Here is a 249,310-nt window from a genome sequence, read left to right as displayed (position 1 = left end):
CTCATTGCATAATCATCAGTCACTTTCTAATGAAAATATGTCTTTGTGATGGTAATTACTTTTCGCCATCCCTACTTATAAAAGATAGTTGGTATATACTGGTAAAGACACGGGGATGCGCGAATAGAAATTGCGCAAAAAATGATGAAATGAAAATGAAAATTACTCGACTGGCCGTGCCCGGCCACTAATCTGATACATCTATTAATATATAATTATACTCGAAGATTATTCCATATCAGTTTTAATTGGAGGAATCAAGTGGAAAAGCGATAAAACCGGCCTTCCAGGAGGGTACAGTTTTAAATACTTTCACATGATACAGCTCTGATTTATACTTTTGCACATATTTCTTGAAGGGATTGACCTTTGTTTAATGAGCTTTATCATTAAGTGAGATTTCGTTTCATTTAATAGATAAACAAGCAAAATATAGCCAACATTAAGTTAACGTTCAAAATGAATCTTCAGATTGCTCAGCAAGACGGCGGCATCAAACCCCGCCACCAAAGGCACAGATGCACCTGTGGAATTCTTTTGTACATCAATAGAAAAGTGACAACTGTTTGAATAATTACAGCCAGTTGGAACTCCATCTCTTAAACCTCCTTGATGGAACTGAACCTCTTAACTGTCTCTTATTTCATTCACTTTTTGAATGGGTTAGGATGGTCCAATTGTAACCATATATATATATATATATCACTGGAGTAAGCTTTAAGCTTTAAAATTATGTCGATTTAAAGCTTAGAGCTTACTCTTTTGAACTACTGTATGCAGAAAAGCGGAAATTCATTTTGGCCTACTATTTGAGGGTTTTGAGCTGGGCGGTCACATATACAGTACAAATGTATATTTGATGGATGTGTGGTTACACCATATGGGATATATTGTTTCCTGAGTGTACAGATAACTTTACAGACTGATATTAGCTATTTACACCAACCAAAAAAAAAAAAAAAAAAAAAAAAAAAAAAAATGGAGACTGTCTGAGTTCCAGGTACAGCATCCTGGCTGAAAGTATTGTGGTAGGGTTCAGTCAGAATGGCCATATCTCAACAAGTCTGCCAGGCGACTTCCTATTATGATTGCAGTAAATTTCAGCACTTGTGATTCAAAGACAGATGGTGATTCTCGATCAAGATTTCATTGGATTTGAAGATAGAAGCAATATGGTGAAAAATAAACTTTTCCCAGTTCCACCTTGTTGTGCACGTGCACCCACACGGACACACACACACACAGCCACTGAAATATCCCCTGAGAGAAAAGACATGTTAAAGACCCTGTGCATAGTGGCCACCTGTCCAAGGCAGGCAGTGGCCACCAATTTTGTTTCCTGCAGTACGGTTACTTATGGATAGCAGCCTCAGACCCATGTGGAGCCAGAGCTGAGGCGATAATTCAGCATTCAGTGTTCACCACGGCTGCATTCACATGCTATTCAAGCATGATAATGAATTCATGAAAAGCTTTTATACTTACTGTATGCAAGCTGGCATTACAGCAAAAGCTCAATCAATGACTGAATCAATAAATTGTGGAATGCATGAAGCATGTTTATCTATACACATACATAGACACGAAGGTATTCATAGAGGTATACAACCAGGATACATGTCAATGTATGTGATACACACAAAATGTAGGATAACCTGTCTGTAGCGGCCACCCGTCAATAATGGCCACTATTTTCATCTTCCTTTGATGGTCGCTATAGACAGGTTTGACTGTATTATCATCAAATTTCTGCTGTAAAGAGGCAAAGGTTTCCATGCTTGCTGTAATCACCTCTATGCAGCCCAGAATAGTCTTCTGGTCAGTGTTGCATTTATGGTTACCTCCAGTTCACAAGAATTCATCTCATCGCATAATGGCCAAAGTGAACAGCAGAAAGAGGGATGGTCACTGCTGATTGCATTCTTGACTGCCCTGCCTGTCTTCAATACACTACCATACAATTAATGTCTAATGCGCTCTTCCCATGAGGCTCAGAGCGCTTACAAAATAACAAAAGTAGAAAAGATTATTTAACAGAATACAGAGTAGTAAAGGAACACCCTACCAAAAACAACAACAACAACAAACAAACAAACAAACAAACAAAAACCATGGAACAATTGGATTAACCTTAAATCTATCATTTGGACATCAATTTTCATCAAAGTTTACCCAACATTATCATGAAAGATTAGGGAATTAGGAAGAATTAAAAAACAAACAAACAAACAAACAAAGTCATGAGCTCATGAGATAAAGGACAAATCTGACTCTGAATTACAACGTATGAGAGGTGTTCTGAAATGCATTGCACGTAGTGCATGAAATGTGTCTGTTCAATAGTATGTCTATTGATGTATGTAATGAATCAAGGTTAAACAAAGGCCAAAAGCTGCAAAAGGAGAGAGAGAGAGAGAGAGAGAGAGAGAGAGCACATAAAGTGAAGGCAGTGCCTCTCTTATCCTTGCCTGTGTAACAGTCTGTAATGTGAGATTGTAGACACAGTTGCAGGCACCAGGATTAGCAGTGTCTTCTTGTAATACAGTGCAGTTACCTTATGGACATTTCTCAAAAGTACTGTTACTGTTAAGCACGAATCAATGCAATGATGCCTGTTTACACACTAGTTTTTTCTTGTGATTTGGTGCTGCATTATTTTTATTATTATTATTATTATTATTATTATTATTGTTATTTAACATTATTATCATAATATTTGCTGTTAATTGTACTTGTATCTTTCATAACATTTTGAGCCACTTGTTTGCATGTATATCTTTGTTTGGTTGAGTTTGAAAAAATATTCAATAGCTTCTTAATTGTGGAATTTATAATTATTTTCAAAATTAATAAATGTGTATGAATTGATTTAGCCCCTTCTGTCTGATTTTTTTTTTTTTTTGCCAATAAATGAAATCCAGTGAAATTCAAAGTTGCTGATTTAAAGATAACAGGATGGTTATTTCTGCAGATAAAAAAAATCCTTCTGACTTAATTGCATTTAGTCTTTTGAATATTATTGTTATCTATACCTTTCTCATGATTCATTTTCTCAGGTAGCATATTGAAGGAAAAGAAAAGGAAAAAAATCTTGTGCCATAAACAAATGCTCCTGTATGTGCCATAGAAGAATGCCTGCAAACTTGAAAGCTCGGCATGCAGTCATTTTACCTCTCTGTTACATGGTGTGTCTTTTCGTTTAGCTCTTCTCTTTCACACTTTGCAAAATCTCGATAAATATGAAGCTGCCATGATTGATATATAAATATTGTTTACAAATGAACAAAAGTCTTGCATCTACCAAAGCATACAAACAAAAATGTGTAGCCTATACATCTGATGTGTGTTAAGTATTACGCTTGGAATAGTCTCTTAAATTGTGAGCATGTTTTTGTGTGTCTGTCAAATTCTTGCCCAAAATTACGATTTGGCTGAATAGTAGCACATTTTAGAAAGGATTTAGTTTTGATTTTGACATTGTCATGGAGTCAGTGAACCATTCACTTCTTGGTTGTATTTGTACATGTTTTGGTACACATGTACATGTACATGTACATACTTTGTGTAAATTGCATATTATGAAAAGTAACCCCAATAAATCATTCAGTTATACCAAAATATGAAATGACACTGCTTAAAACTTTTCTTGAGTTGAATATTAGTATTGAATCACAATTACAAGACAGAATTCAAATTGATCGGATGTAAGTTTGCATATAGTACATGCATATATACATGTGTATATATATAATATTATATGTATATATATATATATATATATATATATATATATATATGGGTGAAAACGTTGAACGATGTACAATTGGCCATTTTCGGGCTTTGCGATATTCAAACCCTTGTAAAATTGTCACCTGTGGGTATTTTTTCATAGTTTTAGGTATCATTTGGTAGGGGAGTGTTGTGCCTTTCAGAAAATATACACTTTGTATTGCTGTTACCGCATTTCCTTAAAAAATAATGCCTTAAAGCTGAAAAAATGGACAAAAATACATATTTTATGAAAAAATCCCAGAATCAGACGTCGCAATTTTTGTTCTTATCCAATTCTACAGGTTTGTTTTTCCTTGTGAGTAAGCCCACATACTCCAACTATTTAATCAAGTACTTCTGCCATGAACGTGTTTATTATTTATCTTATGAGGAACTTTTGAATTCACTCATGTCTGAAAAAGAACGTCTCTGAATGAATTATCTTTTCCTTGACGCAAAAACTTCAGGATGAATATGAAAACATGTAAGGCCATATTTATTTGGCGTCTTATTCATACTACCATTCCATCAAAATTTGTGAGTGAGCTGTATAAAATAATCGCGTGGTGGCTCATAAAAGAAAATTATACTGAATAACCATCAGAGATGTTCGATTGGTTAATGGTGTCATTAATGAAAGTTGATTATACTTGAGATAAAAACTGGTGATCAGTACGTCAGTGTGAGCCAGGCGATTATGATGATTGGCAACAAGAGCAACATACTGTCCATAAAAATGAGTTCGGGTTGAAAATCCAAATTGGCAAACGTCTCTGATCAAAGCGAATGTCTCTGATTGAAAATCTCTGAAGGGATATTCCCTCATCTGATACTTACACACTGCATGATACTTTATTTGCGCGCTTATATTACGCACTGACGCGCCATCCTGGAATCGAGTCGGCATAATTCAACAACGGAAATGCCCACAAATCCTGAAAATGTGAGTAATAACAAAAACTTTCCTGGTGTTTGTGCCGATTTATAAGAGTTATCATTCCGTAGATTTGCCAATTAGTATCATCTGTGAAATTATGTATTTTAATCTTTGGATTAGAAATAAATTAAAGAAGGATAGACAGTAGATATGTAAGATTCTACATGAAGATCAAAGACCGCACGTCTCTGAGCAAAACGTCTCTGATAATTACTGTTTTATGAAATAAAGACATCCATTCTACAAATTATGAGAACATTAAAGTAAAATTAGGTCTTGATGGGTGCGGTTAGTATTATAGGAACAAGAAGAACAAAGTTTACACGGGCGTGTTATAATATTAAGAAAAATGAAGCTTCCTGAAAGATGTTGAAAATACAAGTAGAAGAGTTTCAAATTTAAGGTTTTCTGTTGATTGAGCAAGTGTAAACACAATGCCTGGACAGAAACTGTGTTTTATGACTAGTAATAGGTCAGTAGTCTATAGTTATAATGTAGTAGTCACTTTGAATTACGTATTTTTTGTGAGAAAAGCAGAAATGTAAGAAAAACGGGTTTAGGTCAGGGACGTTCTCTGAACAAATAAGATCTGTTCTCAGACCAATATTAATGACCCATCATGGCGAATTGCTGCCTACGTTTGTAGCACATAGGTTCCTCAATCCAAATATAATGCTAATATATCTTGTAACTGATAAGCAAAGATGTTTACGTCAGAGACGTTATACGGGACGTTTTACATATTTTCAACTACTACAATTGGGAGTAGATCTTTCATTATTCCACAGTAGATGGCCCTCGAATACATATAACATTGTTCTAGGTAATTTGCGCAATCTAAAAACAATGTTGATTTTATAATTTTGATCAGAGACGTTCATTTTGTGCGTACATTGCTCCAGTGCATGGTAAGTTAACAATATCATTTTTACTCTATTTTTTTTTTCTTACAGAAAGATGGGAAGACCGGATGGATTGTAAACACTCCGAATATCCTGTTTAAGATCTTTAGTCTCAGTCATGTTCATGGAGCCTACAAGTTCCAGACCACGGCCGTGGGTACTGGCAAGACCGGACGGACATCTTGGAGGTGCCATCTGTTTACACAATAATGACTTTCCCAACCCCGGTTTCAGGTATCGCAAGCGACACAGTCGATACTATGCACTGATTCAGGACATTGAATACCAAATGAAGGAGAAATTCAGTTCAATGTTATAATGCCGACTCCGTTTTTAATGCACGTCACTACGTTTGCTTTTGAGCCTGTGAAATTTGAGGCTTACGCTAAGAAGTAAAGGTTCAAATAATTTGCACCCAATTTGAAACAATGGCAGGACACACTTGAACCCTTAATTATGTTTAATTGCACCCTTACTTAACTGCCTTTATGAATTTTTGCCAATTTCTGCAAATAAGGTTTTTGTACAGTGGATAAGAATATGCAAATGAGTGAGCTAACCATGTCATAACCTCTCCATTTTCCATTGATCGTGTAGGCCTACAAAAAATAACGAAAATTTAATGTTTCTGGCATTGAAATCTGAAACATAATGCTATTCCTGGTTGATTACCTTCGGAATAGTGATCAGTTACTATATACCCGGATTTAAGCCAGGGGCATAATTATGTTCGAATGAAAAACTGGAAATTTCAAAATATTATGTTCAAATGTTATGGCAAGTTGTGAGGAGATGACACGCTCATTTTGCCATTTGCAGATTCATAATGACCATTCAAAAACTGTTTACTGAAGAACTAGCGAAACTTCAAAATGTCACAACCTTCTCATTTTTGTGGAGCCCGTATGATTTTCTTTCTTATCAGCGAATAACGTTATACATTTGGGCTGAATTTCCCCTTTAATGAAGCTTTTTCCTTTGGAAGTAAGGTGAAAATACTAGTGATATTTTTGAGGTTTGTAAGCCAAATACACGAGAAAAGGAAAACTACTTACGTCTGTGTTGAAACAAAGAAACGTCTATTAAGAATGTCCCTTACCTGGTTTCCACTATGAACACTATGCATCGCCTTTGAGTTGAAGGAAGAAGGATTAATAATCCCCTAACGATGTGACAGATAAAATGTGATATTGTTATGGTATCATTGCCAACCTCTTGAAAGAGGTTTTCAGTTCACTTTTGGTCAACAAACAGTTGCTATACCATACTGTCGATATTCTTTTGAGTTTGGTGTTGTGGCAAGTGCATTACATTGTTTACAATTTATATCTGCCATAGTATGAAAAAAAAAAGCGCAGCGAAATTTGATGCTTCTAGGATAAGGTTAATTACAGCTTTCTGAGACGACATCATACAGTGGCACAGGTACGGTCCCTAATGAAAATCCAAACTGGCTTATACTCATACAATCATATTTTAGACTAAGGGGGCAAATTAAATTAGTATCAATAAATTTGTGTGTACCTTTGTTATAGATTTGGACTACAATTGAAAGCAAACATATACAAAATTGATAGCGTGTGGGCACACCTGCATATACACCTGAAGGTAAAATGCAAAGTAGTGGTCATCATAAACAAAAACAATTCTCGACATTTAGGCTTAGGTAAATGATTTCTCAATGAATGTGGAATGTCCAGTTGCGAGCATCTTTTAAAATAGGGAGTTTGATGTTTAATTTTAGTGATAACTTACAGCCGAAACGTCCCTGATGGAAAAGCAAATGTCTCTGATATAAATGAGTAATTAGCTAAAGTAGTTGAAATTGCAAGTTTTTCATGTAATTTTGTTGTCTGTCATTAAAAGGTGTTGTAAGATCTGAATAATATATCAAGAACAGGCTTGTTGTTGATTTTTGGTGCAGAAATCGAAATTCCTCTTACAATTTGGAGATTCGTAGTTACAATCAGTTAGTATGAAAAATAATTCAAGTTACTATTCTGAATTGTTGACAAAAGATTAGAATGTGTTTAATAAAGGAAAATGTTTGTTCACAAAACTCTTAGATATGGATCAAAGGACATCATTTATTTTGTATTGCCTATGTCTGAGGAACGTCTATGAGTGAAACCAGAACGTCTCTGATCAAAACATGTCTTACTTCCAGCGTCTGTATAGGGCTTTTATGGTGATTTGATCAAACGAAATGCACTAAATTCATTATTAGTATCTACTGAACATTAACATTTAAACAAATGAGACCCCTGCTACATGTTTTGTTCAAATGAGATGAAAGTGAAGATAAGAATATGAAAATCTCTGCTTAAATGACAAAAACTCCACTTTTTCTTTAACTTCCATGTGTATTAGCTTTTGTAAACTTCACAGGAGGTAAACAATATTTTAGGAACAAATTAACACAGTCTTCGAAAGTATGAACAAGATTAAACTATCTTCATTTGAATGTTTTTTCACCCTTCATTTGAATTTTCACTAAAACGAAGTTTATTTTAGTCAGAGACGTTCGCCATTATGTCACAGTTCTATTTAACCTTGAATAAAAACAACACCCTTGGAGATATCCCAGTATAATTGGGTTTGCAAGAAAGCTGACAATAATGACATTTCACTGAGATATATTTATATCAATGAGTCACATGTTTTAATTTTGACCCCTGATTTGCCTAATTGTACATCGTTCAACGTTTTCACCCATATATATATATATATATAAAAATAAAAAACAAAACTGGAACAAAGTTCATGCTGTATTCACCAACGGTTTTTTTCCATACACAAATTTTCGAGCTACTCGCTCTTTCTCAAATGTTGATAATCAACACTTGAGAAAGAACGAGTAGCTCGAAATGTTGTGTACAGAAATAAACCATTGGTGAATACAGCATGAACTTTGTTCCAGTTTTGTTTTTTTATCTTTTTATCTTGCCAACACGTGGACAACCTACTCAATATATATATATATATATATATATATATATATATATATATATATATATACATACGTACACACACACGTACATGTATGTGTGTGTATGTGCGTGTGTGTGTGAGTGTGTGTCACCTAATAATAAACTTGACCTAGGGTCTGTTTCATGAAAGTCTGATGAAAGACTGTCCGCTCTTATAAAGACACGGCACTTACTAGAGAATTCATGAAATGGATATTACTTCACAGAAGATCTCTTGCAACATCATCTTTGAGCAACTTTGGCCATTCTGAGATTTATGTAAAGACTTTTATGTGATGACTTTACGAAACGGACCCCTGGCTAGAGAAATTCACTTGCTCCCAGAATCATAGAAAATTCAATTTACACGTATTACACAGGCCTATTACTATTATACATGCTATACAAGTAGACATGTGTAAGCATTTCCGTTATAGCTCGTTGCTATACTTTTTAAAGTGTATTTGACAATTTGGAAATATTTTCAAATTCTGAATAGGCCAACCGCATATACAGACGCACCAAAAAAAAAAAAAAATAAGAGCAGTCGAAAAAAAAGGACCAAATATCGACCATGTCACTATAAGTGATTAAAAAAAAAAAATATATCATGCTCGCTTCATCATGAAGAAAAGAAATGTTTGATGTTTATCGGTACGTTGAATGGCAATTCGTGTAGGCTTACACACCACTCCCTCCCCCCCCCCCCTTTTTTTTTTTCCGGAAGTGAAACCATTATGAACACGAAAGCCTTTATTTGGCTCTAAGCCACGCCCGGATTGGCCCCAGATCCTAAGAGTGTATTTTCCCAAGCGACATGTTCTCAATGACCAGCATGTAAGAAAAGGGTGTGTGTGTGTGTGTGTGTGTGTGTGTGTGTGTGTGTGTGTGTGTTGGGGGAGTCAACAGAAGAAACATTTTAAACAATTTGAGAAAGAGCAAATTTGTGGTTTACAGTCGTCATTGTTGAAATGACTGGCAAACATTACATTCGTATAAGGCGCCTCGTAAATTTGACGGATATCCCGTGGAACAGTTTTCAGGCGTCAGAGTCGGCCCTTCATATTTGCACGTCTGAAAGTCGGCCACAGCGCGTAGCCTTTTGCAAAGGCTTCACACTGTGAGCAAAGAGGTAGAGGTTCTTTTTCCCCTTCTCCTTTGTAATCATGGGGGCATCCCACGAGACCGACACCCACGAGTCATACGGTCCACGAGACCGACATCAATAATAGGTCCATGAGTCATACAGCCCACGAGTTATACGGCTCAGGAGTCATACAGCCCATGAGTTCGACACTACACACAAAAGGCTCATGAGACCGACACTAAGCAAACATAGCCCACGAGACCGACACTAAGCGATAAAGGCTCATGAGACCGACACTAAGCAAAAGAAAGCCCACGAGACCGACAGTAGGCAAAAAAGGCCCACGAGACCTACACTAAGCTAAAAAGGCTCACGAGACCGACACTAAGCAAAGAAAGCCCACGAGACCGACAGTAGGCAAAGAAGGCCCACGAGACCGACAGGATAAACAGCGCCATCTACATGTCAATCACCTGTACAGGGTGTTCCATGAACGGAAAAATAACATATTGGCGGGTGTAATTTCGTAACGCTATCAATTAAAAGATGGTGACCATCTACATAATTATGAACGACATCAAATATGTATTTCTACATACTTCTGGGGAGGGGGGGGGGGGGGGGGCAAGTGTGTCCGGGAGCGACATTGTTATCAAGTAGAACAATTGAATTGTTATCTTCATGCCCCCAAAAAGAGACAAAAACACAAATGAATTTAAAAGAGGACAATAACGATGTATGGATTAATTTTAGAGCTTTGATAATGCCATCATGCTATTTTTAATAGGCTTTCTCAGTTTTTAGCTGGATGATGGACAAGATATAAATTTTACCTCTTCTCTTTCCCGATTCACTAGTTACTTATTCTATTTTATATATTCTACCCTCCTGCTTTGACGTTTTGCAGTAAGATCTATTTGTCATTTTCTCTGTAACTATAATGTAATTCTACTGATTAAAACGTTTCATATCGCAGGGATTCATCCAAATTTTGTGGCTTGTGTTATTCTCCTCCGAACAGTACATTTTTATCGTGAAATACGTAATAGCTGTTTTCATGGATGCATCTGGTTTTTTCCGAATCCCTAACGCTACCTTAATAGACGATTCCGTTATTTTTTATTTTTTATTAATACTAAATCAACACCCTCAGAGGTTTATTGTGGAAAGATCTGTTACACACTTTTACTGTATTTTGTCCATTTTTTTTTTGTCACAAACACGCACACTCTAAAAACGCAAATGTTGAATCAACATTTAAAAGGGCCGAGGAGTGACAGCATTTTTTGAAGTGTTGCATCCAACTTTTAAAATAACATTTTAAATGTTGAATCTAGCAGGAAAACCAACACTTTCAAAATGTTGTCACTCCTCGGCCCTTTTAAATGCTAATTTAACATTTGTGTTTTTAGAGTGCACCCATGCAAACACAATTAAAGATCCTGATCATTTCAGGGGGGGGGGGGGGGGCAACTGATGGGGTAACACAGTGCCGGAGATGGCAACTCTTCTTTTCCATCTCTCATATCTTCCTATGCTATTATCAGGACACCCTAAACAATTTATTGGTCTATAGGTGGCGCTGTTCATCCTGTCGGTCTCTTGGGCCTTCTATGCTTAGTGTCGGTCTCGTGAACCTCTTTTGCGTAATGTCGGTCTCGTGAGCCTTGCATGCGTAGCGTCGGTCTCGTGGACCTTTAAAGTGTAGTGTCGGTCTCGTGGGCTTTGTTTGCTTACTGTCGGTCTCATGAGCCTTTTGTGTGTAGTGTCGGTCTCGTGAGCCGTATAACTCCTGGGCTTATTCTACTTGATGTCAAACTCGTGGACTTTATTTAGTCAGTGTCGAACTCGTGGGCTGTATAACTGGTGGGCTGTATGACTTGTGATCTGTATGACTCGTGCAACAATGGGCTGTATGACTTGTGAGCTGAATAACTTGTGGGCTGTGTGACTCGTGGGTGTCGGTCTCGTGACGTGCACCCGTAATCATGACCGGTAGAAAAACTTTACCCACGTAAATACCACTCCTGATCAGGACTCGACATTAGCGGTGGCTCGATCATGGCTCGGGGCCAGGAAAAGTTGAAGACGGGCCACAAAATTTCAATAAAGTTTTCAATTTTGGAGGTCCGATCGGACAATTAGAATTCAAAATGAATTGTTAGGCTATGTTTCCTTTTACTTTATTTTACTACCAAAATTCAAAATTTTAATTTTTTTGTGGCCTGAGCGTTTCACAGTACCAGAGAGAGAGAGAGAGAGAGAGAGAAAAAACATGTCTAGCCTTTTTCTATACATAATGATTCAGTTTAATAGTTATATCGACCACCGGATTTGCTGGAATCGCTTATCGGCCGCCAGTTCAAAACGTTTGAAAGTTTGTCACTGCATAACATGCACTAAATAAATGAATAAAAAATGCTTCCCTAAATCCATTTTGTATACCTTGTCTACGCAAATTCACTCTTTGTCTTGAACATGAATTCCATGAAGTATCACGTTTAGGAAGTTGGATGCATTATGTCGCCTTTAAAACGAATAAAATGCCTCACAAACTGACGAAAGAGAAAGGCCGTTTGTACAAAATCTGCACAAAAGAGCTAATTACAAACTGGCTTACTGGTTGTGGTATTGTCACCAAACGCCTGTAGCAAAAGTTTGCCACTCAGACTTACGTAATTGAAGAAATTCGAACAGAACCTCGAAACACCTTGCCTCGCATCTCTCTGGTTTTGCCTGAAGGTGGCACCTGGCCTGACGAGTCGGCGTGTATAACAACCAAAAAAAAAAAAAAAAGGGGGGGGGGGAAGAAAAGTGCACGGCCCTGCATGAGCTTCTTTACTCTGGTAACGGCTCTCTACTTTTTTTTTTATGCCTCCGCCACGAAGTGGTGCCGGAGGCATTATGTTTTCGGGTTGTCCGTCCGTCCGTCCGTCCTTCCGTCCGTCCGTAATGAATTTTGTGGACAGGGTAACTATCAAAACCTTTTGAGGTATCCTAATGAAACTTGGCATGTATGTGTATTAGGGGGTGAAGTTGTGCCTATCACCTTTTGGGTGCACATGCTCAAGGTCAAAGGTCAAAAGGTCAAGGTCAAAAACATAAAATTTCACTATTTCCATCATATCTATGCAATGCCTGAAGATATTTTCTTGAAACTTAGTGTATGCATGTATTACCCAATTAAGATTCTCTGGTGAAAGTTTGGGTCATGAGGTCAAAGGTCAAAGGTCAAAAGGTCAAGTAGAAATATTAAAACTTCACCTTTTTTCTCTGTACCTTGGAAATTGTTCAAGGTTTCTTCATGGAACATAGTATATATACATGTACTGACTGGCAGTGATTATCTAGTGAATTTAGGGTTCATGGGGTCAAAGGTCAGGTGTCAAAGGTCAAGGGCAACACTTCAAAATTTTACCAATTTCCTTCATGTTTATGCAATGCCAGCAGGATTATTTTTTTTGTAACACTTGGTGTATGCATGTATAACCTAACAGAGATTCTCTGAAAAGTTTTTTTTTCTTTTGTTTTTGCCTCAAAGGTCAAAAGGTCAAAGATCAAGTGAAAGTGCTGAACTAAGTTTTTCCTCCATATCTCGGAAGTGGCTCAAGTTATCTTGAAATGTACTACATATTTATGCATGTTCTGCCTGACAGTGATTATCTTATGAATCTTAGGGTCAAAAGCCAGATGAAAATGGTAACAATTTACTATTCAATACAGAAATTGCACTTTTTCTCCATACCATGAAAATTACTCAATGCATAAACGTATGAACGGGTCAAAGTCAAGTTAAAGTCCTTAAATCCCAAATACATGTTCTCCTATTCATCCAATTAAACCTAGGTCAAGGAAGGTGAACATTCAACACATTTGTGACAAACTTGTCATTTTAATATTTTGCCACTTTTGTGAAAATGTAATCACACATTGTCCACATGTACTATCTAGACCTATTAGGAGAATCATACATTATTGCGGAGGCATACCAGTCGCCACAGCGACATTTCTAGTTCCTCTTGCAATAACACCAGCGGGACCAGCGGGTCCTCACCCGGAGACCTCACCCAAGGCTATAGTGAAGGTGTTGGTAGTGGTGCTCTCAGAGAGGTCCGACAGACACGACTCTTTCCGTCTCACTTCAAATAAGTTACCTCGTTATGAATGACTCACCAAATAAACATGTCATTATGATTGACATTTGTTAACCTTTAGAAGCCTAAACCTTCAGGCGTTCTTTTCACCGACATGCACTCTATTATACTGAACAATCGCTGGATCCTGCACAGGTCAAGAAAATCATATATGCTCACGTCGTTCTGTAAACATGGAGCTACAAGCTCCATGCTATGAAAATGCGTGTTCGGTAAAAACATACAATTTCTCAGAAATGTTCAGACTTTTCGTCTCCTCCTCTGATAGTCCTGTTAAAAAATGAGAGTTTCTTGAGTTCATCTGTTGTGGATGATGATAAACCTGAGAGTGCAATTCCACACCAATTTTATGTTGACTGTAACGTTTATGATAATCGATATCAGGCGAACAAAATCAAAATTCATTAAATGAAATAAAACATCAGGAAGACAGGAAAGTTTCACACATTTATCGGAGAGTGTGTTCGGAACAGCACACTCTAAGAGACGATGTCATTACATTACGACTCTTCCACTGGTTTGAACAAAAACAAACAATGTTTTCAGTTCATATTTTGATAACTTCAGACACTTTCACTATCAAACCTGTCCCATTATTGTGCTTGTGACTTATGTCACTTATATTCTGAATTTTCAATGAACTTTCATACCTTTCTGTTTCGTTTGTCCAGTGTTTTTATACACATACGTGATTGTAATATATATTATATCAATGTTTGTGTGTGGATGTATGTTTGTATATTGTATCGTCGTAATCGTCGACAGCAGCCATGGTGAGGCAAATGATATAACACTTTTGTCTCACCTTGATGAGCTGCTGACCCAAATTTTGTTTGCTTACATATCAGTAGGTTATATGCCTCACGCACACAATGTACAGACAAACAGGCACACAATATTATTCATTAACATGAATACATTATCAGGTCTGCTTTTACCCAATTTATGCTTACTTTCTAAACACTATAGGTAACTTATCCCATGTGCTGCTTGTCACAATTTATCCCAACAGCAGGGGAAGTTGTTTAAAATGATATGTTTATTAATTCCGTAATAATCATACTGTTCATGTTCAATTCAATTCAAATAATTTTATTTCCACATAAAGTAATACGAAGTAATATACATAACGTATACATAAGTACAGAATATTTTAAGGAATTTTGAATCACATAAGCTTCAACAAAACATGGATACTAGTAATATCATCTTTGGATTTCGATAAATTAACAAGTAAACAAATACAATTCTATTTTTAGCTGTATATGGAAAAGAGGAATTCACAAAAGAAGCATAGCTTGTAAATCTTGTGAAATACTCTGTGAGATGAGGGCATCTCAAGATCCATCAAGGACTCCATGTATATGAAAATGTTGATATCATGACATCAGGCGAAACAGACAGAAATGTTTGATTGACTGACAAAGTTTTACTGTTTTTCCAGTTAATAGAGGGTGTAAATCATTCTCACAGAGAAAATTAAATGCATTTCTCTGTTTGTTTGGTTTGATAGACCTCAGAAATTAAAATTTGTAACAACTATAGACCTGGGGCCTGTTTCATAAACTTGTCATCAGTGACAAGTTGTCATAGATGTGACAAGCTACTGAAATTCTTGCATCTGATTGGCTGAGAGCAAATTAATTGTCATAGAAATGTGGCAGTTGTCACTAATAACAAGTTTTATGAAACGGGCCCCCGGTCTCCCCTATTGTTAAATTTTAATGTTACCAATTTTTGTAGTGCATTGAGTAAATAATTTTTTTTTCCCCTAGAGTTTGTAATTTTTTTCTTATTGGTTACTCAACAACAACCTTACAAAGACATACAGATTTATGGAAATCAAATACATGCACGTCATGCAGTGGCGTATCTACGGGGGGGCAAGGGGGGCACGTGCCCCGGGCGCCACTCCTTGGGGGCGCAAAAAAAAAGAAAAAAAAACGAAGAAGAAGAAGAAAAAAAGGAAAAAAAAAACACGAAGAAGAAGAAAAAAAAAGAAGAAGAAGAAGAAGAAGAAGAAGAAAAAGAAATGAAAAAAAAAAAAAAAAAACTCGCCCGGAAGGGGGGAGGGAGAATGGTGTGTGTGTGTGTGTGGGGGGGGGGGGGCAGAAAACCAAATCAAACAGGATAAAAACAAACATGATGATGACGCGGACAAAATGACAATGTTTATTGTGTTCACACAAAAATTCCATGATCTGTGAGCTGAAATACAAAAATTTTCGGCTCGCTCGCTGCGCTCGCTCGCCAGAATTTATATAAAAAAGAAGGTAAGATCAAAACGTGATGATGACAAAATGACAGTGTCTATTGTGTTCACACATGTCATTTTATATCTAGCAGGCAAAATGTTTCACGGAGCAGCGGCTGCAATTTCTTTCGTTCTGAAGCGATCGCCAATTGGATCAAAATTAGGCGCCAACAGGGGGGGGGGCGCAAAAAAGCCCCAAATCAAACAAGATAATAACAAAACGTAATGATGACGCAGAAACATACAAATTTCGGCTCACTCGCTCGTACTAATTTAGAGTATTTTTTCAAGTCCTCAGTCTGTTGGTATAAAACGTTATCTATAAGGTCGTCACTATAATTGTGAGATTTAATAAGCAAAAAAATTACAAGAATTCCATGTTTTGTAAGCTGAAATACAAAAATTTTCCGCTCGCTCGCTGCGCTCGCTCGCCAAAATTTATAAAAAAAAAGATAAGAACAACACGTGATGATGACGAGGACATATACAAATTTCAGCTCACTCGCGCGCACTAATTTAAGAGTATTTTTTAAAGTCCTCAGTTTTTGGGTATAAATCGTTATCTATAAGGCCGTCACTATATCTTGATTAGAATTGTAAGATTTGGTAAGCAAAAAATTACAAGAATTCCATATTTGTAAGCTGAAATACAAAATTTTTTCGGCTCGCTCACTGCGCTCGCTCGCCAAAATCTATCAAAATTCATTACCCTCAAAAGATCCCTTTTAAGTGCTTGAAAAAGCATCATGTGGACTTACCCTAGTCCCTACCGGGATGGGGATGGGGTTGAACACTTTTTCAGAAATTAGGGGCGCAATTTTCGTGCTTGCCCCGGGCGCCGTTTTCCCCAGATACGCCACTGACGTCATGTAATAGATACAAACCTTTGGAAATGTCGCCTCGTCTTATTGTGCTTTGCAGCAAGTAATAACGTACTCAGTATTCATATTCACACTTCACTATAATAAAAGAAAGAAACAAATGAAAATCGGGTTTCTCTTACAGCGATGAATATAAAAGCGGGTATACACAAAAAGAAAAAAAAGTTTGTACAAAGATAGTCATGATGACCTTTTGAAAGATTACAATAATTATACTCCTCTGTGCTCAAATACTTTTCTGAACTTTTTTTTCCACAAAGGGATAATAACTGCACTATCAACAGCAGCAACAACAAAAATGTTCAATGGAATCCTTTGCCACTACCATTTTGTACAGGTTAAGTTGTTTTCATATCATATGTATTTCGTAAAATTAGTATATTGCTTTACTTTTTTTTAACTCACATGAAAGTATGCCCCAACGGTGTGACACTCTATTTAATAACTGTAATAACTTTATTAAAACATTAAACTTGAAATCTCAGACACAGAGGTCCTTGGTTAACGAGGCCTTAAGTGTGAGCAAAATATTTTTGCCAAGTAGCTTGGGAAAATACAGAGTCAGTCAGAGAAATAACGTCCCATCATTTTGAAGTTGTCTTGTTTGATGTGTGAACATTCCAATCGTGGGTTTCATGTTATGATTTGGTGGAGTTATCCTACCAGCATTTTTGGTACCCTTTTCATTTTGGATCTTTGCATGCATAACTGAAAAACAGACAACCTTTCATTACAAGGCTGACTTTAGTACTCTGTACAAGTTCGTATTACATGTCCCTATAAGACAGGTCGGGCGCCTGCTCTGTCCTTACATACATGTACATGGAACAGGGACCACGCGGGTCACGAACGATCACGCACGATCACGCATACAATGTAATAGGTCATTTTCAGTTTTCCTTCTCGTGTGGGAGCTGCCCAATTTCAATTTGTGGAGGTAGCCTTTGACTTTAAAAAAAAAAAAAAAGATAGTGATCAATACGGACCCCCCCCCCCCTCCCCCGGTATCTAGCGCATAAAATATATTCTTGTAGAAAAAGCCACATACAATGTGAATAATATCACATTAATAAGAGAAAGGACTTAAAGTTGTGGTAAGTAACGCCCGCGCCCGCGTGTAATCGGAAAAATAGAGATCTCATGATATGTCTTTTCATAAATGTCTCATATTAAACCAGTCATCAAATTCGTGAATGATATCAACCGCTGAATCTTTAGGCCATTATGGATGGAGCCACTAATATAAACAGCTTCATTGTCAGGCGGATATAATACAGTGTGGTACAGCACGCTTGGGTTGTCACAATAATGTACCCTGCTCCCGAGGCGCACATACATTCATAGGCACACCGGTGAATAGAGAGGCTTCACACAGAGCACTACCGTGCAGCTACACTACCAGCCCTGATCCCTATCACTCGCACTCAGTGGGCCCTAATGCACGTATACCTCGTAGTTTCTACATCTAGAAAGTGAACATGGCAGATGATACAAGCTTCAAATTTTCGAGACTCGATGGAGGTGGCGATCACGGAGGTGATCACAGAGGGAGTCGTGAAGCTTTTGCTAACGACCCCGAGATCCAGACGACAGACATCGTAGTGACGAGCGGTACTGATGGTCGCGTCCGCGGGAACGTCACCGAGAGGGAGGCTGGTCGAGTTCGGCCGACGACCCTGCTGCTCATGGCGCTCGTTGGAGTGGTATGCCTCTTATCCATTGTGGTTTCTGCCCTAGCACTATCGAGAGTGATGTCTCTAGCACCCGAAGGTAAAGCCGCGTAGCAGTAAGCATGCAGAATTGGTATTCAAGGGTTCATGATTATCTGATATTTTTACGTTTGAGGTACAGCCCTAGCCCTTTCGTTTCTTGATGGGGTTGGGGGAAAGGAGGGGGAGCCTGGAGGGGAGGGGAACGAAACAACCACACACACGGGTAACTTTCATTGACGTCATGGTTCGATTCTCACAATCAATCACCCACAGATCATTCATTGCACCTGCTTCCAATGACTTTGTTGTTGTTGTTGCTGTTTGATTTTAATCTATTTACTAGTATTTTGTTTTATTTCAGACCTCTGTTGTGTGTTGACTGTATTGACATTGTTTTACTGACTGATGGAAGTGACGATGAACTGATGATTGATATGCTTTCTGCATGTAAAGGAACAAGCATTACAGGAATAAGTTTTATATTAGATGTCACATATCTCATTTGATTATGACTGATGACTGACTGACTGATGACGTGGGGCAATTGCCTTCAATAGTTCTTAGTACCAGGGAGGTGAGAAGCTCACCTCCCTGGTAGTACTAAACTGCCCTATACCCTATAGTACGAAACCGTCCTCTTTTGGTTTGTAGCGGTTTGTAACATGTATAGCAAACATTTAATATAGTGTCTTCCGCAGTGCCCTTCTACAATGCGATCGCAATGCAAACGTCTCTTTGGCAGTTCAGACCATACAATTTCTTTGTAATAATAATAGGAATGTAATATAATATGATATGATATAGTATAATATGATATATCATACATTTGTATACATGAATTGACATGGGCAATCGCGATCGATTTTTTTTTTGAAGTTCACCTTTTATTCGGTATTAAGTAATAGGCTAAATATAAAACCGATGTGGACTGTTTATATATTTTGGGCTTTGTTCCTATTGCTCAGGCCGCGAATCTGAACTCCATGCTACGACCTTCGGGACAATTAAGCTCCTCCAATTGTTGTTGCATTTAGTTGAGGTACCCTTGGGCAATAATATCAATACTATCAAAGACAGGCCTACCTATACAGGCCTAATTCAAAGTACGACTTTATTACGTCGCGTTATAGAGCTCTGATACAGTGAAGTAAACACGGTCAACCTCCCACATCATAACGACATAGCGACGATATCGCTCTTCTAACACGGGATATTATGAAAGTAAACCTGCAAGAGAGGATCGAGATACAAAAACGAGAAAAACGACCAAGGATCGGGGGAATACCACCTTCTCTAGATCTGTTAGTCTTGGTGTTAGGTTTTTGTATTACTGATTATTTCCGCGTTGTATTCTATTCATAAAAGAATCATGTGCAGCCAAATTCATTATGCAAACTTACAGACCCCTATAGCCCGTTAAGTGTCATATTATCATGTATCTAATTACTGCAGCCACTATCGCAACCAGCACAGTTATTATGGTATCAATAGCAACGTTACATGCACAACCGAGAGACGGGCATTGGGGGTCGTTTAATGAGAAGAGGCCCAAAAGAGGAAAAGTATCTCATAATGTATTATCATAAGCTGTGAATAGAAATAGTGACTTGTATACCTCCTCTATATTAATACAGTTACTGTAATTATATATCTCTCTTATATGTATTCTCCTGATATATGTGTCTATATAAATCTTGCCAATAATTATGTGAGACCAATGTTAACTGCACTATCTGCCATTATTATAGTCACACACAAATTTACAAGACAATACTTTCAGCTCTACTTTCAAAATATGGAAAAGAAAATTGTGGAATTTTAGCATTTGTATTTAATACTATAATCTTTGCCTTTATGGTCCAATCTTTTCCTTCGCAGTTATTTTCCACACAGTAATGCATCGATAGGGCCTAAGTTTACGTATATTAGTGTATGCAAGTTTGAAGTGTATACTTTGAGTTGTTTGCAAGAAAGTGGTGTGATTGTAGCAGATTTATAGATTTAGATTTTTTTACCTTTAACCTCATGACCCGCAACTTCCCTAGAGAATTATCGCCAGGCAATGGGCCCTACATGTGCAAATGTATAAGTTTCATGGAGAAAAAAAGAAGAAGAAGAAAAAAAAAAACACCTTGAGCCATTTTCGGGATAAGGAGAAAGAAACCTTAGCATTTTTTATTCTTGTAGCACATGGAAACATTGAGTTTCAAGAAAACAACTGCAGGCATTGCCGAGATATTGGGGAAAGTGTAATGGCTGGATGTGACCTTGACATGACTGTGACCTTTGACCTCGAGTGTGTGCGCCCACAAGTTGAAAGGTGCAGCGTTTCTAATTATCTCACAAAAAGTTAAAACCTGACTGCCCCCATCTCGCGTGTGAAAGTATACTACAATTCGCTCATACTCGAGAAAATGAGTTTGCCAGTCCATTTCGATCACGTGTAATGGGATTCCCAAGAAAAAGTCCACATAACAGTATATCAAGCTATACTTCTGTTTCGTGTATGTTTGTTTGTTTTTGTGTTTGTTTCCATAGCAAATTAAGATTGGAAATCGTGGTCACTCCTTGTAGTATTTATTGGAGTTGCTTTACAAACGCCGGGCATACCATGCGTCCCCGTCATTTCTCTCCTTTTTTTTTTGTGTGTTATAAGTCTTAGTTTCATTAATTTAACGTTTATTTCGGTTTCGAGAAATTGTTGGTCGTACAATAGTGAACATCAAGATCAATGTAATTGAAACATTATTGGTCACTTTGGCTCAAGACTTAGCATGGTAGTAGTTATGTGACTTAAGGGTGAAACGATGACCTTTAATAAATTTGTTTGTAGTGTACGTCAAAATGTTCTTGACATGAAGGGGACCCATGGCTGTCCGTACAGTGCTTAACATAAAGAATAAGGTCTGCATTTCTTCTTGTATGGTCGCCTCTCGTTACATGTAGAAAGCGAAGAGATGAAAGGTGATTTGTCTTGTCGTGTTAGTACTGGTACATTGGGCTTGTAATGTAATAACGTGTACTGTAAGCATAAGAGTCGTATATAATTTTGTGTCATTCTTGGCTTCAAAAGCGAGAAAAGATACCAGATCTGCTCCCCTAACAGATTTGATAGAAACGGAGTTGATATTGCTGTCAAACATTGGTATGTGTGTGTGTGTGTGTGTGTGTGTGTGTGCGTGCGTGTGTGTGTGTATGTGATATCTGCCACACTGCTCGGGTCTAGTAATAGTAATGACAGGTCCCCTAGGGAAGGCCATCTGGGGTAAATTCAACCATAATTTTATCATTTGTCATATCATGTACATCATAACCTTGCGTATAGCAAACCTACACGTGTATCAAGCCCGTTTGCTTTCGAAACAGAATGCAAACAAGACTAAATTTCCTTGCACAAAATAAAGTGCGGAAGGGATTGATATTCACGATTTATTGTGAAATGACTCATGTTTACTCTGTCAATACTTTCACTTCGATTTGAAATGCTTCCGCCTTTCTCTTTCATATTCATACAGAGAAAGTGTGGACATTTGCTGTCGGCAATACGTATCTGAATTTTCACTATATGTAAGTATCATCATGGACCAATAGACGTTCTCTTTATGCTGAGAAGTGTGTAAATGAATTCAATATCCGGCAGTCAGTTACTGATGTTTCATTTACATGCATTGTATAACATTGATGCTACAGAATTGTCGAGATGAAAGATCAGTGGTATATTTGTTTATATTTATAGCAGAATGTATCAAGAACAGTTAAAAAAAGGATTAGCCGTGGGTCAATGGTTTTGCTAATCCCCACATCTGCGCTTTTTGTGTGTTTGTCAGACAATATATCATTTAACCTTATTTCCATGTATTTTTTGTGTATACTTCACATTATGTTTTAGTTATGTTTTTGACGTCAAAATGATATGTAATCTATATTGTTGTACTTTTTTTGTTTATGCTGTATTTCTTTTTAAAGATGTGTAATAAACGTAAATTGAATTGAATTGAATTAAATCAGTGGTATTTTCCTTGTAATGCCATATGTCTTTATTTTCTTGCAGCGATGATGTTTGGGATGATAAAGTGAGTGGCTTTGACGTAGACATGGTCAGAACAAGTGAGTTCTTGCAAAGTGATATTTGTATAGTCTCGATTGTTTAAGATAAGATTACATTCTACATCAAAAGTCAGATCCTTTGATTCTTTTATTTCAATATAGGTACTTTCTGTGTCACATGTCAAATGAACTTCCGTAACCTACAGAAAGAAAACTCCATGAGTCATTGTACTCTATACTGTGATAATCATAATATAGAAGTACATTTTTAATCTGCAAACAACAGATCGAACTAAACGAAATCAAACCAAACCAAATCAAATCAAATCAAACCAAAACATCTAATTAAGGGGGAAAATTCCCACCATGCTTAACTTTAACTTAATGAATAGAGTAAAACAGAATGATAAAAGTTCAAAATTAATGTACGAAATAGAATAAGAAAGATATACGTAAGTTTGTTTGATGCTTTTATCACCAAAGTAGCATTAACCATTTGCTGCAACCACACAGTCTAGTTAAAATAATGAGAGGTTGTTTTACATCAACTCCTTACTTTTCCATCATGCAATGTCTGTGCTAAAAAAATCCAAGGATCTTGTTTTTCGTTGAAGCTACAAGCTCTTTCCCCTGAAATCGAAAGTTGTCTTTGTTAGATATTGCAACGTGACAAAACGTTGACGCCGCGAATATTATTGCTTTGATTCTGTGTCAAAAAAGGGATATTTTGTTCCAATCGATTGTCTATACAGGCAAATGAAATGCTATAATAATAATTACGTGAGACCATGACATCATCAGTCTATCTTACTTTTATAATTATGTTGTAGCTACTAGTATCTCTGTTTCCTGAAAACATGAAATATTGAAATTCTATGGGCTTTACTATTAAAAGTCCAATTTAAAAAAACAGCAACAACCTCCCATTCTATTTGCTTAATTTACTCTTAAAATTTATCAAATCGAACTTATTTGAGCTGCTGATAAATCGAGCTACTGGAGAACTTTCCCGGCTCAGTGTGGATACTTGTTAGCAAAACATTCATTAAAAAAAAAGAAGAGAGATCTATATTTATGATTTCGAAGATTTCGAAATATAGTGAAAGAATGCTTCTACTGTAATCTGTGTAGACATTGCCTGTAAACTGCCGCTTACATTCAAATGCCTCAATTTTCGACTCCAACACCATAGTGTACCGTCTGTTCTCTTTGTAGTTTGCGGCGTCGCGAATAAGAAGTGTCGGATCGTGATGGACGTGGACTCCAACTGCTGGCTGTCCCAGAAGGGCGAAGAGGCGCGCGGCGGGAACGGACTGATGGGTGGCTGGTATGACGCATGCGTGGGTCAGTTGAGATGTAGGCTGTGAACGTCTGAAATTGAGACTACGTATAAACATGCTTTAAAAAAAAGGACTCAAAGTTAACTAAATTTTCATCAGTCGACCTTTTGTTATGGAAAGACTTGCTATGGAGGCAGTAGATTAACATTATCGATGATTCCATAGATGAGAATATTATCTAATATCTGTGTAGTTTCTGTGTGGCAAATGTACGAGTAGTAGCCAGATTGCCTGCGATATCATGAAAATAATTATGCCCTGTGAAATGTATTCTTAAAATATACCTTCCGAATATCTTGTATCTGCGGGTCTTGTGACAAGCTGTTTCATTCATACATCTGCACATATTTTATTAATTTCCATCTATTGAAGTTGGAATTAAGTCCTATCATCTGCTGTGTTCTCAACAATATGGATTTTTATTAATTTTGTGCTTGTTATTTTCGTAAGTATACTGTCAAAAAAATTGCTTGTCTTTCTCACGTAAAGGTTGGGCACAAACACACGAACGAAGGAGAACATTCGCATTTACAGAGCCCTACACGAAGCCGATTCCCAGTGCGTTCTTCATCAACACCGCGCAGAAGAATTCTTTTGACCCACAAGATATGGCGGGAAAACGCATCGGCTTCTTAGAAGGTTACGCAGACGACGAGCATTGTCTCAACAGGCAATCTTCAGCCAGCATCCGGGTATGACGTGTTTTGATGATCTCACACAATTAAAAACTCTGAAAAAACTCTGTTTCGTTCAGATAGTTTGGGTGTGCTATTATGATTATGGTGTGCTATCATAATTATGGTGTCTGATAAGAGCCGCTTTAGTTGTTTTTTTTTTTCTGTGAGTTTTCAAGATGAAAAAAGAAGGAAAGCTTTAAACGCTTGAACTTCTGTACGCGTTTAACAATGTAGGACAGAAGCTGCTTCTAGGCGACAGGTAATTTTTTTAAGGAATAGAACAGACTTAAAGAATTTCTTGCACCGTTCAACTGCGTTGTTCCATACGACCAGAGGAGCATTGCATGATATATTACATTCAGATATATATATATATATATATATATATATATATATATATAAATGAATAACAGCAATAGGTTTCTGCTCGGAGTCTCAAAAAGTATTGATTCACAACAGTAGTTCAATATAAAAACTCCGTGAGAGACGTATTTTTGACGAATTTTCGCCCATAGGGCTTTGTCAAGTCAAAATGACTTGACTTGACAAAGCCCTATGGGCGAAAATTCGTCAAAACTACGTCTCTCACGGAGTTTTCACATTGAACTACTGTTATGCATATATATATATATATATATATATATATATATATATATATATATATATATATATACATGTATTGACAAATCAGGTGCCAGCCAATCCAATGCAAGTATTTTAGTAATATAGCTTACAACAGTTTGTCTGACAAAACGCCTCGTGAAATGCTGGATTTTCCCAGTAGATATGTTTGAAATGTTTCATCTTAAGATACACATTTATTTTTTCCAACAGCGCAGAAAATATTGATTGCTTTGTCACCCGTATGTCAGTACATAAGCCATGCATGCATTAGGATTGTTTATCTAGACAACAAAAAATGACGCATACGCCGATGCGGTCTGGCAAGAAACATCGTTGATGAAGTGGCACTGTATCCCCGGTATAGGATTACAAAGTCAGTGTTCCGTAAATTCTCAAAGCTCCAAGAAGCTGTTAAACACCCATTTCATTTTGATTTCATTTTGATGGCACTTAGTACGTATAATGTCCACATCACAATAATGTAGAGCAGTCATAAGTGATAATCGGGCAAATCAAATCACAACTACTTTATGCATAATTCATTTGTCGACTCCTGATGAGAAATCGCCGAGCTGCTCTTTAATAAATGATGACACCGATAATGTCTTCTTAACGTGCTGATAGCCGTACATTCAGTACATGTTTGTGAACTCGGTGACAAAAGCCTTATGAATATTTCAACGTGGTGCATGGGGATGCACACTGTAGATTGATTTTGGTGATACCTGTATGAAGAGGAATGCACGTCTATGAGTGTTCTTTGTCGCCTCACCGATACATAAAGTTGTTGCTATAATATTGATATGATACTACATGTGATTTGGATTTTACTCTAATGCAGAATCTGCCTCTGAAGTTGGATCAGATCAGCCATTTTTCCTCGCTCGATGCTGCTGCAGCGGCACTGAAAAATAATACGGTATACAGATGCATCCAAATCTTATATCCAAGTTTATTATGATGTAATATTCTTGCGATATTTTTAGTTTCACCAACCCCCTTGAACTAAAACAATTATTACACGGGATATGTCACATTTATGTGACGTCACACCTGTAAAATAATATTACCTTGTGAAAATAAATATGAATATAATGGTAAGAATTATAATGTTTTGTGAAAAACAGGAATATTAATTAGTATCACTCCCTCTGGAAAAATTGTCACATTTTTCTCCATTCGCGGAATTTATTACTAGTATACTGGGCTAAATTTGTTCGTTTTTTAGCCATTGACGAAGCTACCCTACTGAAACAAAACCATCATGTAATGTGTAGCAGTTGTTTTTGTCGGAATTCATCGAAAAAGTGATGAGATCGGCTTCATGTACTTCCAAAACATACAGTTGTGATTCACACCTTCGGGCATGTTTCTGGTTGACTTTTGTTTTGTATGTTTTATATCAGTAGGTGAAATCTCATTTTATTTAACGAACAACAACAACAAAAAAAGAAGCAAAATATACCCGACATTATGATAGCGTAGGGATGCACTCGGGAGGATCCACCTGACTTCTCATCTTTAATACAATGCATCCAATTAATAAGTAGGCCGGGGGGGGGGGGGGCCTCCGAGGCCCCCCCCCCCCCCCCCCGACGTTCCGCGTGTGTATCGCTATCGCGAAAAGCTATCGCCGCGACGTTTCATGACTTTTTTCTTTCGAGTCTCCCGCATCTTTCGACACCTAATTTGCGATGCCCGGGCGCGCGGTTTCGAAGTTGCGCATAAATATGTACGTGCATGTAAGACCAAAAACTGCTCAAAAACGTGTATTCGTGTACAATTTCAGTGCAAACTGTGCTTACAGGGAAATTTCATAAAAGCATGATTATTACGGGGGTTTATTGATGAAAATCAATTAATAACATAATTTGTTTTCTTTTTCGGAACAATGTCGCGGACAAATTTCATCGAAAAAACAATGAAAAACATAAAGTCGAAAAAGCAAAGAAATACATAAGAAATTAAAAAAACGATAAAATACTTCAGAAATTTTTTCTGATAGCACGATTTTTTTTTCTCTTCAGAAATTTTCTCTGATAGCACGATTTTTTTCTCTAAGGACACTAAAAAGAATATTTACACAAAAAATGTGCCTGTTTTGAGCTTTATTTAGTGATTTATACCAAATTGTCTGATTTCATGCATCATTATGCATAAATTAGCATAATTTAGCATAAATGATATTTAAAAAAAATTAACTTCATGGTACTTTAGATTACGTCATAGGCAATGTGTGTGCCAATTTTTGTCGCGATCGCGCGGTCGACGGCCGAGATCTGGAAGGGGGGGGGGGGGGGGCTGGGAGCCCCCCCCCCCCGGCTCTACCTAAATAGCCCAGCCTAGTACGGGAAGTCCAACTGAAGCAAGCAGCACTATGTAGGCCTGTAATGTAACTGCATCTCACTGTATGCACCGAGATCCTATCTGCGCTCATAGTTAATTAATTGCATCAAGCCCCGATCATCAAAGGTACAAAATATTAATGCACCTGTGGTATTCTTTTGTGTATCTCTAGAAAGCTAACAACTGTTTGAATGATTATGAGCAGATTATAGTAAGTTGGACCTCCGGCTCTTCAGCCTCCTTGGTCGGAACTGCAGAAATGGAAGTGAATTGATTGGTATAAATTTTAATGCTTACTTTACAACAACAAACAACAACAAACAACTTTATATTACATGTACACTGTAACCATCCTTTTGTTCTTGAAACAACGTATAAAGTGACCTTTTCATAATATCTTTGTAACCATCGTAAGATATGAATGTGTGTACCTAGTTGACGTGAAGTATGATGCGTGTTTTATTTTCGTCGTCTCCGTCATTCAAGGTTGATGCCATATATACCACTCGGTACACCGTCATTTCGGACGGCGTTGTCGAGGCGGCAAACTCAGGGTCTTTCAACTGCTCCACACGTGGTCGTTCAGTGATGACCAGAAAGGACTCAGGGCTAGAGGAATGGTGGAACAAAGCGTGGACACACACATGGGAGACCAAGTACTACAACCTCATGTGCCAGTCGCTACAAATTAGACATGGTCAGTGTTTCGACTGAAATCAAATCATGGATGACTCCGTTTCATAATCCTGTCATTATGCAATCGGGGAGGGCGGTATAACCACTTCTAAAAGGGAGAGATGGCTCCTAAATTGGGAAACAGAATTTGAGAGCAGCGCGTTGGCTTGAAACTATGGAAGAGTGTATCTATAATTATATTATTCAGTGAAATGTGCTTGATGCTAAATACCCGAAGTTTGGTCATTGGAGGTCATTTCGATACTTGGGCCTCCATGTATGTCTTGACCAAAATGTCACGAGTGTCATGCACATGTATAGGAAGGGGATACGTGTATAAGTAATTTTCTGTCTCACTCGTGAAAATGTGTATCAGAGCTTTATATTCTTATACTTACCCCACGCAAGAGGAAATTAGCATGGTATCCAAATAAACTGGAAGCGATATTGGTGATATTTGAATCTGAATTAATAAGGTTTTATCTTCCCAAGTTCTTAAGTCTATATTTTACATGACTTTGTCTTTCCGTGGATTTATGAACAAAGTACTCAAAAGTAGTAATCTTATCTCAACTAGCATTTTACATAATCCCAAAACTTTTTGAATCATTTCATGCAAGTGTATATTTTTTGTTATTTTGTATGTTTCTCGAATACTAGTAAAAGGAATATGATTCTCATCCTGCGATAAAGATAAATTGAACTTCAAAATCCACGACCCCTATAGGTTCATTATTCACTTTATTATGACAAATGGCAGCCAAATGGTCAGTTTCATAACCTGGTAATATATCACATGATTTTACTTGAGAAAATGAATGATGTGAAATTAAAAAAAAAAAGTAAAAAAAAACCTTAATTTGCACCGTACAAATTTTTCAACGCCATAAAAGACTGGATATCGATGGATTCTTAAATCTTCAAAAGTCAACTGGAGAAAATTCTTCCATTTTTTTATTATTAACGGCATGAAAGTGGGTAAAAGGACGCCATCAATCCAATACGCAATTAAAATTCCCTCCTCGTATTATTGATTGGCATTTGAATCGTTCTGAATGTACAAAAATAGTGTCAAAACACCGTGTCGTCTCAATTCGGTGCATTAATACTGACTAAGGTTACTGTCAGATATAAAGAACAGATCTACCCTCCTTATAATAAAATTCTTTCAAATTGTTGTTTTAAATATATTATTTCTTCAAAATTACGAACAAAATACAAGCACTTTGATGACTCAAAAGTTCAATATAATACACCTGAGTGACGATCCCCATTGTTTTGTTGTTGTTGTTGTTTTGTTTTTTTTTTCTAATTTTGTTCATGCTGGAGTCAGTAGGAATGGATTGTCTCTCGTGAAAATACAAGCATTGGCGTCTTGATCTTTCAACCTCGTAAATCAGTCCTTTCTTTCTTTCTTTATTTTTTGGTCTACTTTGCTAATCCTCGTACATTAATGATGAACATGATTCAGTTGTTCAAATGGAGTTGTTACAAATTGTGGTTTTAGATATCGCCATACCCATGCTTAGCATTCAAAGCTTGCAAGAGAATTTCTTTTCAAGCCGTTTTCTCCACCCCAAGCAAATTTTACTGTTCTGTTTGTTTGCTTGTTTATATTTGTTTGTTTGTTTGTTTATTTATGTTTTTCTGCTCTTTTCCTGTTTCTATCTCTTCCCAGGAGGCGTGGGTGGGCTGCCTCCTGACAAAGTATGTCTTCACATGTGAGCCAAGGTGATCATATCAGAGCTATGCAGTGCCTCATCAATAGCCTTACTCCAGTAGACTTACCCTTTTGTATGCATACATCCGCACAGACATACAAGTCACATGCAAGCAAATACGCACACACACACACACACACACACACATACACAATCACTCCTGCACATAATATAGGCGACACGTTTGATAGTGTGCATGCGTGTTTTGTAAGTGGAATGGAAGGGGGGATTGGGGGTCAAGGGGTAATTGGAAGAATCATGGGGAAGGGGGGGGGGGGGTAGGGGAGGGACCTGGAAAGTTAAAGGGTTTTTCTTATCGCCATTTTCTTCGATACTAGACTGTAGTGTTTAAATCTTCAAACTCTCCCATCTCGAAATGATATAAGTGTTCACAAGGTTCTCGATTTGGTCCATTTTCATTGTTGATAATACGCAAATTTAATGATTTTTGTCTAGTGGTTTTCATGACGTCATGTGACTCATGGATGATCACACTTTGGCTGCCTCATATAAGGAAAATTTGATACTTCATCCTACCCTAACTTTAATATTGACTGAGATAGAAATGAACTACTATTACTTCGCCCTTAATTAACAATTATTCTAAGAAAAATGTTAATTTTTGATATGCAGATTCTTGATATGCCAATGTTGAATTTTTGACAATATTAGGTTATGCATGATACAATTTTAAACTGGTAATGTTAAAATTAATGTTAAAATTAATTAATTTATTAATTTAAGACATTGTTTGTCTCATGTACACTTCATGTAACGTGGAGACAGCCGTGTATTAATGTTTCGTCTTGATTTCTTTGTAATTTAACAATTCTAACAGATAATGTTCTTTCACAGCAAATAGCGCTTTACAATAATGTGAATACGATATTCTATACTAGTATTCAAGGTTCGGTATGTATTAGTGATCCCGTCTCCGATCATTTGACCGCAGGGTGCGTTATGCCTTTCGTTTAACGTCTATTGCAATATTTGCTGTATGGCGTCCATCCATTTCAGAGGTGACAAATATTATTGGGTAAGTGAACACAATCGATGCCTTAATAATAGGGTACTGTTTAGTTAGTTTCATGTAACTACTGTATTTGCTACATACGCATTCGGGTGTGTTTGCATGTTTGTGTAGGTAAGCGAGAAATTCATATATTTCATCCATTTATTTGGGGTTTCTTTTGACCTGCACATTATAAACACTGCTTTTCAGTGGGCCCCTCCATTTTTCGCTGAACATGTTTTAAACTTACCTTTTATTACAATGGCAAGCATTTTTTTTTTTCAAAAGAGTGATAATATATCGTCATCTCATCTACATACCTTGTGAATTTGTATTCTTAAAAAAGTGAAATTAATATCGAATTGTATTGAATTGAAAGTACGAGGTGATGTAATGTAAGAGCTTTTGTTTTTATATCTTTGTATGTAGATAAAGACACTCACCTCCGGGTCAAAAGATTACTATTTTTGCAGAGTTCTCTTTTTCTCTCATTTTTATTGTGTATTTCTGTACACGTATTGTGTTTGTTTTGTGATTGAGAAATACACCTCGTGTATTGGGATATTTACATACAACGTATATTTATTTTGTGCACATGGGTTTGTACTTTCTTTTCGTATACAGGTTTTGTATGGTTTTACTTTCCCATTTGCATTACCTACGATTAAGGGGAATCATTAATTGCGGATTCTTCTTAATCCTAGGGGCATATTGGGAGAATTATTGTGTAATTCTGAGTTCAGAACTGAGAGTCCCTATGTTGCTAATCATAATATCTGTAATGATATGGAAACCCAGCGTATACCCTTACATTCTGAGTGCAACGTGGCACTATACTCAGTAAAACGTTAACGCTACTCGGTTTAAACGTGTTTGTATTTTTTTTTTCTTCTTCTATGAGAAGAATGAGAGGAGTCGCGAGCTTGTGGGATCACGCTGAATAACATATAGCAGTAGCAGTGGCGTACCGTGGGTCAAGACATTGGGGGGGGGGGCACCTCATGGCAGCAACATCAGAATTGCATAACGTAACAATTAAATGCGAGCGAGCGGAGCGAGCGAGCTTGAAAATTTTTACATTTTACAGTCCCCAAACTGCCGTTTTATTAGCTATATATAATAATATATGTATATATATATATATATATATATATATATTTGCTTTGGAAATTAAGGGGGTTGCACCGGGCGCAACTGCTGGCAGTTGCTGGCAGTTGCTGGCAGTAACATCACAAGAATGGCATAACGATTAAATGCGTGCGAGCGAAGCGAGCGAGCTTGAAAATTTTGACATTTTACAGTCCCCAAACTGCCGTTTGTAGCTATATATTTTCGCTTTGGAAATTCAGGGGGGGGGGGGCGCACCGGGTGCAACTGCTGGCAATTACTGGCAGTAATATCAGGAGAATGGCATATAACGGTTAAATGCGAACGAGCGAAGCGAGCGAGCTTGAAAATTTTGACATTTTATGTTCCCCAAACTGCCGTTTTTAGGTATATTTTTTCGCTTTGGAAATTAAGGGGAGGGGGCGCATCGGGCGCAACTGCTGGCAATTACTGACAGCAACATCAGGAGAATTGCATAGCGATTAAATGCGAGCGAGCGAAGCGAGCGAGCTTGAAAATTTTGACATTTTACAGTCCCCAAACTGCCGTTTGTAGCTATATTTTTTCGCTTTGGAAATTAAGGAGAAGGGGCGCACCGGGCACAACTGCTGGCAATTACTGACAGCAACATCAGGAGAATTGCGTAACGATAAAATGCGAGCGAGCGAAGCGAGCGAGCTTGAAAATTTTGACATTTTATAGTCCCAAAACTGCCGTTTTTAGCTATATTTTTTCGCTTTGGAAATTAAGGGGAAGGGGCGCACCGGGCGCAACTGCTGGCAATACTGACAGCAACATCAGGAGAATTGCATAGCGATTAAATGCGAGCGAGCAAAGCGAGCGAGCTTGAAAATTTTGACATTTTACAGTCCCAAAACTGCCGTTTTTAGGTATATTTTTCGCTTTGGAAATTAAGGAGAGGGCCTGGGCGCACCGGGCACAACTGCTGGCAGCTACTGACAGCAACATCAGGAAAATTGCATAACGATTAAATGCGAGCGAGCGAAGCGAGCGAGCTTGAAAATTTTGACATTTTACAGTCCCAGAACTGCCGTTTGTAGCTATATTTTTTTCGCTTTGGAAATTAAGGGGAGGGGGCGCACCGGGCGCAACTGCTGGCAATTACTTACAGCAACATCAGGAGAATTGCATAACGATTAAATGCGAGCGAGCGAGCTTGAAAATTTTGACATTTTATAGTCCCCAAACTGCCGTTTGTAGCTATATTTTTTCGCTTTGGAAATTAAGGGGAGGGGACGCACCGGGCGCAACTGCTGGCAATTACTGACAGCAGCATCAGGAGAATTGCATAACGATTAAATGCGAGCGAGCGAAGCGAGCGAGCTTGAAAATTTTAATAATAATAATAATAATAATAATAATAATAATAATAATAATAATAATAATAATAATACATAACATTTATAAAGCGCTTAATATCATATTTCTAAGCGCTAATTTTATTTTTCAAAAACATTTTATAGTCCAAAAACTGTCGTTTGTAGCTACATATATATTTTTCGCTTTGGAGGGAGGGGGCGCCCGGTGCGCCCCCTGGATCCGCCACTGGTAGTCAAGGGTGTCGGTTTATGTTCATGATTGGGGGAGGTATGACCAGCGAGGGGGCGTCGAAGTGACCAAGAGGGAGAAGGATGTCCAAAATCTGCACTTTATATAGAGCATCCCCTAATTTGTTTGTGTTTGTGAGTGTGTGTGTTTCATATAGATGGAAACGTTAGGAAATAGCCAAGGTCAAGTCTTATTATGGGCAATGCAAGGCATTTTAATATAGACTAGATGTAAAGCAACACTGCAAAATCAATGATCAAGCTTTGATAGCAAATATGTACAACCTATCAAACATCACATTGCGCAACATTGCAGCGACTCTTTTTGCCATTCCGATGTTCTGAGTACACTGCGCACATATCCTGCTTGTATTCAAAATGCCAACCAGGAATCACACTGAATCACAATCTTTTGTCGTCTCCGGGCTTTTTGAACAATGTTTCACTATAATACCTCTTTAATTATAATATTATGGTTAAAAGAAATCTTAGAAAAATATCTTTTTTCTTGATCATCCTTTCATGTCGATTTCAAAAGCAGTTTACTAACCCTTGAATTACCATTTTGGTAGGGTCTTTTTTTCTTTTTTCTTCTTTTTTTTTTCTTTTTTTTTAACCAGCGGATTGGGGGGGGGGGGGCACGTGCCCCCCCCCCCCATGCCCCCCCCATGCCCCCCCCATGCCCCCTCCCCCCCCCCCCCCCCGTAGTTACGCCACTGAGCAGTAGAACTAAAATGAATGAAATAGTAATTTCAGTTAATCCTGCCTTATGGGAACTGGTATTTACAGTATTGTTCGAGATTTCATGGGGATTTTACATATACACCGAGACTTGTCTATGATTTCGTCACTGTGACAAGAACAGCGTAATTGTTCTGAATATCAAGGTGACAGGATTTCCGACTGTCATAAGGCATGTTGTGCATACGAAGTGGGCTATATTATTGTTTATGAAATATTTGCTTAGAAGAAAATGACAAAATGTGGCTTTGTCAATAAGAAAGCACTTTTGTGTTCAGGTGTATTGACGCGTTTTCACTTTGATCCGTTCTCTTGAACCGTTTTATAGCTATAGGTTTCACAGCGTCGTAGATGCACTTTAGTTATTATCATGTTTTCGGGATTCAAGTAAAATGTATATCCTTAAAGTTAGACCAGTCTCTTGGCAGTACTATTCAAGTCTGTGAAGATGAAGTTTGTGCGTGTGTATCTAATTATTAATAATAAACCGAGAATATTTCCTCCCATTTGGAACCCCCCCCCCCCCCCAAAAAAAAAAAAAAAAAAAAAAAAACATTCATTGGTATCATTTACTACATTATGCGAGTGTTACTTTTGTACTGTGTTTGGTTTGGAAACAAACGGCAGATGCTTTTCTTTTGGTTGTACATAAGCAAATGTCTTGGCACATAGTTTTATACATACAATTATTTTTATCTCAAATTTATTGGAATGCGATTTCATCGTAATTCTTACATAGTATCTGATTGCTAATGACCACGTACACTGTATACACATTTATACATACATGCAGTATTTCCACTATTCATATTAAGAACTGTCATTCTTATGAGCGCACAATAATCATGTTTATTTCATTTTTTTGTTCAATTGACTGATATACGACATAGTGCTCAAGTTTGTGAGTACGTAGAGTATATAACTAGCACGCACAACGCGACATAAATTCATATTTAACATGAAAGTTACGCATAAGTATGCAGCCAAGGGCCCGTATTCATAAAACTAGCAGTGACAAGTTGTCATAGATGTGACAAGCTGCTGAAATCCTTACATCTGATTGGCTGTGAGCGAATTTGTCATAGAAATGTGGCAGTTGTCACCGATGACAAGTTTTATGAAACGGGCCCCCGATTGCACAGAATGCTATTAGTATTCATCAATATCAAATAATTTGGAAAAACGTCGATAAATAGTCAATAGACAACACTCGTTTATACCTTACCCTATAGTTAGTTTGAGTTACCTGTTTCCCTATTGTCTATAGCTCGAGTACGGCTCATATAATACGGTATAACGTACAGTGTGAATAAGCATTAAGCTGATGATATCGTTTACGTCACACACACACACGCACACACATGTGTGTATATGTGTGTGTGTGTATGTGTATATATATATATATATACATGTATATATGTATATATATATATATATATATATATATATATATAATAATTTATTTATTTATTTATCTAGTCAATCATTTATTTATTTATTTATTTATTCATATACTTGTTATAATGGCTCTCCAGCTTTTGACGAGTTCTCGGTCGCTCTGACTACTCATATTAATTTTGTCCCGGTGCTCTAAAGCTCATGAAAAAAATAATTACTAGATTTTAATCGACATCGAAAAACTTAATATAAGAGAAGAGAGTTAATTGATAGTAAATGTGAATGCATTCATTAAATGTATCTTTTGGGTATTTCTCTTCACATTGGTCGAACAGACGAAATGTTTTCTTTATAATCATGCGTTTGAGCCCTATACTAATCCAATGCTTTACAGTTCTGTCTCAATACGCAATCTGTGAACAAATCAAACATTACAATCATTGTGACCAGTTTCCCCTTCATTTGTTATTGTCCGTGTTCCATCATTTTATTAGTTCTCTTTCCCTTTGTTAGTCATGTTGATTACAGGAATACACTCCTCTCTCCTCCCCCTCCCCACCCCCATCCCCCCTCTCTCTCCCTCCCTTTATATAATATACATATCAACTCCAGGGCGGATCTAGAAATTCCGTAAAGGAGAGGCGCCTTTACAAAATCAAAAGGGGGCGCACGCCCCCCCCCCGTTTTTCTTTTTCTTTTTGTTGTTTTAACCCCCCCCCCAAAAAAAAAAAAAAAAAAAAAAAAAAAAAAAGAATGCAGGGGGCGCGCACCGGGCGCGCGCCCCCTCTGGATCCGCCACTTTAGGGAAGCATTGTGTAGACATAAGCAGTAATTAAGCACATGCGATTGAATGAGATGTAGGCCTATGCACACATTGTGTCCCTATGGTGGCGTGTCTCTTTAATAAGGTATTTACAATTATTGTATAAGCATAATGTCTCCCTAAAGTTGGATCCAAAGCCATATAACTAGATTTGAAATTTGTCAATAATGACAAATTAGGCGATCCGATGTATCCGGAAATAAAATGTTTTGAGCCCCGACCCCGATTTAAATGACCCTATCCGTGACACCTGTAATTTGGGGCAAATGGCCGTGTGATTTGTGAGATTCTTGTCAAAGAAAGGGGAATCAAACCTGTCATCATGCCTACAGATTTTTAAATTGATAGGGCATATTCTACTAACAATGATGCAAAATTAAATGGAATATCAACATGTCACTCCTCTGCCACTGTCTATAACCTTACCACTCAAAAAGTTGAACTATCATTTCAGAAATGGTAAATCCAACATTTTGAATGTAAAACTCAACATTTACATAAAGATCGGAGGAGTGACAACAATTTAAATGTCGATTGACAATTTCATGTTATTATTTTAAAAAAAAAAGGTCAAATTCAAATTTATTTCACATGCTAAAAAGAAAACATCACGTTCACAATAAAACAGAAAAGAAAAGTATATACAAACATAGCACGTGAGGGATCAGTAAAGGCCGTATGAAGCCTATCGAGGCCGATTCCCTTACGAACAATAAATAGGACGCAATTTCCATCAATTAATATACATGTACATTAACGAACAAAAACAACAAAGAAACATCAACAATAAAAAAGGGGAAAATGGCAAAATCATTACAATAATTACTCAATTGCACTTTGGATTAAAAACATTTTGTATTTACGATTAAAAGATGATAGTGTTGGACTCTCTTTAATAAAAGTTGGTAACTCATTCCAGCATTTTGCTCCAGTGTATCTAATTGCAGTCTTTGAGAACTTATATCTGTAAAAAGGTAAACATATCTCGTTGGCACGTCTAGTGTTGTAGGCATGGATTGCACTATTTGGGGTAAACAAATTACGGAACGTGACAGGTAAGACACCTTTAAAGTATGAAAACACAAATGCAGCCACTTGTAATTGCACAATTTGATCAATTTTCAAAATTTTCTGAAACAGTTCTGCAGTGTGTGCAAACGGATTTACATTACAGAGTATTCTTATTGCACGCTTTTGTAACATCGAAACACGATTCAATATAACGAACTATGACCCCATAATTGCACAATACGTTAAATGTGGGGGAATCATTGTATGGTACATGGTTAGAAGAATCTTTAAAGGAAATATATGTTTCAGATAATTCATGACACCAACAATTCTACTTATTCAGTTTATTGCATACTGATCACACGGGCCATGAAACAACCATACCCCATCATGGGTTCGAGTTTGGTAACCAATAAATGACGCCCTCACCACTGGTTTCTCGTCTCTTCCTGTCATGTATGGAACAGACTCGCCGTGACGAAACATGCTAAGCTGTCCCGTATCCAGGGTTACGCGAAATCGGCTGAAGCTGTTCTTGCTCAGAAACTCTCCATCCTTTTTGTAAAATGTATTGCAAGTGGGATCGCATCGGCGGAAAGCTGTTTGCGTATCACCGTGACCTCCGATAACTGGCATGAATGAAACGCCCGAAACGGAGAGGAAAGTAAGAGGATAAAATTACCGACAATCTGTATAACGCAGCGTAGCATCAACTTATGTATACTACTGTAGTGTATAGCTGAGAAGGAATGACATCAGCAAAATTAGATTCCGTAAGTGCTCTTGAGTGATTAAAAAGCGCATCACAGATTGATTGATATGAATGATCCTAGACAGCAGAGGGGTAAAAAGCTCTTGCTGTCGAGTCAAGTGAACTATTGAACGCACCACATACATGGTAGGCTACTACTGACAGTGAAATAGCACAGCTCAGCTGAATATAACATAGTACAAAATGGAGCTCGGAGAATGAGCTATAGTGCTGTTCGGTTTTAGGAATGACATGTGATAACAATCTGCTTTTGTATCAGAATGTATGTAACAAAAATATTTTTGGAGTCGAAGAAGAAGCATTTTCTTTTTAAAGTGGCGCAATTATTTTTGTCTCGAGACTTAATGTTATACCCTATGTCTTGCGCTTGAATAGTTAATCTCCGGACCCTAACTGGAACATAGTTACAACAGTATTAAAAGAAGATTAAAAGAGGTCTTATAGAAAGAAATACCTGATATTGAAACAAATTAAATTCCTTGGTCTTTGAAATCGACCAAATATCTTTATGTCTGTTGTTTGTATACACTGTAGATACAGAAGTAACGAAAGATACCTGACAGAATTCAAATAAAAGTCTCTGCTTCGAAAGACCTCTTTATACCGGTTCTCCATGAACTAGGGAGAGGTTCTAGAGACTGACAAAACAAAGGAATTTTCCTCTTACCTATTTCATATACGACGTTACCTGGAGGTCCCTGTTTCGTCGAAAGAACAACGACGGCCGCTGCTTTCACCTTGACGGAAAAGTCAACATCAGTGATGTTGTTATTTCCGAATGACGGAAGGCCCCATGAATAATTCGCGCCAGTCAAAGTGTGAAGTTCCGTGCAGTTATCAGGTGTGCCTGAAAATGATGACATACGAAATAGAATAAAAAAAAAAAATCAACGAAATGTGATAGAATTGTGAGTTTACGCCGATCTATACAATTTCAACAGAAACAAAATGCAATAAGCTGAGACGGGCTAAAATTGTTTTTTCGGATTCAAGGGGTTCAAAACGAAATTAAATCAGCTACAGTCAAATACAAAACAACGGTTCGAAGCGTTCGAAATGGTTCGAAGAGTTTCTGGTAACATTGACTTTAGCCTTTGTCCGTCTCCTTTTCATTTCAAAGATATTGATTCTTATAGTAATCGCATGCACACAGTCAATAGACTCAGTCATTGTCAGTATTTAGCTGCATCAAACTCCGTTCGTCTGGGCAATTCGGCAATGAAGACATTAATACTTTACAGAATGGAAGGCGCAACTGCAAATCAACCACTCACCGGCATCGCTGACAGTTGGAACAGTGACACTGATGTGTTGACACTCGCAACGAAACCCGTCTTGAGTTTCATGGCACGCACACCCAGGTTTACATGGGTTAAAATAGCAAGCTGAGAAGGCAAAATCAAATATAGAGATATTTTTTTTTCTTCAAACATACACTGTATACACACGCACACGCACATGCATAAATATAATATCATGACTATATTACATCATAATCATAAAAAAATTACGAACACATAATATGTGTGTGTGCGTAAATCTTTTATAATGTAATATAGTCATGATATTAGTAATAACAAAGGTGTCAATTGGTTTCAGCTTTGTATAGGCCTACTAGTAGATTACCTGGTTGATTGTCACACACACACACACACACACACACACACACACAATTGTCACATACATTATAGAATCATACAAGCCAGTACATACAATGTAATTGTATAGTGTATCACAATACATTATAATAGGATTTAGCTCTACGTTGATACGTGAGTACTACGGCGAAGAAAAGAAAATTATTATCATTGCAGGATCACTTGCTTCTTCTTCTTCTCTGCTGTCAAATCAAAAAGATGTTATAAATTTGAAATTCCTCATGACAGTCATGTCTAATATTACATAGATTTGATGAATAAGGTATACAATTTCAAACAAAATAAATATAGTCTTCATACCTGGAATTTGGCAGAGTAGTTGTCTAACCGTCGCTTGGTTGGGTAATAGCTCAGAAACCTTCAGCTCAGGTTGAATAGCCTTTCCGTCCACGTGTATAGTTTTACAACTAACAAGCAGACATGTATTATCTATCAGCGCACCAACGATACAAAGAAACAGAAACAGACAAAGAGGTAAACATGTAAAAGTGCCGTCAGGAATAGGACATCGCATTAAAGACAATGATACACGTGGTGATTCTTGGGTTACAGCTGGATGACAGATATTCTTGGAAGTATAATATATCTGACTCGAAGCATCTGTTTACCTGTTTGCACATAATTAAATGTGGATGTATTTTGTCGGTGTGTATGTGTGGGCGTTTGTTTGTGAGGGATGTCGAGTGCAAACAAACACAAACAAACCAACAAAATAATAAACAACTCATGTCCTCGAACATGTACAAGATGTATAAGAAGATAAACGTGAGCTTGATATCAAACAACCCCATCGTGCAAAAAAAGAAAAAGAAGAAAGGTGCATAATCGTATCCATTCAAAATGACCATTTCCCTGTTTGAGATGAACGTGCTGTGTTGTAGATGCGTCCTTTAAATGTTCCTGTTTAATATCACTTTAATGCGATATCCTCGCATTAGACTCTTCACATTATATTGAAAAGCAGAGAATGCAGCCGTGCTTGTCAATCGAAAGCAATTCAGTCGCCATAGGAAAAGCTAATAACTCGCACTGCATTTCATCCCGAGAATTAGTGATTGGCTGCTACTTTTGCAAAGAACGCGACCTTAGCCCAGTATTGCATTGTTCTCCACGTCAATAATTCAACGTGGAAATTACACATGATGAGCATAGTGTAGCGCCTTCTCATTTTGACGGACTCGCACGTCTTTATCTCTCTTCCACTTGAACACATAATGAACAGAGCATGAAAGTCTTTACTGCCGTACTGATCTAGATATTGAGCTATTTTTAAGCCTCATCGCAGAGTAAGATTCTCCGATAGAGAAACGTGTCGAAATATTTACCAAGATACTTACTTTGCATCCTTATTGCGCAGGACAAATACGGCACAAAAATGAACAGGAATAGTACCACCAGCTCCTGTAATAATGATAATAATAATAATAATAATAATAATAATAATAATAATAATAATAATAATAATAGTAATGATGATAATAGTAATAATAATAATAATAATAATACCAACAATGATAAGAATACTACTACTACTATACCAATACTAATACTAATACTAATAATATTCCGTTGTAATAAAATTGAATAAAAAATTACGACAGACGGAACATCATCACTGTATTCATATCTTGAACATAGGGTTAAATTTGATTGAAGTACAATTCAAACACTCCTAAAAATCAATTTTAAAATAAACAACAAACTTTCGACTTATAAAGTGAGATACGCGTTTTCAAACAAGCAAAATACAATGATCTGACATTCTCGAGAAATGACATTAATGGAACGACAGATGTAAGAGCGCACTTATTCACGATTATGTCCTTTAAAGGACAACTTCATCTGAAAACAAATGTGGCTAGAGTGAATGCACCAATATTAGTTGAACACATCAATGAAAGTTTGAGGAAAATCGGACACCACAAACTTTTGTAGTAGGCCTATGACTTCTCATCCAGAGGTAACTGCACAGAAACTTGAAAACTCATAACTTTTGAACTGATTGTCCGTTTTTTCTCAGACTTTCACTGATGTATTCTACTGATACTGCCGGATTCACTCAAGTCATAACGTATATAAATGTGAACTTGTATATAGCTACAATCAATTTTCTTTTATTCTGTGATGATTTGATTTTGGATCAAAATAGTCGGATTCATAGTTTGGAATATCATTACATAAAATGAGACCGTCGTGCGTCACTCTTCTAATAAACTATTATGAAAAAAAAAAGACAGCTTTTGAAACTGGTACGGGACTTTGAAAATAAGAATGCAATTGTCTATAAGATTCCGACTTGCGTTAATCTCGAACGAAGGAATTCCTGAAGTGTATGGTCAGGATGTGTAAAATAATTCTTGTTTATGATTTGATGCATTTAAGAAATTCTATCAACACGCACTGGAGTATTATGTGACCATTTACAGACTTTACCGATATGAATATTAATGTTATATTATGCTCTCTGTTAAAAAAAAATACATCATTTAATGATGTTCTGTGCAAAGTGGTTATTGTGAAACTTTCTAAATCTGGCCCCTCCACTAGAGCGAGAGTAGAAGATAACAGAGGCAACACAATTTCATAAATGGTCATCGGATGATATGTAAGTCGGGCAAACAAAACAATTTACATGTTTAGAAATGAATGAATATTAGAGATAGTCATTAAAGTATTTGTGACGTCACATCATTATCAGCGACCTGTCAAGGATATACAATGGCGCTTAAAATGCCTTTTAAAGCAGTTCGAACGTGTCAGGGTGTGATTTCATACAGTGATCTATCTCCTAGATTAGATGGGTTGATGCGAAATGGGGAGGACGGTGGCAAATACAACTGCAGAAAGCTCTCACCGTGAATAAAGAAGAGCTGTAAGGACAGAGGCATGTCATACAGTAATTCCACGAGCGTATTTCGCATTAAATAAGTTGGGCATCGATGCGTGTAACCCGTAAACAAAGTGGCTGCAGTCAACGTGCCTTTTTGAGTATTAATCTGACGAAATGCCTGATGAAATTACTCTTTTCTTTTATCTTTAGCTTTCGTAATGGGCATGACTTTGCAGTTCTAGAAGCATTCCAATAGTCATGGTACGTTGGTCGTATGTCAATTTACCTAATTACACTTTGTGGCACCAGGAGATCAGAACCTCTTCAGATTCATCAATTTCCACTTTCCTTTGACAGGCAAAAGGAAATTTCTGCATTCCACTTTAGATCTTTCTTTACTGGACGAGAAACCGAGATAAAATAATTATTTCAAAAGTGCTTATATTCTTTCACAAGGGAAACGCAAATCCCATCTAAGCCCTAATCTATGCGATTGCTTCTCTAGTGATGCCGTAATATTTATCGTCATCATAATACAAATAATTTGCTATCATTGACGTTATCTTCATTGTCATTATCATCATGAATTTATCGACTTAAGTTTTCAGAAATGATATGTTTTCGAGTTGTCCATCCGTCTGTCACGCATTTTTTGTTGGTGCAATTGTGTGTGTGTGTGTGTGTGTGGGCGAGCGTGCGTTTGTGCTTGGCCTAGGTGTATACATGAGGTGTAGAGATCTGCGTTGATTAGATTTTGGGCAAAATTCCATTCCTCAATCAGGTTCAAGGTCAAAAGTCATTGAACTTTGGCTAAATCAGCAGTAACTTAAACTAGGAATGACTGTACAGTGATGATATCAAGTTTGTTTGTTTGCTTTTTGGTTTTGTGTTTGTTTTTTAATTGGTGGGAACACGAGAGGGAGAGCGGCGACTTTTATTGCGGGGATGGGGTGTGTTATGTGGTAAATGCACGACTGTAATATCATACATGAGTATATGCCTGCATTAAGTCAATATCATATAATGCACTCAACAGTTAGTATTTCTGAATAGCTTGTTACTGCCATTTCAGTGCGTATTGCTACACTTAAAAATTATCCATCTAGGATGTCCATGTCAACTTATCTTCGCACAAGTAATGTCATGTACTTGCGGGAACCGGGTGACCTATGTACTAAGACTATACCATGGGGATTCCAGAATTCAGTATGGAACGGGTTAAGACATAGTGCCATAAAAGCGCCAAGCAGTATAACAGTATCGCTTTGAAACATGATCACATTTTTGTGAAGTTTCATTTTCTTCACTCGAGCTGAGGTAAGTGAATAAACGTTTGTGATGTGCGTGCATGCAATCAATGTTTAAAAATTGTATAGGGTAGGCTGCTTGATACACACAAAGTATGTCGGACACACCTAATACCATCTGTTTGTGGAGACGTATACATCGACACGGCTATCATAAGGTCTTCACTAATTGCGATTTCATTATCTTTTTTGACAGATTATGAATAATGTTTATACTAGAAATGTATATTTATTATGTTCTACCAAGTTGAATAAATAGATACAGTAGCTGCTAGGAAAATGTTGTGAATTGCATTGTTGAATATATAGCATGCGTTAGACGTGATTTCTCCCAAGGGAGTGGTATGTATGTACACGGATTATGTGCACGGTTGATTCCAGCGCTTCAGGTAATCTGTAGACTCGTTTTGTACCCAATGGCGTGGTGGAAAGGCACTTTACAAACAAATTATAACTATAATTCTGTTATCATTATCTATATTCTCTATATGAGTAAAAGGTACGTATAGTTGGAAAACCACAGGCAGACAGGGTGACAATAAGTCAGTCCACAGTTACAGTCTGAGCATGTGCAAATAAAGGTCATTGCAGACCTTCTCTCGAAATGGATTTGCAACTTAGGTAAAACCTAGATAGGGCTTCACGACAACTGTGTAATTGTAAATGAACCAGGTGCAGATTGGTATTTACAGGTGAATGTACATTCTTTTCAGCAACATTAACAAAAGCCATTCATGCTTCACTGACATGTAAATTAACACTTCCTGCATTGCTGTTTTCAACTGCTCTTCTTGAGGACTATTCCATGTTTTGTAAAGTCTGTGGTTGGAGAGGTCATTGCAGACTAGTGCTAACTGTGAACTGGCTTATTGCTTTGGTATATGCAATGTTAAAAGCCGTCCTAACTGAAACTGCACGCGGGCACTCCACGGCACAAGGCCATTGCATGTCACACCTTTGTGACAGGCAAGCCTTGCGTGCGACTTGCGAAGAACAAACTACCCGGAGGTCCCCGCAGATGACCCGCACATGACAGTACCTATCACGTATCTCACCCGTAGTCGCCCGGAGGTGCGCACGCAAATCTTTTTACCCGCAACCATGTTAAGGCCCTGTCACACCTTTCCGTTCCGGGCAAGCTACGCGGGCTTGTTGCGTGTAGGGATTTTCCAGCATACTGGACAATTTCTGAGGGCGGACAAGGATTTGGGCGAGTCAGTGCATATGTGTCTTACTTAAGGCCCTGTCACACCTTTCCGTTCCGGGCAAGCTACGCGGGCTTGTTGCGTGTAGGGATTTTCCAGCATACTGGACAATTTCTGAGGGCGGACAAGGATTTGGGCGAGTCAGTGCATATGTGTCTTACTTGCTGGACGCGTTCTACTTAAATTCTACTTGCGGGTATACTGGGTGACCTGAGTACCAGTCGCGTGGGGGCTGACAACTAGTGAAGGAATTCCTCTAAAGGAATGGCAGAAGTCCCGCAAAATGTCATTATCTTGGCTGCATGCGGGGACTGCGAAGTACCTGCGTGGGAGTTGCCTGCGAGGTGCTGCCGCTAGGCCTCCTACTCACGTTCTGCGTGGACCTCTCCGGGCATCCCCGCGACTCACCCGGAAAAAGTTTTGGTCATGCTCTAATTTGGTTGCGGTTAAATCGGACTAGCGTGCGCACCTCCGGGCAACTACAGGCGAGATGCGCGCTAAGGGCCGGTACTGTCAGGTGCGGACCAACTGCGGAGAGCTCCGGGTATCAAATTTGTTTTCACGCAAGTCAAGCCGCAAAACTTCCCAAAATACGGTATGACAAGGCCCTGAGCATGCTCAAAACTTGTTCCGAGTGATTCGTGGGGGTTCGCTCGCAGAGGTACACGCAGCGGACACCAGTAGGAGACCCTTACCGGCAGGCAGCACCTCGCAGACAACTCCAACGCAGGTACTTCTCAGTACCCGTAAGTCGCTAGTAAGAGAAAACAAAACAATCAGTTTCAAAGCTCTCACGCAGGTCACACGGAATACACGCAAGTAGAAGGTAAGTAGCATGCGTCTAGTAGGTAAGACACAAGTGTGCGATACTCGCAAACATTCTTGTCCGGAAAATTCTCCTGCGTGCTGGAAAATCCCTCCTCGCAACAAGCCCGCGTAGCTTGCCCGGAGGCGGAAAGGTGTGACACGGCCTTTGCGCACGCCATGTCATCTTGAAATCAACGCTTTGTCCAAGACAATGACAACTACGATTATACAAAAATACAATGAGGCCTTAGACCACTTTCAGAGCCTACCATTGTACACCTGTACGACTTCTTTCGTCGATATTTTCACGCTGAATGGCATTGGTCACCACTTTTTGTATTGTAAAAACATCAATAAAATTACTTATTGAACGACTGATTTTTATGGGAAAACTGTACGTTAAGCACAATGATCGACGTAAAATCAACGGCATTAAACTTCGTTATTCTGAAGGTTCGTTTTTCCGAAGATTCGTATATCCAAAAATGAAATAAGGTTCGTAATTCTGAAGGCTCATTAGAATGCACCTTCTTTTCACTTTCGGATTAACGAACCTTATTTCATTTTCGGATTAACAAACCTTATTTCATTTCGGATTAACAAACATCTATAAGGCATAGGAAAAGTGTGTGTTTTGGAACAACGAACCTTCGGAATAATGAACTTATCGAAATCAACAACAGACTAACAGTCTATATAATTACCTTCAAGCCCCAATAAGTGTATCAATATTAATGACTAAAAATCGATATACTATACTGACACAAAAATACCTACAGTTGTATTCCCCACATCTCAATGTTCAACCTCACATCTCAATATCATCACGGCGTGAAATACTATCTGATGTTATCAGCAATGTATCGATGACAATGCATTGAGTCAAGACGGGAGAAATCTTACCATGTATTCTGTACAGCTATGAGAAGATCACAGAGCCTGGGAGATGATGCCGCGCTGACCACATCCAAACAGACACCAAACGAGTTTGACAATGCTGGTACTGTGGTACATCCCCAGTCATCTTCAGCACGGTGCAGTCGCGTGCACTCGCGAGGCCGTCATCAAAGCACAGTAATTACAAGGCAAAGTAGCCTGCTTTGATGAAGTTAAAATTAGTGAGTGTTCCAGCACACGTTGTTCGCACGTGTCGCCATATTTTCCAAACCAGACGGTCCTGATCCTGATCGGGAAAAATTTGTGCTTGCACTCCCCGACATACTTGTAGTATGAGTAGACGACATAAGACAGATTTCATTGTTTCTTTGTTTGCTCATTTGTTTTTTCACGAGTATCTACATGTGTACATGTATTTTCTTCTGTCAATTCTGCAAGATCATTTTTTTTAATCATTATCATTATCATTTTATATACACTTTGATATGTTTGATAACTTGCATTTGTTGGTTACCTCCATAGAGCTGCATTTACGTATAATAAGCTCTATGACTCTCACTTTCATTTTGTTGCCTCTTCTTGGTATACTATACCAGGTTAGGGCTCGCTGCTAGCTCAGCCTCCCCCCCCCCCTCCTCACTCTTGCTGTTGCTATTTCACTCTTTTTCTTTCTTTATCCCTCTGTTGTTCCTTATCTTATTGTTTGATGTTGCCTCCCTATTCATCCTTATCCTTCCAAGTTTGTCCCCTTGTTCCTTGGGATCACCACTGACCCTCCTCTGCCTTTTGTCTGTCCTTTAAACCCCTCCCTTTTGCATACCTGTTGGGCTCCTTGCCCATGACCTCCAACTCTCCCCTTTTGTTTTCATTGATTGTTCTATGTCTCTAGCCCTCCCCTGACTGTTCTTGTTGCATGTAGTCTTTATAGTGATTGCTTTCCCTGCTGTTTGTCAATTCGCCTCTGACGAAGATTCTGCTAGGATCGAAAGCTCAGGCCTCTTTTGAGTCCATTTTACCCCTTTGGCTCGTCACTATTGGATAAGCAGTTTTCAGCGGCTTTTTTTTTTTTTTTTTTTTATGCCTCCGCCACGAAGTGGTGCCGGAGGCATTATGTTTTCGGGTTGTCCGTCCGTCCGTACGTACGTCTGTACGTACGTCCGTCCGCTTTTGTTTACGCGATAACTTGAGTAATATTGACTTGAATTTTACCAAACTTGGTCCACATATAAAGTATGATGGGGCAATTACTTGATTAGATTTTGGGTGAAATCGGCCCAAGGCCAAAGGTCAAAGGTCAAGGTCAAATCATGAAATTGTATCCGTTTACGCGATAACTCAAGACTGGATCGAGCAAATTTCACCAAACTTTTTTGGAGGATGATGTATGATGGGACAATTACTTGATTAGTTTCATAGTGAAATCGGACAGAGGTCAAAGGTCAAAGATCAAGGTCAAATCCTAAAATTTATCTGTTTACGTGATAATAACTCAAAAGTGGATGAAGCAGCTTTCACCAAACTTGGTCCAAGGATGATGTATGATGGGGCAATTAGTTGAGTAGATTTTAGTGACATTGTCAAGAGGTCAAAGGTCAAAAGGTCAAGGTCAAATGCTAAAAATGTTGCTATTTCCCCCATATCTATGCAATGCCCGAAGGTATTTTCTTGAAACTTAGTGTAGACATGTACTACTGCATAAAGATTCTCCAGAGAGACTTTCATGTCATAGGGTCAAAGGTCAAAAGGTCAAAGGTTAGGTGAAAATGTTGCAATATCATTTTTCTCGCAAATGGTTCAATGTATCTTCATGGAACTTGGTACATACGCATGTACTGACTGGCAGGGATTATCTAGGGAATTTAGGGGTCATGGGTCAATAGTCAGGGGGTCAAAGGTCAAGGTCAACTCCTCAAAATTTTACTATTTCCCTCATATACTAGTATATGCAATGCTTGCATTGTTAGCTTTAAAACTTAATATATACATGCATTACCTAATGGAGATTTTCTGGGAAATTTCTATCCAGAAGGTCAAAGGTCAAAGGCCAGGTTTCAATGCCCCCCCCCCCAAAAAAAAAAAAAAAATTATAAAAGGGTCGGTCAAAAGTCATAAAAATTCTCATTTCCCTAAATATGTGTACCTGCACTCTTAGACAATTATAGCAAACCCAGTTCAAGAAAAGTGAACATTCAAGATATTTCTGACAAAGCTGACATTTCCATATTTTGCCAGTTATGTGAAACTGTCATCACACATTGTGAAGACATTGTATTGGGAGAATCATGCATTATGGCGGAGGCATCAGTCGCCATAGCGACATTTCTAGTTTTTTTTTTTCTACAATTTTGCAAGATATCGGAAAGTACAGAACATTTTGTTTCATGTTAGTATGCTCAAAAGAAAGAAAAAACAACAAATGTGGAGATACATTGTACAGATTACACTACATGTACACAGAGGACTTGATTTCTAATGACATGTACAAGTAATACCTATTACAAAACAGTTATTCATAATATATACCGGTAATAATTATATTGTCCGAAACTCATAACCGCGCAATTGACGGCCGAGATTTTAGGAAGGGCAAATATGCCCCCAGCCCCAATCCCAACTATAGCCCAACATTTCAAAATAGCTACGGATTATAACTTTAAAGGGATAATGTAGTTTTGCTTGAGATGTGACTTCAGCTTTCCAGCTTAAGTTTTGTGTGAGATAATGAGAAACTCCTTATGAAACTTCTGATGAAATATGAAAGAGCATACATGAAATTCTACGAGGAATTCAAAGTATATTTGAAGAAAATTGGTTTTGAAATAGCTTATATAATAAAAAACAAAGAGGTCCTAATAAAAGGTGGGACTCATCTTTCATTAGGACCACTTTGTTTTACATTTTTGTGTGATATCTCAGCCATTCCAAAATCAATTTTCGTTTCTCACCTTACTCAAAAAGATATGATTATTTTCACTTTCAAGGCTGAAATCAATTAATTTCAGCATAATTATGCTTAAAATAGGTTCTGTAATGAATTTTGTGAAAAAAACGAGAAAACCAAAAGGTCGAAAAACGAAGAAATACATAAGAAATTCATAAAACAATAGAATAAATAAGAAATTGACTTTGATACCAGATTTTTTTTTCAAGTACTAACATTGTTAGTAATGCTACAAGGAATAATGTCACCAAAAATTAGGATGCCATTAGCTTTATTTTCTGAATTGGAGCAAAATTTATGATTTCACGCATATCAATATAAAATATAAAAAATGAAAAATTCATTTTTTTTTTTAATAGTTTGGTAGATTACGTAACAAGCAATGCATGTGCCAATTTCAGGACGATTCTGGGGGGGGGGGGGGTTTGAATCAACCCTCCCCCTGCCACAGAACAGGCCGAAAAGCCCAGCCTGGTTAGGGTTAATAAGCATAATCACAGCTACTAGTTTGACAATTACTGCTCAAGAAACAAAACCTGTTCAAATTGATGGTAAAAGTATTATAGTATTATTGTATAGCTATTTAAATTTGTACAGTTGTATATATTTTGACCCTATATCATTTAAATATATACCCTCTTTATTTCAATATAGGACACTGCCAATCCGACTGTCTTAAAAGCAATATTGAAAACCACTAGTAATCCATAATTCTTCTTTTTTTATGACGTATTCAGTGTTCTCTTTCATCCTCCCATTCTCTCTTCCCCTCTCTCTCTCTCTCTCTCTCTGACCTAATCTTGATCACAGTACATGTAATGTGTACTTACAAAACTGCACTCCGTTTTACACTCGCGATAATGGACGAGCGATTTAGTTTTATTGTTGAAACTAAACATGTTATGTATATCATAAGTCATGTTGTATACTCTGTACAGACTCATTACATATCTCTTCTGACACCTCACTGCACATTGTCACTCATGCGACCTTCTCAAATACATGTACGTCCACAAAACGCTACATTTTTTTTTCTAAAACAAAAGGTTGACAGTTTGTAGATGGTTGTACCTAGCGTTAACATTTTACTGCACAAACCACAAATAAAATGCCTCTGAAACTTCCCCTCTACTAGCCTTGTATGCCCTGACATGACCAACTGCAGAACCCTTTAAAATCGATTTGTACAAACGTGCAAGAAATTGAAATAAATTTTACCAAGTTATTACAGTGAACCTCTGTAATGCACACATTATTATTAACAGCCAAAAGTAAGCACAGGGGCTATATGCACATCTAGGTTGCTATCATACGTGATCCATTACTTATGTGTGAGTGCAATCATTAAAAACCATGTAACTTTCATCATCTCATTGTCATTTTGGATTTTATCATATATTACAACTAACATTAAGCCATTATGTTCTCGGCCCTTCATCACACAGGGTTGCAAAAGACTGCAAGATTGTTCAGTAACTTGTCAGACGAGAGGAACAAACAACTGACATTTATCTTATTTCTAAACAAAACTATGTAGGCATCACACATATCCTGGTAAATACAACTAAGCACATGCATGGATGAAGGGGTAAAGTAATTGTGAGGGTAGGTGTAGTTTGACAGGGGGGAAAAAAATCGGAAGCGCACTTGTGGTGAACATCATTCTTTAAAACATTGTGTGGCAAAACAAAGATGAGCAGATTGGAAGGTTACCTCAGTGTTATGCACCCACAATTTACATGTACATCTGTCAGAGAACGTTTCTTCATAAGTTTCGTCCCTCAGCTGAGGCTTAATGAAGTGTCTGTGCATTTCTGGAACCCAGTCTTCTACAAATTTCATCCTGACCGGTGTAAAATGGGACATGGTATGTAATTCTGTGTATTTCTGGAACCCAGTCTTCTGGTGGTTACATCCATGCATTGTGAAATGGAACACAAATACAATAGCCAGTTACAGCATACACAGTTCCATGTAGGCCATACTCACAGCAGGACATCAAAATTTCACTCTGACATAGAATACATAGACATGGATTCCGACATGCATTATACATCTCATCCATTTGTCCACACTACAAGCTCCGATTATTTGTATATTCAACCTACTCATCTTATTCTATTCTTATTCCCTCCCCCATTCCAGATTCCACATTCAAAATGAGTGTCCATATATGGGGTCCAATTACTGCCAAAAACATCGGTGATAATAATACCATACACTTTATTCTTCCACACAGTTACAGTGTATAAGGAAACTTGAAGGGAAATTGTCACTAGTGTTCCCTCAACACCCTGATTAGAATCAGCACAAGGACAATCATGTTCTTTGTCATACAAATGTTACATGCCCTTTTAATTTTGTTCTGACTTGTGAAGAAAATGGTTGTACACATATTCATTTCTATGGTAGAGGGAAGCAAATACACCTTGGTGAATAAACATTGTGAATATAATATATATTTTCAGCAACATACATTGTACAGAAACAAGTAAGCTAATGATAGTTTTGCAACAGAACAGAAACAAAGAAGAAAGGAAAACCCTTATGGGCACGAGTGTGAATAATACAGCACTGTAGGCCAATTGTACCTACTTATCAGGCACCAGCTTAAAAAGAACCTGCTTGTACGACTATGACACATCAAAATGTGACATAACACACAGTGACTCCGTATGTAATCTTGCCACATAAATCATTATCTGTAGTGACACGGTGATGAAGCTGAAATGCATATTAAATGACCACGAGTCTCATATTTTCCTTCTGCCAAACTCGATGCAACAGACACCCCAGCATCTTTGTGACAGTGGAATATGTATAGTACATGAATAAAAAATAAAAAAAAAAGAAGAGAGAAGAGTTCTTATAAATGTTGGTATAGTAAATACATTGCATGATCGGTCTCTCAAACATAATAGTTTAACCCGTTGAGAACTGGCTGATTTTGCTAAAACACGCATTTCCCATAGACACCTGCCCATGTATACAGTATACTTGGGACTCGTCCTCAACGGGTTAAAGTCACATGTATAATGTACAGTATATATGATTTTGCTTCTTCTTGGAAAACCAAATATACAATGTAGATAGTGGAGTAAAACATCATGAACAGATTATGTATTACTAAATGTTAGGTTTATACTTCCAAAGAAGGAATAGAAAATGTAATTGCTTTTATTAAAACTGGATAGAATACAATAAGGCCAAGGTTTTATCTTTTTTTTTTTCAAATGATCTTTTCAAGAATGGAAAACAGCCAATACACGGACACATATTTCTCCACTTGCATTTTGCATAACTTGCACTACTTTTTATCAAGTACAAATGAATCACATACCTTGAATTTCATACTAAAATTTCTCATGACTGAGGTAGTATGAAACTGAGTATTAATCAACCTATACAGGTCAGTGGAACATAATATACCCCTACGATGCAACCAGGAAGCATAGCACTAAAGCCAATGTTACTATATCAATGAGATGTCTTTTTCTTGTCCACATGAGGTTGGGAATTTTGTAATCTGAGACACATTCACAACAATGCCCTAAAAAATTTAAGAATTTGATTAGCTAACATTGACCCATTGAGGACGATTTGATTTGCTACAACACGCATTTCCCATAGACACTTGCCTGAGTATACTCGGGACACGCCCTCAACGGGTTAAATTGAATTGACTTATGTAAGCAAGTAACCATGGTAACCTCTGAAGGACCAGGCAATGAGGACAAGTGTCTTGCCAAGGGGTGCAATGGCTGCTGCTAGGGGACTTGAACCAGGGACCTTGTGATTGCTAGCTTGTCATCTTATCTACTGAGCCATATCGGGCATCATGTCCCTCTGTATACCCAAAAACCACAGAAATGGGATACATGTTACAGCTGTATCACAATAGATAACACAAGGAGAAATTAAAAACAAAAACAAGAACAAAAAGAAAATATTTGTCCTACATCATGGACATCATCAGTTATTAAAATCAAACTGTGAAACAGACAAACTTAAAAATCACAAATTGACCACAGTGAGTGAGGGGGCATGTCATCTTATACTAGAAGTGGAGCTTGTACACAGTGAACTGTTTGGGGAGTTGGTTTACAGATATACACAGGGACAAAACATGCAATTCATTGTGGAAAGCATAGCAAACATAATCACATAAATACACATTTGGCTCATTTACCAAGTCGTAAGACTGACTTAAAAAAATAAAGTAAAAGGCGCATATCATTGCTTTTTGAGTATCTATCACACTGCATCACATACGACAGCTGAGTTTTTGTTTTTGAATGCACGCACTATTCTGGATCACTAACATACAGTGTATATAATTTTTCAACAAATAAAATTGAAAATTCATCAGTAAATCTCTACAGATTCTTTTTTCCCCAACAGCTTTATCAGCTAGAATTCAATTCATGAGATAATTGAATAATATTTATACAACTGCTATCCCTCTTCCAGTTGTATTGTTCGATCATTAGACTCGAGTGTCAATCACCAAGATAAACCTGCTGAAGGCATTATGAGAACAAAGGTCCAACCCCTGCTACTGAAAGAGAAACATGCATAGGAAAAAAAAATGTACAGGGTAATGACTGATAAACATGATACGAGAAGTAATCTTATGTGCATCATGTAAATACATTCTTGTTTGAGAAGCGTAAAGGCATTACATCATTGACTCTTCAAACTACACTACATGTATATCTCCCCTCTGCCTCTCACACTGGCGATGTTATGGCTGCATACCCAGCCCTTACGAGGTATGCTTAACGGTCTAGAATGTTGAATGACCTTACCTGACATAACAAACCTCTCTATCATCAGTCCAATTTTTCTCCAACATTAGTAATTCAATCTGCTTAATTTCATCATTTGGGATAACTCCGTTTGTACAAGCAGTTTAGATAGACTGTAAACTTCAAACAAAAATACACTTCTGATTACAAATAATTTATACTGCTGATTAAATGTTTATTGAATGAAAAGACTAGTCAATTTGGAAGTGCTCTTTGAAAGGTTAGGTTAATTTATGAGGAGAATTTTGATACCTCACTCAAATACGTTTTATCATATTCACACTTTATGCGCTGAGTTGGCTCTTCCTACAAATACAGCAGCACATAAATGATGCGAATGAAGAAGCTTTAATAAACGGTTGATATCCCTAGCACACATTGCTTCACATCATAGAATGGGTAATAAATGTAAGATGAGATATATCTCAAAGAACCAAAACTGCTAGCAAATAGCATGCATCCACACTGAGCATTTTCCAATATCTATTGAGGTTTGGTAGTTGAGAGCAACAAAGATGCTGGAGAAGAAACACACAAAACAATGACACCTCACAACACTTATTTCCACAATGTACAGCTATGGTTTGGCATGGTCTTAGACAGTATGCATTATCTCATCTTATCATGTATCATGATTACCAACTTCTTACTTTACTACAATGTGTTTGATCACCTTTTCTAGCCACATCTAGATACCACTATTGATAAAGTATTACATCAAAATGACACAACCCTTGAGAATACAGGCTCAGCAATGGTGAAATCAACATTTGACCACGTGATGTTGCTTTGACTTTGCCTCAAATTTAATTACTGATGTATTTTGAATTGCTTGGTGATGCTTCGATCATGTATCAAATGTGACAAGTCTTTATTTTCTGCCACCATACTTTATCAAATTAGAAATGTGATCTGTAATAGAACAGTACTTTTGATGTCACATTCAATACATAATGTGCCAAAGCAGTCTAGATATAGACCCCCACCAGATTCTGCTCCAAATCTACTGAGCAATTAAACAACATCCCATCCTCACATTATGTTTGGTGAAAAAGCCAAATAATTGGGTTGGGTGACATACACCTGCTAATCAATCTTTTTCTCTCCTAGAAAAAAACAAACAAACAAAAAACAAAACTATTGCTTCACCTTTGAACAAAGATTGATACTAATCTGAACAAGATATATTACTACTGTACCAAATAACAGAATAACAACATAAAAACAACATAATTCAGGCTAATTAATAGGCAGATTTCTAGGACACAGAGATGGACAGACCTACTTTAGACATGATCTGGATTCAATGAAATGTCATATCTAATACTTGATTCACTCAACCTTAAAGGTCCTGTTTACCTTTGGAAACAGTGGTTTGAAAAATTTTCAAGATATGACATTAAATGCATATGTGTAGTTCTGTTGTACCACAAAACATCCTATCATATAAAATTTTCACTATAAAGCCTCAAATGTAAGAAGATATCTGTATTTTCTCAATAATAGTTTAATCTGGAAACATTTTTATTATAAGTATTGTTCACATTTTGTATATATTTAACAATGCTTGACATCGCTTTCAATAATTCAAATTTTCACAGTGGATGTTTCTATCTCTAACTCTTATTTCAGAACTACTTTAAAGCACTAATGCTGGGTTTTTGCTTCATCTGCAAATGGTTAATTATGCCTTTAACAATGCCCATCGTGAGATTTATGAAAACCCAATAAAAATTGCTAATCAGATATCAAGTTTGTATGACATTTACTAAATTTCAGAATACAAGTATTGGCTGCAGAGCTACTGTCCAACACCAAATAAGTCTGGAAACAAACATCTGAAAAGACAAGCAGATGGAGAGGGAAAGAGAGAATGAGAGGACCAGACCAACAGACAGACAGACAAAAACACTGAATCTACTGCAACATACTGCTTACGGCATTCTTGGAGAAGAGATAAAGAAATATACACAAACTCTTTGCACAACAACAAAATTACTGCTGGTCGTAATACATGGCTTTTGGAAGGTTTTGCACATCAGTGGCTTGTCATTTTTGTTTGTCCACATACTCAAAACATACTCAAAAGACATTATACATAACAGAACTGCATATATGCCATGAACCCGTCAGAACTGGCTTTTAAACACATCCACGAAAAAAGAAATTACTTCAATTCAAACACAAACTTTGCTCAGATTTACAATGTGAGAAATATCGCTTGAAGCGTACAGTATGTCCATCAACATATATATATAACTTTGTCAGGTTTGGAGTGACTTCTTGGAATTTATTACACATTCACCCTGCCATAATTCACAAAGTCAACAACTGGCTATTCTCATGGTCGGACATCCAGGTATTTAGCAGCCGATGGAGTGAAAACAAACCCACAATCTGTGCATGACTGGTGAATTTTTTACATGAAATTATCAACTTTTCTTTCATAATTGGCTTTGAAATTCCATGAAACTGTCAAATATGGTACATCTTCACATGAATTTCTGATAGCCACAAGAAATATCATTGATAAATTCATAAAAGAATGGTAGATCAAGGATTTTGAATGCTGATGCCGTGTTTTCTGTATCACCACGTAGATTCGTACACTGTATGCATGTGCATGCATGTGCAGCATTCGCAGCAATTCACACTCCAACTCATTAATGCATATACTGTAAAGGTGAGCTGTTTGCTGTCACTCCAGCTACAGCTGTATACCAGAAAGTGACATATACACCCGACCATGAGAATACCTGAACCCTGCCATCCTAATTATGTGCAAGTCTATTTTTCACTCCTTAGGCACTATATTACGTTTCAAAGATTGAAATGCACATTTCTGCAATCCATGGTGAAAATTCTATCCATGTCATTATCAGGATTTGCCAGAATACTGACACGACATTAGAGCAAAAGGATGTACATGCTTAACTGCTCTTTGCAAATTTTCAGCCCAAACCTACTCAGCACTGACATTTGATTATGAACAGCTATGGAATAATACTCATGAGAGGACACCAGAGTGAAAAATAGTATATACTGCTGACTTTCAGTAAAGTTGCTGGTACATATATGGACTAAACTCAAGCAAACAATCAACAGAACTATTATAAACTACATTAATACAAAATACAAGGGTAGAAGAAAAGATCCTTGTTGCATGTTTACAGGAAACATTCCATTTTTTTCCTAGGAAAGATGCTGTCTTCCAAGGCAGAATATTTGCACAGGCTTGGAGCCAATTCTTTAAAGCAAATATCTTTCCAGCAAAACTTGCTGCAGAAGTGCGTGTCAGCCAAGCAACTTCCCCCCTATGCGTCTGCACCCTCCCGCGGCTCTTCCAGGTTGATCTCCACGCTGTCCTTGACTGGGGCATCGCTCATGAGGGAGACGCTGGAAGGGGCTGGAGAGGAAGGGTCCGCCGAGGACAGCGGTTCGTCCATGCTGGGCCAGGCTGTCTGCTCCTCTACCTTGCTCAGCCTCTCGTTCAGGGCCTTCAGTGCAATTTGCCTGCAGTGAGAGAAGAGAGTGGAGACCCATGTTATGCAACGCCTCTGATCCCAACCCCACAAAACCTTACATACAGTATGCCAATTTCCCAGCAGTGCATTCAAAATCACATGCATCTTTCCTCTGAGGATTTGGTAACAAGCTTTTCCATTCGCCTGCACACACTTTGTGCATTTCAAAAACTGGTCAGTCCATTTTGCATGCTTTTGTTGTTGTTTTCTGTTGTTGGCTTGCCGGAGCACTCGGGCATAGTGGATAACAGGGAAGACCTCCTGACTTTTAAATTGGAGGATTCAAGTTCGAATCCTGTTCAATGATTGCATCCATGGACAAGATGTTTCTACCCACTAATTCCCTCTTGACTCGGGTGTATAAATGTGTACCTTGCATCACTGGGGTAATAATAATGGCAGGGCCCTCTGGTAGAACAGTGTCAACACTGAAGAGGCTACCATGGATAAAAAATACCACTATCATTGTTACTATTATTATGATTAAAATTATTACTATTAGTAATAATCATAATCATATTACTATTAGTATTAGTAGTAGTAGTATCATTTCTGTTGCTTTTATGCAATACTTGATGAAGATCACAGAAGTGACCATGTATCATACTCCAAATGAAAGCATTCCACTATCTACTCAGCGAAGTCATAAAATGTCATTACAAAATTATTATAAAATGATTATATGACAGTCCATTTCATCAAAATAGATGAAAACTGAAGATTTATTAATCAGTCAATTGTTACAATTCAAATTCAAGTCTACGGGGATAAAAGGTGGCATAAAGACCAGTCCCCGAAAGAGCATTCCCAGATCCATGGTTTGCGATTATCAACGCAAGTATAACATGAACTGAAGCAAGAGAACTTTCATGAACCAAGAGAATTTATTAAAGAAAGACTTGATCATCAAGTTTTTGTTCTTATTTTGTGCAATTTGGATTCAGAAAGGAAGATGACACAGTGACAATTCTACAGTGCACTGTACCCTTCAACATGGCAATTTGTAACAAGCCATCCATGTGACTTCTCGAAGTTAATCTGTAATACTATGGAATGGGGGAACAATTCATGTATCTAGATATTATCTACATTTGTCATATTATAATGCCACATGCCTTCTCCTCTCAGCATCCGCTGGGTCGGTGCCTGGCAAACTTATTGTGATGGGAGATGGCGCACCCACGTCATACTTCCTCACTTGCTTCTTGCAGACTTTGATTTTCACCAGGAAGCTATGAACTGCAGATGAAAGACAAAATGACATCAATACAAAATCACTACTTGAAGGACTTTTAGAACTGTAATCAGCACTATAAATAACTATCACCTATCATTAACTAATAGGTTCTTCACTACCCACATACAAGATATTATCATCAGACATGCATTTGTTATTAGGGACTTTTCGAATGTGCAGACAAGAATGCCCTTCTTGTTCTTTAGCAGTGCCTATGGTTGCTAGCCACTCGTTACGTCCACCGATAGTCTGTAGGCGGACCCCATTTCCATTTTCAGTCTACACTGTTCATGATGTGAACGTCATGGCGTCATGGCTCTGGCCCCAGCTGGCCTTATTTCTTTGCCTAATGATGTCATTCATCCCAGAATGCAGGTGACCCTGAAATCCTTTATAGATGCATTTTCAATTCTAATACTGAAGGGTGCGAGAGAACCCAGAGCATGCGTAGTATCTTCGAAGGACACGATCACGTCATAGTCCTCTGTGTGGATCTACAAAATGGATGATTCCTTCACTGCTTTAAGTTCTTGTAACCACTATAAATGTATAATTCTTGTGCTCTTGCTTATTTATGGGAGGTATTACTATCACCATGTTTCTTTGTAGACAGCACATGAATCATAAAACAAGTAACTCCTTACAACTATCATTATTCCGAGGGCCCACGAGCTCCACAGCTCCTCAGTTACACTTTCTTACAGTATATGCTTTGGGGGTACTACATCATTCATTGTCCCTACTCAACCTTAAAATGAATTGCTTATTTAATCACTCAGTGAGATTGACTACTTAGCTTGTAGTTTGACTAGCAAGGCACTTCAATGTACAGTGCAAAAGACATCAATTTTCATTACAATACGTTGAGCAATTCTCAAAATACATAAAAAAATAATTAAATGTTCTAAGCATCTTCACTTGACCCTTGACCCCATGCCCAAAATTATTATCTACAGAATCATTGTGTGGTAATGCATGTAGTGGCGTTGTACCGTATATACTAAATTTACAGTGTAATTAAATGTCTACATTGAGTCATTGCCAATATATTGAGAAAATAGTGTAATTTCAGCAATGAATAGCATAATTCAAGCATCTAAACTGACCTTTGGACCTTGACCTCGTGACCTAAAACTTCCCAGGAGAGACGATGCTAGGCAATACATTTAAGTGTATATACACTAAGTTTAACAAAGATATCTGGAACTGTTTCTAAAGTATGGAGGAAAGAAATGAAATTTTAGTATTTTCACTTGACCTTTGACCTAATGGCCCCAAATTTCCCCCCAAAGGATCTTTATTTGGTAATACACATATACACTAAGTTTCAAGAAAATACCTTTTAGAGGCATTGCAGAGATACAGGGGAAATATTGGAAATTTGACCTAGTACAACCTTTTGCACACTGACAAACAAACCAACCAACCAACCAATGCCCGCAAAAATATAACCTCCTTGGTGGAAAGATCAGGGAAAGGAACATACATTAATGTTTACCCAAATTGTCACATCAAGAACTATGTGTACTCCTCATCTTCTTTCACGAGTACAAACTTTTTGTATCTCATCTCACATGCTGACTTTCCCCAGCTCACTCTTCTTTCTGCAGTGTTTTACAATTATCGTGTAAACTTGTGTCTATACATCTTGCGGTTTGATACCTGTGTTGGCCAGTATGGCGACAAAAGGGCGGACGACCTCTGGGAAAAAGCTTGCAAAGGCGAAGCTCTCAGCCATGTCTCCCCTGCTGCCATCAGACTGTCTCTGGTAGAAGCGGAGATACACCCATCCAGTCAGCAGTCCTTCAAACCAAATGACAGAACAATCCAATACCATGATGAGCATACATTACTTTTGTATATTAGTGACCATCACCAAGAGGACACTATAGGATATCATGTCTACAACATATGAAGTGAATAGACAGTAATTATGTAAGATGTTTGAGTTCACCAGGATTCAGTACCTTTTCAAGTAACTGTAGGAATCTTTGCACCCTTTCAGGGAACGTATGGATCAATTTTGGTGATGAAGGTCAAAGGATGGGAAAAAATACTGTAATATAAAGTTTGACTTTCCAAAGAGGGCAACCTTTAGTTTGGAAAGTTCTATGTATGTTTTCCAACACTTTTTTTTTTTTTTTTTTTGGGGGGGGGGGGGTTACACACTTGTGGTGCTAACATGATCTTACTTGCAACACCCTTTTGGCACTGAGCAAGATTGTAATGACATACAGTATGACATAACAAATTTAAAGTGCCCATTGCACACAGCAAAGTCAACGCTGTTTCTGTGGATGTGACATCTCAATAATCTGCTCATCTGACTAGGCACCAATGGAACATGTTTAACTGTGGACTAGACAGTAAAACACAAACATAAAAAGTTGACATAAAAAGTTTGAGACATTTTTGGCCATTTTTGGTTTGCAGTATTTAGGGACTAGGAAAGACTTACCGTGTTCCCCCTCCCCCTTGGTAATTTTGCCACGCCGCTTTACTATTTAAGTCTATTAACATCACCCCGTCCTTGTTGCCTTACGCACACATACATTGAAGACATGCATGCACATTTGGCAAATGGAGGGGTATTGGGGGGGGGGGGGGGGGACATCCCACTTTCAGTCTATTCACATATACCCCGCCCTTGTTTTATGCACATACAGCACATACAGTGTATGCACACACATGTTAATAGCAAATAGTGGGGTATGGGTAGACATTAAAGTCTTGTTGCCAGGGCCTATCTATAAACATAGGGTATAGACAAGGCAAGTGCCAAATTGTGTCTCGCCCATTCGCGTACTGTAAGGAATTAATATTTTTTATAACTCCCAGAAGTTAATTGACCTGCTTATGACCTTTGACCCTGTGATGACCTTAAACTCCCAAGGGACATCTACCGTCCAAGTTTGGTCACAAACGGTCATAGGGATCAAAAGTTATTAGCCATATCAAAATGCGCCCTAAAAACATAACATTGGGCCCTAAAAGTTTGTTGACCCCTGTCTGTGACCTTTGACCTTGTGACGACCTTCACCTCCCCAAGGGACATCTTCCATCGCCCAAGTTTGATTGCCATCGTAGCAACATGTGTGGAGTTACATGTACGTGTGATAAGATAGTCTTGAAAGTAAACTTTAACGTATGACCTCAAATGACCTTTGACCTTATCCTATGACCTCCAACGGCACCATAACATGAAGGTACCCCCAGTGCATCTATGACCCAAGTTAGGTTGTAATCCAAGCAACTTATGTGAAGTTATTTGTCAATTCACTCAAAAGAGAGTCTTGCAGGTAAACTTTAACATAGAAAAGAGAGTCTTGCACATACTCTTTGATATATGACCTCAAATGACCTTTGACATCATTACATGACCTCCGACAACACCATAACATGGAGATACCCCTAGTGCTTCTATCACCCAAGTGTGGCTGCCATTGCTGTAACAGTTGCCAAGTTATGCATCATAAGAGAGTCTTGCAGGTAAACTTTAACATTTGTGACGGACGACGGACACCATTTGGATCCCTTAGACTCGCCTTCACCTCCGGTGGGCGAGACAAAAAAGGACCGAGGTACAAGTGTACACTAGTTGTCCTACTGTCTACTTTCTATTGTCTAGGGTACAGAGAAAGGATTAGGAAGTGTGAGGATTGGTTGGAGGGTCATTGAAAGACAGAGAGAGGCAGACTTCCTCGTGTGTTCCCCCCCCCCTCCCCATCTAGCATCTTACTTTGCCATACCACTCTACTATCTTACAACTGTACACAGCAGTAGCCTTGTCAATGCTTGTAGTTTATGCACACTGTCCCCATCGCAGGGCTGCCAACGTTGGAAACTACTTGAGAGTGAGACTCCCATAGGCCAATGCTATAATTTCGCAGTCAAAATGAGTGAGATCAATAGAAATGCATGCAAATGAAATAAAGTTTTAGAGTGAGAAAGGACCAAAATGAGTGAGTCTCACTCTCAATGAGTGAGAGTTGGCAGCCCTGCCATCACTTGCAAAATGTGAACATGCGTGCATTACGCGTGCGTGAATCTGCGTGTAAACTAACCATGGCCAAGGGTAGGATATTGTAAATCCACGAGTAGGATAGAAATATGACAAATACATCCAATCTTTCCAATTTGTAATATAGCGATAACACTTCTTGTAAAAAACCGAACCAAGGTTTGAAATCCCATGTCAAAATTTGACCGCAAGCAAAAACACTGTCATTGATTTCTACATGTAGCAGGTGGTCAAAATTTGGATGCCATTGTCAAATTTTGGGCAACTTCCTTCAACCTCATTAGGCTACCTTAAAAGGGGAAGGGGTGCAGTGCCAGTGGTCACTGGTGTCTACACACACACACATGTAACAGGGGCATGGTATATTTTTCAAATTGATATAGAAAACAAAAACAAACTAAAATGAACGGCACGTCATTATTGTCAAGCAATGTCAACGACATTGGCCTGAACAGTTAGACTTCATCAACAAGCACCTGCAACTGTTGTGAAAGGATGTGTCGGCGGTACCAGGCCAATGATACGCAGTAAAACCGACAATATCAGCAGAACAAACGGAAGATGGTTCACTCTTAATCTTGCAACTTTAGGTGGCAACTCGGTGTCACCCATTGTCTGTTTCAAAGCAATTGTTACGGCTCCTGCATATCCAGCGAGTCCAAAAAAGTGTGTTTCAAACAAGTATGTAGTATTCACAGTCGACAGGTAAATGAATAAATAGAGGAATGAAGTTATGATCGCTGAGCCAATTGTCGAAACAGCAAAGAAGATGAGCATCTCCAGGGCACTCCAAAGAGGTTCAATCAGCTTGCCACATATCAAAACAAGAGCAATGTCTGACAAAACGTTCCACAGGTGCAAATCCACAAAAGGGTGCGTGATTAAAGTCCAAACTCTGAAACTTGGAGGAAATATGAGTCCGGGTGTTACGGCTAGGGCTTCTAAATACTTGTCGGTGTCCGCCAAGAACGAGACAAGATACAAAAACGAGATGACACCGCATAATGACTTCACAACAACACTGCTTTTCATGAAAATTACTTGTATCTGCTGCACTCCCGCAGGAGCAGTGACGACCGTGGAAGCCATTTTGGTACGTCAAAGCGAGTGCAAGAGTGATGTGTGACAGACACTAGACGAGGAGATATTAGCTGAGTGCCAGTGCATAAACCATGCAGTTCTGTGATCATGAGCAGGAATCTGAAAAATTATTGCGTGGTGAAGTTACTTTACGTGTAAGCATACGTAGGAGTCTAGCCAACAACAAATCTTGTTTGCTATGCCCTGTTGACAATTTTCCTCTGCAGGCGAACAGAACAGTACCACTACCAACAGAGTTAAATTGGTCATTTTTTAATTAATTGAGATAATTATTACTTTTAAAAATCACAGACGTAATTTTTTTTTTAAAAGATAGATTACAATTTTATATTTTATATAAGGTATTATAAATTTGTAATCATTATATTAGGAACGCTGAAGCTAGCATACAAGATTGAGACCACTGCTGCGCTAGTTCGTATAAAAACTGGACTGGAAAAATGGACTGTGATTCGTGCGACTCCTGCGTTACGACCGCAGATGACATCGTAAATATCCACTTTCAGTAGTAAGTATGATAGGAGAGTAAATTTCAGCTATCCTGGGTTACTTGTTGGCCATGAAAATGTATAAAAATGTATAAGACGTATTACGGTAGTTCCGTAAAAGGCATTTTTCATGGCATGCAAGTGATGGGCCGTAGAAAATTTCGTTGTCCCACACGTGCTTAAAAGTGTAAGTGAAAGCTGGCGTACGCGTACAGTGCAGTGACAGTGTACAGGCGCAACTAAGCCCAGCCAGGCCAGCAGGCATAGGCGTAGGCCCACAGTCACTGACACTGTACGTGACGGATATATAAGATTGGATAAGATCAAGATCTGTATCTGGATAAATTACTAGTACAAAGTTCCGTAGATGGGTTTCTTCAAAGGCAAAGAGTTAGATCTAGTAGTATGTAATAGAGAAGGTAAGTTTTCAGTGCTGTCACTCGGGTGGGTACTCTCAAATTTTCAAAGATTGTAATCTCATTGGTAAACAGAAAAGATGGAAAGAAATTTAACGTTAGAAAGAGTAAAATTTAGGCCATATAAGTAAAAACTAGAGTAGATAAGCACTCATTATATTTACATTGATATTGTCTCGTGGGGAGAGCACAGACCTCCACCAAGCAGCTCAAATAATCTGAATAATTTCTACCACTGTCTGATCTTGTTCTTTGTAGAGTAAAATTTAGTAACAGTTAAATGTCTCAGTTTGCGGCCAGGCACCGGTTCGGTTCGCATGCACTACTAGGATGGGGGGGGGGGGGGGGGGGGGGGAGGGGTTGGGTGTCCGGACACTTAAGACTCTTGCATACTGACTTGCTTATTTTACTTTGAATACACATTTACGCACAGCTTCTCACTGACAAACAACTGTTTATGTAGTAGGAGCGTAATTGTCAAACCAGACGCACTTTACCTGTTTACAGTACGCGTCTGTTTCCACAACCTGTCTGGATACCCAATGACTGGGTATACAACATTTTGGTAATAACGCTGAACACAGCGACACACTCTACTTATTAATGTATATGTATAGAAGTACTACCACACATTCACTAACACACTGCTAATCTACAAAAATCTACCGCAAAATCTTCAATCAAAGTGAAATATTCTCACCTAAATGATGACATCTCGCATCCAAAATTTCATGTTCGGTACTTTTTAACATCACAATTAAGGAACAAGGGGTCTAAGAAACTGGATTTTTTTTGGGTCATTTTCCTGATGTTCATGGATTTTGAATATATTCCCTCATGTACAAATAGAACTTTCGCGAGCTGATGTGGACTGCCATTTTTTTCCAGAAGTGGATGTTACGATCAAAAAAATAGGAAAAACATGAGAAAGACAACAATAACACCGCCATGCCTGTTCGCGGTCGGTGCAAGCGTGCGAGCCCTTTTCATGTGCTTTCGCAATGGGACTTGGTGTTTACACAATGTTCACGAGCCAAATGAAGGCGTTCAGCAGAAGATCGCGGAGCACGCGCATATCGCATAGGAATTGTACATCAGGCCGTGAACCGGACTACCACGGTTGCGAACCGGCGGACGCTGTACCGGATTGCGGTCGTGGTCATTTTTACCATCGCGATGGACATTGGTCTTGCGATTTTGACAATATTATAAATTGGTAAGTGGTCAACCTTCTTGTTATAATCTGGGTTAAAGCAATTACAGTAGCAGGTTTGCGTTTCAGAGTGGAAAAACCCTTATGCAGCTGCGAACCGGGACTTTTACTCTAGAGATCAGTGATTTACTCCCATCCGTATGCGTGCTGATAGTCGCCCAATTTTCCAATATAGAAGCCTTTTGTTACATCATCAACTTCCAGCTGTGCGGCGTGCCTTGTCATAGCAGAAACTAGAGAGCACACACTTAAAGTTTTGTGCGCGTATGAAAACCTAAAAAATGCGCAGTTTGAACTCCCAAGTTCATTGACTCGACCTGCCCAAATATTGACTATTCTTTATAAAATCCACAAAAATTGCCAGATCACTACCAAAATTTTAGTCATCTGCTAATTTACTTGTGTCATTCTCAAACTTTCCTATTAGTTATTAACTTACAGTAAGTTTCATCCAAATCCGTTCACAACTTTTTGAGTCTTTTTGCACATGGGCAAACAAACCAACAAACGGCAGAGAAACATAACCTCCTCTCTTGGTGGATGCAATTGATGGAACTGATGAGTACCATACGTCCATTGAACCCTGCACACTACACGTACCTGTACTACAGTAGTTGTGCTCGACTGGGTTTATGCCTTACTAGCACTTGCTGTTGTTAATTGTCACTTCAATGACGTGATGGTCAGTGATATTTGATGCACTGAAGTTTTATAATTGTCTTGTATAGAAAACCCCATGTCATTTAGGTTTTTATATACATGTGTATTGGCAACAGCACCAAGGTTCAACCTCCCGTGCCAAGGTTCGACCGTGTGCAAAAACTTGTACATACAACACCTACAGCTGTAGGTTTCTACATGTAGCTAGCAGTCGAATTTTGGACACTGTTGTGGTTGAATTATGAGAGGCTTGTGTTATAGGGATAGGTTGACCAAAGGATAGCCTGTGGCCATGTGTATCAGGATGTGGCATCATACTCAAAAAGCCATCTCACAAGTGCAAGGCAATGGTGTCTTATAAGCTGTTCTCTTGATGTCAACAGGAAAAAAAAAAATAAAGGTTTTTGTGAAGGAGGGATAGCATCCAGTTAGCTTTCTTGGTTGTCATAGCAATGTGTTTTTCCCACTTTAGATCCTCAGAGATTGTAATGCCCAAGTACCAGGTGTCCTGAATACATATGTGAAGGATATAACTGATAAAAGTAGGATTTAACTCTTTGCAGCACTGAAGCACATGCCCTACTCTGATGCCCATGCTTCGAGTACTGCGAGGCCATCTTGCAGAGGATGATGGTCGTCATGATTTTACAGTGTTGGGGAGGTCATTTACACATGTGGCATAGCAATAGGAGGGGACCGAGGACTGTCCCATGGGGGACGCCAGAATTAACTTGGACTTCATCAGATGTGTTCTCATCGACAACAACTCTCATGCGGCACTTTGTCAAAAAGTTTCTGAGCCATGTGTGGATATGAATCTGTGATGCCAAATGATTAATAGAATACAAAACCTTTTTGTGGGTACTTTATCAAAGGCTTTAGAGAAGACTATTGATTTGACATCTGCTTGCTTCCTCTTGTCATATGCTGTGACCAGGTCATGGAGAGCTGTTATCAATTATGTTTCTGTAGAAAGTCCTTATCTGAAGCTGTAGTTCAGGGAAGTAAGGATGTTGTCTTCCAGGTAGTCTTAGAGGTGCTTGCTGGTTATTGCGGGCTTCAAATTCTCTGCTTGTAAGAGGTTTAAGTCCCAGTCCGGCAGCAGCTCCCTTTGGCAAGGCACTGTGTTTTTGTTGCCCTGTCTTTTGGAGGAGACTTAAATCCATCTGTCCCATGTACGTGTAGAACATATTGCTACAGCCTGTACAGCCATGCATGTAAAATGGTAGGATTAGAGAACCCATTTCACTTCTCTCGCAAAGAGCAGGGGGAAATTCCATGAAGTAGTCATAACGCAAAAACTTATTAATATCTGCAAGAATCTTTCGCCAGGATTGCAGGAGGCAGATTGACATCATGATGATGGGCAATTCCGCAGTTAGGTGGACATGACATGGATAAAAGAAATGTGCCTCTTTATCTTACCCTTTAATCTAGGTATCAACTAATGCCATGGATGTTCACCAATCATTAGGGTCTTTCAAATTCAGTAGATTTTATTTTTCGTATCTATTGACTTTGTGAGATCTAAAACCATCATTTAAAATGTACATGTGGGACTGGGGACGCTGAAATTCACTTAAATGCAAATTACAGTGGGTTCCTTTGAAATTTTTTCCTCAAAGTTTTGCTAAAGGGTAAAAGATGAATACATTTAAATACTCCAGAAGTCATGTGACATTTTGTCAAACAAAAGGGTCAAATGACCTGCGGAATTACTCCGGACAAATGTAATGTTACTAACCGTAACGTTACTAACCATGCTTTTGGGGGTCTAGCTAAAAAATTATTGGTCGAACTGCTAAAAAAATTTGCATGAACATTTGTCATGATGCAATAATTGAAATTAATGCAACACTTTGTTTGAAGTAACTTGAATTTTTGCACACTTTTTGTTACAAGACATTGATTTTTTTGTCATGTCCTTTTTTCGTAACGTTACTAACCAGCCCTTTAAGTTGCTATAGCAATTCTAATATTTCTTGGATTGTGTTCATTCTTTTCTGTATCATAAACCTGGGAAGGATGAACATGTTTTTGACATAATTTTGACTTGAAGTGAATATATGGTAATTAAGTGGTAAAAACAAATATCTAAATTTGTTCAAACGTAACGTTACTAACCGCGGAATTGCCCTGATGATGAATGAGAAGAAATTGACTATTACCTACACATCAGCTTCTTCAAAGTGATTCATAAATTATCAGGAAATGATGTGCCCAAACACCTTGCGTGAGATATGTGTCTTGCAACTCATAGATTAAAATCTAAGATGTCAATGACATTGGTCAGTAGTTGCTTTTTCACACACAAAAAATTGTTCTCTATGTGATATTTGTATACTTTGATTTCTTGGTTACCTTAAGATACTGAACTGCAAAGAGATCTGGTGGGCTGACAAGTGACCATGGACAATCTAGAGGGCATCATCATTGATGAAATAGCCCTTGATGGGTTAAATGGTAAGTTTTCCCAACCTACATGTATCCCTCCCTTCTAACACACACACACATGTACGCACATTTACATAAAGTTGCATTCACAACAGTCCTTGACCAGATATATATCTTAATGGAAATTACTAACTGTCGTGTCATTTTGCCTGAAATAATGTCCAGTCACCCATCTTGTGTCCACAGCCACTTGTTAGTATATTTCTCCAGAGCAGTATAAATTTTAATACTGAAGTATGTAGGCACTTGGCATCTCAAGAATAGAACAGCTGTGCAGATGAATCCAGTTCATTCTTGAAAATGATATAATTCTGGATGAAGCTATGTGTATGAAATGCACTCGGTTACTTTGTATTTGTCAGTAATATTCTTGTACACTGTAGTTGTATGATACTATTTGTTGAAATTTCTTCAATTTTTTTTTTCAAACAAAAAGGACTCTTTTTTTTCTTTTAAAGAAGAAATGAGAGCAGAATTTCTTAAGTTGTATGATAGTATTTCAAGAGGTTTGAGTTCTGTGTTTTGTGGTGAGTTTTTCCTCAAGATTGTATACTTGCATCTCAATAGACATTATTACTTCCCAGGACAATGGAATTGTTAACAATACGCTCGTCCTTTTTCTCCATTTCGTGTGATTATCTTTTATATAGGTGTGACTCTGTCACGATTATGGAACCTTCTTGAGAACAGGACGCCCCCATTTCCGCTGAGGTGTGACCAGCACACGAAGAAATTTTTGTGGGAGGAACTGCTTTCCCAGCATGGCAGTATTGTCTTCTATGAGGTACCTGCCAAGTTTGTGCAGACAGCTGAAACGGCTGCAGACAAGGAGACTGAACCCACTAAAAAGAAAAAATCATCCAAGGTGAGAGAAGTGAAAGTAATAGCTCACATCCAACACAATTTTCAGTCATGAATTCCTTGCATAATAATGAGTGACAATATGGAGAATATGTTTCGCTCTATGGTAGTGGATTGTTGTTGTTGTTGTGGTTTTAATGGCGTGTATCTCTCAGAATTGAGTATTTACGCATCATTATATTTGCATCATAACACTTGTAGTCTCAAATTCATGCATATTTTCATGTTTACATTGTATGTTTAGGTCATACTTGCTCTTTGAGGACTCAATGGTTTCTTCCTTATGATCCTCATGTATCAATACAAAGAGCTGAAGAGTTTCCCAAAATATCATAGGTGACATAATTGTATACCTTGTCACCCAGTATCAACAACTCGAGATAGCCAAGTTTCTCGAAAAGTCTCCACTGTATACAATGTAGTTTGATTTTGCATGCAATCTACAATTATATCTTGTCTACATCACCATGATAAAAAAAAGAAAAAAAAGAATTAAGTATGTTTAAAGATTTAGACTCAGGGATTGCTAAAATGTCAATGAGTGATTGTGATTGTTTTAATGCTTGCTTGATCATTACAATAGAATACGTTCATGTACATGTAATTAAAAAAAAGTATAATGCAGTTGAAAATGCAGATTTTCATTTAGATTTTTTCATTTTTTCCTTGCAAAGCTCAGTGAAATATGTATTTAGTGATTATCAAAAAGTAATGGAATATAAGATGCCAGCTTTTTTTCTTGTTTTTGTTTCATGGATTTGTATCTTCAAAATTGCCATATCCATATTGTTATTACAATACTTGCTGTAATAACAATGCAGTTTGATTCATAATATGCATTTAGCAGTACACTCTCATCGTTCAGGTATCAAAGGAGGAGTCTAACAAGATAAAGGAGATGATGATTGATGACCCCGATACCAAAGAGAGAGGATACTGTCCCTGCTACAAGCAGAGAAACAATGTGACAAAGAAGATTCGGAGTGACTCCAAGGCCAAATGCTTAAGTCTTCAGGATGTGGCAGACAGGTGGGTTGTGCCTCTAATGATTTCATAGTTGCCCGTTTTACCACTGCCCTTCTCTTATCAGGTGTCCCTTGATATAAACTGTCTGGAGGAAAATTTAAGCTTAGATATGAATTCATCCTGTATGCAGGGCATTGGATAGAATCATGATCAACTGATTCCTTTTTCTTAAACTTGTTTCTTTTTTTTTTTCTGAACTACCTTGAGGCAGGTCAGTATCATGTTTCAACCGACAGTAGTGTGCACATGATGTCATGAGTAATGAGTTTAGTTAAATTTCTTGCCACTGTCGGTATCAATTCTGCTTCTTACTGTTGAATCTTCTCCCATCCCAAATACGTAAATGTCTTCTTCATTTTCCATCTGCTATATTTTTATGCCTCCGCCACGAAGTGGTGCCAGAGGCATTATGTTTTCGGGTTGTCCGTCCGTCCATCCGTCCGGCCGTCCTTCCGTCCGTCCTTCCGTCCGTAATGAATTTTGTGGACAAGGTAACTATCAAAACCTTTTGAGGTATCCTAATGAAACTTGGCATGTATGTGTATTAGGGGGTGAAGTTGTGCCTATCAACTTTTGGGTGCACATGCTCAAGGTCAAAGGTCAAAAGGTCAAGGTCAAATACATAAGATTTTACTATTTCCATCATATCTATGCAATGCCTGAAGATATTTTCTTGAAACTTAGTGAATACATGTATTACTCAATTAAGATTCTCTGGTGAAAGTTTGAGTCATGAGGTCAAAGGTCAAAGGTCAAAAGGTCAAGTAAAAATATTAAAACTTCACCTTTTTTCTCTGTACCTTGGAAATTGTTCAAGGTCTCTTCATGGAACATACATGTACTGACTGGCAGTGATTATCTAGAGAATTTATGGTTCATGGGGTCAAAGGTCAGGGATCAAAGGTCAAGGGCAACACTTCAAAATTTTACTGAATATTTCCCTCATGTTTATGCAATACCAGCAGGATTATTATTTTTTTTTTACACTAGGTGTATGCATGTTTAACCTAATAGAGATTCTCTGGGAAGTTTTTTTTTTTTCTTTTGTTTTTGCCTCAAAGGTCAAAAAGTCAAAGATCAAGTGAAAGTGCTGAACTAAGTTTTTCCTCCATATCTAGGAAGTGGCTCAAGTTATCTTGAAACGTACTACATATTTATGCATCTTCTGCCTGCTTCTGCTTTTTAGCATTCCTCCCCATTTCCAACATTTTCGTATACTTACAAGTTTTCTGTAAACTTATCCTTTACTTTGTATAATAAAATTTATGTAAGTACACGTACTGTATTCAATTTGTGTAATATATTTATATGTTTTTGTTGGAAATGAAAAATAAATGAATGGAAAAAAAAATGAAAATGACAGTGATTAGCTTATGAATTTTAGGGTCAAAGGCCAGATGAAAATGGTAACAATTTACTATTCAATACAGAAATTGCACTTTTTCTCCATACCTTGAAAATTTCTCAATGCATAAATGTATGAATGGGTCAAAGTCAAGTTAAAGTCCGTAAATCCCAAATACATGCTCTCCTATTTATCTAATTAAACCTAGGTCAAGGAAGGTGAGCATTCATCACATTTGTGACAAACTTGTCATTTTAACATTTTGCCAATTTTGTGAAAATGTAATCACACATTGTCCACATGTACTATTTAGACCTATTAGGAGAATCATGCATTATGGCGGAGGCATACCAGTCGCCATAGCGACATTTCTAGTTGCACACGTAGTCTTTGATTTCAAGTGTGACTATGTCTTGATAAAGGTATAGAGACATTAAACCCCAGAAAAGGCAAATGAAGGTGGTCTGGATGACAATAAAACTAATCTCTTATCCATTCAAAAATCAAGTAAGTTTTATAATTATGTTAAATGCTACTGTCCTGAATGTCAAGTCCAAGAATATGTTGAAATGAACACTTGCATTTTTTTTTAAAGAAGCATGTTATCATGGTGACTTACATTGGCCTATTACATTAATTACTCAATATCCTGCATGTTTGATTGTATGTAAACCTCAAAGCTAATTTTCTGGAAATTGTGTTTATATGTTTGTTAGCTTAGGTATCATTTTCGTGGCAGATTTTGATCCCAATGTGTTGTGACAAATTATGTATCACTGGATGGTTTCCATGGAGTCTGGCAGATCTAATGATATCAAAACCTGTATGTATCAATTTTCAGCAACTGTATTGAGGTTTTCATGGTGGGAAGCAGTGTTATAATTGGGGTTAGAATGTAGCCTTAGGTTAAGGCTAAGTCTAGCCTCATGTACCACAAGTTAATGTATTACCGAAGATGCACATTAGTTGAGGAAGTGGCAATTCAGCTGAATATCAGGCTTCTTTGAAGTGTATGTAAGGAAAGTGTTTGATGGCAATGTGCATGCATGTGTGTGTGCATTTGTGTCTGTGTCTCTGTCAGTGTCTGTGTCTGTGTCAGTGTTTGTGTTTGCGCCTGATTTTCTGCAATGTCTGTGCTTAAGATTTTTTTTTTTATATTATCATTGTGGGAAAGTTGCCAGTAATCAACATGTCTACAAGTTGTATAAAACCAACCAAAATGTTTTTTCAACTTTCACATAATGATGTTTGTGATGGTTTTTCTGGATCAGTGGTGATGGGTGTCTACTAATGTAATGTATTCCACAGTAATATGTTAAATTCAATGTGAGGATTTTGACCAGGTGATCTCTTATGAACTGTAGAACCATGCCAGCTCTTTACACCTCTGATGTTTTCCCTGAAAGTATTACTTTTGTTACATAAACAAGATAGAATGTTACAACATGAATAACATTGGGTGAAGAATGAACTGTTCTTTTGTATTCATTTTTATGCCTCCGCCAACGAAGTGTTCATAATAACAAGCATTGAGTCATTGAACTGTACAATCATGTCTTTCAAGTATTGTTCAATGGTGTGATCTTTCTCCATTGGCTGGTTCAATCAAGTAGCATACTGTATACATGAATGTATGCCATTTATACATGCATAAAATTTGCTATATATGAATGACTGCAGATCTGACACTGTAACAGAATGGCTGATCACATTTATATATTCATATATAATAATATATATAATCACATACATTGTATATATTCATATATTCATATAATCATATATTCATATATTCATATAGTCCTATATGTAGTATGGACCTGTTGATCATTTGCGATTATTTGTAATTATTTGTAATTATACAGTTACAGACAAGCCTGATTTCACATAGACCATGTACAAAGTACAGCCGGGCCAAAGGCGGGGCCTAAGGCCGGACCCAAGGCCACGGGCCTTAGCCCGGAACCAGGGGCCCAGAGCCCAAGTGGGCCCAGGCCCAGGGGCCCATAGCCCAAGTGGGCCCAGGCCCAGTGGCCCAGGGGCCCAAGGCCGGGCCGAGGCCAGGAGCCTAAGTGCTGGCCCAAGGCTGAGACCACTAAGAGTACCAGGCCTGTGCATACACATATTATGTAAATACACTGTACAGGGCTGTGCATATTAGTATTACTGTATGTAAATACGCTGTACACTAACTGTATACACAGCCCAGTCGCTGTATAAATCGCGACAGGGCTGTATCTGAGCAGCCCACAACACAGAGCAAACACAAAGCAAATTTTACGATTGCATTTAGTTTTGATACTTGACATCATTTTTTGTCACCTCAAACGCATCAAAGACAATCTTTATTAATGAGACTTCATACCGTACCTGTTTTCCTGAGGTTATTTGTGGGAATTCTGCGATCTGGGTACTATTTGCAAATCTAACAACATGTGAAAATATCAACTCCTGATCATGTAACGTGCATGTGTACATTTCTGTGTTCACTGCTGTATTCCATGAACATGAATTCAACAAGTACTGTATATCCTGTAATATGAGCTGCCAGGACAAAACTCACATACACTCTGATTCTGTATAGCAATCACTTTCAAAGCAATGTATTGATACATTTCTGCCAGCTGAAAATTCTTTAATGTTGGTTCACCCATGTGAACGGGTACAGAAACTGAAGCCTAGGTGGTGGGTTAAGCAGAATTGCTGCTGTCCTTGCAGTCCCACTCATATGTTTTCATGTTAGTCTAATGCTAGTTTGTGGCAATAAGAGAGTGTGCCAAGCAGTTTGCCAAGCAGGGATTCAGCTGGATGTCGAAAGTGATTAGCCATTCTGATACTTGAATTTAACAATACCATTTAACAATTCCATACCACCTAAAACCCCAACCCTATCAAATTCTTTAGAATTTCTGCTATCAAAACAATGATTGGATAATCTGCAGACAAAGTAGATTTTTTCTGTCACAAATCTGCTGTTACTGTGTTATTACCTCCGCCAAGGGGGAAGGTTATGTTTTCGTGACCGTTTGTTTGTTCGTTTGTTTGTTAGTTAGTTAGTTTGTCTGTGTGCAAAATAACTCAAAAAGTAGGTAACAAATTTGGATGAAACTTGCAGGAAAGGTTTAGATTGATACAAGTAACAGATGATCAAATTTTGGTAGTGATTTGAGAATTTTGGAGGAATTTATGAAGGATTTTTGATATTTTTGCAGGTAGGGTCAATGAACTTGGGAGTTCAGGCTGCGCGTATTTGAGGTTTGCATGCGCGCACTAAAGTGTGTGCTCTAGTTTCTGCTAGGGCGAGGCGCGCCGTGCAGCTGAGGGTTTATGACATAACAAAGGCTTCTATATTGGGAAATTGGGCGACTTTCAGCACACAATGCTATAAGTATGTATGGGTGGAAATCACTTCTATGGAAGAACAAGATCAGTGGTGGAAATGAGCTGCATGCTTGGTGGAGGTCTGCGCTCTCAGAGTGCTTCTGTAGTTTTGAATGTCTTCCTCTGTGAAAAATGTGAAATCAATGAAAGGAAAAAATATGGTACCTGGTAAATATTGATAGCTGTGCACATTATTCACACATGTACTATACAATGTATGACAGTAGCATATATTCACTCACAAAAAAACACTGATACATGTAAAGGAGTTAAAGAATCAGCAGACATAGTTTTACAAGATGTATTGCAGAGTTCAATTAGTATTAGTAGTAGTAGTAGTAGTAGTAGTAATAGTAGTAGAAGTAGCAATGATGATAATAATGATAATAGTGGCTACTTGTATAGCGCACAGGTCCGCTTTTTAGTGCTCATGGCGCTTCATAAATGAAAAGATAGATATAACACATGTTCAAACATGACAACAGAGAAGAAAATGGCAAACAACAACAAACACATACCAGATAAAGAATACAATTGTTCCGAACATTATAGACTCCAATTATAGTCCTCAGTGTGAGAGGAATAGGTAAAGTTTTGAAGTTTGGATTTGAATGTTTCTGTAGATGACAATTATAGCTGTACACACAGAGAAAATGTTCCAGTTAAAGAGGAACGTAGTCATACAAAATGTATGTATTTCACATTTTTCAGTATTTTCAATCTTTCATATCCGTATGCAATGGGCATAATGGACTCATTTGCATATCATTTGCATAGTATGCTATCATGGGGTGTGAAAGTATGCTGAGTGTTGACATATAGGTCATCCACTCATTGTATCCCCCGAACAGAGTTCGGAGGATACTATGGATTTGGCCTTGTTGCGCCGCATCCACCGCAGAGATTTTCTTGTGAGCACTCTACTGGCTGCAGTTCTTCTTAGATCATCTTCAAATTTGGCATGAAGGTGTGTTATGGTAAAACGAAGACGCCTATTGTTTTTGGTGATGGTGCCCTCGCTTGTTCCGTCTTTATACATGAAAAAGTAAATTTAACAGGGTCTGTTTGTGTGTGCGACGCTGGCCTTGCTTCGTGACCAATTTTTTTTTATGCCTCCGCCAACGAAGTGGCCGGAGGCATTATGTTTTCGGGTCGTCCGTCCGTCTGTACGTACGTCAGTCCCATTTTGTTTTTGTCGATATCTCAAGAACCGTGTGGTGGTTTTACATCAAACTTGGTATGAGGGTATATCCTGGGGGGATAATACTTTATTTGGATTTTAGGGTCAAGGGGTCGAAGGTCAAAGGTCACAGGTTATTTTGTGAAAAAAAGGTTGAAAATTCATGTTTTTCTCCATATCTCGCAAATGGTTCATGGTATCTTCATAGAACTTAGTATATATGCTTGTTCCAATGGGCAGTGATTATCTAGGGAAGTTGGGGGTCATGGTTCAAAGGTCAGGGGGTCAAAGGTCAAGGTCAACTCTTCAAAATATCACTACTTTCCTTATATTTATGCAATGCCTGAAGGTTTTTTTTTTAACTTGATGTATGCATGTATTACCCGATATATATTCTGTGGAAAGTTTCTTGCCAAAAGGTCAAAGGTCAAAAGGTCAAAGGTCAAGTGACAGTGTTGAATTGCACTTTTTCCTCCATATCTCAAAAGTAACTCAAGGTATCAACATGAAACTTACATATTTATGCATGTTCAACCTAACAGTGATTCTCTTTGGAACTGTGAGGTCAAAGGTCAAAGGCCAGGTTTAGATAATGCTATTTTCCCATTTGATACTGAAATTATACTTTTTCTCAATACCTTGAAAATTACTCAATGCATAAACTTATAAAAGGGTCAAAAGTCAAGTAAAAATCATCAGTTCCCCAAATACCTGCACTCTGACATTTTGAATCATTCATCCAATTGAACCTAGTTCTAGGAAAGTGAACATTCAGCACATTTGTGGCAAACCTGTCATTTTAATATTGTGCCAATTGTGTGAAACTGTCATCACACATTGTCAAGACATTGTACTGTAGACCTATTAGGAGAACCATGCATTATGGCGGAGGCATATCAGTCGCCGTAGCGATATATCTAGTTCACATATACTTTCCATTCCTTTCTAATTGTCTACTTTACCCACTCTGTCTTCTTTTTTTTTTATGCCTCCGCCACGAAGTGGTACCGGAGGCATTATGTTTTTGGGTTGTCCATCGGTCCGTCTGTCCGTCCGTCCTTCCTTCCGTCCGTCCGTAATGAATTTTGTGGACGGCGTAACTAAAAATTTTTTTGAGGTATCCTAATGAAACTTGGCATGTATGTGTATTAGGGGGTAAGGTTGTGCCTATCAACTTTTGGGTGCACATGCTCAAGGTCAAAGGTCAAAAGGTCAAGGTCAAATACGTAAAATCTTACTATTTCCACCATATCTACGCAATCCCGGAAGATATTTTCTTGAAACTTAGTGTATACATGTATTACCCAATTAAGATTCTCTGGTGAAAGTTTGGGGTCATGAGGTCAAAGGTCAGAGGTCAAAAGGTCAAGTAAAAATATTAAAACTTCACTTTTTTCTCCGTACCTTGGAAATTATTCAAGGTATCTTCATGGAACATAGTATATATACATGTACTGACTGGCAGTGATTATCTAGAGAATTTAGGGGTCATGGGGTCAAAGGTCAGGGGTCAAAGGTCAAGGGCAACACTTCAAAATTTTACTTATGCAATGCCAGCAGGATTATTTTTTTTCTACACTTGTTGTATGCATGTGTAACCTAATATAGATTCTCTGGAAACTTTCTTTTTTTTTCCCTTTTTTGGTTTGCCTCAAAGGTCAAAAGGTCAAAGATCAAGGGAAAGTGCTGAACTAACTTTTTCCTCTTTATCTCGGAAGTGGCTCAAGTTATCTTGAATGTTCTGCCTGACAGTGATAATCCTATGAATTTTAGGGTCAAAGGCCAGATGAAAATGGTAACAATGTACTTTTCAATACAGAAATTGCACTTTTTCTCGATACCTTGAAAATTTTTTTTTTATTTCAATTCGTTTATTTCCATTTCAATCACAATAAAAACAACATGAAGCATTCGGTGTTACAGATGAACATAAAAAACAATGACATGTAAAAGAAATCACAACAACAACATCAGAATTACAGTCATGAATTGTTCCAGATTACAAAAGGCAACAAGTAAAATGGAAAATGGTGTACACATAAAAAGCCAATAAGGCCTGTAGGCGCGCATACACCGTTGTTACAAATCATGTAGAATTGGAATCAAAGTTGTTTTCACAAATCATAAATCAGTTTTATACAGAAGATACACAAAAGAACATCAGACAAAAAACAAAAACAAAAAACGAAATGAACATAGGAAGAATTGTTAGATACATCAATGCAATCTTAATAAAAATAAAAGATGTCTTTTATACTGCTTCTTAAATAAATTATTATGTTGTTTATTATAATTATCTGGGTTGATTGCATTCCGAAAAACTGGTCCTGTATGACGAAGAGTTTGTTTTAATTTCGTACTAGGACATTTCCATTGATGAACTTTATTGCAGCTCTGTGTGTTATGAGTGTGTATATTTGAATTTAATGTGAACCTGTATTCATGATGTAAGGAGAGAGTGTATCTGTGTGGAAGCGTTGCATCAAAGAAATTATTTGAAGTTTATTTATATCGTGCAGCTTAAGTGTATTCAATTGTTTAAATAACTGAGAAGTGTTAGCTAAATGTGGAGATTTTGTAACATTACGAATTGCTTTCTTTTGTAATTTAGATAACTTATCAAGTCTGGAATTAAAAGTGTTTCTCCATACGACATTACAATACAACAAATGAGGTAATATAAAAGAATTGTAAAGAGAAAATAAAACAAAAGATGGCAATTCAAACTTCAAACTATTTAAAACACCTACGAACTGCGCAACTTTTCTGCATACATTTTCTATGTGTTCACGCCAGTCAATATTTTCATCCAGAATAATACCTAAAAACTGAACTGATTTACATCGTGTTATTGGCTTTCCATATATCTTTATGTCATTTATGAATTGCACATTTCCCTTCTTCTTTTGAAATAACATATGATTAGTTTTATCTACATTTAACGACAGTTTATTGCACTGAAACCATTTCACAATTTTAAACACATTTTTATTTACAATATATAAAATATCTATATTACTATGTGAAGCAAGAATAGTGGTGTTATCAGCATACAAAATGAAATCAAAATCAGGGCAAGAATTAACAATATCATTGATATAAAGCAAAAAAAAGCAAAGGACCTAAAATCGACCCCTGTGGGACCCCGGTGCAAATCGTTTTAAATCAGAAGAAACAGAATCAAAAACAGTATATTGCATTCTACCAGAGAGATAAGACTTAAACCACTTCAAACAAATACCTCTAATACCATAATACTCTAATTTCTTTAATAAAATAAAATGGGAAAGAGAATCAAAAGCCTTTGAAAGGTCCATAAATATTCCTATTACACTTTTATTAACATTTATTTCATTGATTATTCGGTCTTGTATTTCAGTGATAGCCATTTCAGTTGAAAAACATTTTCGGAAACCATACTGACTCGGATATAAAACATTTTTGGACAATAAAAACTTATAAAATCTATTATACATTACTCTTTCGAGGATTTTAGAAAAACAAGGTAAAATTGAAATGGGTCGATAATTACTAAAAACTTCAGAATCACCTTTTTTAACAACGGGAATCACTTTGGCTATTTTCAACTTATCAGGTACAATACCGTTAGAAAAAGACAAATTCAAAACATAAATTAATGGTTCAATTATTGCATCAATTACCCCTTTAACTACTTCACCATCAACATCATCAAATCCTGAACTTTTCCCAGATTTTATTTCTGCACATATATCCAGGATTTCCTTTTTTGTTACAGGTTTCAAAAACAAACTTTCATTTATGGGTATATTCATATATTCAGAGAAAGCATAATCATTTTCAGAAAAATTCTCATTCATTTTCAGAAAAATTCTCATTCATTTTCAAACCAATATCAACAAAATATTCATTAAAATTATTTGCTATAATATCAGGGTCATATATAATATTATCATCTATCTTAAATGAATTACATAAAGTTTGCTTACTCTGTTTATGTCCAAGTACATCATTTATTAACGACCATGTCTTTTTTAAGTTATTCTTTACATATGAAAACTTCTTATGATAATAAGATCTTTTCGCTCGACGTAAACACGAGTTCAATTCATTGCGACATTTTTGATACATTACTTTGTTTTTTTCAGACGGGTTTTTCATATATCGTTTAAAAAGCTTAGTAATATTTTTCTTTCGTATATCTTTCAAAATAACAAATGTAACCCATGGTTTCTTTATAATACATTTCCGTTTACTTTTTTTCACCTTAGGAATACATTTGTCATACTCCGCACAGAAAAATTCAAGAAAAATATTATATGCATCATTTGCATCACTTTCACTGTATACAAATGACCAATCAATCGACTGTAAAATATTATTAAATTTCAAAATATTAATTGGGTTAATCTCTCAAAATGTGAACAAGTTTACTTTTTCAGTGTCTTTACCATGTGAGGGATATATTATGCTATAAATTGGAAAATGGTCTGTCATATCAGTCAAAAAAATTCCAGAATGAATAGATTTATTTACAACATTTGTCATTATATTATCTATAAGAGAAGCAGAGTTTCCTTGAATACGGGTAGGCTTATCTACTAATGGATACACACCGGCTGAAAACAACAAATCAACAAAATCACTTACATAAGAAATATTATACACATTGAGTATGTTGATATTGAAATCTCCCATAATAGATACAGATTTATCTTTAATAAATTCATGATTTAAAAATGTTTCAGAATAAGCAATAAATGATTGCACATTACATTTCGGCTGACGGTACGAAAATTACTCGATGCATAAACTTATGAATGGGTCATAGTCAAGTTAAAGTCTTTAAATCCCCAAATACATGCTCTCCTGTTCATCCAATTAAACCTAGGTCAAGGAAGGTGAACATTCAATGCATTCGTGACAAACTTGTCATTTTAATATTTTGCCAATTTTGTGAAAATGTAATCACACATTGTCCACAATATGTACTATAGACCTATTAGGAGAATCATGCATTATGGCGGAGGCATATCAGTCACCTTAGCGACATTTCTAGTTAAATTTCTTGTTGATGCACATGTCATACATTGTTATGATATGGATTGACCTTGAGGGGCATACAACATTTATTGCCCGAGCTAGAATTGTATTGCCCGAGTTGAAGATGAGGGCAATATGATTCTAGTTCAAGCGATAGATTTTGCATCTCTGATATGGGTAATGATCTTTCGTAATTCGTGAGCTGCAGGTGGGATGAGAGGTTAGTGCTGGTGGCCAGTCAGGAGAGACGTCTGAAGAGCCTCCTGTCTTTCATCAAGACCCCTGACCTGCCCCTGATCGCACCATTGTACTGCTGCCTGGAGCAGGCTGGGAGGGCGAGGCAAGCCGGTGTCACCCAAGTGGCTTTGGCCGCTCTGTTCAAGTGGGATCTCCGGACTGTCTTCCACTTCTGCAAAGTCCTGACGAATCATGGTCTCGCGTTCAAAGAGGTAGTGTTGGCTCAGATGGTATGACTCTGGCTTTGTGGCTGGAATGTCGTCTGGGATACAAAGAAGTCAGTTTTAGAATGATTGAGATATCCACAAATAAAAAGGTTCTGATAAAAGGTAGGACCCACCTTCAATAAAGACCACTCTGTTTTACTTTGTTTTTGGATATCTCGGCCATTTTAGAACCGATTATCATCAAATAGGCTTTGAATTCCTCCACACTTGTAAGATCTTTAACATTTCATGAGTGGTTTCAAATTATCTTGCAAAAAGTGAAAATCTGAATCGCCTAACTCCACCAAAAACTATACTATCCCTTTAAGCTTCCTTAAACTATTCATAAATGAACATTGGTATATGTTTTAAAAAGCAGAGAAAAAACAGAAAATCCAAACATATTTTGCCAGTGCTTACAGGAAACATAGCTTACACCACATAATTGCTGAGGTGTGACATGTCTAGATGGGGGAAAATAAGAGTGTTTGATATCAGATCACTGTTTATGAATATATTTGGCATACAAATAAGACAATTGTTCTGACTGAAGCTCATTTCTGTAGTACTTGCACTGAATTAAGTTTGATTTTGCATGAATTTTTCCCTCCTGTTGTTACTTGTGCACAATTATCGTCCACTTCGTGGCATTGCATTTTCACCTGTATTAAATCGCTGGTACTTGCAAATTACACTGTAATTCATCTACACATTCCCCAGAAATCGGTGACTGGAGTGACCATCTACCTGAGACGATTCATTCCCGCTCCAAAGCATGTGATGTCCGAGGTGGGACAAATGATTGTCAGTTGTCTGGCAGATCAGCCGGACAGGATGATGCTTAGGAGCAAATTACTTGACATTCTTCAGACCAACAATGACAAGGTGAGAGAGAGAGATCAGTACAGTCACACAGTACCCCACCCCCAAACTCGGGCGGTCAACGTTACACATATGTGACCCGCTCCAACAAAACGATCTGAAAGTCGAGGGAGGCTGATTTTCTGAAAATGGCATGACATTTTTTCCTTACTCTTCTGCTCTAATTTCATGTACAACTCGACTCATAAAAGTACTCGATTGCAGAGGTATCAATGATTTTATGAGAGCATGTGGAGTGGTCTTGGAAATGAGCATTTCGGGAAAACCGCCTTCAAAGTTTTCTTTCCGACGCAATCGTGATCAAGGGAAGGCAAGACAGTTTTAACCTCTTAACAATAGTAGGGGCCCATTTCATAAAACTTGTCATCAGTGACAAGTTGTCATAGATGTGACAAGCTACTGAAATCCTTGCATCTGATTGGCTGAGAGCACATTTGTCACCGAAATGTGGCGATTGTCAGTGATGACAAGTTTTATGAAACGGGCCCCAGGTATGCTCCTAGCAACCTCCGCAATGTTCATTCAAGCTTAGCATCAGCAGTCTACGCACTCCCTTGTTGCTAGGGGCGGAGTCTATCTGCAGCGCTAAGTCCAAATCTTTGGCATGTTTCTGTTCCGTTGAAAGTCAAAAAATCATGGCCCAGAAAAACATTAATTCCTTGCCTTTCCTTTGATAATTTAGCTTCAATATTTAAAGAGACTGTACAGTACTGGTTTAGGTACGGATTCATGTTTTGAACATTCCTAAGTGAGATAATGAAAAGCCTCTTATGAAATATGAAAGAGCATGTAATTTTAAGAAAGATTCAACGTTTATTTGATGAAAATTGGTTTTCAAATGGCTGAGATATCAAAAAAAAGTGCTAATAATAAAAGGCGACATGCCCCAACTTTATTAGTATCTCTTTGTTTCACCTTGTTTTTGGATATCTCAGCCATTTCAAAACCGATTTTCATCGAATAAACTTTTGATACCCCTTAGAACCGCATGCTCTTTGACATCTCATAGAGTGGTTTTTGAATATCTCACAAAATGTTAAAAGCTAAATCTTCACCTCGACCAGAACTGTACACACCCTTTAAGCAGATGATAAATGAAACATTACACTAATAAATTTTGCCAAACACAGAAATTCAATGGTTTTGACCGATTTTGATGATCTGACTTCAAACTTGATTTTCTCGGCTCAGCCGTCAGAGACTTTTGGATCCTTTTGTTATGGCGGGTCACATATGCTTGTTCCAAATTCTAAGAGATGCCACCTGCAAAGATGGTAAAGCATTAGGATTTTGACCCCTCTATCAGAGCCTTTTGGAAGGGAAGCCAACAAAAACTACCCCTTTTCGAGGTTTTTGGAAGGGAAGCTAGCAAAGCAACGTAACACATGTGCAGTGCATGTTGCAAAATATCCTTCAAAGAGAAGGCTGGCTGGCATACTTTGCAGCAAAACCTGCACATCAGTATAAGCACATTCGGGAGATCTTGCAAACACCAAGAAGCTCCACTACCCCTGTATTGAAATTTTTCAGGGGTTTGAAATTAATCCTATTCGAAACCCTATTTCAGGATTATTTTGGAAAGATTTTAAAATTACCCCTCATTAAAAAATTTGGGAAAATACTGAAGACCCCTTATTTCAATGATTATTCAGGATTTTTTCCCAGACTTGAGCCCCAAAGATATACCCCTTTTGCCCAAAATTGGGAATTGGGATGCAGTACAGGAGTTGGAGGGGTGAGGAGGGGGGGGGGGGTATACTGTTCACCCATGGATGGAGATTAGATACTAGGTGATACAGTCCACACATGAGCAGGTTGGAAAGGAGATTGACTTGTACTCTCATGCCATGATTTGGGTCGCTGGTCACATTCGTGCAGAAACTGCAGTATGAACAACCATGAAAGAGGCAGAGTAAGAATGGTCACCTTGGATGTTAGCAAGAAGTGCCATGTGTGTGGCCAGAGTGCGGTCAATAATAATAAGAGCCCAGACTGACCACTAATAAAGCAATCGGGCAAGACTACTTCAAACACAGACTACAAGAGACACCTTGCAGTATTCATACCCCTTCATGATATGACAATAAAGGTGATGTTTGAAGACTTTAATTGACTTCAATAGCATCATAGTTATTTCACCAGTTTTGTGGCATGCCTTTGCTCTTTCCAGTTGAAAGTGTAGCTATTTTCAATGCAATACTAGATTCCTTTAAAAAAAAAAAAAATAAGAATGGCCGAGGTCAAACCTTGTCAGGGTGGAGCCATACTTGCCAACTAGTAAGATTTTATCAGATTCAGTAAGATTTTTTACGTTAAAAATAGCAAAAATCAGATTTTCTGTCAGAGAAATCAGATTTTAAAAAAATATTTAGATATACCTTTCATGTGTATTTTCTGAAGATTTGACCGAAAGTAAGATTTTTAACTTCAGTTTGCATATAAAATAAGATTTTTGCAATCCACGAGTAAGATATTTCATCTTGAAGTGTTGGCAGGTATGGGAGACGCCTGATTTGTTTCATTTCTGTGCTCTCATACATATATGCCAGGTGACATTCAAGCGCTTCAAGAAGGGCCTTTCCGATGTGAAGGATGAAAATATTGTTGAGGCCATCAAACTCCCTCTTCACAAAGTCCCGGCGGCACTTCGAGACGATATGCCAGGATCCAGCATAGAAGAAGATGAGGAAGATATGGAGGCTGTGGCCAAGAGGAAGATGGGCATGAATAAAGTTGACCCTGAGAATGTCCAAGTGAGTCGCCCTTTGACCACATCTTTCCTTCTAAACATTTGTTTCAGACATCAGCAAAAAACTTGAACAGAAACATTTTTTCTGTATTTCCATATAAGAGTAATATGAAGTGGCTCGTTCGATCAGACCCAGTGATAAGGTGAACATATATAGCTTGAACATTCCACCTACCCACTACTGAACAGAGAAGGGCTCTTGTGGAATAACAGTCGCATGCTACTGAAATTGATTTTCACTTTTGATCTCAAAACACTAACAAAGCAGCTCACCATCCTGGCAAATAACGTCGGCCAGGTTAGTTTCTTTGTAGACCCTTTCAATGTATAGCAAGCAAATTGCATAGTGGAAAATGAGTCGTGAGCCCTTCTAAGAACTATTTTTGTTGTTGCTGCTGTTGATTGAACAAAATAAGGAGGGTGTGGAGTTGTAAACAGTGACTAGAGTGGACTATTAACTCATTAGTTATTCAATCCCACCAGGTTACCCTCATCAAGCTGGTAGGACAGTGCAAGCAGGAAGACAGGAAAGAGGCGGATGAAGATGATGGGGATGAAGATGAGAATGGTGACATGGAAGACTTGCCCATCTCTGAAGGTAATCTTGGCTGATCAAATGAAAGATGCAGGGTACTCTTCCAGTTGAGAAGGAAAGGCAATGGTGCAGTCAGGGATTGGACGATGAAATAACTGAGATTGGCCGATGGAGTCCTGAGTATGTGATGTGGATCCATTTCAGCAGTATCCAGATTGACACACACACAAATCAAACCCAATGTTTGTGTGAATTGAGGGAATGTAACAATGTTAGTAAAAAACATTTAAATAGCAAAGTTAAAGGAAAATCTGACAGTGAATTATGATTTTTTTTTTTTTTTTTTTTTACTCTGGGGTGGGTTCAGGGAGAGGAACCTCTACAGGTGTTGGTCTGACTCCAGTGGCTGGTGTAATAACGATTTATAATGGTAATCTTACTGGGCTATTTACTAACAAGATTTTCATCAACATTTGAATATTAACATTTAAAGTATGCCCCATTCCATATGCATTGATAAAAATGTTACAGTAGGCTTTTGCCATGAATGCTGGCTTCAAATGATGAATGGGCCCATCTGCATGCAACTTCAGTGCTACTCGTAATTTAAGAGGATAGGTTTGCAGAATGCCAAGTGAACCAGTTGAAGGTTAAGGTCTCTGTGTCTCTACTAATATTTGCTTGATTTGCAACTGTTTCTTTCAAGTGGTTATGGTGTAAAATTAGGGGGCTTCATTTTTTTTTTTTTTTTTTTTTTTTTTTTGTAATACGGAGTATATCAACTCTTGAAGTTGAATATTGTACATTTGTACATTTGCCACATTGCCACATTGGATGTTCATTGTTCCTCTTCAAGACATCTCTTTGTGGATCAAACTTGAAGTTTTGTAAACTTTAGCCTGAAAAACATTTTTGTTTAAATTCATGAAATTTCATGAATTTTAATGATTATGCAGTACCCGCTGCATGCTATAAGGATTAGAACCAACACTTGCTGTCAGGCGAAAGCTCGATGGTCTAGTGGAGATGACGCCTGTCCGGTGATCAGGAGGTCGTAGGTTCGAATCCTGCTCGAGTATGTACGCCCATGATTTTTTATCATGGCCACTACTAAAACACTGGCCAATTCAATGCTTATTTACATTGATGTAGGGCAATTTGTCAGTCAGTTGCAATGAAAACATTTTTGCTATACAAGTATGTTTTTATTTTATTTTCTCCAACAGAAAATGAGTATCCCAATCAGCATATAAACATCCAGCACCCAGACCAACAGCAGATCTATGATTTCATCGATAAACATCAGTTTGAGAGCCGAGGGAAAACTCTATTGGTAAAGATGAAGCACCTCTGGAAATCACCTTCACTTTATATGTTGATAATGGGAATAATTTTCCTGGTATCGTATAGCAATTTGCTATGCATTTTTACACCACTGCTACACAAGCTGACTTTTGTGTAGCAATTTTCTTCCATAGAAGTGCACAGGATACCATTTGAATTATTGTTCATCAGCTGAAATTGCTAAATAAATTTGAGTTGGGAAATTATTCCCTGTGATATGAGACTAATTAATCTCTATGTGCCAACTTTTATCCACCGGTGTGTATTAGATGGAAGTCATATTCATATTCAGTGAGATTGAACAACATCAAAATAAACAAACAAACATGTATACATACATACATACAAACCAGACATTAAAAGTGCTCACTTTATTTTAGGTTAGCAAGGTTAGGAATATCTATGGAACCTGTTACATCTTGATGCTTGTCTTTAAAACATCTTTTAAATGCTTATTCAAAGAATTCCTCGAAAAGAGTTAGTTCTAACAAGAAGAGTTTTAAAAACAATTTCTTGCATGATTAGTTGTAAACAGGCTTCACAAATGTTCTATTTTAATGTGTGTAAACTTCACTGAAGAAAATGTGAGACTTTAGTGCTGTACATAGTGTTAGTCTATATCTCATTTCATTTTATTCAAGACCAGTCCACTCCAAAGTTAGTCATAACATTAATTATGTTGTAAAGCTTTCTTATATTCTCTTTCCCTATGTTAGGGTCTATGTCGACACTTTGGGATGGCTAGGTATCGTGTTCGCCTGGTTATTAGGCGATTCGTCAGTGCTGGTCTACTGGTTCCACTGATGATAAACAGAGGTCGTCAAAGGGAGCAAAGGTTAGTGACTGAAGAAGAAATCCCTTTTGTGGTGAAAGTGAGTTACAGGAAAGGCTCCTTTGTACAAGGAAGTTTTGTAAGATGCATACTCAGTTTTAGAGAGTGCAGAACACTTGACGGGAAGACTTGACGAATGTTTTAACAAAATCAGACTATTGTTCATAAGTTTATTTGAATACAGCATTATCATCAGATGGAAAAAGAGGTTTTTTACCATGAAAAGATCATGTGGCATAAGCTTTTATCATTCATTTACCAGAGTAGTTAGGAGTTGGGTGCTTTGATGATGAAAATATGTGATCAAATGGAGATAGAGGTGCCAGTGGAAAGCTAAGATCCTTAATGCTGCGCTGACAACCAATGTGGTCTATCCTTCTATACAGGTATTTTAGCACAAGGGGTCTTGAGAGCGAGACTGTGCCACACGACCTGCGGACTTTCTACAACAAGACAAAGGGCAAGAATTCATCTTTCGTTGATGATGGTGAGATCTGACGCAGTACCAGCAATTTCGTTCATTATTATCCTCTGAACTTGCTACATCCTCTACTCTAGTATACTTAAGGGAACATGGCTCTGTTGTGGTCACCAGAATATATTTTACACTCTGTTTTTTCTTTCATATGTACATAACATATTTATATTTATTCTCTTCCATGATTGGTGATAGGAAAGAGAGACAGATAATATAGCCCTTTTGTCCCATGTATGTGCGGTTTAAAAGTAAAATTTCCCTGAAGTAGGACAAAGGATTATAGACATTACCAACTGGTACATTTGATATGGCATTAATTTATTTCATTCTTTTTTTGTTGTTGTTTTGACTGTCATTGACTTGAGATGGAGCAGAGAAGCAGAGTCCATCAAAACTCGAAGTTACTTTGGAGGATGCTGGAACATCCACATCTGGATCGTTATCGGAGGTTGCCATTGCAGCAGGAGAGGAGAACCAGAGTCAAACCACACTAGCAGGTGGGAATTGTTTTGCCACTAACAAGATGTGGGTCTTAAAGGCATAATTTACCATTTGCAAATGAAACAAAAACCCAGCTTAGTGCTTCAAAATAGTTCTAAAGTGTGAGTTTAGGATAGCAACAACCAGTGTAAAGTTTTGAATCAGTATAATCGTTGTTAAAGCATTGTTAAGTTTACAAAATGTGAACAATACTTGTAATAAAAATGTTTCTAGACTCAAAGGTCCAGTTTACCTTTGGGAGCAGTCATTTGCAAAATGTTCAAGATATCGCCTTTCATGCATATGTGTTGGTCTGTTGTACCACAAAACACCCTTCCATGTGAAAGTTTTGCAATAAAGCCTCAGTTATGAGGAGATGTCAGCGTTTTTCTCAATAAACCGTAATGGTATACGGTTTAGTTTGGCCACATTTTTATTATAACTATTGTTCACATTTTGTATATTTAACAATACTTAGAATCGATTTTACTGATTCAAATGTTCACAGTGGTTGTTTCTATCCCTAACTTACACTTTAGAACTATTTTAAAGCACTAATACTGGGTTTTCGTTTCATCTGCAAATGGTAAATTATGCCTTTAAACGTCTGCAGTTAGGTTTATTTAGAAAAATGGTGATATCTCCTTATATTTTAGGCTTTATTGCAATTTTTATTACGGTAGGATGTTTTGTAATCTAACTGACCTACACATATGCATCAAATGTGATAACTCAAACAATTTTAAAATCACTGCTCCCAATGGTAAACTGTACCTTTAGTGGCTAGGTAACATTAATTGTTGCAGTAATGTGCAAGTACATATGATATCAATTGTAAATCTCTGGACAACCTCACCTTACAGCAGCTGTGTGATACAGTAAATAGCAAGTCTTTCTGGTAGTTGGTTTTGAGAAAAGATGCAGGAAGGTAAATTCACTTTCTTACTGGTTTGTGGTATGATACCACAAAACTTGAACTGTGAGTAGAGTCTGTAAATTGCAAGTTACGAAGTGCATTGAAGGTTAAAACGCCCATTCTTTGTCTGATGGTGGTGGAAAAGAACTTATAGCTCTTGTGTAACGTCGTGAATTCTTTCAAAGGCTTTCAGTGCTGGGATGTACAATTTCCCTTCATTTGATAGCTTTAAAAAAATATAATGTGCAAGTTAAATCTTGTGAACTCATACACTGGAGAGAATGCTTGAAATACCTTTCCCCTGGGCAAGTTTACTGATCATGCAGGGTTATTTGTAGCGGTAGAAATGAGAGTCAGATAAGGTCATACTTCAGTGGACTAACGTGATACATACTGATCGAAATGCCTGTCTCCAGTATGAGTTACAACTCGCTTTTGGACATTGTTTCTTGAGCGATTGTTTGAGAGGAAAAAACCGTGAGGAGATGTTTGTGTCCGAGTCTGTTTCTATATTTACACCTGTCTGCCTGTCTATGTCTCTGTGGGTTTCATTCAAAAAGATCATGAATGAACTTGGAGCTTCAACCCTAAACAGGCCGGGCTTGTTTGATTTGGTCTCAAAATTTGCATGTAACTTGAAAAAAAAATAGCTAAGAAGCCTCGCGAAGAGGTCTTGCATTGCAGGATTATTGTGTGAAATGTCGAGGGGGCAGATTCTGCCCCCCGGCCTGATTAGGGTGGAATACCTTCCTTACAGTTAAACACAGTTGTTCTCTTTATTGCATTCAGGCCCAGAGATCAAATCTCCAGCCAAAGGTGCCACGCAGACTCTGATGTCTGTCAAGCGGCAGGAGATGATCCTGAAATACATTGCCAAAGTCAAAGTGACGGAGATGTTTGAAGTCTTCAAGGTGGGCCAATTTCTGCATGCTGTTTGATTTATAGTTTTTGTACCACTTCACATACAGTCATTTACATTCAATATGGACAGCAGTTGTGATCTTAAAAATACAGAGGGTGAAATCATCATCATCATCATCATCATCATCATCATAATATTACCCCTTTTTTTCCGGGCCTATCCCCAATGGCGGGATTGGCCCGGAATTATCTCACAGCTCTCACAGCAATAGCTGTTTATGGGACCTCCATAAAGTTTCCATTTCTGTCATCCTGATATTCCCCTTTAAACCCTGGTCATTTGCTGCTTGCAGGTGCTACACATCTATTGATGTTATGTTTAAAATACCTTTCTGTACCATGCTAGATTTTACTAACCTCACTGTGTGAGCAAATGTCAAAACTTTGTAACTGTCTATATTATGTTTTTCTTTTCATTTTAGTTGTCCATATAGTAGTTTTGAAAAGACATGTCCATATGCAACACCTTCTCACCACCTCTCCCGATTATGATTGTGGGGCATCCTCCTTTTTTAAGCCAACCCTTCCAAGCTCTTCCTTTATCTGTTTCTTCCACATCTTCTGTGGTCTCCCTCGCTTTCATGGCTCATCAATTTAAACTCTAGCACTTTTCCTCAGGACATCATCCTCAGGGCACTCCATCGATACTCCACAATTAGTCACGATTTCTTACGGTACATCATTTTTCCTTTGCATTAATGTTCTCATTCTATCACTTCCCTTGCATGTTCAGCTTAGTATTAACTTCAGTGACTTTAATAATGCAGTGAGAGAAAGTAGAGTGTTGGATCTGTGAAAACTGGTAGGCAGGCTGTTGAGTAGTCTGTGAAAAGCTTTCAAAGAGTTGCATGACTTTTTGCATTCTTGTGTTCATCCCTTCTTGCAGCACATCAAAGACAGTGAAGCAGCAGAGAAACTGACAAGCACCTGTTGCAGAAAGACAGTCTTCAGGTGAGTTTATGGGACCTCTATAAAGTTTTCATTTCTGTCATCCTGATATTCCCCTTTAAACCGTGGTCATTTGCTTCGTGCAGGTAGTACACGTCTATTGATGTTATGTTTAAAGCCTTACAGTCATGACGAGTGGTTTGTGTGGCACGGAGACAAACACAACAAGCTGCCTCCCCCCATTCTGTATCAGATGTCGTGACACCGAATTAGAATAGCGCTGGCTCAGTGGGTCAGCGAACACACGCTGGAGTCTAAATCACCTGACCCAAAATGGCTCTCATGGCCACGAGAGTTTCCGATCAGTGCCGAATGGACGCACACTCACAGTGCGCATGCGCATGAAGAGACACGTCTTCTGGCCTCTCTCCTCCAATCACCACAGCTCGCGGCCACATTGTTTGTGTATGATGCGTACACACACACACACACACACACACACACACACGCGTGTCAATGGCAGCACTGTCCCACACGTTAAATGGATAGTACTGCAGTCTGGCATTGTGCAATTGCATGCACAAATTTCATTCGTTCGGTAGAGTTACGCAATAACGTACCATATGGGGGTGACGATCATCTGACTTTAGAATACCCTTCTTTACCACGCTAGATTTTACTAACCTCACTGTGTGAGCGCATGTCAAAACTTTGTAACTGCCTAGTATAGTATATTATATTTTTCTTTTCTTTTTAGTTGTCCATATAATACTTTTGAAGAAGGCATGTCCATATTCAACCTGTCTAGGTGTATTGTATTGACCAGCTGGTGTAAGTTTATGAATTATTAATTTGCATTGTGTGAATCCAGGTCACTATAAAATTTCAACGGTTGCATCTGGTCTGTTGAAGATAATTTGGGAATATGTTCATAATCAGCTTACTTTACCTTGAAGCAATGAAATGTGTAATCATCTTATTACAGCATCAGTTCTTCGTATTGGTAGTATTATGTCTCTCACACATAGATTCGTCTCTGGTTACCTGCGTATCTCAATGCAGTGTGGCAATTTGCGACATTAAAAAGATAAAGCACGGAAACAGTTTCACCGTCTTACCACTGACATGGCGTGAACTTGTGAGATAGACCAAAGATTTAGCATGGCCTTCTCAGACATTTTCATATGCATGAAACTTTTGTTAATTCTGTGAGGAGCCAAGATTCTTGAAAGTGATAGGCACGCCAAAGGAAAGTGTTTGTCTATACAATGCATTGAATGCCAGTGGCGATTCACAAAAGTTTAATGCCACAAATGTTTCTTGTAAAGTTGACAGACTGTATGTTCCCCCCAAAAATTACAGTTGGATTTCCACATTGATAACTTTCGATTCGATTTAACTGTATGAATCTGTATTTCTGGGTCTGAAAATATAACATCTCGTCCATATCTTGCAGAAAACCTCATTTAATTTGGTTACATTGTAAGTGGCCACAGAAGAATGTGGATCGTTGTAAAGCATGTTGTGAGTCTGTTTCTTCCGAGTTTAGCACTTGGATGCTTTTGGAACTGCATATCAATGTGTGAACACAATGGACAGAACTTGGAGGGAAGGGATTCCTGAAATGCTCTACAAAGATCCTCATTTCTCTTTGACCACTGAAGCATTTTGGATAGGGATTTTTTTGTAAAGTGCAAGTAATGATTTATAGTTTCGTACCCTGAAACTGCATTTGGATTGATTCTTTATTTTTAAAGCTATCTCTGCAGAGGGCCCCTCTGTAATTTTTTTTTTCTGGGACATATTGGTTTTATGGTCCAGAGGAGAGAATGGTGGTAATTGAAAGGGTTATCACTTGTGTTCACCATCCTTCAGTGACACCAAATAAAAAAAAACTGTATGAATGCCAACTTTGAGGAAACAGCAAGAGCCACCTTTATTTCTCGCTTTCGAACGCTATGTCTGCTCTAGAAACTCTGAAAGTTTCCACCATATGGGCTCCCTCAGCGAAGCACGCATACATGAACTTGCCAAAATGTATGCATATTCATGACAGAGTAAGTCAAATTTCTGTTATCATGCTGTAAATATACTTCTAATGTTTCTATCAACCAATTTTTCATATATTAGTTGACTCTCCTCTCAATATGTTTTCTCACCCATTTAAATAGGCTTCTCAGCCACCTACATGAAGAAAAGAAGCTAAAGTTCTTCATAAAAAGGGTGCCAAGCACAAATGAAAGAGGAACAGTTGTGGTAAGTTTGCAGAATTCTCCACAATATAATTCAAAGATTTTATCATTAGAGCCTTTGCATGGTCTTCTGTGTAGTATTATAGTAACTGAACAACATTAAATGATTCAACTTTGGTTTACGCGAAAATTGTTTTTAGTATTATAGGTGCTTCATTTAGGGTTCACATTTTTGCTCATGAATAGTTGGTCAGTTTCACTGTTGTTACAGTAGCTGTAAACCAAATGTGTATAGACACACAAGGGATAAGTAATGTTAAAACTGAAACCCGTAGTGCCTTAATGATGTACTTCTCCCTAAAATTCATTTTTTGCCTTTTACTTCTACATTCCATCCTTCAAATGATTTTTTTTCCCTTAATTCTCAAGAGTAATTTATAGGATTAAGAGAAGCATGAGAGTGGAGGGTTGTATGATATGCCATTTCTGTTTGAAAAGTATTATTAATGAGTTTTGGTTATGCAAACTGCAACATCTAAGGAACATGTATTATACAGTACATTTCATTTTTTCATTTTCATCCTTCTCCCTTAAAGTGCCAATAGACACATTGGTAGTGATATGCGCTACTGTACGAGCTGAAATTTTCGCGTACAGATATTTTCGCGAATTGCTACTTGGAGGACATGTTCGCGCGTTGTTAATTTTGCGGATGCGAGGGTCTAATTGAACTTAGTTATTCGCGCGTTGTTATTTTCATGTGTTGTTATTTTCGCAGTTCAAAGGCGATTCGCAAAATTCGTGAAAATAAAACCACCACGAAAAATTTCAGCTCGTACAGTATATAAGCACTGTATTTTATATCCCCCCTTTCTTTCACTTGCTGATATTTTAGTTGAAGATCGTAGCGGCTGCCAACGTGGCTGATGATGATCCCCTTATTGAGACAACAGTGCACAATGCCCTCGTGAGGCCAATCTTCAACTTCAAGACAGAGGGATTAACCTCACCCTGTCGGCCCAAGCCAAAGGTGGATGGGTCATTCGTTCGTTTGTTGTACATCCTGCAAAAATTGTACAGAAAACGTAAACTTGGGCTTGATATGTCTTTTTTTTTCTTCATATTTTCATATCAGGGAACAAGTACAAACAGAATTTGGAATTTTGTTTGGGAAAGTAGTGATCAAAATCCTGTGTAAAAGTACTACAAAAGTGGGCAATTTTGTGTCAGTAATTTTTTCGCTCTTGGCAGGTATGATGAATTTCGCGTGATTTAAATTCTGCGGAATCAAAACATTAAATAGTGTTACATATAAGAAGCAATTATGTTTGCATGCTTTTATTTTTGTACCAGTTTCTGGTTGTGGGAAATTGCAAGAATCTTGACACTGCAAAAATGTCCACTTTCGCAGAATTAATATCAGATATTTAAAAAGAGTTGAATGTGGTGCTAATGATGTTCACAAAGTGCATAGCGATAGGGAAATGTTATGTTGGAGAAAAACCCGGAGCATATTTCTTGTTTGATTAATTTTCCAACCTCTAAAGTTTGGTCTGTATGATTTTTCTCATGTTATACCCAGGTGAAAAAGGCCAAAAAGCGAAAAGCATCTGAAAAAAGGGAGGTAAGCTGTGGTTCAGTTGTCTTTTTTTTTTGTACTGTACCTGAACATAGAATAAGAAGTAAAGTGCCTAGTATGATGCAAGGGACTGTGAGAGAGTCAAATGCCCATTCATTCTGGAAGAATTTATTTATGTGTATGAATTTCCTGCTCTTTAATCTGTAGAATTATCTGACCATTTTTGAGGTTAACTTGAGACATGCAACCTCTACTGTACATAAAATAAAAATAGAAGCTGATATTGTGTTATGTAGCATGTTAGATTGTAATATATAACTTTGACAATGGTCTCAGGCGTCCATTACCTCACAAATCATTCAGCCACTTTCATGCCAAACCTCCTGACTTGTGATGTAGGCATTCAACACTCTGGAGATTCGTAGGATCATGGAGATGTATGGCTATGGCGGCAAGTTCCTAAGGGCAGAGGCCATCCACAAGTTCCTGTGGTACCTCATCTACGGCCACAAACAGGAGAATCCTGTATGGATGGAGACTGTGGACAACAGCGAGTTTGACAAGTACTCCGTCTCTCAAACAAACAGCGCTGGAGGGAAGGAACCGACAAAACAGAAAGACAAAAGGAACCGAAAGAGAAATTCTGTGACAACAGATTTCATGAAATGCACTCCGGACAGCCAGTCGGGTGATACGGACAAGGCGGGCGAGGCAAAGGCCCAGCCAAACTCCACCAATGTGGAATTATTGGAGAGACTCCAGGCCATTCGAGAGGGCAGCCACACCGAAATCGGCGTGTACATGGACACCAGCGACCCCGAGGATTGGCGGCGCTACGTCCCTCCCCCCCAGTTCCAGAAGGGGCGCACGAAGGGTTGGGCTAACATGAATGACATTATCTTTTCCCTACCCCTCTCGCTCTTCGTCAAAATTGTGTCCATGTCTCGTCAGGTGGGTTACAGACAGTCTTGAGATTTTCAGTCTATTAGATACTCCCTTGTTTTCAAATATAATCATGACAAGAGCTCTGTCTTCCTATTGCCAATACATACAAACTTTTCATATCATTACTCCTTATTCTCTGTTATAACCCAGACAGAAGACTTTTGCGTATGTGGTAGTTTGTGATAAGATTTTGGGAAGTGTGCCAGTCCCAAAATTCTTACAGAGACTTTAAAGCTGACTAAACACATTCTGGAGGAAAAAAAAAAAAAAAAATGAACAAAATTATCTTAACCAATCTCTTGCAAGCTTCAGCCCATGTTTGTTCTTGTTTAGCGTGTAACAAGATTCTGAAGTTTGGGAAAGTGTGTTAACTTTGCACAGTAAGTACCTGGGTCTTGATGGTTTGGGATTTCAAATGATACTTGAAGTTGGAATGTTCAACATAAAGTAAAGTTGGAATATTCGACATAAAATGAAGTTGGAATGTTCAAATAAACAGAACAACATGGTGGATAGTAGCAGATGCTTTGTAAGTCTTCTGCCCTTTGGAATATGCAGCGTATGAGAAATTCATCTGTGCTTATTAATGGGGAGTCTTTCTCTGTGATTTTCCTGCTGAAATCTCCTATGTAGGTTCCTGGTCTGACGGAGTTTCTGCAGCACCCCACCAAGAGACATTACCCCATCACCCACCTGCCACTGTTCCTCATTGAAGAGCTGTGCCGCATCCGCGTGAAGACCATTGCCTCCATTCACCGGTCCCTGGTACTCCTCAGCTGCATGGGTCTGGTCTACTTCAGCTGTTCGCAGCTCAACCACGACAAGACATTGGTAAGGAGTGCCACAGGGTTGCAACTTACATCCACTATGGAGCTACAAAGTTGTACATATTTGACATCAAGTAGGCTGGAAGTCGCATATGAATTCATTATCGATATCGGCATAATTTACCATTTGCAGATGAAACAAAATGCCAGCATACTGTATATAAGTGCTTTAAAGTAGTTCTAAAATGTGAGTTAGGGATAAAAAGAACCACTGTAAAAATTTGAATCCATATAATCAATGTTAAGTATATTGAATACACAAAATGTGTATAATAGTTATAATAAAAATGTTTCCACACCAAACCGTCTTAAGTTATGGTTTATTGAGAAAAATATTGATATCCTTAATTATTTTAGGCTTCATTGAGAAAATTTTATATAGTAAGGTGTTTTGTGATACAACAGACCTACACATGTGCATCAAATATATCTTGAACATTTTGTAAATAACTGCTCCCCAAGGTAAACAGGACCTTTAAAGGGACTGTACAGTACTGGTTTAGATGGGGATTCAGGTTTATAACATTCCTAAGTGAGATAATGAAAAACCTCTTATGAAATATGAAAGAGCATGTAATTTTAAGAAGGATTTAACATTTATTTGATGAACAATGTACCGTTATCATATTTAAAGTTCCTAATAAAAGGGATTGTCTATACTGTTTTTATACTACCCTCTCAACAAATACATCAGTTTTAAACAAAAATCACTCTGTTCATTTACAACATTATTTAGTATAATGTATAATGTGTACCGGTACATTGTTTTTGCATTATATTTCATTGTTGGATGGAAATAAAGCGATATTGGCGTGGTATTAGTGTTTTCATCGTAGCGTTTTCACTGGAAAATGATAAATAATTGAAAAATAAGGCAAAATTCACAGGGAATTGTTTTGTTGTTGTTGTTGTTGTTTTTAGATAAAGGGATATACACTGTATTATAAGCTTTGGATATTCCCTTCGCCGTCTTGAATATTAGAATAAGCGCTGTGGACATCATAACCTTTGGATGTTCCCTTCGCTGCCTTGAGTAGGGACTGCGAGCACCGCGTTTGCAGCGGATCACCTGTGAATGTGCAGAGGACGGTGCTCTTCTTTGTGTAGCGGTTGGTCTCGGTTCAGAGGTGTAGGGATGTAACAGCGAGATCAAATTGGTTTGGGATCGTTTATTGTGACTGAGCTGCTCATTTGGGGGTGCTATCATGGCTTGGTGGGCGTGTCTGTGCCTGGCGGGCAGGGTGGCGGGCAGGGGGGGGGGGGGGGTTGCCACCTCAGGTGGTACATGTACCAATATCTGGCCTGGCCCATGGACTAATATATATATATATATATATATATATATATATATATACACTTGTATATATAATGCCTGGACAGATATAAAAAAAAAAATAAATAAAGAAACAGGTGCAACACTGAATGTCATGGATGTATATTTTGTTACTGAGTGTTAAGTTTCTCTGTGTTACTTTATATGAATTACAGATGTGTGTTGTTATATTTTCTGTACTTCATTCTGAAATGTGTGTTTAATATATGTGTATCTATGTACATTGTATGCCACTTGAATCACAAAAATTTTCATTTTATGGACAATAAATGAAATGAAATGAAATGAAATGAAATTGGTTTTCAAATGGCCAAGATATCCAAAAAGGTGATAATAATGAAAGGCAACAGGCCACGCCTTTTATTAGGATCTCTTTGTTTCACCTTGTTTTTGGATATCTCGGCCATTTGAAAACCGAATTTCATCAAATCAGCTTTTGATATCCCTTAGAATTGCATGCTCTTTGACATCTCATAAAATGGTTTCTGAATATCTTGCAAAACGTAAAAAACTAAATCCTCACCTCAACCAGAACTGTACAGTCCCTGAATATGTGACCCTTCTGAGCTAGCTGTATATAAATATCTTAAATTTGTTAAAATTGATTCTTTTTTTTTTAATTCTTTGAACTGTTGATGTTGGACTCTTTGAGTGAAGTAGTTGCAGGTAGCATTTACATATACAAAGTGGGCTGTGCAAGTAAAAATGTTAATGCCACTTGATCCGTGGCACCAGAATTCCAACAACATGGTAGTTAGAAAAGGTTCTGGGGTATGCCCTTCTTCTGTGTTTGTTTGATCCTCTTCTCTGTATGCCATGGACTTCACTTTCACAAGTTTTACAGAATGTCTAGTGGAGATCAAGAAATACATTTCTATTTTTATGCCTCCGCCACGAAGTGGTGCCAGAGGCATTATTAAGTTCTAAGAATATTCTACCATTGGAGAGGTTTCTTTTTGTCACCAGAGAATTGCGTTTCTGTCAAGGTGCAGCAGAAAGTGGCTCTAAATGTCATTGGTTGTTGACTTGAACGAGAAGCCACTTTTTAAAGGCATTATTTACCATTTTGCAGATTAAACAAAAACCCAGCTTTAGTGTTTCATAATAGTTCTAAAATGTGAGTTAGGGATAGAATCAACCAATGTGAAAATGTTAATCAGTATGATCAAGTATTGTTAAATATCGTTACGTAAAATGTGAACAGTAGTTATAATATGATTATTTCTAGAATAAACCATCTAAAAGTGTACAGTTATGGTTTATTGAGCAAAATAATTATATATCCTTAAATGTTAGGCTTCATTGCAAAATTTTTATGTATGGTAGGAAGTTTTGTGATATGACTGACCTACACATATGCATAAAATGTGATAGCTCAAACATTTTTTCAATTCACGGCTCCAAGTGGTAAACAATACTGCCATGAAAATAATGATTTTGAGTTGAACCGTCTGAAAGATGATAGCTTCTCAGTGATGTTGCTTCTGATTTCATTTCCAGACTAGCCTCTTCCTCTGTTCATCTGCGTTCTACCTGGATACCACCAGCTCTGCCGCAAGCGTGGTGAAGACGGAGGTGAAGGAGTACCCACGTAGGACCTTTACCTTCACCAGCTGGGAAGGGGTGGAACTATATTGGATAGATCTTCGGATGACTTGCCTCAGCACCCCACTGGGTTAGTGAGCCCCCATGTAGGCCTGTCTTGTTTCTGTTGGATGTTGGATCAATGACTATTCAGGGGCAGATCCAGGAATTCCGTAAAGGGGAGGTGCCTTTGCAAAATGAAAGGGGGCACGCGTGCCCCCCCATTTTTTTTCTTTGTATTTTTTTTCTTATTTGTTTTAACAAGAAATAAAGAGGGGGCGTGCACCCCCTCTGGATCTGCCACTGCTATTGATACTTATACAGTACCAAAGTGATGATATCCCAGTCTTTTGTTAGAGCGAGGGTTGGAATCTCGTGTGTGCACATGTTGTTATCTTCATTCTAGTCCTGATCAAACTCTTTTTGTGGTTCCTGGATTCAGTTTGTCCTCTTCTGGTGAATGTTTCATTATTTGTACTCATATTCAGTATTCTTACCGCTGTTTACATTTTTAAAAAGAAACTCTAGACTCACTTATTTGAAGAACAATACTATGTAATTTATGATTTATTTGTGCTCGTACTTGATTTTTTTTATGTTTGTTTTGCTTGTTGATTGTAAAGCACATGGAATATTTTGGTTATAAGCGCTATATAAATTGTTCATCATCATCATTATATTATTATGATTATTATGATCATCATCATCATTATTATATTATGATTATTATTGTTATTATTATGCTCCCAATGCATGGAATGCTCCACCCTGTTTATAAGAGATTTCTCCAAACTCTGTAATTCTAAGTGTATTTCTGTAGTTCTAATCATTTTATACAGTTGTGTAATAACCGCTTTTTGCTTAGTGCTGTGATACGTACTGTGTCAAGTTTTTTTCTGTTTAATCATTATCTATTTAGGTATCTTTAGCAAAAAGCGGGAGCAGGCCAAAGAGGAGAAGAAGAAAAAATTGCCTCGGAAGAACGAAAGACACTCAACTCTCTACACTATGTGCATGATAGCTACATCTCAGGAGGTCCCACCCCCTCCCCCAACCCAGCTTCCAGGGGATGGCAGGGGAGCCGCTGGCTTTGACTCTTCCCACTTTGCGTGAGTTTTTCTCTTTTTTTTTTTTTTTCTCTCTCTCTCTCTCTATAGGTCCCCTTTCCAATCCTGCCCAATGTTCAATGGATTCAATGAAACTCAGAAAGGTGATTGTATGCTGTGCATTTGTTTTTCATTGTCTGACACAGCAGCTCTTAGATTAAGCAAGCCTGATGACATTAAAATGAAAATTCACTTGAGGTTCAAAAAACTTCCATCAAAGAAATGTACTATCATGCAAAGAGAACAGTGAAGATTCATTAGAGGATAAGTTCACCTTTGTAAACATGTGGATTGAGCAAATGCAGCAATTCTATATAGTAGAACACATTAGTGAAGAATTGAGGAAAATCAGAGAATCCGTTCGAAAGTTATGAATTTTTTGAAGTTTCTGAAGATAAGAAGACTACTTAAGACTAGTCTTGAAGAGGTTAAAGAGAAATGTGTGCTGTTTACTGTGTGTTAGTTTCCCACACTCTACACCAATTTTTGATGAAGTTGTGATCATTGCTTTGATTGCTATCTTCTTTCTCTTCTGCCAGCTTCCGTCGATCGAACTGGTTCAAGATGCATTCCAAGAACAAGTACTCATTCACCAAGAAGCCAAAAGTGAAGATGGGGAGATGTGCAGGTGAAAACAGTCATAGCAAAGACTTACTGGAACGTGAACCAGGTATTTCATTTTCAGCGGTTTTTACATTACCATTATACACGTATGAAAGTTACACTACAGTATGTCCCCCAAAAAATTACAACGGGGCCCTCCGCAATGATATCTTTAAAAATAGTGAATCAATCTAAATACAAATTCAGGGTATGAAACTATAACTCATTGCCCATATCTTACAGAAAACCCCACTCGATTTGCTTCAGTGGTCAAAGAGAAATACGGTATTTTGTAGAGGATGTCGGGAATCTCTTCTGTCCAAGTTCTGTCTATTATTCACACACAAGATCATCGAAATGCTAAACTCGGAAGAATCCGATTCATGACATGCTTTACAACAATCCACATTTCTCTGTGACCGCTTAACCAAATCGAGTGGGGATTTTTGCAAAATAGAGCTAAAATGTTATATTTTAAGACCCTGAAGTAGCATTTAAAAAACTTAATCATATTGGGCATTATCAATGCGAAAATCTGATTGTCATTTTTTTGGGGACATACTGCAGTAAGTCGCACAAAAAATTACAATCAGATTTTCGAATTGATAACACCTAATATGATCAACTTGTCTAAGTGCTACTTCAGGGTCTTAAAATATAACATCTTAGCTCTATTTTGCAGAAAACCCCATTCAATTTGGTTAAGCGGTCACAGAGAAATGTGGATTGTTGTAAAGCATGTCATGAGTCTGATTCTTCCAATTTTAGCAATTCAATGCTGTTGTGTGTGAATAATAGACAGACTTTGGACAGAAGAGATTCCCAACATCCTCTACAAAATTCCGTATTTCTCTTTGACCACTGGAGCAAATCGAATGGGGTTTTCTGTAAGATGTGGGCAATCAGTTATAGTTTCATACCCTGAATTTATATTTAGATTGATTCACTATTTTTAAAGATATCATTGCGGAGGGCCGCGTTGTAATTTTTTTTTGGGACATACTGTATAGATGAATTCAAAGCTGATTGTGCTGTTCATTAGTATTCTTCTCATTTTAGTATTCAAATGGTGAACATTGGCTTATTATATATTGCAGTCTAAATTGTTGGTATTTTTACAGCTTTGGGAGGAAGTTAATGTATGTATGTATATTTTGAGACAAATTTCTCTCTTGCTCATAATAAATTGAGCTGTTATGTTATTTTGTATAGGTGGGATCATTTTGAATTGTTTGTTGTTGTTTTTTTCTTGAGTAAATCCTACCATGCCCTACAAAACATCATATATTAAATGTTCTAAAGCATATTTATGAAGCGTCAAACATTCTAATGTGAATCAAGTCATTCTTCTACTATTTATGACAAGCTGTTAGATCAGTTGAAGTGCACTCAGAAATGGAACTGCACCTTGAATGTAAGAAGACATTGATGTAATCAATGAAGGAGCAGTAGTAATGAAAGCACAGTAACTGTTTATGGCATAACACTAATGCACACAACTTACATGTGACTATATGTGACCCTGCATCACAAAACCAACAAAAAGTCGCCAGATATGGATTTTTAGTTGAGAGCAGATTCTTAAAGAGCAGACTCTAAGCTTTAAAATGATGAAATGGACTTTCCTAACCTATCTAAATACTGGAAAGAAAGCACACACTCTTGAAGAGTGTGAACTGAGAAAAGAGGCTCTGAAGTACATATCTGATCATTCTATTCTCCCCCAAAAATGGGTTGTAGAAAAACCGCTGAAAACACACTTTCCCATTCATGTTATGATCCCAAACTTGCAAATAATGTAGAAGAAGTATAGCTCTTTCAGAAAATATGAAAAACTTAAGATTGACTTGGTTGACCCATTTCACCTTTTTGGAGTCCTCATGTAAAATCAAAGGGTGCGACTTTTTGTTCGTTTTGTGATGCACGGTCACAAATGCCGTGAATTTGCAGTAGCTGCAGTGTGAAGACTTGTACCATAAACACTTGTGTATATTATGGCGCCCTCACGTACGAGGCACACACCAACTTTGGCCATCGGGCGGAGGAAAATGAAAACATAGGCAAGTGTTCTGAGACATGCCTGTGCCATTGAAGGATGGTTTACCTTGAGTAAATTGCTCACGTTTTTATTGTAAAATTATAGCAAATCTGTATGAGAAATTCGGAACAATTCTGGCAATGTTGTATTGTGGGAAGGGAAGAAGTTGGCTGAAAGATGCTAGGGAACATGGTGAAAGAAAGACTATGATTTCATTGCAAATGTTATTACTGGTGTGTCAATACTTAGATAAATAAATTTCAATGATAGCAAATGTATATCTTGTGTATTTCTTGAATTATGACTCTGTCACAGAAATTTGAAATCATTATCATTCACATTTCTTGGGCATATTCTGCTGATGATGACAGGTATATAGTATTACACTAATGTCAATACAGACAATAGATTACCTTCCTGCAATAGGGTTTGTACACATTGTGTTGCGTTTCCCATGAGCAGGGATTTGTGTACATTCGTGTTTTAGGCGCACCCCCAACTTTCAATATTTTTCAGGACAAAAATGGTGCGCCATATACAGTGTACATGAGTGTTGCGGTACTTGTGCCAAAAGGCAACATCTTTGACTTTGCACAGTGCTTTCTGAATATAAGAAGAAATATTTGCAAGGCCCTTTGTGTGGTGCAGTAACAAAGTGACGTCTCCAATTAGTTACTAGTTTAGTGAAATGTCATCATATTCTGTTCTTGTCAAGTCATTTCCATTTAATGCAATCGTTAAGGGTTTTTCCTTAATGTTTTTTATTTATTTATTATTTTTGTTGATGTAGTTAGAAAAAAAGGTATAATGGTGGTCAGAGTAGCGGCCGTTCAGCACAAGCAAGCCACTGCCGGTGGCAAAGGTCAGAAGCGGAAACGCGCCCACCATGACGAAGGACCAGAGGGTGCCAAGCCCAAGACAGCTAAATCAGGGGGCAGCAGTGGCACGGGAGGGGGCAAGAAGAAAGCGACTAAGTCGCCAAAGAGCTTCAAGCTGTCCCCCAAAGTTGTGCGAAACAAGCACATCTCGGACAAGGTGGACCTGGAGAGCATTCAAAAGAAGGTGCAGAAGAGGGTGAAGTGGAGCAGCAGGGAGGACAACTTGGTAAGTCAAAGGGGTCATGGTGGTGGTGATGGTTGTGATGGTGATGGTGGTGATGACGGTGGTGATGATGGTGGTGATTGTGGTGATGGTGATGGTGGTAGTGGTGATGGTGGTGGCTATGGTGGTAGTGATGGTGGTAATGGCGATGGTGGTAGTGGCGATGGTGGTGATGGTGATGGTGGTGATGGTGATGGTGGTGGTGATGGTCATGGTGGTGGTGATGGTCATGGTGGTGGTGATGGTGGTGGTGATGGTGGTGGTGGTGGTGGTGGTGGTAGTGATGGTGGTGGTGGTGATAGTGGTGGTGGTGAATCTTTTCTTGGTGTTGGAAATTCTATATCACAGCTCCCCTTAAAGGCATTAAATACCATTTGCAGATGAAACAAAAACAGAGATTTAGTGCTTCAAAAAAGTTCTAAAATTTGAGTTAGGAATAGATACAACTAATGTATAGATTTGAATCAGTGTAATTAATGTAAGTATTGTTAAATGTACAAAATATGAACGAAAGTTATAATACAAAAATTTCTAGACTTAACCGTCTGCACTTATGGTTTAGTATGAAAAATAGTGATACATGTACATGTATCTCCTCATATTTTAGGCTTTAGTGCGAAATTTGACCTACACATATGAATCAAATGGATATTTTGAACATTTTTTATGTAACTCTCCCTATGGTAAACAGTACCTTTAAAGGAGATCTCCAGACGATTTGTAGACCTTTACGTTTGAATATCTATAAATTGGTTGTACTGGGTACAGAACTTCAGAATTTATAGTGATTGGAATGAGGAATAAATGTTTTCAGAATGCATACATAAGCAAGCAAATCAATATGAACAAGGATAGTGACAATGCATGTGAAGGGGGCTCATAGAAGCAGAACAAAAGAAGAAAGCATGCATATATTCTACACACATGACTTGTCATGAAAATAGTATTGTGATGAAATTATGTCCCCACATTACTGGAATATGTGACTTTCCTACTTGTATGTCATCATCCTTTTTAGGGTATTATGTTTTTGGTTTTTTCAGAGTTCACATTGCATTTAGTTTATCTGCTCAAGGAGAACTTCATGTGTAGGTGTATTTACAGCTGTAGATGTCCACATGGATATCACCAGTTTGAGATGGCAGAGTTGGGGGGAGGGGGGGGGGTCAATTTGACCCCCCCTTCAGATCTTGGCTGCCGATCGCGCGATCGCTGCAAAATTTTGCCTGAACATAGAGCCGGATGTCAACTACAAGATTACATGGTCCTACAATAGAAAATTGTTGATTTCATATTTTTTAATAAATTAATTATGCAAATTAACGCATGAAATCATATTTCATTTTTTTTTCATTTCATTTTATTTGGCAGAATATAAAACAATGTACAAGAAACAAGAAACAAATACATGCCAGGACTCCTAAGAAGCAAATTTATGCTTGTGGCTGGAGCCCTCAAACCAAAAAGGATAAAATACTGTACATACAATCACCAAGCACTTTTTGTGATATGGACTAATACACACAGAAGATTAGTCCAAATTGAAATAACACAATGTGTACTCAAGTCATATGTTATTGACACAAAAACATATCTTTGCTTAATTTGTTGGCAGACATAGTACACACACGCACACACTCGCACATTCATCCATAGTATACAGAGAAAAAGAGATGAGAAAGAGAAAGGTAGAGGAAGAAAGGAGGTCTAGTCAGTCATGGATACCATCTGTCTAAATACACTCTGTTTATATAATACTTTAAATCTGGAAAATGTAGTACTACATTTAAGGTCACCATCAATAGAATTCCATTCCTTGACACCTGTAAAACGTATGGATTGCAATCTTAGAGTGGAATAAGTAAAAGGTTTACGAAAATTGTAGCGGTACCGGGTGGGATATGAGTGGAATGAGGAATTCATGTGGAACATGTTTCTGAACACATTGGGCAACATATTTTGGTGATACTTAAACACGAATAACAAAACATTCAGCTTGACCAGATCAAAAATTGGAAGTATCCGAAATTGTACAAAGAGTGGTGAACTTGGACAAGTAAAATGACTATTGTTTATACTACGCAAAGCTCGTTTTTGAAGCATATATAATCTGTTAATGTGTACTCTGTATGTGTTTCCCCATACTTCATTGCAATAATTAAGATGAGGCAAAATTATTGCATTATAAATATTTACCAAGATATTAGAAGGCAATACACTTTTTAGTTTGGATAAAACACCTACATTTCTTGACAATTTAGAACAAATATTTGCAACATGATACTTCCAGTCAAGGGATTCATGAATGAGTACGCCTAGAAAAAATATCGACTCAGTTCTCTCTATGGAAGTATTATCAATCATAACATTTTGGTCGTGAAACAACAGTTTTTTACCTCTCGGATAAAATATCATATATTTTGTTTTACTAAAATTCAAAAAAAGTTTATTACTCTTGTACCATTCACTTAATATTTCAAGTTCATTATTCATTGTGGAAATTAATGAGGATATATCTTTGTGAGAGAAAAGCACAACAGTGTCATCAGCAAATAATGAGAATTTTAAAATCTTTGAGGAATTCACAATATCATTCACATATAACAAGAATAATAGAGGTCCTAGAACTGAGCCTTGTGGTACACCAATGTTCACACTGAGGCATTCAGATTCAACACCATCGACCACCACATACTGCTTCCGGTTATGTAAATAACTTTGAAACCACTGTAATGCCACTCCTCTTAAACCATATAAATGCAATTTTTTTAATAAGATGTGGTGGTCGATGGTGTCGAATGCTTTAGATAGATCCATAAATATTCCACAACAAAGGTTTCCTTTTTCAAATTCCTGTAATATATAGTCAGTGAGATGAATAATACTCAATGAGGTGGAATAAGTTTTCCTAAATCCAAACTGTTCAGGAATTAAAAAATTGTTCTTTGTCAGAAAGGTATAAAGTCTCTTATACATAATTTTTTCTAACAGTTTGGCAAAAACTGAAATAATTGCAACAGGTCTGTAATTTGAAATATACTCAGGCTTACCCTTTTTAAATAATGGAATAATTTTTGCAATCTTCAATTTTTCTGGAAAGATACCACAGCTAAATGATGCATTGAAAATATCACACAAAGGTTTGGCAAAATAATGAATACATTCCTTGACTACTCGGGGAAATATATCATCTGGCCCAGATGCTTTTGATGTATCTAACAAAGAAGCTATTTCAATTATTTCGTGAATAGAAGTTGGTGAAATAAAAAAGGAGGAAACATTTCCTGAAGCAATATAATCTTTAAATGAACTTGACGAGATTGATATTGCTTCTGCTAATTTTTGACCTACATTTACAAAATAATTATTGAATTGCATGGCTATATCTTCTTTTGATGTACATTTTATATTGTCAATGTACATATGGTTCGGAAAATTGTGTTGTTTTTTAGTGCCCAATATGGTATTAATTTCTTTCCAAGTTTTTTGCATATTGCCTTTCAGTGAAGAAAATAAATTCTTATAATATATTTGTTTTGATTTACGAATAATATTAACAAGCTTATTCTTATAATATTTGTATTTCTGAATATACTGAGACCTGTGGCTTCCCAGAGTTTTTTTATACAATCTATTCTTATGATTGATGGATTTAACGATTCCACTTGTAATCCAAGGTCGCTTTAACTTAACACTTTTCCTATGTTGAATCCTTTGTAATGGAAAACATTTATCATATATAATACAAAACTTATCAATGAAAATATCATAACTGACATTATACTGGGAACATTCCAAACTATCAAACCACTCAGTTGACTCCAACTGAGTGGTTACCTATAACTCCACCTATAACTCCATCAAAAAGACTGAAGGGTTATTAAATTTTTGTGTCAGAGTTCCTCTAGACACATCAAACAATTTTCTTGTAAAAAATTAGCGCAATCAAAATCCTTTTCTTTTGTTTTTATTGTTTTGTTAATTTCTTATGTATTTTATTGTTTTTTCAATCTTTTGTTTTCTGTTGTTTTTTTTTGCCAAAATTTGTTGGAGGGACTTTTTCAAGCTTATCTACATTAGAATTGATTTATTTCAATGGTTAAAAGTTGAAATAATCTAATTTATGTCAATTAAACAAAAAAACAAACGGTTTTCGGGTTGACATGCATATGCAAAACATTGCATAACTTCAGAACGGTGTACCCTGACGTCGCAAATTTGGTCTCAAAATATGCGGGAGACTTCAATGAAAAAAGTCATGAAACGACGCAGCAAAATCTTTGCGCGTTGCGGAATCGTGGCGCGGAACGTCGAGGGGGGGGGTCAATTTGACCCCCCCCCAGTTAGAATAGGGTTATAGGTTCAAAGAGAATTATTACTTGCATGTATGCCAAGATGGTTTATGTTTTTACCCGTGTTTGTTTGTTTGTTTGAATGAAACTTGCGGGAAAAATTGATAATAATGCAAGGAACTGATGATAAAATGATGGTAGTGATCAGGAAATTTTTATGAATTTTTGAAGGATTTCTTTTTTCAATAATTTGGCAGTTCAATGAACTTGGGAGTTCAAGCTGCGCGTATTTGAAGTTTGCATATTATGCCAACTAAAGTGTGTGCTCTGCTCGGGCAAGGCGCCACGCAGCTGGAAGCTGGTGACATAAACAAAAGGCATAACATACAAGTGTAACATAGCTGTTCTAGTTTGTTACTGGTTCTAACTGTAGTCTTTGCAGTCTTGCAAAGTTTTGAGCTCAACAGTGCTGATGTTTGGAAAACCCCTCTGTCATGCTTCAAAAACTGCCCCCCCCCAAAAAAAAAAAAAAAAAAAAAAGTTTTATAGATTTTCAACCAGAAACTTATGTGAATCAGTTATGTGTGAGGCACGTTGACAAGAAATAGGGTAGTGACAGGATTTGAAGGCATGAAAAAGTCACTTTTTATCTCTTCAATGGCAAAATTTACACAGCCAATCATATTTATTTTGAATCTATCTTTCATGTTTTTAAGACTTTCCAGGCTTATTCAATCAGCACTTCAACTGAAGAGAAATTCAAGTCAAATGACATTTTCTTTTCACTCTTTGTGTACCATGCAGATTATGCTATGTGGTCTCACCCAGAGAATTCTCAAGGAACATGTCGTGTCTGCAGAGTCCATAAGGCATTTCATCCAATGGAACGTCATCAGAGACATGCTACAGGAAAGACTTGTGGTAATGTACTCAAGAGATCATCCTCATGTTTGTTCGTTTTTCACAGAAATGCTTATTTTTCCGAACTGAAAAATTGCTGGCTTGATGTAATTGCAGGTCCAATTGTAGGGGTTAGCTACTGAGTATATCACGGTATCTAAACGTGATTGGAAAGTTCTCCAAGGTGTAGCAGAAATCAACCTGAAAACTCATTAATCCTCTAACTTTCGAAAAGAAAAAAGATTATCAAAACATCACACATTGAATCCTCACATTTTCTTCCAGGCTTCAAGACATTTTCTACTGACCTTTGCTGCATTCTTATTCTGTACATGTAGTTCTCATGCACAATCTGTGAGGTGCACAAATCAACTTTAATAGGTGATTTTGTTGGTTATATATTATGAGTTTTCATTTGAAGCGACATTAAACAGTATTCTTTTGGGGATGATCTGGAAGAAGTACACTCCCCCATTGTATGTCAATGTGACCCATTTTGCCTATACTTTACAAAACTACCAAAGATTTTCGACCATTTGAAATGCAAACTTTAGTTCAGAATCCGAAGTGTTAAAAAATCAGAACTTCCAAACAATAAACAGACATATAATGCTTTAGAGCCATGGAAAGTTGATGTGAATCATAGAAAAGTCAGCCGCCCTATTTCTTCTGTGAATGTTTCCCTCAGGAATCGCAAGACAAAACATCTGCCTCTGTCTGCCGAAGATTTAGAGTCTTGATGAGAAAGCAAACGAATGTGTCCAATTTTTCTGTGTGGCTCACCGACCTCACAGCAGACAAGGTAAGTGAAGTCACATTTGCTATTCAAAGTTTTATCAAAATGCATTCACATTTTCCATTTTTTTACCTCCACCAAGGGAGGAGGTTATGTTTTCATCGGCATTGATCTGTTTGTTTGTTTGTTTGTCCGTGTGCAGAATAACTTAAAAAGTTGTGGACAGATTTGGATGAAACTTGCAGGAAAGGTTGAGAATGACACAAGGAGGAGATGATTCAATTTTGGCAGTGAGCCAGAAATTTTTATGAATTTTATGAAGGATTTCAATATTTTGGCAGGAAGGGTCAATGAACTTTGGAGTTCAAGCTGTGCGTTTTTGAGGGTTTCATACGTGCACTAAAGTGTGTGCTCTAGTTTCTGCTAGGGCGAGGCACACCGTGCAGCTGAGGGTTTATGACGTAACAAAGGCTTCTACAGTGGGAAATCTGGCAATTTTTCAGCATGCATACGTATGGTTGGGAATTAGTTGCTTGGCGGAGGTCTGAGCTCTCAGAGTGCTCTTCTAGTTTAATTATTTATTTCAATTTGATTCATTGCATTACATATCACTTGAATGTTTAAATATTGAATATGTAAAACATAATATCTTCCATCAAGGAGAACACTTTAATCTTTCGACTTGAATGTTCAGGGAAACAAATGTACAGATATTTACATATACAAAATAAATATACACAGCATTAAATTATTTCTGTCAAGGAATAAACTTTGGTCTTTGTACAATGTAGTACTTTAGTGTTTAGGTAGACAAGTATACAAATTTTCAAATATATACATATTAGATATACTGTCTCTTGTCAATAAGTACACTTTGCACATGTGTATGAAATCTTTGCATAAAAGAAACAACACAACTTTTTGTCCCCCTCCCCATTAAACAAAGACAAATCTTTCTTCCCTTATCATTAATTACCTCCGCCAAGGGGGGAGGTTATGTTTTTGTTACCGTTGGTTTGTTTGTTAGTTACTTAGTTCGTTTGTCAGTGTGCAAAATAAATCAAAAAGTGGTTAACGGATTGGGATGAAACTTGCAGGAAAGGTTGAGAATGACACGAGTAACAAACGATTAACTTTTGGTAGTGATCCGAGAATTTTGGGGGAATTTATGAAGGATTTTGATATTTCGGAAGGTAGGGTCAATGAACTTGGGAGTTCAGGCTGCGCATACTTGAGGTTTGCATGCGTGCACTAAAGCGCGTGCTCTAGTTTCTGCTAGGGCGAGGCGCGCTGTGCAGCTGAGGGTTTAGGGTTTATGATGTATCAAATGCTTCTATATTGGGAAATCGGGCGGCTTTCAGCACACAATGCAGTACGTATGGGTGGAAATCCCTGATCTCTGTGGAAGAACAAGATCAGTGCGGGTGGAAATGGGCTGCATGCTTGGTAGAGGTCTGCGCTCTAAGAGTGCTTTTCTAGTTATTAATGTGCCCTTAATGTAGGCCCCACTCCAACCACACCCCACTCCAACCTTTTTTCTCTAATTGTACCCCCTCCCTAAACCTGCCTATTCCCAGATCCTACTATCAGTCCCCCCCCCCCCTCATAAACACTCTTCATAACCCAGCTATGCACTCACACGTACACACTCCATTCATCGCTCCCATACACAACCTCCACACCCTTCCCCACCCCCCCCCACACACATATACAGGCACGCACTCTGACATACTAATGTACGGCAGTACATCAGGGAATGAGAGTGTGCATAACAGACCAGTGAAAATCATCATGCACCTTCATGCACAAAATTACACCATATTCTCCCGCTGTGCACTTGGTCTTGCATTGCAGAAGCGAAGTGCGTTTGTGGCAAGTTTAGTAAAACTAAAACCACATGCTTGTTGGTGTGAATTGAGTTTCAAACTAAAGTTTACTTTACTTATTCATATTACAGTGTTGCATATCATGGCAGTTACCCCCTGGCTAAATACTGGTTTCGTGATAAGGTTAGAGTAAAGATTAGGGCTAGGGTAGGTTTCGGGTTAAGGTAGGTTTAGGGTTGGGGTTTGGGTTTACTAGGGATAGGATTTAGTTCAGGATTAGGATTACAGTTAGGGGAAGGGGAAGGGGAAGGTTCTGAGGTAATTGCCCAGGGGGTGATTGCCCTAGACCCTAGTATTGATCTCCAGAATGATAAGGGCTCCCTCGTACTTATATTATTTTCACTGCGCAGAGCTTCATGGCCACGCTACCTGCCAAAGATGGTGACTATGAGGACCCCGATGTCTGTGAGGAGATCTTCAGGAACCTGTGCATGCAGATTCACGAGAGATTTGAGTAAGTGAAAATGGCTCAAGTGGATACTCAAATGTAAAGCAAGATATTTTCGCAGCTTGGAATTTTTGCGAATTGGAGCCAACACCTTTTTTCACGGCATGACATTTTTGTGAATTGTCAGTGACATTTAATGCATAATGTAGTGTAGACAAGCACTTAAATTTTGTGAATATTGGCTATCACAAAATTTGGGAAATCAACATGTATAATATTCCTTCTTTTACAGTAGCTAGACATAAAAAGACATTTTGAAGGTGAACTTCTGCTATTTGATCTTCATTCTCTGTGTAAGGAAGTAGAGATGGAGAGGGAAATAAGGGTGTATTATTAGCTTGAAAATGAAGTAGTGACTATGATTTGATTTGATTTAATTTGATTTGATTTGATGGGTTGTTCTTGCATTATGTCCATGTATTCACACTTAATTATCACCGAAGCAGTGTTTATATAGGCAATACTTAGATATATTTTCCAATCTCTCTCTTACTATAGTCTACTGCGGTAATGGTTCTGTTAATGTCTGAAATATATGCTAACTTAGATTAACCAAGGAAGTAAATTCATTTATCATTTCTACAGCTATACTAAAAAAACTCTACAAACTCCCCCACCCCTCATCTCAACCAAAACAGAGAGAGAGAGAAGTGAAAAAGAATAGTGATATCATTTCTCCATTGCACAGTTTGTAGCAGGAAATTCTGTCATCTGTTTAAAAGCTCCTAAACTTTTTGAAAATAACCGCAGCATGGAGTTAGCAATGTATAAGAGTGACAAAATATGAAACGAACACTTCATCTATCAATCCAATGTCAACCATGTTCGATCACTCGGCTTGTAAGCTAATCTTTCAAGTCTTTTCAAGAAAGTATGTGTACATGTAGCCTTAGTTGTTGCACTAATGGTGTATTATTGAGTGAATGCTTTTTGTATAATCTGTCCACAGAAAGGAAAACATGATGAACAGTTTAAACATCGCCATTGTCCCTGAAATGTACCGACTGTCAATTTTATTCCTAGAATGCTCAACAAGAAAGAGAGGCTTGCTATGCCAGGCAGCTTAGATGAGCTGCATGAGAATTATGACATCATTCCAAGCACAGCGCCCCCTGCCATGACCTACAGTAACCTGGAATCATGTGATGTGTCATCTGACCAAGATATTGTGATGTGCATTCTTGTCAAAATTGTCTTGGTAAGATGTTGGTGAAGAATTCATATTTATGTGACTAAATTGTCTCTCTCTGTAAAATATCGATTTGAAATTGCTCCTCAATATCCCCTTTTCCCATAAAGTTGCCTAACCCTAACCCTAACCCATGATGCCTGAAGATATTTTCTTGAAACTTAATGTATACATGTAATACCCAATTAAGATTCTCTGGTGAAAGTTTGTGGTCATGAGGTCAAAAGGTCAAGTAAAATGTTAAATTTTCTCCATTCTTTTTTTCTCCATATCTTGGAAATTGTTCAAGGTATCTTTATGGAACATATTATATATGCATGTACTGACTGGCAGTGATTAGCTAGGGTATCTGGGGTTCATGGGGTCAAAGGTTAGGGGTCAAAGGTCAAGGGAAATACTTCAAAATTTTACTATATCCCTTAAATTTATGCAATGCCAGCAGGATTATTTTTTTTTTTTTTACTTGATGTATGCATGTATAACCCAATAGAGATGCTCTGAGATTTTTTTTTTTTTTGCCAAGAAGGTCAAAGGTCAAAAGGTCAAAGATCAAGTGAAAGTCCTGAACTTACTTCTTTCTCCATATCTTGGAAGGGGCTCAAGTTATCTTGAAACTTGGTACATATCTATGTATGTTCTGCCTGACAGTGATTCTTTTATAAATCTGAGGGTCAAAGGCCAGATGAAAATTATAACAATTTACTGTTCAATACAGAAATTGCACTCTTTCTCCATACCTTGAAAATCACTCAATGCATAAACTTATGAAAGGGTCAAAGTCGAGTTAAAGTTCTTAAATCCCCAAATACATGCTCTTCTATTCATCCAATTTAAACATAGATCAAGGAAGGTGAACATTCAACACATTTGTGACAAACATGTCATTTTAATATTTTGCCAGTTTTCTGAAAATGTAATCACACATTGTCCACATATACTATAGACCTATTAGGAGAATCATGCATTTATGGCGGAGGCATACCAGTCGCCATAGCGACATTTCTAGTTTGTTTTTTAATAGTCAATGCAGGACTTATTTCTAAAAATTGCTCTGTATTGCTTACTCCCCCTTTAATTTTCTCTGTCTTCCCTCACTTTTGCCTGTACTTTTCTTTTCTTTCTCCTTTTCTTCTTCCCTTCTCTTTCTCTTCTGTTTCCAATTCTTCTTCTTCACTCAGCTGACTTTCTTTCATAATCATTAGAATAAAGTATGAAGAATGTCATAGTTGTCCAGGTTAACTTCATTAATAAGAAATACATGTATGTACACATTTTATGCTGAAGTACGTAGATCTGACAAGTTTGAATCTAGACGTCTTAAATATTAAGTGTCATTCAAATTTATTTTTCTCTTCCAAGATTGCGATGCTGTCCCACCACTATAAGCGGCGAGACATGAAGGAACTGTACTATGTGCTGCAGCAGTACGACCAACGCCTCCTCCACCAGGCTGTGTCCAAGTTCAAACTTGCCGGCTTCCTTGGCAGGAGTGTAAGACAATGTTAAAGTGCTATCACTTGAATACCTCAGACATAGGTGTAAATTCTGGCACCTCATGGAGGATATACAAGAATGAATTTGGGATTTGTGACTGGGGATTGCTTTTAAAGGGGGATTTGTGAATTGCTTGAATTTTCTTCAGAATATTTTGGCAACAGTACTTCTAGCCTAAGTGTCGTTTATATGCATTGTGTTACATGTAAATTGCTTTGCGGAAATATATTTATTTAGTTCCTGCTTTATTTGTCCCCGCCGAACGAGTTCGAGCAGGGGACTATGAAACGGGCTCCGTACGTGTGTGTGTCCGTCCGTCCGTCCGTCCGTGCGTCCGTGCGTCCGTCCGTGCGTCCGTGTGTGCGTCCGTGTGTGATCAAAATGTTCAATTTGCTACTTCTCTGTCATTTATGAGCCAATTTTGATTCTGTTTGCTTTATATGATAGCACTACATGGGAGCTTTAAAACTTGTACACAGAATTTCAGTTGTGACCTTTGACCTTGTCCTTTGACCTATATTGTACATTTTGCTACAAAATGCTACTCCTTCGCCATTTCTAACCCGATTTCGATTCCGTTTGCTTTATGTGATGGCACTAGGTGAGGGCTTCAAAATCTATACACAGAATTTTGACCTTTGCCTTCTTTGACCTTTGACCTTGATTTTTGACCTATATTGTACATTGGCTACAAAATGCTATTCCTTCGCCATTTCTAACCCAATTTCGATTCCATTTGCTTTATGTGATGGCACTAGGTTAGGGCTTCAAAACTTCTACACAGAATTTTGACCTTTGACTTCTTTGACCTTTGACCTTGATTTTTTACCTATATTGCACATTTTGTTGAATACAAAATGCTACTTCCGGCGGGGACATATATTACGCACCGCGTAATTTCTACTTTTCCTTGTTTTATGTACTTTAATCCTGTGCACAAATTTTGTTCTGAATTTCTGATTTCATTCCCTTTTCCTAAAATGCAGCGTATGGTGGAACATGAATCACGTAACAAGATCCGTGCATTGCACACAGTGCCCATGTCGTTCCAGTTCAACAAGACCTTCTTCAGTGTGCTTGACTCCCACAGTGTTCCGCGTAAGGCTGCCAATGACACAATCGGTCTCCTCAAGACTTTCCTTGAGGCCTACCACCAAGGTATGAAACCATTCCTGTGCTGCTCAAGATCAGTGATCAATCACCAGTGATCTGCTGAGCTCAGTTAAATGATCTTTGCTCATTTCCACTACATGTCTTCTTAAGTCGTGGTCAAAGTGTGCACAATGTACATTTCAATCAGAGCAAATGTAGCAACATTCTATGAAAACTGTAAGATAAATCTGATCACCACATCACTGAGAAGTTTTTGGTCTCTTGATATATTGTCGCTGGGGCGACAAGACCTCGTATCTACAAAATGTCAAATGTTCAGGAGAGCCAAAAAACATGGCAGCCAAAGCACTGTGGCGAATGGGATAGCCTTTCCTTTGACATGCCGTGGTGGCTTTATTTTTGGAGTAAGACAGTTGGGATTTGGACAGGACATCACTTATCCCATTATTTGACCATTAATAAAAAAAAAAAGTCATTTTCACCAAAATTGCAGATACAAGGTCTTGTCACCCCAGCGACGATTTATATTTGCTTAACCCTATTCTAACTGGGCTATTTGAGACCAAGTTTTTACTGGGGGGGAGGGGGGTCAATTTGACGCCCCCCCCCCCCCCCTTCAGATCTCGGCCGCCGATCACGCGATCGCCGCAAAATTTTGCCTGAACATAGAGCCGGATGTCAACTACAAGATTACATGGTCATACAATAGAAAAATTTTGATTTCATATTTTTTAATAAATTAATTATGTAAATTAACGCATGAAATCATATTTTCACCTATAACTCCATCAAAAAGACTGAAGGATTATTAAATTTTTGTGTCAGAGTTCCTCAAGACACATCAAACAATTTTCTAGTAAAAAAATAGCGCAATCAAAATCATTTTCTTTTATTTGTTATTGTTTTGTTAATTTCTTATGTATTTTATTGTTTTTTCGATCTCTTGTTTTCTATTGTTTTTTTGATCTTTTGTTTTCTATTGTTTTTTTGCCAAAATTTGTTGGAGGCACTTTTTCAAGCTTATCTACATTAGAATTGATTTATTTCAATGGTTAAAAGTTGAAATAATCTAATTTATATCAATTAAACAAAAAAACACAGTTTGCATTGGATTTGCACACGAAATCATGAATTCGAGCGTGTTTCGGGTTGACATGCATATGCAAAACATTGCATAACTTCAGAATGGTGTACCCGGACGTTGCAAATTTGGTCTCAAAATATGCGGGAGACTCGAATGAAAAAAGTCACGAAACGACGCGGCAAAATCTTTGCACGTTGCGGAATCATGGCGCGAAACGTCGAGGGGGGGGGGTCACAATTTGACCCCCCCCCCCCAGTTAGAATAGGGTTAAGTACATATGTTGCTATGATGTTGGTCAGAACATCAGCACACAAGTAATGAATGTTATCTCATTAAAAGTATAAAGAACAAAATAGAAGACAACAAAACTACCACTGGTTGGGAAAAAGGATGAAAGTCTTTCACCAAACCCAGACCAATGTTTATTACAGTGCACTCCTGTATAACATACACGACTATAACGAAATTCCGGTTACAACGAAGTAAAAAGTCAGGCCGCAACATTATCTATTCTAGGTATTTCTATTGTTTATTTGTTCAGCTATAACAAAATTTCGATATAACGAAAGAAAACTGCTGGTCCCGAGGACTTCGTTGTAACGGGAGTCCACTGTGATATAATACATGATAAATGAAAGCCTTCCTCATGGCTACCTATTTCATTCTAAAGCAGGGGGATCGAGAGAAGACCTCTTCCTTGGAAGGACTGACCACTTGGCATGCTGTGAATAATATGGCAGAACTTTTCTTCTTCTTGTTTAGCAAGGATATCATACAGTGACATGACCACAGCGTGTGTCACAATGTGGACAAGTCACATGCCAAAACTTTTAATCAGCTTTTGAGTGCAGTGACAACTCCTCAATTAGAACATTCTTTGATATATCCATGCTAGGCATCATCATGGTGATGATTGTTTTTAAATTGTTGGTGATTGAATAGAGAATAATCGAACTGGTGACTTTATTTGTGATGTATATGTTTCATCTAATTCAGCATACATTCTAGGTTTTCATATCCTGTCATAGTTTTATTTACGCAGTAGCATTTCATTTCATTGTTTCACATCACCATTGCTATGATTCTCTCCATTGGCCTGTATTATTACTTCAAGCGTCCCGTCAAAAATATTTTGAAATTCAAACACTGAAACCTATGCTTTTAACAACTACAGTCAGACTTTCAATCAGAATTTTAAAATGTTTTGCATCCACTGTTTCTCAAGCTCATTCCTCTCCATTTTTCTTGTTTTATTTTGGTAGAATCTCAGAAATCTCCAGGGGATGTATCAGTGAGCATGGATCTTGTTGAGGGTAACCTGGTCCCCCTGTTTGGTCTCTTGAGTCTTGGTGTGGTGAGTAACAGAGGACTTTCTGCTCCTACTAACCAGTTCTTAGTTTTCACTTTGCACATGAGCAATCAAAAAAGGTCAGTTGTGATAACGTGCATGTTAATTTTTAAATTCACTGTGATAAGCATCTATAGGTGAGGTCACACTATATAAAACTAGTTTCACTACTTGGCATTTTGCTTTGTGTAGTTTGGGAAGTGTGACAACAAACTTCTCAAGAAGTTGCCAGCAAAACTGTTGCCAACAAAGATCATTTGTGGAAATTTACACATGAGCAAACTATGAACTGTCATATTGCTTTTGCTGTTTATGCTGTTGTCACAGTTGGCATGTCATTTGCCTATGGACATAATACTCATTTTCAGTAATGCATTCATAGAACACATCAGTTTTGTCTCAGGAATTGAGAAATAACTTTGTGTTTTACATTTTTTTCTTGGCTTCTGATAATGATGAATGTCACAAAGAATATCAAGATGTTTATGCAGCACCTAAATATGATGAAGTGTCTAAATCCTGAAATAAAAAGGCAGGAAGGACGAATGTAGACCTTGTCAATTGAAAAAGCAGAGACGCGATGCTGTACAGTATATAAAAAAAAATTACAATCAGATTTTTGCATTGATAACACGCATTATAATTAAACTGTCTAAATGCTACTTCAGGGTCTTAAGATATGACATCTTAGCTACATTTTGCAGAAAACCCCATTCAGTTTGGTCAAGCAGTCACAGAGAAATGTGGATTGTTGTAAAGCATGTCACGAGTCTGATTCTTACAAGTTTATCACTTGGATGCTCTTGGAACTGCATATTAATGTGCAAACACAATAGACAGAACTTGAAGGGAATGGATTCCTGACATGCTCTACAAAAATCCTCTCTTCTCTTTGACCACTGAAGCAAATTAAATGGGGTTTTTCTGTAAGATGTGGGCAATGAGTTATAGTTTCAAACCCTGAAATTGTGTTTGGATTGATTCACTATTTTTAAAGTTATTGTTGCGGAGAGTACCGTTCTAATTTTTTTGGGGGACATAACTGTATAGATGTTCTTTATTCTTTATTACAATTCTTTCTGTCCATCTTCTTCTTCTCCTTTTTCTTTGTTGTATTCTCTTTCTTTGTTTTTTTTTTTTGTCATTATTATGTGTCTCATCAATAGTGTCATTCTTTTTCACCTTCTTTTTTTTTTTGTTCAGATTGATGACTCCATCACAGTTCCTGAGAGTTTGTTGTCTTTGGATCTCAGTGCCATTGACATCAAGAACCTTGAGAGAAGGCATGAAGAAGAAATTCAAAAAGATTCCGAGTCTGCAGACTCTGAGGATGAAGACAGTGTTGGCGGTGGTCCGAGGGACGCTGCCAATTTGAGGGAGACCAGAGATAAAGAAGAGGACAGCAGTGCGGAAGTGTCCCACTCTGAAGTGAGCAAGATGAGAAGACAGTGCCTGTCCAACAGTGGGCGAAAGACTGTTGCCCTCATCCAGAGTGCCCACGATGCATGGAGCAAGAGCCATGAGGGGAGAACAGAGAGTCAGCCGCAGTCACTCAAAAGTGGAATGGCTTCTCTGATACCACGTCTCCTTACGAGTGAAAGGCAGAATCAAACAGATGACTCGGGGAGCATGACAGAGGTCGAGGTAAGCTCTAGAGGATCAGCTGAAGATGAGATTGGAGAGGCAACCCCTTTCGCCTTTTTTCTAGATCACGACTACATTGCCCCTCGAGTAACAGTCAATGCTGGCAGTTGTGGGGAGGGGAGCAGAGTCTGGGACCAAGCTGGAGCCGTTGCTGTGGAGATGGCAGGAGACAATTCCACCTCATCACCTCATGTGTTTGCCCCTTCGGAGCAGGGCCAGGAGAGGAAGGAGATGAGCTCGAGCTCTGCGGATGCTTCACAAGATGTGGCAGAACATCCGATCCTGAAGACCGATTCCTTCTTCACCTGGCTGACAATGCAGGGTCTGCAGACAGAGTCGTACTCCAAGAAGCCACAGAGCATCCACGAGGAGCTGCGCGTGAAGAACTTCAGTCTGACCATGACACCCTCGCCAGCTTTCATGGCCAGCATCCAGCGACTCCTGGGTAACCAGACGGAACAAGCATCCCCACTCTTCACCAAAGGAGCATCGAAAGAGGCACCTGGGCCGAAGAGCGCCGACCAGCCAACCCTTGCCAGAGAAACTTCTCGTGATCCCATGGACGGCGGGAGGACTGCACCATCCTTCAGGGAGGCAGCCAATGTGGGAGAGAACTTGGAGCAAACCGAGATGGCATTCCACACCCTGGCAGAGGTTATTTCAGCACGATGTGGAACATTGCAAGCATTTGCCCCAACAAACTGGAAAAGGAATCTGTTCCCAAGGGAGGATTACTGCATTCGAGAGTCCAGGAGGAGTCTAGAGGAAGTTAGCAGAGGGTATGTTTAATGTGATGCATGTATCGTAAACCTTTCTTCCTGCCATGCTGTCTACTTGAAACGGTAAGCAATGTCCTCTTTACCACACAGTGTAACTTTACTGTAACACCTTCTACTCATGATAAAATTTGAGAATTCCTTTGCGTATTATTGCTAAATCCATTTACTATTTTGCAAATAAGATTAGATCATGACCTTCGGGTACTTCACACTGAATTTGATGCTTTTATGAAATTAGACAACTTGGCTTTATCATGTACATATGTTGTAAAACTGTTACATATCGTCGCTGGGGTAACAAGACCTCGTATCTACAAAATGTCAAATGTTCAGGAGAGCCAAAAAAACATGGCGGCCAAAGCACTATGGCGAATGGGATAGCCTTTCCTTTGACACGCCATGATGGCTCCATTTTTGGGGTAAGACAGTTGGGATTTGGACAGGACTTCACTTAGCTAATTATTTGACCATTAATCCAAAAAAAGTCATTTTCATTAAATTTGCAGATACAAGGTCTTGTCCCCCCTGCGACGATATACATTGTCAAAATCTGTTGAATACTCTGTACACATTCATGTTATCTACTTATTGTTAGTAACTTTTTTCTGGGTTAATATTTCACTTCTATTGAAATGATATGAAAATAGAGTGAGAGAGCACAGAATGATAAATGAAAAATAGGCAAAAAGCTTCTCTTCACTCCCAGTGACACACACATTGACTTGCATTGACTTCACAGACACCAGCACGAAAAACTGATGCGCTCCCTCTACACACTGATACTGAATGCCGGTAGATTTGGCATGACCATGAACAAGCTTCTGATGGCATCTGGCCAACACTGGCCCCAGGGCAAGGACAGGGTGCTGCGATGTCTCCGGGTGCTGGTACGGGAGCAGCTGGTGAGTAGTGTTTGACATTAAATGGGTTATGTAGTCAAATACCAGTTAATGATTGGCTAAACACAGTCACTTGATGGAGGCACATTGGTTATGTTCGCCCTTGGGCAGAACATTTTTGTGATGGTCTCCCATGGGAAAACATTTTCACATAACAAATGACAAAACGATACCAAACGATTGAACGATCATATTTTTCACGCAATTGATAGGATAAATTTGCCTATTCCATACAATGTGAAAAAGCAGATTTGATTAACCCATGTAATAAAACAGATGATGACTTTTGTTGTCGGGAACATGTACCAAACGTTCCACCCTCAGGGTTTGAAATGCTATTGAGGGACCTATAGCCTCCCGAAATAGCATTTCAAACCCTGAGGGTGGAACGTTTGGTACATGTTCCCGACAACAAAAGTCATCATCTGTATAATGTGTCACAAAGTGGTAGATGGCATGCTGGGGTGCTCTGTTTGGAGCACCGAGGTATAGTGGATGAGATTCTTGACTTCCAGTTAGTAGGACCTGAGTTTGAATCTTGTCAGTGCTTGCGTTCTTGGACCAGGTGTATATTCAGAATGGATGTGGTATACGCCAGATATTTTGTGAGGTTTTTATTTTTGCGAATTTTGTGAGTCTGGTGCTATTCGCAAAATTAGAGGCACGCACAAATAATGACTCTGAACTGGATATAGTGTGATGCTTATATAAACATTTCTCTGTTCAGTGCAGTACTCCATGATCGCAAATTTAACCGCTTGTGAAATCGTCGGGAAGTCCCAATTCGCGAAAATTTAGACTCGCTAAATATGTGGCATATACAGTACCTGGCAAGCGATATGAGTAAAATACCCAAGTTACTGTAATAGTTATGCTTTACTCTATTGTTAAAACTATGACCACTGACCATCGTATGATTCTTAGTACAGGGAGGAGAATGGAGTGTCCCACCAGTTCTAATTGTGCTGCCTCAAATTTGTTTTTGCTCTTTGCACTATACACCATGAAGCAAGTAAATTTCTAGTTTGTTGATGCTATTCTCTCACTAAAGCACACTTGGTTCTGAACCGTAAATGGTGCACTGTATTCATTCAAAGGGAAGTTTCCTGTATGGATTTGTTCACTGCATTCACAGAGGAAATTTTGCTTTTGTGGAGTTCTTATTTGATATTGTTATTACAGCATAACACATTAAAAGTTTCACTTTGTGTCCATAACTTTTCATTGGGTGCTCTGTCCATGAATCAGGGTTTTACTTATAGCTAATATGCAAGCCTAGTGTTCACTCTAGAAGCAGTTGTTAAGGGTTTCATTTATTAATTGTATTTCAACAGGTCTTAGAGGTTGGAAGCACAGTACTACGGCTTGTGGCTCTTGAGCATGCAGCCAAGTGGCTTGTGAAATCTGTACAGAAGACTAGCCCTGTGTCACAGCAGGCAATCTCACACCATGAATCATGGCAATCCCCGAGGGGACAAAAATTGACGGAACCTTCCACTGGTGCCGGGGGTGACAACGATCTCAATCAGGAAAAGGAGGGAAGAGTTACTGAATCTCCAACACTTACCCAGGAAGTTACATCAGTGGACAACTGTCACTCAGTTTGTAGCACGGATGTGAGACTTTCGAACTGTGAAAGTGAGGCAGAAAAAATCTGTGAACGTTCTGATGTGAACACAAGTGAGAAACCCCCTGCTGATGGAGTGGACCTGTCCACTGATGAGGTGATGGAAATAGTGCCAAAGGAATCTACCATCATTGTGGGCAGGGAAGTTGGGAATGCAGTGACGGGAAGGGGAGGAGATCAGGGGAGTAGTGGCAGGGATGTAGAAACATCACAGGTGGCATCGGGAGAAGAAACGAGAAATCCAAGGTGCAGTCAATCTCTTGTGGAAGGAACTAAAAGAAAAGGAGCTGAACCTAATGCAGACTTGCCAACAGCATCTGAATTGCCTCTACATGAGTAAGTTCACAAATCTAACACTGTAATACCCATCGTTATGTGAGTGAAGATATGTTTCAGTGAAAAGGAGCGAAATATCTGAGGTAGTGGGTCACCATGTAAACATTACGTAAAGGTTGACCATGCTTCGTGCTTGGATAAACCAGAAAATGTTTGTAAAAGGATTAATAATTCAGTAGATAGTGACTAGTGCTGATCATTGAAATACAGTGATATATATTGAAAGTGATGATCTTTCAAGTTTCGTCATACATTGTCATTGTATGAGTGGGCAAAGTTGTGCCTTATCAACTTTTTGGTGCACATGTCCATTAATTTACAGATCAGCAGTTGCAATCTTAACAAATTTAATTTTTAGATGGAAACAAAGTGAAGAAACTCGCACCTGAACTTTCGCAACTCTGAATAATATCTTTCCTTCATTTAATATGCCTTGTCTGCCTTGGACTACTTAACATAACAATATGGGAATTTCAGAGCTTGGGTATGTGTTCCATGTTCATCGTGTCACTGCCAGCAACCAGGGAGAGCCTGGTGGTAGTGTTGCTACCCAGAAAGCAGTAGATGACAGGTTCGAGTCCCACTGGTTCCTTTTTTCCAACATGTTTGTTAATTTACAGATTAGCAGTTGCGAACTTAAAGGACAAGTCCACCTTCATACACATGTAGATTGAGTGAATGCAACAACATCAGTGAAAGTTTGGGGAAAATCCTACTTTTTTATGAAATTTTAGAATATCTGTACAGTCACTGCTGGATAAGAAGACTACTTCAGTGTATGATGTCACATGCGTACAGCGATATAACGAAAATAAAAGGAGAATTTCACAAAACTTTACGTTTTGAGTAAAGTGCACATTTCTTCGACTTGTTACTGACGTATGTTAAGGGTAATAGCATTCCCCCTGCCTTCTGAAAAAGAGAAGTCAAATGATCTTTTGTTATGCGAGAAAAGTGAAAATGTGTTGAATTTTCTTTATTCTTTCTTTATACGTATCGTACACATGTGACATCACAAGCTATAGTAGTCTTCTCATCCAGCCGTGACTGAGCAGAAATTTCAAAAATTCATAACTTTCGACTGGATTGTCCGATTTTCCTCAAACTCTCACTGATGTGTTCTACTAATATTGCTACATTCACTCAACCTACATGTCTATGAAGGTGGACTTGTCCTTTAACAAATTTAATTTGTAGAGGGAGACAAAGTGAAGAAACTCGCACCTGAACCTTCACCCCTCTGAATAATATCTTTCTTTCATACTTTAGACATATTGGGAGAACCATGCATTATGGCCGAGGCATACCAGTCACCATAGCAACATTTCTAGTCTTCTAGTTTTCTTCCTAGCCACTTTCATTTTGAGAGAATAGTTACAGTACAATTGGATCTATTTTGTCAACCAGAATTCCAAAAATAGACTAGGAAAAAAAGAAGTAAGAGAACAAGAGGAATGAAGCTCCCATTGTATGTTTCAGGTCTCAGCGGCATGTGACCTTTTTGAGCCACATCTGGACCAACATTGACGGCTCGGTCAACAAGACATCCCTCAGCATGATGACCACCAGCTTGGGGCTGCTCATCATGTCCCAGCCAGGGATCAAGGAGACCGACATCTTCCACTACTTCTCCAAGGTGATGGACCCCGTAGAGTGTCTCCATCTCATCAAGGTGACGATTTCTCCAGGCCAAGCACTTCATTTCCTTCGTTACATCTCTTTACCATAATAATAATAATAATAATAATAATAGTAATAATAATAATGATGATGATGATGATGATGATGATGATGATAATATTAATAATAATGATAATAATGATAATAAAAAAAAATAATAATAAAATTAATAATAATATTAATAATATTAATAATAATGATAATAATGATACTAAAAAAAATAATAATAAAATTAATAATATTAATAATATTAATAATAATGATAATAATAATAATAATAATGATAATAATAATAATAATAATAATAATAATAATAATAATAATAATAATAATAATGATAATAATGATAGTAATAATGATAATAATAATAATAATAATAATAATAATAATAATAATGATAATAATAATAATAATAATAATAATGGTAATAATAATAACATTTTGATTTGATTTTGATTTGATTTGATTATTCCACATCTAAAACACAAATAACATGATACAATCAAATGAACATAAGAGTATACATACATGTAGCATCTTAATTAAAAAGAATACAAGAGAAGACAATTTTTACAAACATGAAATGTGGGGGACCTACTAAAAAGCAGATCTTGTAATGTGATCTTGTTAATGATCTTGTTAAACAAACAACCTAGTACTGAAAACTGTGAAAGGAAGGACAGGGACATAGAGGAAAAGAGAGCAAAAAGAGCAAGAGAAACAAGTAAAATATGGTACATCAGAACATAACAAGGTAGCAACCTGTAATACCCTTACAAGATTCCTCGTCCTCCAGATTCCTCCAGTTGTGTGCATGCCAAAAATGAAATTTTCCACATGTGTAACACACGGATACCTACACAACAATTAATTGTTGTGTAAACCATCAAATTGAAAGGAGATATATTAGATAGAAAGGAGGTCTTTGCTTGGGGAAAAGCTTTTCTTGTCCACTTCATAATATTGAAACTATTTCAGTTGAAAAGGCGATTACACTTCTAAAAATGTTACGAACAGATATGGAAAAAAAAAAACATACACACTACTGATGCACTGTGTACGTTTATGTGCTGTGCTTGTTACGTATTTGAGATGTGATGATAGTTTATATGATTAATTATTGCTCCATCACGCTAAACCTTAACCCTTTGTGATCCAGATTCTCCTCAATGCTGGAGTGATCAGCCGACACACCACCTTCACCAGCAGCAGGGCCAACCCCTTCCAGCAGTTGTCCAGCACCAAGCCGACGCCCGCTCCGTACTACCACCCCACTGCCCAGGCTCTGCCCAACCTGGCCCTGCTGAGAGAAAACTTTCAAAAACCTACATGAACAGACCATGAAATATTCAGCAAGGAGAACCTCTTTAATAAACTTCAGTACTAGGAGTTGTGCATGCTCCTGAATGTGAGGCATTGCTATTAAACCCTCAAGGTCAAGGGTCATGAATTTTAAACCTACCTTGAACAACTCACACCGCTCATGGATTGCTACTTCTGTTTGCCATCATAGCAAAACAGAGGTACTTATGCCATGCTTACCTATCATGACCAACAATCTTGGTAGAGTGCATTGCTGGCTGTACACTGTAATGAAAGCATGATACATTCAATTCATTCAAACATGAGTTGTGAAGTAAATATAACACAGTTTGCTTAGAACTTTGAAGCACTGAATTTGTATGATGGGGCTTTTCTACAAATCTCAAGGGGTATTTGATATGTGAAATAAAATGATGGTTTAGCTCATGAGTATCACAGATATGTCAAATGCAAATGCAGACAGAGATCCTAAGTGTCATACTGTCTTTATATGTAAACCAGTACTGTGCTTGAAACTATACCTCATTCAAAGGCTAGTCAAGCCAGTTTTAAACTCTGTCTCATCCTATTATTCACTATCAATAAAAGACTGAAAAGCAAGACTACTGATCATATGTGTCCTGCAGTGCTTTTATGCACAATGTAATGGAAGAAAGTTGGTCTCGTCAGTGATTTAGATAGCATTTAGTTGGGTGTGGCAAGACTAGTTGTTTGTGAATCCAGCATATTCTAAACAGGTGTCCCCAAGTTTAATAAGACGTATTTCAAATGTCACAGTTTTTTTTTTTCTTTTTTAAGATACAGAGCTATTGTCATCCTGACTTCAGTGCCTTTTGCATACAAAGATGCTATCAAATATGATGGAGAAAAGAAAATTAAACAAAAGTCAGGTATCAACCAATCAAAATAGACTTTTTTGTAACATATTCAAATTTTATGCATACCTTTAAACAAAGGTTGTTCTTGACAATCTGGAAGCTTGTCTGATGCTTGTCCAACATAGCAACAAGTAATATTATGCAAAATGGATTCTACCAATTGAATTTCATATAAGAAGAGCAGGTTAATGAAATAGCTTGTCTCTATGTTTCCAGGAATGAAACGTCCATAGATTTGAACCATTACCAAAATAGTCTATTGAGTATTCAGAGATGTACATGTGTGTTTTATATTTCAACTTATGTTTGCTCTCAACTTTTATGCAACAGGGCCCTAAACAAAATCAATACACTGTTTTCTACTAAGGTATGAGGGTGAAATATTGGCTGAATGCTTGCAAGAAAAAATATGATATACTATGGTTGTTGTTCTTGTTTGTTTAATCCTCTAAGAAAGCACTTCGATGCCTATGAGCATTGTCCTACAAGAGGCATTGACATCCATCGCTCGTTTATTGATTCATGCATCTGTTTCTGTCAAAAGCGTCGCAAAAACATTTGAACATGCTTTCCTGCTTTAATCTGGTCCCGTTCCCGTCCACCGACAGGCCCAAACATTATCTGCTCTATGTTAATATTGTTTATTCACTCTGGTACAATGAAATTTTGATATAACGAAAGAAAATTGCTGGCCCTTCGCACTTCTTTAAAACTTAAGTCGACTGTACTTTTCCAAGGAAAAGTAAATATTAGGGCAGGTTGACTGTCATTTGTTATCTAATCGATGGCTGCAATGCCTTCTACTGTACTATCCATCAAAATGATCTCGCTTCCCAGAATATACCGGTATGCTTCGATAATATGTTTTCTTGGCTTTTGAAATGCCGTGAATTAGGATTTATCCACCCTATCTAATAATTACAGTAAACCTAACTGATGGGAACATTGAAAATTCAAGATACGGCATGTAGACAATAAATTCATGCTTGCATTAACATTCAGCAGGAGGTCCTTTTGCTTTAAATTAGTTATCATTATTAGGTATTAACCCGTTGAGGACGAGTCCGGAGTATACTCGGGCAAGCGAATATGGGAAATGCGTGTTGTAGCAAAATCAAACCGTCCTCAACGGGTTAAAGCAGCATTTGATACACCTGTTGCCAAAAAGATGTTGCTTAAAGTCTCTGTGATGACACAACCATTCATGACAGAATTCTTCAGATCACATTGGGGTGTTTATCACAGCGATTTATTCCAGATCAGCATCTATTTATATCAGATCCATGTGTCATGAGACAAAAACACATGTTTTACTTGTACTGGTTATAGTATGCCTTCCTGGTAATGTCTTGCTTTCATTAGGTAATAAATGCCTATCTTTAGTATTCTTAGGTGTGGTAACATGATTTTATGCCAATTTCAAGGCTTTATGTAAATTATTTGTACAGACTCCCTTCATATTTTGTCTGATTTTGTGTAGCATGAAAGATTAAACTACATGCAGTGAGCATCCAGTGGCTGAATGATCCTATGTTTATTTGTTCCACAGTGGACTTCAGGGTGAATCTTTGTATTGATTTTGTTTTGTTTTGGGGTTTTTTATTGAGTGCTGTTCGTTATTCCGAAGGTTCGCTATTCCGAAGGGTCGTTAATCCGAAACACGCAAATTCCCTATACCTAGAGGTTCGTTAATCCGAAAATGAAAAAGGGTTCGTTAATCCGAAAATTTGTGGCGTTATTCCGAAGGTTCGTTAACTCCGAAGATTGGTTAATCCGAAAATGAAATTCGGAACAATGAACCTTCAGAGTAACGAATCTTAGGTATAAAGAGCCTTCGGAATAACGAACCTTCGGAATAACGAGCTGTAACCTTTTTATTTACGTGTGGGTAAGTCTTTCGATGAATACAAACGAAATCACATTAAGTAACATACCAGTGTAAGTCGACATACATGGGTAGAGAAATGTATCATATACAGTACTTGTGCTAATCACAGAAAAATGCGTAACCGCCTGAATTGAAAAACACCACGACCATTTTTGGTTTGCAGGTGCCTTCAGTTACGTGAGGATATTCATCATGGAGTGTTTTGAAGGGTAACTCATTTGCTCTAGCGACAATTGCTCCGGTCTTATTCTGTTTTGTTTTGTTTTTGTTTTTTGTGCAAAAGAATCAACGGACCGCTCAATATATTCTTCTATAAACTTCACTCAAAGTTTTCACCATGTATATATATATATATATATATATATATATATATATATATATATATATATATACATACATATACATGTATATACAAACAAATATATATATACATATATATATATATATATATATATATATATATATATACACATACATATACATGTATATACAAACAAATATATATATATATAAAGCCATATCAATGAAATGAGAAACACACTGTGTGGAATGCACTTGAAATCATGAAAGGAGTTGACTTCAGAAACAAACGATTATATCTAAATACCACTCAGTAATAATGTATCAAGATAACATTGTAACATCAAACATTATATTGGACTGTTATGTAGAAAACATATTGATATAATATCATTCAGAAGAGAATGATAACCTAGCTATGCAATATCTTCATACTGCTATATGTTACTAATCGGCAAAGAAATGTTGAAGATGCACAGTACAGCATGTCCCACAAAAAATGCTAGTGGCACTCTAGATGGATATAATATTGAAATTACAATATTATATTGTTTATACCTTTACACCCTCAAACTACAATTCATTTTCTACCACTGGATGAAATTTTATGTGATATAGACTAATAATCACAAAGATATGAGCATTTTTTCATTACACATCAGGAAACCTCTTCAAGTTTTGTATTAAGTAGTGTGTGTAGTCAGGTTCAGCTAACAAGATTTGTTATCTATTCAAGTGGTTCAAATATTACAATGCACATCTAATTACGTCCAGCCACGGGCATAAATGTTCAGGACTTGGGGGTGACCTATTCATACACCCCTCTCTGATGAATAGAAATTCTTGCATATTTACGTCCGTGCGTTCAGCGAAACGACGAAATCTTATCGAAATCTAAACAGGGTACAAGATGAATTCAAGGCAGAATTTAATCAACAAGCGCCATGCAAGGCGACAATACTCAGAAATGTGCTCAAGTGCAGAGAAACGGGTACAAGCAAAAACCTTAACAAGGGCAGATCGGGGAGAAGCATAACAGTTCGAACACAAGAAAACGTTGACATGGACCACGTGAGTCAAAGCCTCATTCAAGAGCCCCGACAGAGTTGCAGGAGAAACAATGTTCCACACGTAATTGGACTACGTACTTTATTCAACGTAACAACAAAACTTTGATTGAGAGGTTTTCTGATGAGTGCTGAAAGAAGGCTCATATCTCTGTGTTAAATGGACCATATCGCATAAAATTTAAGTCAGTTGTATAAAATAAATGCTAGTTTACGATGACAGAATTATGTACAATATAGTTTGGTAATTTCAAATTATACTCATTTAGATTGCCATTAGCATTTTTGTGGGACACGCTGTATATACTAATGGTAATTATTAACCTTCAGCTGATGTGGGTGATGGGCGTGAGTGTTAGTGGGTGCTCGGTTGTGTGTGTTGTGATTTGCATTGTTTGCCAAGAAGCTTTGAGTTTTAAGACGTATACTTTTACTTTTTAACTAAAAATTTTTCAAAGGATTTTCTTTTTCCAAAGCAGAAAGAATTTCCTCTTATTTACGCCCTAATTTCGAATCCTTTCGTTATGAAAATCGTTAAATCGTTTTTTAATAAGATTTTGTCCTCATCCCTTGGTGAGCCCAAGTATCTCGTATGTCGCGTGTGTTAGTTTTAGTCCTTCATCTCCTCTTCCTTCGCCTGTTGACTGTCCACCTCAGTTTCTTCCTCTTATTCTCTCTACGCTTATCTATTCTTTTCTTCTTTTACTTTTACAGGAAAACTACCTCGTTTTTGTATGTGTATATATATATATATATATATATATATATATATATATATATATATATATATGTATATATGTATACACATATATATATATATATATATATATATATGTATATATGTATATATATATATATGTATATATACATATGTATATATATATATATATATATGTATGTATATATATATGTATATATATATATATATATATATATATATATATATAATATATTAGTTATTTCTTATGAGGGAACTGCAAACTTTAAGCCCTTCCTTCTAGGAGTCCCCTTAATTCCAACAACTCTGACTCGGTATTTGCCATATAGTTACAACACTTATTGTATTTTGCCCTACATTATCTTCTTTGTACGGAAGCTTTAAAGTGCCATTCGACTTGGAGACTTGGCGAGATAATTTATCTTGTCAGGTCAACATAATAGCTCTAGCATGTCGACTTATCAACTTTATAAGTTGACATGGAGACAAAAATTATCATGTCAAGTCGACATCCAAAAAGTTACATGTCGTCATGGTGAGATAAGGTATCTTGCCAAGTCAACATCGAAAAAAGTTACATGTCGTCATGGTGACATAATGTATCTTGCCAAGTCGACATCTAAAAAGTTACATGTCATCATGGTGCATAAGGTATCTTGCCAAGTCGACATCTGAAAAAGTTACCTGTCGTCATGCCTACATAACGTATCTTGCCAAGTCGACATCTGAAAAGTTTCATGTCATCATGGCGACATAAGTTATCTATCCAAGCTGATATCTAAAAAGTTACATGTCGTCATGGTGATATAAGGTATCTTGCCAAGTTGACATCTAAAAAGTTACATGTCGTCATGGTGACATAAGGTATCTTGCCAAGTTGACTTACAAAAAATTACATGTCGTCATGGTGACATAACGTGTCTTGCCAAGTCGACTTCAAAAAAGTTACATGTCGTCATAGCGACATGGGTATCTGCCAAGTCGACATCTAAAAAGTTACATGTCGTCATGTCGTCAATTACATAGTTAATATGTCATTTTTACAAAGTCAGCAGACATAATCTAAGAATAATCATTTTTCTTGTTTATGAATACGCAACCACAACTAGAAACATAAAGCAAACTTAAACTAACATAACATTCTTCTTAGAAAACAAAGATTTTCTTCATACAAAATGAGGTCTTACCTGCATAAAAGAACAACATGTTAACATGAGCAGTATACAACCCATTTGAAATACAACACAATTTAAATGATGAGTAACATGGGTAATAATTTGCTTGTTATGGCTCTACCAAAAATGACATATTTAATATGCCATTTTTACAAAGTCAGCAGACATAATCTAAGAATAATCATCTTTCTCGTTTATGAATATACAACCACAACTAGAAACATAAAGCAAACATAAAATTCAGTTCCTCTGCAATGACATTTATAACGAGGACCAAATAATATATTCATTTAGTCCTGGGGTAGACTTTCTCTCTAATGGTATAGGTTCACGAAAACCATAGCTAACACCTAAAGCATCTTTGGGTAACTCTGAATACAGAGAAATTCTGAAGGTTCAAATCCAAAGACAATGTAAATAAAACATTAGTGAAAATTCACAATCTGAAAAAAGGAGAAACAACGTACTTGACCAAATGGAATTTCCCAGTACCAGATAAAACAAAAAAACAAACAAAAAACAAACAAAAAACCTCTGCAGGGTGTAAAAAAAAAAAAAACCTAACCGTTTTACACATTTAAAAGCTCTTCTAAAAAATAAAAAAAAAAGAGCCAAATGGGCAGCAAAATCCGGTTTTATTATGATTCTCACACTCTGTACCAAAGTAGTCAGTGCACAAATACGCATGGCGTGTGATTGGATATTTTGGGGTCATATGATAAAGACATTAAGCTATGTATACATATCAAATTAGCACATAAATAGTCATGTACAGTATACTTGTAGTGTTCAGGAACAGTCATTGAACAAATATAATCATTAGCTTTTTGATGTTGTCTTTTTAGAAATCTTGATTAACTATCATCTTTGTCCTTGTCATTGTTTCTCAATTAACAGCATAAATTATATTGCCCTTATCTGAATTGGAGAATAGTATATTTTGGTATTGAACATAAATTTTGATGAACAAAAATGCTTCTCTGAATGACAATGAAGATTTATTTTTGTCCTTTTTACAAGGGGCCTCAACAATTCAGTGCACATGTTGCTAATCTGTGTGCAATTAGATTGTCGGTTTAAAGGGGATTCCATCACAGAGGTTTCACTGTATCAATGAAAGGAGGTAAATTTGAACAGCATTGAAAAAAAAAAATGATAAGAATCGGTCACAGACTAACTTGCATTTTCTAGTAAACTACTCTTTACCTGTAAATTGGCAATGCTAATGAAATGATGGGTCAGCAAGTCTCCATTGCATTCTCTGTACATAAGAATTTCCCATTTTCTAAATTTTCTGGAAAGCTACATTATTTCTACCCTATACTCTAAGGAGTTGTTTGAAAAAGAGTGACAACTGTTCTCAATATACTCAGAGTTTAAGATGTGAAAAAACATACTCTGGAAAATGAAAAATTTTGTGTAAAATGTGAATGGAGAACTACTCCTAAAAATACTGTTATTTCATCAGCATTGCCATTTTGCATAACTGACAATGAAGTACTAGATAATGTTAATGAGTGTAGTTTCCTTATTCACTCATGATTGGATCAATTATTTTTTTTTAATTCATCGTCTTCCATACAGTGTGCTCCTAAAAAGGAAAGGCAAGTTCAAAAGTCAACTGAACAATACATGATATTTTTTTCTTGTAATATGTATAATGGGATAGAAAGTAGCTCTCCAGCTTTAATTTGACACCTTGCTTGCGTCAACGTTGACATGAGTTAGAGAGTTAGGGTTCTTTGAAACTTGGAAAAAGTAGATGTATCATTTTCCTTCAAAGAAACCTTACTCGATCTGTAACAAAACCCATGGCAATGTTGACGCAAGCAAGGTGTCAAATTTAACTTAATGAGCTACTTTTTAATCCAGCACACAAATTACAAAAAAAAAACAACAACAACTATGCATTTGTGATATAATTTACCTTTGAGGTTTGGTTTCCTTTTTTTTTTTTAGGAACACACTGTAAAAACACTGGACTGACTTGGGTGGAATTCCCCCGAGGACTGCCACATGGGCATGAACTGGGAGATCATTATACATTAATGCACCCCTTTCAGACACACACTAAGGGTCTAAGGTAGCTACTAATACAAACTGCGAACAGACTGCATTTTCTGCTTGCAAAATGGGCAATCTCTTCCTTCATTCTCTTCAAGGAATGTGCTGCATGGAAGGCAGAGTGTGTGCCCACATGGAATGAAAAAGCTGTCTTTCTTTCTATCACAGCATATCCCACACAATGCTTGTGATTCTTGCTTGATCAGGACCTATAAAAAGGGTGAGAGAAGATGAGGAAGATGATCAAAATTGATACCATGGTATATATTTTACCAAAAAATGAAATCAAAACCATCAAATATAACAAGTGAATGCGTGTGTGTGTGTGTGTGTGTGTGTGTGTGTGTGTCCGTCCATGCGTCCGTGCGTCTCTCCGTGTGTGCTCAAATATTAGAAAATGCTACTTCTCCGTCATTTATTTTCATGGCCGATTTTGATTTTGATTGTGTTATCTGATAGGGCTTGGTGAGGGCCTCCAAACTTCTACACGAAATAGTGAAATTCATAAATTATGCAATTATTTTTTTCGCGTGAATTCCATAGTTGGTAAAGAGAATAACTTGTTAGACTGACAAGCCGACTGACAAGTTAATAGACTTTGTTAGTATTGCAATAGGTCACCATCTTCATAAGATCTCGACCACATGCGCGCATGATGATGACAAAATAAAAACAGTCATTTAAGTCGACTTGGCGAGATAAGTTATGTCGCCATGACGACATGTAATTTTCTATAAGTCAACTTGGCAAGATACCTTATGTCACCATGACGACATGTAACTTTTTAGATGTCGACTTGGCAGATACCTTATGTCACCATGACGACATGTAACTTTTTAGATATCAGCTTGGATAGATAACTTATGTCACCATGATGACATGTAATTTTTCAGATGTCGACTTGGCAAGATACGTTATGTAGGCATGACGACATGTAACGTTTTCAGATGTCGACTTGGCAAGATACCTTACGCACCATGATGACATGTAACTTTTTAGATGTCGACTTGGCAAGATACATTATGTCACCATGACGACATGTAACTTTTTTCGATGTTGACTTGGTAAGATACCTTATCTCACCATGACGACATGTAACTTTTTAGATGTCGACTTGGCAAGATACATTATCACACCATGACGACATGTAACTTTTTAGATGTCGACTTGGCAAGATATGTTATGTTGCCATGACGACATGTAACTTTTTAGATGTCGACTTGACATGATAATTTTTGTCTCCATGTCAACTTATAAAGTTGATAAGTCGACATGATAGAGCTATTATGTTGACTTGACAAGATAAATTATCTCGCCAAGTCTCCAAGTCGAATGGCACTTTAAAGCTTCCGTATCTTTGTTTTCAATGTACTAATTGAATGTCATTATATGTGTTTATAATGTTATTGTAATGAATTTTTTTATGGTCGGAAATGAAATCTGTAAAAACGAGGAATTCGCGTGCATTTTAATTTCCGCGCAAATTTCTCGGGAGCTGAGATTCACGAAATTAAACTGCACGCTAAAGTTCTTGTTTACATTGAATGTTATCAAAATCTATCGACTTTTCCATTGTAGTAGGATTTTCTGTGTGGAAGCCACAATTCACAAGCATAATTCTTCATTGACTCCTCCGTGTATTTTTTTTTCTCGCCGTGTTACCGCTGGCTGTCGACCCCGAGAAGTTACACCTGTACAACGTGACCGGGGTCATCCCACTAGACCAACACCCACGAGTCATACAGTCCACGAGTTCGACACTGAAAACAGGTCCATGAGTCATACAGCTCACGAGTCATACAACCCATGAGTTCGACATTAGGCAAATAAAGCCCGTGAGTTCGACACTAGGTAAAAACAGCCCACGAGTCCGACAGATACAACACGGGGCTTAATGTGTCGGTCTTCTCGTGGGCCTTGTTAGCTTAGTGTGGAACAAATGGGCTGTATGACTCGTGAGCTGTATAACTCATGGGCTGTATGACTTGTGAGTTGTATGACTCGTGGGCTGTATGACTCGTGGGTGTCGGTCTTGTGACGAGCACCCGTACAACCTGCACCCATGTGGTCTGGCAAAAACGCATCAGTATTAAATATCGCTCGTAGCTTATATTTTTTTTTGGTGTGTTGTTGTTTGTTTGTTTTTCTTGGGGTTGTTTGTTTGTTTGTTTGTTTGTTTGTTTGTTTGTTTGTTCCCTTTCGTCTTGAAGACTTGCGTGCGCGCAGTGGACTGAAGACGCAGGGAAATGTTAATCATTCTTTTGTGTAGCTTTAGAATACTGTACCAGACATGTGTTTTATGGATTACGGTATTTCGACTACTTCTGCTACACCTGTTTGATGTAATCAAGGAGGTTCAAGAGATGGAATTCCAATCGGCAATGATTATTCAATCAGCTGTAAGGTTTATGGGCAAGGGAATCTCACAGTTGTATTTTGATCGGGGTTCGATCCCGTCGTTTTTTTTTTTTTTCAGAGCAATCTGACGATTAATTTTTAACGCTAACATAATACTGAACCCTATTTTTTTTAACGCAGCGATACAATACAATACAATACAATACAATACAATACAATACAATACAATACAATATAGTACAATACAATACAATACAATACAAAAAGAAAGATCCTATATAGCTGTACCTAGGCCATTCTGTTTCTAGGTGAATGTTGATAGATATGTAATTATATATAAGTAATTTCTTATAAAGCGCTATGTCCAGTTACAAACTTCTCAAAGCGCTTTCTGCTCTCTCTTAAGAAAATAGAAAAGGTACAAATAAATAATACATTACAATACAGTGCAATACCATACAAAACAATACAATACAATGACAACGTCTAACAGAAGGGGAAAAAAAACCCTAGTCATATGATTGAGGAAAAAGATATGCCTTGACATGTCGTCTAGGCATATCTAGGCTGTGTATGTTACGAAAAAAAAAAAAAAACCACCATTCTTTAAGGTACGCAGTTAAAAAAAAAAAAAGCAAATCAACTAAACGTCCAATGGCAGAAAGAAAGTTTGTCTGGTTCTGGCGAATAAGCCAGTTCGCAGTTCCACTTAAGTTCCATGAGCAGAAAAAGGTCATTAGTACAAGTGGGCATGTTGTTTTCTTTTTTTTTAATTCGCTGGGATATGCATCTGTGATGTATTGATTGTTCATGTAATCCTTGTAAATGCTGCTTTCCAGCACATCCACCTGACAGCAAAAGTGGTATTTGGCGATACCAATAGAAAGATATTGTTACTGCATTCAATGTAGAAAATCAATAATGAAATGGATGCTTTCCCAAATGTTCAATGAAGGATCATTCTGATCATCTGGTCTACGCATGTTCATACTTCGTTTTAACACAATAATTAATTGGATTCCATAATGTATATCGTTACCTAAAATGTATGTATTATGTCGCTCTGAAAACGAGTGAAGTTGCCCTAACCAAGGAGGTTTTATACATAGAGTTCCAACTGGCTGTAATTATTCAAACAGTTGTCAGATTTCCATTGATGTACAAAAGAATCCCACAGGTGCACTTGTGCTTTTGATGATCGATGTTCCAAGCCGCCGTCTTGCTTAGCAATCTGAAGATTCATTTTGAACGTTATCATAATGTTGGCCATATTTTGCTTATTTATTTATTAAATGAAATGAAATTTCACTTAATAATAAAACATGTAAAACAAAAGTCAATGCCGTCCAGAAATTTGCACAAAAGTGTAAATCAGAGCTGTATCATGTGAAAATGTTTAAAACTGTACCATCCTGGAAAGCTGGTTTTATCACTTTTCGGCTTAATTTCCCCAATTAAAAGTAATATGGAACAATCTTCAAGTGTATTTCTTTATTAATAGATATATCAGATTCGTGCCCGCATATGCCCAGTCGAGTAATTTTCATCTTCATTTCAGCATTTTCCCCTCAATTTCTGTTCGCGCATCCTCGTGTCTGTACCACCTACCTTTTATAAGAAGGGATAGCGAAAAGTAATTACCATCACAAAGACATATCTTCCTTTGAAAGTGGCTGGTGATTATAGTCCAGGATAGGCTCCATAGAAAGTGCACCTAACTTTGTTTTTTGATATATACAGTGTTTTTTGATGGTTTCTTGTCAATTCGAGGGTGCTGATTCCAAATCCGATTGATGCCACTTGCATAACCCTGAGCATTTTCGGCAAAATGCAAAAATCCAAAATGGCCGCCAGATATGCTAATTTGGCCATGATAATCCAAGTTATGTCAATTTTATAACCAATTATTCCATCAAATTTTTTAAAATTTTTGTTCCTTGAGTAATTCTACTTGCAGTTGCAAGAAATTTTTCATTTGAAGAGGTACATTTAGTATTTTAAGCTTATTTTTAATCCAAAATGGCCGCCACTCCTATACTCATGTACTATATGTATGGCAAAAAAAAAAATATGCATAGAAATGGAAGACGAATTTTCAGTCACATACCTACGCTTTTATCAAATTTTGCATGTGCCATGCAAATCTGATGAGTTCCACTAGCAAAACAAGCAAACAAATAAGCAAACAAACAGAAAATGCATTGTTTTTAGGCTTGTTATATTCTTCTTAATACAAAACTTCAAAATAGAAGCTACTCATATACCCCTGCACAATATGAACGGCAAAGTGTATATGGAAAAAAACAATGTCTTTTTTTTTCTGTCACTCAGGTACACTGTATATCAATTTGTGTGCTGATGATAAATTAGAGGATTATTACTAACAGAAGCTGTTTTATTCTTTGATGCGAACATCCAGATTTGCTACCTCAATCTGAATTTTTCCCAAGAAATCTGGAAAAACCCACCAAAGTTTGAATTGACGCCAACATCAAGATCGTTTATCTGGAATTATTAGACATGAACAATTTGATACTTACTTGCCTTGAGATGTTCAACATCATAATATTCACGCTGGTTTACTGAATTAAAAGCCTAATTTTAAATCCTAGATGATGACACAATGAAACTTCCAATTACCTGTCCTGTTCTACATTATCTAAAAGCGATTTTATACAAACTTTGCAGTCCCCTCACCCGAGAAAGAACATGAGGCAAGGGAAAGTGGAAAAGGGGACCACCTCACTTCCTGTTGTCAAATCTCTGAAATAAACACAATGCCCAAAAGTTTTTCATGTTAACCCAGATGAACTATATACGGTACATGAATTCTACCACCATTTTTTTTTTCTGAGTGAATGTGTTTGCGTATATGTTGTCAAGAGAGACTCTAAGATCTGTACAGTGCTGCCTCATTCTGAAAGCAGTGTTATAACAACTTCACACTGCGACAATTGTCTTTAATCTTCAGCACTCAGAGACTCCAACTCTCCAGCTTTCGACGGGAGATCTTTCGCCCCCATTTTGCAAAATCTCCCGTTCTCCCGCTTGAGATTTAATTTCTCCTGCCCTGGCTCTGTGTCTCCCACTTGAAATGATTTCTTACTTTGTGTGTTCGTATGTTGAAAAATAAGCATTAGATAGCACAAGAGAACATTAAGAACCCTATTAGAGATTCCAGAGCTCAAGCGGGCCCTGGACCCCGCGGCCGCAGGGAACTTCGCGCCCATCAAGTTGGAGTCTCCCGTTGCTAGGGGTTTCAGGCGGGAGAATCTCCAGATTAGAAGGTTCTTGAGGTTGGAGTTTCTGAGCACTTACAGGTTCAGGATTGCTCTAGGTAACCAGACCAGCAGTGTTAGGACTCTGAATGATGGCCTCCTTAATAGTGGCTGTAAACTAACTACACTATGCTCTTTTTACCATATACATGGTGACATAACATTCCCTTCACGTAGGAAGTTTTCAGATGATCTCGCCTTTGCGTCTCATAGAAAGTCATTGGATGGCATGAGCCGAGTACTGACCCATCTCAAGACAATAGAGGAGTTCTTCACGCTCTGGAGACTTTGCCCCAACCTTTATAAGATTATAATCCGACCCATGCCTTCCATCTTAGTAACCACCTTGCCAATGCTATGTTCAAGGTATAACCCTCTGTGGTAAGCCTTCCAAGCATAGGCTAAATAATGGAACTCGATCACTCTCCCTCACGCTGGAAGGAAAGGATGGCAAGTGTCACCAGTGCTGTCAACGCATACCTTAACCTTCCAAACGCGATAGAATGGGGACATTTTATGAAGCGTTTTGTCTGACAAATTTGTCTGACAAATTTGCTCTCAGCCAATCAGATGCAATGATTTTAGTAGCTTAAAACAATTAGTCAAAAAGAAAAGATCTGACAAAACGCTTCATGAAATGTCCCTTGAACAATCTGCCATCCATGCGTCTGAAATCCCACAAGTATATAGATTTCCTTCCCGTAACTTGAAAGCTTTGACCCAAAAACCGGTTGGTGAAGATGCTGGTCTGATGTCATCTCTGACACCATCTAAGTTACCTACAACACTGTCTCTGGCCTGGCAACAAAGCCAAGGCTTCAACTGGTGGTGATCAAGCAAGTCTTCATGTCTTCATTCTGTTTCTATGGCAAATAATTGCCCTCTGACCCCTGAGGAAGTGCTGAACATCACTAGATGTGGTTGCAATTAAAGGAATTGCAGGACTAATATGCATCTTTAGCCTGAGAATTCTGCAAATTTGGGGTTGATGTCACTGCTGCCAAACATCCAATTAAAGGGTTCTTTAAAGACAATAAAAACGACAGTTTTAGTTTTAAGACAAGACTGAATGATATCATGATGTCAAAGTGTATATTATCAACACCTGGGAACTGTGAGAGAACTGAAAGACGTATCTCACATTGCTCCTTGGTTGATGTTTAATGAATAGTTTGTGCGGTATTGCGTTTGGACAGTTTCGTTTATGCCTTCACCAGTTTTTGTCGTTGTTTTAATTCAAAAAGAAAATCAAGTTTGCTCTATAACATCAAGGCGATACTTCTAAGTTATATCATATCAAAGTGATGGAGGTTATGATCCATTTCAAACTCGTCGACCCCCCCCCCCAACTCCTTGCTGGAAAAGAAAAAACCTACAATGTAAAGGGTTTTTAGTTGTGTCATTTATGTCATGTATGTTTTTGTCTGCAACTATGTATCTCTGCACTTTCTGTAATATATGATTTTTCTGTACTTTGTTAATATGGTTTTAGGGGAATGAATATTAGAAGCTTTGCTTTCTAGCCTCCCCTCCATTTTCAACATTATTTGATAAATACCATGCCTCTAGGCTTCTTAATATATTGTGTTAGTATTACATTTTTTATATCCAACCTGCGTGTAGATTATGATAGAATATTGATTTCTTGCGAGACGTTTGGTGAACTTATATTCGTTGTTGAGACAAAATGAAATAGACAAGAAATTGTGTTAAACATAGTGAGGTTTATGAATATTAAATGCTCAAATATACATGTAGGCCCTCAATATTGTAAGTGACACCCAACATAAACATATGCAACACTTTATGACAGCGTACAGTATGTACGGGACTGGAAATACAGTAAATTTGTTCTATAGTCCATGCATTATGTTTTGCCATTCATATAGTACATAAGAATAGGAATGGCGGCCATTTTGAATAAAAAAAATCAGCTTTAAATACTAAATGAACCTATATGACATGAAAGTTCTCTTGCAAATGCAGATGGAGTAACTCTAGGAACAGAAATGTACAAAGTTTGGTGGAATAATTTGTGATATAATGCACATTTCATTTCATTTTATTATATTCTTCTCCTTTTTCCAACAGAACATAACACAGTATAAATTAGGAATCACATCACAATCGTGTACATACATCTTGCAAATGATATCAAATGATACAATAATAAAGTTACATGCATGTATACGCAAAAAAATACAAGGTTATGTTTCAGTTGAAAAAAAAAAAACATTATTATGTTTATCACGGCCGAATTAGCATATCTGGCGGCCATTTTGGATTTTGGAAAAAACAACATTATTATGTTTATCACGGCCGAATTAGCATATCTGGCGGCCATTTTGGATTTATGCATTTTGCCGAAAATGCTCAAGGTTACGCGAGTGGCATCAATCGGATTTGGAATCAGCACCCTCGAATTGACAAGAAACCATCAAAAAACATTGTATATATCAAAAAACAAGGTTGGGTGCCTTCTAGCCTGGACTAATTATGCAATGAGACACGAGTGAATTGTCTTCGTATCGGCGCGGCAGATCCTGTTTGGCACATGCTTCAAATATTTTTGAGCGGCGGCTTTGAACATAGATCAAAGGGAATAACTCTGTTGTTACTCCATCTCCCTAACCGACTGAGATAAAAAAAAGAAAAGAAAAAAAAAAGAGGTATGTCATTCGTAACAATGTGCACATGAGCAAACTCCGAACTGGCATATTATGACAACAACGAAAATCACGTAAAATAGATTTTAAAGTATTTTCACAAAGGAGACAGAAACGGGAATTGATTAGTCATGACACTGTTCTATTTTCTTTTTTTTGGGGGGGGGGGTGAGATGCAATATTTAAGTACAGCGGTACACTGTAACAGTTCTGTATGCTCGTTTGAGCACCTCCTTGGTTTGAGTGCATGTAGTGGCACGCAACACAGCTACAGCCTAAAGTGGACACTGTCAGTCTGTCAGTAAATTCAAGTCAGTTGACGGGCAAACCAGGAGTAGGATGGATCAGGGCACTGAGAGTTTTATTATGGAGGAGAAAAGAAACAGGAGCAGTGCTGGCTTTGACTCGCTCAAGTTGTTTCTCGTCGTGCTTAGCTTGCTGATATCCATCATAGCCATCACACTCGCAGCTACGGCTCTCACCCGGAAAGCGGACACCACCGTCAACCTAGGCTCGGCGCCCGGGACCGAATCAGGGTCAGGTTGGTTGTAGCCTTTTGTCAAGGCCCTCTCGCTGTAATGGCGAGCGAAGCGAGCCCAGCCGAGCGCGCCTCGCGCAACCCCACTCAACTGGGCTCTCTTCACCATACAGCGAGAGGGCCTTGACAAAAGGCTAGGTTGGTTGCAACTGACATTTACTTTTAGATATTTACATTTGTAATTTTATGAAACCCATTTCGCCAAGGGAGTTAAAACACTACCGGCAGATTTTAGTGGCTGCAAAGCGATAAGAATCATCTCACTGCAGAATTAAAAATCAGGCACGTCCACCACCTGTTTGAGCAATGACAATCGGTTCTACCAAACGTAAGCAGTCCTATTCGTCACCACGAGATTATTTTGCGAATTTTATGGTTACATAAATCAGATACCAGTGCGGAAACATATATAGCACATTTGATGTCATACATTTTACAGCGTGATCGAAAACAATAATATTTTTACAAAATACTAATGTTATCATCTTGTAGGAGCCTGGGATCCCTAGAGAAAAAAAAATCACAAATTTATCATTACTATTTCATTATCATCGCTATCAATGCTATGTCTGTCTCGTAAAAAGTTTCTCACCTCAGTGCACAGACGAATACGTTCAATACATTCTTAGCAGTTGTTTTTCATCAGTAGCACTTACGTCTTTAGTATTTAAACAGGTGCAGTTAGCGGCTGAAATTGTTAGGAATCCTCATTAGCTTTATTACCATAACATTGTCATCATCTCCACAATCATCCTTCGCTGCGATTATAATCAATATCAAATTATGGTAATTCAATTCCTTCCCAGTAGGTAAAGTGTCTCCGGAAGTCTGGAAGTTTGCTATTGGTCATGACGGAACCAGCATCGAGTATATGTGAGTAGTGAGCAGGACAGAGTGGATCAGTGAGAATTTGGAACTGCTTAAACCCACGAACGCAGCGAATGGGTTTTAGACTGTTTCCAGAGCTAAGTGAGAGCATCCCATTCTCACCGATCTTCGAAATAGGCCTGTATTGTGCATCATTCGTTTCATAAAGATAGACCATGAATTCATGAAAGTCAATCTTTTCCCCGGCACCATGCGACCGGTACACCTACCAAAGCTTGAGCCATGTGTTTTGATTTTACCGGACGCATGGCTCATTGGATGTGGATCAGTAAAATCAATGCATGATAATTGACCAATCAGATTGCAGAGGTTCTAAAGCCCACTATCTAATAGGATGCATAAAGCATGATCAATAATAGCCCAGTTACTTTTTTACGAACACTAGAAGGGTCATATACTATGAAGCCTCATAATATGATTCACTGAGTTTAGTGCATTGCAAAATATTTAGATGTCTTCAATGACATTCCATAAACGCTTGGAATAGAGAGTTATCAATATTGTTTGAACATGCTGCTTGTACTTTATGGTTGGTTGTCAAAGTGCCCTACTTCATGCCTCCCGTTATACATGAAGAGTTGGGGGCGCTGTGGCATAGTGGATAAGACTCCCGACTCCCGATCGGAGGACCCGAGTTCGAATCCCGCCCAGTGCTTACGTCCTTGGACAAGATGATTTTACCCACTGTGTCCCTCTCGACCCAGGTGTATAAATGGGTACCTGGCAACGCTAGGGTAATAATAATAGCATGGCCCTCTGGTAGAGCAGTGGCAACACTGAAGAGGCTACCCTGGGTAAATAAGACATTATTATTATCATTATTATTATTATTATTATTATTATTATTATTATTATTATTACTATTAAATGTTAGATCTGGGTTGTCTGGCTTCGTTCAAACTGGAATACAGATTTGATAATTTTCGTATTACTATAGATTAGGTGTTTTTGAACAATCTATAAAATGGTTCTGCATGGACCTTTTCCTCCTGACAATAGATCTCAACTGACATAGAAATCTTACAAAAGAAGGCGTAGCAACCGTTTTTGTCATTATATCGCGGATGAAAGTTTGGTAAATTACTTCCCTTTCAATTGTCATGTCAAGGACTAACGGATTTGCGTTCCCAATAACCATGATAACCACCATCATTGACCATCGACCTGCATTACGATGTGTTATGATACATGAAAACTTATGCATTACTGTACCTCTTTGTAAGAAATGACCCTCATGCCTTATCAACAATCGTGATAATTTGATAGGAGTTGTAGTCATAATGACTATCCCAATAATGAGAGAGATAATCACATGAAGACAACAACAATAATTACAGTGATTATGATTTAAATTCATGTAATAACAATAATTTCAATAAACTTACATTGTGAGTGTACTTCGGACTCGTACCCTTCTGACCGTAGCATTGCTAAAATCCCTAAATCCATAACAATTCATAACACTTCCACTTACTCACACTTTTTAGTAAAATCTTCATGCCTTACCATCCTCGGAGGAGATATTTAGATTATTTTCCTATTTTCTTTAACAATGGTTTTGAAGGGCTGTGTAAAGTAAAGATGAACTTGATTTCTTTCCGAGCCCAAGTGCTGCAATAATCAGTCAGGCCTTATACAACAATTATGTTTCTTGTTGCTTTCTTGTGTTCGTGATGATTAATGTAAAATACCACAAAAACTTTAAGTCTTTTGCTGCAACGTTTATATTTTTATTGTCATAGAATGTCTTCAAAATTGATGGTGACTTCGCTCGAGACTTACAAACAAACTATTATTTATTGGAACATTTCAAAGCGTGCCTGCATAATGTTTGCAAATGATGGAAGATTGCTTAGATGGTCTTTGGTCTGATGGTGCACATTGCTATCATCCGTAGGCCCATGTACCTTTAAAGGAAAATTCTGGACCAGAAATAAGTTTTTTTTTTTTTTTTAAGCCAAAGTTAATTAAGATTAACACTGAATAGGTCAACTGAAAAGATTGGATTGACACCAAAGAAGTTGTGAAATTGAAAGATTTCTTAATTTCTGCACACAGATTAACACAATTAACACGAATATGCAAATGGGTGACCGGGTGAGAATGATATTATCACGTTATAGAAAAAGAAAAAAGAAATCTAATGACTAATAATTTTTTTTTTTTTTGCTACAAAAGTATAGACCATAAAATAACGATCAATTAGATACTTTAGGCATTGGTATGGTTTAGGACTGAGGCGTAATTGCCTTTGAACGTAGAAAAAGAAAAAGAAACACAAAAACATTGAAATGACAAGATTTCGTGTATAATGACAAGTTGTAAGGTAATGACATCATCAACTCATTTGTTTGCATGGTCATAATCATTATCTGTTCCAGTATTGCTTTGTGAAAATTAGCGAACACTTCAAAACTTCATAACTTCCCTAGTTTTTATCCGATTTTGTTAAAAACTTTTCACTTTTGTGATAATGGAACTTTACTCTTCATGATATTCAGACCAAAAAATCTTAACTAATCTGGAATATTGTTCTTTAACAAATCTAATAAATCATTTCTTATGCATAACATTCTGCCACACTACAGTAAACACTTGATCTTCTTTGCTTTTTGTTAATAATAGCGATGACACAACAGGAACGCTACGCGGTTTCCACGTTGACATTATCAACGCAGGTTGGTAGAACCTATACCGTACACTTATCACTTTGATCCCTAGCTGTGCAATGGGCTGTATGCATATAGCCTGTGTGTGTGTCATGTCTGTGTGTCATGTGTGCGTGATTGTTTATGAGTCTCATTTTATAGCTCTGCTGTCAGGAAATATGTTTCCGCACACACATGCCCTTTAAAATACACCCGCCATTGTTCTTGTGTTCGCAAGCAATCGCTTGTGCAGGGTAAGCAAAAGGTTTAAGTATACATACAAACAAAAGGTTACCCATATGGATGTTGAGCTTGATCTCTTGCTTGACAAGCTTGTGCTTTTGCTTGGAGCAACGGATTGCATCCAAGCAATTGCTACTTTTTATGCCTCCGCCACGAAGTGGTGCCGGAGGCATTATGTTTTCGGGTTGTCCGTCCGTACGTACGTACGTCCGCATTCGTTTACGCGATAACTTGAGAAATATTGACTGGAATTTTACCAAACTTGGTCGAAGTATAAATTATGATGAGGCAATTATTTGATTAGATTTTGGGTGAAATCGGCCAAAGGTCAAAGGGAAAAGGTCAAGGTCAAATCATGAAATTGTATCCGTTTACGCGATAACTCAAGACTGGATCGAGTAAATTTCACCAAACTTTGTCCGAGGATGATGTATGATGGGACAATTACATGATTAGTTTTTTAGTGAAATCGGACAAAGGTCAAAGGTCAAATATCAAGGTCAAATCCTAAAATTTATCTATTTATGTGATAACTCAAAACTGGACGAAGCAGCTTTCACCAAACTTGGTCCAAGTATGATGTATGATAGGGCAATTAGTTGAGGAGATTTTAGTGACATTGGCAAGAGGTCAAAGGTCAAATGCTAAAAATGTTGCTATTTCCCCCATATCTATGCAATGCCCGAAGGTATTTTATTGAAACTTAGTGTAGACATGTACTACTGCGTAAAGATTCTCCAGAGAGAGTTTCATGTCATAAGGTAAAAGGTCAAAGGTTAGGTGAAAATGTAAACAATTTCACTTTTCTCGCAAATGGTTCAATGTATCTTCATGGAACTTGGTACATATGCATGTACTGACTGGCAGGGATTATCTAGGGAATTTAGGGGTCATGGGTCAATAGTCAGGGGTCAAAGGTCAAGGTCAACTCCTCAAAATTTTACTGTTTCCCTCATATACTACCGTAGTATATGCAGTGCTTGCATTATTAGTTTTAAAACTTAATATATACATGATTACCTAATGGAGATTCTCTGGGAAATTTCCAGCCAGAAGGTCAAAGGTCAAAGGTCAGGTTTAAATGAAAAAAAAATCTATTTTGTACTGTAATTACACTCTTTCTTCATACCTTGAAAATTACTCAATGCATAAACATATAACAGGGTCGGTCAGAAGTCAAGTAAAAATCCTCGATTCCCCAAAATTATGTGTACCCTGCACTCTTAGACAATTATAGCAAACCCAGTTTGAGGAAAGTGAACATTCAAGACATTTCTGACAAACCTGTCATATCATTATTTTGTCAGCTATGTGAAACTGTCATCACACATTGTGAAGACATTGTACTATACAACTATTGGGAGAATCATGCATTATGGCGGAGGCATCAGTCGCCATAGCGACATTTCTAGTTATGTATACTACATTATCGTACAGTACATAACTGTTTTCCACGATGATGTATTACAATATTTCGTTATAACAATGATTAACATTATGTTTCTGTGTCGAAGTACCGCTTGACAAACTTTTGCTTGTGCTTGGAGCAATTGCTTGGAAGTAATTGTTACTTTTTATACATACTAAATGTATCACACAGTAGGCCTATATAACTGTTTTCCTTGGTGATGTATTATCGTCTTTTCATAACAGTGATTAACATTGTTTCTGTGACAAAGTGCCGCCTAGATATTCTTCTGTCATCCAAAAAGTGTAAAATGGAAACTAGATTTGAATTTAATTGATTTGACCCGGGTGTTTGCAGGGTGTTTAACCCGGTGAAGTGGTCCCACCTCACATCCAACTTGACCCCATGGAAGACAAGCTTAACGTAGCTGAATATGGGCTATCCAGCCATCTTCTCAGATAGAAATGAACAAACAAACAAAGAAATGAACAAACAAACAAACAAACAACCCCCCCCCTCCCCGCTGCAGTTTTGTTGATCATAATTTGCTTCTGTTCTTCAAGCTGCCCGTTTGGATAAGCTTCCATCGCTGTTTGATGAACACCACACTAAGAATGACCCAAACACGTTTACAGAATAGCAGTCGTCCCCAGCACATTACAATAATGCTTTGCGTATTTATTATCCTTAATACTTGGGTGCAACGCCTGATACTAACGTATGGACTGACTGAGTCATAGAGGGTGCTGCAAGAAAGTTGCAATCAATTGCAACTCCCCCAAATCAATCGCAAATCCTGCAACAGAAGATTGTGATTGATTGCAAGTTGCAACTGATCTATCTATTACAAAGTTTTCAATAGATATCTTCCAATTGATTGCAACTCGACTTTCTTGCAACACCCCAATAGTTGCTTTGTTGATATCCAACGGCGGTCTCCATCACTTGATATATGGAAGGATTCATCGTAATGTAACTTTCGTTGTCCATTTTCAGTCTGTGCTGAAGCCAAGAAGACGTGTCGTCTTGTATGGGACATCTACAGCAACTGCTGGAATTCCGAGGCAGGCCAGAAATCTCGCGGAGGTGTCGGACTGATGTCGGGCTGGTATGACGCGTGCACCGGTAGGAACAGCCTTTCCAAACTATCCCGCCATCTGCAGATGATACATGCGTCTAAATTAAAGTCAATGCGTCTCCTTGAATACATACTGATATATTTCTGGTGAACGATATCTCCTGAAATTTAAAAACATGGGAACAAACTTTGATCTCGTTTTGTTTACGTCACAGCTAGGCTAACTCGTTTCGTGTCGTCAAACGGCATGCAGATTTGAAATATGTTGTAGAATTGAAATTCTAAAAAATGTAGGTGTAGACCGTCACAAAGTAGAACGCATGTCGCTTTAAATTGCGTTTTCTTTGTTGTTGCTGTTTTTCATAAATGTGTTTCAAAAATGTGTCGTGATAGAAATACGTCTGTACTTTCATTCAACTCTTTAGAAAAATAAACCCTGAAAATGTTCTCTGGATGCTTCCCAGGTACTTCCTCTCTGAATGTTTGTTTGTTTGTTTTTTTTATCTGTAGGTTGGTTTAACACTCATGAGAGAGCCCTAACACTCCAGTTCACCGCAGCATTCCGGAAGCCCGACAACGGTGTCTTCTATGTTAAGCCAGGCAATCCTGGGGGCTTTGACCCCGCAAACATCAGGGAGGACCAGCGGATTGGATTTGGTGACGGCTGGTCACAGGATGAATACTGTCTGGCCAGGAATTCGGATACTATCACGGTACGTAGGCAGGGACGCTCAATCAGAGATGAGACGAATTTATGCATTTATTTACTACTGCTACAAAAGTAACTGCGTAAAAACGAAAACATTATTGGCTGCCATGTTTTCCGTCCAACTTTTTTCCCCGTAAACGTTTGTAGCTTCCTATTCCCGGAAACTATTTCCTTGTTAAATATTACAACAACACGTCCCGTCCTTGCCTTTACAGGTCCCCCTGACGTCCGTTACATGTTGATTTTCGCTGATGTGAATAAGTCCACGAATCACAGTAATTCAGCTGAATTTACTGTCGATCACATAAAAGGCGTTAAACATTTTTGAGAGATGGAAATGAACAATTAAAAACCATTTGATAAAATATCTTAATCGTTTCTGGAATTTGTGGTGCGAAGACCTGTCTTCCACATAATCAGCATAAGGGGGCCTTTAATCAATTTGAACGTAAGGGATATGCCTATCCTAAACTGGAACGCTTTAATTCGGGACAGGCTTGGACGGGAGAGGGGAGGTCAAAAGCTATCCCCCACTCCTCCCCCCCCCCCCCACCACATCACTCCATCGTTTGTCCGACAAAATAAAAATAGTGTGTCATTATACATGCATTGATGAACCCGAGTGCTCTTTTAGAATCGAAATGATTAAGATTTCTACTTTGCTCCATTGTTTCACTTACGACCCGCTGTATAATGTACATGAAATTCCCTTATGGAGGATAACCGGTTCATGTTTGTTATTCCGAAGGTTCGTTAATCTAAAGAATTGTGGCGTTATTACCAAGGTTTGTTCATCCGAGAGTGAGATAAGGTTCGTTATTCCGAAGGTTCGTTAATATGAAAATGAAAAGAAGGTGCATACTAACAAGCCTTTGGAATTACGAACCTTATTTTCGTTTTTGGATTAACAAACCTTCGGAATGAACCTTACTCTATTTTGGATTAATGCACCTTCTAATAACGAATCTTAATTTCATTTTTTGATTAATTTACCTTCGGAATAACGAATTGTAACCGGAATACCAAGGCATCGTAGTAGAAGAAATGTGTTTTTTTTTTTCGCGATTGTCTAATTGATCCATTCGATTTCATTTAGATATTCTTTAATTCCTCGTTGCTTTATACTAGGAATAATTGACTATACGATTAATAGATACAACTATTGATCACACGGAGCGTTACTAAGAATTATCCACCAGATAACATCTTTGTAACAGTCCAAAGTACAAGAGGCGAAGCCGATAGTTTTACTGACGCCTGATCAACTAATGTGCATTATTGTTTTAGAAAACACTGACATGATTTCAATTCCGCGACAGATATTTTTGCAAGATACCCAGGCCAGAATAGACGCATCAAGCCAACTGAACAGCAGACACGAATAACTGCAATGCATAATGCACAGGCGATATAGCTGAGCGCAGACGAGCGGTTGTTATAACTTTTATAGTCATTATTAGTATACATCACTATAACACCTTTATTCAGAATCAAAACTGGCATGTGATAGCGCTCAGCCAATTTTGATCCTATCATTTTTTTTTTCAAAAATATCATATCCATAATATTTTCGTTAATTTGTTTCAGGGAGTTCCTCTGGACCCGTCACAAATTCTCCACTTCGAGACATATGCGGAAATAGTGGCAGCTGTCAAAAGTAATCAGGTATATACCACAAAGCATTGAAGCGTAATGATTCTGCGTCTGTAACGGACCATGCATTCTTATAATGATAATAATCATAGTGAGACTCTTATAAAGCGCTCATTTCTACCTAAAAAAGATACTCAAGGCGCTATACATAGAACAGAGTACATATTGTGTCACGTTACAACAGTATCACAGAAAATGATAAGACAATGGGCCGAATGCATAAACGCTAGCAATTGCTTGTGCTAGCCTTTTACTCGAATCCGTATGCATAAAAACAAGCAATTGCTTGCAAGCAGAAGCTTTTGCTAGCAAGCACAAGCTATTGCTTGCTGCCCGCAAGCAATTGCTTAGAGACCAAACATACCATTTGCTAGTTCTTGCTAGCAATTGCTTACGATTTTCCAAGCTCTGTAAAATGAGCTTGAGCTTTTGCTTGAACCGGAACGTTCCCTTTTAAGTATCATTTTCATATTTATGAAAGAAAGACCACACTTGTGAAGGAGTGGTATAAATCTACAAGAAATTACTCATAAGTAGTGTAAGAAACTTTTTCATTTCAACAACGAGAATGTCCGGTGGTTAGCACGCAAATGTGATGAAAAAGAAGTAGGATGTCTGACTTCGGTGGAGAGCGAGGAGACCTCTCTCCACGTGCGATGTGGCAGATCCGGGCTGCTGTAAGCTGCAGTGATTGGAATCAGCCAGTAATACGTGTGTGTGTATAGATGTGTCTGTATGTGTCTGTGTGTGCATTTCATAGCTCTTCTGCTATGTCAGGAAATGTTTCCGCACACACATGCCCTTTCAAATACATGCTGCCACACTCGCCTTTGTTCTTGTGTTCTTGTTCTTGTGGCGTGACATTCCTTTTGTTGAAAATGCAAGCGTTTGCTTGTGCGGGACAAGCAAATAAAAAGGTATTGGCATAAGCAAAAGATTATGCATATGGATTTGAGCAATTGCTTGAGCTAGACCTTTTGCTAGACGAGCTTCTGCTTTTGCTTGAAGCAATTGCTTACAAGCAATTGCTTGTTTTATGCATTCGGCCCAATAAACCAACAAACAATAAATACGTACACATAAATACATACAGGTATGGTCAATTTAATTGAAAATGTATGTCTTGAGATTCTTTATAGGATAGGTAACAGGTAGCATACGTGAGGCATGTTTCTGTTATCGTAGAGCTGATTTTTTTTTTTTTTGATGATACTAAAGCTAGAACTGTGATTGGAAGCCTATGATAAATAGAGGCCACTTCTATTCAAATACAAGATTCAACGACGTGTTAGAAAATGGAAGTTGGTTCAAACCGACAAACGCGGCGTTCGCGAAAGTATGAAATACTGCAATCCGATGGTATTGGCCCACAAATTGATACTGACTATGCCACTATTATTTATTTGCCCTAGGTCGATAATTTGGCGGCAGTCAGAATTTGTGTATCAAAGTACTTAATCAAGTAATGCTCTCTGAAATCAAACTCTGGAGCTTCCTTACAAAGACTACACAAGTATCGAAATCGGGATCGAAATACATTCAATCATTAGAGGTTTACAAATTCAGGTTGTGATAGTTTCAAAGTTGAGTAATGTAATATTGTTTCCTAACAATCCTAACAATACTATCAGTGAAACATTCATTTAAAGTTAAAGTTAAAGGGAAAAGTCGGAAAATATTATTACTTCAAAAGTACGAATTGGAAAAGTTTTGTCCAATTCTAGGCGCTGTTGTTCTGTGGTATCAAAAGGGCACTTAACTCAACTTTCCAGAAAGCACAGACAAAATTTAGTGAAGAGTTTTATGATCGCAAAATGAGCTAAGTGCCATTTTCAAACATTTCAAAGTAAGTCCATCATCAGATAGAGCAAAATTAAACCTTTCCAGTAATACCTCATAACAAGGAATATTCTAGAAGTTATGATAAAAATATACTGTATTTTCTTATTATATCTTTGTTTTTCGGGCAGCTTTAATCACAAATATCTCAACTTAACAAGAATGGAGTTAGCTCGATTTGCGACAAAACTCTTCAAGTGTATTTACCTTATAGTCTTATCTCATAGGTGCAGGTCAAAGGAGTATACCTTTCATGAAAAATCCAAGATTTGCGATTTTCTTTTCCTCTTTGCCTCACGAATTGTAGAATGGGGAAACTTTCTTCTCGAGAGGACAGCATATTATGGAATTCATCAAAACTTCTAAACTGTTACACTTTTGAAGGGATCGCCCAATTTCCCTCAATCTTTAACTGAGTTTTTGACAAATTATTCTGCATTCGCAAATTCCAGTGCTAATAGGGATTGTTTGAAATGGTGACCAATGACTATACTCCGCTCAAAAGTATCCCATGAGGGTAAAATCTTCGAGATATTGTCAAAACGATGAGGTTATGTCAATAAATAGGCCTTCAATCGATCACCAGTACCTAATAACAGAGATTTGTGCTGGTAGATTGATGCCGCTTTTGTCAACGAGAACTCATTGGGAGATCAGCTGGAGCAGGCGGGAGACCTGATCATCACGAACTGCAACCGGGGCGGCGCTGCCATGATGGCGCCAAAGGATAGCACACTGAGCACGTGGTGGAATCCTGCCTTCGAAGCCATTAGACAGTCCGGCGTCTACGCAGACATTTGTGCCAGGATAGACACCGAACACGGTAAGCAGCTTTAAATACTGTATTGTCCAATGTAACGAAATGATGTCATAAAACATGTCTTCTGAAGGACTGTCTCATGTTAAACACCATCGCACTAAGCACAGATGGATGGTAATGCACAATGCACTCTATCCGCCATTACACCCCGACATATAAGTTTTTTTTTTTTTAAATAAGTGTTTATCTTAAATGGGGGAACCTATTTATAACAATGCTAACGTGAAATGAAACATCAAATTGCGAAAATTAGGGACACCGTGGCGTGTGGGTATACATGGTTCTACTGCTTCCTACACAGAGATAGTCCTGTGTACGCTCCAGGATTTGGAGTGGTTTCTGTTACCATGGTTACGTCCGAAAGACTCGTGGGTTCCGAGCTTCATTTTTTCATGAGGGTCGACCAGTTGGTCGATATGATTCTCTAACCTCACCAAACGCATATCCAACATGGATGCATTCGAGATTACGAGATTAGAAGCAAATGTTCTAAAAATAGGCGTACACTTTCACCGTCTTGGAGTTGGTAAGATAACATCATGCAATATTCGTTTCAATTATGTGAAACACGAACTTTAACTCTTTATCCGTACATGTTGCCAACAAATCATTATAACTGAAATCGAATGAGGATGAATTCCACACTGTATAAAGTACATTGAAGGCGAGTCCTTAAACTAGACGAAATTGTCGTGTTCCCTAATTGTATGCGTGCAGTTATATCCAGTAACACCTCTCCGACACTCAATGTAGGCCTACATGACTAGTAACCAGAATGTAACAACTTCCTTAACTACACTGCTATGATGAGCTCCTTTGGTGTTTCGATTTTCAACAAGGTTTGTTAGGTAACTAATCCTTTTATGCCAGGTTTATGCTTTTCTAACCATCTGTTCTTTGCAGGGGCACTACGCAGCTTTGCTGGGCCGGTCATTTGTCTCGACTAGTATAGTCCATTTGCCAGCCACTTACGAGAGTTTCATAGTGCTGCGATACTGTTCAACCATCATTCGCCATGAAAATGTTCGGGTCGTGTTGTTGTATTTGTTTACTGGGAGGCTTTCTTTCCCCGCTTCCAGTGTACAGTGGTATCATTATACAAATAAGATATTATAATGATACATTCATTTCTTTCCAGGCTTGTTTCTAAACAGCTGTTACAATATTGTTGTGATCTGAATGCAATCGTGCAATCATGAATCGAGTTCATTTATGAAGTAATTGCTAAATCGTTGCCACTTCAGGAGAGAAAGACGTTAGTATGACTTTAGTTATAGTCCTTCTCGAATTCAGAGAAGTGAAGATCTGTGCGACAATGAGGCCGTGATATTATCAATACTTCATCACTTTCATAGTGTGACGGCGACCGATATCTTCTACTCGTGAAAATTTGGAAATATCACAACTCTCTTATTTAGTCGGATTTTCATGAAACTCGCATCATTCTGTCCGTTTGATTATGTATTTAGTACTATTGTCAATAATATTAAGGTCGACTTGAACATGATGTGACTTATTCAGTTCACAAGGCGTGATGAATACATGTATCCCTATGCAAGTAATACGGCGTCACACAGAGAAGCTCTGAAATGGGACAGACATTTTTCTTTACACCCTATCTAGGGTGTCGGCAAGAAGTTTATTACTACATGCAAACGGTTCATTTGCCAAGTAACATACGTCCTTGTGATGTATTACAAGCTCTGAATGAAACATGAAGCGTACCATAATCAAATCGCCAAGTAAAATGACTCTCATGAGAGCTCAAAAAATATATAACTATTGTGCAAGCAGCTGCAAACCTTTTTTTTTTTTTTTCATGTCACATTTTATATTTGGAGCAAAGTTTTTATGCTTATATATCTTACGTATCAACATCTTTTAACAATGTTTGACAAGGAATCGTACATGCGTTCTTATACAAAAGTTAAACATCGACACTGGTTAACTATAAAATCATTCTTGTGTCGAGTTATCATAAAAGCGTGGAAGAAATAAGGCAAAAATATACAACTGTAAACTCAGAGTGTGTCCTTTGAACGTTAATTTCACTTTGCAGTAAAAGAACTGTCTTAGGGCTTTCTTATGTTCACATTGTCGTAGTTTTGTTAGCGTAAGGTCTGTTTCTTCCTGGATGCTTTAATCCGTAGTGTGTTGTTGAATGATAATTATATATACTTGTCGAACTTACCATCATGGGAAAATTAGTTCTCATTGCCACTAACAGACCAGATGACGGTTGAAATAGCAATATGAGCGATAAAAAATCTTCCTACACATCATAGCGAGGAACTATAAAAAAAAATAATAAAACTGTGTATTACACAGTGTATGTACTTATTACACAGTGTATATACTTCCGGTGTGTTTCCTTTTAACGAGTAATGTTTGGCACATTTACATGATATCCGTACAAGATAAATTGTCCGCTATGTTGATGATGCACTGCAATCAATGATATTTGAAGAAGTGATTATCAAAGAAGATTAGGCATTGAATAACTTCTCTATGCAACTGATTGATAAATTGCCCTACATCGACGTAAATAAGCACTGCATTGATCAGTGTTTTAGTAGTAGCCATGATAAAAATCATGGGCGTAAGGATTAGAACCAACACTTGCTGTCGGGCGAAAGCTCGGTGGTCTAGTGGAGATGACGCCTGTCCGGTGATCAGGAGGTCGTAGGTTCGAATCCTGCTCGAGTATGTACGCCCATTATTTTTTTATCATGGCTACTACTAAAACACTGATCAATTCAGTGCTTATTTACGTCGATGTAGGGCAATTTGTCAATCAGTTGCAATGAAAACATCTCGACGGAAGAATTTCATGAATTTGAATAACTTCTCTTTGTGCATGATATTTCAAAGCGCTTTGACAAAGCAGGGAAAGAAATATATACACATATATGTACATGACACACATCAGCACAAATTGTGAAGCACATAGTATGCTAAACACTGAAAAGATGTCACTGTCATTAATGAGTTTCTGGTTTTGTTTGAAATACATCAAGTTTAAAAAAAAAACATATTTTGAGATTTGATTTTTAAAGTTATGCAAAAGGAAGGAATTTTAGACAGCAGAAGCCCTTATTAGCTGGTTGTAAGAGTATGTGAATTGGGGGGGGGGGGGGGCAGACCCCTGCGAGTCATGCCGAGTGAACTTTTAGAGAGTTGTCTAGTGTTTATGAAAGAACTATTTCAAGCTGAAAATTGGAAGTAGGACTAACATACTTGGAATATAACCTTTTTCTTCTCAGGTCATATATCATTAGCAGGACCCGAAAAATTTTGTCATATACAAAGTCAAAGCTAAAAAAAAATGCTTGTTGGACGATTTTCTATGTATGTTATAATCGCGTATTCCGTGGAATGTTATAGTTTTTTAGGAGTTCACTTCATCACCCATAATCACAGTCTTGATATGTCAGCTTGCCACGCAATGACTGGAAACCGGTCTGTGTAAACTGCCGTGCACAAGATGGGATTTGATTTAAATGTATGCAGCAACCAGAGGGATATCCCTCGATGGTTACGTGAGTGTTTGTTGTTGTTGATTTATATATATATATATATATATATATACATATATAAATGTAAATGTATGAAGAGTTTGGTCGCAAAACGAGTTAGGAGCCATTTTAAACAAAATCAAGTGTCGCACAGTATCAGCTAGAGGTAAAAAATCTTTCCAGTGATACCTTTAGTCGTAACATAAATATGAATATTCTTGAAGATACGATAAAAATTGTTCCATAGTTTCTTATTTTCTTTGTTTATAGCAGGTTTAATTGAAAATGTAAAACAAAAACGGAGCTAACTCGTTTCAGACCAAACTCTATTATTGTAGCCATGCATATATATATATATATATATATATATATATATATATATATATATATATATACATATACATATATATATAAGCCATGTTGTAATACTTACTCTGAATTTTGAATCAAACTTCCTGTTTTTTTATCCATGCAGTTGTTCTCTCAAATTAGATTTTTAACCTGAAGTAAAGTTGTTGAATGATTATCATAAATCTGGAGTTATTTCAGTATCGTCTAGTACTGACAATTACTGAGGTAGCCTTTTAAAAAATAACTAGCAAACATTAAAAACATACACCAGTATTCGTCTTAGAAGCAGTTGTATCAAATTCGTTGGTAATTGTTGTCACAATGCAAGCCATCAAGGTGCTACAGCCATGACAGCCGTCGTTGTACAGCACAAACAATACAAATTATAGTTCGTCAGTTTTCACATACACACTGAACTTCAGCTTCAAGCATCATGCTTGACATTGATGAAATAAAACTCTAATAGATTTACAATTCCCTACGGTAATGTATGATTATAACATGTCAAGTATGAAATACAAGCTGAAAAAAAAAATCTTCCATCATGCTTGAAACGGCTTGGACGCGATAGTCCCATTGTTGGCCCCAGTCAATTGTCGGTCGTTTGGCGTTTCAAAGCCGTTCGTCTTCGCTGATAGGATCGTCTTCTAGTGCTTCCGAAGTGGGCACCATGTCTTTACGCTGCGGTGATGAAATATCAAAAGAAAAGGTAAAACAGAGGAGAAAACAAGAGCGACATGAGAGGTGAGAGGCGAAACCATCCAGAATGATATTCGTCCTTCCCGCGTTACACGTAAAAAACTGTAAATGCCCATAATTATAACAATTAGTGTTACCTGACGGGATTATCTATCTATTTCATTAATTATTTTCCTTCATTTATTTATTTTTTTATTTTATTATTATTATTATTTTTTTTTTTTTTTTTTGGGGGGGGGGGTGTTCTCCCCATTTCTTTTCCATATCCGCTAATTCATATATACACACATACATACATGTATGTATATAATATATATACATATATATATATATATATATATATATATATATATATATGTGTGTGTGTGTGTGTGTGTGTGTGTGTGTGTCTGTGTCTGTGTGTACATATTTCATATCTACCACATGAGCTCCTATGTGGTTGAGCTCTGTCAGTCATTGCAATTCAGTTTGCGTAATACACATACAAAATAATCTACAAATTCATGTACAATTTTGTGGTTAATTCTATTCTTATTTCTTAGTAACTTTGCGACAAGTTTGAAAGGGGCAACTATCTTTATGATCGTGCTGGTCTTTTTTGTTTGTTTGTTTGTTTGTTTTTTACTCTTTGATAACTGCTCTACCAAACGATGCATATGAAAGATAGAAGTCGTTTGATTGGTTTGGTACATCACACCCACCTCTCGCTTTCGAGTTACCGCCATGACGGCATCGAGGGCGGAAGGATAAAAAACAGTCTTGCCCTCCGCAACGTCGTCGAGCTCACTCATCTTGTAAACCGACCGAATAACCGAGTCTAGATCGAGTAAAAACAAACTACACTTGTTGAATATGAAACATATATACACATCAAAGACAACATCTGATGTTCAGTCAACAAACATGGTGAATCTTGATTGGTGAGTTTTATAGAGGACATCAGGGGTAGTTTATTACAACTGCTGATATCGCTGAGCAATCCTTTTGAATACACTCGGCCACTAATGAACCCATGAAAGATGAGTGCAATCATCAAAACTTTCATGCTGGGCACTGAAATGGAAATTTATCGAAAAAGGACCTTCCCACATTCTTTATAATCCCTAATATCTTACTCAATTTTAATTCAATTCAATTCAATTCAATTCAATAATTTATTTCCACTATCAAAAAAGAAAACGAAACATTATTCAAAGCGGTACAAATGTTATGATAATAAACTCCCCATCCGATTTACTAACAGCTTACATAAAACATAGTGGAACAAGGACAATGCCAGAATATTATTATATTATTCAAAATCAATTCAATTGGCACGTGTTAGACATCAAAAGTGCTTGATGATTGTATGTTATGCTGTGTTAGTCGTGTTTTTACCTGCACAAGAGCAGAAGACTGTTGCTATGCCAATCCTCGAAAAGTCCCTCAGCAGGGCAGTGAGTGTTCTAGCGCCATTTACGTCCACGAAGTCAAAGTGTGAACAATCGATTATGATCGTATGCAGCGGGGAATCCACGGCGTACTGGTCTTTCTTAGTAAGCTTCGTATCCTGAAGGGGGCGGGGAGAGAGGATCATAACATTCAATGTAGTAAAGCGCCCCAGTCAAGCAATCCCAGTCAGGTTAAATCTCCATTGTTGTCTTCTCTGAACTACCCTGGATATTCCACATCCTGGCAGGTGTTAAACAAAAATTAAGCCACATCTACAGATCTCTGACACCTGTCAAAACTTGGATCAAGTTCCACGACAAGTTTGGCGACACATGACTCAAAACGTTTCCCTATTACCCTGATGCCCTCGTGTCAAAACGCGTGCATGCTTGCATCACATCTTATTTGATGAGTGATCACTGTTTAGGCACGTTGCACTTGTTACTCCATCATCCTCTTGATATCTTATGCAAAAGAAATTACTTTCAAAATTTCAAAATTAAGTCTAATCTTATCAAGTTTGCTTCTGCGTCGAAAAAAAAAATCACGCATGTTTTCACCTCCAATGAGGAGAATTTGCACACAAGTACCTCGCAAGTGACGTGCTGCGCGATAAATATTGCATGCAAGCACGTTTTACAAAGCGATTGTACTGTACAGCATCCCAACGCCTATGGTTGTGCAGCTCTATTCTGAGATATACTCCCCGTAATCTATACCTTCTGCACAAGTTGTTATGTTTGTTACAATCGTACAGCTAGGAACGTATACATGTATAAACTTTCAATATAATTATATTGTGATTGCGGCATAGTTATGATCTTAATCAAGCACTGGGCAAACGCGTATCTGTCATTTCTTTACACGGACATTTTGAGAGAATTGGTGTCCCTTTAATTAGTTTTTTACCAGGTCGTGTATTTCAAAGGTTGAGTCATTTCCCTTCCGGCTCAGCTTGGCAAATGCCTTCACCGGGTTTATTCCGATCTGTCGATAGAGGGCCTTTTTGAATTGGTCCGCGTTGGCGTAGTACAGAGTGGCTTGCATCTTAAAGATGTGAATTCCCGACTGCGTCTTCGCCTACAGATGGGAAGAAAGTAGAGATTTCAACAAAATTGCAGTCACTTGTTTTAAGCGCGCGGAAATACCAAATTCAGTGAAAGCTTCATGACTATTTACCATTTCATATTTTTTTTCTGTCAGTGAATGAAGATGAAATTCAACATAATTTATAATACAGTTCATCATGTAATTTTATCATATTTTTTTATTTAATGCTGGTAGACTTAAGTGCTTAATGTCTGCTATCTTACTGTGAAACAATAATTAATTTCAAAGTTGTTTTTTTTTTTCTGGGGGGGGGGTGATAAATATATGTATATATTTTATGTATGTATGGTATAAAACTTATGTTAACTTATTTCATGATTTATATTCTTCATTTATGCACCTCTATCTTTATGTATGTCCGAAAACAAATTTTATGTATATTTTATACATGACAATAAATTATCTTGAATCTTGAATCTTGAATCTTGAAATTGCTTATGATTTTCGTAGGTCTCCCAACACTGAGAGATTACTATAATCATCTGGTCCTAACTATATCTACTTCTAATGCACATTTGATTATATTAATGTTTATTTTTCTCTCGTACATTGTCTTTGATCATACTTTTTGTATTGACTTGTTTAGGAAATAAGGCTCTTGTTCACCTACAAAGCTTTTATATCAAGCATCATATAGTGTCAACGATTCTTCCTTCATGATTAGTTAAATACAGCTGTGATAGAAGACATCATTCAGTGTTGGCTATCTAACAGGTGTGTAATCTCTTTTGAATCGTACTGAATGGAGAGGATGAATCGTACCGCATCGTACTCCCTGGAGTCCCGATAGTACTCCGATCCGGGGAGGTGTCCCTCGACGCTGAAGCGGGGTAGTTGTGAGCGAACGATGACGGTGAGGAGGGCGTACAGCACCCCGACGCCGAGTCCGAGATCCACCCCCAGGAGGAAGACGGCAAGCCAGGTCACCAACCAGATCGACTGCACATGGGAAGATGTGGCGATTTCATGCTAAATATAACGGTCTCCTGACACGTGTACACATCAACCCTTTTTGTAAGTAAGCCGGATATTCCACCTGTTAAGATTCGTGGTGATTTCATCCATTTGCACCTATACACATAGAAACAGTATTCGTGATTCAGCAGTTTACGTAATCAGAAATGTCCAGTTCTTCCCGATCCCCTCATAGCTGCCATGCACTTCCTTTACGCTTGCCAAATAGTTTTTCATCTGTCCCAGTATTTCAAAAGTGGGGCACATCTCAAATTAACTAGTTCGCTAAAGGCATTAGACTTTTCTAGCGAAATAAAGAAATCTGAAGAATTTTGATAGGTGACCCAGGTGACTCAGGTCACTGTCATCATACAAGTGGCGCTGAGCTTGAAAGTTCGACAAATTCGCCAGGGAAGCCCCCTGGCTTAAAAAAGACAGGAAAAGAAAAGAAACTAGGTGATGCAGTCGTATTGACCTGCTATCTCCTTGCCAGTGTAAATACTTGTCCCCTGTAGTGTACTTGTCCTCCAGGTCTCGCTATTACATTACACCCCAGGTACCCACTACCCTGTTTCAAGAGGGACTGAAGTGGGTAAAAATCTGTTCCAGGGATGAACGCGATGGACATGAATCCTCCACCTGGTCATTTTTTTTTTTTTAAAGCTTGAATCTTCTCCACTACTATATACCCGCCGTCAAGAAAATATCAGAGAACATGTCGTGAATAGAGCTATACATATCTGTACGGATGTCATTGCAACTGCTATCTCTACTTACGCAATCAACCTTGGATGTTTTGTACAGCGTACGTAGGTCAGCAAACTGCGCCATCATCCCTCGTAGCGCATAGATAATGATGATGGATAGAACCGACTGAAAGATGAATATGAGACGGAGGGAGTATTATGTGTGTGTGTGCGTAGACAGATAAACATGTATTGAAATGGCCAAAGTGATAACAGCTAATTCATGGTAATGTGCTTTCTCTTTTTGGGTGCTGTTCGTTATTCCGAAGGTTCGCTATTCCGAAGGTTCGTTATTCCGAAGGGTCGTTAATCCGAAACACGCAAATTCCCTATACCTACATGTTCGTTAATCCGAAAAGGAAAAAGGGTTCGTTAATCCGAAAATTTGTGGCGTTATTCCGAAGGTTCGTTATTCCGAAGATTGGTTAATCCTAAAATGAAATTCGGAACAATGAACCTTCGGAATAACGAATCTTAGGAATAAAGAGCCTTCGGAATAACGAACCTTCGGAATAACGAGCTGTAACCCTATTTTTGACAGGTATTCATAATTCTAGCCACACACGCACAAAAAAGGGTTTCGTTATTATAACTCGGTAGAAATGCAACAATGAAATAATTCAAGGCTTTTCCATTTCACAAATTACGTCTACATGGAAGGAATTCCTTTGTATCTTGATACCTTACTGCATCTTCAAATGTTGAACCACACGCCTGGTAAGGATGGGGGGGGGGGGGGGGCAAAATCCTTAAAGTATTTTTTTTTTCGAAGCTTCTATCAGGAACAACTGTTCCGTATTATTCGATTTGTTTCACATCTAAAGAATACCATGGAGACCAAACCAAATAAATGACCAAAACTTTGTGGCAAATTTGAGATTAAAAGAATTCACAAATATTGACTTCTCGAATGTCAACGATAAAAGACTTATGATTAAAACGTGAACGCACAAATTGTTTCAATAGCATTTGCAAGCCATCCACGTGACGTCAAAGTATAAGTGCAAACTGAAACACATCGAGTGTCGTCACAGGCTTTAAACGGCGGGGTGGGGGGGGGGGGCAGGCGGTGGGACAGATATCTCACCTCCCGTATGCTTTTAACTAATGGAGAATAATGTACATATACCGCATACTGGCAGTATATATATCTTAATATTATTAAAGACCAAGTAGTGTATTCGTGGGGAAAAGAATAAAGAATGATTCATACGGGACTCACCTTTGGTAGAGGCTCAAAGAGGGGACCAATAAAGAGAAGCACAAACATGAGGATAGTGGATGACACCATCATAGCAATCTGGAAACCAGCGAAAGGATAATAGGGAGATCGCATCGCAGCGTTAAAGGACAAGTTCACCTTCATAGACATGTGGGTTGAGTGAATGCAGCAATATTAGTAGAACACATCAGTGAGAGTTTGAGCAAAATCGGACAATCCGTTAAAAAGTTATGAATTTTTTAGCTCACCTGAGCCAAAGGCTCAAGTGAGCTATTGCGATCGCCCTTCGTCCGGCGTCCGTCGTGCGTCGTGCGTCGTGCGTCGTGCGTCGTCCGTCGTGCGTAAACTTTTTACATTTTCATCTTCTTCTTGAAAACCCCAAGACCAATTTCCATCAAACTTGGCAGGTAGCATCCCTAGGGGGTTAGGAACTCAATTTGTTAAAATGGACACCATGCCCCACCCAGGGGGCCCCCAGGGGGGCCCAAACCCCCCAAAATTAAGGAATCTGTAAAAATCTTCTTCTCTAGAACCAGAAGTGATAGAGCTAAGTTAATACTATGAGTTAGTACATTGATGACTGTAGTTTCAAGTTTGTTCATGGCAGAATCAGGGGTGCCCCCCTTGGGACCCAGGGGAGGGGGGTGGGGAGTGGTCCTAATGGGGCCTAAATTGTACATTTTCATCTTCTTCTTGAGAACCCCATGGCCCATTTTCACCAAACTTGGCAGGTAGCATCCCTAGGGGGTTAGGATCTCAATTTGTTAAAATGGGCACCATGCCCCACCCAGGGGGCCCCCAGGGGGCCCGAAACCCCCCAAAATGAAGAAATCTTTAAAAATCTCTAGAATCAGAAGTTATAGAGCTAAGATAATACTATAAGTGTGTACATTAATGATTGTAGTTTCAAGTTTGTTCATAGCAGATCCAGGGGTGCCCCTCTTGGGGGTGGGGGGGGGGGGGTTGGGAAGGTCTAAATGGGGGCCTGAATTGTACATTTTCATCTTCTTCTTGAAAATGCCTGGTCAAATTTTAGTAGAGCTGTGAATAATTTAGATTAGTGACTGCGTGAAAGGTGAACTTGCGATACTCAGGTGAGCGCTAGACCCGCGGGTCTCTTGTTGAACTTTCTGCTCAGTCACGGCTGGATGAAAAGACTACTATAGCTTGTGATGTCACATGAGTACAACGATATAAAGAAAGAATAAAGAAAATTCAACATATTTCCATTTTTCTCGCATAACAAAAGAACACTCGACTTCTCTCTTTCAGAAGGCAGGGGGAATAATATTACCCTTAACATACGTCAGTAGCAAGTCAAAGAAATGTGCACTTTATTCAAAAAGTAAAGTTTTGTGAAATTCTCTTTTTATTTTCCTTATATAATTGTACGCATGTGACATCATACACTGTAGTAGTCTTCTCTTCAGCAGTGACTGCGCAGATACTTAAAATATTCGTAACTTTTGAATGGATTGTCCAATTTTCCTAAAACTTTCACTGTGTTCTACTAATATTGCTGCATTCTCTCAATCCTTATATGTATATGAAGGTGGACTTGTCCTTTAAGCATGTAACAACGGTGGTGACAGTTTGAATGCTTAAAGGGGATGGCTAGTAACTGATCAGTGTGAATCAGTGGGAATGCTGGGGGATGATTGTTCCAATCCTTGTGGGATTCATTTAAGAGTACATTATAATTATATCTATTGTTGTGTGAAAACTATTTGCTTCAGAACGGTCTCATATTCAAGTAATGTGCAGTTTAATGCCCCGTCACTGTACAGGCATGCTAACCTGGAAACATTAAACTGCTCATAATTGTTTATTTCATAACACATTAGTGAGTTAGTAGATTCAAATGTAGTTTGAAGAAGTTAAATGACGATCAACGATGTATATAGTCAATTATAATTACAAGTTTGATTCATATATACGTTACAAAAACATTGGACAATGTTATTGTGTCAGAATGTCAAATTACCGTGTGTAATCTGCTAAACGTTGTAAGATTCAACAAAAGCTAAAAAAACAACAACAACACAATTGTAAAAAGCTAAAATAAATCACTCTCCCACTAGCTCCGTAAAGCTACCTCAAACTGCCGAGAGCCTATACATGCTACAACTGAAATCTTCTGGGGAAAACGTTTATCATGTTTGAATGTTCGCACCTGTGTTTTTCCGCCGTTTCCATCGAGTAGCGCGACCCTTGCCAGGGCCGAGGCTGACACAAAGCAAGAGAAAAAGCCGCCCATGATATTAGATACCCCGTATCCCATCAGCTCCTGAGATGGGAGGGAAATATATATATATATATATAATATATATACATATATATATATATATATATAGAGAGAGAGAGAGAGAGAGAGAGAGAGAGAATGTCAATATCTAGAGATTAAAGTAGGGGGGGGGGGGGGACGATGAAAGGAAAAGAATAAACTTTATGCTCTTAGTCGGGCGCTTTTGAAGCTTTTGAAGCATTGCAAACATGAGATGACAAATGATCGGACTCTTCGGAATGTGTTTACATGAACATAGTCTCTGAGGCACTCAATCAATGTCATGATGTCACAAATGCACAGCTAAGATTCATGTTGATTCACATTCTTCTCAAATTCCATTTGTTGAAAAGAAGGGGCGTCACAATAAAACTCGTGAACTGCATAATTAATGCACGCAACTGCATGCTTGCCGTAATATTATACCAACGCTGTTCTGGCCCCTACACTTTGTCATCAGGGTCACGTATAATAACACAGCTCAGTCAAAAATAGTCCCAATGTTTGATTGTGAAATAAATCAATACTGTTTTTTTTTTTCTTTCCTGAAGAGGGATCAATAGAAAATGATGACAACGGCTTCTTTTCAGGAATTTCTGAAATCGCATTCCACATTTCTCTTACCAGACAAGGGTAAATCGTGACAGATTAAAAAAAAAAAAAATGATGCCGCGGAATAAAAGTGGAAGAAACTGCCAATTCAATAAGCACGTTTTTAAGAGTAGTTATAACGTCTTACTCACACGGTAAACGTCTGTTTATAAGACTGAGACTAGGACACGCCAGCAAAGGGTGAGATGATATATTCTGATTTCATCTCACCTCATGAGGTAAAGATTCTCAGACCATAAATGGCTACCAATACTGTTGACAACAAGATATTTCCGGTATTGATTGGAGCCGTCAATAAAACATAAAGTTGAAACTCAACCATCAAATATCAAAACAAACGTGAAATTGCAGCCGTCGGTGCTCTCTTGCAGCACTGTTTAGTGCCTCCTCTATATCCATGTGGTATCAATTTGAAAGTGACTGCATGATGCCAGAAACACGACATTATTGTACATCATAAGTGATGGTAAAGAGCATGAATTTGAGAAATTTCAACAAATCTCCACCATTTGGTGTGAGGTGTGCTTTACTTGCGACAACACCTGCAAATCTAGGACCTTGGTGTATTTATCACCATCTTTCTTAACTATATAACCACTGATTGTGATGAATGGCAGTCGAATATGAGCCAGAGATAGGCTATTATAGTGCATTATCTACAATACGGCAAAATTCCCTGGAATCTGGTATGAAATCTAGCCGTCGAGAGCTCTAGCTGTCGTACCTGGTTAGAATCGATCTCGTAATCGTTCTTTGTTGCGAAGATCTTCGCCAGAGAGACGGATACCGCGAATCCTACGATACCAATCGCCACCGCGTCGGCGATCAGAAGGCTGAAGTACGACGCTGGAGGAATGGCCGGTTCAGGGAATCTGTTCATAACGTCGACGGGAGAAGATAATTTTTGAAGTAAGAACATGTCATACACCTCATTTTCGGAAGTGTAATCACTCATTCGTTCTCTCTCGCATTTAACATGTGCAACTTTTATGGGGACTCTTTACTCTGCGTAACAATCAAAACATTTTCTACAAGACTTAATTAGATCATCGAGTATATCCTATGCAGAGGCTGCGGAACTTTTTCTTTTACATCCGAAGATGCCAATATGAAAGGGGTATAGTGTGTGCGTGCGCGTGCGTGCATATCAATGGTACCCCTCCCCCACTTCAACGGGAAGAATCTCTGGACGGAAACCTCGGAGAGTCATTGGTTTTGTTGAGATTTGATATGTTTTTTTTCCTCATATTTTTCATTTTTGAAGAGCCATGAGGTCCTAAGCACTCTACCAGGTCCGACTGTTCATGCACCTCATTTCAGGTGGATCGCAACCACTGAGTACAGGATGAATTATTGCTGGCGCACATTTGGTTAACTTCGTCATATCGTGATATGCACGAGTAATGCCCATCATCATGAAGCAAACCTTGATGCTGCCTTTAGTGAATTATGTGTATCACTACATCTACATGTCAGTGGATATGAAGTTGGCAGATTAATGACGTCATTCTCCGCCACACGAGAGTCACACAACCAGAACAACAAAAGCAAATCATTTTTTGTTTGTAGCTTGGGTTGAGCGAATATTTTGGTCATCTCAACTTACCCTATTGGGACATCTCCGATGATATCGACGCCGTACCGCACATCGACCTCCACGTAATACGAAACGAGAATGCCGACGATGACCTGCCAATCCACAATTTCGAGACATGCGAGAAAAGGGGATCAGTTATCAACAAAAGTAGCAAATATAATAACTCAACAAAGAGCGCTCGAAACAATCACTTCCATAGTAAAGAAGAATACGAGTGTATCACTTAGTCCAGACAGAACGTGTGTCGTGACACCCAGCAGAATTGTTAATTGTCACGGAAAAGTCTAAACAAACAAAAGAAAGCAGAAAAAACAACAAACAAGCTGGGTATTTGGTGTGCACATCGTCACTACAAGCGTCAGTAATAAGCCAGAAAAATTTCACATACACACATACTGTTCTAAATTGGCAACTCTTATTTAGACATACCATATACTTATACAACATCAAATTAGCTGTCAAAATGCAATAGTTACATGATAGTGTTTATTTCCTGAGCTTTTTCTGTAACTAAAGACGCCTTAAAACTGTTTTCCCATTTAAATATGAAGTATTGAATCCGTTTGCTGTGTGATCAAACATTGCACATTGGCCCTACAGCTGTATACCTAAAGACTTCAAGATTAGACAATAACATTGAATGATACGAGGGATAGATTACGAAAAATTTCGGTTGTAACATACAAACCAGTCTATGTCGAGGGGCAGAAGTTTCTAGTGGACCTTCAACTTTTCTCGAATGTCAATATGGTTATTTTCCGACGTTGTCCTAAGTTTGGACTGAAAAATATTTATGTGTGATACCTTACCACCAGCAACTCCCACGGGATGGGGACTTTAAGTTGTTTCTTGTACCTCTCAGAGAGGTATTTTCCCGGGGCCAGAATAAAAAGTCCAATCACAGCAAATAACATCGTAGCCACGTTGGTGTCGGGAAGATTAATGAAGATATCTCGCCACGTCTAGAAAATAAGGATGATGGACGAATTGTATGTATTACATATGTATGTATATATATATATCATATATCATCACATTAATATTCTTTCGATGTTTGAATTATCGTCAAAGATATCGGCATACTGGATAACACCTTAACAGTAAAAAGAAACATTTATTGCAGCCGAGCAAAAACCGAATGAACTTAATATGTAAACTATATAAATCGCCTCTATATTGTTTGCTGAGAGCATTGATTTTCTTGTCAGGTTTATGAAAATGAAAACATGAAAATGAAAGATGAATTCGTTCCTATGTAAAAGCGTACATTATGTAAGCTGTTTTCTACAAACACAGGAGGAAAACTTACGTAGATAAGACTTAAAGGTCCAGCGTATCTGGGGAGATTCAGTCCCAGAAGGGGCGGGACCTGACTCGTGATCACGTGACAGGCAGCTCCGGTGGTAAAAGCACGGACCAAGGGCTGCGCCAGGTACACCGTCACAAAACCCAGACGAAACACCCCCAGGCCAGTCTAATGGGTGAAATGGGAGAACGGAGTTTTGACATATGAAACTCGGTATGAAATGAGGAAAGTGGAATTACAACACGATAAGACATACGTGCGTAAGTTTCTGATCCTATGTTCCTGCATTAAAGAAACATTAAGAAATTTGTACGGCTTTCTATAATAGAGTCACCTTTGGCATAGTCTGACTACTTTTTTTCTTGTTGCTCAATTACATACACAAAATGTTTGTCGTACATCATCGTATCTCCTTTCAGTCAACGTTCATTTTGAGCAGCACTGCATACAAAGAACATTTACAGTATAGGCACGCTTTGCTATAGTTGAAAATTCAGGCACTGGTGCCTTCAACATGTTATCCTGAGCTCGAGTCCCCCACAGTTTGAACATCCTTGAAGAGGAAATCCAGTCCAAATACAAGTTTGTCTGATATAAGTCTGATAAAAAAAGAGTACAATCTTACAAGTTCAACGGGAAAAAAAATTGTCTGAAATCGGATGAAAAATAAGGAAGTTATGACATTTTGAAGACTTCAAAATGTCATAACTTCCTCATTTTTCATCCGATTTCGATCAAAATTATACCGTTGAACTCGTAATATTCTACTCTTTTTACCGGACTAACTTATATTTAGGCTGAATCTCCCCTTTAAATAACATGGTTGATTTGCCATGTCTCTCTCTCTCTCTCTCTCTTTCAAGCACTCGAGTATACAAATGGATACCTGATGATAAGACTTCTTGGACGATAGCTCCCACTATGAATAAACCTATAACTTGGGCAAATCAAAATAATTTATTAGATAATGAAAAGAGAACAAGATCCCCTAACCTGAATGATTCCAACAAGGAGGCATAGGGCTGCATGTAACTTAATCCTTTCTTGACATATTGGTCCGCAGGACTCCTCTACAGGTGCAGACACGTTGAAGCCTGGTGAGGTCATACCATCGAAAGGTGACGTCATAAACCCTGACTGAGTCGTGGGTGCGACCGTCGTGGAGGGGTACATGTCGGCAATGATTCGTTCCACGGCGTCACCACACAGGATGGCGACCACCCCAAAAGTGCCTTTCGTAAGGAGAATTCACCAAGAAAATATATATTGCATTTAGTAAAAAGGCACTGGTCGAGAGTATAGAGTTCATGTGTTGGACATTAAACGAGTGGTCTGCTGCTAATTTAGTATAAATGGGAGCAAAGGGGAATTGATAATCTACTCCTTAAGTTGTGTTTAATTATTGTTCTTATGAAGACTTCAAGCGGCTTCGACTTTGGACAGAAGTTTGACAGGAATATAAGTGGAACAAGCGATAATGTACGGTAAAAAAAAGAGACAATTTAAAGAGACGCAACTGATTTGAGAGATCAATTGGCTCTCTAGCCTGGAAGTAAGATGAGAGGAAAAAATATTTTAGTGGCAAAATGTTAATGCCTGTGTGAAGTAATGAAATAAAAGAAGGATACATTATCTAGAGGATAAGATACAGATAATTAATAGATAAATAATGACTTACTGATGAAGAGAGAGAGAGAGAGAGAGAGAGAGAGGGGGGGGGGGGGGAGATACAGAATGAGAGATTGATATAGACACATGAAAGATGAAAGGAGAGAGCTTTTATATCTACCGGAGATAGAGGTGGGAGGGGGGGAACTTTCAGATATTGAGACAGATGTTGAAACCGCGCAGAATACTAAATATCAATACAGACAGTATTATGTTATACAAACGTAAGAAAACAAGCATGTTTAAGTTTAGATGAAGTTTACAGACATGGAGAGCTTTCCTTTCATGCATCATACGCCCTGGAGACACTGAAGATATCAACATCGGGCGGTGAGTTGGCTCGGTCGGTAGCGCGTCTGCCTCCGACCCACGCGGCCCGGGTTTGAACCCGAGTCTGGACTGAGCAATGTTGTGTGTAAGCACGGAGGTGGAAAGAGAAGCTCTCTGGGGCCCAACTGCCACATATCTAAGACAAATTTGCTCTCAGCCAATCAAATGCAAGTATTTCCGTAGCTTGTCACATCTATGACAACTTGTTACTGATGACAAGTGTTATGAAACGGGCCCCAGGTGTAACCATACTGTCCCCTCTAGCAAGAGGCAAAACACTCTGTCCCTCGGATAGGACATAAAATGGAGGTCCCGTGTGTGAGAGAGTCAAAACTCATGCACGTAAAAGATCCCGCTTCATTCATTCATCGCAAAGAGCAGGGTGTCAAATCCGGTGAAGTGAACAAACAAACAAACAAACTTACCGAGAGAGGTGTGTCGGGAGGATCCCATGAGAAAGAAAGCCAGCGGGGCGAAGAAGGCGGTGTAAAGACCATGGACCGGTGGGAGGACAGCCAGGAGGGCAAAGGCAATACCTGTGGATTCATATCAGTTTAGTGGATAAAAAATGAGAACATTGGAGTGAAATGGATGTGCAAACAGCATCATTTTGGAGATCATAAGAGGGTTTTGAACATGTTTAAAGGGACTGTACAGTACTGGTTGAGGTGGGAATTATATATGTTTTGAACGGGTAGGTGAGATAATGAGAAACCTCTTATGACATATGAAAGAGTATATATGTAATTTTAAGAAGGATTCAACTTTTATCTGATGAAAATTGGTTTTCAAATGACTGAGATATCCAAAAAAGTGATAATAATAAAAGGCGACAAGCCACACCTTTTATTAGGATCTCTTTATTTCACATTGGATATGTCACAGCTATGCACGAAAGAGTGTGTTTACGCGATGCGTGTTGTCATGTCAGTATCTTGTACGTAGTCGATTGTCCATGTGTATATGTATGTGTATGTGTTTGTTACTGTTGTTTTTGTTATTATTTTTGTTCGAGGAGGACACTCACTCTGTGGAATGTTGACCACACCAACAATGAGTCCGGCCATGAGATCTCCAATGGCATTGTTGCGGAGGTCGTATTTTGGAAGCCAAACCAGGACAGGAAACACATACATGAAAAACTCTGTGCATTAGAATTGAACAGGAGAGAAGTCGTGGTGAACGTGTGAACGCAAAACAGGAACAATAATCAGACATACACGTGTACGTACAAAACAAGGACAGAACTCCCAGGTACAATAAAAGACAACAGGCATGCAAAAATAATGCTTTAAAAACATCCCTTCATAACATATATGAACTATAGTTACTCACAGTTTACATTCAGGTAACTTTTTACACCGTAATCTATCTCTTGCCCTGGAGCCTTAATATTCTTTGCCATATTATTTTGTTTGCGGCAAGGCTACAATATCAGGTTGTGCCTGTCATATTGTTTGCATTAATAGCATACAGTGAGAAGATTGGATATGCAATATCTGGCTTATATAGACGACAAGACCTTGTCATGGTAAAAATAGAAACAGAGTGTGATCACGTATAGAAGAATTTACATAACATATCTACCTCTGTAGCAAATCAGGATACGCAGCTATTGTCACTTTCGCCATGAAAATTGATAATCTTACTTTTCAGCTTGTGAGCATTGCATCGATATCCCCTCATGGATGTCTGGATACTCTCGAGGACCCCAACACTAGGGACCGGCTGGTAGCCGTATTTCTCCTGCAGACTAGACGTCGAGAAGAGGGGCCGGTCGACAACCACACTTAGCGGCTCAGAGCCAGTAGACCCATCTTTCGATCTCGTTTCGTTCTCTTCGACGGTGTCGCCGTTGTTGGTGTTGCCCAGGTCTCCATCTTGGAAGTCGTCATCCATTGTGACGTAGAGGTTGTTGGAGCGATGATGGAGTGGACGATGTTCTGGACAACGAGCCATGAGAAAGGGTGTTATTAAAACAATCGAGCACGGTTAGAAGGCTACACCAATGGCGTACTAAGATCGGCAGATAGCAGTGTTGCAAAATAGCATTCATCAACAAAGTCTGTCTGCGAATTTGTTTACATATGTCATGTAGACTCAGACTGTCCCCAGTCGTCTTATGGCATATTGCCCGACCTGGCCCAACAACAACAACAACAACAACAACAACAATGATCATTAGTACGGTTGAGTATTATTCACTTTCAGTCATTCCAAGTCACGTCGTGGTTACGTAATACACTTACGTTACTCATGAATGACAGGTGCAGCTATAAAGTCACAGAAAGTCCGGAGTGGCGTCCGCCTGAATAGAAAGCGTCCTTCTTCTCTTCACTACTATACAAAGCTACGCAGAATTATTGACAATCGAGAGCTAATATTCCTGGTTAGTTCTAATATTATTATAATCATTCCAAGGGAGAAGATAAACCTCGATAGCACGCAGTAATGTCTGTCTCGTGGTTTTTTAAAGGTCAAAAGTTTCAAAGTTTTCCAGCAGCAATTACTCCGTAGCCTGAAAGTTATCAGCAAGCCTTCAAATACCAAACGCGCGCAGAATGTGTGGTACGCATGATCTTTGCCTTTGACAGCTTGCTGTCAAAAGATACACAGACAGCATCTCTTTGCTGTCTGGATAACAGACAGCAGAAAGAGAGAGGCAGGGGGAATCAGGGTCTGCACAGACAACACCCTGTCTTGCAAAGAATAAACCATGGCTATACCCGCAGGCTTAGCGCTGGCGCAGTGCAGTGCAGTAAGAATGGTTGCATACAGAAGGCTCGAAAGTACGTGTATTCATGCAATCGAAATTTGTTTTTCCTTTGGGAAGCACACATACCATTTTCATATAACATACTTGCATGATTCAAACTAACTGAAAACATTCAGACTGGAAAGAAAAAAAAAAACTTGTCCAAAGTACCTTCAACTTCTCTCCCTGCATGACACTGGTTAACACTGACTGTTGAGCTTGGTGTCTCTTGACGTTGAGGGCGAAGGTGATACTTTAGACAGATGCTATAAGATAATAGTGTTGTCATTTGGCGCTTCTGTGAATTGCCTCATGCTGAGCAGAACGTGGGATCATTGCTCTATATCAATCCTAAAGTTAAAGACCTACTGTCAATCAAAACATAATTAAATCATCCCAATTTTTGCATGGAATTACTTTAAAAAGACTTGTCAGTCAAAGCATAATCAAATTTTCGGCTGGAGCATACATGTCCCATGTTTATATTACGTCTGATGTTATTTGCTGTCTTGCCTAATCAATTATTCTTAAGTGTAGCAGATGACCACGTTCCTTTCGTAATTTTCGAGATGTCCCCAAACGAGTTTCTTTTTGCCTGTCAGCAGATAACGGACAGGTTGGTAATCCACCTGTGCGAAAGCAGTGAAGCAGTACATGTATCATTATCCCCCTTTCACGATCAACTATGCATTTTTTTTTTGGTACATTAATGTGCGTGCCATCAAACAATGAAAACATTCCAAATCAATCGCGTGCGAGGTATGAATAGAGCGTGCACTGACAGGCTGACAGACCCTTTTGTTCTACACAAAACCAGGCACCTGAACGGGGTGACTGGTGTCAGCAAACACACAAATCTACTGAGCTCAGCTTTGATCGCTTTATACATGTTCATACGGGTGTAACAGCAGAATAAACGCAAACTAAATCAGAAAAGAAGTAAATAATACTGCGACATACACATTTTTCCATCAGAAAGAGAACAATGCTGATAGAATAAACTCTTCTTTTTTTTCAAACCCATTTTCAGGGTATTAACCTATAACACAAGGAAACATGAAACTAGACCATGAAAGCAGACACTCCTGTCTCCATCTTGGGAACCTGGTACACCAGGTTCCCGTCAAGCATTTGCTGACTCGGGAACCTGGCACACCAGGTTCCCATTTGAAACAATTTGTTAAAGAGCTATACGCTCTGCCATAATGTTGTGCTTTAATGGCACAGAGATCTTGCTATTATCAAAATGTGTGTATAATGAAGTTTATTAGTCTTGTCCAGGTGAAAGCTGAACTCAGGATGAGCGAAACGGAACCCTCCGGAATCCTACGGAACTTCGGTTATTACGTAATGATTTCTTTCTAGATTTTGTTTGGAAGGCACATGGAAATAACACTCAGGACAGGAAAAACAGGGAATGTCCAACCATATTTTGTTGAGATGACGATGATGATTTTGAAGAGTATGATGATGATACAATAATATTGATAACAATAATAACAATAACAATAACAATAATAACAACAATGATAATAATATCAATAACAATAACAACAGTAATAATAATTAAAAATAATGATAATAACGATGTAATGTATAGGGGCCACTGGCCAAGGAGTCTGTCTTTTCTTTTCTATTTTCTATTTACCTTAAACTCAGATTTTCCAGAGATTTAGGGCGTTTGCTAAGAGGAATTGTAATTAGCATGAGATTTGATCCCAATGGCTAACCCGTCACTTTCACGAGATCGAGATTTTTTTTTATATTTTTTTGATGGTACATTCTCAAAACGGACGCGACATCTACATGTATATTCCACAACACAGCACGGGTCTTGAACTCAACTTCTCGAGTACTGTGTTTGCCACCAGTGCAATTATTTGAGGGTCTAATGAGAGAAAGATTGAGTGTCACGTTAAGGTACTTGAACCGAGATATCATTTTCAGCTCTCTGCAACTTTTCAAGCCAAGTGGAAGGGACGCGAACTGATAAGGCCGTATGAGTGAGATAAGGTTTTGGTTTCAATAAGAGCATTATCTAACTATATGCGGAATATGCATTGTTCAGTGACATTTACAGATCATCGTATCAATTTCTTCCACTGACTTTATACAGCGAAAAGGAGAATATACCTTAAGACGTTTCAAAGCTTCTCTCTCTTTTCTTTTTAAATTTTAGTTCAAACCCTATTTTGTACGTCAAAGATCAAGGACCGCGGATTGGGGGGGGGGGGGTGGGGCACTGCTTCCAATTCCTATTTTTGGTTTAAAAAAACACGAAAAAACGGGAAAATGGATTGGGAGGCTCCGTCATTATGTCCGTCGAAGTTGCCGGGAACATTGATTCTTTACCTAACCATGCACACACACGCACACACACACAAACACACACACACACACACACACACACACACACACAAAGTTTGTATGCAGACAGATGTCGTTAAATGCTACATACTAATTTAACTATTATGATGTATACGGTTATATCAAAATGAAGTGCTGTTTTTGATATTATTTGAAAGGAGGCGATTAAAAAGTATTGAGAGCAAAAGTTTAAGATCAGTATTATACAGGAAGACGTTCTATACCCAAATCTGCCGATGTAGACAGCCGGTTACTATTGCTCTCAGAAGTTCTCGTACCTTGGATGAAGCTTACGATCAGTCATATATAAAATCTTGATTCTGTACAAGTTTAAGCAAAATTTGATACGATTGATCGTTATGTATAGTAACAAAATGTGAACTTTTCCAAACAATTTCCAATAACCATAGACAACGAAAGAATGAAAAAGAGCATGACTTATATACACAATTTACATCTTTGAATTTATTGCTTATATGCTGCTATCTGTCTATAGTTTCGTAAATCCACAATGTGCATTGTCTTCTAGTCGGTAGCTATACAGGTTTTGTAAACCACATTGGCAGACTGGCCAAGGGTGCAGTGGTTAGACCACTCGGTTATTGATTGACAAATTAAACTATGAATATCATTACCGATAACCCTAGTATCCATCGTGATCATTAGATATGTCAGGAAAGAATTACTAGTCAGGTATTCCAAACATTATAGTTTCAGTCATCCAAGCATCAGAGGAAAAGTAAAAACATGAACTGTTTCCATAAATATTACATTGTTTTGGAAAGTTGATGGTTATCGGAGCAGCTTTTGTATAATATGTAATCTAACTTCACATAGGTGAATCTATCTACAGAAAATTACATGAACTATATTGAGACAGTCTGTATTCCGGAACAATGTGCACATGAAGAATGCTTTCACATTAAGAAGTTTAGTTGATATTCAGAAGTGTGTATTTGTTTGTGAGTGTGTGTATGTGTACTTGATCAACTTAATGCCGACAGTTTCATTTTCTGTAATGTTTTGTTCTATTCTGTCTTAATTATTTTTGTGTTAAGTATTTGTAATTACAGTAAGTATTTTTAAAGAAAAACTTGAGTGGTTCACAATATACAAGCATTGCTTTTTTTAGCGGACCTCTCAATTCTCTTCTCCCCTCCAAACATAACTTAGTATTTTGCCGATGTATTTCTCTTTTTTAATTTTCATTTCGCACATTCTAATGTATATATGCTATTAATGCTAATTATATAATTCCTGATTTATTCCAGGGAGGTGGAAAGCACCTCCCTGTTTATTCTGTGTTAAGTTTTGTTGGAAGAAAAATTAGAATGAAAGTAAATGAATTGAATTGAATTGAACTGAATCGAATTGAATTTAATTCTATTGAGTAAAGTGTTTATGTTAATCAAACTTGGTAATAGTAAGCCTCAAATCATTTTGGATGATGCAATGGAAAATGCGGACAAATAACTCACATTAAATTAACCAGGTGCAGGCTCCACCAGTAACTTTTTACTTGATCAAAAACAAAACATTTTAGCTACTTAAAGATCACAGCATTCGTACGACATCGAAACAAAAACGATATAGAAATAATTTCACTAAAGTGGTAGACAAAAATGTCCAAATTTGTGAAGTTGATGGATATAAGATCATGATTGAGGCATGGCGCTCCTCCGCTCTTTATTGCAACACAATGCATGCGAGTCCAAACTATAATGGTGCTGGGGGACTGCATACACCTAATAAAACCAACTAATTATACTTCATTGAGACTGAAAATGATCTAACGAATACAAACCATTGATTCTCTTTGCTGTATTTGAAGAAAGATTACATACAACAAAAAGGAAACGTATTTCTTCTTCAGATAAATTGATTGAGTTTATTTCATTACTGGAATTTTGGTGGACAGGAAGATAATTGAAATTTCTTTTTTCTTATTTGCAAATAAGAAATGACAGCCAACATCATGTTTTAATTAAAGTTATTCTCATTGAAAGGAAACATTTACCTCAGACAGTGATGGTTAATACATGCGCGCAGAAAGTCAGACGTTTATGGAAGTTGGCGTTTATGGTAGTTGGCGTTTATGGTATTTTATGGTAGTTGGCGTTTATGGTATTTTATGATAGTTGTTTAGTCAGACGTTTATGGTACTAGTAGTTGGCGTTTGTTTAAGGAATGCATTATTGAGTCAATCATGTGAAAATTTTCGGAATGTGCCTATTTCTCAGAATGTGCTAGATTAAGGGTTGTTTTTCAATGAACGTGAGAATTATTGTTTTATAATGCAACCAATAACCAGTGCAGTGTTTATGGTGCATAAGAACATATCTATCCAAACAGCTTTAAGAAAGCTCAAGAGAGACAGACAAAAAAAAAACAGCACTAATTTCTGCGAAATATTGATACGTTGTGGCTTTTCAGGCAGATTTTTTGGGGAAGAGTCAATAAGATAAATGTTTCAATTTTTATGGGTACATTAATCTAAATGGTAAAAGGTATTATCCCACTGAAGGAACATTCCTGTTGTGTTTTGGGGTTTGTTTGTTTGTGCTATTGATTGTTCGTTTGTTTTTGGCACATCAAGACAATCAGTATTCGAGAATCGAAGAAGCTTAATATTTATAATCACACTTGATAAGCTATATTCACGTTTTAAAAAGAAACAAGAGAGAAAGGGTGGATATTTTTAAAGAAGATGTACCTGATATGAAAGAAGATAGCTACTGATTGAGCTCGGATCCAATTTTAAAGGATATTGCAGATGTTATCATCACTAACTTCAAGTACCTTGATTATAGAACAAACGACTTTTCATAACGAATCGACGATCCTGGTTGACAAATTATAAAAGCAAAAACGAAAACGACCATCGCGATAAAGAAAAACTTTAAGAAGAACTATTCAGCAGATTTATTATAAAGTAATAATGTCATTATCCAAGTCTTCTCGATATTCGATAATAAATTCTAGAGATCAAATGCTGAAGATACTGAGAAAGCGTAAAGAAAATAAACCAAGGAGGAAGAATTTAAATAACAAATGCAACAACAAAAAGATTGAGAAATCCTGCACAAAACATAACAGCTGAAAAGGCTTCGCGGTGCGGTGGAAATCATATCAACCAATCAATATTCCTATAGCCTAATTATGTCTACTTCGAGCCTCACAGCGCAAAGGTGATTGCAGTATGCGATGCGCTCACAATTATACTTTTTGAGAAACTTTTTTTCCCCACTGACAGTATGGATAAAAGAATAATAAAAATAAACACGATATCCAAATAAGTCACGATGTGTATGGAATACATAAGTGACCAAACATGGGCAGCCATCTGAGAGAGTAAGAGAGAGAAAAAAAGACTTACCGCTAAAGACATCCGCTCGAAGCGACAAGAAGAAGGTTAAAAACTGCTGGACCTAAAGAACCTGCATACTCTATGAAATCGCTGCGCATTTAATATGATGTATTGGCAGTTTTGCGCATGACCTACTCATCGTCTGCGAAAGCTGCCATTGGGCAATCTTTTGAGGGGATTGTGATGTGAGGGGCGATTTCAATACAAGCAAGAAGATAACGAGATAGACAGAGCGAGAAAGAAGAGAAAAAGAGCAAACGTTAGAGGAAAAAATAAACAGATGAGGTTGTAGTCATATTTTGTTGTTTTTTACGAAGACGTGAGCGTATTCACCAGTTCCAGAAGAGAATATTTGCTCTTCTTCATGTGAATATTGAATGCCAATCTTGGTAGGAGTAGTTCAGATATGCCAAAAGTGTTTACTTTGCCTCCAGATAGAAATGTGACCATTTAACTTTAGCATTTACTTTTGGGTGCAGTGTTTCAAGATTGTAGCAATATGCGTACCTTAAAGACTGGTATGTAGTTCTTCGTAAATTAATGTTAAAATAAAGGTGTAATTGACTAATCACAGAACTTTAACTTTACGTCATTTCTTCACATCGAAGAGAAATGCACGAATTCAACTTTAATGCATCTTTAAGTTTCGACGTAAGTTATGAACGGCACCATTACCATGATTAAGTTAGTTTTCCCCATTTTTGTTTAAGCGTAACCTGAAAATCTTTACCACAGCGGCGCTTACGAAAAGAGAAAGGAAAAGATTTGGAGCAGTTCAAAACATCCAGGAATTATTCTGCGTCCTCATAAACCCCAGGGCTAACCTCTGTAATAAGAATTTTGCGCACTGAACTAGACAAACCGTGAATGAACTTGAGAATTACAGTTACAGATAATACACCCCACACACATACACACACACACACACACACACACACACACACACACACACACACACACACACACACACACACACACACACACACACGACAAGCTATGTCAACTACTTTAATTTAGGGACATCAACCAAAACAAGTCTCATCGTCACTCGTCTGCTCTATACATTCCATTCGCGTAGGCTTTCAAATACCAGAAAAATCGTATCATTTGCTTATTTTGTAAAGAGTGTCTTGATTTCAGAAGTGAACGCTGAGAGCAGTACAAATTTTTGATTAGATTTCTAATGTTCGAGCTTCATAACGGTTAGTGATCAATCTGAGAGATAAGGTTTCAAATTTTGATAAACAATGTCCTAATACATGATTTCATACTAAAATTTTCAAGAAACGTTTTCCTAAAAATCCGACTTAGGTGTAGACTAACATGGCTTGATAAGAAAATTCCTCTTATCAATTCAGACAACAACAACAACAACAACAACAACAACAACAACAACAAACCAACCAACCAACCAACCAACCCCAACCCCCAACCCCAATAAGAACAACAACAACTTCAACAACAATAACAACGAAAGCACACGCCCATTGTGTAAAATCAAAATATAAATTCATCTCAGATACTTATCTCTTATCACATTAAATTCATATTAGGTTCATATATTCCCTCTTGAATCAGGACAAAGTTGAAGAATCTTCTGGCCATTGTGCTCAGCACAGTTTGCGTATTGACACTAGCCGATAATAAAAGCTCTACTGGAATATATGATTAATGTCAGGAAGGAATGATTGTGTCTATATAGAGACCATTCGGTGGCCCTTGCAGGAGGCAAACAGGCGTTACTCCACCAGAAAAGAGACATTCTCTTTCTCCAACAGATAAATATCATGAGCTCATTCACCTCAGGAACTATACACATTTTACTCCTTCTAGCAAACACATTGTTATGTGCACATTGATATATATATATATATATATATATATATATATATATATATATATATATATATATATACACATAGAATTACATATAACTCTTACGAACCACGTGATCAATTATTTGCATTTCCTCTCAATGCAATGTAATGCTCCTTGAATCAGACAACCACACTGACTTCGTCATGGGGCACAGCTAGGGGACAGAGCATGATTTCATTTAGTCAAGCTTGCAGGGTAGGGCCTGGCAGAACAATATGTGTGTAGTTTTGGGTTTTTTTTTTTTCGTGTATAATGAGTATGTGTGTGTTCTCAGTACCCCTCAGGACACAGGCAGAGAAAATAAATCATGACTTCGTAAACATCTTCTTAACTTTAAAGTTTAAATGAAAATCGATCACAAGTGAGAAAAAAAGGCATGGGGTTTCAAGGCAATAAAACAGCCTACGCACGATGTATAATTCCGCAGCACTGTAGCACTGATTTTAATCCGTGGAAGATGTGAACGTACGAGATTTAAAGGTAAAAGGTACAGGTTTTTTAATTATAACTGCGATAAAACTATCAATTTTTGCTCTTCTATGGAGATAATGTTATATACATAAGAAATGTGAAATAACGCTGTGATAACGCGATTTCTATTCCGTAACGGCAAAAATTCGACATATATTACCCATTTCATCACTTCATTTCATTTCATTTCATTTGCTCATTTTCATTTTCAACAAAGAATAAAAATAAAAGTACAAAACATATCTCTCAAAAAAGAAGACAGTATACATATTCTCCATACGAAATAAAGTATAACCACACAATGGACTGAAGCATAGATGCATGATATTTGCTAAATAATGTTGAAGACGTTGAAAAATTACGTTGTAAGTATTGCTGTCTCGGAGTATACCCGATCGTGGTTGCTATTGAACTTGATGTTTTATTCAAAAAAAAAAAAATAAATGAAATAAAATGAAATAATCGATTACAGCGGTACAGCGGTAATGCTGATCCTGCAGCTGCAAGCGATTGTAATGTATTACCGGAAGGGCGACATTTTATCACCACATGCTATCAAAGCAACCACCTTCTTTTCCTAACGAACGAACAACCAAAGGAACAAATCAACTCTGATAAATTTTGGAATGGGAATTATGCCTTTACCTGTATTAGCTAAAATATTTCCCCCGAACTTCATACCGTGTATAACATAATTCTATTTATGTGAAAAAACGGGAGGCCATTGCATCATCAACTCGCTCATTCGATTATTCAATAAGGACTTGTCAAGAAATGTTTTCCGAAATAATGTGAAATTTCAAAATGTCACATCTCCCTCATTTCTTATCCGATTTTTGTCATTTTTCTATCGTTCTGTGGGTAATATTTTTTTCTTTCTTTTGAAGTCTATTTATTTTCGGGGTGACTTTTTCTCTTTAGCACTGTAATTCCACACTGGTAACCTGTCATTTGGTCTTTTGAGATGACAGTCTAGAGCGTGTTAAACTCTGCAGTCAAATACTTCAGATGTCTTAGGGACTAACCAACTAGTGTTATTGTTGACCGTACGATTATTACTGGTTCTCTCTAGTTCGGTCCGGTCTAAGTTTGGTAGGTCTTCACGTTGATCTATCGTCTTGAGCTGATGACGACGCAATTCGTTACAGAATAAGAAAGGAAGACCCCACAACTCCCTTTCACTAAACCGCTGAGATCGTCGCAGATTTTTCGAGTAGTCCGCAGCAACTTGGTGAAGCCAATTGTTTCTGTGTGTTTTTTTTAACTGATTATGTAGTGTTTGAAATGACAGAAACCACTGATGTTCTAGAACGCTTTTCCATGTTTACAGGAGGGAAAAGGTCTTGTCTCGATGATGGCCCTATAGTGTACATGTATCATTATGCGTCGGAATTTAGGGTGTGAGTGTGGATGATATTCGCGCTGACTAATAAAGTGTTTATCACCATGTTGACTTTTTATACTGATTAATATTTGGACCATTTTTGTGCCCCCTCCCCTCCATAAGTGTTGGTTAATTGATTAGTTCGATTAATTCGTGGCCTGGAGATATCCAGCACACCTTTGGAACGACGAAAAAAAAAAACGGAGATAGGACGTGATAAATCAAGTCAGCATTTCTCGCAGTTCTTGTGTGGAGCAATGTGAAGCTTTACACGCTATTCCAACAGAATGACAATGTGCGTGGCACAGTATCACCAGGGAGCTGGGTTCCGGCATAATTTTAGACGCTTCAGCATCTAGCATTATGCTAGGCATAATTTGGCTGTTTTTGATAGCATAATTCTATAGCATAATTGCTACAGAAAGGAAATCTCTAGGAGTTTTGCGTACTGTTGTACCTTTTTTGGTTTGTTTGTTAGTTTTTCAGCTTATTTGTCAACGAAACTGACAAGAAAAGTTTTAAAGACCTGGGCTTTTTTTTTTGTTGTTTTTTCCGTAATTCGTAGCAACAAAAAAAAAAAGTGAGGACTTTTTTGTTTTGCTTGTCAGCTGATCAGGCACCACAATTGCTTGACATGTTAACATGATGTGACAAAATTTCATGGAAATTTAACATCGTTTTATAGGCTTCTTCAAGCACAATTTCATTTTTCACGCTGGTCACACTGGGCTATAGAACCGTCATCTTCCAAGACAACATGACCACGCTTGTGTAGCATAGACAGCCAACAAATTAGAGTGAATGAGAGCGTTGTGTATAGCAACAAACTTTCGTTTTTGAAGGATACACGCACTCTTGAAAAGATTTTCTCTTCATTCCGCTCCGAAAAACAGACTGATTTAATCAGAGTTTAAGTATCAGTGCTTGGCAGACTAACTGGCTGCTGTTCGTTTTGTTAAACAAAACGTCCCATGTTAATCCTTAAAACTTTCAGTATATGGATTTGGATTATAGATTTGGGAAAACATCTGGCGTCATACTATACAGAGTAAAAGTCAAAGACCGGATTTGATATCGCAAGCAAAAAAGTCAAGAAGCAGCGCATAGAATAATGCTATCATTCCATGCGCTGCTTCATGACTTTTTGCTTTCAGTGATAACAATGTTACCACAGTTTAATATTAAAATGTGGGAACGTAATTATATCAGTGAATGTTGAGAAAATGACATTAAGTAGTTTGATGTTTGTGACATGAATCTTATATCAAAATCTGCAAGTCAACTTCTTGTTCTTTGTTCAGCGTTGCAGTATTTAGAGACATATTTTACAGAATCGAATCAAATTAGGGCAAGTTTGATGCTCATCAGAGACAGTTTTTACTGATTTGAACACTGGACAGCACTGATGAAATCCGAAGGCAGGTTTATTCCAGACTCTAAGAGGCCAAATCAAACTCTGTTAGGTCTGTTACAGGGCAAATTCTTAAATATTGCTGATTGTCAATAAACCATTCCCACTTGAGTGATATTAGCTCATCGGGTGAGCTACGATGTATTTTGCTTTAGAACCTGTGGGGTCAACTATATTCCTTGAGTGTGCATTTTCGTGGCCCCTTCTTCTCCTTTGGAAGTTGATAAAAACGATATGAAGTCTTTTGTAGGCACACTTAAGATCTCACGATAGTGGCCTGCATAGAAACAGCCCCACTCTCAAAACAAGCTCCCGGGTGCATGGTTCTACCTGTCTGTGCAACAGTCAACAGTCCCGATATGCTTACCAGATAGCCCAGGCATGTTGAACTCGTCTTGAGTGCCTTATCTCTGTCGATTCTTATTAAACTTGTTTGTGCCTCCAAGGTATACAGACATCAAGAATTTCGTCACAATAATAGGCTGGAATCATTTCATTCGGAATGTTGGAACGCTCGGCAGACTTTCCAAATGCTGTCTTCTAAAACACAAGCGAGTCGGAGTTTGACAAATAAACATACGACGTAGTGAGCTTCTACAACCACTACGTGGTTGAGAAACGATTAACATCATGTCAGGAAAGAATCAGGCCGTTGCGTCCGTATCTTGCTCTGCTATATACGGGTCTTAATTGAGAGCAATATCCCCTGTTTAATGTAAATACAAGTAGCGTGATGTAGATGAAAAAAGCAAAACAAAACAAAGGATCCATGAAGTGTCCCCTAGCAGTACGAGACGAACTCTTTGAGCAGAAAAACACTTATTTCCTGTAGACATAGAATGATGTGGTGAATGTTGAAATCAATCACCAAAGAACAGCGCATAGACTACACCTGCCGGTGGTCTCTCTCACTCCGGTAAACACTGTGGAGTGGGATTATTTACAAAATAGGCAACACATTCCTAGCTTTAATATAAGGTGAACTTCTCTTTATGAAATCAACTTTGATGAAAACTGCTCCAGGGATTTCTCTCATCATCGTTGACAATGTAAATCATCCACATATTCGTGTTAGCATCGATAATGAAAACGGGCTTAAATCTGGTACATAGCTGTAAAGGTCAACAGTAAGCCCTATTGTGGGAAAACTTTAAATTGGCAGCAGCAAAGATGAAGACACGTATGGCTTAGCCAAACAGTCACTGCGATTTACCCCTCCCTGTTTCTCACTAATTCTCTATAGTATAGGGAAATCCTGCTCATGACATGTACGTACGTGTATAGAACAGTATGATGTGTATTTCTGTTCAGACTTGGTGCATTCATTATAGTGTCAATGCCACACAGAGACTTTGCATACTACACTCTCGAGTAACTCGACTGCATAAGCGTGCACTACGACAACAATTTATGGCAATAAAAACGTTATTTGTGTAATCCCATGCGTTCAGTTTCCCTCTGATATATTCAGTCACACATGTTGTCCATTTTGCGAGATCAATCGAGTGTGAGCATCCCGTTGAGGAATTTTCACTTTGCTTACATTGTACTAGTATTGTCATGATTGTGGTACGTACACCTGAATTGCTGAGTTGTACCTTTAGTCCGTATTCTACATGTAGTATCAGGCATGCTTTTCAATGCAGTATCCAAGGCAAACACTGTTAGACCAAAGTTCAGGATTCAATCGGAAACCGCTTAATTGTAGCTCTATTATTTTGTTTCTATACTGTGTGGCATTAATTAAAGTCATCCACAGTGTAGGTTAACAGTCTGCCATCGAAGCCTATATCTTATCACGTTCAATTCACTGCTTTTTAGCTTGTTACTACACCAGGTACACAATATCCGGTTAAATTGGCATGATGTGGCCTAGTGGGTATAGTACGCCTAGTGTATTAATACACTACTATTATTGGGGGTTTATAGGAAGTAACACCCAATTACACTATAAGAGACAAGAAATAAAAACAAAATACCATGATTCGAACATGGACACTTTATGGTGTAGGCAAAAAGAGGGTTATTTCTGAAAAGATTCTAAATATTTCAAGATAATGTCGATTAGGCGCAAAACTATTAGATATACTGTCAAACCAGAAATTGTCATTCCACGAAGAAGGCCTACTGGCTACAATCAATAGATTACAGAGGTGTTTTGTTTTTTTTTTTTTTTGGTGTGTGTGTGTGTGCTGTTACTAGCCGTTAATAAGATCGTATGCTCGACATTATCATAAAAACAAGTGACAAAGACTAGACTAGCCTGGAATCCGCATCACCTACTGTGTATATTGTTACCAAACACCCAGAGTAAAACATGGATAGGGGAACGTGCTTTCTCCGTTATGGGGTCAAAACTATGGAATCAGTTACCTATTCAGTTAAGGACACTGTCATCTAAAGAAACATTAAGATCCAAACTTATCTGTTCCTCTCACATTGAGAACTATATCAAGTTGCAATCTATAATGTTCGGAACAATTGTGTTCTTTACCTGGTATGTGTTTTGCTTGTTCATGCTGTCATGCTTGTACATGAACATATCTATCTTTTCATTTTTTTTTTTGAAGCGCCATGAGTACCGAAAGGTGGACCTGTGCGCTATACAAGTAGCCACTGTTCTTCTTCTTCTTCTTCTTCTTCTTCTTCTTCTTCTTCTTCTTCTTCTTCTTCTTCTTATTATTATTATTATTATTATTATTATTATTATTATTATTATAATTATTATTATTATTATTATTATTATTATTATTATTATTATTATTATTATTATTATTATTATTATTATTATTATTATCATTATTATTCTATTATCATTATTATCATATCCTGGCAGTGTTTGGGGTAGTCCTTGAACATCTTTTTCACTTGGTGTTCAGTATGGTACAGCAAAACAGAAACAGCAAAACAGCAAAAACAGAAATTAAAAGCGCTGTAACTATACACTCTCTCCGAAAAAAACCCAAAACATATTCCCTTCATTCTTAAAATCGCTACATTGTTCCATAAAGAGAATGCAGGCGGCTAAAAATTATCCAAGCTTCTACATTGTACAATATTGCCGTCTTACATGTTAAGAAAATATTTCTGAATATAAGATAGAACACAGTCTCACAACAGTTTGACTTCAGCTTATTCGTGCATATAAAAAGAAGGAATGTAAAAAACATCTGAACATCACTCATCTTCTAGTATTCTCCCCAAAGACATTTGGTTCGAAAGACTTCTCCGTTATCTTTATGCATGAAATGCACTTTGCATTACATAAGTATTTCAGTGATGACTGTTGGATAGGAACGTTACATATATACAACACTACGTCTTCTCACATTATACGCTTTGAGAAAAAAAAAACATCACTGACGAAGATAAAAAATATATGATAAATTCATTGTCTTTGTTCTTGCAAAACGAGTGAGCTACAGGAACACTTTGGAGAGGTGCCGAACTCACGCTCACGCAATAGATATGGTTCTTAATTGTAGATGGAGGGGGTTTGATAGAGACAAAAAGTTGATGCTGAAAGGGGAGGGGTCCTTCGTATATTCTGTGCCCGAACCACGCCCATTTTTGTTTTTCTTTTTATCAATACTACAACCTAAAATCATGCAAGAGTGTTTTCTTCTAATCATTCCCAAGACTGACCCGTGAGTCAGCACTGATAATGACAAACATGATTTTTATGAATCCACACACAATGTTATCTCGACTGGCTCTGAACCCACGAATGATAGGTTCTACCCGAAAGCGCGACTCGAGGGCGCGAAATTAATTCGAGATGTGAGCTGTTTCGTACCTCTCTTGGTGACGTGAATTGGCTAGGTCCGTGTTCGGGGTGTCTGCCTTGAAAATATAAATGAGGTCCCCGAGTCGAGCCTTAGAGAGACTTAAAAAGGAAATCCACTCCAAAAATAAATAAACTTCAAAAGAAAGAGAAAAAAAATATTCCCTACAAAACGATACAAAATTGACCAAAATCGGATAAGAAATAAGGAAGATATGACATAATTTCACATTATTTTGGAAAAAAATTCTTAACCAGTCCTTATGAATATTCAAATGAGCCAGTTGATGATGTCATACCCTCACAATTCTTTCATGTATGTTATATATGAAATTCAGATTTTTTTTTTCATAAAAAATGTAAAAGCATGTTCTCATATCAAGATATATCAGCGTTAACATTTGATCTTTTTTTTTAAATTTTGGGTTGTTTTAAGGCAAGTTTTATATTCATATACAGCTGAAATATGAGGGTTTTTGTCATTTCTGTGTATTAAATGAATAAGCCAAGTTGCGTAAGATCTGTCACAGGTCAATAGTACAAAATTTGGGGGTCTTTGTATCGATAGTGATTTATCTCGGAGAACCCATGTTAATTCTGTAAGTAGAATATTATTGCAAGAAATACAGGGGTTCTTAATAAACTTAGCTATCATTATTGTAAATCACACTGGATATTGACCCACACGAATGAACTTTTTGTGAGTAACAAAATTTTGAAAATTCCCAAGTTATTTTATCACAACGTTGGCCTGTTTATGTTTCAATTCTCAACTGGTAAATCGCCAGATGTATTTCCCCAAATGTTTACAAGAAATTATACATTTCATGATTATCCAACCCGTCAACGTCATGCACATCACCTTCCACGTACCCGAACAATTTTCGCGAACCCCCCCCCCCCCACACACACACACACATTATGTTCACTGGGCCTACGTATTGGAATGAACTCCCTACGGAACTTACAAGTTGCACCACTTGAACCTCATTCAAACGAAAATTGAAACAATATCTTCTGAGCAGCTACGGCATGCATATAGTGTAGAGTACTCTGTTGCTCTTATTTTCCCCCTTGTCTATTCTTTATTAGTAGTCTGGCGGGATCCTAACCATGTACACTATTTTTGATCAGTTTGCCTGTTGCGCTCTAGATTGTTACCACTCGATTATAGAAATTCTTGCGCGTGGCAGTAGCTGTCGGTTACCATGGTTACACGACCTGTATGGTTTTAGGACCCCTGCTGGAATGTGACTCCTGAGCTCTATTGCCCTTGTGTGTATTGTTTACATCCACGATAAATTCATTATTCCGCCTTCTACTCATGTGTTTACGCCATACTGTTACGCCATTATCTATACCTTCACACCCACTTCAATCTCTACAATCTCAGTCGTTGTTCTCCCAATGTCCTTACTTGTAGTAGGTTATAATGTTGTTGCAACAACACGTGGCCTTTCTGTATTTTATTTAGTAACACTTATTTGATCTGATTTTTTTTTTTTGGTTTGTTTTAATCAGTTCCCCCAGTTAAAGTATGGTCTAAAAATATATGTTATTTCATATCTCCCCTAATCTGATTTATCACGGAACCTGTGGCTGTACAAGCTTGCTTTTACGCAGACCCCATCATATATATTTTTTTTTCGCATTATGACCACAGTTCAACTCGCACGTATACAGACCTTAGTGTTTATACCAAGACAAACTTTTGTACGTTCCGATGAAGTTTCATCTAATTCATGTTTTGTATAATTTTCGTATTTATATATTTATTGTGATATAATTATGTGAGAAATATGAACATAGATTGAAATGAAAAATGAAAAAAAAAATATAGATTAGCTAAGGCATGACGATCCTTTCGCTTAATAGGGACGTACTGAGATCATACTCCTGTCCCTTGAAAGGACATGTAAGTCGTAGGTCCTTTTGTCTGAAATGGCACAATTCAATCATTTTCGAGAAGAAAGGAGCACCGAACGGCGTAGGGGACGAGGCCCTTGACTCGTAACCAACAAGAGATCATAGGTTTAAATCCTGCCCATTGTCTTTCTCTTTGAACAGAATATCGTATTCACGAGGGTGGTTCAACGGCGTAGCCAGGATTTCATCTTAGGGGGGGGGGGCGGTTAGTCTGCGAGGGAGCGAAGCGACCGAGCCCGAGCGAGCGGAGCGAGCGAGGGGGGAGGGGAGGGTGTGGGAGGGGGGTGTCCCCCCTCCCACGGTAAGAACTTTTTGCATTTGATGTTGCAAATGGTGCAATTTGATGCATTTTTTTGCGCGTTTTATCGACGTGAAACAGTCCCACTTGTTCAAGGTAGCAGTATATTTTAGTGTAGATTATTATTGAACAATCTGCCTATAAAATGGTATAATTTGAATACACTTCTTGTATTAATTCTTTTCACTGATTATCATGAACGCGACTGAACCCGAGCGAGCGGAGCGAGCGAAGGGGGAGGGGAGGGTGTGGGAGGGGGGTGTCCCCCCTCCCATCGGTGAGTACTTTTTGCATTTTGATGTTGCAAATGGTGCAATTTGATACATGTTTTTGCGTGTTTTAACGAGTTGAAACAGTCCCACTTGTTTAAGGTTGCAGTATATTTTGATGTAGATTATCATTGAACAATTTGCCTTTAATATAGTATGATTTAAATACACTTCTTGTATTAATTCTTTTCACTGAATATCATGAACGCGACTGAACCCGAGCGAGCGGAGCGAGCGAGGGGAGAGGGGAGGGTGTGAGAGGGGGGTGTCCCCCCTCCCACGGTAAGAACTTTTTGCATTTTGATGTTGCAAATGGTGCAATTTGATGCATGTTTTTGTGCGTTTTATCGACGTAAAACAGTAACACTTGTTTAAGGTAGCAGTATATTTTGATGTAGATTATCATTGAACAATTTGCCTATAAAATGGTATCATTTAAATAATCTTCTTGTATTAATTCTTTTCACTGAATATCATGAACGCGACTGAACCCGAGCGAGAGGAGCGAGCGAAGTGGGGGGGGGGGGGGGGAGGGGAGGGAGGGTGTGGGAGGGGGGTGTCCCCCTCCCACGGTGAGAACTTTTTGCATTTTGATGTTGAAAATGGTGCAATTTGATGCATGTTTTTGCGTATTTTAGTGTAGATTATTATTGAACAATTTGCCTTAAAATGGTATCATTTAAATAATCTTCTTGTATTTTTTCTTACACTGAATGTCATGAACGCTGTCTGTTCAGCTATCAAACAGAAAAAGCATGCACACGAGGGTGTAGATAGGGGCATATCCCCTCCCACAAGAAGGTGATTTTGCGTTTTCAGACCTGAAATTCAGCGATCTGATGCAAATTTTTGGTGCAATACTTTTTCATCGAAGTGTTAAAATCACGGAATTTAGCTCTTATTCCGAATGTGCACCATCTGTATGTATGTATAAAGTCTAGTGAGGTAGAGCTTAGGGGAAGGAGGATTCCCCCGTTTTTAAACTTGAAATAAAGCGATCTGGGTATAGCCACAGTCTACTTCTATGCATGGCGGAAGGGGGGGGGGGGGGTAGGGGCGGACGAGCAGGGAGAAGGCGTGGGCGAGTGTTATCTCTACCCTTCCTTCCGATGGAGCTTTTGCCTTTTTAAGGTTGAAATTGAGATATCTCTATACGCATATTCACTTGATGGAATCAACATTTGGGAAATCACAAAAAAAAAACAACAACTACTGATGGGGGGGGGGGGACTGAGGGAGGAAAGGGTCGATTAAAAGGGGAAATTCCCCTTATACATGAGGGAACCTTCAGTTTTCGGAATATAAGTGATAAGTCTTGTGCACTCAGAATCATTCATATTTTTTTTAAATCTACAAAGTGTACTAAGCTATAGGGAAAGAGGCACAGAGGGGGAGGGTTTGGGAGGGGGATACCCCTCCCAAGCACGAGAGATTTTGCATATTTTGAATTGAAAGTCAACGATCTGGTGCACACTTTGAGTGAAATATTCACAAAAATATCTTATTTGATGAAAGGTTGCAAAGGAGACCCGCTTCATGTGCATGCATATAGTATACACGCATTTTTTTTTTCCTCCTCCCAAATCCCCGGTCCAAATCTTGGGGGGGGGGGGGGGCGACCGCCCCCATCGCCCCCCCCCCCCCCCCCCCCTGGCTACGCCAGTGGGGTGGTTATACAGAAAAACGTTTGGGTATTAACGTGGCAAGATCCGCAGGAAGAATGGTGTTTACAGCAAATACGCTAGATACCCTGAGCAAACATCATTTCCATATAATCAATTGTCATCATTATGATCTAACCCCTTTTGAAAATGAGCGTACCCTCCTTTTACAGCTTCGTTTAGAGTGACTATACTTAATGGTAACAGACAGCGAACGGTATCAACCAGACGTACCACGCGAGAAGTAGAGCTGAACGCTTCATCACGCTCTTTACTTTTGTGACAAAGGTTATTATTGACTTCTCGCGAGTTCCAAACAATTTTGACCCTATGAGCCGGTGCTACTCAGATACTAGGTTTTACACACAAAAAAAAACAAAAACAAACAAACAAACAAACAAACAATTCCCACTTTTTGATCCTTAATAGTTCAAACGCTAAATATCTGATAACACTGTCATTGATATGGGTAAATAGCTGAATAGTGTGATTTGAAAGTGATTTGAATATAAGAGCATAAATTAGTTTCATTAAATCCCTGATTGATTTTGGTCAATCAAATTTTACCCTCTGTACAAAACTTGAACTTTACACAGGAACCAATGATGTGTGTGTGATTGTGTGCCTACAATGACCCTTACAATGGACATGAACGCCACCTTTTCAGAGCTCAGCTGAATAGGCTTCTGGTCTCTTGCTCCAAAGCACATGAATACTTTATTATGGATTGCCCTGGGCACTGGTAGTCTGAATTCATGGTAAAGGTTGAAATACATACACATGAAAAACATGAGCACATGTTTCAGTGTGCTTGCAGACACTACACTCCAGGATGAATAAAGACTACCTGTGATAATGGCATTCATCAGGAATAAATATTAACAAAGCATTCAAACCCTGACCATTATCTGGGTTTTCACCACACACTCCCATACACACCAATTGACTATGTGCAAAGTTAAGATGTTGTACAGAGGGTTGGAAATAGAGCAAAATCTGAACCCTAACTTAAAAATTAATCTTGAATTTAATGAAACCTAAGTATGCTTTAATCTTCTTCTTTTTTTTTAATTAACTCCAACAAAATTGTACACTATTCAGCTATTATTCATATCAATGTCAGTGTTGTCTGATACATAATATTTGAACTATTAAGGACCAAAAGTGGGAAATGTTTTGTTTTGGTGGTTTTTTGGTTTTTTTTTTTTTGTATCACCTACAGTACACACTATAATGCGTAGTTTTGATTGCACATGACTCGATCAGACTGTTGAATCATGGCTTGTTTACAAATACAGTCCTGCACCAGATCGTACCCATTAAAATCCTAGCTGGCTCTACATATTTACAAACAACCAAGGAGATCATTCGTTCGGCGGTATTCCTGTTGCACTTTTAATAGGCTCTATATTGACAAATACTCAACACTGATTCTCAAATTAAGTGGGGAGTTCCTTAACTTGCTCTTTCTAATTGACAGACATTTTAGTGATAAGATAAAGTCTTTAAAGACAATCATAAGGTAATCTCCATCATACCAAAGGAGGGCTCTTCAATTTGGGGTTGACCATCCCACGCGCTCGATATACACGAGTCATACAGCCAATGAGCTAAACACTGAAAAAAAAGGTTCATATTATAGCCACATATATACAGCGTATCCGAGCAATTACCCCCCGAGGGCAATTACCCCTCGGCTAAATACTGGTTAATGGTAAGGTTAGAGTAAAGATTAGGGTTAGGGTTAGGTTTAGGGTTAGGAGTTTGGGTTAGGGTTACGATTAGGTTCAGGATTAGGATTAGGATTAGGATTAGGATTAGGCCACGGGGAGGATCCGGGATTGTTGCCCAGGGGGTAATTGCCCTAGACCCACATACAGCTTAAAATTCATACAGCCCGCAGGCTATATACACCAAGTAAAAGAAGCCCACGAGTTCGACACTTAGGCAAATAAAGCCTAACGTGTCTAGCTCGTGGACCGCATAGCTGGTGGGCCTACTTTACTTGATGTCGAGCCCGTGGGCCCTGTTCACTTGTTAGTGTCTGGCTCTTGGACTGTATGACTTTTGAGCTGTATGACTCGTGAGCTGTATGACTCGTGAGCTGTATGACTTGTGGGCTGTATAACACGTGGGCTGTATGACTCGTGGGTGTCGAGCCCCGACGTGCGCCCTTCAACTCAGGCCTATTGTCATCTGGGTCCCCGGAAGAGTCCTCATCATGTCATCACCGAATTCATCAAGTCCTGATACTTTACATGTACATTGCATTACTGACCTTGTCATGAGTCTACCTCCTCGCAGATCATTCGGACTTTATTTCACGCAAATACAACAGAGAATCAAACGAATTTTTTCCCATTTTTTTAATTGCAATTCCAGCATCACTTTTATTTTTTGCTTGCAATTTCCTCCGATTACATTATGATACTTGTTCATGGGAACAAAGATTAAGCACATAATTATGTAATTGAGATTACAATAAGTCACATTTATATCGACATCATTTTGAATCATAAGGATATACACAAAGCGAGAGATAAAATTTATTATATACAGCGAAAATACACACAAAGAGAGCAAACACTTTTAATCGTAACGGGACCATTTCATAAACAGTTTTCCCAAATGTAAGAATTTACAGCGCAAAATAATGAACATTTATTTTATGACGTTTTTCATAATCATTATGTAGACTCTCTTAAAAATCGTGCAGGTCTTTTTGTTGTTGTTGATGGTGTTGATGTTGTGGTATTTGCAGTGACTTAGATTTAGGGGCAGCCACACAAACATTCACAAATAGAGGTAAAGTTCTGTGCTGAGGATTTCTTTTTTTTTTTTTTTTTTGAGGTTTTTACTTGTGTCACAACCAAATTCCAAAACCGTCAAATCTCTCCCAATATAGCTTACTGCAATAGTTTCAGTTTAAAAAGTATACAAACTCTTTTTTTTTTCCGTTGTATTTTTGAAGGTGTGCAGGAAATAATTCTGCTGTTACCCTACAGCCATTACTCCACAAAAGATGCACATTGGATGTGAGAAGGGTAACTCAATCTCTGCTCAATTAGTCTAGAGTATAGTACGTGTACCAATAAACAGTCGGACAGCGTTTATCGTACAAAACGTCACACAAAAACGCAATATGATTATGATCTTTTTCAAAGTTCAGATTGCATTGCATTGCGTATTATTTTGATTACCTGAAGGGCTTATCTCGTGTGCACTTAATATGTTCATCACTAGAAGCATTCAAAACATTAACTTCTTTTCTCAGAAACAAACACTAAATTGTATTCTGCAGCTTAATATTGACTGATAATTCAGTCGTGTTATAGGACAAACGAGGAGTAAGAATTTTTGCCGGGATACCGGACATTCAATGGTTTCCTGCCGATACTGACTTCCTCTGATCACAGTGCCAATATTAGACGCATTAGTCATTGGTTGTAGCATGTATCACGTAAGACTTGATCAGAGTCTGGTCGTGGAGCAGTCCCCATGAAAATAAAGTGGGGAAAAAGAAGTTTGTAGAGCCTGTTGTTGTCGTCACGTTCGTTTGCTACAAACGCCCTCTTGGGCGAAGACCCGAAATGATGGCAGGCGTAGTTGTCATAATTTTTATCACTCAACAAAACGTTCAGCAGCTGGTTTTCTCTATTCTACTTCTAAACGAACGAGTCAAAACATTCTGAAAGTGTGAATATAAATATGCAGTTTACGTCCATGAAAAATGATGAAGGATATCAAAATGAGTAGTATTGATTTACTCTTCTCGCCCGGAGAAGTTAATTGTATTTACTGTACACACAGCTGTGATGGAAGATTGGCGAAATTCGGCAAATTTTGCCTTGAACGGAATGCGTTCAGATCCAGCTGTAGATGGCGCTAGTCTTTGATAGTTGCTAGCAGAGGACAACATTTTTTTTTCGCTCCTGCTGAAAGGATGACATGTCTGTCGAATATTCTGTCTTTCAAATTTTCATCGTGTGTCCATGGCTTTTCGTACCCTGTTTTCCAGCAGTATATACATGTATCTTACTCAGCATCACCATTTCTTTTGTAAACCTTGTTTCGCTCCTTTTGGTTCTTCAGTCATTGCAATTCAAACTAATAAGCCCTACCTGGTATATTGAAAACAATCACATGACAATATTAGTAATGAAATTACAGTGTATCATAAATGGAACTTATTCTGCATTTCCCGTCCATTATATGAACATGCCATATTGCTACATCACAATCATAGGTTAAGAGCCTTTTTACATTAATTTTGTCGCTATGAAAGATAAAGTCTGTGTAATTATAAAAGTATAAATTTCGTTCACCAAGTGCAGCAAAAAAAAAAAAAAAAAAAAAAATCTATACACAAGTTGTTTCTTTTGCGAGAAGTCTACTGTTCCATCCCATACCCTTTCCCGAGACAAACCTTTATCATGTTTGGCTTAGTTTGTTGTTGTTTTTAAACTATCACCTTTTAGCAGCCTGGGACATCCCTATTCATACAACAGGTTGATAAACATTATGTGAGCCCTGATAATTTTATTATCATCAACACTGTCGTAGCTTGTGGTTAGTCTCCATTTTAAGTCCATCGAGCCTTTTTCTGTTTTCCTGCAAGTCTTCATTACCCCTGTCTTCCTCTGTGTGTTCTGAATCCCTCAGCCTACATGGTACTGGTTGCTTCGCGAAAACGCTTCCACCGCGATGACCTCTTCTTGGGGCGGTCTCTGTTCATGAGGGACGCCACCTACAGTTGAATAGAAATGAAGGTGATTTCTATCAGATTTGAAATACACAATAGTTCGTCGGTTGAGAATGGGGAAAGGCGTTAAGTTGCCTCGAACACCGTGGGTTAGTGATAATTTAACGCCCTTATCATTCTCACCCGATTCCAGCCGCAGTATATGGCATTGATCTTTTCACAGTTTAACATGGGTTAAGAGGGATTGATATAGTTTGAACACCTGGATCATTTAGAAAATATCTTCAACATGATACTGATTTTGTGACAGTGGTATACCGCATAAATAGGAATGAATAATTCAAGAAAATCATAAAATTATTCCAAGTAGTTTCACTTCATTTGCTCATGTTCAAGTGTATTCTCTTTTTCTATCTTGACATAATCAATAACACAATGTACGTAAAAAGGAAAGAGATGTCAACCATAACCATTATATGAGAATTAAAAAAGTGAAACATTTGAGTGATAAATAATTTGAGCATGGAGATGGGGGACTCGCTAAAAAAGCAAATCTTGCAGATTGTGGATCCCACCAGTTACAAAATTATAAATGTGCAAAAAAAAAATCGATGCATTCCCACCTCCTCAATTAAAAAAGGGGGTAGATTGACCTACAAAAAATGATAACGTCAGGTATTCTATTGGTTGGGTTAAAGGGATGAGGGAAGCAGTTTTCTTCCTGTGTAACCATCGCCCCAAGACAGTCACTAATCAAGACGGGTAAATAATTGCGAAAAGTTCAAGGAGAAAACAGATATTGGAAAATGTGAATTAGATTATATCTTTCGACGGAGTAATAGGTGATATGGCAGTTTAATCTAAGAAGGGAGCTTCGGCCCTAATCATTAGACATGATTGGGTGACTGGGGGAAATTGCCTCTCATTTCCAGCATAAACCCGCTCGCGGTTGAGTCTCGCTACCCGACTTGGGGGAGGATGGAGCAATTACCCCCGACTCTGCCCGGCACAGATGAGGGTGTTCTGGCCGTCAGTCGCAGCCATTCTGTCACTGTCTACGTTCAGCTCCATTTTCCGCTTCTTTCACGTGATTCATTTCCCCCATCAAACAATCGCTATGAATTTTACCGTATTTTTTTAGTCTGGCCCCACTAAGCTGGGTGGCTTTATTACGGATACATCAAACCCCTCAGCGTTCAAAGGGAAAATGGCGGATTCCGGGTGAAAAGAGCAAATTAGTAATACTACAGATGACAATTATGAAGTGAACGATGCGTGTGTAGATGTTGCTGGGTTCATGTTGCGAGCATGCTGAAATATGGATTATTGATAAGCGTCCTTTGCCTTTTTATAACATTAAATGATGCCAATGGCAGCGTGAATTCTTGAAGGACTAATTTAAGCTCAAAGAATTACATTTCTTCCGCTTTCTGTAAACTCCCGTCATCACTACAGACATAAGTTACTAGAGTAGTCGTCAGACGAACATTGCTATCACACCATGGTTTGTTGCACACCATGGTTTGATGCCAACAAAGAGAGAATCTTACCCTCAGCTGCATGTTCTTGAGTGAGAGGTAGGCGTCGTGAACCGACACGTAGAACAAGTCTCGCTTGATCGTGCTAAGTTGAGACAGGGACCGGATCACGATATCTGCCAGAACGAGTAGGGAGATGCAGGAAAGATAAAACAATTTAACCCTAAAAGGGCCGGGGGGGGGGGGGCGGAATCCGCCCCCCCCTCGACGTTTCGCGCTATAATTCTGTAACGCGAGAAGGCCTCATCGCGAGGCTTCTTGACTTTCTTCGTTCAAGTCTCGCGCAACTTTTGAGACCAAATTTGCAACGTCCGCGCATACTTTTGCGAAGCCACGCCCATTTTTGTAACGGAATGTCGCTCCAAAACGGGCACAATTTTGTGATTTTGTGTACATTTCCTATGGAAAACAGTGCTCTGTCATGAAAGGCATAAAAACCTGATTATTTTTACAATTAATCACTTTCATTGATTAATTTTGTGCTAATTATGGTAGAAAAGTGGTCAGTGACAATTTCCAATGAAAAAACAAAGAAAAAACAAAAGTTGAAAAACAAAGAAATACATAAGAAATTCTGAAAACAATAAAATACATAAGAATTGAAATGAGTTTTGGAAGTTTTTGTGATGTACAATTGTTGAATATGCTAAAACAGATTTACAGATCAAAAATTAGACTCTCAATGCTTTTAATTAAGCTAAAATATCACCTTGAGCTTAATTTGCATAATTAATTAATTAAAATTAGAAATTGATTGTTTCAAAAAATCTTATAACACAATCTTGTAGATTATGACGCGGGTCTCACGCATGCAAAATTTCATCGCGATCGCACCACCGATGGCCGAGATTTCAGGGGGGGGGGGCGGAATCCGCCCCCCCCCCCCCCCCCCCCCCCGGTCTGAGCATAGCCAAAAAAGCCCGGCCCCTTTAGGGTTAAGGACACCATAGGAAGATGCGTACATTATGTAAGGACTAGGAAACAAGTCTTAACTACTTGAATACTGCTGACATCTGTTCTCCTTTTTTGTTGTATTCTTCCATAATCATGATAATTGGGGGCGCTGTGGCATAGTGGATAAGACTCTCGACTCCCAGTCGGAGGACCCGAGTTCGATTCCCGCCCAGTGCTTACGTCCTTGGACAAGATGCTTTTTACCCACAATGTCCTTCTCGACCCAGGTGTATAAATGTGTATCTGGCAATGCTAGGGTAATAATAATGGCAGGGCCCTCTGGTAGAGCAGCGGTATCACTGAAGAGGCTACCCTGGATAAATAAGACCTTATTATCATTATTATTATAATTTTGATGGGCGTGGGACTAAGGCAACAGACGAGGAGGGTACAATGAGAATAACTCGTGGACCATGCAGGAGACGATAGGAGAACCCTTTGTATGTAAACGGCTGCAGATGTAGCAATTTGACGCTTTGTCATTTCATTTGATTTAAAGGAAGCGAACGTCCACAAGACCGCTCAGAGATGAATCACCCTACTGTACCAGGTTGGAGGTGACGTCACCACCACGGGCGTTGCCAAGAGGCCAATGGTGGTGCTAAAAGGTCATTCATGATTCGTTTCTGATTTGTGTTTTTCATGCTAGAATAACATGTGTGCTAAGCTAGCTTGCAAGCCACGTTATCAGCCTTTAAAAGAATCTGTTATTTCCGATATTGTTACGTCAGGATTCAGGTCAATGTAGGGGGCTTGCGGAGGTGCTAATTAAGGATGTCTTACCGGAGCAGCCGGCAAGGACAACGGACACGCCAACTTCCCGGAAGTCGCTGACCAGTGATGCCATGGTCTTAGCTCCCATCGAATCGACGAAACCGAAGTGACCGCAGTCAATGATGATGGCTTTAATTTTCAAGCTTCGTTCTCGAAGGGTTTCCTGAATTACACGGATGATAAGGCCATGCAAATAATGTCGACATTGTCAGTCAATAGTAGGAATATATTTGTTTGCTTGTTTGTTTGTTTTTCAAGGAAAACGACACGACGAAGACAGTTAGGTTTTGTATGAACCATTACGTGCGATTATGTACTTTGCGGCAGCTCTTGACAAAATGGCAAACCTATACCTGAGAACGAACAAATATTACAATTTCAATGTTTCTGTGATTGAAATCATATTGTTTGAGTCTACCGTAATCACTGGATTCTATCGTAATTGTCCACAGAGTATACCAAAAGACATCTGTATACAGAATACATCCGATGGAGTGGGTTGTCTTTCAGTCCTTACTCAACAATTTAATAGGTTAAAGATACACATTACACCACCACCGGTATCATGAATACACATTAGAGTAACAAATTAACAAGAATCTGTGCTGCAAAGACGTGGAAGAAGAGGCTGATGTCACAGCTCACCTCGTGGGTGGCGGTGAGCTCGAGCACGTCCATGGGGACGTTGCTGCTCTCCGATCGCTTCTTGATCTTGGCGTCCTTGTCGCGCGCTTTTTGGATCTTGACCAACAGTTTGACGGGGTTGATGTCCACGGCCTCGTACACCTGGTTGCGGAACATCTCGGCGTTGGCGAAGTACAGCGAGCCCTGCATCTGAACCACTTTGACGTGATCGTGTTCTTTGGCCTACACGGAGTGTGGGAAGAGTAAACAGGTTGACTCGTGGTATAATGAACCGCGTAATTGACTTTTTTTGTTGTTGATGATGTTATGTCTGTTATTGTTGTTACTATTAGCGGTAGTGGCCGATGTTTTTGCTGTTGTTAGGTGAATTCCTGTTGACCTCTTTACAGGAAATGTGTCTTCTGTAATTTAAAGCGTTTGAAAGCTCTTTTTCTTCAGTTATTATTTATGTGAAATTGTCTCTCAATGAGACAACTGTAAGTGATGCCACTGTCATGAAACTGGACTACAAAGAAAGAAAAACTTAAATGGAATGGAGAAACGTATACGCATACACTTTCGGACTAGTTCCTTTTTTTTAAATCTTGCTTTTAGCATCTTACATGTACGTTGGAAATATTCGTCACTTCGAATGAAAACAAGCATGAATGTACCAAAAGGAAAATTGCTCCTCTAATTACAACGAAGTAAACACAATTAGGTTGATTGATCATGATGCAGGGTCCGTAGCCCTGCAATCGTGTAACACAGGAATTAACTAACACAAAAAGGTATACTTATTCATCGATTCACGTTTTATACTAATTTTTATATTGTGGAAATGATTGCAGGAATATCAACGCGTATGATATAGTGTGGTACGATTGATTGAATCTTATGGATTATCAAGGGGATTACCGCAGGAAACAAGGCTAAGAACTAACTTTAAAAAACCCAAACAAACCTAGCAACTTGTCAGATATCGGTTTATATTTTGACAATCGAAAATCAGATTATCTTAGAAGGATTAAGGAGATTAATATAATCCCATTTCAATCTTTGGCGCGATATAGAAACAAACGAGTATGTCTAGACATTAAATGCCAGACCAAAAAAATAAAAAAAAAATAAATAAAAATAATGATTATGTTGATCAATCATCACAATCAATAGAAATGATCACGTCTCTAGCTGACACAGTATGTAAAAGAGCATGACAAATTTGACGACGGCTAAATTATATTTATCATCTAGTTCATCTAAGTGTTCGAGGAAAAAAAAAAAGAAACGACGGGTTTAACATGTAAACCATACTGAAGCAACCGTATGTCTTCTGAAAAATGTGCAAGTGACACAAGAACAGATTTTACTTCCTGAGTCGAAGGTCATTAATTGCGTCAAGGAATGACACAATCTAATCATCTTATCAACTTACGGTATTGTATCGTTTAATGTTCTTGTACATCTCAGTTCCCGGGATGTGGCCTCTGGTTGAAAAGTGTGGTGTCTGCGTTCTGACCACGGTGACGAACAGGGCCACGACCACCCCAACACCGAGACCGAGATCGACTCCGATGAAGACAACGGCGCTAAAGGTGCCGATCCAGATAACCTTCGAGAAGATTGAACATAAAAATTATAAACTATAGTGACCTTTTATTCAACGGCAGTAATCCTCCCCTTAACCCTACAAAGCACTAACGGTCAATGCAAGCGTTAAATGAAGTTTCTGCACATGTTCGGAGTGCCATCAAGGACTTTGACACCCCAACAACTTACGGTGGTAAAATATATTAATAGATAGAAAGTCATCTCCGAGAAAAATCAACAGCGAGGAGCCAAATGACATGGAATAGTTTTCAGTGTTTAAATTTTGTTTAAAAAGAGAGAGAAATGATTCTACCGCTAATTACTAATATAATCTGTAATTTGCTAGAGGAATCCATACTATCGCTTTAATGTATTTGTGAAGGTATTCGTATATCCAATCATAATATGCGAAAGTCGCCCACTGTAATGCAACATTCTCCATAAGCCGATAGATACTACCGTTATTTTGCATGTGATCTCAAGTGACATTAATATCAAGCAAACCTAAATCGTACAAAACACTTGATTTTGCGAGTGATAAAGTGATGAAAAGATTAACAATTAAAGAGTAATAAGCATTATGTTTTCATGTACAGAATTGCAGAGAAAGAGATAATAATTATGTCTTTTTACTGCCACTTTTTGACATTAGCGCAAACTTTAGATCTCTTCTCCCTTTTTTCAACTCACAAAGTCATATTTTGAGTATCGGAAGAGGAAGTGGAGATCCTTGAATTGCAAGAACATTCCCTTGAGACCCTGGCAGATGATAGCAGCAAGAACGGCCTATGTGGGAGGGGCGCAAAAGAGAAGAAAACATGATTAAAGCAACACAAACCGTGTGCACAGAGAGCGCAAACATGACAAAGAAATGGATGTACATGTAGCAGGATGTGGATTGTTTACAACTAGGTCATAGTAAAGTAAGTTTGTTTGCAATAGCGTTCAGAGGCAGAGCAAATATAACAATGTGTCAATCGATACGATCCCTTGTGATGATTTTTGCTTGTAATCTGATTCTTTGTTGTTGTTGTTGTTGTTGATGATGATGTTGTTGATGTTGTTGCATTTGTGGTCATTGTTCTTGATGTCGCTGTTATTGATGATGATGTTGTTGATGATGGTGTTGTTGTGGTTGTTGTAGTTGATGTTGTTGTTGATGATGATGTTGTTGTTGTTGTCGTCGTCGTCGTCGTCGTCGTCGTTGTTGTTGGCCCTGACACTATGAACGAAATTTCGCAAATGTAACTTTCATTTTTTTTTTCATTTTCACTTTTGTTTCTCGATTGGCCGGAATAGCGAAGTAGTAGATGATATGCTGTTGACTATATAGAATGTAGTGTAGCAAATGTAAGATTCCACAAAACCTGTGACTCAGTTGTGATTTACGATTCTATAGTGCTTGCTCAATGTTCCATAGTTAAAAGTTAAGTGAGTCCCTTTAATTCAATTCAATTCAATTCAATTCAATTCAATTCAATTCAATTCAATTCAATTCAATTCAATTCAATTCAATTCATTTATTTTCATTCTTTTTTCCAACAAAACATAACGCGTAATAAATTTGGAATTACATCATAAACATAAACATTCGACTTTGCAAAAAGATAAATGATACAGATAAACAAAAGAATGCATACTGGCAAAAAAGTACAAAGTTATGCTTCAGTTGAGAAAAAAGAACTGAGAGGTCCATGAAGTGGAATGCTCTGTTTGAGTTGATACGGTTGGATGGTCTCTTTTTATTTAAAAAGAGGTGTGGGCTTACCTTCGGGAGGGGTTCAAACCACGGAGCCATGAAGAGAAGCACAAACATCACCATGGTAGAAGACACCAGAGTGACAACCTGCAACCGAAACAAGATCTCTAAGATTAATATCGTGTTATATTATAAGCGGTTAAAAGAAATGTTTCATGATCTGAATCATTCAAAACTCCGAGAACTGAGGATTGAAGAAAAGGATTCAAACATCAATTACAGATTTTGTCATTCATATACTAATGATTTATTTCAAATGGAATTTGTCGTAGTGTGTGTATATACTCTTATGTGAACTCTCCCCTTCACAGGAGAAGGTTGATGGTACTAGTATTGCAAGACTTTCTGACGAACATAATTATTCACTGCAGTGCAGATAGTGCAATTTGTCACATTGCACGTCTTAAGCTACATGCTATCATCGCGCTCAGATGATTGCCAGAAGAAGAAAAAAAAAATGAGTCAGCGTAAATTGTGTCTACATCCTCCCTAATCACAAAAACTCAGATGAGCACATTTTCCAAGGATGGATGTTCCCCTGACGGATATCCATGTTCCTGTCGTTCCCTCTGCCCAAGCTTCCCCTGTGTTCCCCAACGACTACTCGAGTATCGCTACCGCAATGACTTCTGTGATTAAAGGATTCACATCGAGAGGTGGCGCACTAATCGACGAGAATTCTCCTGGCACCTACGTGCTGTATTTCCGATTGCATCCGCACCACGCATAATGCCAAGTGTATGTATCCTTTTCGAGGTATCAATTCCTTTTTTCAGTTTCAGTGCACAGTATTTGTTATTGTTTACTTTAAAGTTTATTGAGTTTGCAGAGCCTTTCTGAACAATTGTTTTCATGTGAAGAGCTGTGTTTTCTGATTTTTCCCTCGTATATTCTTGCACCTGTCACTCATTACTGTATTCAATTATAGTAGTCTGGTTAATTGTATCGATCGTAAGCAAGGCGGACAAGTCTCACAAGTTAAAATAACTTAAAAAAACCCCGATAATAATAACAGGGCTCATTACTAGAAAGACAAAAAAAGCACTATTCGTTTAATTAGTGTAATATTCAGAGTGGATGTGACGATAAAGACAGAGAAAAAATTACCTGAGTTTTTCCGCCAACAGCCTCTTGGATGGACGTACGCGCAAGGGCGCCACAGCAGACGAAGCAATGGAAGAAGGATGAAACAATGTTCGCAACTCCGTAGGACAACATTTCCTGCAAGAAAAAAAAAAATGTGATTAAAAAGAGTAAACTCTGGTGCTACGTTCACATGACTTAACTCGCACGCAATGCAGAAAAAGAAAACGCGTGCTTATATCGATTTTTATGCATTCCATGTCCAGTGTACAAAAGAAATTTTACCGAGTACACCATAAACACCACAGTTCTGTTAGTTCTGTTTGCTCACTACTTTTTCGTCATTCGTTTGTATTCATTATCAAAAGCACATCGCATACAGAGAACATTTTATTTCACAGTATGAGATCGGTGAATGATAAAAATGGCAGTAATTTTCAAATTTCCTGATATAAATGATTCATAAAGTATCGCAAGTTTGTAAACCGCACGTGCTATTATATGCTCCAACAGGAAATCCGGCAGGGGACTTGGAAAGAAGAAGGAATGAGTCGATACAGCAGATGCTGTGAATCAGTAACGCCAAACTTATCCTAGAAAATAACATAAGGTAGTTAGGGCCATGAAATTGTAACAACTCTTTATCATTTTCCATCTTTATGTCCTCATTACATTAATTTTAGTCCTGTCCTTCGGCATGTCTTTCAGAACTTCTTAACTCGACTTTTATAGCGATCCTCTTTTTTATTGTCTGTCTTCCAAGCTCTATTGTATCTATTCCTCTATGTCTATTCGCCTCAGACAGCAGAATACTTGTCATTTCTTTCAACAGAATGTTTATCAATGATACACGATAGGTCTTCAAATCTCTAGGCAATGATTCCCCGCAGACACGTGTGACTAAAATAAATTGCTAAAGAAAATTTTTGTAAGGTACACGAGAGTCAAATTTGGTAAAAGGGTGAATCAGATAGTTTCATGTGTATCCAGAATTTTGTTGTTCTGTTTTGTTTGTGTTTTCATCTGCTATTGACAATACCTACATCGACCCATGGAGCTACAACAGTTCCACGATTAAACTAAATAATTTCTTCACTCAGTGTCCGTGCTTTATTAGACATGTACACCTTAAAGGTCCTGTTCACCTATGGGAGCAGTGATTTAAAAAGAATGTTCAAAATACCACATTTGATGCATATAATGTATGTGTAGGTCAGTAGTATCACAAAGCGTAGACTATGTAAAATTTGTCGCCTAAAATATAAAGTGATATCACCATGCATTTTCTCAATAAACCATAACTGTAGATGGTTTAGTCTGGAAATATTTTAGTTATAACTTTTTTTTTTCATATTTCGTATATCTAACAATACTTTACATCAATCATACTGATTCAAATTTTTACATTGTATGTTCCTATTCCTAACTCACATTTTAGAACTATTTTGTAGCATTAAAGCTGTGGTTTTGTTTCATCTGCAAATGGTAGATTATGCCTCTGAGCAATTTTATCATATCTTCTCGTATTTTCAGTCATTTGTTTATATATTTGTCCATTCATTTAATAATAATTACCTGGTTGGCATCGATCTCGTAGTTGTTTCGGGTGGCGAAGGTCTTCGACAGCGAGACGGAGAGGGCGAAGGCAACGATGGCGATGGCGAAGCTGTCGCCGATGAGGGATCCGAAGAGGGTTCCGAACATGGACGGCATGCGTGGGGGAGGGAAACTGTGATGAGCGATGAAAAACAAAAGGAAGAAAAGTCACAACTTTTATGAATCAAACATGATGAAAACATTCATACAATGATACGAACATGTATTAACGAACTCGCATCTAGAAAATTCTTTGTTAACTTAATGCTACTAAACATTCCTTTCTCAGCAGTGTCTTGGTGATATCTCAGCACTGAAGTTCCATATCTTATTGAATCCATTCTTTTTTTGCACTGCCTCATGTAGTAATCAAAACGATATCAGAACCACCTGCAATTAATTTCATGCTATTTGTTTGTCAGGTTTACACTAAACGCAAGTGTATAATCTATGTACACGTTTGTAATCCAAATCTCGCCTGCGATTATCATTTACACGTATCCACTGATACGAGTTGGCAAAACATTTCTCCATTTACAGGTCAAGCAGCTATTAGAGTCTCCAGTGGATCGTTATAATTAATTGAATTCTGCAAAATGACGTTCAGGAAAATTATCGCGAAAAAACGTTACTTTTACGATTTCAGCTGCCATGGTAACAACCAATCAGCTTGGAACAGACTTTGGTTGTTGCCATGACAGTTGGGATTACAGCTGTGATTGATGTAACTCTCAACAGACAGATAACCAGGGAGGACATGAATGATATTTCTTTTACTCCAACTCCGGAGTGTGTTCATCTCGGGTATCACAGTGATTTATCTGGGACAGATAATATTCTGCCCACTGTTCATGTACGTGAGCAAAGACCGTCTGCATACAACACTGCTCCAATTTAAGTGACCAGAGAGGTGAGACTCACCTCCCTGATGTGACAACAATAATCAGAGAAGACAAATCTCCCCTAGAAAGTAAAATGGGATCGCTAAAGTCCAGTCACCGTTACTCATCTATCATGAGAAACAGGTTCCACAACCACACACTGGCCCCAGTCTGCAGTCTGTATATTTCGTCATGATGAAACAATGTACCCTCCTCCTCCAGGACTTCTTTTTCTCGTCCAGATAAAGACCTGGATGAGTGCGAGGGCGTTTTATCTTAGCCTTCTCACTACCCTTGAAACGTTTTCCTTCGTAAAAGTGTAAAACAAATGTTTGGAAACTAAGAAGCAGCTTGTTTTGGAAAAAACACGGTCAAGGTTGTACCTACTTGTATATATAGCACACCTAGTCTCGAGAATTGAAAATTTATTGTTAATTGTAATTGTGACTTCAGTGTCACGTACAGCAGATGTTACATACATTGTATGGCTGTCTCTTTTATATTACGTTTTTTAAATGTACGACCGGTTCACTCCCGTTTTGGGACCGTTCGAGACTGGCACCATGCCTGCGCAGTTTTCATACTTAGAACGTGATGTTCGTTGTTTAAGGTATTGACATGAAGATCAAGCTTTATCTGAAGGAGGAGTTGAGAAGTTCATTTTTAGAATTCCGGCGACATCCAGGCCAGCTCTTTGAAGTATTGACATCCAGGCCCGCTCTTTGAAGTATTGACTCACCACTAGATCTTAAACGCTTTGAATAACATAACCATTATAGTTCTGTGGTCCTTTTCAAATATCTATCGTGTATCTGTAGATCATAACATCTTGGGGGTCTCTTTTTTAAATTTATATGTTTTATCTGTAGTTCATGATAGAACGAGATTAGAGTGATTAGAGTGATTGTTAGAATGAGATTCATTTGTCCTTTCTGATAGGCAGAACAAAAGGATGGGATGACATAAAGGTTTTCTATGATGATTTAATGATCACGTAAGTCGTCGTCTCATGTAGAATAATGCTTTATTCTCCTTATGCACGTACATTCAGTACTATGACTCGTCTGCAACATGAAATGTATCGTTATTATTGTTATAATTTACTGTATAAAATAAGGAATTTTTCATCGATCAAACCTTGGTGCTATGATGCCTCGAGAAGTAGGACACCTCTCTCTCACTAAAGACTTTGAGTGACTGGCCTACCTAATACAACACAATGTCATCAGATCTACTCTTACCTCCGTAATTCAATCAAGGCCACAATATTGGCAGTACAAAACGATTAGTGTTATCAATCTTGGCGCGGGTAGAAATACTTTCGCAACGAGAATGATTAGTGAATTTATAGAGCAAATCACACATCATAGATGCATAAGTGGCTAAATTTCAAACGTTAACTTGGCAATATTCTCTCCCCTTCACCATGCCAACGTGACTTTAATTTGTTTTATGTCAGGAAACCTCTCCCTGGTTCAATGCCAAATTTGGGCTCTCCTCCTTCCCTCCTTCTTCGGTGAAATGCGAGAGGACTCATCATGAGGTTGGCTGGTCGCACAGGGATCCCAACATCCGTAGACACAGGAAGAGCGGGGGGCCAAGGCTGCAGACAGGACCCAGGGCGAATTTTTTGGCACACACTCCGTATGATATGATGCTTTCTGCCATATTCCCGGGGACTGTATCTTCCTGCGATCTCGACCGCAGCGACTCGTTTTTAGAAAGTCCCGGTTTATTTTTGGGCAAGTTGCTACACAGTACTAATTTTCCATCTCTCGTCTTTTTTTTTTTTTTTAACTATGTGTGGGCATGTGTGGAACATTGGTAGTTCCAGAGGGGGAAAATAATGTGTGAGTAATCAAGTTTTTTATTCTCCCTCCTTTTTTATCGAATTTTTGCCTCTTTACCCCGAGATGACCCTTAGGAGCGTCGTCAAGGGACTGTGACTCAGAAGAGCGTGCGACAAACGGATGTCATGTGTTGGGCCGTCTCGTGAGCGGCCCGGGCTCTGAGTGTGTGCTTCTTGCACGTCGTCATTTTATAGATCGAAATAATGTATACATATAGTGAAGGGGTCGTAGTAAAAATAGCGTCGGCAATGTCCATCTCGTACAATCCTTTAGAAAGGATATTTGCCAAGTTTTTGTTGCAGAAACAGGGACGTCGTGGGAAAGCCGTAAAGCAGTGACGCATCGTGCCAATGACATGCCGAATATCAAGCAGACGTGTGTCGAGTGATAGAATATTGCACAGACGACGACAAATGCAACAAAATAAACACACCGAAAGGTGTTTGTAAATTCCGACAGGGGTACAGCAAAGTAAAACAAAGATCTCATGAACTTCTGACAAGCTGCTTTCAGGAAAAATGACAGGAGATTGACAGAAAGAGTTGGAAGAGAGGGAGTGTGGGAGAGGGAGAGAGGAAAAAATTGTGGTATTGTAGACAAACATTCTGGCTCACAGTGCCAAATAAGGCAACAGTGAGCAGAAGGAAATTCCTGACTATCTTACTCACCCGGTTTTGATGTCGTTGATAATGTCCACTCCGTGACGCTGGTACATTTTGGCAAACTTCGACACGATGATGGAGATAATAACCTACGTCACAAAGAGAACACAAAGAATTAATCACTACCCGGCTTTTTCCCTTTGTACTTTGATATTTTAGCTTTCATAATCGTTTCGTCATTATTACTTTGTGTCCTATCTCCATTGATTGCATAGAAAATTTACACCGGTATTTTTTCATGGAACCTGCGTTTACAAGCTTTGCTTTTGCGGTTCCATCATATTTCACAAGTTATAGAGAATAGTCTTATGTACATTGTGTATGCTGACACACTTTTTTCTGTTCATGTCCCGACGTATGACATATTTTGTATCTTACTTGGTTTGTATTCTTTTTTTGGATGTATTTTGATGTCAAGTGAAATATGAAAATAAACGTGCTGGAACTGTTCACTGTGTCTCGAGTGCAAGACCAGTGCAGTTTCAGTTATTCAATTCAATTCAATTCAATATCTATAAAAGCACAGGGAAGCCTATCGAGTACAGACAGACTTCCAAACCTGGTTACTTTGGCTCCCGACATTTTTGCCATGCAATCGAAATCAAATGTAGCATGAAAGAAAGGACATGTTTTTTTAAAATTAATTGTCCGTTATGTCCTGTGGTTTACCCACTGTTATGACCGATCATTAAATGCGAGTCTTAAAGCTGATCTGCGATTTTGAAAAAAAAAAAAAAAACAACCAACCAAGAAACAAGCCCTCATTTTTTAAAGAAATCTTCCTATAACACCGTTGTAGAGGAGTGTGATGTTCGTTATTCCGAAACACACAAGTTCCTGACACCAAGATATTTGTTATTCCGTAATTGAAATAGGGTTCTTTATTCCGAAAGCGCGTTTTTTCCGAAGGTGCGTTAATCCGAAGGTTCGTTTTTCAGAAAATTAGAATAAGGTTCGTTAATCCGAAAATGGGGAAAAATATGCACACTATCCGTAGATGTGTAATTATCTTAACATAGCATTATACTTTACTAAGATACTAACGAACCTTAGGAATTACGAACCTATTTCGTTTCTGGATTAACGAACCTTCGGAATGACTAACCTTTTTCTTATTTTCGGATTAACGAACCTTTAGAATAACGAAACTTATTTCATTTTTAGATAACGAACCTTCGGAATAACGAACTTCCGGAATAAGGAACCTTCGGAAATGATGAACACTAACTGTAGGATGGACCGTACTAGTCAACACAGTGATCTTCAGTACATTAACATTTTATTTTATGTTGGGTCATACAATGGAAACAAAAGCATTTTCATAATCATCTTCCTGAAGCGTAGATCTATTTCAGTGTCTACTTATTGAATGACGTCATCTTTGAATACTGAACAATAAGGATTCAAAGTCATCGAAGATCAAGTTGACATGTAGTCTGTTTGAAATGACAGACTTCGTCTTGAGAAACAATATTCCCCTTCAGGTGTTTTGGTTGAATAGTCATTGCTACAATTTTGTTACTATTATCATCCATAGTTACACTTAAGGCGGGCTCATGCGTGCGTGCTTGCTTGCGAGCGTGTATTTATATGCGGAGATTCACGAACCCAGATTCATTCGTTAGTTCTTCCCGACTTGGACCTGCATCCTACTGGACAGCACAAAATAATCTGCATTTTGACTTTCATGTCTCAATCTTTCCCTATTCTCCAACAGGTCGAGTATCACATTCTCTAAATCTAATCATCAAGCACACACCTTGTTGGAAAAGCATTTACAAATTGGGCTCTGCTCACTCGAACAAGTGTACAGTATTCCACGGTGAGATGAAAGGTGGAAGATCAGAATTAAACTTAGCAGGAAGTTCGTGCCTCCAAATTGACAGCGGCAGATGCGGCCAGAACATGACGCATTAACACTCAAGACAGATCCCAGAACAAACGTAATATGCGTGTTTGCTCCCGTTGTCACGTTCAATTAGAGTAGCATGTGTTGCACAGACTAGACGCAACATAACGCGTCAATAAGATAATGTTAGCTATCCAAACTTTCAGGAATCGGATGATTCAAAAAGTTTTAAGCACAGGAGATCTATTGGATCTATCTCTCAGTACGACTGTCGTTTCAATCTCACAAGGCGCTGGGTTTGACTTGCCATTGCCATAATAAAATTATTAAATCTCTCGTTCACTCTCTCTCTCTCTCTCTCTCTCTAGATACAAGTACTGTATATATACGTGTATATACATTTATGTATATAAATTTATCACACATAAAGATATATAGTATATGATTTTAATTATGTACGTATTATTCTGCCAGTTAGTTATTAATTTACACATTTTATCATCTGTCCATCTATATATCAAGCCGTGCAGTATGAAATACACACAGTTGTTGTCAAAACTTCCTTCTGTGTTTAAGTGCATTGTCATGGACTATGTAGCCTATTGGCAACATTGTTGCATGTAAATGGATGTAAAGTAGAGTCAAGATTGGTCAGTAGAGCGTGATAAACTTACTTGATAAACTCACTTTATGGATGAGAGATGAGGTTGACAAGTCTTAGATGGAGGGGATATAATTCTTGGGAATATCTTTCATCACTCACCACGATGAGTTCGATAGGGATGTTGATCTTGATCCGTTCCTTGTATTTCTCTATGATCTCCTTGGTGATTGCCAGTATCCCAAACGCCGTGACAAAGATGATGATGGTTGCTACGTTACTGGTTGAGATGTGGGAGATTAGGTGCTTCCAAATCTGCAGATCGACATTTACAGAATTTTAACAAAGGTGGATGAAACAAACAAAAAAGACAGAAACCTCGTCAATCTACCACCATTTGCGAATTTATTCTGATGTTTAAGATTGTGTTCGTTTTGAGTGTTTTTTGTTGTTTTAGAAACAAGACAAACTATTTTACGTTTGACTTTTTTTGGAGGGAAATAAGACAGTTTTACATTGACTTATGTCGATAATACTATCATGTGATAATGTCTTCTTTCTTACCATTAAATTTGTGAAAGGTTCCTTGTTTCATCACGTAAAGCACATATTTATTTCACGCATGGGAGGCAAAGCAGTTTTTAGGGAGATGCACAACATGGTTTAATCGATTTGTTCACGTAACCAGACCAAAAGACAATAACATGACGGGTTTAGTTTAGATAATGCTGGTTTTCTGGCTCACCAAACAGTAGCTGGATTCGATGGGAATACATAGATCTTCCGTGATTATGTTGACACTGCGAGTGCAGGGTCGGGTTACGTAGATTCCCGCCTTTTGTCGCGACAGTATTCAACGCCGCTTTAAGTGGACGGACTCGAAATATTAGATAATCTCATACGGACATTTATATTTCCTCTTGGCATACATCCTGGAAATGAACAGGATTACGCCTTGGTCGTGTTCTCGTGATACGTGCACTTCCATTCACCCTCTTTGATTGAGAAATCTAATGAAACATTTCGGCATGGAAACGCGGAGGTTTGTCCAAAAATAGCGAATTCCTCTAGTTAATATTATCAACACGCTTAATTTGTGAGATTTATGACGCTATTTTTACTGATCCTTAATGAAGCTAATTGGCAAAGATGGTGACAGTAAGTTCAGGCATTTTAATTCTTTCATCGAAAAGTATGTTGGTTTTTCTAGACGCGTTTTAGCATACCAAGGATGTTTAGTGAATATTCCATAGACAGGACAACACAGCAGAGAGATATGCAAAGAGAGAGAAAGAGAGGTGGGTGAGAGAAGGTAAAAGGGGGAAAGGGAGGGAGACAGAGAAATAATGTAAAACGGAAGAGATCCTGATTACTAGCACGTGGAGAAATATTACGTACGTCATAATGATTAACGCAATAATTGAGCAGGTTTGGTGCACTAGTGTACGTACGAATATGATTTCTGGAGTGCTGTCATCGAGCGATCGGCCTGGCACGTGGATGCCCAGGGCAGACGGCATCTGACTGGTCAGAACGTGGAAGGCTGCCCCAGTGGTGAAGGCACGGACGAGGGCCTCGGAGAGGTAGACGGTCACAAAACCACACCGACATATACCCATTATCACCTGCAGATGTTCAGGATGTGTTGTTACATAACGATGAAACAGGTTCATTACATTCTTAACACCCTTTGCCATCCATCACTGATGAAGTTCCTCACCCCTTTAAGGGCGCTCAATATTGATAAGGGGGAATACTAATATTGCACGGTGCGAATTGCCATCACCAGTCACCACATTCCTACATGCTACTTATAGTTTAACGATCATAACAGAGAAATTATTAAGAATGGCTAGCTACCATTATCTGATGCTCTTCTTTTTCAGTCTTTTATCAGGTGTATAAATGACATTTTGAGTACAATGGTACTACATTTATCAGGATCAATGTCCATCACGTGTTGAGTGCTGCTAAAAAGAATGAAGTGAAAAAAATTATATTTTATGAAATTGTTGAACATGACGAAACAGTAGTCAACTATTTGGACCCACAATCTTTGATGCAAAGAACTCAGAAATGCCAAAATGCATGCTATATTACATAATAACAAAATACACGTTGTATTGCGTTACAAAGATCAGTGGTCAAGCTAGGCGGTCATATACACAGTTATACTTGGGAATGTCGCTATAGAATCGAATATCCAAGGCGGAACATGAGTGTGTAGAAAACAAGGCGTTCTGACACGTCTGACGAAATATATATATATATATATATATATATATATATATATATATATATATATATATATATATAACTACGACAAAGAAAAGAAAAAAGTGAGCAAACCTGAAGCATGCCGACGATAAGACAAAGCGCCACATGTATTTTGACCTTCTCTGCCTCCAGATCGATACCATGGGAGTCGCCTATACTGGTGCCGTTGTCATGGTGATGATGGTGGTGATCGTGATGGTGACCGTGATCGTGTAGATTTTGTTCTTCCGGCGGACCCATTTCCATGGACGCTGCCGCGGGGTAGCGCTCCATGAGAACACGGTTAACTGTCTCACGACACATCAGACTTACTACGGCAAACGTACCTTTGTAAAAAAAAATAGGAGACGATGCTTACCGATGTATTCAACAGAAAACCTGTTGAAATGCCGTGATGATGTATTTTTACATCTTCCACAAATGACGTCAGCATTGTAAATACGATCGGAGTCAACAAACACCACCACCACCATTGATAATCGCTATGGAAACCACAATGATAATGACGATGATCATTTCGGGTGTGAAAAGGTGTACTGAACTTACGAAATGATTCTTAAATAACCTTGCCATCCCTCAGAATCATCCACATCATCACCAAATTACCAGTACCATCATCATCATGAAAGCAGAAGGCCCGTTGCCATAATCTTAAGAAACACAGTCGAAGAATAGTACTGCAGAGCGGAAATATTTTACAGTTCGTTATTCCGAAGGTCTGTCATTCCGAAACTGATTTGAAGATCGTTATTCCGGAGATTCGTTTACCTGAAAATTAAATACGGCCAGTTATTCCGAAGGTTCGTTAATCCGAAAGTGAAAAACAGAAAGGTTCGTTATTCCGAATTTTCGTCAACCCTAAACTGAAACAAGGTTCGTCATTACGAAACTTCGTTAGTACGCACCTTTTTGATTAACGAACCTTGAGAATAATGAACCCAATTTCATTTTTCGGATACACGAACCTTGGGAGTAACTAACATCACCCCTCCCCCCCCCCCAAAAAAAAAAAGTTTACACCTTAGAGGTAAAGACTGACACGGGAAGCACAATAAAAAGAGTTCACTGACCCATTGAGAGATGCTTGGATGTACCCATGAAGAAGTAGATGAGAACGGGGAAGAAGGTGGTGTACAGTCCATACACGGCTGGTAGGCCGGCCAGAATGGAGTAAGCCAGACCTGTTCAAGAAAACGAAGAACAGTAATGCTAAACGGTAAGACTGTTTTTCGCTTATTCTCGAGAGATGACTGAATTTCAACAATAATTTATATTTACGTGTAGAAAAATCTACATCCCATTCTGTCCATTCTGTGAAGGAATCTGTCTATCACGGAGAAAACAAAAACCCGCGCATCAATAGGCGTCTAAAAAGCAAGGCGAAATGGTATATCTAATTGAAATATGTGTACTATTGATTTCATAGGTTATCGAAAGGTGGACACCGGCAACAGCAATAAAAACATTAACAACAACAACAACAACAACAACAACAACAACAACAACAACAACAACAACAACAACAAAAAGATTGATTTGGAGTTTTCACATTTTTGTACTCAATTACAGTTCTGTATTTCTGTGTATAGATGGTTACATTTTCCATTTTTCTCTTAACCTCTGAGAATACCATTGTGGGACATTGTTGGTGTTCTCTGACTTTTATTCCTCTTAATCTTGTGGTAAACTTTGTTTTATATTGTGTGAGTCATCAGCAAATGTGTCGTTGGACTTTCCCTCAACCGAACAGATAGGCACCACTGCCTACTGACGCTGTTGATGTATCTGTGCAAACTATCAGCACTATGTGTCATAAGATAAATAAAATGGGTTATTCAGGGATACCTTCAACTGCGCGCCATTTTCCAGGGGGCCGGTAGATGATGAAAGAGCGACAGCAATGCCGAGTCATTTCAGCGTAATTAATTCATCCTTTGAATTGTTCCCACTGTCAAATTGACATACATCAATCATAATTTCTGTTCTGAAGTAACTTGCACGTCGAATTTCATTCTTTGTTATCAAATCTTTACATATATCTTACACTCCTATATGAGATAACAAAGCATATCAAAATTATCGTTTCTGATTAAAGTTTTGCGTTATTTTATCTATGTTCATCTTCGTGTGTGATTGTTTTTGTCTTGTGTTGTTGTCGGCTGTCATTCAGCTTTAATTCACCTCTGCAGAATGTTCCTGAGGTTTATAGTATGTGGTCACACCTTTGAGTGGCTTACATGTTTTAGTCCATGGCTTAACATTCTTTGCGGTAATGGTTAAACGCAAACCATAGCATGTTGCTGCCAGTGCTTGGCAAGCGACCTCAGTGGATTAACTTGACTCCAACTAGTTCTTCGAACATTAGAAATTCACGTCGTCTCCTGTACGATGGTAGGAATATACGAACCCATCGTCATCATTTCGTCATCTCATTACAGAAAAAAATAACAAAAACAAAAAATAATATAAAACTAACTTTTTCGCTCTCAGAGGGTTTTAATGTGCCCTTTCAAAAACCAACAGTTTCATGACGGCAACCACATTTTCTTTTATGATGGAGTTAAAACGTTGCCTGCTATAGTCTATTTTTTAGATTGGATTTGCACAAGAGGATACTGATGTCATAAATCATTCAAATCAGAACACAGTGGACTTTTTTTGTGCAAAAGATTTCCTCAACAACAATCAAACGGGGTTACTTGATCAAGACATCCTGAATTAGTCAGATATTTAGTTTTAGACAAAAAGCAACAACAAACTCTCCACAGCCAATATCAAACAGTGAAACTGGGCTTGTGAACATGAGTATGCGAAGATTATTATCAACATCGCCTAGTAGTCTATGTTTTCGTTGATTTCTTCTCAAGTAATTAGAATCTTCAAATGGATAACTACAGTAATTGACTGGAAACGCGACATTGAGCTCAAAAGAGGCGCTTTGAATTGAAAATGAATTACAAGATTTTGTCACGGGGCGTCGAGAAGGGCAATACGTTGCCTTTTAACACAGAAACTGTTGTCATCTGCTGACTACACCGTTAAAGGGACATTCCAGACGATTTTTAAAATTTCACATCATGTAGTATAAATCAATAGCTCCATGTATAGATTCGCGGAATTTATTGTGGTCCTCGAGCAGAGAAATCAATAAATTCAAAATCTTAAACAAATTACACTGAACAGTGTTGATGACATCATAGCCTCACATATTTTAGAAAGGTAGTGGTGTTATTCCATTACAATACCGCTTGCTCAACAAGTTCACCTGTGTAGAATCTATGCATGCCTTCTTCTTTTGTTCTGCTTCCTGGAGCCCCGACTCATGCATTCCAATGGTGAGGCTGCCATGCCATCATCCTTGTTCATTGCAATTTGTTATAAATTTTGAAAACATTCCCATTCCTCATCCCAAACACTATAAATTCTGCAACTCTGTACTCAGTTCAACTAATTTATAGTTGTTCAAATGTAAAAGTCTGAAAATCATGTGGAGGTCCCCTTTAAGAATAATAGTTCCTGATAATAGAATCGTAAGACCCAGCACGTTCAAACTCGAGTGGAGGCTCGAGGGGGATGGGTTGAGTTTATGACTAATTCCCGGTTGTCGTTACTATGGCAACCGCCTCCTATGAGCGCCCAAAGCGCCCCTCATGTAACCGACCTGCTTCGCTGTGGCCCTATATAACCAACCCGTTTGAGGTTCTCAACAGCGGAACCTCTCGACTGTTCAACAGGCTCATCACGTGACAACTTTGAAGCATGCCTTGACGTATGACCGTTTAATTCACATAGTCAGATATTGCTGGGAGGGGATCATGTCTTATAAGGATGAGCAGGTGACTTCATCAACCGGATGACACATACGCTCATCCGGGGGCCCTCCCGCATACTATGTGTTGCCATGAATCCCCTGCGACTCGATCAGGGTCGAGGGTAATACGCCCTTGTCCGGTGGGCGCATGCAAGGTAAACTGCCGCCTTTACAATATCTTCGTAGTCACCATGTTTTGTTTCGCTTTGTTTCATTTTTGTGTTCCCTTTCATTTTTTAATTCTACACTATAAATTATCAGGAGACCGCGCGTAAGGAATTCAATACAAAATGGCGGACACTGCACCAGTTTTGTAGATCTGATGATTATGATCCTTTAACCCATGTTACTACTATAGTACAATCGCATGCCATTTTCACGTTGGCTTGATGCGAAATTACCTTTGTTTGTTTGGGGCAAACATCAAGTTAAAAGAACATTGACACATATATCACAAATTATCAAATACCAATAACACATCTGTGAGTGCTTTTTCAATGATGGTAGACTCCACACACCCATCCATCTTTCATTGACCATTTACAGGAGATTACGTCGTATACTTTTGATTTGAAACTTTCCATATCTCACTCCAACTTGCTCTGTGTTCCACAACCTTTTCCGTCTTTACCCGTCTTTGACTTCTGCTCTCAACCTACATTAAACCTGAGAGTAACTGTGATGGCGTCAAGGCGACAGCTAATGCTAATCAGCTCTTACCGTTTATCACAAAAGACATCTTGCGCAGCGGATTGGATAAAAATACGGTACAAATATAGAGTCATATCACGAAATCCACCCCCGCGTTTATAGTGGAATTGGGAAGAAGTGGATTCGCATCTCTGTCAAGCAGGCAAAATTTCTGCATCAGTATATGTTTGTGTGAATATCTGTTGTTTGTTTGTTTCCTTGTTTGTTTATTTGTTTGTCTAGCAACACTAATTCCAGAAACAGATTTGTTAGGAGCGATAAATATAGGTCAAGGAACAACGAATTACTGTTTATACGCGATTACTATTTTGACCTAGAAATTGTCACAGATATTTTCGATTGTTGATGACGTGCTATGGCAATTGAAACAATAACCCATTTCAAACTCGCACCTGTACTCTAGTTTATCTTCCACACAGTTCTAAATGTATCGACAAAGCATGTAAGACGAAGTCTCCACTTTTCGTGATATTTAATACTTACAAAAAGATACCCCCCAAAAATGTGGTTTCCAGTCACCAGTTACGGGTGATGGAGGAATGTGGAGTGATGAGGATTTGAAGGATAAGAACTTCTCAACCGAAAAGTCTCGCTTTACCAAAATCACCAATAATCCCGATAAGGTTTCATTTAATAGAGGAATCGCTGAAGTTCATGATTTTCAGTCAAATCCAAGCCTGGATGTAGTGATCAGACAGGAATGACGATGGATTAAGTGGGCGCAACACAAGCAGCTGTCTCTGGCCTGACTTTGATCCATCACTTGTGGTTTTTACCACAACTTCCTGTAAAATTATATACATGTGTTTATTTATAAAGTGAAATAGTTTTTCTTTGCTTTTGCATTCATAGCTCTGTTGATAGCTACTAGCATTGCCCGACTTCAATATATCATTTTGTGAGGTTGTCATCACAGACCAAAATTTATCAGGAGAGTTCAAGTTAAGAAACCCTTCTAAAACATTTTGCGTCATCAATGTGAATTATTAAACATTCTGATAAACATTGATACCTTTTCATTTGGTCAACTCTGACCATGCTCTGACTAAGCACTAGAACCAAACAAGACTTCTGTCGTAATCCATTAGCTTCCTTACCACTGATAATTTTATGTGGTATCCACGATTCCTTACTTCAAGCTTTCACAACTCTATTTGATATAATATCCATTACTATTTTAAAACATTTCAACTCAAACTCAAGGGTCAAATAAATTTGACGAGACAGTGTACAATCATAAGATGGACCTCCATCTGTCTCTTGAATAAGCTCGCACGCAGCACTGCTGGACATCGTAGATGATTCTGCCTCGCTAGGATTCGCCAAGTCTGAATGTCAATCATCGCTGCAACAACTCTGATCTACTTTACTCAATTACGAGGAAGGATATGGGCAAATAAATGGTAATGGAATGTGATAACTCCTCAAAAGCAACAGATTCTCCTGGATTTAACGATTATCATGTGCAAGGTCGGAAAAAGCGGAGTGACAAACTAGGCCGGTTTGCTTGGGGTAAGGTCAGAAAAAGCAGTCGTATGGGCAAACGATGAATTGGGTGTTTCCCTGTCTGCACTCATGTGAAGCTCTGTTTTTTATTATCATCCTCCTGTATCGGTAGACAAAAATGTAAAAAAAAAAAAGAATGAAATAAAAATCTCCCAGCATGAAAAAATAGCTTTACTGTGCTGCAGCGATTGAAGCAATTAATGTATCATTGATAAAGTTTAGCGCTGTATCCTATAGCATACACACGATTGTCCTCTAGGAAAAGATCGCAGTGGACTACGGGACAATTCACCGAGCGCACAGGAGCGTTGTCTCTGCGAGTGGCTGTTCAGTTTCTCTCGCCCTACATTAAAAGTCATTAAACCTTTGACACTTTCTGTCATATGACGCACTCATGTCCGACCTTTTCTTTTTTCCCCCAGGGTGTGGCATCTTGCCAATTGGTTCATCTTTTGGCCCATTCTCAAGGTTTGGGGTCTAATTTTAAAGTCAAGGTGAAGGTAGTCAGAATGGGGCGACCTCATCAACAAGGAGGGCATGATTACGCAACATGGTGTTCAACTGTCAGTTAAATTACTGCATACTTGGCTTGCTATAATTGGCTTGCTATTTCGTCAGGCAAAAAAAAAAAAGTAGAGTTGTATAGACGTTATTATAATTCACTCAATCAAGCGACTTAATCATCACTTTTGATGTAGGCGTTATTTTCAAATCAACACCCTTTATTGAGCAGAGACAAAGCGATTTCAATGCGATTGTCTTCATATCGCATTGAAATGATCATTTTGGAACCTTAACTGTGATGGAGGAAAGATAATGTTGACACTGTGCATAGGTGTGTATAGGCGAAGGCCCATAACCTCTTGCGTTTTCTTCACCTGAAAGGAAGGAGCTCCACCAGTAACAAGGAGGGTGCTATTCTCTCACCCTCTTTGTAATGCCCGAGTGTCTCTGAGGTCAGCCCGTGGAGTCCGTTTTGACGGCTGCACGTGACTGTGCCTGAGGATGTCGGCTCCTGGGAGGATATTGGATTAACGTCCACTGTAAGAGGAGGGCCATTCTGTTACTTTTTGACCCCTCAAACAGCATTGACCTATATGTTTCCATTGCCTTGGCAAAGGTATCCGTCCCCACCATCGTTTGACATCTTGTCCGAGATATTGTCAGTGTATAAGCTTATACGTCACAGGCACAGCTGATGTAAGCGACGCCTTACGTACTTCCAAGTTATGAAGATCTTCCTTTTCGTCAGAATTGGGTTGTTCATAGCGATTAAAAAAAACAACCGCGTCTTTGACATTCTTTTCATCTTTGTTTTCTTGGCGACTAATTGAAACTACAACAAACAAATACGAAAAAAAATCTTATCTTCTACATGCAGAGTACATGCAGAGTGTTTAAGTGGGCGTGATTGTCGCATTGGCGAAAATAGAATTGTCAGACACAAGCACTTATTATTTGAAGGAGTCTACCTGCCAAGAAATAATCGTGGTTCTCCTAATAGTACACACATGCGAGAATTTGTACATAATCGATGTCCCCCCCCCCCCCCACAAAGGCACCTTGCCACAATTTGCACTAAAGACCACATTGTGCTGTTGCAGCCCTTTTTACATCATCTTGGTGCCTCCCTACTTTCGAGACTGCATATCCTGTTCAGTAGCGACACGCTTTTCATATTTCCTGATCAATTTTGCCAGCTATGCTTAGGACGTCTGCAGTATATAGCTCTACCTTACAGAAGTGGGATGTCTGCTACCTGGTGGAGACAAACCACCCCTGCGCGCACGCTCAGCGCCGCGTGCAAGCTCTCTTGTCATCGTCCGTGAGCGGTGAATAGGTCGGAAATAGCTAGGTCTTGTCATCTACAATTAGCGTCGTGAGGCTAAAGGATTTTACCAATACTCTTGAAAAAAAATGAGAAGTTCAGAGTCACGTTATGGCCTCATCGACTACCGCGTGTTGGCCAGCTGTGACACGAGTCATGACAGTGATTTTGTACGCCCTCACGCGTTTTGCACGTTTTATGTCCACCGGATAGAAAATAGAAAGACCCAGGTACAAAAAGAGTCATGCAGTGCACACATTTTCGATGCATTGATGATCAAAATTGAGTGAATCACCATGAAACTGACAAGGTACGTGCACGGTACACGTGAAACTTGACTTTTCCTTTCGTTTGTCATACCTAGAAGTTGAAGAAAATTAATATCTAGCTATAAAAACCGAGTGCTCTCGGTGAGAGAGCAATGATATAACGATCCCTTCTTAAAAGTTAAACAACCAGATGAAAAATAGACTTTGACAAAGACACTTCGATGTATAGACACCTCTACAACAGAACTCTGAAGAAAATAACGTGGTTACACCAAGGAAAGGAGGTACGCAGGCTCACTTAGTACCTCCTTGGTTACACCGTGGAGCACATCAGGCAACGCAGAGGCAAGTTTTGTCATCTCTGACAATGACAAGTTACATGAATTCGTCTTTCCCCAACCACCCCTTAATAAAATCATACTGTAGGTCTCACTGCATCAACATCTTTGGTAGATGGGACTAAACTTCACGTTAAGAGATCAGTGTGACCGTGTTTGTGCGTCACTATCGTTATATTACAGTGCATATATTTTGCCATTCTATCTTTTGTTTCGTTTCCCTCGCCTTCTTCTGGACATATCCAAATTTTCTCTCGTCAGCCATGATGACTTGGGTTACTCTATATTTGGACTCGCCGCAACATGACTGTACCTCCAAGTCGTTTCCGCAGTCCGTGGTATAAAAGGGAATCCAAGGAACTCGGGGGACCCCCACCTGCTGTTTAATGTCCTCTTTCAGGTTATGATTATGACGTCTTTATACATCGCGGCGCCAAAGTATTGATGATGGTCACCAGGGTTGTAGATGAGACCAAAGGTCTCTGATGGCGCATCCGGGTGCACCATCACCACCCCACCTTTTGATGGTCTATGCCTATGGTAATCTTATAAGGGCGCTACCTTGACTCATTTCCTGGAGAATAGAATGATTCGTGATCAACCAGTCATAGTGTTTGTTGTTTTTCCAGAAATATTCCCTTCTAGCTTAACCATCTCGTCTACTACAAATGGCGTTGGTTTGACCTTGTCAGATTATCACCCCACTTACTTATCAAGGTAGGCCTATGTAATTGTTGGGTTCGAGTTGCTATTTTTAGCTGGTATTAAGGGTATGACCAGGCACGTGGCTTTTAGTACCGCCCACCCGGAACCCACCTTTACAAAAGGAGCGCTCCCATACTCGAAAATATTCTCGCTGTCCGCTACTTTATAGAGGGAACGACTTAATCTGGCATTATCACATCCTACCAACGTCAGACTTAGGGCAGGGTATTGAGCCCCGTTGGATCTTGATCCAGAAAATATCTTGGCGGCCCCCTGATGCTCAAAATATCGCTCTCAGCTTTTACATCCGTACCAATCTATTTATAGCGTGATTATACTTGACAAACACCTTCCAAGTGTCGTTTCCCGCAAGGGCTTACTAGATGACTGGAATCGAAAACCACTTCCGTTTCGAGAAGAGAAATTTAGATAAGCGCTCTTAACGCGATCAAAAACTGATCACTTTTTACTCTAAAGTACTTTAACGAAATTGTCAAAACTGGAAGAATTTCTTTTCACAAATAACATTAATCCCCTTTCACATTATTTACAAGAACGATTAATGATGAAATTGCGATTAATTATGACCATATTAGCGACAAATCATTGCATGATGAGAAATTGTGTTAATATGTCACTGTATGTAGTATAGTAGTATATACATGTCATATTCAGTTCACTGATACATTAAGTTGCATGATTGCATTATGTCTTAACATTTATTGCAGTATTTTTTTTTCATGAGAAATAATTTAGCGTAATAAATCATCAACCTCGTGTCATACGAGTAAATTAATGGCTCAACGGGTAAGTGTACAATGATAACATCGACAACACATAAATGCGATTGTGAACATTTCAAACCTTGCGTTCTGTCTTATGAAGTGAAAGGAGAAACATTGGCGATTAACTAAACTGGTGTACTCCCTTTTCTCTCTACTACGGTTATTCCCAGAATATTCAGAGAATGGAATTCTGGAAAACCTCTCATGATTCCATTTCTTCCTGGATCACCAAGTTGTCGCTGATTTTAGAATATCGAATAAAATGCGGGAAGAGCACAACGAGGAAGAAAGCAATCACACAAACATTTTCAGTTTCATTTTTTTTCTTCTGTTTTGTACAGAATCGGAGATGTTTCTATATATGACTGTGATGCAACTCCCCATTATGTGAACATGCATTATTAGCAGTGATTAGACCTTTGAGAACGAACAAACAAACAAACAAACAAAATCACGAAATGGCAGACCGCAGAGCTACGTGAGCGTTTTTTTTTTTGCACATAATTAAAATTGTTACCGCAAAATAAGATGAAGAACGGAAATCTTTGAGAAAATGGAGTCTATCTGAACTCTCATGACACTTAAAGACACATCAAGGGAAGTGTAACAGTGAGAAATCCCTGTTTCGAATTTCTCTTCTATCTCTATCGCTGTCCGTCGTCGCAATACGCGCTGCGCCTAATTCTACGTCACAATTATGACGTCACGACCGTTACTAAAGTTCAATTCGGTGGTTTTCCCCCACTCTACCCCTACGAACTATACACATCTCCCGTCTTTGGCCGTGAATTCATTGAGTCAGCTGGTTAGTGATGAGGGATCCTACCTTGAGGGATGTTAACGATCCCCATGGTGATGCCAGCGATGAGATCAGACGTTAGCCAGTTCCTGAACTTGTACGTTGGCAGCCACTTGAGGACTGGCAGTACCGACGTGATGAAGTGCTTGCCAACATCCGGGCACCTTGAGTGGATGAAGGGCACGAGACATATTTTCGGTCAAGCGTTCTGTTATTTCATGCAATAGCCATTTTTTTTTTCCGGTAGGTCATATCTATCCGGCGTCTCTTTCTTTACCTACTTTGTCTGTGCTCTGTTACATATATCCTTTTCCTGATGTATCATGGCATGAACACAATCGCAAAATATATTGAATAGAATTGAAAAGACCTTAAATGTTAAGGGTAATACTGATGTTAATAGCCACTTTAAGACTCATCTGAAAATGAATGTGGATGTTTTTTTTAACACGTCTTTTCAATTTCCAACCTGCGAAAGATAGAGGCAAATCGATAATCAGATGTTCAAAAGGCGGGAAAGCGAGCTGTCACTATTTTTAGTCAGTGCCCTTCCTTTGCGACCCGTGCTGCGAACGTCGAACGACCTTGGTGAGTCATCTTCCCCCACAATTGTCAAGACTCGAAATTTGAAAGTTTTGCCCACGCTACAAATGACACAATGGACGCTCGTCGGAGGTTCTTTCTCAATATTCACGCAAATGCCACATCTTTCTCAGATATTTAGCATTACAGTTAAAAAAATAAAAACTTGTCAAAACTATTCACTAGGATATCAGAACCTTAGAACTTGATTTGGTATGGGGCTTCCGTGGATAACTCTAAAGAAAAATACCATCATAGATCACATGATCAAAACTCCCTAAAAAGATTATTGTCACTAGAGTTTTCGAGAATTATGTGAAACAAAGCATGAAAATCATTAACAAAGGGTGAGTTATCCCCACTCCTAAGAAAAATACCAGCAGTTTACGTGGGCCTGACCTTCAATCCTATAAACACGTACCTGCCAGGGATTCATGATCTTAACTTTTAACTGTTGTCTCATGTAGTTTTGACCTCTGAAATGAACGCCTACTTCGTAACCAATATGGCAACATCATAACATTTATTTTGCTTCACAAGCTGAATCAAACAAAGATGTAATCATGGTTTAACGTGAAGGAATGAATATTATTCAAGTATATTGTATTATTCAAAATGTATCAGCTAAAGGGATTAACAAGAAGTGAATTAATGTTTGTCTCAACTTTGTAATTGGCATTTACATAAGAACAGCGCTCAAAATTCGACGATAAGCTAGTCCTTGAACCTCGTGAGATTTGGCGTGTACAATATGCTGATTAGATACAATATCCAAATGAATATTATGGTACACATCTTATCATGTGTAATAGTGACAACAGTCACTATCGCTAGCCACCACTGTATTTAAACAGGCAAAAATAAAGAAATCAACGTTTTGATGTGAAATATCTTTGAGTATTGGCATCTCACTTGCAATTTCGCCCTTAAAGGCATGGTATAGTTTTGGCTGAGATGGGGTTGAGGTTTGGAATTTTTTGTGAGATAATAGGAAACCTGTAATGAAAAATGAAAGAGAGTACATTTCTACGAATTTCCCCAGTTTATCTGATGAACATTGGTTTTGAGATATCAAAAAACAGAGATGTGAAAAGGTTAGGATTACTTCGTTTTACTTTGTTTTTGGATATCGCAGCCGTTTCAAAGCCAATTTTCATCAAATAAACTTTGAACTCTTCTTCAGTAGAATCGTATTCTTTTTAATATTTCATAAAGTTTTTTTTTTTTTAACTATCGCGCAAAAATTTAAATTCTGAATCCCCATCTTAACTTAAACTAAACCATCCCTGTAAAGTCGATTAATTGCCTATAAATTTGTCACAGTTTGAGTAAGCTGGACAAAAGCGGATGAAATTACATTAATTTGAATGTCAGTGACTCATCTGCTATCAATTGCCTCCTGTCCGGAAGCTGGCAAAGAGTTCGGATGAAACGATTATCACATTATTCAAATTCTTCCCTTGAGGAAGAAAAAGGGGAATAGGATCCACAATGTCTAACTTTCACAATGTCTTACGTCGATGTAGGGCAATTTGTCAATCAGTTGCAACGATTATCACATTGTTTATGAAGAATTCATGTCCATCTGATTTCTCGTCAAGCTCTTTTTTGGTTGTTTGAGTGTGTATTACGAAATATCAGTGGTATTCTCTGCCCTAAGGCATAAGGAAAAATCGTCTAAGGCAATCACCAACTAAGGATTTAAATAATCTCTCGATGTGCCTACTAAAATTGCCTATGAAGAATTGTACAAGTACTCTTAAGGTTATGATTTTATTATCTGTCCATTTTGTCCTATTTTGCCCTGAAATTTCATGATCTTCTGTTCTTAACTTATTCTACGTTGTCGGGATGTAGCCTTTTAGGTCGAAATCAGTTTCCTTCCAGAAAAGACAAGAACAAATAACGTTGAGAAATGTACTGAGGTTGAGGTTGCTGCATCGTTCAACTTTGCTTTTTATAGCAGCCCCTCCAGTTTAATTTCTAGTCTTCTATGTAACAAGATGTACAAGTAGTAATATTCGTATATTATGTTACTTCGAATGTGCCGTTATTTCGTCGCTTGTAATATGCATGTATAATATTATTGTTTGGAAATAGAAATAAAAATGAAATGAATGAATGAACGAGAACTAACGAGAAAAGAAATATTAACTGAATGTTCTTCAAATATCAGAACACTCAATTAAAACGTGAAAACAACAACCAACAACAGGAATCTTAAAGAATAAATAATTTTCCCCAAATGTTTTGAGCCGGGTATGAGCTCTGACAATGTCAGAAATCTTTGTTCCTATAAACACTTTTACCAAGTCATGCCTTCGAACATTGGTATTGTATTGGTATTAAAACAGATTCCTAATTCGAACACTGATCTCTCTTACTTGTACTGTTGCATCTTCTTCTGGAGCTTCTGCTTCTTACTTCTCAAATCTTCACTCCGTGGATACCTCGCGTTGAAGTCGTCGTTGGTGTAGACATTGCGTTCGATTTTGATTTTCAGACCACCGCCATAGTTTGGACGAAGTCCACCTCCACCGCCTCCTCCACCACCTCCTCCACCACTACGACCTCCATTATCTCTACCACTCCCTCCTCCGTCTCCTCCTCCATTCCCATGTCCTGTTTCTTTGTTCTCGTCCTCATTGGGTGCTCCGGTAAACGTGACGATGGGAGGATTCAGGCCGATGTGATTGCCCTCGACATCACCATTGGGAACCGCTCGACCATCGTTGGCCTCAGCGTTGACGCCACCATTTCGAAATTCGCGGAAGTCGGGCAGGTCGCGAAAATCTTGCAAGTCAGCGGGTGACCTTTCGATCTTGATTGAAAAGTCCCTGTTAGACATTGTGGATCCTATTCTCCTTTTTCTTCCTCAGGGGAAGAATGGCTCAGTCAGATAACCTTAATCAAGTGTTAAGTGTTGAGTTTCTCTTTTCAACAAACAAAGATCAGTCGAGGTATTTATAAAGGAAGTATTGGAAAGATCCCGTACCACAGATTAGCGATCCAGAATAAGGCACTTGATTCGTCCAGTGTAGCTCAGTGAAGTGAGAGCAGTAAGGAGATAACTCGTTGCACAACCCCCAAATTGTGTTTGTGGAGGCCGTGAGCGAGAAGAAATACTCTCGTCACGGGGCCCTACGTCAAAGTCCCCTTGAAAGTTAAAAAGGAATGATATGATAAGGTGGAGCTAAGCAAACACTCAGGTACGTTCTTACGGCTGCCGCTAAGATTTGAAGCCGATAAGAAAAAGAAGACGAAGACAAATGAACCATGGGGTTGTTGAGCGAAAGCTCAGAAGGACGGTCGATGCTTAGCGAGCATCACACCTTGAGTGGGTAACCCTCAGGTAAAACTTATCTGCTCTGGAAGTTTGAGTGACGGGTAGAAAAAGAAGGGAGGGGAAAAAGCTAGAGCTGGGATAAGCATCTGCAACGACGTCAGGTTTAGATGAAGAGTGAATTCGTTTAGCTTTGTGCATGCGCAGTGGTTACCTTGGGATAGGCTTAATTCAGGAGTGTGGTGCGCACGCATCGAACCTCACACCACATGACGTGAAGGGACATCCGTTATGGGTCTTACAATGGGGAGGGGGGGGGGGTGGAGGGAGCCAGTTTCTGACATGCCCAGATAAGTATCCCAACTCCGATCAACTGCTGGGGCCTACAATGCTCCCGAGAGGAGAATCCTCGTGATGGTGAGTTTTGTTCTGCGGTTCTGGTTGAACTTGAGTCAATTAATCTTGAGCTAATTTTAATCGCGTAGTTGATACAAAGTGTCTTCCTTCTTGTCTGCCACTCCTTATCATCTATCCATCCCTTTATGGAAGAGTCACCTCCTAACATAACACTTCCTATCTCTCTTTCTCCTTCTGAAGCCAATTACGTATATTTTCATCTATCTGCCTTTCTCTACCAACTGTCCTCTCGTAGACAACATACATCAATTATTTTCCCTCATTAATGTCGTTTAATTTGACAGCAGAAGGCTTTGTGTCTCACATTCCTCCTTCTCCTTCCCGTTAATCTTCGTCAACCACTTGAGTTCGCTTGTGGGTAGCACAACATTCCAAACACATTTATGTGATTAACACACTAAGCCCGTGGTCTCCTTCGATGTTTCGATAAATTCTTAACTTGTCAACAGTGAACGCCTCCTCAAGACTGCTGTCGACGTTTTTTTCCTATATCCCTGACTCCTCAACAACATAACTTTCCCTATTGGCGACCTAAATGCAGTAAAAAAAGAAAAGAAAAGAAATATAGCATTTTCTGATATCTTTATATATATATATATATATATATATATATATATATATATATATATACATACATATATTACATTACATACATATAAATTACATGCATGTAAGATATAAGATGTAGATGAATGAATTCGTATTCGCGTTTGTGTGTCTGTGTACGTGAGTGTGTAAGAGATATGAATAAATATAATCAATATGGACTATAACTAGGTTGTTTCACTTCACCCAACTGGTTTGATTTGTGAACTTTCCTTCCATGAGGAATTCGTATTCCTTGTGATCGCGATATGACCTAGTTACTGTGCCCATGGCCACCAATAAACTGAAGAAGTAGGACACAACCTTCACTTTGTAATTTTGGATTTTTGTAAAATATGGATTTGGAAACAGTAAATGTTCATCAAAAAGGTTTGCGATGTTTTTCCAATGTTGACAAATTAGGAAGTAAGATTACTCATCTGGAAGGAATATTGTTCTTCTCTTTGCTGTTTTGCTTCTTTGCTATTTGTGTGTTGTATATTAGCATAATATTATGACTCTTTCGATTGCATAGCAACTATGGACATCATTAAACGATGCGATAGTTTGAAGCACACCTCCCCCCCCCCCCACAGCTATTTCGGGAGCAGTTTCTCAAATTAGCTGCAGTTTTTGATGAATTAAGCATAATCGTCAGTATTGTCCGCAAAGAGATATACAATTTGGATGGTGTGGTATGTGAAGCAGTATAGCAATATAACTATAATAGCAGCAGTTGTATGCACAGGTGCATATAGTTGAAATAATTGCAGTACTGGTACAGTCTAGAAGTACCAGCATTATCGGTAACATCAGTTGTCGTTGCTGTTGTTCTTGTTGTTAGTGGTGGTGTTGTTGTTGTTATCATTAATCGTACCATCTACTCTATAAGCTTGCTGACTTACTCTTGCACTTTTTGAAAACTCATTCTCATAATGAAGTCATCCTTTCCGATCACCAGGCAAAACTCAGGTAACATTCTCGCCTGTGGTCTATCTCAAGCCTTGCGTGATCTCTAGCTGCGCGTGTGGTTGTTTATTAATCAAAAAAGACATTCAACTCAAGGACATTCTACACACTGGTAATCCAAGAAAATCAGGCCTTTGTTGTGCTTCCTTTTCATCACTATAACATTGCATGCTAGGCCGGCTACCCTCCCTCGCGTTTGACTTAAGAAAAATAAACGTCGGTCTGCGTTTTTTTCTTTTTACCATATCTGAAACACACTTAAAACACTGCATAACACATCACTTATCTTCGAGTGCAACGTAACTATATTTTGAAGTGATATGAAAATTTATTTGCCTTTTTTTTTTTGTTTGCACAGGTTGTTTTTACATACTCTAAACTCGTGGTATGTCGACTCTATCACTCTTGGTTCCAGCTCATAATAACGTTGTTACTCCTCAAAGGCTCCATTACATTTCTCCTGCTAGCTGTTACATAATCGTTTCTAACTTTACATTTAAACCTTCCAAGATTCAAGATTCAAGATTCAAATTTCTTCTATCATTGTCTATGTAATCCCGTCTATTCGATTTGGTTATATGACCCCGTCGATATATAGCTAATTAGTATTCCTCTTCCTCCTCATTTCTCTTTCGACTTTCACATTTTCACTTGTGGTAAATTCTTGCCTGATAGATATCCAAAAATCGTGCAAAACTGCCATCACTTTGATGCCCATGATGGAGCGCCCTCACTACCGCGGTGAGCCCTCTATTCGAAGGTAAGAATCATTGATCAATGAATAATGGCTGAGGGGCCCTTAACCTTTATACAAGCAGACACACCCGAACCCACCTCTCCCATGCAGCCTACTTCCTTCCGCCCATTTGGCGCCAGGGTGATCTTTACATACCTGCATGCCCTCGATGAGATGAGCCCCACCTAACATTATTTTCGGGCATATTATAGCGGCAGCGTGCATGCACATCTTCACCAGGTCCTAATCCGCTGGTCTGCGTCACGAACACTTATAGCATGCAGTGGCACCAGGCTGTTCAGCGTTGCGTAACACAATTTCGTGATTACATTATATCTTCATAAGCAGACGTTCAGAGATAGACAAATGGAAGGTGAAGAGACGGGGGAAGGAAAGAGTGGAAGACGGAGAGGGGAAAAGGAGAGAGAGAAATGGAGAATCAATGATATTATATCTATCGACCTTTGTTATACCAGAATTCAATATAAAGTTCCAAGGCATTACTGCCTTTTTCTCCAGCAGGTGCACGATAATGGTACAACACACTTGAAGGACTAGGAATCATTGCAAATATAATTACAATTTGCCTTGAATTGTCTTGCATTTCTCATTGTTTGAAAACAAAAAGCAATGCCAAATTGAAGTTTACAAGTACACCGCTAAATGCCTTATATAGAATATGAATGGTGCACACGCACGTTCCATAACTATTTTACTGCCCGAGTAAAAAGAAAAAGCAAAATGTGCTTTGTTTCACAGTGTTTGATTTTTCTAATTCTTTTTTTTTTCATTGTAAAAATTGCAGAAACTGGTAATTTACATCATGTCAACACCAAATCTTGTAAACGTCACTGTGATAAAAAAAAACAAACAAACACAAAAAACACACAGTCCAAATTATACCTACACAATGAACTTTATGCCCATTATTTTGTACAAGTTTTGAGACACAATTTGATAGGACACCATAATCATTGTGAACTGCGTGTTGATGTGTTGCTATATATTAGTTTTTTACATGGAATGTTTGCCAACATGATTGACTAGTCTTTCATATCAAGAACATAGTGTAGCTGTTAGATGTTCAGATCTAATTTTGAAAACAGCAAACTATAATCTATCAGACCAGCGTTAAAAACTGAATTCTGTTGGTTTCATTGGCATATACAATGTACGCACCAAGAAAATTATACACCGTATGCTACTCATTATCCTGTGCAGAGTGAGAACAAACAAACAAACAAACAAACAAACAAACTAATCCTAGTACGGACGTCTTATCACATGAGAATGTGTGCGTGAATGTATTTAGATATGGGATGGCTATGTTGTAGGAGAATAATGCAGGGGCCGCGAAACCGGGAGAGGGGAAATGGGGCTGCACCCACCCCACCCCCCCCACACACATACATGCTATTGAAAAAAAAAAAGAAACAAAAACTAACAAAAAAATCACATAATGACTGTGTCACAATAAGTCTTCATGAGTCTACGTGATTTATATCAGACCTACTCACATGCACACACGTGCTAAATTTGGTCTTTGTAAAATGTCAAATTCCAGGATTTTTGACATGATCGGAACTCGTTAGAGCGTTGTCTCACTGAACCTATAATAAACCATGACATGCACATTTTCTACTTCCTTGGAAACTTTAGAGTACCCTCTTTTCCGTGGTGCTTCTTTTTGCTGAGTTGATACTGGTTGAATCCCTTGGAAGGGGATAGGAGGAGGATGAGCAGGATAAAGAGGGAAAGGAGTCCGGGAGGAATGCATGCATGTGTTCCAGTCACTGGATGAGAAAACATGTCTTAGTTTTCTCTGTTTATAATAGCTGGAATAACAATTGTAATAGACTTTATCGAAACGTTACGCATCATATACTATATATAGGCCTAGTAATAGTGAGGAGGAAACTTAAGTAAAACTCCACTTCACACGTAAGTTGCCGTAAGTAAATGGAGTAAAAATCAAGCAGAGAAGGGTGGATAGCTTAAAAGGTCCCTGCAATCCAAATGTATGTTGACCTCTATTTGATGCCTTTCGTTTGTACATAACCAAATATATAATGTACCATGAAAATATGCGTCATAATTATATTTGTGAACAATTTTTTATTTTTTTTTCTGCACCCTGTTAAGACCCACTTCTAGAAAAAACAAACAAACAAACTTCCATATCATCTTTCTTCATATTCCAACTGCGACATCGTCCTCCTGTAACACTTGAGTTGAACAAAAAGATTCAGAAAATATGCCTTTCATTTGCTATGTAATACTACCTGCACTTACAACAGCATCATAAATGTTCTTTTCTGTGAAGATGTTTCTGACATTTTTTTTTTGCGACGAATTCCACTTGAAGCGGCTGCATATAAGCGGTCATGTAATAGTGTTAATCATTGATTCTCCCTCCCCCTCTCTTTCTACCCCTTAATCTTATCTCTTCACAAACGCATTTTCTTGTATTTTTCGGAAAACCTACTTGGCGCCGAGAAAGAGAGACTCCTGTGCCATGTGGAATCAGCTTGACGATTATCCTCTTAGGTGGATTTCATGGAGAACCAATCTAACTGAAGTCATCTCAGTCAACTTGCTCTTCTCCCATATCCCGATATTTTGAATTATGGACTGAACTTCACATGAATGTCTAAATCATTTTTTTTTTCTCCAGTTCGCACACAATCTCAGCGAGTGTCAGACTGTTTCATCAAGAATAAAAACGGATTAGCTATGTCAGTTTGAGCGTAGCAGCAAAGCTAATGAAATCAGACGGAACAGAAGGTGTATGTAATCTGATAGCAGAACGTCTAGTCAAGCTCAGGGCCTGTTCACATCTGAAAGCTGAGGTTACACATGGTTCCTTCTTAATGTATATCGCGAGAAGCAACATGAATGTTTGAGACATTTAACGAGAGACGACAATAAAGTGTATAAAAGTATTTCACTATAGAAGAGAAAGAAGAAGGATAAGGAGGGGGAGTGACGAAGACGACGACGACGACGACGACAACAACAGCAAAAGGGAAACACACAAAGTTACTGAAAATGGATAATGTACGGATGATAAAAGGGTATAGTGACAGGTAACACTTGAAGCCGGATTACGACATCTTTTCATTATGTCTACTGACTTTCACAGGCATCTAGGGAGGTAATTGTTCAAAGTGTTATCTCATTTGCCCCCCCCCCCCCACCACCATAGGGAAAACAGCAAATTGGAAAAGCTTTAAGTGTGTGCTCACTCCCTAATCTTTCTGTGAGCATGTAATCCGCCCTGTCATATCATCTTCATCCCAACGATGCCACTGGTCTATTATTAAACTCTTCCTGCGTCCGATTTGTCAGTGAAACTTAAACAACAAGACTGCCCATGAACATAAACACAGAGTATCAAAGATACGGTACTTGGAGTGTGAACACGGGCTTCGACGACTCATCGTCACGCTATGAGTGCGGGGCTCAGTTTAGACTGTTCATACCCGATAATCGTCGTATCCTGTACGCGGTTCCTATTGCGCTCGGTGTACTATCTCCTCTGATACACGGGGGGGGGGGGGGGGGGGGGGGAGGGTCCTTTCAGGAACTCTTGATTTCCTCCTTAAATACCTTGCCTTCTAGAAAACGCATAGAAGCAATTTAGGACCATCGACAAAGCAGGGAACACTTTTATTTGTTTGTTTGATTGATTTGAATTTATTTGCACTTTGTGTTCACAAGAACAAGAAACAAAATAATTCATAATATTGAGTTGCAATGATTATACATCAACATTTTGTCTTTTTTGACGCAGAAATAATGATCGAAACGCATATTCTAATAACATATAGGCCTACATTTCCAGCAAATAGTCTATAAATAGTGATCATAAGAACCAAAGCACAGCTTGTATAGGCCCCCGACAAATAAATCACATCATAATAACTACCGTAAATTGAACACATAACAACAACAGAGTATATACTAGAATGATACTAAACACACACACACACACACACATACACACACACACACACACACACACACACACACACAAAAGATCCCTGCAATTAAACTTACACTGAAACTGAAACTCTCAAGAAGACAGAAAGATGGAAAGAAAGGATACGAAACAGAAGAAACTGATAAAAACAAGTTGAGATGAGAGGGGAAAGAAGAGAGGGAGAGAGGAGAGGATATCAAGCAGGAGGATTGATAATTTCAAACAGAATATCTTTGTCATAATTTATTCCTATCTGTTGTCTCTGAAAATGAATGAACTTCGGCGAATGAATAGGATTAAGATCATAATTATAGCAACATCTGATTGAAAAACTGCCCTATACACGAACGTAATTAAGCACAAAATTGAGCAGTGTTTTGGTAGTAGCCCTGACAAAAGAAGTTATGTGCATAACAATACTCGAAGATATTTTCGAACCTAGGACCTCCTGATCACCAAACAGGCGTCTTATCCTCTAGACCACCGATATTCCATCCGACAGCCAGTGCTGCTTCTAAGCCTTATAGCATGCAGCGAGTACTGCGTAATTATTCAAGTTGATGAAATTCTTCCGTCGAGTTGTTATCATTGCAACTGATTGACAAATTGCCCTAATCACATATTGTCCGGGGATCAGGACTCGGGAGGTCGTAAGTTCGAATCTAGCAGCTCGAGTATATTATGTATACCAATGATTTCTTTTGTTGTTGTTACTGCTAAAACACCGATCAATGCGGTGCTTTTTTTTTGCGTCGATGTAGAAAATTTGTCAGTCAGTATATGAAAACAACTCGACGGAAGAATTTCATCAATTTGAAAATTACGATCAGCCCTACTATACTATTGAATATAAAGTAGCCTTATTCCAAGCATTTACAACATCACACACTATGGCGATTACAAAATTGTGGCTGTTCTGCAACAAAATATTAGATGCTTTGAGAAATCTTTATCAACGTCATTAACTCAGAGCATGGAGACTGAAAGAAGATTACTTCAGCCTTCCTTGTCAGTGCAATGTTGTCGGCTATAATTTGTGCCAGTGCAGTAGAACGTCCCTTTATCATCAAATCCAGTGTTGCCGTCGTAGAGTGGTGGCGCTTGTCAAGTTTGTCAATAGTCCGTTGTATGCATTATATGGGCTTTCCATGTGCGATACAAGTTTGGAGTAAAAATTTGTGCAATCAAAAGTCACAAGTATTACATAGAATCAACTGACGGTCACTCATAATCAAGCGCCATTTTGTTTAATCTTTCCATTATTTGACAAATGTTTGTGCGCCTTTGTCAAAGTAATCTGAACATGTTCCACAAAGATTGTTTGTGTTTGTGTGTGTGTTGATGTGTGTGTTTTTAGTATTATGTTTCTAATAGAAGGTTCCATTGACATTAATTCTATTTTTAAAGCGTACTTGTTAGAGGAATGTTCTGTATATTTGAAGATAGACTTTTTTTTTTGTTCACATGAATTCATGTGGAATGTTCAAAGTGTGTTACGTAGCCCCTACTCCTTGACAAGTGATAGGCCTATCTTACTTTTGTACATTTGAACTTTCAAATGGAATGTGGAATTAAATCGAAATTGAATATTAAAAAAAATGGAAAAACAATGTGCATACGTGCGTAACATTGACACCAGCAAAAAAAAAGCAAGCAAACAAAGAAAACAAAATATGAACAAGGTACCAAAAGAACAAACACTTAGAAACGAAAAAAAAAAATCAAAATAAGCTAATCAATGTAAACACTTTCAGCATTATATTCTTAAGTTATTCAATTTTATTTACATCTCTATTTTCATTCTACCCATTCTTAATTCCCCTGCTCGGTCATGTCGGTCCTCTGGTTAAATTTGTTGACCGGTATTTAAGGGACAGTATTGGTTGTGACCCAACAGGTTTCTAACATTTTTTTTTTTTTTTGAGATAAAGAGTATAACCTCTTATGATATATGAAAGGGCATGTAATTCAAGGAGGGATTCAACATTTATTTGAATGATGAAAATCGGTTTTGAAATGACTGAGATATCCAAAATAGAGCAATTCAAAAAGGTGGGTTTAGGATGGCTTTGTTTTACTCTGTTTTGGATGTTTCATCCGTTCCCAAACCGTATTCCTCTTAGAGTGGTATGCTCTGACATACTATTTCATAAAAAGTGCTTAAATTTCTTGGTATCTCGCAACAAATTAAAGGCCCAGTTGTCATCTCCACCAATACTTTAGGGCCTAGCCACCATGAAATAATTCGCATGTGGCAATCTTCTTGAAAAGAATATAATGAATAAGGTATAGGTACATCCAGATATTCACTGCCCTAATTAGGAATGGTAGGGCCTACGTCACATTCTTTGTGACTTTTCCTTCTTGCTTTCGTGGTAAAGGCCTAGGATCTTTTCTCAAGAATCTTGTAACATGGGAAATGAACCGAAAGTTGCATTTCACTATCCACCGTGGTTGATCGAGTCGTGCATCGACGTTCTTCCAACCTCAGAGGATGATTGAAAAGCATTGCTTTGCATGAACCCCACCCAGTGTGATGCAAACACCATGCACCACATTACACTAGCGACCTCAATCGCCCGCGGCGCCGCTTTTGACCCTACGTACCCTGCGACGGACTGCAAAACGTGTGGATTGTTATTGTTTAGGTACCGTTGCACATACATGTACACACCTGTTGAGTCACCCCAATGCAGTACAGGTGTATTGTGCAGTAGTCCACTGACACCGCGGCGTACTGAAGGGAGTCCATGTCTTCGCTTTTCGTGAAAACTGGGCAACATTATATTTCTCAGTGCCCGAATGATCGCATTGTATATGAAGCACATCCATCACTCCCGTTTGTAAGTTTTCAAGTCGTTTCAACTCCGTAGCTAGACTGTAAAAACGTTAGACTTTACCAGGCATCGCGTATCGGCCACACTGTTCAGTTGCTGTTGTGATGAGAAATGGGACAGGGGGCCGGGCATAAAGGGCTATCCCGTTATGTACGCATCCCGTACGCAGTCGACGTGTCGGGGGCACCGCCGTGACACCACTTGGCACGGTACGGTGTTGGGAGAAAGTTTTACTGTGACGTCTGTGTGTCGCGCACAGGTGTAACTATACTCTTTTTCAGAGAAATTCATGATTAAAGTCCTGTCTTGCTGTGCTTGAAGAATTTCCTGTCAATTCTTATTTTTTGTTTGTTTTCACAAAATTTTTAGGGTCTACCGGTATACTGACATCTAAACTAACCCACTCCAGGGCCGGGGCGCTCCTAATGAAATGTAATACTGTGGGAGCCCCTATGACCAGCCCCAACGCCTCGCGTAGGCAAGTCGATTGGGCTGGTCGCAGTTACATCATAACATATGTTATGACAATGTTATTGTATGGCCCGGGTTCATTTATTGACTTCACTGCAGACATAGACCTACACCGTCTTAACTGCGACCAGCCCCAATGCTATGACACAGAGGCAGTAGAGATGCCAGTTCAAAACAATTTTTAATATGAGTGAGATTTTCATGAATCGATGTCTCGGGGTGCGCCCATGCGCGCAATCAAGGGAGTGAAGCGACTGAGCGGGGGGAGGGTAAAACCCCTCTTCCCCGGTAGGGAGCTTTTTCAATTTATAGCTCTTAATGGTGCGATCTGGCCCGGTGCATACATTTGATAAGTGACTATTTTGTTTACTTATTTTGAAGGCAAAAGGGAAATACCGGTATACCTTCAATTGCAACTATCACTTTAATCCTTTGAGCTAGACGTCTATGCGTGGGAAAAATGGGTGCAGGGGTGTATCCAGGATTTTTTCTGGGGGGGGGGGGTCGTAATCACAATTTGTGGACTTTTACCTTTGCGAGGGAGCGGAGCGACCAAGCGGGGGGGGGGGGGGGGGGGGGGGAAGGGTGTGGGAAGGGGTGTCCCCCCTCTCCCACCTTGACGGTAGGGAGTTTTTGAATTTTATATCTTAAAATGGGGCCATTTGGTGCATACAAAAGTGACTTTTTTTCCTGTTGTATAGATCTATAGGGTAAAAATCCCTCGAAAAACAAAAATGTCTTTTACAAAAAGTGGACCTTTTGAAAATTTGGGGGGGGGGGTCGTACGACCCTCCCAACCCCCCCTTGCATACACCCATGGGGTGCCATGCGTGATATTGTGAGATGGACCCTAAATGCGTGAGCCTCACACAGAATGCGTGAGACTTGGTAGCCCTGCTATGAGAACTGTGTACAAGGAGCGCGACCCGGGGTTAACCTACACTGTAACGTAACAACCTACACTGTATTTTTAATATTGGATAAAGGGACATTTGTGTGACTAAACACACGTACCCAACAACAACATGCCCTAGTCTAAAGTCTAAATAAACGATTAAATTACCTGACCAGTACTGAACATTAACATGGAGATTTTGTTGTGTGCATAGAACTCTTACTAAAAAATTAACTAGTTAGCATGTTTAAATGGGAATTTCACCTCTCAAACATGTTGCTTTGTGAGTGAACTCTTGAACGTTGCTTTGTGAATGACTTTGAATGAATGTTGCTTTGTGAATGACTTTCAACAAGTAGGCAATGCAAGCTTGAGTAGATTGAAAAATCAGCCTGTATTTGTCATCTGGACATGTTCCACAATAGACCGATAGATCAATCTGTGTTTGTCGTTAGAATAGTTCCAATGAGACTTCGTCTGCTCCTCTATACATTGCATTGTTTGTCTTGAGGAGAATCGTCAAAGTCCATTAATTGATATACTGTACACGCGGAATATTTTGCGAGGTTTTTATTTTCGCGAACTTCGCGAGTCGGGTGCTATTCGCGAAATTAAAGACACATGAAAATATTGACTCTGATGTGAATGTGACGTACGTGTGTACACTTCTCCGTTCAGTATAGGACTCCACGATCGCGAATTTAACCACTCGGGAAATCGCTGGGAATTCCCGATTCGCGAAAATTTACTCGCGAAATATATGGTGTATACAGTAAACTCCTCCTCCAAACAGCAGATTTTTCTGTCAAAGTTTGAGTAACCAGAGCTCACTCATTGATTTTGATTATACATGTACTATGTGTTTCCTGGTTTTTTCTGTGCAGTAAATTTGCTGGAATTAAGCAGATATTGAGGTCTGTATGGTAACTATACACAGCTCAGCTGCTGCACAGCAAGTTGCTTCCCAAGGCTGGGTCTGTGGGAGAGATGACCAGGTAAAATGGCTCCAAATTTACAACCTACCAGAGATGGATCAGCTACCTTGTGCTGACGTTTGCATTGATCTACCAGTCTGTGGGCTCCGCCCCCTTGACTCCACTTACCTGGTCTCATCTTTTGCAAGTCCTGACCCCGCCCAACCCTTCCAAATCCTGGCCACCCATGGCGACACGGGAGATATCTACATTGGAGCTGGCCAGGAGCTGTATCGGCTAGACTCGGATTGCACTCTGAGGGATAGGATAAGTCTTGGTGTGTGTGGCGTGATGGGCAGTGCATACGTGGGAGAACCAAATGTCAACAGACTTCTCCTTGTGGTTCCTTCACCCTGAACAGACTGATCACGTGTGGTACTTGTGATGGTTACTGTGAAACTAGGAATCCTACTGACTTATCAGATGTGACTACATACTATGAACGTGAAGATAAGATAATAGTGACGACAGCTGATATCCCAGTGGTTGGAGTAGTCGTTAACAATAGTGCCTCTGAAGATACCTTTTTACAGGAATTAGCTACGACACATCAGAAACATCAGAGGTTGGGCAACCAATTTCAAGCTTTCGTCTGAGTGATTTTAACTATTTGCAAAGAATAATTTACGCGACCTTGCCAGATGTTCACATCAATGTTGAATTATTAGTGTGGAATGAATTCCTTTACTACGTCATTCAGCAGAAAATAGCTCCAGGGGACCCAATGAAATCGATAATTGGCCGTCTTTGCACAAATACAACTGATCCCAGCCTTGAGTCCTACACACAAATTCAACTAGAATGCATCGACCAGACTGGATCAAACTACAACGTGATCCAAGCAGCTCACATTGGTCGTGCAGGATCCCAGCTAGCCGACTCCTTGGGTATCAATAGTACTGATGACATCATGTATGCTGTGTTTACCAAGGAGAACTCATCGCCTGTACAGACTGCTCTGTGTCTCTACAAGATGAGTGATATCCAGCAGAGATTTACACAAGCTGTAGTTGACTGCATCACATGTTCAGGAACGAATGACTGTAAAAGGAGATCAATTGACTACCTGATGGACAGCAGCTGTAGTGGTGTAAGTACATAATAAATGTAGATCCTTTTTTATTAAATTGCTGAAAAAAAGAAGAAGCATTGTACAGTGTGCAATATTTCAGCCATGAAAATTAGCTGTATTTCTGGTGGAAGAAGAACTGTAAATATACAAGAGCAACAAGGAATTAGTATGCACTGATCTGATGCTATCTTCATTGATTGCATGCCAGTGCACTGAAACCCATCAACTGATTATAATTCTACATTTGAAGTGCAGCAGTCAGACAGATTTGTTTGACTGGACATCACTATTCAAAGTTGAAACATACCTATATGCATCCAGTCAAAAGTATATTAGAGCAGAAAATAACAATTTAGTGATTTCCAGACCTCCAGTAGCCTGAAATTACAATGTATGACAATATGAATATTCAGTCTTTCCAGAACCATCCTCGAGTTAACAGTTAACTTTGCTGAACATAATCAACAGTACGGATTAGGAACATTAGTATGCTCTTTGATAGTAGTAGTCTTTGAAGTCAGGCAGCTTACATGTACTACCAATAATTATAGCTTGCATGCAAAAGATGTAAGAACCTATTCTCTGTTTCATTGTACTCTTGATTTGAGAACATGTCAAGTTCTGAGAGATCACATACAAATTAGTTTTAGTATCTTTTCAATGTATTTATGAATTTACCTTCATCTCCAGCTTGCAGTCAGTATGCTGCCATCACTTGGACACTTTGAGTGCATGGCACATCAGGATGGTGGGACTGCCTACCGGTATGCCCGTGGTCTAGATGCCCTGGGGTCTGTTCCAGTTCTTGTCTGGACAAGCTCGATCCCAACCTCCATTGCTGTGACCTATGAGAGGGAGGCTACAGTTGTCATAACTGGAACAAGTGCGAGTGATCTGTTGAAGGTACAGCTAGACAAGGATTTTTTGCATCCACCTGTTAGAATGTTAAGCGTCTATTGTCAGGCAAGGTGTTGTTTTTTTTACTGTTTTGCTAGATGCTATTTTGACAGATGCAGCACTCAAAAATATACATCACAGCTATTCTCATCCCCCAAAATCCTTGGTGACTCCACAAAAGAACAACATTAATGCCATCTTTTGCTGGGTTATCGCATGAACAAACTGTGAACAATGCATGATCTGTCATATATTTATGATATTTGCTCCTTTCCTGATTGACCCTAAGAATAATTAATTATTAATGAGAGGATATTACATGAAATTAATGTTTTGGAGAACGTAATGAGATATTTGTTTTTGTTTTGTGTTTCTTTCTGTCCAGATCAATGTACTGAACGGTTCTGCTGCATACATGTACGAGGAGATATCACTGGAGAGTGGGCCCGTTCTGCATGATATGTTTTATGATTCAGACAAAGAAGAACTTACTCTTGGCACCACCTCTCGTGTGAGTGGAACGATCTGACCCCATCAACATAAATATTTAAGACATCAGTTGGGGTTCTGCTAAGAATTTCTGATCAAGTGCTTGTATTGATCAGGGCAATTACCCCCCCCCCCCCCCTTAGGGTAAGGATTAGGTTCAGGATTAGGATTTGGGTTAGGGGAAGGGGAAGGGTCTGGGGTAATTGCCCAGGGGGTAATTGCCCCGGACCCCAAATGCTGGTAAAGTATCCGCTTTAGCTGCATGATCCGATGCAGAGTATGTGTAGGTTGACATCAGTAATATAAAGCTGATGCCGTGGAAATCTTTGTCTCAAAGTGCATTTCAGGTTCTGCACCCATCTCAGTAGAATTTGTCTAGATTATTACAGTCTTATTTGAATATCTCTGTGTTTAGAATTTGGAATTTCTTTGCTATCCAGTGACCTTTTATCAATCATATGTGTACCATGAAAGTTGCAAATGCCATCCAAAGTGTGGTAGTTGTGTTATTTCTTGAGACTTTCATGGTTAGAGAGATGGATAATGAGTATC

General features: G+C 38.2%; 7 protein-coding genes and 1 long non-coding RNA gene across 11 annotated transcripts; 4 read left to right on the top strand and 4 right to left on the bottom strand.

The window, feature by feature from the left end:
• Positions 1-18,344: 18,344 nt before the first annotated feature.
• LOC140246007 (uncharacterized) lies at positions 18,345-30,188 on the top strand. 2 transcript variants are annotated; one of them, XM_072325456.1, is made up of 8 exons: positions 18,345-18,725; positions 22,183-22,234; positions 22,719-22,774; positions 23,930-24,058; positions 24,544-24,746; positions 26,197-26,274; positions 28,188-28,398; positions 30,055-30,188. In XM_072325456.1, the coding sequence occupies exons 1-8, from the start codon at positions 18,434-18,436 to the stop codon at positions 30,099-30,101; spliced, it is 1,068 nt and encodes a 355-aa protein (XP_072181557.1). In that variant the 5' UTR covers positions 18,345-18,433; the 3' UTR covers positions 30,102-30,188. The 2 variants fall into 2 exon arrangements, with proteins under 2 accessions (XP_072181557.1, XP_072181558.1); XM_072325457.1 differs by having other exon boundaries at positions 30,058-30,187.
• Positions 30,189-39,251: 9,063 nt separating this feature from the next.
• On the bottom strand, positions 39,252-40,598 carry LOC140246116 (uncharacterized). Its single transcript, XR_011902432.1, has 3 exons — positions 40,488-40,598; positions 39,804-39,914; positions 39,252-39,376 (listed from the first exon to the last, which is right to left on the bottom strand). It is a non-coding gene; the product is annotated as an uncharacterized lncRNA (long non-coding RNA).
• Positions 40,599-58,173: 17,575 nt separating this feature from the next.
• On the bottom strand, positions 58,174-64,910 carry LOC140246006 (transmembrane protein 115-like). The gene is made up of 4 exons (XM_072325455.1): positions 64,241-64,910; positions 61,406-61,546; positions 59,622-59,745; positions 58,174-58,495 (listed from the first exon to the last, which is right to left on the bottom strand). Exons 1-4 carry the CDS (start codon positions 64,851-64,853, stop codon positions 58,297-58,299), a joined length of 1,077 nt encoding a protein of 358 aa, XP_072181556.1. The 5' UTR covers positions 64,854-64,910; the 3' UTR covers positions 58,174-58,296.
• A 5,099-nt stretch (positions 64,911-70,009) lies between these two features.
• On the top strand, positions 70,010-131,849 carry LOC140245345 (general transcription factor 3C polypeptide 1-like). Its single transcript, XM_072324927.1, has 34 exons — positions 70,010-70,105; positions 70,747-70,961; positions 71,823-71,986; positions 83,120-83,360; positions 84,075-84,239; positions 86,786-86,989; positions 87,469-87,583; positions 88,747-88,853; positions 89,581-89,699; positions 90,083-90,183; positions 90,540-90,671; positions 92,360-92,481; positions 93,378-93,442; positions 95,551-95,635; positions 96,467-96,601; positions 97,154-97,195; positions 97,550-98,101; positions 98,729-98,926; positions 101,756-101,930; positions 102,759-102,948; positions 103,485-103,615; positions 106,377-106,690; positions 111,784-111,900; positions 112,568-112,681; positions 114,852-114,955; positions 115,973-116,147; positions 117,498-117,629; positions 118,619-118,790; positions 121,092-121,183; positions 122,381-123,600; positions 124,340-124,502; positions 125,834-126,462; positions 127,942-128,134; positions 129,302-131,849. The coding sequence occupies exons 1-34, from the start codon at positions 70,051-70,053 to the stop codon at positions 129,473-129,475; spliced, it is 6,912 nt and encodes a 2,303-aa protein (XP_072181028.1). The 5' UTR covers positions 70,010-70,050; the 3' UTR covers positions 129,476-131,849.
• A 14,347-nt stretch (positions 131,850-146,196) lies between these two features.
• Positions 146,197-158,628, top strand: LOC140245335 (uncharacterized). Its single transcript, XM_072324917.1, has 8 exons — positions 146,197-146,398; positions 147,202-147,268; positions 149,909-149,961; positions 152,579-152,707; positions 153,171-153,373; positions 154,957-155,034; positions 157,477-157,684; positions 158,585-158,628. The coding sequence occupies exons 1-8, from the start codon at positions 146,197-146,199 to the stop codon at positions 158,626-158,628; spliced, it is 984 nt and encodes a 327-aa protein (XP_072181018.1).
• Positions 158,629-161,870: 3,242 nt separating this feature from the next.
• Positions 161,871-189,794, bottom strand: LOC140246005 (prestin-like). 3 transcript variants are annotated; one of them, XM_072325452.1, is made up of 17 exons: positions 189,507-189,794; positions 177,156-177,449; positions 176,534-176,650; positions 175,932-176,042; positions 174,502-174,740; positions 173,512-173,676; positions 173,012-173,164; positions 172,212-172,294; positions 171,330-171,477; positions 169,883-169,996; positions 167,710-167,787; positions 166,519-166,614; positions 165,550-165,726; positions 164,587-164,757; positions 163,624-163,795; positions 162,948-163,063; positions 161,871-162,228 (listed from the first exon to the last, which is right to left on the bottom strand). In XM_072325452.1, exons 1-17 carry the CDS (start codon positions 189,520-189,522, stop codon positions 162,160-162,162), a joined length of 2,319 nt encoding a protein of 772 aa, XP_072181553.1. In that variant the 5' UTR covers positions 189,523-189,794; the 3' UTR covers positions 161,871-162,159. The 3 variants fall into 3 exon arrangements, with proteins under 3 accessions (XP_072181553.1, XP_072181555.1, XP_072181554.1); XM_072325454.1 differs by lacking the exon at positions 189,507-189,794 and adding an exon at positions 178,433-178,455; XM_072325453.1 differs by lacking the exon at positions 189,507-189,794 and adding an exon at positions 178,233-178,236.
• An 11,946-nt stretch (positions 189,795-201,740) lies between these two features.
• Positions 201,741-233,999, bottom strand: LOC140246004 (prestin-like). The gene is made up of 16 exons (XM_072325451.1): positions 233,536-233,999; positions 230,597-230,733; positions 220,888-220,998; positions 219,890-220,143; positions 218,992-219,165; positions 217,703-217,855; positions 215,097-215,179; positions 211,677-211,830; positions 210,126-210,239; positions 209,028-209,105; positions 207,950-208,045; positions 207,105-207,281; positions 205,691-205,912; positions 205,055-205,208; positions 203,330-203,433; positions 201,741-201,824 (listed from the first exon to the last, which is right to left on the bottom strand). The coding sequence occupies exons 1-16, from the start codon at positions 233,997-233,999 to the stop codon at positions 201,741-201,743; spliced, it is 2,559 nt and encodes an 852-aa protein (XP_072181552.1).
• A 12,908-nt stretch (positions 234,000-246,907) lies between these two features.
• Positions 246,908-248,798, top strand: LOC140245323 (plexin-A4-like). Its single transcript, XM_072324906.1, has 3 exons — positions 246,908-247,390; positions 248,063-248,275; positions 248,655-248,798. The coding sequence occupies exons 1-3, from the start codon at positions 247,025-247,027 to the stop codon at positions 248,796-248,798; spliced, it is 723 nt and encodes a 240-aa protein (XP_072181007.1). The 5' UTR covers positions 246,908-247,024.
• Positions 248,799-249,310: the final 512 nt, after the last annotated feature.

This window comes from Diadema setosum, chromosome 2, assembly GCF_964275005.1.
Source record: "Diadema setosum chromosome 2, eeDiaSeto1, whole genome shotgun sequence".
Classification (NCBI taxonomy): domain Eukaryota; kingdom Metazoa; phylum Echinodermata; class Echinoidea; order Diadematoida; family Diadematidae; genus Diadema; species Diadema setosum.
The sequence above is the reverse complement of the archived record's forward strand: the minus strand, read 5'-3'. Positions and strand labels throughout refer to the sequence as shown.

Excerpts from the sequence above, each read along its gene's own strand:
- LOC140246007 (XM_072325456.1), top strand. The coding sequence starts at position 18,434 with ATGGCAGATGATACAAGCTTCAAATTTTCGAGACTCGATGGAGGTGGC. Across the intron at positions 18,726-22,182 it reads GATGTCTCTAGCACCCGAAG|AGAAAGTGTGGACATTTGCT; the intron begins GTAAAGCCGCGT and ends ATATTCATACAG. Across the intron at positions 28,399-30,054 it reads GTCGCTACAAATTAGACATG|GAGGCGTGGGTGGGCTGCCT; the intron begins GTCAGTGTTTCG and ends ATCTCTTCCCAG.
- LOC140246006 (XM_072325455.1), bottom strand. The coding sequence starts at position 64,853 with ATGGCTTCCACGGTCGTCACTGCTCCTGCGGGAGTGCAGCAGATACAA. Across the intron at positions 61,547-64,240 it reads TCCTTTCACAACAGTTGCAG|GACTGCTGACTGGATGGGTG; the intron begins GTGCTTGTTGAT and ends TTTGGTTTGAAG. Across the intron at positions 59,746-61,405 it reads CGCCATACTGGCCAACACAG|TTCATAGCTTCCTGGTGAAA; the intron begins GTATCAAACCGC and ends TTTCATCTGCAG.
- LOC140245345 (XM_072324927.1), top strand. The coding sequence starts at position 70,051 with ATGGACAATCTAGAGGGCATCATCATTGATGAAATAGCCCTTGATGGG. Across the intron at positions 70,962-71,822 it reads AAAAGAAAAAATCATCCAAG|GTATCAAAGGAGGAGTCTAA; the intron begins GTGAGAGAAGTG and ends CTCATCGTTCAG. Across the intron at positions 128,135-129,301 it reads AGTGTCTCCATCTCATCAAG|ATTCTCCTCAATGCTGGAGT; the intron begins GTGACGATTTCT and ends TTTGTGATCCAG.
- LOC140245335 (XM_072324917.1), top strand. The coding sequence starts at position 146,197 with ATGGATCAGGGCACTGAGAGTTTTATTATGGAGGAGAAAAGAAACAGG. Across the intron at positions 146,399-147,201 it reads CGGGACCGAATCAGGGTCAG|TAGGTAAAGTGTCTCCGGAA; the intron begins GTTGGTTGTAGC and ends ATTCCTTCCCAG. Across the intron at positions 153,374-154,956 it reads GGAATTCGGATACTATCACG|GGAGTTCCTCTGGACCCGTC; the intron begins GTACGTAGGCAG and ends AATTTGTTTCAG.
- LOC140246005 (XM_072325452.1), bottom strand. Across the intron at positions 165,727-166,518 it reads AAACATCCAAGGTTGATTGC|TCGATCTGGTTGGTGACCTG; the intron begins GTAAGTAGAGAT and ends TCCCATGTGCAG. Across the intron at positions 164,758-165,549 it reads ACTCCAGGGAGTACGATGCG|GCGAAGACGCAGTCGGGAAT; the intron begins GTACGATTCATC and ends TCCCATCTGTAG.
- LOC140246004 (XM_072325451.1), bottom strand. The coding sequence starts at position 233,999 with ATGTCTAACAGGGACTTTTCAATCAAGATCGAAAGGTCACCCGCTGAC. Across the intron at positions 215,180-217,702 it reads TCCCTATCGAACTCATCGTG|GTTATTATCTCCATCATCGT; the intron begins GTGAGTGATGAA and ends TTTGTGACGTAG. Across the intron at positions 201,825-203,329 it reads TCAAGAACATGCAGCTGAGG|GTGGCGTCCCTCATGAACAG; the intron begins GTAAGATTCTCT and ends ATTCAACTGTAG.
- LOC140245323 (XM_072324906.1), top strand. The coding sequence starts at position 247,025 with ATGAAATCGATAATTGGCCGTCTTTGCACAAATACAACTGATCCCAGC. Across the intron at positions 247,391-248,062 it reads TGGACAGCAGCTGTAGTGGT|CTTGCAGTCAGTATGCTGCC; the intron begins GTAAGTACATAA and ends CTTCATCTCCAG. Across the intron at positions 248,276-248,654 it reads GTGCGAGTGATCTGTTGAAG|ATCAATGTACTGAACGGTTC; the intron begins GTACAGCTAGAC and ends CTTTCTGTCCAG.